Below are 288,358 nucleotides of genomic sequence, written 5' to 3' on the forward strand. Positions count from 1 at the left end.
TATGAAGAGATACCATGACCAAGGCAACTCTTTTAAAGGAAAACATTTAGTTTTCCTTACATCTCAAATAGCAAGTTCTAAATAAAAAAAAAAATCTCAGATAGGAGACCTGGATAGACAACTGAGAGCTGGTTTATAATTCAATGATTTAGCCCATTATTGTCATGGTGGGAAACAATGAGACATGCAGACAGACATGGTGCTGGAGAAGGAGCTGAGAGTTCTACATCTAGATCCACAGGCAGTAGAAGGAGACTGTGTTCTACACTGGGTGGAGCTTGAGCCTAGAAGACCACAGTGACTCACTTCCTCCAACAAGGCCACACATCCTAATAGTGCCACTCCTCATAAAACAGTGCAGAGTGTGGTACCCAGGTACCAGGTGTGTGATGCTGACTGCACACTGCTATCCCAGTCAGGCCATGACAGGGAGATGAATCTACATTCACATCTAATGTATCTTCGTAAGGGCACTAAGGACTGATGAGAGCACCATGTATGAAGGGAAAACGGAGTAGGAAGTAGACCCTGGAGTTAGATCATGGTCAGGGGAGAAGAATCCAGTCAGGAAAAGGAAGAGTCAAGGAACATGGCTCTATACAGCTGTTTTGTATGACATTGTTGGACTCCCTAAAGGGCACCTGACTGAATGGTGCAACAAACACATCCTCTGTCAGGTGGGTGAGATATCTCAGCAGGTAAAAGCACTTGCAATAAAACCCTAATTATCTGAGTTCAATTTCCATGTTTTAGAAGATAAAGTAAAAATCATAAGGTCCTGCCTCCACAGAACAAAAGAAAAAGTGAAGGCTTACGTATTCTGTAAGGTTGAGGAGGGAGTATTCACCCTAGAACAAAAACGGAGCAAATTCCTCATGGAACCCATTTCCAATGATTCCTTCCACCCTCCTCCTGCCAACCCCCAAACTCCCAAGACATAGTTCGTCCATAGGAACCAGATTAGAACGGTCAGGGACAATACATCTTGGCACTGGTTGGCTTCAGAGAAGTATCTTGAAGCTAAAAGCAGAGAAGAAGAGGAGGAGGAGGAAGAGAAGGAGGAAGAAGAAGAGGAGGAGGAGGAAGGAGAGAAAGGGGAGGAGGAATAAAAATCAGCAGAAGCAGCGCCATGTTCTAAGGGTGAGCAGAGCAGTGAACTGTTGTGAAGAAGCAGACAGGAGACTCCATAGTCACTACAGTTAGAATAGGTCACACACACACACACACACACACACACACACAATTACAAACTGCCTCAAACACTTTATTACCCGAGCCCTGGTGGTCTTTGACACAACCTTGTGGAAGCTTTTTGAGTTCCGTACTCAGATGAGGAAAACTGAGGTCTGTATCCATGAAGCAGTCTACTTAAGACAGATGAATGTAGCAAACTGCTTGAATGGTTTCAGAACAAGCTAGAGTCTCCCCCATAAGAACAGCAGCCCTATCCTGAACTCTGCCTATTAGATAGAACTGGAGATGACAGGCATCATATCATGTGTATTTTATATCTGACTTCCTCTGTGCTCATGGGGAAAAGGGAAAAACATTCATTTTCCTCACCATCCTCGAAATTAAGTCCCCAGGCAGAACTGAGCATCAGAGTTTCCCTCATATTACAGAACTGGGGCCACACTAGTCACAGAGAGATGTCGCCTCACCTAGAAGCATGTCATCTTCAATTTCCCTGATTTTCACTGTTAAGTTATTCAACCAGGGACCAGGCTGGTCTCCTGCTAGCTTAGAAAATGCACCACAACAGGCTGAGCAGAACTCCTAAAGAGGAGCAATTTGCAAAAACTGCAGTTGTCCCAGTACAGAAACAGCAGAGAAAGGAATATTAGCCCTCACTTCTCTCTGCATCAGATGCCAGCTAAGCAGCTGCTTACTGCTTTTCAAATTCTGTGCTCTGTGCGGGCCCTGCCTCTTGCCTGCTGGGTGGTAGTGCAGACAAGAAAGAGACACCTGTCACTCTTTCCTCACCTGATCTAAGGCAGATGAGAGACCTGGCTCCAGAATTAAGGATGTGGGAGAACTAGCCCGTGTCGCTCACTGGCTGCAGCACTTGGGAAAGCAGGCCCTGCACCTCATCTGGACAGCGGGGTAGATCTGGTCCTGGTTGTGGAGGCTGCGGATGATCAGCTCCAAGGGCATGAGCTGGTGGGCTGACCCTTTCTGTTACCTCTCAGGCCCAGATTCAGGGTTCCACTGGCCCACCCCAACATCTACTCCACTGATAAATTGCTGGAGTGTGTGGTCTACAGGGTCTCCATGGCACAGGGCAACAGGATATCTGAGAGGGATCCCAATAAGGTCCCAGTATTGATGGAGTAGTAGAAACCAGGCCTAAAACCAGACCAAAGGAGTCATTGCAAGGAACACTTACAAGCAAAGGAGTGTGGACAAAAGAAAATAATGTAGCTTCCACAATGAAATGTTGTTTTTTTGTTACTTTCTTTCTCTCTGTTAGGGGAGGTTGTGAGGGGTGTGGGGGAAGGGAAAAGTGGGATTTACAAAGAACCGATGAAAGGTTCCTAAAAATCTTTACAGAAGTTCTTTGCTCTATGTAGCGTCACCGGCTTCAGTGAGTGTGAAGTGTGAAATACCGAATGGTGTTCTCCGTTTGTGCAAATACAAAGAGGTGATAGACGTACAGTGGCACACACAGTGTGGAAGCAGAGGCTTCCGCTTGTAAATGTCAGAGAACAAGTACATGCCACCAAGCCTGAGGTCCCGAGTTCAATCCTTGGGACTCACAAGGTGAAAGAAGAGAACAGACTCCCAAAAGTTGCTCTCGACCTCTCGACCTCTCTATGTGCGCCACACGAATATGTATGTGCAGTGTGGCATGTGCACCACACGCATATCTATGCACACAAACAAGATCTCTGTGAGTTAGAGGCCAACCTGGTCTACAATAGCCAAGGGTACACAAAGAAACCCTGTCTCAACAAACCTCAAATAAAATAAAAATAAAAAGACAATTTTTAATTACAAGAGATGCACACATGCTTACCAATCACAGAAGGCAAATCTGTTAGCTCATGTAAAGTTAGCGGGCACATCTCTCTGGCATCAGGCATAGCTGGAGCCAAATGATTAAATTATAACTATTATCTATGTCTCAGCTCCGCTCTCTTCTGGTGTAGCTTTATTTTCTAACTGTTCTAGGCGCGTCTTTCCAATACAGCCATCTGCACAGAGACAACATGCCTCTGCTTCACAATTTGAGCGAAACTTATAGATCGTGGGGTAGAATAGAATCAATAGTCTAGGATGATTAGTCGAGGATCAATCATTATGCTGAAGGATGAGGTGTTCAGATTGACCAAGCCTGGGATATGATTTAGTTGCATCCAAACCAGATGAACTACGAATAGGAAAGGAGTGGCTGGTATGGGGGAAACAGGGTGTGGCTTCCAGAAGAAAAGGGAACAGTTGTTAGACAGGAAAAAAAAATCAGGTGGTTGCAGGATTTACAGAATCATTTTGCAAACTACAGCCAAAAAACTAGACAGAGAACAGGTATGGGTTTGATCCCCTTCCCATGTAAGACTGGAAGGACAGATGGAGGGAGGTGCTGACTAGAAGCAGCTACCTGAGCGCAGAGCAGGCAAGGGTTGGTACATATGGCTGAATAGATTATGTTCTGTCAGAAAGGCTGGAGGGGGCTGGATAGAAAGCTAGCCTCGGCTCTGAGCACAAAGCCTTATGTTCTGGCGTGTGGCTGCTGCTATTAGGGGAATGGATATTTGTATAATTCACACACAGGCGTTCTCTGATCAGTAAGCCATGAGCAGGGGGCAATATCCACCCAGAGGGGATGTCCCCAGTTTGCCCGAAGATGCTATCATGCAAAAGTATATCCCTTACCGCGCAGAAAAATAAAGTATGTTATTTTAGAAATTACTAAGTCCTGGTTCCTGGGACTGGAGAGAATGGCCTTATTTGGAAAGAAGTTGTTTGCAGATATGGTCACCAAGTTAGATGACTTAGGTGTTTACCAGAGTAAGTAAAAAGATTCTTCGTGGGCTGGAGAGATGGCTCAGCGGTTAAGAGCACTGACTTCCAGGTCCTGAGTTCAAATCCCACAACCACATGGTGGCTCACAACCATCTGTAATGGGATCCGATGTCCTCTTCTGGTGAGTCTGAAGACAGCGACAGTGTACTCACATACATGAAATAAACATTTTTTTTAAAGATTCTTCATATACAAGGACACAGAACAAGGAAGGTGGCGTATGATGGTGGAGGCAGACTGGAGTGGTGGGGATGCAAACCAGAGAGTGCAGAGCAGGGCTGCCAATGCCAGAAGCTCAGAGCTGAGGGTCAGACGGCACCCTCCCGACCCCACCCCGCCAAGGCCTTCAGTGGAGACAGTCTTGTGGATATCTTGATCCTCACTCCCAGTCTCCGGAACTGAAAGGGCCCTTTATGTGCAGAAAGTCTCGAGTGTTGGGCTTGGAGAATGTAGCCTAGTTGATAGAGAACTTGCCTAGCATATGAAGAGCCCTGGGTTCAGTCCCCAGCACCCCATAAGATGGGCATGGTGATTTGTGCTTTTAATCTTAACACTTTCAAAGTAGGGAAAGAGGATCAGAAATTCAAGAGCATCCTTGGCTATGTAGCCAGGGTATTCCATAGAATATACTTAAAACCTGGTAAAAGAACAGAGAGAGACAGAGACACAGAAAGACAGAGAGGGGAGAAATGATAATAATATTAGAGAGAGTAAGGACAATCTCTTGTTGATCAGGAAGAACAGGATAGATTTAAGGCTGGAACCTTTGTACTTCTTTGTCCCTCTAGCTCACAGCCAATGGACTTGCTGTTCTAGATGGCAATTGCCAGGTTACTGTGGAGTGGATTTTCTAATGATGCACAGCACATTTTCCTTCGAGGTACACATTTTCCCTCCCATGATAACCAAACAAGCAATAGACAAATGTGCCTAAGGGGTCTGGGGGCCACATGAAGAAAGGAAATGAGAATCTGATGGCTCTACCAAGATACTGAGTGCTATCAAAATGTGCGAGGTAAACCAAGAGAGCTCTGAGCACAGGCTGCTGGCCAGGAAGAGCAGCAGCACCGCAGAGTTGCTTCCTCAGAGAATCCTTTGTCTCTGTCACATCCCCTCATCTTATTCCACCTGCGGCGTTGCATTTATCATCAGGAAACATTCATTTGCTTCATAAAGGTTTCATAGCAGTGGCCTTGCCTTACGTGTTCGTGATGTTTATGTCCAGCCTTGGGCAAGCCGCTTACCCTGTTTCAGATGATACCTCTGTTACAAATTTCTCATTCGTAAGAATGTAACAGCCCCATAGGGCGCTTTTGAGGATAAAACAAGGTTACCTCAGTACTCAGATGAGCGACGGGCACAGACTCCACAGGCAGCTTCAGTTGACACATTTATTGTGCTCACTAGGTTCCAGGTTATTCTAAGTCTTTCACTTCTACATCATTTTAAAATCATAACAACCTGATGGGATCAATTCTATTATTATCCTTAAGAGATGGGCTCTATTATTGCTCTCATTTATAATGAAGGACAGAGAAGATCCCTGTGTAGGTCTGATCCTCCTGCCTCCACCTTTCCAAGTGCAGAAATTACAGGCAGGTGTCACCATGTGTTTGTGTGACCAATTACAAAGCAGCAAAGAAAGAGGTACTTCCTGGCTTAGTGTGGCACTGGGGTTGGGCTTTGCCTTTCCTCCCCATCCTGAAAAACCATGGAGCATCATCGAGACCATAAGCTGCCATTAGAGACCCAGCCCTCTTCGCAACAACCAGGACACACACCCAGGGCCAAGCCTCGCAATCCTTGAGAAAAACAGCAGAAAACTCGCCTCCTCTCGGGTGTCCGGGTTCCAGCTCCTTTTGCCTTTGGCAACCACACTGAGTATTTTGTTTGGTGCTGTTGGAACATCTTTCAGGAAATAAGCTGCCAGATGGCTGGGTGTGGTGATTTGAATGAGAAATGTCCCCCATTCCAGGAGCTTTGTGAGGGGGACTGTGGAACCTGTAGAATGCAGAGGCTTCCAGGAGGAAGTGCCACACAACTAAAACTGTTGATAAAGCATTGTTTCGACTGTTCCATGTTTTTTTTTTTTCCCATTTGTTGACAGAAAACTCAAGGGTTACTGTCACTGTGTGTGCTGGTTAGCTCCTGCCAACTCCTCACAAACTAGAGTCTCCTGGGAAGATGGAACCCCGATTGAAATATTACACCCGTCGGCTCCTACAGCTGTGCCCACCTCTTACTATCGGCTTTCGGCTAATCAACGGGCTTACGGGTGGATGAACTGTAGCCCAAATAAACCCATTCTTCTTAAGTTGCACTGGGTCACGGTGCTTTATCACAGAAACAGGAAAGTAACGGATACACCAATTAGCCATGCTTGTCTTTGACACTCAGAGCAAGGTCCTGGAGGTCAGGTCAGAGGAGTGTATACGGTCAGCCCCAGACTCTATATAGGACCTGACATATTGAAGGTGTTTAATAGCTGTTTTCCAAAAGAAGAGGACTGAACGTTCCTTCTGAGCGGTTGTGATGGGGAAAGGCTGTGTTCATGTCTGGGTCTTCTTAGCAGAATGTTGGTGTGTCTGTCACTAACAAAGATAGCACAGAAGGCATCACATCGGGGAAAGAATGAGGGATACTTTACAGAAATCCTTAACAGAGTTTTACATGGGCTAAAGTCAGAGACTCCAACTGACCCAAACTGACCCAGATATCAAATGGTATTAAAAATATCATGTTGATCAACTAATATCCAAGCGTTGTATTTAACATGTATGGTGGTTATTCAGTTTAGAAGACTGTTTTCAATCTCTGAACTTGTTGCTTTCAGCAAATGATTCATATACATTATCTGGGTCAGAGGCATGGAAGAGCGTGTGACTTAGATCACAACTATACATAAGCTTAGGTTGGGAAAGTCGATTGCACCTGAAATCCACTGCAGGTAAGGTTGATTGTTATACTGTCCTCCCCCCCCCCCTCTCTCTCTCTCACACACACACACACACACACACACACACACACACTTCTCCTTTCCCTTCCCAACCCCTCTTCACTATGTATCTCTGGCTGTCTTGGAACTCACTATGTAGACCAGGCTGGTTTCAAACTCAGAGCCCCCCCCAGCTTCCATTTCCCAAGTGTGGAGAAGAAGATGTATCCTCTTAAAGGCAGGTTAGTCAAAGTTTGAATACACATTAAGGTTTTAGTCTTAAGTGACCTCAAGGTGTTTATTAGGTCTGGCTGTGAGATCCAGAAGTTTCAGACTCTTAGAAAAATATGTCTGTGATATCACATTGCTATTTCATATATATATGGCTACGTGACTCTGGGCTGTATAGCCACAGATACTCAGCTCTATGATGACTGCCATAAAGTCATGAGATTGTTTGACAAAAGCCTCTCCTGATATGTTGGTGGCACAGAAAGACTCCGAGAACAACTATGGAATGTCTCCCTTCCCCCAATCACAAACTGCTCTAGCCTGAGCAAGCACCAGATATCCCCGCCAGATGATCTCTTCACCCCATTCCCCCTACGTGAGAGCATGGACTTTTCCCAGGGCCTTGGTGCCTACACAAGATAAGTTACAACTCCACTAATGACTGTGAATTCTGGGGCTCCACAACTGGTGGTGCCCAGATGTCCCGTGAAGGCAGTTAAGCCCTAAATCTCCTAGCTAACAACTGACAAGATACCTCAGTCTGTGTGCTCACCCCCGCATTCCATCCCCTTGTATAAAAGAAAGAACCTGTGTCAATTAAATGAGACCTTGACAACAGAACCTTGCTTGGTCTCCTTTCTCTCTCCACCCCCTTGACCCTCAGGTAGCGCCTCTTCGGGACCCTGAATAACTGGACCTGCTGGACAGATCATATATATATATATATATATATATATATATATATATGAAATTATTCATGGAGCCAGGTATATGTCTATAATTTCAGCACCAAGGAGACTGAGGCAGGAATATCAGTCTGTTTAAAGCCAGCATGTGCTACATGAAACCTTGAAGAAAGTAAGAGAGGAGAGGGGAGGAAAGAAGGAACAAGGTAAGGATGAAAGAAAGCAAGTAAATACTTGGTTGTTTCTTTATGACTTAATATCAAGACCCCCATCTCAAAAAAGTGGAGGGTGAGGACCAATTCTCAACTCCACATACATAATACTAAGGCACACACATATACACATACACACATACATACACACATATACACACAAACACACACATACACACATATATACACATATACACATACACACATACATACACACAAACACACACATACACACATATATACACATATAAACACACCACACACACATATACATACACACATACTCACACATACATACACATACACATATAAACAAACCACACACACATTACACATACACACACACACAGCATCACTTTTCAGATAACTGGTGTTTATGCTACCTTACAGAGTGTTATCCATTCCCCAGCATTAAACTTTCCACACTCTGGGATGGAAGAGTTGCTTCTGAAGTGAGAAGAAACAACCCAACACTCACACTGTTACTTCATAACTATCACTAACTCCCGTTCCAGGGGCTTCAATGCCCTCTTTTGGCCTCTTTGGGCACCGTGAGCATACAGAACACAAACATTCATGCAGGCAAAACACTCATATATACATAAAGTGAAAACAAAAGAGAAATGGCCACATGCTCAAATCGATTCTATAGCATAATAGACATTAATAAGCTAATCTTCCTACTGAAATTACTTGAAATATAATAGTTTAATTTGTCATTCCTTCCGGGAAGATGGTTTCAAAAAGAAGTCTTTAAAAGTGTGGATGAAGGTCAATAATATAGCACGTGTTCAGCACACACAAGGTCCTCAGTTCAATCCCCAGAACGCACCAGAGGAAGAGGGGAAAAGTCTAAAAGGACATATTCTGCTATGGCATTGGTAATGGAGACATTCTCACAAATTTTTTACTCTCACTTAATTATGTCCTCTTACTTTTAAATAATGCACTTTTATATTTTAAAATAAAAATACTTAATAAATATCAAACAGCCTCAAATTTATGCCTAGATTCAATTTGATTGCCATTAAATTTTCATGGGACTTAGCTTATTCCTGGAAGGGCAGAGACAAGGGCCTACAGAAGAAGTAGGAAGAGTGATATCAAAGTCTGTTCTAGAACTAAATAATTCAGACTTTCTAATTTTTTTGTCAAAAGTATTAAAAAATATAGAGAATCTATTTTTAAAAAGCCTGATGCAAAATAAGATCAAAATTTATATTGTAGAAAGTATTTGTAGGTCAATTGTGAAAGGATAATGCTATCCAATAATTGATTACCAGTATGGGAAAAATTAACTTTTATTCCAACTTTATACCGTTTTCAGATATCAATTATAGGTGTATTTAATAAAATTTGTCTCAGAATGTTTTTGCAGTTACAACAATTGTATACATAACATATACTTTTGTATCAAGGGGTCTACATTAGGAAGTCCATAGGAACATTAGATCTAAATATTAAAAAGCTAGAAGGGGCCCAGAAGTCCTTCAGCTATAGAATGGCTAAGCAGTTCATATAGGGGACTATTACACTGTGCTGAGAATGAACTACTTAGCTGTATGTTTGAACTTCTGTAGTGAACAAGCCCCAGAGGCAGTTCATAGAAGCATGTATTACATAATTCCATCTATATAGACTTCAGTGGGCCTAAGAAATCAAGATGTATTTTCTGGTTTCCCTGCACTAGTCTCTCCGGATTCACTCTTCATGTCTCTTTGTTTGCAAGGAGGCGGAGATGTCCATCAACAGCCTTCATTGATTTCTGACTCCGGTTAGGTTTGCCTCATGGGAAGGACCCAGGAAGGCTGAACTACTCACTAAAGGGTGGCAGGGTCACCTGCTATTCTCTGATGCTTTACTGTGCTTTGCTGCGGTGTGGCTCTTTCCCTTCCCTGTGAGTCTCAGCGCCCTCAGCTGTTCCTCCTACCACAACCCACTGTGTCTCTGATTTCCAGTAACCACATTCTCCCCTCCCCTCTGTTCCCTATTCTCTCCCCTTAAAACCAGAGATAAGGACACTGTTATCAGCTCCAGAAAAACAATTTATTTTATGACCTTATCATACCCTGCCCGAACGACTATAAATGGTTTCTTTAATGCTGCTAAAATTATCCTAATTTGAGTGTCTCCTCTGTCTCCTGCCAGGATCCTGACTAATACAATATTGTTTAGGGGTACATAGACTATATAAAGAAAAGCAGGAAAATTATTACTATAAAATTAGGGTATGAACTGACTCTGTAGGGAGGGAAATATAATACAGAAAAACGAGTCCCATGGGAGATGCCATTTGAATGATAACATCCTATTTTTCACCAACACTATTTATAGACACATAGTTATTTTATAATCACTCTTTATGAGTTTTTTTTTCCTGAGACAGGGTCTTAAATGTAGCTTAGGCTAGCCTAGAACTCCCTATGTGGCTGAGGCTTGACTTGAGTTTCCTTATTTTATATCTCTTATATTATCCCTTATATCTTTATATCCCTAGTTCTGGGTTTACAAGGATGTGGTACTAGTTTTTTTTTTTTTTTTTTTTTTTTTTTTTTTTTTTAATAAATTAAATAAGAGGCTTGGAATGTGGCTCTCAGTTGGTAGTGCGTACCTAGTGATAGGTTATTTCTTTGACGCCCGTGAATTGAGCCAATTCAAGCCAGATTAGATTATATTAAAGGCAGGTTTATTGGGAAGCTGCTCTTCATGAAGCAAGTTCACTGACCTCAAGGACAAGGCCAGGAAAGTTGACATGGGGAAAGGGGTAGGGTGTAGTGGAGGGAGAAAGAGAAAGGGGCACGTATGAAGAGAGAAAAGAGGAAAAAGAAGAGAAGGAGGAAGGAAGAATGGGGGGGAAGAGGGAGAGAGATGTAAAAGGGGAGAGAGAGAACACCAAAATGTCTGGATTATATAGGGAAGAGCCTCTGGGGTAAGGGTAGTCCAGCCTCTGCAGGAAAGGTCAGGGCTGGCCAGGGTATGCCAGTAGGGACTGAGGGATGCTGGGAGAGAACCGGGAGGCCAGGTCTACTTTGATATATAAAATATGCACCTGGGTTCTTTGTCCCTGGGTTTGGACCTCAGCACTCTATAAACTAGGAGTTGGAGGCTGAGAATCAAGGCTAGCCTCAGCTGGGGTACACAGAATAGCATTTCAAAAAATAAAGTAAAATAAAATGGCGTGCACAGGTGGTGGGTGGTATCTAATTTTCCATAAACACCTGCCCATGAAAAGCTTAACCTCATACCAGAAGGGACCGCTAGAGATATAACTCAGTAATCTACTGAACATGTGGATTTGCTGGGCTCTGTTCCTAGTGCTAGACTTGTTTATTCTTGCAAGGATACAGGTCATAAAGGCTTGGCACCTCATCCTTATGATCTTGTTTACCTTGATTGTGTCCCTTTGTCTTTACATATCCTTGAGGATAGTTGGGTTCTTCTCACAGAAACTAAGACACCAGGGCTTTCACCCACAAGTGTACTCTAACGATGGGTCTGAATCCTCAAAAGACCCAAGGTCACTTCCATTTTGGTTTTGACAGCCATACCACACCCACTGCCTTAGTAGGAATCATGGTGAAAAGTATCTAAAAGGAAAAACTGGTCCTCCAGGATTCGGGGCAGAATAAGCATCACCTTACCACATGAATATGCCACCACCTCATAAATACTTATATAATCTCTTCAAATCCAGAATGGAGAAGCCACCCTGTGGGGCAACTGACTTCAGTCCTCTTTGTAGCTTAGCGTCTAGTCTGCCTAGCATTATAGAGTAAACTTAATGCTTCTTTCTTAAACAGATATCTGCTGCTATGCTAAATAAATCTCTGTTCAAACTGTGTCTCTTGACTGAATAAAGCCCTTCAAGAAGAATCAGAAACACACTCACCTCCCACAATACCTCAAATAAAACTCCACACACTGCTACACTATATATTTATAGTGCCCAGACCACATAAAGTCTCAGTGTCATAAGCACCACAAGTTCACAATACGTAGCATCAGGAATCAGAATTGGGACATTAGTGACCTCAGCCCTCAGGGTTACTAAGATGACATCTTTTGAAGAACTCAGCTTGATAAAGAGCCTGTTTCTTTCAAGAGCATCCTTTTGTGAAGCAGTGCTGGGAGAGCTGTTTTCCTCACTGCTAGAGAAGAGGTGCCACTTCAAAGGCTAAGATAGTTTCTAAGGAGGTCCTTGTGAGAGGGCCGCCTTAGACTTGAGCTAAGTGTTGATGGATGGTAAAGAGTAACTAAGAAAAGCAAGCATTCAGGCTGAGACCAGCAGGGCAGGAATGAAAATGGAAATGTTAATCTGGGGTGTTGATCCCAGAAAGAACTTCTGAATGGCTTAGACAATGACGCAGATCTGTTGATAAGCATGGGAAACTGTGGGGTCATCACTTCTAGGAAAATAGGAAAAGGCCCCTCCTCAAAGTCAGAGACAGGGCTGCAATGTCAAGTAAATTTTGGCATTCCTCTGAACATGGCCTTCCAAAGCTCCGTTTATTATAAGCCATCTTCCCAAGAGTTTCCTATGCCTTCTAAAGCTGAAGACCTATTCCTTGGCTTGAGTTGGGTAAGTCTGAGCACTAGACAACCTCCCACACTTAGAAACAGCAAACATAGAGGAGTGTATGGTACCGTCCACATTCTCAGCGCTATGGAGAGAACACTTGCCAAGCACTCACTGTGAGCTATTCGGTGTTATCCTGTTTAGTTCTCACAGTGTGTTTATGAGGAAGATTGGGCTGCCCTTGATTTACACAAGAAGAAATTTAGACTCATGGAGAATGTTGTCTCATGGCACTAAAGCCAGGATTTGAATTCAGCTTTTCTGACTCCATTTACCTTCTCCACTGTGCACTGTGGGTGTGTTTATCCATTGGCTCAAAGATATTTGCTAAGCACATAGTACACATTAGGCTTTGTGAATAGCTAAGAAAGGTGATTAACTAAGCAGCAGCGTAATGTTTTTGTTTGTTTGTTTTGAGACATTGTTTCTGGAACTTGTTCTGTAGACCAGGTTGGCCTTGAACTCAGAGATCCACCTGCCTCTGCCTCTGGAGTGCTGGGATTAAAGGTGTGCACCAAGGACACTCACTCAGTAGAGTAATTTTTTAATTATAAGTTTTATCAGGATGGATTGACACAAAACTCCGGGCATAATTTCCTAGGAATATCTACCTATCTGTCTTGTCTGTCTGTCTGTCTATCCTATCTATTTATCTGTGGAACAAGATTTCCTATAGCTTGAGTTGGCCTTGAACCTCTGATCCTCCTGTTTCTACCTCCTGAGTTCTAGGGTTGCAAATTCATGCTACTACACCTAGTTTCATAGGAATACTGAATCAATTAGTCATTCAACAAATATTAAGCTTAGCGTGTGCTGTATCAGGTAGTAATTAAGGAAATGATTCTTGTCCTGGCAGGGAAAAGAGAAGAACCAATAAATCCAGCATCTGAGTTAAAGATATACCATAAAGATAACAGAATGTGGACACCCTATGGGGAGAAGGTCAGTTTGCTTTCAGGGTAGATCAATATTCAACATTATACTGGAATTATTTGAGCACTAGAACCAACAGTTCCTTATGACTATTTACCCCTCTATTCAGTTGATATTGTTACAGTATATTGTTACAGGATATAGACAATGGCAAATTGGCACCAACATTTCTAAACAAATACTCCCATGCCTCTCTGGGTGGATTTATAAATTAATATTTACAAAGCATATTTATTAACCATTTACTCTGTGCCAGGCACAGGCATCTATTAAGTGATCTCATTTAATTCTTATAACACCTTCATGGGAGAAGGCATTATCAGTCCCTCCATATAGATGAGGGAACTGAAATCCAGAGAGATAAAGTGACTTAAAGTCACCTGGTAAGGTCCACCCAATAAAAGGTCTATCTCATTCCCAAATCTGTGTTACAAAACCTGGTATGTTTTTGCCTTTTGGTCTTAGTTGATACTCAACATTATACTGGAATTACTAATAATTCCTTAAGATTCTATTTTCCCCTCTATTCAGTTGGTACTATTACAGTTACAGCATCAACCCTAACTTCACAAGAAAGGTGTAAAAGGTTAAGAAACACTGTCTGGAAGCCAGGTGTGGAGGTGCACACTTGTAATTGCAACAAATCAGGGGGCAGAGTGAGGAAGATGGCTACAAGTATCAGGCCAGCCTGGTCTACATAGTGAGTTCCAGGAGAGCCCTACTGAACTCAGTTAGTGTCTGAAAAGAGAGAGGCAGAGAGAAGGAGGGGAGGAGGAGTGGTCTGAGAGAGGGGGAGGAAAGAGAGAGAGAACAGTCTTTGGGAACAGTGTGTTGATTTGAATTCTTCTGGCTCAGCCTCTTACCAGAAGTATGACTTTTGGAAAATCACCTATTTCACAAGGTTGTTGTGCTAAATGAGATAGTATCTTTATATCATTTAGTAAATTAGGCCTAGTAAATGCTAGGTATGACGGCATTACTGCTTTCTCTTTCCTCTCTCCTCTCCACCCCCCTCTCTCTCTGTATATATATATATATATTCCCAACATAAGAGTCAAAAATAAAAAACTTTTTTTTTTTTTTGAGACAGGTTTTCTGTGTAGCCCTAGCTGTCCCGGAACTCAGTCTGTAGACTAGACTGGTCTTGAACTAACAGAGATGCCTCTGCTTCCCAAATGATGGGATTAAAGACATGCCCCACCACCATCCAGCCTGAGAGTTCAATTTTTAATGAGGTTACCAGATAGACCTTCAAAGTGAGCCTTTGAGGACTAGCAAACCTAATCTATATCCGTGGTATCCTAGGATGCCAAGTCAGACTTTTAGGAGACCTACTTGCTTTGGGAATCCCATGAGCTTCTTTAGGGCAACTATAAGTATGTGTTTGGATGGGTAATTAGACTTTAAAAGGCAAGAAATCAGTCCTGTGAGCAGAGTGTAGACAAAAACCACTGCTGACTTCTGGAATGAGGAGTTGGGAAAAGCAAGTGGATTAATGGTAGCTCTTAAAAATGTAGTCACAATCTATGTATCGGATGATTGATCATCTCCAAGTGGAAGTGAAATCCACGTCGTTAAAGACTATCCATTGAATGGTCTTTGGTCTAGCCTTTTTTTAAAAACAACTGTTTCCCATGATTATCCTCTGAGCCAAGCAACCGACATCTTTTGGAAGATCAGCTGCAGGAGATCGCCCCAGCAGGCGGCTGACTGTTTACATACCACCTGTTATAGCCTTGCTTTTCCTAATTGCTTGCTACCTCGGGGAGGGACTAGAGTACATGCACCAAGGAAGACTGGAACCGCCCTCTCTGCAGCTGTGGGAAATTCACCAATCCCTGTTGGGTAAAGACTCTCTCCAGCATGGGTCTTTGGTGGAAGAGCACCCCCCACTCTGGTAAGTACTCCCTCGCCTATGTTCTGTAAGCCTATTGATTCCCCAGGGGAGAATTTTGAGTCTTTGGTGGAACCATATCTCCATTTGCTCCATTTTAAGTTGGGACCTTGAGAAGAGGGGCAGACATTGTTTACATTTCCCTTGAGAATGGGATTTTAGCAATAAAAACAATAACACACACCATGACCACCACCAACTATAGGCTTCCATGGTGGAAGAATATGAATAGTGGTTAAAAAGAAGTTTGGGGCTGTCCTGACAAAATCCAGAGAGAAGGCTACATTTAAAAAAAAACAAAACTCCCTTCTAGCTAGTCTTGTTAAAGAAAGACATCAACTTTTGTGTATCTACTTCCACCTTGTGGTCACATCAGGGAATCACAGCTGCCAGCACCAACAGGCCCAATTAGGGCCTGGCATGAAACTTCAAGAACTGAGATAATAATTGATCTTGAAAACATCATTACCAGCCACGCTCTGTAACAAATGTTCAGTTTGTTTCTATTAGTGCCCCCAACAGTACTCATATGTATATCATTTTGATTAATACAATTTGATGGAGTCTCAATATCCCCTTTTAAGATGCCATGACTTAGAAAAATAACACCTTTCTCTGGGCTGTATGACTCTTAAGAACTATGTTTTCTCTAGGCTCCTACCTATTGAAACCTCTCAGGCTGGGTTGAAAACAGCCTTAAATGCCTGTCATGGTGATAGATCTGTGATGTCACCAAAGAATTTACCTGAAGACTCTTGCTAAAAATCCTTCCCTTAAGGATGTTGTCAGGCCTCATACCCAAGAGTATTGGCCAACAGAAAACAAATTATGTTTGTTTGTTTTGTGGGATTTTTTTGTTTCATTTTGTTTTGTTTTGACATGTCCTTTGTCTTTTAGGGGTTTGTTTGTTTGTTTGTTTGGGGTGGTGGGTTGAAAGAGAGAGAGAGAGAGAGAAGACAGTTGGATGGGTAGGGAAGTGGGCAGCGCCTGAAAGGGACTGGAGAAGGAAACATGATAAAAACATATTGTATGAAAAAAATTAAATACAATTTTAAAGACAATTGAAAAATCATAGAAATAATGTCATCCCAGAATATAATTTCCAAATAAGGTATGTGTGTATATTTATGTGCATGTATATACTAGAAGAGTCCAGGGTAGCTTAAGACCAAGAGGCAAAGAGATTGGTTAGCAGGCTTTACCAAGGGGTTTTTCCTCATACACCAGCATTAGCATGTGCGATTTTAGCCATTTAAACATTATTTCGAATCATGGACTCTCAGAGTTCACGGCCGCTTAATGGACAGAACAGCTTGGGCCCATTACATGCCAGATCCCTTCTGTCATAGTGTCGTTCTACTATGTGCATGCAAAGTAGTTTGCAGTAGGTGGACAAAGGGACAAAGTAAGGCCCAAGTGACAAGCATTAGATGTAAACCTTGGTAGTTAGTATCAGTGAGAATAGAAAGCACAGTATGAGGCTGTGATTTGAGTTCCTGCTCTTCCCCATCTCCCCCCCCCTTTCTTTTAAATTACTAGCTGGGTATCCCTGGCAAATAAAGCCATAGATCCCAGTGATCTTACTTGTTAGATTGGGTTTGAACTGACTCAGGGGATACTGGTTTTTACTAACCAAGTGTTACAATTCCAGTAAACATATTGGCTTATTGGGACTCTAACAAGTTTTCAGCACAGGAAAAGCTATTCTGAGCTCAAATTAAGATCTGAATGTGCTGAGAGGCTCTTTGGGACTTGGAAGAACACACCCAATAGGAAAAGAAAAAGAACCTCCCAAGGATGGAATCTTCGGTATTAGTATAAATGATGGGCGTGAGTTAAGAGTGCTCAAGCAATTGAGGTCACGGGGTAGCTGATCCCGAAATAGGAAGATTATCTTGGTTTATCTGGTTGAGTTCAGCACAGAGGTCCTTCAAAGTGGACTAGCGAGGGAAAGACATAACTGCAGAGAGATGCCCTTTCTTGCTTAGAAGATGAGGAAGTGAGACAAAAGCCAAAGAATTTGAGCTGGGACCAGCCCTCCTAGAACCTTAAGCAAGGAATGCACACAGTGGAGGGAGGTATCTCAGTGGCAGAGTATCTGCCTACCATGACACCTAGCACCTAGAAAGACAAGCACCGTATCAGTGCCGTCCCCTCTTCTTCAGACTGTATTTTGAAATAGCACCATCCTCTGTAACTCAGGCTGGTCTGGCACTCACTCTGTGGGCTGGCTTCACACTTGTAGGAGTTCTCCTGCCCCTGGCTCGACTGCTGCAGTAGTAGGCATGTGCTAGCCACTACAATGGCTCAACTTTTAATTTTAGCTCAATGTGACTTGTGTCCAACTTCTGTTCTGTAAAACTAGACAATGATACACCTGTGTTATCTAAGCCACTAAGTTTGTGTCAATTTGTTTCATATGCAAGGAAAAAAAAAACTAGTACAACATCTACAACTGTCACTGTGTGCAGACTTGTTATCTGTTTCTTTTGGTGGAGCGGAAAAAGCCCTGGGCTGGAAATTTCAAAAAACGACATCCACATTCCAATTCTGCCATTCAGTAGTTGTGTGACTACAAGTAATTAGTTCTTCTCTGGCTGAGTTCATCGTGGGTAGCTCCTACCTCAGAGAACTGCTACACAAGCAAATGAGATCAGGGGTGTGTAGGTGTTTCATAAAGCTGCAATGCATCCCAGGCTCGTAATAAATTATTGTTTACAGTGCCTTATATGTGATTTGCAAGAAATACTTAGTAATTATTCGTTGACAGTTCTTAGGATGTGGAAATGTGATTGCAAAATATATATTAGGTACATTGAGGAGAAAAAGGATATTGTATATGCTATTTACTGCTAAACTGGTTACAATATAATTAGGAAGATAACATTCATGAGATTTAAACATGATTCATGATTTAAACAGGAACTTAAAATGTATATAAAATGAAAACAGTACAGGAGACGTCCCAAGGTATATTTGATTATTCGCCAAGAAAGCAATGCAAACATGTATCTCCAGCCCAGGAATGGAACGGGAGGGAAGTATACATCTGAACACTCAATAGAGGCCTGTAGGAGGGAAATCTTCAGGGAGGTCTCAGAGGGTTTAACTAGATGAAGATTCCTGATAATTGCCCCAGGACAGCCTGTCTGCCCACAACTCCAAGACTCACACTGTACATTTATGATACCCCAATTAATTCTACTATTTCAAGCTGATACTCTTGTTACCATTCAGTAATGGTTTTTCTTTCTTTTCTCCTTTTTTTTTTTTTGGCAACAATTTTGAACTTATGGGAGAGTTGCAAGAGCAGTCCAAAGGCTCCGTCCTCCCCAGAGTCTTCTGAGAGTAAGCGCCCACACGATTCTATATCACCCACAAATGGACAAAACAGGTTTACCTCCTTCTTTCCCATTTTCTTTATTTTTTGATGATAGGGATAAAATTTAGGCCTTTGTATATGCTCAACATATACTCCCCCATGCTCAGACGGGCCCAGTCCCAAATCAGGAAAAGAAGGAGTCCCACCTTAAATCAGATGTCCACTTTCTTACTTAATAGCCGCTGTGCGTGGACTACATTACAGAAGGACCTTTCCATGTGAGTATGTGTGTATGGTGGTACCTTGAGCACATTCCTTCCTCACACCACCTTTAGCCTCTGTCTTTCACCCATCTCTCTCATGCCCCTCTCGTGTCCCCAGCCCCTCTCGTGTCCCCAGCCCCTCTCGTGTCCCCAGCCCCTCTCGTGTCCCCAGACAGTTCCACTTCTTTTCTCATGCCATATAGACATGAATGACATCATGTATCTGCATAAAATCTAAGCACCACAAATGATAGAAAACACGATGCCTGCTATTCCCAAGACAGGCTGAATCCGCATCCGCTTTCTATGATTATCTCCATTTGCATCCATTCATGCTCAGATGATGACATCACTTCTTCCTAGCTGAAAAGCTCCATTCTGTTATAGGCATATGTATATCTCACCGTTCTTCTTTCCGTTCCCATGATGCTGGATGGCTGGGTTGGCTCCTTAACCTGGTCCTTGTGCCTGGTGCTGTAACACCAATGGGTAAGTATCTCTGTGATACATCAACTTAGAATCTTTTGGCTAAATAGCTAGGAATGATACAGCCCTGTCATATGGTGGGGTTGGCTTTAGATTTTCGGAAATTTCCTGTACTGGTTTCCATAGTAATTAGATTACCTTGTATTCCCACTGTTTTTCACAGGCTCTTGCAGCCAAGACAATTTTCAAACTCATTATTGAATCACTAAGGATGAGCGTGAACTCTGGGCCTCCTGCATCCGCATGCTGAGGGGTCACACGTATATACATACACCTAGTTTAGGAGGTGTCAGAAGCTAAACCAGGATTTTGTCCATGCTAGGCAAGCACTCTACCAACTGACCTACATTCCAAACCCTTATTAGTTTTCTTAATGACAGCCTACGATTAAATGGAATCCCACGGTAGTCTTAGTTTCTGTTTCTCGTGCGTCCATGGCTGTGGAGACTTATATCTGAGTCTTCTATTCTAAGCCACCGATCTGTGTGTCTGTTTTGAGCTACTCTTGCGGTGTTTTTCACTATGGCTTTGTGGTATAATTTAAAACACAATAGCGATGCTAGCATTGTTCCTCTTGTTCAAGATTGCTTTGTCTACCCTGGGGCTTTGCTTCCACATGAGTCTGAAGGCTGATTTTCATGAGAACAGTGACATTGGAATATTGATGGAGATGGCAATGAATGTGTGGATGGCTTTTGGGAATACAACCATTTCCACGAAGTTCATGAAAGGTCTTCTTGTCGTTCAGGGTTATCTTCAGTTTCATGTTTTGGTATTTAAAAGTTTCCATTGTAGAGGTCTTGGGTCTGGCTAGTTTATCACAGGATACATCCTCTTGAGGTAACTGTAGATGCAACTGCTTTCCTAGTTCTCTATTTCAGAATGTTTATTATTGATAGATAAGGTGGGTTTTTTTTTTAATTGTTTTAGATTTTTGCTTTTTGAGACAGGGTTTCTCTGTGAAGCCCTGGCTGTCCTGAAACTCACTCCGTAAACCAGGCTGGCCTTGAACTCACAGAGATCCTTTTGCCTCTGCCTCTTAAGTGCTGATATTAAAGGCATGCATTTGGGTTTAGGTGCACAGAGCCTCACCCAGTCTTTTACTTGTGTGCTGGGAATTTGAACTTAGACCTTCATGCTTATACAGCAAGTATGTTTACCCCTCCCCCCACCAATTACCTTTCTAGCCTCTATATGAATTATTTTTATGTTGTCTGATTTAGTTATGTTGACCCATCCTCCCATCTCTGGAATAATGCCATCTTGACAATAAATTATGTTTTTAGAATAAAGCTTTGTTTATATATTTAGATTTATTATTTACTTTATGTATATGAGTGTTTTGCCTTCGTGTATGTATGTGTATCATGTTTGTACCTGGTACTCATGGAGTTTAGAGGAAGGTCTCTGAGTCCCTGGAACTGTTGTGTACCCAACCATGTGAGGCTGGGGTTCAAACCCAAGTCCTCTGCAAAATAAGTAAGTGGTACTCTTAACCACAGAGCCATCTCTCCAGCCCCTATTTATGGCGACTTTGGTTATTACTGTGTATGTGTGAGTAAGTGGGTCTTACTGAGAAAGTACGGAGATAAGAGGAGAAAACTAGAAGTTGGTTCTTTTCTACCGAGGGCTCCAGAAATCCAGCTTGGGCTACTGGACTTGAGTGGCAAGTGCTTTTACCTGGTGAGCCATTTTGCTAGCCTTGAATGATATTTTGTTACTGTTTATTTGTTTGCTTGTGAGATGGGGTCTTTATATAGCCTATGCTGGTCTTGAACCTGCTATGTAGCTGAGACTGGCTTTGAACACCTGATCTTCCTCCCAAGTGCATGTGCTAATATACGTGGCTTGAATTCTGCTTTTGTAAACCAATCTGCTAAGTTGAGTATTTTGGTTGCAAAATTAATATTCAGTTTTTATTGAAAGATGTATATTCATACATATCTCTTTGTTGGTTTTGTGGGTTTTTTTTTTCTTTCTGATTTTGTCTGTGCCTCCTAGGTCTAGATAAGCATTTCTTTCCCTAGAGTTGGTGAATTTTCACCTACAATTTTTATTAAAAATGTTGTCTATGCTTTTGGAATGAAATTTTTCTCCTTTATCCATGATCATTAATTATGTATTTGGTCTTTTCATAGAGTTCCACAAAGCTTATGTTTTGCTTGTCTTCTCTCCTCCTCCTCCTCTTCCTCCTCCTTCTTCTTTCTGAAAGTTCAGAGTTTCTTTCTGAAATCTCCTCTGTCTTATTCAACCTTGATGTCTGTTTTCCCTTTGGTCCACTCTGTTGGTGAGGTTTTCAACAGAGCTTTTTACTTGACTCTTTGAATTATTTCTTTTTCACATTTATTTATTCTCTCTTTCTCTCTCTCTCTCTCTCTCTCTCTCTCTCTCTCTCTCTCTCTCCCTCTGTGTGTGTTTGTGTGTGTGTGTGTCATGATATGTACATGCAGGTTGGAGGACAACTTTGTGGAGTTAGTTTTCTCCTGATCCTATGCAGACCCTGGAGATTGAACTCAGATCTTTAGACTTAGTGACAAGCATCTTGAACTCAGATCTTCAGCCATGGTGAAGAGCATCTTTACCAACTGAGACAACTCAACAGTGTGAATTACTCAATTTTTCACTTCCAGATTTTCAATTTGTTTTTTTTTTCTTTTCTTCAGTATTTCTCTTTATCAAATTTGTTGGTTCATATGTTTAATACCAGTGCTGGGGAGGCAGAAACAGGTGGGTCTCTGGGCTCATTGACCAGCCAGCCTAGCTTAATTACAATATCTGAGGTTGTCCTTTGGCCTCCATCCATCCATGCACATGTATGTAGCTCTGTGCCCACCACCATACACACACAGAAATACCAAGATCATTTGAAACACCCCTAGAACTCAAGAGAGTCAGTCGCAAATCAGGCCAGACTATGTTCTTTGAAAAGAAAAATCTATCAAAAGAAAAATGAAAAGCAAAGACGGAGTGGACACACACAGACATGAGAGAGAGAGAGAGAGAGAGAGAGAGAGAGAGAGAGAGAGAGAGAGAGAGAGAGAGAGAGAGAGAGAGAGAGAGAAGGAGAAATAAATAAGGTGAGTGTTGGGGACACACAGCCTGAGTTCAGTCTGCCTGCTCTCAGGTTTCAACCTCAACTCCCCCGGCATTCCTTCCTAGGTCCCTAGATGCCTGGCACACCTCTAGGAAGTCCAGGAGAGGTCGGATCACAGATACTACTCCTGTCAGTGGGTGGTCCTTTACAGGTTGCATCACATATGCTAGTCACATCTCTGAGCAGTTCTTCTGCAGTCAGGTTGCAAATGCTGGCCCTGATTCCTTGGCTGACCTCTTTACCTGGTGAGCCCTCTTGCTGGCCTTGAATGATATTTTTGTGTCCAGGTGCTTTGCCTGTACATCAGTACTGTATGTCTGTGTACCACGAGTGTGCCTGGTAACTGTGGAGGCCAGAAGAGTCATCCCTAGGACTGGAGTTATAGACAGCTGTGAGTCGACATCTGGATGCTGAAAATTAAACTGGGTCCTCTGCAAGAGCTGCCAGTGCTATTGACCAAAGAGCCCAGCTCCTTAGCCCCTCAGCTGCTCTTAATATTTGGGCATGCATCTTAGAATCTGTATCTTTGTTTCCCTTCAGGCTCTGGCTCAGACCTTGCTGAATACTTGTCTAGTTACGATTCAAGAATTTTACCCCTGTAGCAGGGAGGTAGTCTGTTGGCCAACTGTCAGCCAACTGTACAGTGTGACACTCTGAATCTCCCAAAGGTGTGGCTCACAAAGGTTGGGGGAGTCAGGACCAAGCAGCTGACTTAGCGAGGGGTTCCTTTAACAATGTCTTCTGCTGCTGCTCAGTGATCACATACATCACTGTCTCTCCTTCCTCCTTTGCTTCTCCTTTTCTCTCTTTAAAAATGGCTGGCATTGTCATCTCAGTACCAAGCTCTTGAGAGTCTCTGTCTTAAGTGTGGCTTCAGTCACTCCTTTCCACTGAGAGGGGAGAGGGCTCTCTCTCTCTCTCTCTCTCTCTCTCTCTCTCTCTCTCTCTCTCTCTCTCACACACACACACACACACACACACAGACACACTTCCGTGTTCTGCTGTAAGGCTTCCCATTGCTAAGTAGGAGGTTTAATCGGGAGGTTATCTCTATCACCTCTCTTGGTAGCTTTGCTCTACTAGCCTCCCCCAGTTTACTCCCTGGAGAATCTGCCAGACTGTATCTGCTTGTAGTCACCAGCTCCTGGCTCTAGCCTTCCATGTTCTAAGTATTCTAGAATCTCCCAACATCACTTATAGCTGGAGGAGGGGACAGACTAATGGCTGGAACCCCAGGAGAGGGTCCTATGGTCCTTCCTCCTGATAACTAGCTTCACCACTGTCACTATGGGCCACACCATTGCCATCAATTCTTCCGTTTATGTCATCACCAGGACCAGCGTTGTCTATTCCTGACGGTGGGAGGATGGTCACATGATACCCAAAGGAAAAGGCTATGCGGCTATCTAACCCTTAGAACTTACTCAAGCTTAGTTTGTTTTCCCAGTAGTGCCACAAAACGTCCATTAGATTGTCACATCTCAGCAGGCCTTGATCATGACCATGACACTTCTCCTGATTATACAGAAGTTATTTGATCAACTGCCCCTGATTTGTATTTGTATGATATTCTGTCTTAATCAAATTTAGGGTATGGATTTTTGGCAGGAACAGCTCAGAAGTGATGATAGTTTTTCCTCATTGTGAACTGTTAGCTGTGGTAATAATTTTATTTTTATCCCATTACTGCGTTCTGGGGTGACTTCGCTAGGTTTTTCCATTATAAAGTTTTTTATTACCTCATCTTAATTAATAGTTATTCTGGATGTTTTAAATGACACAAATATCCTATCTTTTCAGTGTTTGGGGCAAAGGTGAAGGAGACATATGACCCACTGTCATCTTCAGTAGTCTGAGGAGGTCCCTTAGAGGCTCATGGACTTGACTCAGGTCAAACCAGATTCATGGCTGGACATAAAATATTACAGTCACCCAGGAAATGAAAACTATCTGCTGGGATTAGCTTTGAAATGTGTGAAATTTAAACTGTAATTGAAGCAAATATCTTTAAAAAATTTTTATGCACATTGGTGTTCTGCTTGCTTGTGTCTGTGAGTGAGGGTGCCAGATATCCTGGAACAGGTGTTAGAGAAAGTTGTGAGCTGCCATATTGGTGCTGGGAATTGAATCTGGGTTCTTCAGAATGACAGAAGTGCACTAAAGCGCTGAGCCATCTCTCCAGCCCCTGAAGCAAACATCTCATATGTATTAAGTCCTGTAAAAAGGTGCTGGACAGATGGCTCAGTGGTTAAGAGCACTGACTGCTCTTCCAGAGGTCCTGAGTTCAAATCCCAACAACCACATGGTGGCTCACAACCATCTGTATTAAAAGCTGATGCCCTCTTCTGGTGTGTCTGAAGACAGTGACAGTGTACTTATATATAATAAATAAATTTTAAAAATAGAAAAAAATTTCTTAGAGACTACTCAATATGTTCTAGGCATGATTCTTGATATTATGATAAGAATCTATAGTGGTCTTATTTTATAGAGATAAACTGATATATAAATAGATAATGAACACTCTTCAGAACGGTAGGAGAAAACCTCTCTAAAAAATGGTATTTGAGGAGCCTGGAGAGATGGCTCAGTCAATAAAGTGTTTGCAGTGCAGGATCTGAATTTGATCCCCAGAACCTATGTAAAAAAGGTGGGTATGTTGGTACAAACTTGTGATTCCAGTACTGGAGAGGCACAGACAGACAGACAGATCCCGTAGGTTCAATGGCCAGTAGGCTCGATGGGCAGGCGGTTCAGCCACATCAAAGCCCAGACCAGTGAGGGACTACAAAACAGAAAGTGAATATAACTTAAGGAATGACACTGAAGAATGTCATGCACCCTCTCTCTGTCTCTGTCCGTCTGCATGCCTGTCTCTGTCTGTCTGTCTGTCTGTCTGTCTGTCTGTCTCTCTCTCTCTCTCTCTCTCTCTCTCTCTCTCTCACACACACACACACACACACACATGCACAAGAATAGTATTTGAGATGTCATATAATGCTGAAGAGCCAGTGGTATAAAATTTAAAGGAAGAAAACTACAGGCAGAGGACCACAAGCCTTGATGAGAGAAATACCTTTGTTTGTTGCTGGGCAACAAGAAAACAGGTGTGAGGGCTAGTGATGTAGTTCAGTTGGGAGTGTGCTTGCCTAGCAAGAGTGAGGTCCTGGGTTGGATCCTTAACACCACATAAACTAGGTGTGGTGGTGAATGCTTGCAAGGTGGAGGAGGTAGAGGCAAGATCAGAAGTTCAACGTCCTGTTGAGCTGCACAGGGAGCTGGGGCCAGCCTGAGCTAAAGACTCTAAAAAAATAATAGTAAAAATAAAACAGACAATTGGTGTGATGAGCAAAGGCTTAAATGGTAGCTGAGTTTATGGACCTAGAACAGAAGTCTAAGTGATGTCTACTGGTTATAGCAGGTGATGTTTATTGAACTGCTGGTCTTAAAGGGGGAGTTAGTTTAACTAATACCAACCTTGTGTCTGTATAGTTTCTTTCTAGGGAGTTTCTGAATGAATGTCTCTAGAACAAAGAGGAGGAACAGTTAGCTGGATTTATTACAGTATAATACTTAATGTGGCATGATGTGTGTTTTGAGTCCTTCCTAATTTTTTTAAGGTTGGAATGATAAACTACCAGGTCTAGCTTTATTTCTGTCACTGATAAAATACCCTGACAAAAAAACAGCTTCAGGGAGAAAGGACTTTATTTTTCCTCACAATTCCAGGGCACAGACCCTTGTAGGGAAGTCAAGGCAGGAACGTCTAATAATTAGTCAAAGGAAAAATATAAACATATTCATGCTTGCTTGTGCCTAGCTCCCTTTCTCCACTTTTACACAGTTCAGGACACCCTGCCTCAGGGGTGATGTGGTTCACAGGGGCCGGGTCTTTCCAGATCGATTAACCTCATCTCCCATGCCCACAGGCAAAGCCAATGTAGACTATCTTTCATGGAGCTCCTCTTCCCATGTGATTCTGGTTCATCTGAAGTCGTCAATTAAAGCTAACTACCACAATGGTAAACGATAAAGTACCTGTTATTATCTCACAAACTCCCTGGTCTAGTGCCATGTAAAGTTAGTCTCCTAAGAATCCTCCTACTCCTTAACCTAGATACAAGGTTGCCACACGTGAATAGTAGCCAGTGGTTGCACACTTATTAATTTCTTGCAGGATGAGCCTTGGACAGGACTGAAGATAATAGTTTCCTTATTTCCTCCTTTTCTCTCTCTCTACATTTCTTTCTACATTGGGCCATCTCCTTGCCTACCTCGAGTTTATGATATCCTTAGATTGCCCAAAGCATGCTCAGAGAGGGAGAGAGGGAAAAAGGGAGAGAGGGAGAGAGGGAGGGAAAGAGATGAAATAACACAAATCCACTTACAAAATGGTGTTTTCATTCCTAAGAGTTTTTCATTGGCATTTTGGAAGAGTTATGTTGAGGTTAGTGAATTATTAGTGAGGAAATTTTGTACAGTAAAGGGGATAATTTGGGGCTTGAAACTTAAAAGGGGCTCATACTTGGCAGAGAATCCACATGCCACACTTCTGACTTGACTCCCACACCCTTTGAAATCTAGACTTGGGGAGGGGGACATGAAAGCACAGGATGAATGTTAATCAGACTGGAGAGGGGTAAATATGATCAAAGTTCATCATACATGTGTGTGAAAATGTCATAATGAATTTTATTTTATACACAATTAACATGTGCTAATAAAAAAGACAAAATAATATAAAATACCCTCACTTAAAATTCTCATACTGAAATATATATATTTTATATTTAAATATATAAAGTAAAGATAAAATCATTACTGTAATGAACAAATTCAAAATACAATGTGAATTAAGTAAGTTACCTAAGAGCCTAAAGTCTCTTAACTGATTTTGCTTTTAACATTTCTTAACTTTGGCCTCTCTATTCTTCAAAACGAATTTTATTCTGTATCTCAAGTATAAGACTATGGGTAATTTTCTTTTAGTTTTTGTCATCTAAAGATTCTAAAATGCTCATCAAGTCCTAAGCATTTAAAAATGAAAAAGAATTAACCTTTGAACTTTAAGAGTAAGTAAGATTCAGATCTGTCACTCTGGTAAGTAGGTAAACAGCCATTACTTGTCTAAAATGACATTCTGAAAGAGCCATTAGTCACGGAAATGAGGTATTTTTAATTTTGATGATTTCTGAATTCTTTGCAAAACGGTAGGAAGGGTTACAAGATCCATTAGGAGGTGACCCTCAGATAAAAATTAGGAAAGACTTTGAGACAGCTTCAGATGGAGTGAAGATAGGAAAAAAAAAAAAACCTATTTAAATGCTCTAAGAAAGTGTGAGCAAACAAGGTTAAAAATTATATCTGGGAGCCAGGGAAATAGCTCAAACCTGCATGAGGTTCTGAATTTGATGCCTGACCCCACAAAAAATGTTGCTCATGGTGTGCACACTTACAGTGCCAGCAGGGAGAGGCAGAGACAAGCAGATGCCTTGGACTCGCCAGCCTAGTCCACTTAGCAAACCCCAGGCCAATGACAGACCCTTTTTCAAAAAACCAAGGTGGACAGGTTCTGAGGAACAACTTGGGGTTATCACTACCTTCCCACAAGCATCCTCCTGGACATACACACCTGTGTGTGTAAACACACACACACACACACACACACACACACACACACACACAATTTATAATTATCTTGGGCTCTGTAACTGGGTGATCTCAAAATCTTTTTAATTTTGGAAAACACCAATTTCTTATAAAATGGTAATGTAAGCAGCTTTAATGTACCCGTATCTTTAAGTAACTGTGGATATTGAAATGAGATATGGCAACTTCTGAAACTGTTTTATTTTACCTTGTGCGCGCATGAGTGTGCATGCCTGGTGCCCTCAGAGACCAAAAGAGAGTGTCAAACCCCTTGGAAATGGAATTAAAGATGATTGTAAGCAACCATGTGGATGCTGGGAGCCAAATCCAGGTCCCTAGCAAGAATAGCAAGTGCTCTTAACTGCTTGACTAGCTGTCTGTCCCAAACTGGCTAATTTTAGTGACTTTTATTTTTATGTATGTGTATGCGCCACATGTGTACCAATGTCCACCGAAGTGAAGGTATCAGATCTCTTGACATTGACATTTAGGCAGTAGGGAGCCACTCAACCTGAGTGCTGGCCTCTGAACCAGAGTCCTCTAGAAAGGCAGTGTCTTAGTTAGAGTTTCCATTTCTGTAAAGAGACGCCATGACCAAGGCAACTCTTATAAAGGACAACACTTAATTGGGGCGGGCTTACAGGTTCAGAGATAGAGTCCATTATCACCAAGGCGAGAAGCACGGCAGCATCCAGGCAGGCATGGTGCAGGGGTAGCTGAGAGTTCTACATCTTGTTCCAAAGGGAACCAGGAGAAGACTATCTTCAGGCAGCTAGAAGGAGGGTCTCAAAGCCCACCCCCAGGCATGCACACTCACGTACACCCAAGGTAAAATAAAACAGTTTCAGAAGTTGCCACAGTGACACAGTTCCTCCAATCAGGCCACACCTTCCAATAGTGCCACTCCCTGGGCTAAGCATTTTCAAATCACCACCAGCAGCAAGCACTCTGTTGATTCATCTCCTCAGCCCAATATAACTCTTGATTGAGAGAATAAAAAAGAGTCTTGATTGAGAGAATAAAAAAGGATAAAGAAGAATGTTGTCCAGGGTAATGCTTTGCTACTAAATTTCTGCACTGAGTAGACTGTAGTGCTGGCTAGAGAAAAGATATTCCAAGTAGAGATACTTGTGACCCTCCCTTCAGCTACTAGACTATTCTCACAGTGGTCCCTGGGGAATTGGAATTTCCCTAGTCATCGCAGTCTGGATGACCTGATACTAACCAGAAGAGGAACCTCTGTCCAAGGAAGAGCTTTCATACAATTCTGAAAGCTTGTCAGACCACCTTACAGAAGAAGCTAGGACACTAATGGGTTAGGGACAGATGGGACATTTGACCAGGACTGGTTAGATGCACTCTATGGAGACACAAACCTCAGGTCAGAACCCAGATGATGGAACTTGGTCGGTCATTGGTCTTCTTAGGAGTTTCATTTCTTAGTATCACCATATTGATTAAATCTCCAGTCTCTTATCTTGCACAGCCATTTGCCTTTGTAAGTGGCCCATCAAGGGCTCTTGGCTGAGCTGAGCTTGTTAGACTAGCTTAGACGCTCCCACTTCTGCTGATAACAGGAAATTCTGGAAGATAAACAATTTGGAGAGGAGAAAACATTAACCCAGTTTGGGACAAATTGCTATTCGTGTGCCACACAGATGAAGTCAGATTTAGAGTCAGAAAGGAAGCCTGGCTTGGGGAAAATTAAATGGATTAAACTAGTCATTTCCTGGGCAATAAATGAAACTGGCAGAGGGAGATCACGCCGAGGTTGTGAAGGAGAGCAGTGGAGCATAATCACTTCACTTTGTAATCCCAGCACTTAGGAGGCTGAAGGAGAAGGTCTGTGAGTTTAAGGCAAGACAAAGAAACAGTCTCCCAAACACATGCCTATCAACAATTCTCTACCCCCACTATTATTGCTACAAGTCTCTTTCTAATGCCTGCATTACTTTAATTGCTTTAAAATCAATTTTTTTTTTGGGAGAACTCAGTACATTTTTTTCCCCTCATCTAGTCCCTAATTCTTGAATTCAAGTGATCCTCCTGCCTCAGCCTCTTGAATATTCCCAGATCTATTCTGTTTTCTCATTTTCAATTTGCCCTTCTCTCCTCCTTGCTTTGATTCATTATTTTTTATTTTTGTTCTTTCTTTTGTTCATGTATGCATGTTTACATGTGTGGGGACATGTGTGTACACCTGTGGATGTCTGAAATTGATGACAGTCACTCATCCACCTTTGACTCATTAAAGCAGTGACTCTCACTGAATCCAGAGCTTGACAGTTCTGGCCAGTCTAGCTGGTTAACTGATCCTGGGGAATCTGTTTTCCAAGGGTTGGACTTTCAGGTGGCCACCACATCTACCTAACCTTTACATGGGTTCTGGGGAGCAGAACACTGATCCTCAAGTTTGCTATCACTTCAGCCTTTAATTGGTTTTTAAAAAATTTTGTAATTAATTTTATTGCTGCTATTGATATATTTTTTTAAAAATTTATTGGTTATTTTGTTTATTTACATTTCAAATGTTATTTTCCTTCCTGGTTTTACCCTCTGAAAATCCCCTATCCCCCCCTTGCTTCTATGAGGGTGTTCCTCCACCCACCCACTTCCGCCTCACCACCCTAGTATCCCCCTACAGGACCAAGGGTCTTCTCTCCCATTGATGCCAAATAAGGCCATCCTCTGCTACATATGCAGCTGGAGCCATGGGTCCCTTTGTGTATTTTTTGGTGGCTTAGTTCCTGGGAGTTCTGAGGGTCTGGTTGGTTTATATTGTTGTTCTTCCTATGGGGTTGCAAACCCCTTCAGCTCCTTCAGTCCTTCCCCTAACTCCTCCATTGGGGTCCCCGTGCTCAGTCTGATGGTTGGCTGCAAGCATCCACATCTGTATCAGTATGGTTCTGGCAGAGCCTCTCAGGAGATATCCATATTAGGCTCCTGTCAGCAAGCACTTCTTGGCATCAGCAATATTGTCTGGGTTTGGTGGCTGCGTATAGGATGGATCTCCAGGTAGGGTAGTCTTTAGATAGCCTTTCCTTCGAGCTCTGCTCCACTATTTTTCCCTGTATTTTCTTTAGACAGCAGCAATTCTGGGTTAAAATTTTGAGAAGGGTGGGTGGCCCCATCCCTCAACTGTGGCTCATGCCTAAACTCTTGATAAGGTCTCTACAAGTTCTCTCCTTTGTTGGGTATTTCAGCTAATGCCATCCCTGTTGGGTCCTGGGAGCCTCTTGCTTTCCTGAAATCTGGGACCTTCTGTTGGCTACCCCAAATTCTCCATCCCCCATTGCTAAATACCTCTGTTCAATTTCCCGACCCCTGTCCTTTTTCACACCCGATCCTGTCTCTCTCCCCCCTTTCCTTTTCCTCCCAGGTCCCTCCCTCTACCTCCTATGATTATTTTGTTCCCCTTTCTAAGTACAACTGAAGCATCCACTTTGGTCTTCCTTCTTCTTGAGCTTCATATGGTCTGTGAATTGTATCTTGGATATTCTGAACTTTCCCCCCCTAATATCCACTTATCAGTGAGCACATACCAGGTGTGTTCTTTCATGACTGTGCTACCTCACTCAGGACAATAGCTCATCAACCATAGTGATCTACTTGGAAAACAATGTGATCATTCCTTCTTTCCATCTGCTCACACACTGCTTAGTGAACACCTACAGCTCATTGGAAAACATTTTAAGAGTTGGGAATCCAGTGAGGCACTCAACAGGCTGGCCAGTGTCTTTCTTAGTCTCTACAGTGTTCTGCCACTGTGGAGAACTGCACATTGGGATGTCTGCCACTGACGCCCTTCCCTTTAGTTTCCAGATCACCAGTCAAACCTCATTCATATCTTTTCATTATATTCATCTACACACAGATCCTTCTGCAGTTTCCAAATGTTAGCTTAAATTTCCCTTCTTTGGGAAAACTCTCTGGAAAGGGAATATCTATATTTTCATCTAGAATTATTTGTACTTATAGAGTTAAAATTTGTATGCTTTCTTTTTTGGGGGCTCTATACACAAATTTCTGCACTGAAAAAAAAAGGTAAAAATGCTAAGTTATAGAGATACCATCCTTGCCCTTAATGTGTGCTCTTGGGGACAGGGGGCGGGGGAAGAGACAGGCAAGTGTTAAAGCATGTCATCATGGTTCCAGGATACTTCATAAAAATATGGCACTTTTCATGAATTTGTCTATCACCTATGAGCAGGGGCCATGCTCTTCTTCTCTGTATCAGCACAACCTTAATATATGTCCTGCTGAATCAAGCACTCTCTGTGCTTTTTGTCTGTTTCTCCCACTAGCTCTCTTGTAAACTCTAAAGAGAGGGGAAATATTTGTTCATTACTCCCAATTTCTGGTGCACAGTAGCACATCACTTGGTTAAAAGAATAATGGGAAGTTTCATTCTATGAAAAACCCAGCAAATTGCAGTTAAGGATATAAATCATTTTTCTCCTTAGGAAAACAAAATTGATAGTTGAAGCTGTAGGTTTCTTATCTTTGGTATTGTTGCTTTAGTTGAAGCTGAAGGTTTATCTTTTGGTATTATTGCTTTGTAGAGTCAAAAAAGCACACACACACCAAATCCTGTACAGAACATAGATTGACACTTCAGGTATCTAGTCAACCCTTACTGTTGGTGTTTTTATGTGCTGGGCAGCCATTCAGGTACTGGAGAGACATAGATGAAGCTACTTTGAATAAGAATTCCCGTGGAGTTGCTGAAAAACTGGCAAATCTTTAAAAGTGTATTGAAACCAGAACATCTTAATGCTTTCCAAGTACTTCAGTCCCAATTCACTTATTCCCCTCAATACTTTGTTTTCCTATCCTGTTTTGTAGTCTTAGCATTTGTTTTTATCATGTTTTTGAATTTATCACTTATGGTCTGTTTCTCCCCATACGGAACTTCAAGAAGGCAAGGATTTTAAACATTTAAATTGATAATTAATTCATTTTTGAGATAGGGTCTTAGTAGGTAAACCTGGATGACTTAGAACTGCTTTGTAAACCGGGTTGGCCTTGAACTTCTGTTTCACTGAGTGCTCAGATTCAAGGCGTAGACTACCACACCAGCCAAGATTTGTGTTTTGTCTATGGCTTTATCTTCAGCCCCTGAGGTTCAGAGGCATAACTACTAACGTATCTACCGGTGTCAAGTCCTTTTGCTTGTTGTTTATTCATACTCATTTATTTCTTCCATGTGGTAAGATCTCATGCAATGGTATCCATCAGCTTTTTATTGTATATTGTGTCTGTTCCAGTTGCAGTAAAAGCACTGCAAACAAAACCAAAAAGCTTGAGAAAGTATCTTGAGGGTAGTAGCCTAACATGTTTTTACTTTTCAGTAAAAGTTGGCTAAACTTAAAAAGGTAGGCTGAGGACTACTCCAGTCTGTGGGGAACCTTAAAAAAAAATCTCGCATACAAGAGTGAGCATATTGAAACCGATCTTTTGGGCACTCTTTTGGATTTGGAGCGTGAAAATCTCCAGTGGTTTGGCAGCCTACAGGATGGAAAGGTGCAATTGTTATTTCCGGTGCTTAGTGACCCACAAGAACAGCATCCATCTCGGGGTAGGGTAGGAAAAGACTTCCGGTGCTCTGCTTTTTTAAAAAAAGAGACTCGCTGAGTCACTCTAAGAACAGAGTGCAAAAAATACACCGCAAACGGGTGAAGAAGACCAGCATCCACTATCGCGACTCACTTCTGTGTCGTCCCACTGGGGAATATTTACTCAGACCAGGAGCGATACGCGATCTCCCTAAAACAGCTACGGACGCACGTCACAATCGCAGCAAAACTTCTCCCATCATCCTCCTCCGCCTCTTTTCCTTCGCCCCGCCTACGTCAGGTTTCGAAATGCTCTCTGGGTGCGCCAGGAACCCGGCCTACTCCTATTGGTCTCTAGCTCCCCCGCTCCCATTGGCTGTTTCTGCAAACGTGACGGCTGTTGTGAGTTGTGATTGGCTAGAGTCCATAGCGTCATCGGCTGTCAGGAGGGTGGGATGAAGAAAGTCGGTGTGAGCGAGGCCGGGTTGGAGGAGGGGTTCAGGCCTGTCCTCCCCAGCGGCTGGGGCAGCAACAACGCCGGCCGCCGCCGTCACCCCTGGGACGCGGAGGAGGAGGAGGAGGAGGAGGAGTGGCTGGAGGAGTAGGAGGAGGAGGTGGGCCTGGGGAGCGGGATGTCCAGCGCTACGACTTGCTGGTGAATGCTGAGGAGAGTCGCGGTTGCTGCAGTCTGTGCCACCGGGAGGAAGTTGCGGTGTGAGGCCGGGCGGGAGCTCACGGCTGTGGGGCGAATCGAAGCACGGGGTCTGTGCGAAGAACCAGCGAAACCCTTTCCTACGCTGACCATGCCTGGAAGAAACAAGGCGAAGTCCACCTGCAGTTGCCCGGACCTGCAGCCCAATGGACAGGACTTGGGCGAGAGCGGCCGGGTTGCCCGTCTAGGAGCGGATGAATCTGAGGAGGAAGGACGGTCTCTCAGTAATGTCGGGGACCCGGAGATCATCAAGTCTCCCAGCGATCCTAAGCAGTACCGGTGAGGGAAGAGGCTCGGACTGGGGAGAACGGGGTGCGGGCTTCGGTTGGTGCTGTAGTGACTTCTGGTCTCCGAGTCTCCTGGAGGAGCAACAGGGTGTTACTACTTCCCATCCCAAATGTGTGTTTGGGTGAGGTGGCAAGGGCAATTTGGAGTAGACCAGGCTGGCCTCTAACTCAGAGATCTGCTTGCCTCTTCTGCCCATCAAATGCTGGGGTTAGAATGCGCTACCACGCTACCACTGCCCGGCTAATTTTGACTTTTAAAAGCAAGAGCTAAGGTTTCCACGAGGAAGGGGGTTTGGTTGTTACAAGGAAAGCTTGACAGTTGGCGATCTGAATTTTGGTGGAGAGATGTGTGTGTTCAGTCTCAATCCAAAGATAAATGAGTCCCTTGAGTAAAAGAGAGGTAAAACGGAGCGAAGATTACGAAGAGGATGGTGTGGCTTTAATACAGGAACTTTACAGCATCCACTTTGTAATTTTTCATTCCGTTTTACCTCTCAGCTAGCCTAAGATGGAGTGGCTTGTAACCATGGGTAGCTAGCCACAACTAGAATGGCTAGATGGCTTCTTCTTCCAAAAGGTATCAGAGAGACATCTTGAGTCTCAGTTGGATGAATGGTATACAATGTTTCAATCATCTGTAATGATGACTCAATCCCCCTTCTGAATAAACTCAAAGAGTTACTTTGTTTCATAAAATATCTTGTATTTGAAACAGTTTCTATTATCTAACGGCTTTGTTTTCCTGGTTGAGGACATTGAAACCAGGGTTCTTCTCATTTTGCTAAATAGTATTGGAGCTTGTATGAAACTAGCCATCTGACTTGAAGTGCAGTGTGTGCTGGCATTTTATGAGGTTCTTACTCATGCGGGGTTAGAAGCCTGAGTAGGCTAGGTCCAAATTTTTAAACACTTTGGTGAGTGTTAAAAGTAGGAAAGAATTCCTAGAGATCATCTTTTCCACTTTTGCCCACTTCTATTTTATAAACATTTGACACTTGGGTCCAGAAAGCAGTGACATAGCCCCAACTTCAAGGCCAACCTAATTTTCCTTAATACTTTTTTGTCAAGTTGTCAGGGTCAAGATATCTTTATAAACTAGGGATCGATTTTACTGTCAAAGATGTAGTTGTAACCTGTAAGTGAGCAAGTTGGAGGTAACAACATGGCTTAGTTTTTTTTGCCTCCCAGGTTAAGTTTTCAGTACAGGCATTAGTGGTTTTGTTTTGTTTTGTTTTTTTTTTTTTTTTTTACTTGTCTATACAAAGTTACTATTAATAGCTAAGTGTCAGATGCTGTTATGATTGCTTCAGATATATATTCTTTAATCTTACTTTTTTACAAATTGTTTAACAAATACTAACTAAACCTAGGTATCAGGTCCCACACTAGCATTTCTGCACCTTGGTTAAATATATTGCAATAAATAACAATTTATCCATGGTGGCATACAAAGATGATTAAATTTACAGTGTAGGAGGATGCAGACATTTAAAAAATTAAAATGAGAATGGGGTATGGCAACCCCAGTGCTGGAGAGGTGGAGAAGGGACAATCAGAAGTCAGGAGACATCCTAAGACTGTGGCTCAAAAGCAGCCTGGGGAAGGGGAAGCAAGCTCGGGCACCAATGTTTATGGAATTTCTAATGGAAGTATGTTAGAGTAGATTAAAGAATAAAGTAGGAAGTGATAAATAGCATGCCTAGATAGCTTCTTCCAGAAATGTATGAGAGAGGACTTGGACCTCAACTGGTTGAACGGGTACTTGTAAGATCTCTTTTAATTTTCTAATCTTCCAGTGTTCCAATCATCTCTAATGAATGGTGACTCAAACCCTGCCTGGATAAAGTTCTGAGCTAGCTTGTGGTACAAGGAAGACCCCTCTCCCCCCCCCCAAAAAAAGAAAGAAAAAGTATGTGGCGATATACAGCTTTAATCCCAGTTCTCAGGAGGCAGAGGCAGGCAATTCTTGAGTAGAAGCCAGCCTGGTCTACAAAGTGACTTCCAGGAAAGCCAGGGCTATACAGAGAAACCCTATCTCAAAAATAAGTAAATAAAGGATTAAAAAACAACCAAACAAAAAACAATCCCCCCAAACCCCTAGAAATCAACTATGACAACAAAGATAATGTTTAAAAGTTACTTTGAGAAAATTGTTACATTTATGTTTATTGGCCTTTGTTAAATCACAGTCTTCCCTTTTTGTCTACCTTTAATCTTTTCTTATGTGTTCAAGTTTCAAATGGACTCCCCAGACTCTTACTAGCTTTTGCTGAATTGGAACTCACTGTGTAGACTAGGCTGAGTCAAACTTGGGAGAGTTCTCCCTCTGCTTTCTGAGTGCTGGGGTTATAGGCATGTGCCACCACACATTTTCCAGTTTGACTTTTGAAAAGAAAAGTTTTTTTTTAAATTTTTGTTACTTTAAAATAAAGGTGAAGTTGGACAGTTATTGTGATGGATATGTCCTCTAACTGATCATGGACAGAGCTCTACAGAACAATGGAAAGAATCCATTTTGGCTAGAAAGGTGTCATACAAGTCAACATCTTACTTACATCTTTATTGATTAGAAGAGATATTCTAGATGGATGGATGGCAGTCTTCTAGCAGTGAGTGCACAATGCTGGGGAGTTTAGGTCGACGAAAACAAGAATGAAAGGCTTTGTTGTTTAATCTCTCTGTACTTTTATGGGGGATGGAGAACAAACATGAAAAAGCAGTCCCTTCTAATCTAAACGTTGCATGTGCACGTGTGTGTGTGTGTGTGTGTGTGTGTGTGTGTGTGTGTGTGTGTACACACATGTGTACCAAAGGACAACTGCAGAGTTGGTTCTGTCCTTCCATCTTGTGGGTTCTGGGGGTTGATCTCATCTTAGGAGGTTGGTCAGACTTGCCGTGTGCCTTCCCCTTTGAGCCAGCCCACTGGCCTGGTTATTTTAATAAGTTCTCAGTATACGTATTATAGGAAGTAAAGCATTGATTATGTTGTTTACTGTTACATGCTATTGAACAGAAAGGGCACAATCCAACAATTGTATTGAGGATACTAACTTTCTAGTTTAGAAGTGAGGAGGCTTGCTCAGGAGCAGAAACTAGACAAATCCAAGTTATCAGGAAGCAGGCATATATCAAAAATTAAGAGAACAATTTCTTTTGTATTGAATGGTAAGAACATGGACTTTTTTGCTGAGATTAAATATAAATATATAATTTTTTAACATTGAATATGTAAGGGATTGATTTTCTTTAAAAAAGATTTATTTATTTTATGTATATGAGTACACTGTAGCTGTCCTCAGACACACCAGAAGAGAACATCAGATCCAATTACAGATGGTTGTAAACCACCATGTGGTTGCTGGGAATTGAACTCAGGACCTTTGGAAGAGCAGTCAGTGCTCCTAATCACTGAGCCATCTCTCCAGCCCAGGGATTGATTTTCTTTGTATGTGTACATAAAGATAAATGGTGTAATCATAGGTCCTTAGAGTTATAAAATAAATCATTGTGTAGTTACTTAAATTAAAGTTTAACAACTTTGAAACATTCAGTTTCTTTTTAAAAAGTTTTTATATGTATGACTGTTTTGCCTGAATGTATGTATGTATGTGGACGATAGCATGCCTGGCACCTTAGAGGTCAGAAGAAAGCATAATGTAGGGCTGTGTTGTCCAAAGTGGTAGAGTCAGGGAGCAGATACTGAAAGGGGATGAGTGAGTGTTATGTGTATGTATGGTGGCCTTAGTTACTATGTATTTAGTTTCTGAGCTATGGGACTTTGAGTAAGTTAATCTCTCTAAGACTCAGACCTTGAAGAGACATAGGAGAACAATCCTAAGCAATTGAAATAAAAACTGAAGTCAGGAAGAAGCAAAAGGAAAACTTCAATGAAGACCCACTGAAAGAACACTTGAGCACGGAGTGATGTCTGTACTCCTGATTACTTGACATTGTACAGTGACAGAAGATTGAAGCCTTTCAGAGACCTGAGAAATCATTCCTGGTGAAATAGCTTCAGAGGAATGCTAAGGAGGCAGAGGTCATGCTGCGCTGCTTTAATTATGAATGGGAAGCATGAAATTTAGGTCACCAGGGAGATATTTTTCAAGATTTTAAAAAAGTCTGCCTACCTACCTATCTGCCTAAGCTCAATGTGTAACTGATGACTTTGAACTTCTGATCTTCCTACTCTACCTCTCAAGTGCTAGGATTGTAGGCATATGCTCTGACACCCCTTTTATGCAGTGCTGGGGCTCAAACCTAAGGCCTTGTGAGGGCCAGACAAACACTACCAACTGAGCTATACCCCCACCTCCCAAGAAGATTAAACCAATTATTATTTTTATGTGTATGGGTCTTTTCCTGCATGCCTGCATGTATATTTGTTTGCCACATGTGTCCCTGATCCCCACAGAGGGTGGAAGAAGGCTGTGTCAGATCTAGAACTGCAGCTCAGACAGTTGTGAGCTACCATAGCGTGATGGAATTGAATTCAGATCTCTTAACTGCTGAACCATCTGTCCCAAGAAGATTGTTTAAAGTGGGATGAGAATTTTTAGGAGAAGGCATTGCCCAGAGTAGAGGGAGAGAGAACTGGTTCCCAGTGGGGGAGATGAAATGTTTCGTGCTTAAGGAGTCTGAAGGTGAAGAATATCTTCAGATGGTTGGGAAATAACAAGATCCATAATATCTATGGAAAGATTGGGTTTTGGAGGGATAGAAAAATCTCCCGGGACGTGGAGGAAAGCGTGGGTAAACTGGAGAGAGGGTAAGCAAAGCTGCAGTGTGCACACAGGTGATGGAAGCTGGCTCACTCCCCCACAGGCGAGGCGGTGGGTTTGAATGGTTAAGTGGCTACATAGGGGAAGCAGAGGCAGGTACTGCTTAATCTTTTGTCAGCCTAACAGATTACGGTCATCTGAATGAGAAAACTGCTATTAGAGACTGTTTGTAGGAAGGTCTGCAGGGCATTTCTCTAGGTTGATGATTGTTGCAGGAGGATCAAGTCCACTGTGGGCAGGTAGCCCTGGGGTGTAAACATGAGCAACCCTTGGAGGGCAAAGCAGTAAGCAGTGGTTCTCTGCTGTCTCTGCTTTAGTTTCTTCTCCCAGGCTCCTGCTTAAACTTCCCTCAAGATGGACAGTGTCTTAGGGTTTTACTGCTGTAAAGACACCATGACCAAGGCAAGTCTATTAAAGACAACAATTAGTTGGGGGCTGGTTTACAGGTTCAGAGGTTCAGTCCAGTATCATCAAGGCAGGAACCTGGAAGCATCCAGACAGGCATGGTGCAGGAGGAGCTGAGAGTTCTACATCTTCATTAGAAGGCTCCTAGTGGAAGACTGACTTCCGGGAGCTAGGGTGAGGGTCTTAAGCCCACATCCACAGTGACACACCTACTCTAACAAGGCCACACCTACTCCAACAGGGCCACACCTTCTAATAGTGCCACACCCTGGGCAGAGCATATACAAACCATCACAGACAGTAAGCGGTAATATGAAATAAATCCTTTTCACTTTAAGTTGTTTTTGGTCATGTTGTTTATTATTACAGTAATAGAAAGCAAACTAGGACAGAATAGTCCACCAGAGAGTAGACTATTGCTGTGGTAGACCAGGCCATGTTTGAGACGAACATGGAAGTGTTTGGAACTTGGGTTCGAAATGCCTTTGACTGTCCAGAGATTAATGGGCTGTTCTGGGAGATCTTGGAGGATAATGTGGAGAGAGATGCAGATGACAGGGCTTGTGAAGTTTTAGAGGGAAGTATGAGAGTCCCTCAGAGACTCTATTGGGGCTATTTGTGTGATATTTTGAATTAATAATCAGTGGCTTTGGTTAGCTGGGGCGTAAGAATCAGCTTTGGTCAGTGAAGTAAAGCCATTGCTGTAGAGGGACAGTTGATGCTAGGCAGCTGGTGCTGAAGTACCAGCTGTGATTAATCTGAGACCATCACTGAGGTGAGATCTGGGAAGTGTTTCCTTAAGGTCAGCACAGAGAGACTGTGGTCCAAAGGATGGCTGAAATTGCTTATCATAACCTTATAGCCGAACTGAGTAATGTGTAGAGACTCCCACTTGGTATTTTGTCGTCTTTATGGGCTTGAAGGGTCATGCATGGAGAGCTACTCAAGTCTGGCATCATGTGGCAGGTCAGAATCCCTGATGAGGTCTAGGAGGCCACTGGTTAGAGATTCAGCCTTTGCTGCAGTGGAGACATCGGGACTTTGGAGATGGGTGAAACATGGGACTCCTATTGTTCTTGGTGGTAGTTGTGGAGGGGAGCCGCCTGAGCCTATGAGGTAAACTTTGTGTGCTGTGAATGACAGTCAGCAAAGTGGGCTGCCCAAGCACATTGGAACCCAGGAAATCATGACTGAATACCATATAGGATTTCACTTAACAGTGCTGGATGTTGGTTTTGCTTTGCTTTAATTGTAGCTGCCCTGGTTCCAAGAGGGAACTCTTGGAATAAGAAATATGTAAGTTGGTGTTTGCCAACCTGTCATCTTCCGTGTTCTCTGCATCAGCTAGCAAATGTCTATCCATGCCCTGCTCCTCTTTCTCTCACTGTGATGAACACTGCAACTTACAGTTGAGACACTTTGGATTTTTAAAGGGAGATTGGATATTTTAAAGAGAAAAAAATTAAAGCCAATGGGACTTTGAAAGGTATGCTGTGTTTTGTATTGTGATGTTAACATGAGATCTTAGAGATAAACAAGAAAGGAAAGGTTACAGTGTAATGGTGTATTTGTTTGTCAAGTTGATAAGGGGATCAGCTTTGCTGGTTAGGTGTATTTTTCCCCCAACTTAATACAAGCTAGGGTCATCCGGGAAGAGGGAAAGAACTTCAGTGAGAAAGTACATCCATCAGGTTGGCCTGTAGAAAAGTTTCTGGGGCTTTTTCTTGGTTAGTAATTGATGTGTGAGGATCCAGCCCACTGTGGGTAGTACCACCCTGGGCAGGTGTCCTGGGTTGTATAAGAAAGCAGGCTGATGAAGCCATGGGGGGTAAGTCAGTAAGCAGTGGTCCAGATCCCTGCCTGGACGTCCCTTCATGATGATAAGCTTTGAGATGAAGTAAACCCTTTCCTTTCCTGACAGGTGGCAGTTACTGAATGCCAAGTCAGAATTTCTGGGTTCCTTGAGTGACTGTAGCATGAGGAGAGTGATGTTTTAAGATGAATCTGAGGGTTACTGGTTAAGACAGGTTTAAGAGGTAGAGATGTGTGTTGAGTAGTATGAATGCTGACACAGATGGCACTGGTCTTCTCTAAGTAGTGTGCTCCTCTCTTTCTCTCCCTCTTTCCTTCTCCCTCTCTCCCTGGCTCGCTCCCTTCCTTCCCTCTCTTCCCTCCTCCTTTTTTTTTTTTTTTTTTTTTTTTTTTTTTTTTTTTTTAAAGCCAGGGTTTCCCTGTGTAGCTCTTGCTGCTAGGATTCACTTTGTAGACCAGGCTGGCCTCAAACTCAGAGATCCTCCTGCCTCCTGGATTCTTCTTCTTCTTCTTTTTTAACTTTTAAGTTAAAAAAAATATTTACTGTGTTTGAGTGTTCTGTATGTGCTATGTCTGTGCACCATGAGCGTGCCTGGTGCTCACATAGGCCAGAAGAGTGTTGGGTTCAAGGCAGTTGTGAGCTGAGTGTGGGTGCTAGGAATCTAATTCCTCTCCTGGAGGCAGCAAGTGCTCCTATCCATGGAGCCATCTTTCCAGCCCTTCAGTTTTCTTGTAGCTCTTCTCCTACTAGCTCAACGTAACAAATGACTGTAGGTTAAATTTCATGCAAATGGAGAGCCTTTCTGCTTTCGTCACCCTGTGCCTAGCACACTGTAGACTCTCGTAACATCTGTAGAGAATGTGGCTGCAGGACTACTAGGCATTTTTATAGAACTCTCAGCAATATTTTTTCCCAGAATTTTCTTAGATTGCATTTTTATCTGGCGAATTTCTAAAAACTGCCTTTATTTCTTAGAAAACAAATATAAATAAGCAAGTTACAAAAATAAGAAGTACAGATTATAAGAAATAACAGCCCATGGCAATGTTGTATATCTAATTTATTGAAGCTTGTGTTTAGCTTATAACAAGTACTTACATGTTAACTACATTTAAACTTACTAAGTGATATTTGTATAAGGCTATGGTTTGGTTGGTTTTTTGAAATAGGGTGTCATTATTTAGTCTTTGCTGACCTGGAGCTCACTGTGCAACCCAGGCTGGTCTTCCTCTTATGGTTCTCCTTGCTGCTGGGCTTACCTCTGCTTCAATCCTGGCAGCATGGCTTCTGTAGTAGTGAAGAGTTGCCAATAGTTCTCATCACTGACTGTAAAGGATTATGTTATAGTGCAGTATTACAATGAAGATAATTCAAGCTATAAAAAGAAGTGCTTTGCTGCTGCTTCCTTCCTTCCTTTTTTTTTTTTTTTAAATTTTGAGACGGAGTCTGGAGTTGTTATGTAAAGCATAACATCTTTGAAGTAACAGCGATATGCCTGAGTGCTGGGGTTAGGGTGTGAGTCACTGTCTATGGAGGTTGTGCTTTTTGTATTGACACAGAAAAGTGTCTTACAACCTATTGTTGAGTTACAATTAATGGTCAAGGGAAACATTACAGAACTTTACTTTTAAAAGGAAAAACCTACTAAAACAGACCTTGATTCTTAACCTAAAATACATTTTTTTTTGTCTAAATGTATATAGAAAAGGAAGGTTGAACTTTTGTATTCTTTGATTTCTAGTAGTTAAAAGATGTTAAATAACAATAAATACAAATATGTGGTCATTGTAGGAAATTTAACAAACGTACAAAGAGAAGTTTAAAGTTTCCCACAATCATTATGCTTATTATTAACCAGTAAGTAACTTTTGTGTGTATTTTCTATGCATTTATCTATTGGACTGGGGATGCACTTACATCTAAGTGTGCATGGTTTTTACACTGACACAGAATCTCACCAAACCAAAAGCTGGACCATTTTGGCTAGGTTGGCTAGCAAGTGATGTTCCCAGCAATTGCTTGTCTCTGTTCTCCATTGTTGGGGACACAGGCATGTGTAAACATGCCTGGCTTTTTATGTGAGTACTGGGGATTTGAACTCATAGCCTCATGCTTGTATAGGAAGTACTCTTACCCACTGTTAATCTTTTCTGCCAGTATTCAGTATTTCACTTAATTTATAGTAATCTTAAATAGTCAACAATCCTTTCCATCCTTTTTTCTTTTTTGCATTCTGAGGTTTCAGTTACATTTGCCAGTGAAGTCCAAAAACATTTAATAGAATTAGCAGAAATAATTTGTCATAAAATTGTACACTATTCAGAGTATTGTGACGAAGTCCCACCCTTTCGTGCTGTATACTGTGTGGGATATGGGTCACCATTTGTTCAGCACTGTTCTCCCCTTGGTAGCTCAGTCTTAGTTATCAGATATGTAGAGCCTTGGATAAGGGCACCACAGTATAGTACAATCTTTCCATTTTCTTTAGAAAAAACAAAACATTTGTTTGTGTGTGCTGGGGGCTGGGTGGGGTTCAATATACTTTGGCATGTTTGTGGGGTTTGGTTCTTCCATCATGTGGCTCCTGAGGATTGAGCTGAGGTCATCAGACTTTGGCAGTCACTCCCTTTATTCTCTGAGCCACATCACTGGCCCTTTGATTGTTTTCTTTATAGCTTCTGGATTTAGTGTGTGGTTGAATGTAAAATTTCTTCACTCATATTATAATACATTTTTTTCTAAAATATTTTTAAAACATTCTTTTTAGCTTCCTATAATACACGCATATATAGTATATATAAATATGCACTATCTTATCACAAAGTGCTGGATTAAGATGCATGGATATCTGTATTTTTTTTTTTACTCTTATTGTTTAATCAGGTACAGATGACTGCTTCATTTGAGACTTAAAAGTTTTGGGTATACTATCTAGATGCATTTACTATGTACATTTTATATATACAACATTTACTATTGATTGATTTTTACAGAAGCAGCTATTAGTTTTTACTTGATAGTTTGTTTCATTTGGCACAGGTTAAGTATCTTCAATGTATCAGGCCCCTTTTTAAATTGAAAATTTATACAATATTCTGATCATGGTTTCCCCATCTCTCAGATCCTCCTCCATCTTCTTATCTATCTAACTCAATGCTTCCTTTATTTCTCTCTTTGGAAAATAGGCAATTAAAAAACAAACAAGCCAGAATTAACAACGAAAACAAAACCCACAACAAATACACATAGACACATAACGTATAAAAACAGGAAATTGAAAACCAAATAAAAGACTGTTAAGATTTTTTTAAAAAAGTCCAAATAAAGCAATATGAGGCAAAAAAAAAAAAATATCTGCAAGAATATTGTTCATTTTGTGTTGGCCATCTACTCTGGGAATAAGGCTTATCCTTAAGTGTGGTTTATATACCCTGTGAGATTCAGTTGGAGAAAACTGATTTTCTTCTTGGTTAGGGATGAGAAACAGTGTTCACTTCCTTCTCTCAGCACTGGGACCCTCGTCTGGCTGAACCTGTGTAGGTCTTGCACCACAGTCTCTTGTGAGTTCATATGACCTGTTTCCTTGGTGTCCTCCATCCTTACTGGCTTTTACAGTCTTTTTTTCTTCCTCTTCCACGAGACTCTCTGAGCCCTGAGGGGAGGGGTTTGATGAAGATGCCTAATTTAGAGCTGAGTGTTTCAGAGTTCCTTACTTTGTGGATTTCTGTATTAGTTCCCATCTACTGCAAGAGAAAGCTTCTCAATGACGGCTGAGTGAGACACTGATTTGTGGGTGTAGCAGAATGTATAGGAGTCATTTTATTGCTGTGTTCCTTTAACAGGAGCATAGTATTTGGTTTTCTCCCAGTCTCAGGTTCTTGGCCTCTTGAGCAGTGTTTGGTTTGGAATATAGAAGCAGTGTCAGCCTTAAATGCACTTAGTGATTGGTTACTCTCACATTTGTGCCACTAGTGCACCAGCTTATGGTGCAGGCAGGTCATTGTCATAAATTGCAGTGTTTGTAGCCAAGTTGGTGCTTATCTTTCTCCTCTGGTAGTGAGGAGAGTAACTTCCAGAACTATAAACAGCAATTAGTAGGGGTGAAGGTTCTAGTTAGGTACCAGTTGGACTTCTTTCCCTCCTTCCCTCCCTCTCTCTTACTCTCTCTTTTAGTACAGAATAAGAGTTTATTAAGGTCATGGAGGAGTTAAGAGGGTAGTAGAGGCAGGGGGCGGGGGGGGGGGGGATAGAGAAGTAGAGGAGTAGAGGCCGGCCTTGAGCATGTGGAGATGGGGGGAAGGGAAGGGGAAGAGTAGGGACAAGGAAGGGAGCAAGGGAGCTGGACTTCTCTTGAGTGGTTTAATTATCAGGCCCTTCTAAAGTGACATTCATGTTTTTTAAAGTAAAAATTGTAAATTGTACTTGTCCTGGAGATCAATCTTTAGGTTGTCAGGTTTGATGGCAGTACATTTACCCACAGAGACACTTCTGGCAGCCTCAACATTTTTAAAAATTTGTTTGAAACATTGTTTCTATGTATCCCAGACTAGCCTTGGGGCTAGGGTTACCAGTCATGAACCAATGTGCTCTCTGTTAACACTGTTTTGTGGATTCAGCAACTAGTTTTTAAGTATTTGGTATTTGCCAGATGATGGCATATATGGGAGAAAAAAAATCTTTGTAACATTCTAATGAGGCAGATAGAAAAGAAAATTTAAAAAGTTGTGACCAATATTGCAAACTAAGATTAGTGAGAATATAGTTCCACTGGTGTGCTATGGAGTGGTGAGGGGACGAATTTCTTAAGTGGTGCATTTCAGCACAGACTGCCTTGCAGATGACTGTCCTTGGCATAGAATCTTCTCATTTGGTTTTTTCCTTTGAGCTCAAGAACTAGGGATTGCTTCTATCTTTCTAGTGTGTTGCCTTTCTTTCCCAACATTATTTTAAAGCATTTGGTGTATTATTCTGTTGCTTTGCTTGGTAAACCTTTTTAAAAAAGAAGTTTCATCACATATGAAGTCTAACTGATGCTTAAATGCTTTCCTTGTCTTTTGGCTTTATTTGAATGGATTCATGTGGTATGTTGCCTTTTGTGGCTTACTATTTTCCTTATTATGTTCTGAAGATTACCTATCCAGTTTTGTAGCTTGTTGCTAAAGTGGTTTCTTGCTTTATAATGAACCACCATAGGGAGGACATCTATTGTGTGACTCAACCACAGTTAATCCTTCTGTTGTCAGTAGAGTTTTGAATTCTTTCCAGGTTGATTAATGTCTTTGTCAGTGTTCTGTTGCTGCGATGAGACACCATGACCACAGTAACTCTTATGATAAAGAAGACATTTCACTGGGGCTGGCTTACAGTTTCAGAGGTATAGTCCATTATAGTCATGTTTTCAAGCCCAACCCTAGTGACAGACACACTTGCTCCAACAAAACCACACCTTCTAATCCTTTCCAATAGTGCTACTCCCTACCTATTGACCAAGTCTTCAAACCTGTGAGCCTAAGGAGGCCATTCTCATTTAGTCACCACAATAAATAATTGATTGTATCCCAAGCCTTTCTGTACATTTTATGTATTGATCTGAAACTTAGGCCCCCCCTCCTTTTTTGGGGGTTGGAGGAAATTCATATACTATCATATATTTACATCTATTATTTTTCATAACTTAGTTTGTAAAATTTATGATGTTAATGGCCATTTCTGCTTCCCAAATTTTATGATTTTATTCTCAAATACAAAACATAAGCACTTTTGTTCTTTATTATTTAAAAATGATTTTGAAGTGGTAGGGAGACATGTGGCTGCAGATGCTGCGGAGAGCAGAGGAAATCCTTGGGACATCAGTCCTTGCTTCCGGTTGGTTTGATACAGAGCCTCTTGTTGCTACTGAGTATGCCAGGCTAGCTGCCCACAAGCTCCCAGAGAGTCTCCCATCTCTGCCTCCCATCTCACCACAGAAGCACGAGGATTACAGACTCTGGAGGTCTAACTCCATCCTCACACATGTGTACATAGTGTTTTACCCTCTGAGCCATCTCCCTAGTGGGCAGTACCTTTCGAACCTCAGGGCTTGGCTGACAGGTATTTTGTTTCAGAGGCTTTCTCTGATTGTTTCCTAGGGTCTTTCAAGAATATTCTGTCATTCTTAGTTTGATGATCTTGTTAACATTACCACACACTGGTCTTGCACTTTTTTTTTTTTGGTAATGTAGCATTATGTCTGACACATAGAGTGTTAAATGGGTGTTTATCGAGTGAATATATAGAAGAATGAAGAATAAAAGGGAGCAGACTATCATGGCACCTGGTCATCAAATGATAACACAGTTTTACTGAATAAGAGTAGTTTTTCCACAGGGCTACAAGTCCGTGGAATTTTTTTTCTTAAGAGATAAAGCCCATCTTTTCTTTTAGTCTCTAAACGCAGTTTTGGAAACCTGTACAATGTCAAATGTATTTTGTAGAAGACAAGCTTGTCTGCTTAGACAAGTTAGCATGGCTGCTTTGGGTATGAAGAGCTATGCTCCCAGGCTGTCTTCCATTTTGGTAGAATGTTTATTTCTAAACTAAAGGACTGGAAGAGGTGGTTGGTCATGTTCTTGTAAATTTTTTAAAAAATTAACTATTCATGGTTGAGACAGGTGCTTTCTATGCTGTGTGCTCCAGGCTGTACTGAAACTCAGGAACTGCGGATCCTCTGCCTCAGTCTTCCCAGTGCCGGGATAGCAGGCATGAATTGCTATGCCTGGCTTCTATTTTGAGTGCTAGGGGTTGGAGCTAGTGCCTTACACATAACAAGCAAATGCTCTAGAGCTACTCTGAACACCATCTTCAATCCTATAAACCTGTGCTTTGAATACGTAAGTGTATTTTATGATTAAAAACCTCAACGAACATAAGACAAAGTGTGTCTCTTCATTTCTTCCTAGATAAAACTAATTTTTCTTTTTAGTTTCCTTCCCCAGATTAACCAATTTGATTAATTACAATTGTGGTACACCTTCCTGGTTTGTGGCGCATTCTGTCTAAGACCCTCAGTGGATGCTTGAAACCATGAATAGTAACAAACCCACATATGTTATGATACATGTAAAGTTTAATGTTTATCTGCCAAAACTGACAGCTATTGCTGGATATGGTGGTACATACCTTTAATCTCAGCACTTGGGAGACAGAGTCAGGCAGATCTCACATGTGAGTTCAAGGCCAGCCTGGCCTACATAATGAGTTCCAGGACAGTCAGGGCTATGTAGATAAACCCAAATCTGTCTCAAAAACCCAAACCTGACAGCTATTAAGTGACTGAGATTTTGTGTGTGTGTGTGTGTGTGTGTGTGTGTGTGTGTGTGATATGTGAATGTATATTTATAGCTCCTTATTGTAATGCAATCTTTATTCATGCCCTGACTAGATGGAATGGTGGACAATTTAAAAGTATACTAATTTGTATGTTTATACCATGGTTGAGTGTGAATAACTGAAACTTGGGGTGAGTGGGGCTACTTACATAGTATCCAGTGTGTTTATTATACATAATGTGGGTTCTGCTATCTGAGTAGTTGAGTCAAAGTGCTTTGTGTTGTTTTTTGTTTTTATTCCAGATACATCAAGTTACAGAATGGCTTGCAGGCTCTTTTAATTTCAGATCTAAGTAATGTGGAGGGTAAAACAGGAAATGCAACAGATGAAGAGGAGGAGGAGGAAGAAGAGGAGGAGGAAGAAGAGGAAGATGATGACGACGACGACGACGATGATGACGATGATGATGATGAGGACTCTGGAGCTGAGATACAGGATGATGATGAAGAAGGCTTTGATGATGAAGAGGAATTTGATGATGATGAACATGATGATGATGATGATGATAATGAGGAGAACGAACTGGAAGAATTGGAAGAGAGGGTCGAAGCCAGAAAGAAAACTACTGAGAAACAGGTGTGAGTCATGTCTACATTGTTTTTCTCATTTGGATTTGGGAACTCCTTGGGGTAATAATTGAACCTGTATTTTATTTCTCAGTAGTAAAAAGGAAGTATGTAGCTATCTTTTGATTTTTTTAAGCCATTGATTATTATTCTATATAAAGATTTTATTTTGAAAACAGTTTGCTCTGGTTATAAAAGTGACTTACTATAGAAACTAAAGAAAACAAGAAAAAAATGGAAAAAAATCACTCATTAGAGGTAAAAATGGCAATAATTGAATTTATATGTAGTATGTACATTATATGCTTTCAAAAATATCAGGAGGTGAGAATCTGTACAATTCTTAGCTGAAGCTAGAGGAATAAGAGAGTTTATCATTCTGTGAAAGATGGGAGAAATGAGAGCAAGGCCAGTACAACATCTTCCCTTGGCCCCGAGTGCTAAGTTACTGTTTGGGAGGGAATTGAATTTGATCTCACCTGTGCAGACATAATCAGGGACGTTTAAGTGAGAGAGTTGAACTTAAGCATCAGTGAATTGCGATGTGAGTCTTGATAGGCAGCTTTTCCTCAATTTATCTTTTGAAGAATGCTTCTGTTTTGCAGGGGGGAATTTCTGTGTCAGAGGGGAGATAACATTTTGGAGATATTATAGACGTGACCAGCAAATATTTGTTAAAGTAGTTTGTTTCTTGACTTGTTTTATTTTAATTTTTTAGATAGAGTGTGATGTAGCCTAGGCTAGTCTTGAACTTCGTATAGAGGGGATAACTTTGAACTCCTGATTCTCTAGACCAGTGGTTCTCCACCTTCCTAATGCTGTGACCCCCAACCTTAAGATTATTTTTGTTGCTGCTACTTTATACTGTAATTTTGGTATTGTTATGAATCTTAACATAAATGTTTTTGGAGATAGAAGTTTGCCAAAGGGGTCATGACCCACAGGTTGAGAACCACTGCTCCAGGCTCTACTTCCCAGGTGCTGGGATTACAAGCATGAAAAGCATGCTCAGCTTAAAGTTGAATATCAATACATTAGCATGGTATAGTCTTAATATATAGGATTTATTGCTAGATTCTTAATTTAGATCTCAAAAGGATTCTTAAAAAGTGGTTAGCCCGTGGGACTGAAAAGATAGCTCAATGGGTAGGACACTTGCTATACAAGTTTGGTGACCTGAATTTGATCTCACAGCAGAGAGAAACCATTTCTGAACATTCTCTGACCTCCATATGCACACCTGTACTCAAGATATACCATACATATACATCATCATTGTCATTTTTAGAGATGGGAATCTCACTTGGTTGCTCAGCCTGTTCTGCAAGTCTTAGGTTCAAGTGGTACTGCCCAGTAGCTGGCACTACAGACATGCCCCACTAGTCTTGGCTTCAATAACTAAAATGAAGTCTTTGAGAGTCTCTCCCCCTTCCTCTTTCTCCTCCTCTTCCTCCTCCTCCTTCAGTTTAATGAGACAGAATCTTACTATGTAGTTCTGGCTGTTCTGGAACTTTCTGTGTAGACCAGGCTGGCCTTGAACTCACAGAGAGTTGTCCACCTCTGTCTTCAGAGTGCTGGGATTAAAGGTGTGCTCTACCACTCCCAGCCTCACTGTTTTCCTTTAAGAAAGATTGTACCTTTTTTTTTTTTTAAACCAAAATTTTCGGTAGATGGAGTTATGTTTTTAGGAAGCTTTTTAATGTGTGTATGTCAGATAGTAGGCCAAGTTGTGTTCACTTGGAGAACTTGAGAGGTGAAACTCAAGACACTAAACAAATTTATATATGCCACTAGGTAGACCATTCTAAAGTTTTGTTATAGGCAAATTGGGAACTAATAGGATTGTTTCTAATTTTTAATGCAGCAGTAGTATAATGGAGAAATCACAAGTTCTATCTCTAGGTCCGCCCCTGGCTTCTTGAGGGATCTTATGCTGACTGGCTCTTTCTTTCACACACACCCTTAAGTTCACACAATTTTGAGCTCTAGCTTAACTCAAAAATGACAGTATTATTAAATCTTAGATTCTTACCTCTAAGTTTCTATATCTGTCTTTCTCTGTATAAAAAACTATAAGTAGCTTTTCCTGTGTCGTGGACTTCTTTTGATAAAACAATTAGGTTTGCAGAGACCAAATCATTTTGGCTCGGAAGTAATGGTATCCTAGTGGAAGAAAAAGTTCCATGGTTTTAAGAGTGGGAAATGGCTTTTACTTCATGGGTATGTAAGGCACATAGGCTTCGGGAAGGGGAAGTGAAGAAGTTAGTGTAGGTGAGAGGTGGCTTCAGAATTGCATTGGTTCTGAAGAAACTTTAGAATTTAGTTTTTATTTGAGAAATGTGAGCCTTATTTAAGGTAAATAATTCTCATTAATAAATGAAATGGGAAGAAAAAATGTTAGCTTTTGGAGAACCTTATCTAATTAGAAGTTAATTATTTTCCCAAAACGTTTTAAAAACTATACCTTTTTTTGTTCTTTGAAAAGAAGTTTTTTCTTGATCTGAAAAGTTAATAAGTTAACAAGATTGAAGTTTAAGTATGATATATTTGAGTTATGATTTGTTCATAATTTTGAGTTTTATAACTCAATTCTCAAGTATAAATTTCTTGGGTAGGAAATTCTCAAGTATGAATTTCTTTTCTAGCAATCGCAGAACCTGTTTTTGCTGTGGTCAAAGCTGACTGATAAACTGTGGTTTAAGTCATCTTATTCAAAAATGTCTTCAGCCCTGCTGGTCGAGACAAGAGATCTTTATGGGGTAGTTGGAGCTGGAAGCAGGTTAGGCATCTATTAAAACATCACAGAACAGGTTAGACTGTGGTTTGAAGAAGTGGCTATTTTTCCATGTTTTAAATGAGCTTATATACTAAGTCTTCAAAAATGGAACTTGAAGTATTATCAAGTGAGGCTGTTTGGTTCTTCTAAAAATATAAGGTTGGCTTGTATGCCAGGTGTATGCTATTTTATAAGGATCATTTTTATCACACAAACTGCTTCACGAAATGTATTAGTTTTGAAAATTGATATAAAGTTGGAAAAGTTAATATTCACTTTCCTGTTTTCAAATTTACTATTTCTTTTACTTAGAAAAAAATCTTTTAACTAATGATGATATGTCTCAGTCACTATAAACAGAGCTTTGCATATATCTTGTCCATCTATTTTGTTAAAAATGAATTTTCCCAAGGAATTTGGAAAATGCACATTGATAATACATGATTTCTATGTGTGTTCAGTGCAAAAGGAAGAACTAAAGAGCCTCTTAATCCTGTTCCTGTAGTTTTTTAATAGCAGGTTTTCCTCTTTTAACCATTTACTTACTATTTTATTAGATATTTTCCTAAATGGTTATTTTACCCATCCCCATCCCATATTAGTAATAAGCTTTCTGAGTAGCACACTGAGACGTCTCGAGCGTTTTGTAGCTGAGTTCTCAGCGTAAACATTTTACATTGTTTGGCGCTCTTCATTCCACTCAGACCTGTTAGTTCCGCAGAGTTCCAAAGTCTAGTCACCCAGGAGCCCTCTGGGCGGCCGGCTGTCTGTCTGTTTCTGCTTTCTCCCTCAGGTCTGCACCTGTTGAGCATTTGGCAGGATGGCAAGTGGAGGAGCAGCAGGGTGAAACTGACACAGTTCTGGTGAGTTTCACTTTGCTGCTCCTCCTGATTCCCAGGGAGAATTCTGTCCCTTTCTGTTGGCGAACGTCTGCAGGTGCGTCCTCGAGGTCTAGTACTGCTTTAGGAATGACTCAGCTGTTTGTGTGTTCTACCTACCCCAGTCTGCAGCCGCTCTGTGTGTTGGAGTTGGGAGCTTTGCTGATCCAGATGACCTGCCTGGGCTGGCACACTTTTTGGAGCACAGTAAGATCTTGTAAAATATCATTCCCGGGTGTGGTTTCCTTTTTTCCTTTACATTTGTATTAATTGATTTCAAAGATTAGTAATTGGCTAACTGAAGTTTCTTTAAACAGGAAAAAGTAAAAATAAAAAATGCTGACTTAGGAATGAATGATCATAGGGAAAGACTTCATTTAAATATACTTATATTATGGATTTGAATGAAAAACATTATCTTCCTCAATCTGTACTTTATTCATTGAGGTGGGGTCTCAGTCAAACCCAAAGCCTGCCAGTGTGGCTAGTTTCCCTATCCAGCTTGCTCTGGGGAGCCTGCCTCTGCCTCCTAAACATATTACAGGTGGGCTGTCACACTCACCTGCTACTTCACATGAGTTCTAGGGATCTGAACCCTGTTCTCACATTTGTTCAGCAAGTGCTTTAACCACTGAGCCACTTTTCCAGCTCCAAACCTGTTTTACTGCAGACATCATGTTTGGCTTTAGTACAGCGAACAGAGCTGGACGCAGTTGCCATTCTCTAGGAACTGGCTAGCTCTGGTTGGACTAGTCTGTTAACAGTAACTAGTAACATCAGGGTGTTGAAAATACAGACAATCAAAGGTGTGATTAATATGTCACAGAAGAAACCATAGTTTATTTATGAGTATGCCTCAGCAAAGCTATGTGGACATTACGCTACAAATCTTCATTGCATGTGCTTGCTTTTCTGCATTAGTCATTTTTTTAAAAATATATTTTTAGTTTCTAGGTTATTTGAAAGTAAACCTCTTATTTGATACCTTTTAATGGTAGTTGTTAACCTGCACATAAGCTTATGTTTAAGTTTTGCCCTATTTATAAGCAAACGACCCACGTGTTTTTAAACATGAAATGTTTGGGTTTTGTTGGATTAGAATTAACATGAGATTGTAGAATGTTGCACAGAATCAGTGTAACAGAGTGTTAGACACAGCCATTGTGAATGTGGTACTTTATCTTTTATCCATAGGAAGTTCATCTTTGATACACATTTCTGTCTATTTCTTTCTGTTGTGTGACATTTTATTTTTTCCATTTAGTGGTATTCATGGGTAGTTTGAAATATCCAGATGAGAATGGATTTGATGCCTTCCTCAAGAAACATGGAGGTAGTGATAATGCCTCAACTGATTGTGAACGCACAGTCTTTCAGTTTGATGTCCAGAGAAAGTATTTCAAGGAAGCCCTGGATAGGTAACTATTACTTAATACAATTATACACATGGAAATATTGGACACGTTTTAATGTATCTTCAAAAAGTCGTCTATTTCTCTAAAACTTTCATAGTATTGGGGAAAAACGGAGCAAACTATTAAATGTTCTTTTTTCCTTCCTTCCTTCCTTCCTTCCTTCCTTCCTTCCTTCCTTCCTTCCTTCCTTCCTTCCTTCCTTCCTCCTTCCTTTTGTCTTTCTTCTTAAGACAAGTTCTCACTCCATATGCATGGCTGTCTTGGAACTCACTATATACATTAAGCCGGCCTTTAAACTCACAGAGATCACCAGCCTTTGCCCTGAGTGCTGGGATTAGAGGCATGTGCCACCACACCCGGCTCTATGTCCTCTTGAACTCTCAGGAACCCAGAGCTCACTAGTTGTCTAGATATCCTGGCCATCCTCCTGTCTCTGCTGCCCTAGTGCTGAAGTTAGTTGTCTAGCTCGATGTCAGGCTTTTCTGTAGTGCCGAGGATGGAATCCAGGCCTCCATTCTTACGTGACAATCATTACTGATTGAGTTGTTTCCCGAGCTCCTCCTCATGAAAATCCAGAAGTGAAATTGAGAAGATTACTTCTTTAATAATGGCATCTGAAAGAATAAAATACTTCAGAATAAACTTAAAGACTTGTAATAGTGGAAAGTCAAAAACTAAGAAGTAAGTAAAGAGTGGCTGAGAAACTGTGCCATGTGCCTAAGATGTAGTGTTAAGAATGGGAGCATAGCTGTCCTGGCCCCCTCGCCACTTCAAGTCATCGTGCAAAAAGTATTCACAGGCCCAGAGGATCGGGGCGGACAATGAGAAGTCCACCTGAGCTGCCCATCCGGCGGCCATCTTTACACCGACAGAGTCCGTGTTGTGACCAAAGGCGCAGGTTTATATTGATTTTCAGAGAACTGACTGGTAAGATGAAGTGGACCAAATTTTATGCAAAAGATTGGAGCAATGAATTATTACCTTTTGGCTTTATTTTTATTCATTCCAAGAAAAATATATTTTCCTGCTGCTCTCCATTTGTTGATGACAAAGCCCCCACGCTGGAATTCTGAAGAGGCAGCAAAGAACACGCTAAGCCTCTCATTTTCCCTTACTTCCACATTCTTTCCAGATTGCTTCTTTCCTCCCTTCAAGGTCAGAAGAGTTTGCTAATGTTTTGAATAAAATGTCTGGATATATTGGGGGGGGGGGGGTTGGAGCATAGACTTCTTGTTAAAACAATGACTTCATGAAATTCTTAGGCAAATGGATGGAACTGAAAGTATCATCCTGAGTGAAGTTACCCAATCACAAAAGAACACACATGGTATGCACTCACTGATAAGTGGATATTAGCCCAAAAGCTCGGAATACCCCAGAAACAATCCACAGACTACATGAAGCTCAAGGAGAAGGAAGACCAAAGTGCAAATGCTTTGATCCTTCTTAGAAGGGGGAACAAAATACTCACAGAAAGAAATATGGAGACAAAGCATGGAGCAGAAATTGAGCTACCTAGGGATCCAGCCCATATACAGTCACCAGACCCACACACTATTGTGGATGTTAAGAAGTGCATGCTGACAGGAGCCTAATATAGCTTCTCCTGAGAGGCTCTGCCAGAGCCTGAGAAATACAGAGACAGATGCTTGCAGCCAACCATTGAACTGAGAACAAAGACCCCCAACAGAGGAATTAGAGAAAGGACTGAAGGAGCTCAAGGGGTTTGCAACCCCATAGGAAGAACAACAATATTAATCAACAAGACCACCCAGAGCTCCCAGAGAATAAACTACTAACCAAAGAGTACACATGGAGGGACCCATGGCTCTAGCTGCATATGTAGCAGAGGGTAGCTTAATCAGGCATCAACGAGAAGAGGAGAGGCCCTTGGTCCCATGAAGGCTTGATGCCCCAGTGTAGGGAAATGCCAGGGCGGGGAGGCAGAAGGGAGTGGGTAGGTAGGTGGGTGAGCACTCTCATAGAGGCAGGTGGAGGGGAGATGGGATAGGGCATTCATCCAATTCACAATTTTAGGTCCCCCTTTATATCTATGAGCTGATACCATAATTCATACGGGAATCTTAAAAAGCAAAAGTAGCCCAAGTTATATTTAAGAACAAGTTGGACTCTCATTTCTCCAAGACTTAGAGCTGCAGAAATCCCAGGAATGTGGTTCTGATATAAGGACAGAACTGCTCAGTGGACTAGAACTGGGACTCTAGAAATAAACCGTCACGTTTGCTGTCCGTAGTCTGGTGCCAGAACAACTTAGCAGAGAAAAGATTGTTAGCACTCTGCCAGAATAATAGGAGAGCCAAGTGCAAAATAATGAACCACAGCTCTTCAGTTAACTGTAGAGAAAATTTAACTCTAATTGGGTTACAGACAAATGTGAGAATAAAATCATGAAACTTGGAAGAAAATGTCAGCCTTTGTAACCTTATTACATTTAGTGATATTTATAATGGGGTGTTGGCAAAGAGACAAATAGAATAATAAGTCACAGAGATAATAAGTCACAGAGATAATAAGTCACAGAGATAGGCACCATAAAGGTGGACACTTACACGAGAGGGCTTTTTATTGGAATGACGCCAAGACAGTTGAGTTTCCATGGATATAAGAATAAAGTTGACCCTGCCACTCAAAAATACACAGTGTTCTGGATAGATTGTAAATTAAAAAGTGAACAAAATAGCTAATGTTTTAAGCCACAATTTAGATAAACGTTGTCAAATAAGATTAAGGAACAAACAAACCAGAGAACATAAAGAAAATGGTGTTCCTGAAAGACACTGGACCCAGTGGTAACAAGGCTCTGGTTTGACCCCAGCACCAATCTCTACTTTAAAAAACCCACAAAGTAAACAAGATGTATAGGAGAGTATTTTTGCAATTGATAACTAACAAAAGACTTATATTTTGAATAGTTATTGGTTTTTAACTTATTAAACTTTTGTATATAAGTATCCAATATAGATTAAATTGATATAGTATGCAATATATATATATATAATTAGATGTATTGTTAGAATTAAAAATATAACCTATTTAAAGAGATTTGAATAAACATTTAAAAATTCTCATTATTATTTTTTTACAGTAAGTACATAAAATGGTATTCAGCCTTATTAGGAATCAGTGAAATGTAAATTAAAACTATTTCAAGATTTAACTATTTCAAATGTTACAGAAAACATACCAAAAAAAAAAAAAAAAAAAAAAAGCCAAGCAAAGAAAAAAACCTCTGACAATAAGAGAGGAAAGAAAGCTGTGAAGAGTGTGGGCAGGTGTGCGGCCACTCCAAGAAGAGTGGCTACTGTCTGGTAGCACACTGTGTGCTATTCCTTCATAATTCCTTTCTGGGGAAATACTTAGGGAAACACATGCATATGACTCAATACACAGTGCAGAAACTAACTTATGGTTAGCACTTTTATCATAGTCTAGTTCTAAAGCCCAGATTTCTGTCAAATATCAATGGAATAAATGTGCCAATTAATCTCTGTGACTCTTGTCACAGCAGCTAAAATAAAGTACAGTCACATCTGTCCATATGGATGAATAGAATGTCATAGCATTGAATTGAACAATACAGGAACAGTTACATACTATGTATTTACAGCTATATAAAGTTCTGAAACAAAATCATTTTGTTTAAAATGTACATTCTCAATGGAAGTGATGGTATTTGTCCCCTTTGGTAGCAAAAATAGAGTAGTTCTTGAGAAGTTAAAAAGATTAGTTTGTTCATTTATGCTCCTCCTACATTTAATTTAAATGTTAAAGGTTTTCACTTTATCTTTACTTTTCCTTCCTGCTTAGTTTTCTTCTGTGTCAAGTGATCACCAATCCAACAGTTGATTTATGGGAGGCACACATGTGCAGGGTTAGTGTTGTGAGGTCTGGGGACTGTGAAGTGCTTACCGGATCCCTATTGGCTGCTATTGGTTACTTTGTATGCTACTTATGTTTTGTCTGAAGTATTTTGCATGTAACTTTGTTTTTTTACAACTAAGTAAAAGTATTTCCTGTTTTACTCAAGTTATGCTAAATATTAGGAAGAATGTGAATATCTTAATGAATATGTAAATGCAAGATCAAAGTTATAGCAAAAGATTTCAGGAAGTTAGTTATTCAGTTGTTTTATGTTTACTGGAAAAAGAACAGTTTAGGGAAGGGTGCAGGCAATGCGCTTGTGTCCTCTCAGATGATTGAGGCAGAAGTATCACTTGAATTCAGGAGTTCCAGGCCAGATCTGGCAACATAGTGAGCTCCCCAACTTACAAAGTAAAACTACAAAAATAGAGCCAAGTGTGATGACTTAGACCTGTAACTCTTGCACTTGGTAAGCTGAAGCAGGATTGCGACAGTACAAAATAGAGTTTCAACAAGCAAACAGTCTTAAAGGTTTAAACAAAACCATTTTGATTAAATTATTATACATTTATAGAAATGGCATTTACATATAATTTGATATATAACATTTCATATAAGTAAATTAAGAAAACCAGGGCCATGGAGATGGCTCAGTGGGTAAAAGTATCCGCTACTCAAGCCTAATCACTAGAGTTCAGTCTTTTGAACCAATTAAAAAACCCAAGATGTATTTGTGAGCATCAGCAATCCCAGCACTCCTAAGGGGAGATGGGAGGCAGCCAGTCATGGCCTGGAAGCTTGAGGGTCAGCTAGCCTGATGTGTGAGCATCTCAGACACAGGGTAGATGTTAAAAGTTGTCTGCTGACTTCCACGTATGCATCTGCGTGTTCATTCATATTCTGTCTCTGTTGTTCTTCCTCCATTTCTGTCTGTCCTTGTCTGTCTGTCTGTCCGTCTCTCTCTCTCTCTCTCTCTCTCTCTCTCTCTCTCTCTCTCTCTCTCTCTCTCTCTTTCTCTCTCTCTCTCTCTCTCTCTCTCTCACACACACACACACACACACACAAATTCACATACTCATATACACATACACATGAGAAAAAATACCAGTAGAATTCTGTGGTAGAGTTAACTATCAATAGGTGTTACAATTTTGATTTTAAGGTCTGAAGAGTTGGCTCAATGGTTAAGAGCACTTGTTGCTTTTGCAGAGGACCTGCATTTGATTCCCGGCAGCCACACATTGGCTTACAACCATGTGTAACTCTAGTTCCAGCGGATCCAACTCTTTCTTCTGACCTCTTTGTGCACACACATGCTACATATCAATTTCATGTAGGCAAAACCTTGATATACTTAAAACAAAAATCTAAACATTTCAAATTTTATTTTGTAGCTTAAAAATATCACTCAAAACAGTATTAAATGAATAGAATGAATTTCATTTATTTTTTGTACAAAAGTATGGGTTGGTATAAAGATGATATATTAGAGAAAGCTAGGGGTATTGAATCTCTGTAATTTCAGCTACTAGGGAGGCAGAGGCAGGAGTCTCATGAGTTAGAGATCAGCCTTGGTAACTTAGCAGCATTTCATGTCTTAAGATGGAGATGTAGCTCAGTGGCAGAGTGCTTTCCTAGTGTGTGGGAGATTGTGAGTTTAATAGTTTAATCCTTAGCACTGCAAAGAAAGGGCAGGGTATGGAATAGGAAACTTCTGAAAAGGTTTAATCTGTTTGTTTATGTCTAAGTACTTTTCTGAATGAGTGCTTTAATTCACAAAGAAACAAGGTGGCTTGGGGACTTTAAAATATAAAAATACAGGTTATTATTATTTTGATTTAGTAGCTTTTGAAGCAATTCTCCATTTAAATAAAAATAATTACAGTGGAAGTTGTTTGATGGAGATGAACACAAGCTCTTGTTCTTTTCAGATGGGCTCAGTTCTTTATCCATCCACTGATGATCAGAGATGCAATTGACCGAGAGGTGGAAGCTGTGGACAGTGGTAAAGACACTTTATGTTTTCTAACAATTTTTTTTATTCAAACTGGTTGTTAGCATTTTTCATTCTTTTCAAAACTAAGTGACTTTATCTGTATATTTCAAAGAGCAGCATTGAAATAGATGCATTATCCCGAGCTTGGATAATAAAGCTCTCATTTAGGATCAAGCTGCCAAAATCTGTAAGGATACTGAGTTCCTAAAGCTAATGTTAGACCTTAGAGCTTCAAAATTTCAGTTTCTCTGTGTGTGTAGAGACCCTTTCTCTGAGGTTCCGTTTCAAGGGTACATTGTTACAGTTTGTCCTTTGTTACTACTGCCGCTGATGCTATGCATTCTTTGTGGCTTGAATTTTGCTATAAAAATAACTGATATGTTTGTGGATTAAGAAATTATATTCCTAGCACAAAGTATATTTCATTTTGCTTTCTGACATTTTCTCTCAACTTTGGGGATTTATTTGCATGCTAAAAATCAAATAGGATTTATTTGTTGCTAAAAGAAGATTATAAAAGAAATTATCCTTGAACATTAGCTATTTTAAGTTGGTTATGATGGTATATTCCTGTAATCCTTGTACTGGAAAAGCTGATGCAGAAGGATAGACTTGAATTCCAGGGCAGGTTTGGCTACAGAATGAAACCATGTTTCAAAAAAAAAAAAAAAATTAACCGTTTTAATGATAATTCTTACTCTCACTTAAAGCATACTTGCTTACATAATGTATCTTAGTGGTTGAGGTATTGGGATAAAAGGTATGTCCTAAACCCACTTATCTACCAAGTGGTAGAGTGTGTTCTCTGAGTGTTCAGATAGTTATACTGTATTTACCAACTAGCCACTTTTTATGGCTGTGTTTGCATGTCTAGGGTGTTAACTGTTTGTTGCCCTTGAACAAATTGCCAGAAGTTCAGTGGCTTAAAGTAAAACACAATTATTTTCTTGTTGAGGTCAAAGTCTAACTGACTTCTCAGGCCTGCATGCTGGTTTCTTTGGACTCAGAGAGAATCTGTTCTTTATTCCTTTCCATCCTAGCTACTAGCGTCAGCAGTGTTGACTCTTTCCTCTCTGATCCCTGCTTCTGACACTTTTTCTGATCCTCCCATTCCCCACTCTTAAGGCCCCTTCCTGTAATAATGAATCTATTCAAGTAATCCCGAGTAACCTCTCTTTTTCAGGGTTCATGACTTTATCATAGCTGCAAAGTCCCTGTTACTGTATAAACTAACACATTCACACATGTCAAGGATTAGGAATGGACTTCCCTCCAAAACTGTACTGCTGGAAACATGGCAATAGAACACCTCAGCCAAGATGTACACTTCTTTTAAAATAGTTTCTCTTATGTTATAGCCATGTCTTCATATTTTTACAGAGTCTTTTAAGAAAAATATTTGCGTTCAAAGAAGAAATTATTTTTAGTGGTCACCTTTATAATTTACAACTAAAGTATATTCCTGAATACTGACTTCTGCTAATGTTTCTAGTTTATCTGGTTTTTCACCAGGTTAGCTGTGCTAACAGGTTTTCCTGGCTTCTCTTTTGGTTCTCATCAATTAGATTGGCATAAAAAAATGAATTTCTTTAATGCAGATCTCATATCTCCCAATTCCTGACAAATTTCTGCAGTGCTTTACCCCATGATAATTAATAATTAGCATCTATTGAGTACTATTTCTTTGTGTTACTGTCCTTGATGAAATGAGGCTTAGAGGGTTTGAGAACACAGCGTTGCAGTCATGGTCTCCCTGGGGATCTGTAGTCATTCATGATTGTACTTGTGTGATCTTATGTCTTCCTTTTGATTTTTCAATTTTGTTCTATCTTGACCTGTCTTTGTGTCATGGGTGCCATGGTCTTTTCCTCTCTTTGTTTTGAACATTCCCATATTATGCTTCTCTTCCTTTACTCAGAAAATCTCATTGTCCTTCAAACACAGCTTGAGTGGCTTCTTAAAAAGCCTTTCTTTACAGTGTCCATCACTAACACAAACATATTTGTTTATTGCTTATCCTCTCCTATGGGAATACCAACTCAGTACAGGGCTTTTATTGACATTTCTGCTATCAGCTATTACATGTGTGTGTGTCTGTGTGTCTGATGAGCAGTAGGTGTTCAGTAAATAATTTTTTTTTGAAAGACATAGCTTATGTACTCTTAAGTAAGAGTCAAAAGCTCGTTTAAGTTCTGTTAGGTCCCTTTATGGAATCAGACAAGTTAAGTAATTTGCTCAGAGTTGTACCAGTTCAGTGATACAGCTAGGATTGTGGCTGTTCTAGTCTGTATGGATTTCTTTAATAGAACACTGCAGGCTTGGGGCTCACAAGGTCAGCACCTCTCTATTGTACAGGCTAAGGAGCCCAGTGTGAAGGCACCTGTAGATTTGGTGTCTGGCAATGGCCTGCTTCTATATTTGTAGACTGCTACCTTTACATAACAGAAGGGGCAGGGGAGCTCTCTGGGGTAGCTTTATTGTTTTGGCTTTGAGCCTTCAGTGCCTAAGCCATTTCTCCAGCACTGGGATCACTTTTATAAGCACACTCATTTCATTCATGAGAGCTTATGATCTAAACACTTAACAGTCCTCATCTTTGAAAGCTGTCACATTGGAGATCGGGTTTTATCATATGAATTTTAGGGAGATATAAACATTGCAACTGTAGCATTAGCAAAGATACTTGTGACTTCTAAGCAATTGTTAATTATCATACTTTATTATCAACATAGTTGTTTTGAATGATATTTGAACAGAATATATGACCAAGGTCTCAGGTCTGAAGACTGACAGCATTTTTTTATTAGTGCTTTCTTCAGAGAATTCTTAGACTTAGAAATCTAGAGCTGGGGCTGGAGAGATGGCTCAGTGGTTAAGAGCACTCGCTGCTCTTCCAGAGGTCCTGAGTTCAATTCCCAGCAACCACATGATGACTCACAACCATCTATAATGGGATCAGATGCTTTTTCTGGTATCTCTAAAAATAGCTACAGTGTGCTTATATATAATTAATAAATACATCTTTAAAAAAACTAAAAAAAAAAAAATCTAGAGCTGAAACATTCAGATCATTAATTATTTTGCCTCATCTGAAAATAAGAGAAAACTCTAGAAAGGTGATCAGTTTACTCAGAATGATTGATTAAGTTATAGGACCAAGTTTAGGTTGTTGAGTTACCAGCTTCAGTTTTATAGCATATTTTTAAATTCAGTTTTATTACTGCTTGCTTTAAGTTCTGTAAGCTTGAATTTCCAGACAATCAAGAAAATAATTAAATTTCATTTTACTGAAAACATTTCTTTAAAACTGACAGAGTATCAGCTTGCAAGACCTTCTGATGCAAACAGAAAAGAAATGTTGTTTGGAAGTCTCGCTAGACCTGGACATCCTATGGGGAAGTTTTTTTGGGGTAAGATACTATAATTTATCTTATTTCTAGGTAAGGAAGCTGAGAATAAGACAAACTGATTAGAGGGATAGAAATGTTGGTAGAGTGCTTGTCTAGAAAGCACAAGCTCTGGATTTGATCCCCAGAACTGCATAAAATTGGGTGTGGTGGGCGCATTCATGTTATTCCTCAGGGAGGTAGAGGTGAGAGAATCAGAAGTTCAATGTCATCTTCAACATACAGGCCAGCCTGGGATATATGAGACCCTGTCATAACCAAGCAAAGCAACAACAAAATAAAAAAAAAAAAACAAGAAAAAAACCCACCCAGACCACCCAAATGAAAAAACAGTTAATGGCACTGGGATAGCTGAGTGCTCTTTACCTTCTAAGAATGCAGCTAGACAGCTCTCCAAAAGTGAGGTGTGAGCATGCTTGTGCTTGGTCCTCCAGTACTGGGTGTTGCTAGAATGGAATTGGACATTCTGTGAGTGCTGTCTAAGGGCCAGACACTGTGCTGGCTATGTGTGCGTTACAGCATTTGTTCATTAAGAGAGCGGTGCCATTATAATCTCCATTTAAAGATAAGCATATTCTGGAGTTGTGTGATTTGCTTAATTTACACAGGTCATAAATATTTGATGGGGGTTTGAGTATCTGTTATCTGACTGTAAAGTCTGTACCCCAGCCTGATGTTTCCATTTATCCAGAGATACCCAGGAATGATTTTTCTAATACTTTTTGAGCTGTGGCCTAATTTTATTTAACAGGTAAGCTGTTGAACTAGCATCTGCTTTACATACGATATGGCTTTGTATGGTTGGTAGAAGTCATAGTGTGGAGACCAGAATGGATCGCTCTCCTTGACAGCTGTTTTATAATACTTCCCTGTGTCTTTGTGTGACTTACAGCATCCTAGCTTTTTATGTTTTAAGAATTAGGCAGAATTTTGGTAAAATAATTCAGAGAAGAAAACCAAATTAATACCAAACTATCAAGCAAGGAAATTTAGGCAGTTGCTGTCAGTCATTGAGGTTCCTATGTATCTATTCAGAATTGTCTCCTGGCTTATGCTGTTTCTACATGTCACTTGGGTAAATCATAGGCTTTGTAAGCATGTAGAAATTCATTGTTGGTGTAGAGGACCTTTGACAGTTACTTCTCTAATATTTAACTTTTTCATCTTTTTATAGGAAATGCTGAGACACTCAAGCATGAACCAAAGAAGAATAACATTGACACATATACCAGACTGAGAGAATTCTGGATGCGTTACTACTCTGCTCATTACATGACCTTAGTTGTTCAGTCCAAAGGTAGTGTTGTCTGTTACGTCCTCAGTGTCATTTGCCCCTGATTGACAGATCTTGAATAGCAGGAGTCCACTTACATGCAGTTTATTTTTGAAAGTTTGCAACATTTTGGAAAAACTTTCAGATGAAACACATAGCCTAGGGGGAAGAATTAAGAGAAATTTGATTTCATGAATACATAAATATATGTACATAATATTTTATTTACTATCATAAAATATATACAAATCTATAAAAGAATAGATTTACTCTAAACCTGGATAAACACATTGCATCATTTATAGCAGAGAGAAATGTAAACAGATGTTAAGATGCTGTATTAAAGAGTAACATGAAATTAATGCTAGTAAGTTACTACCAGTGTAGTTTCTTATTCCTCTCCACTGCTGTGACATCTGCATAAGGTTGCCAATCATGTTCATACGGATATGTAATCTGCTCTAGGAAACTACTGTAGCCTTTTTTGGTTTTTTTGTGGGTTTTTAAAAAAAGGTCTCAGTACTTGAATAGTCCTCACCATATATAACGTATAATATAGATTTCAAGTACATGTCAATAGGTAGGTTATGTTACTGATACGGCTTTTGTCAAGAGCTGGCTGTTAGTAGCCAGTTTTAGGGATAGTCTAAAAGTTTTCTAACAGGGTTTAGAAGTATGGTTCAGTAGGCAAATTGCTTGCCATTGTAAGCATGAGGATCTCGGTTCCCCTTCGAAAAGATCAGGCACCCGTGTGTTGCCTATAATGTGCTTGAGAGTCAGAGAAAGGCAGATCTCAGGAGCTTGCTGCCCAGACAGTCTAGTTGAACTTCTGAGTTCCAGGTTCAGCGAGGGATCGTGTCTCAAAAATGAGATAGAAAACAATTGAGAAAGACACTTGACATTGGCCTCTGGCTTCCATACATAATAAACACATGCCTGTACATATGCACAATCACAGATCAGGCACATATATTCCAATATGGGTAAGTGTGTGTGTGTGTGTGTGTGTGTGTGTTTACTATTCTAGGGGTCCACATTTCCACATGTTGTTCAAGGGTCAAGTGTTCTACTTTCATAGGATGTTTGAATCAGTATGAAGTATTAGTTACTTCACTATCTGATTAAAAACTGGAGCTAGAGAGATGGCTCAGCAAAGAATGCCTGCTGTGCTTGCAGTGGGCCAGACTTTGGTTCTTAGCATCCATGATGGGTGCCTAACAACTGCATATAACTATAGTTCTAGGGAATCTCACATCTTCTTCTGGTCTCCACCAGCACCCATATATTAGTACACATACCACACTTCACACTACACACACACACTACTGTACATAAAGTATTTTTTTAAAAATGGAAGAAAATAAATATGTTACAAAGTAATGGCAAAGTTCACAGAAACATAAGATCATCTTGTACAAATTATCTCTCATAGAAACAAGTCTATTTATGGAGTAACTTCCAAGTACTTATGAGTATACTGATGTACTCATAGGTCATACACGGTTAAGACAGGATCTCATGTAGCCTTGACCTCCTGGGATTTCAGGCATGTGCCACTACACCTAGCTCAGCTTTTTCTTTTCAGATGATTCATATTTGTGGTTTCATATTTGATTCATGTTGCTCATAAACTTACAGGGCAAGTTGTTTGTTCACCCTCATATAAGGTACTGTAAGATAATTCAGAGCAATCCTGTAGCAATGATAAAAGCATGCTAACTGTGCAAGACTAGAGAGTGCCTCTGCTGCTCCTGTGTCCTGATATCCTAGTGACTGGTGTGGGTGGCACATTGAGACATCAGTAGCTTCTGCTGTGTGACTGGTCCTCACGTCCTCTGCAGACCAGGAGGCACAAAGGCAAAGGCTGGCTCTCTGGCTTCCTTCTTCCTCACTTTGTGTTATTCAGTGTGGACCACTAGTTCATGGAATGTGCCGCCCACATTCAGGGTAGATCTTCCTACACTAGCCGTCTCAGAAAATAATCCCATACACATGTCCTTTGAGTCTTAATGAACCTAAGCTGACACTGAAGATTAATCATGACCTACATACCCGAACCTAAGAAGAATTGTGGGTAAAGCCTCAGCAGATGTAGTATAGTACCAAAGTATATATGCAGGTGGGGCCTGGAAGCAGTTATATATGCAAAGAGAGAAGGGTTAGTCTGGGGAAAGCAGAAATCTTCCTAAAAGATGTATTTTGGAATTCACATGGGTATAAGAGACCACCACCAGTATGGCTACAGTTCTCTACACTTACTAACGATATTGTGTGTCCTGTTCTGCGTTCGTTCCCCTCTTCATCCTTCAAGAAACCCTGGACACTTTGGAAAAGTGGGTGACGGAGATCTTCTCTCAGATACCAAACAAGTAAGATGGTTGCTTTCTGTAAGTTACAAGTTTCCACAGTTAAAGAACATACCTTTTTGTGTGAGTCCCAGAGGTATTTTTGTTTTTTGTCCCCCCCCACAAAGCTTGTAATACTAAGACTTAAGGAAGTTTACTAACTGAATCAAGATCATATTACTTTTGAGTAGAAAAGTTGCGATAGGAACCTATTTCTATCATTTCTGTAGTTCAAAAGTTACATGTTTATAAATTTATATTAAGCAGTACCTCTGATGATTGTGTTTATTTTTACATTTATGCACCGTCCTGGGCCTTTGGAACCATTATAAGAGAGAACTGTATTGGAGAGCATATTGCGTACACCCACCTCTCCGAATGAATTCTGTTTAGGTGTTTGTTCTTTCCTTTTTTCAGTTGTTTGGAATGTGGACTGTTTGTCCCTGTTAAAGAAGTAGTTTTTATATCGTATCACTCTGTATATAGTTGTTACATTTAACAAGTATTATTTCTAGTACAGCTTTCCTACCAAAAAGTCCATCTGGAGGAGAGCTATGAGTAAATGGCTCTGAGAGAGGCTGTGAATATTAGGACGGGGTCTCTGATGCTGAAGAGGAACATGCAGTCATTAGGATTCCTCCATTGCTCATACTGAGAAGGCTCTTAGCCAGCACTGCGTAGGACAGATTGATTCTGAATATTGTCAGTCAGGGAAGCATCCCTAATGCTATTGTTCATAAAGGCTCTTCCTAATTTAATTTTAATGTGTATGTTTTATTTTTCAGTGGGCTACCTAAACCAAACTTTAGCCATTTAACGGATCCTTTTGACACACCAGCATTTAACAAACTTTATAGAGGTTTGTGAATCTAAGTCTTAAATTTGCTTGAAATAACTTTAGTGCCTTTCCTAAAATATAAGACTGCCAATTTTCTTGAAAATGCAAACGCAGTGGAAATGGTAACTGTCGAGGTCTAATCAGGGACAGTGGCCACTGGCGAGCTGTGGTGTCTGTGGCTGCTGGTCTGCGTCCTGCTCCCTGTCTTTTTCATGTTCCTTTTCTTCTTGTCTCCTCCCCTCCACCTTTTCATTCTTCCATTAAGAAAGCAAAAGTAGAAAAGAGAAAATACCTTAAAATTATTTTTTAGAACTTAGTTACACGTAATGATAGTTGTTAAATTAAGAGGGCCTGAGGTCAGTGAACAGGAAAGGGAAGGGCCTCTTTTAGTCTTACTAGGAAGAGAAACACTTTTGGCAAATTTCTTATAGGTAAATTAATGTAAAATATGAAAGATTCTGAAAATGTATGCTTACTAAATATGTATACTATCTTTTTTAAAATTTGGCATCTGTAGTAACTGTACAGTGAGTTGTTAGATAATCACATTATAATTTACTTTCTAGTTTGCCAACAATGAATGTTATAGAGACGTTCCTGAGTCTCCTCCTTTTCTTTGTTCTTTTAATCATGGTAGTTGTTTTTTCTTCCTTCTTTCTTCCCTTCCTCCCTTTCTCCCTCTCTCTCTCCCTCCCTCCCTCCCTCTCTCCCTCCCTCCCTCCCTCCCTCTCTCTCTCCCTCCCTCCTTTCCTCTCTCTCTCCCCCTCCCAGTTGCCTCATTCTTCTCTGCATCTCTACTCCAGGGTCCGCCTCCCACTTCCTCCCATCAGTGGCTGCTTTTGGCACACTCTTTCTGCTTCAGGCTTCATCCTGTTAAGCAAAGAGTGTTTTCTGCTGCTCTAGCTCTAGATTATTCATAGACTCAGAATCTCCAGGAATACTTTAGTCACTGCACACATTTGATCATGAGAAACAGACAGACGCAGGAAGACTTAAATGCAAATGGGTTTTATGATGATCCTGCACTGGAACCAGGAAAGAGGAGTGGGTTTTGCTGTGGACCCCTAACCCTTAGACCCACACCTTTCATGAAAGAAGGGTTTTATCCTTTCTAGCATTTCTGTCTCCTTATTCTTTTTTATTCTTGCTTAAAGCAGAATTACTCAAATTAGAAAATTGGCAACTTGAAATAACAGCTGTATCTTAACCATCCAGTGATTTCTGGAGGATGAAATACATTGAACCAAAAAAATATGTTCTTAGAACAGAAAATGTTATGGAAAAATACTTACAACAGTTCTTCTGACTTGTTTTAAAGTTGTTCCAATCAGAAAAATTCATGCTCTGACCATCACGTGGGCTCTTCCTCCTCAGCAACAGCATTACAGGTGAGCCTTCAAGGGAGATTTGCATCATTAAATCTGGAAATCACAACCAGGGAAGGCTGGGTGATTTTAAATTTAGGGTTTCTACATTTAAAAACCAAGTGTCTTTTAACCTGGAATTTAATTACTAGATTACCAGGTTTTAGGTATTTCATGTTTTTCTTTCTGGGTAGAGAAACTAGAATTTTCAGCCAGGCGTGGTGGTGCACACCTTTAGTCTAGTCTTAGAACTCAGGAGGCAGAAGCTTGCAGATCTCTGGGTTTGAGGCTAGCCTAGTTTATAGCAAGAGTTCTAGACATCAAAGGTTACAGAGAAATCCTGTCTCAAAAAACCAAAACCAAAACTAGATTTTTCTTATGAGTTACTTTACTTGAATCTTTAAAATTAGACATTTGGTATTAATGTTTACTTTACCAATTACTTTTTAGTAGTTGTAGAGTAAAATATATTAATTTATAATTAATTTCCATGACATGTATCTTTTATTTATTTATCAAAAATGAAAGTTAAATAGCTTTAAGTTTCAAAGATTTATTTCTGTAAGTTAGGGGATTATATAAACTCGGGTAAAAATACCAGTTTATCAATGTTTTAGCAGCACAGCTTGGACTTAGTCCATAGCTGCCTTACTCTGTGCCAATCTAGTATGTGTATAACTAACTCAGTTCATATTTTAGTTTACATCGTGAAGGCTTTGAGAATTGTGTATCAGAGCTGGAATCATATTTTGATTTTTTTTCAAGAACTGAATACATTTTTGTGGGCATGACAGCCAGTACTAAGTCTCCATGTGTTTATTGTGTTACAAACATACTACCTCAATGAACTTTGAAACCTAATTAGATTTACTCGTGTGTGTGTGTGTGTGTGTGTGTGTGTGTGTGTGTGTGTATGTTGGATAAATCTTATTTTGGGGAACATACTTTAAAATTATAGTAGAAACTAATGACAGAAGAATTTGAACACTGTAGTTTTACATTCGTTATTATTGTGTGGTAATAACAGTTGCCTGAGATTCTGTAAATAGTAAGTGGTCAGTCAGATGAAGAGTAAAACAAAAACACATGAAATCATATCTTTGGTTCAAGATTTCACTGTACTTAAACTGAAACTAGACTCTAAATGTTCCAGCCTTTAGCATAACTTTTTTTTTAAATTTTAAATCATAGAGCTTGATACAGTAATGAAAGTTTTTGTAAAGATCTGACTCTGGACACTGATTCATATATTCATATATTCATATATTGGGTTCTAAAATGTTAGCCTGTATTACGGTAGAGGGAGCTTGGGAGATGGGGGTCAGAAGGGTCTGTGGGGCTCATTGGCCGGCCAGTCTAATCTGATTGGGAAACTCCAGGCCTGCGGGAGACCCTGTTTCAGAGCAGGTAGACCATAAAGCAAATACCTAAGATTTTTCACTGCCTCCACATGTGCACATGTTCGTATGCACACACACTCATGCACGTGCACAAATCTACACATAAGTGCTCGAGAGGCTCGAGAGGAAGGAAGGAGAGGGAGGGAGGGAGAACAGAGAGAGAGAGAGAGAGAGAGAGAGAGAGAGAGAGAGAGAGAGAGAGAGAGAGAGAGAGAGAAGGAAACCTCAGAAAGTAAAAATAATAAAAATATCAACTCTTGGGGGCTGGAGAGATGGCTCAGTGGTTAGAGCACTGACTGCTCTTCCAGAGATCCTGAGTTCAGTTCCCAGCAACCACATGGTGGCTCATAACCATCTGTAATGAGATCTGATGCCCTCTTCTGGTGTGTCTGAAGACAGCTACAGTATACTTATATACAATAAATAAATCTTTTTAAAAAATTACCTCTCTTGTAAAAAAAACTAGCAACCTCACATTTTGGAATTATTCTGCTCTTTTAGTGAGTTTACATGTAATGTCTTAAAATTTTCTGTTTTTATATTATGGCTGCTAGCTGATTATAATTTTAGATTTACTGACTTCACAAGAATAAGCTTAGATTCTCAAACCTTGTATATTTAAACCTTGTTTTGACTTCTGACCTTTCCTCTTTTTTTTAAGGGTGAAGCCACTTCATTATATTTCCTGGCTTGTTGGACATGAAGGCAAAGGCAGCATTCTTTCTTACCTTAGAAAAAAGCAAGTGTTCAATTACTAAGCATTTTTCTATAACAGTTTCTAAATAATAAACAGTAGGTTTCATCATGCATTGCTTTGCTTTAGTTGTTATAAGGTCTGGAATCAAAATGCTAATGATAGCCATAATGATAATCCAGGTCATTTTAATGACCTTATTTAGGTTTTTTATTTATTTTTATTTTATGTACACTGGTGTTTTGTCAGGTCTCCTGGAAGTGGAGTTACAGACGGTTGTGAGCCACCATGTGGGCGCTGGGAATTGAACCCACGACCTCTGCAAGAGCAGCCATTGCTCTTAACCACTGAGTCATCTCTTCAGCCACTAATGGTCATATTTTTGAGGTCTTTTAAGTGTATGTTGGAAATAATTACAAAGTTAAAACAAAATTATACATGAAAATTAAGTTGATTCCATAAGTATATAAAAAGTGTAGTTCTAATGTGAAAATCTGAGTAAGTTACTCAATTTAAATGCTGTGACTTTCTAGGGTTTCCAACCCAGAAAGTGGAGTGTAGAAAAATCCTACTGAAAATGTGGAGCTAAGGAAGGTCTATGCAGCTGTTAGTAGAGTGTGTCCTAGTGCATCTGAGTAACTGCTTCATTTCTAACCAAACAATGGAATAGAACTGTAGAATCTGGAGTGTACTGTAGTTTCTGGCCTTTTTCTTTGTACTGGTTTGAGAATAAAGATAAATGAAAATTTTATAGAAATAATATTTAAGATATATCATGTTGCAGAAATTGAGAGGGCAGTCATTACTGAGAATGGTAGTGGCAGTGCGCACATGTGATCCCATCAGGATGTGAGGTGTGAGCCCTGCGGCACGCATTTCTTTTCTTCCTGAGCTCTCTTGGACTTGCAAAGTCTTTATTTTGGTAGATGCCCTCTGAGTTGAGTTTTTGGGGTTATTTTAACCAGGAACACTCTATTCCCATTGCTGCCTTGCTGGTTAACCCATGTAGGATAGGTAATAGTCTCAAAGAACTCATTTGACATTGCAAGTTGGGTTATATTTTATGTGTTTTAAGACTTCTAGCAGGCAAGGTCAAGAATGAAAGTGAAATGTCTCTGACTGTAATACAGTTAATTGATGTGCTCTCACTTTATTTTTCATTAGTAATCACATGGGCATCAGGTTGACTCGTAAATGAACTGCGAGTTCTTGTGCTCATGAAATTTGAGCATTAAAACTTAACATTGTTGAGTGTGATGTCACAGTCCTGTAATCTCAGTTCTCAGGAGGCAGAGGCAGGAGGATTACCGAAGTTCAAACCTAGGAAGAACTATGTGTGGCTCTTGTCTCAAACAAACAGAACTTCATTAACCCTTAAAAGTATATGTTTATGGGCTGGAGAGATGGCTCAGTGGTTAAAAGCACTGAGTACTCTTCCAGAGGTCCTGAGTTCAATTCCCAGCAACCACATGGTGGCTCACAACCATCTGTAATGGGATCTGATGCCCTCTTCTGGTGTGTCTGAAGACAGCTACAGTGTACTTATATATAATAAGTAATAAAAATAATAAAGTCTATGTTTACATCAAAAGCTCATGTCCCAAAATTTTACATAGAAATGTTGCTGACTGTTAGTTTAAAGGCGTACTAATTAGATTAATTTTCTCAACTGTAGGTGCTGGGCTCTTGCATTGTTTGGTGGAAATGGTGAGACAGGTTTTGAGCAAAATTCTACTTACTCAGTGTTCAGCATTTCTATTACATTGACTGATGAGGGATATGAACATTTTTATGAGGTAAGTAAGTGGAGTTATTTTTCTTTTCTCTAGATACTACTTTATGCAAAAGACTAATGAAATGTTCTACTTACAGGTCGCTCACACTGTCTTTCAGTATTTAAAAATGCTGCAGAAGCTCGGTCCAGAGAAAAGGTAATAAATATTCTTAGGATGAAAATAAGACCTAGTACAACTCTGATTTCAGGCTGCCCACAGAAATGCTTAGTTCTCCAAGATGGTTTTCTGTCATTTCTTACTGTTTTCTCTGTCGGCTCTACTCTGATCCCTCCACATCTGAGTGTGTGCTATAATGTTAGACACATATTTACCCTGCCCTTTAGATTTTTATGGCTCTTTTCTTTTGGGCAATTGCAATGAGAAATTCTAATATATTTTCTAATTGTCATGTGTTCTCTTTTCACAGAGTTTTTGAAGAGATTCAGAAAATTGAGGATAATGAATTTCATTACCAAGAACAGGTATTAGGATTCAAATTCCCTTTTGCATGTTATCTATGAACAGGTTGGAACTGGTGTGACCATTGTTTCACCTTATGGAAGTGTCACTGGAATTTTAATTGTACCACTCTGTCATGTTCATCTGTAGGTGGCCTTGACTCTTTTGCTTTTAGCATTTATGTTAAGTTACAGGACAAGACTGGGCCCATGACATGGGTCATGATGTGTGATGATATTACTGTTTTGCTTATCCTCTTTGATAAACATTCAAGGGGGAGCTTGCCATGGAATTCAGTAGTTTGGGAATTCAAATATTATGAAGATATTTTATATGGTAATCAGTAGTAATTACCATGTGTAATAAATATTAAGAAGGCTTGAGCTTTGGGACTTAAGGGAGAGGAGTTATTCTTTGATTAAAGGTCTTTGTGGATATAACAAATTTGAATTGAGCTTGCCAAATACATATTTGTTTATAATCTAGGGAATTGGAAGTCCATAGGGAAAGAACTTTATGGGGTTGGCACACTGGCTCAGTAAGTAAAGTACTTGCCATATATGCACAAGGAACCGAGTTTGGGGCTCTGGCTCCCATATAAGTAGGGCTGGGCATGGTGGTTCCCACCTTTAATTCCAGCACACGGGAGGCAGAGGCAAGCCTGACCTGTGTAGGAAGTTCTGTCTCAACTTTTACCTTTGGCATACACTTGAGTGCACCCGTGTACACACATGCATATGTACAGAAGCTACAGGAGTATTGTGATAAAGTTAATGATACTATATATCTGTAGTATAGGGACATATAAATGGACATATAAGTATTGTTATAATATTGTCAGTAAAGAGTTTATAGGAGGTGTGTGTGTGTGTGTGTGTGTGTGTGTGTGTGTGTGTGTGTGTGTATGCTCGTGCATGTGTGCACATGCATAAGTGCCCTTTGGAAGTCTATTGGGTCTGTGGGTCACTGTCCAGAATAATACATCTGGTCAACTTCTTAGCTTTAGAAGAGTTGCTGTCACTGCACAGGAATTGCCGTCACTCTGTCACCTAGGAATCACTGGCAATATTTTTCATTTGCTTTTCTCTCTATGTATAGTTTTATTGGCCCATTCAGTTACATGGTCTGTAGTTCACACTCCATGTCTTATATCTGTTACACAGGTATTCTCTTACATCTCAGCCAAGTGTGCTGCCACAGTTAGGGAATGTTAATGTACAGTCCTTAGAACAGTGTTTTAGCTTGGTAAAAGTACAATTCACATAAGAATGCAACTAAAGTGCTCAGAATAGCAATAGAAATGTGTCTCTTTTCAGAGTTGTTCAGCAGTGATATACATGATATTTTAAATATCTGTAACAATTGAATTGTATTTCCTGTGGGTGGTAGCTATAGACATTGTTCATATCATGGTAGTATATTGCTGACATCGATAGTATTAATTTATTTTTACTTGGTATTGGGGACTCAACTTGTCATAGCAGGCAGTTTGCTTGTTTTCCCAGTACCTACTCCATGCTTTGTATCAGAGATCAGCTTTTAGGATCCTCTGGTCATAGCTAATACTTTGGATCTCTCAGGTTTCTACCATGTTAGTAAGAGTGGTTGTGTTATGAAGAAGCTGGTAAGAAAAACTTATGAAAAAAGTTAACACAGAGACAAGCCTGGTGTCATAAGCCTAAACTACCCTGGAGGCTGAGGCAGGAGGAGTGAGTGATTCTAAGTTTAAGGCCTGCGTGGGCTACTGGATGAGTTAAAGGCTATCCTGTGCAACTTAGTGCAACTCTCTCAAAGTTAAAAAGAGTTTGTGTGTATATTAGTTACTTTTATTTTGCCCTGATAAAACACAGAACCAAGACAACTTATAAAAGAAAACATTTAATTGGCTTATGGTTCTAGAGGGTTTCCATCCCCAATGGTGGATGACTGCAGGGCCATCTGAGAGCTCACATCTCAAACTGCAGGGAGGAGGCAGGCTGCACTGGGGAGGTGGGAAGCTTTTGAGAGATAAAGCCTGCCTTCAATAACAGATCTCTTTTTAACAGGCCACACCTCCTAATCCTTCTCAAATAGTTCCAATGGGGATGAAGTATTCAGACATATGAGCCTATAAAGGCCATTCCCATTCAAACCACCACCACAGTGTAATTTGGGTGCACAGTAAGGATTTGAATTGATTGACTTTTTTTTTTTTTCTGGAAAATTATTTCTACTTTAAAAACCAGAGAAACTTGTCATTCTTTCACTTTTAAATTGAGATAGCATACTGATTAATATAACTTCTTAGAAAATTTTATTTTTATATAACATAATAAATGTCCATTTTTGGTACATTGTGATATTTTAATACATGTATACAATATAAAATTTTCTGATCAGAGTAATTGGTATATCTGTCACTAAAACATTTAGGTTTGTTTGGGGAGTATTCCAATTCTTTTTTTGGAAGCTTTTGCCATTCTCATTATTCCCCTTCTGCTCTACAGAGCACAATTACTCCCGAATTCTGTGGCGCCTGCGCCTGCCCTCAGTCATCTCCATCCCTGCCTTGTGCTTTTGATACACTGTTGTCACCACTCCTATCTCATGCCACACTGCAGATTGCCTTATCTCAAAAGCAGTTGTTAGTGGTAGGTCCCATCTTTATTGAAATAGAAATCACATTGGGTGCTTGCGGGATTTCAGTGTGGGCTGCTCTCAGGACCGCTCCTGTGACGAGCACAGTGGTTGGTCTGGAGCTCAGGGTGGCACTTTGCAGGGGAAGCTCCTTGCACAGACGCATAGGCTTGCTCTCTCTTGGTATCCTGAGCACCTTCTTTAGTTGCACTGTATCCTGTGAGAACCGTGCAGGTGCTTCTGTCTCAGGCATGTGTGCTGTGACAGACTAAGGACAGCAACGGTGGCTGTGGTATGAAATGATCGTTCCTCTTTACAGACAGATCCAGTCGAGTACGTGGAGAACATGTGTGAGAATATGCAGCTGTACTCACGTCAGGACTTTCTCACTGGAGATCAGCTTCTGTTTGAGTACAAGCCAGAAGTAAGGAACACTCCAATTTAAAATTGCTTTAGGTAGTGCCTTTAATCCCAGGACTGGGGAGGCAGAAGCAGGTGGATCTCTGTGAGTTTGAGGCTCGCCTGGTCTACAGATTGGGATCCAGGTCAACCAGGGAATGTCGGGAAATTCTGTCTCAAAGAAAAGAAACAAACAAAAACAACAACAAAAACTCAAAACTCACTTTTGAGAAGAGGGAATGAAAAGTGTAGATCTATTTAGGAACTGTGAGAACAGAGAGAACTTGGTAAGTTAGTCAGAGATTTTGTTTAACGGGAAGACTAACAAGCAGTTTTTCATGAGTCTCTTACACAAAGCCATCTTTTATGCCCCTTTTTTTTGGACACACATATCATGTATGCTATGCTGGCCTTAAACTTGCTTGGTAATTGAAGGCGACCTTGAACTCAGGACCCTTGTGCTTCTTTCAGCTGTCTGATTACAGGCATGCATCTCCATGCCGAGTTTATGTGGTAGTAGCCGTCCTGGGCCTCTTGCATGCTAGGCAAGCACTTATACAAATGAGTTGCAGCTCCAACCCAAGTCAGAACTTCTTATACACTATTGTAATACTATTGTAATTATTTGAGTGCTGAGACACTTAAAATAACTAAGGCAGTTTCTAAGGCTTCTGTAGTTGGTTCTAGGCATCCTTTAAAGAGTTGCCTAGCTTTTAAGTGCAAACTCAAGACAATTACAAACTGTTAAATATAAGGGTCTCCCTGTGTTAGAAATCAATTCCTTATGAGCTGGACCTGATAGCACACGTCTATATTACAGCTGCCCGAGAGGTTGGCCCAGGAGGATCTTAAGGCCTATCTGAGCTTCTAGTAAAGATTCTGTTTTAAAATAAAAAGTCAGAAGAGGGTTCAAGAAGAAGCTCCATGGAGAATTTGCCTAGCACGAATGCACAGGTCCTAGGTTCAGTTCCCTTGGGCTACAAGGGAAAAATACTTTACTATAGTACTGTATGCAAATGAACAGTTGGTTAGCCATTCCTCCACTACTGGGGATCAAGTCAGCTTGTTTCTATAGAGTAGCTTTTGTCAACTTAGGGTAATTTGTTCTCAGTGAACATTTGTCAGTGTCTGGAGAAATTTTGTTTGACACAGGTGGGGGTGGAGTGCTCCTGGGACCTAGTGGGTAGAAGCCTGAGATGGTACAAATCATCTTAAAATGCACAAGGTAGGATTCAACAATAAAGAATTATCTGGCTCAAGATAGAGCTTATGACGAACACTGCTTTCGCCACCTAGTGAAGGTACAGTAAATGACACCTGCTTATTTATTGCACATCCCATGAAAGCGTGAGGTTCCATGTGAGTGGTGTCTAAAGCACCAGGAAGACACACATTTGATGTTTGTCAATTATTCCTCAACAGAAGTACAATTATAGTTCTTGAAATAGTAATAAACTTACAGAGTTTTATAAATTAGGAGAATCATGAACTAGAAACAGTTCACTGAGCATCATGACCCTGTAGTAACAAAGCAAATGGGTTTTTTGTTTTTGTTTAAAACAGAAATGCATTAAACTGTTACTTAAATGAACTTAAAATAAAATGTAGATTATTAGTTAATCTTAAATTGTATTTTATATTTTACCATCCCCTCTGTCTCTTCCGGTCCTTTGTTAGGTCATTGCCGAGGCCCTTAATCAGTTGGTCCCTCAAAAGGCAAATCTCGTTCTTCTGTCTGGTGCTAATGAGGGAAGATGTAACCTCAAGGAGAAGTGGTTTGGGACTCAGTATAGCATAGAAGGTGAGTTACTGTGATGATGATTCTCTTTACTTAAGTATATCTGACTCAGCTGGGGAGGTTTTAACAATATTATTTATGTATGTGCATGTATGAGTTTATGTGCAACCATGTGTGGATCCCTGCAGAGGCCAAAAGGTATCAGATCCCATGGAACTGAAGTTACAGGAAGTGTGGGCTGCTATGTGGGTGAACAAACTGCAGGCCATCTACTGCTGAGCCATCGTTCCTGCCATCAGATGGGGATTTTTATCTTTTAATAATTTGGTGGTTCTTACGGAGGCAAAAAGTGTGTGTTTGTACATGTGTGTTTGTTCATGTACATGTGCATAAAAACATTTTTAAATTATTTTTTTAAACAAGGTTTCACTGTTATAGATCTGGCCAACGTTAAATTCATTATGTAGACCAGGATTGCTATCTGTTTTATTTTTGTTTTTTTGTGACAGGGTCTCTCTGCATAGCCCTGACTATCCTGGAAGTCACTATATGTGTAGACCAGGATGTCCTCAAACTCACAGAGCTTCAATTGTGGGTGTGCACCACCACGCCAGGCTTGGGGTGGCTGTCATTAGGCTTCTCCTGCACTGTTCTCAGCATAACCTTCTAACTCCCCACAACAGCTCTGTAAGCTCTGAACAATAGTTGTTTTAGCCCAGAGTTGCAGTGTCCTTTCCTAGTCTGCCCTGTCACAGCCGTGCTCACTCCTGCCACCATAGTCGGGTTTCTACTGTGATAAGCACCGTGACCAAAAGCAGCTCAGGGAGGAAAGGGTTTATTTCTTCTTACAACTCTCTAGTCAGACTCTCACTAAGAGAAACCAGGGCAGGAATTTGAGGAACCTGGAAACTAAAACAGACCACACAGGAGGGCTGCTTGTTGCTTTGTTCTCCATGTTTTTTCCCAGCATGCCTTCTTGTAACACCTAGCACCTGCCAGGGGTGCACCACCCTCCCCTATTAACGGCCAATAAGGAAATACCTACAGAGCTTCCTTTAGGCAGTCTGGATGGAGGCATTTTCTCAATTAAGATGACCTCTTCCTAGATTTGTTCAGGTTTTGTCAAGTTGACAATGAACCAGAACACTGGCCTCAAACTCACAGAGGTTTGGGTGCTGGTGTTAAATGAGGGCACCTGCCACTGTGCTTGGCAAAAAGTATACACTTTAAATTTTTATTGTGAAATGAAACGTATTTATATTTTTTTACTTTTCACTATCTTTATATTTATGAATCGGTTAAAACATCCTCCTTAATTGATTATTTGGTAGGTAGATTATACTTTATATTCATCGCTGTTAGTCATTTGCTTTTCTCGAGGCAAGGTTTGCTATGTAGCCTGGCTGACCTGCCTGCACCTCTGCCCCTACTCTGTTCTATGCAGTGGACCCAGAATACCAGACTATTCTTCTAAAGAGAGAAAAGGAGGAGGAAAGAGAGGGAGGGAGGGAAGGAGAGAAGGAGGGGAGGAAGAACAAAAGGAAGAAAGAGGAAGGAAGGAAGGAAGGAAGGAAGAACAAAAGGAAGAAAGAAGGAAGGAAGGAAGGAAGGTAGGAAGAAAGAACAAAAGGAAGAGAGAAGAAGGAAGGAAGGAAGGAAGGAAGGGAGAACAAAAGGAAGAAAGAAGGAAGGAAGGAAGGTAGGAAGAAAGAACAAAAGGAAGAAAGAGGAAGGAAGGAAGGAAAGAAGGAAGGGAGGAAGGAAGAACAAAAGGAAGAAAGAAGGAAGGAAGGAAAGAGGGAAGGGGAAAGGCACTTGCCAGACTTCACTAAGCATATATGTCACCTGTCTCTGGCTGGATGTGGTGACACATGTGTAATCTCAGTGCCTGGAAAACAAGGCAGGGAGACTGGGGAACCCTGCTGTGGGCAGTGCAGGCTGCATAGTGAGTTTGTCTCCAGAAGTGAAGAGGGAGGAAGTACAGGGAGGAGTGGCTCTGGGTTAGAGCAGGTCTGGGTAGGACCGTGTTCTGCAGTGCGAGCCCTGTCTCTGATGATGGCCGCCTAGCGGAGGCCTGCTTTGACTAGGTTGCATAGCTATGCCTGAGGAGACATTGAGTAGTGAAGTTGGTTAGGAGAATTCTGAACATTCTATTTGTTGGTTCTGTCTGTTTTTCCCCCAACAGATATTGAAAACTCTTGGACTGAACTGTGGAAGAGTAATTTTGACTTAAATCCAGACCTTCATCTTCCAGCTGAAAACAAGTACATAGGTCAGTAACATAGGAATCACTGTGTGTCTGTACATGTGAAAGTAACATAGGAATCACTGTGTGTCTGTACATGTGAAAGTAACATAGGAATCACTGTGTGTCTGTACATGTGAAAGTAACATAGGAATCACTGTGTGTCTGTACATGTGAAAGTAACATAGGAATCACTGTGTGTCTGTACATGTGAAAGTAACATAGGAATCACTGTGTGTCTGTACATGTGAAAGATGCACATAATACATTTATTCAGAAGTACTAATGAGGCTCCGTGGTTAAGACTAACAGCTTGTTCTTTCAGCTCCTGCCCCACTTGGTGGCCCACAACCATCTCTCCAGCCCCATCTTTTTTTCTCCCCTTTCTTTAAATTAACTATCTCTTTTTTTAAAGGTCATTAATCTATAATTTTTAAAAATTTATATATATTTGCTGTTTGACCTACATGTATGTCTGTGTGACCGTGAGTTGGATCCATTGGAACTGGAGTCACAAACTGTTGTGAGCTGCCATGTGGGTGCTGGGAATTGAACCCAGGTCCTCTGGAAGAACAGCCAGTGCTTTTAAGTGCTGAGCCATCTCTTCAACTCCTAAATTAACTGTCTTTTACCTACATGTTAATTAAACAGTTTGCCAGTAATTTCAAATGACTGTATAGGCTGTATTTGAGCAGAACTATTTGGTAATCTTTCTAGGTTCTTAAGCTTGGCAAAAGATTGTTCTTGAAGAACCTATTCATTCATAAGTTGAGTTATACAGGTGTCCAGACCCAGGGCCAACCTTTCCTAGTTAACCATTACTTGGGGAAGGGAGTGAGGCTGAATGTATAGAGATAAGAATCTGCTGTTGAGAACTATATAGTTTTAGTTTTCATCTAAATTAAGGCCATGTGTACATTGTACTACAATATTTGAAAAAATGATCACTCTTTTGTTCTTATTGTTAGCCACGGACTTTACATTGAAGGCTTTTGATTGCCCTGAAACCGAATACCCTGCTAAAATTGTGAATACTCCACAAGGTTGCCTGTGGTATAAGAAAGACAACAAATTCAAAATCCCCAAAGGTAAGATGCCACCCTCTAAAGGAGTAAGTGGGGAAATCTTCCCTTCTGTAGCAGCCTCTGTGTTCCTGTTGCCTACTCCTCTCCCTTTGAAGCCCCACTTACACTTATAGGTTAATAGTGTGCTCCTTGCTTATGGGAGTGCATAAAGACACTGCCTTCCAGGAAGTAGAAAGTCAGCTCTGGGCTAGTGAGATGGCTTAGAAGCTCAATGCACTTGATACCATGCCTGGCCCTGGCTTTGTTTCCTAGGATCTGCATGGTAGGAGATGAGAACCAACACACACACACACACACACACACACACACACACACACTGTAGCATGCATAAGAGCATGAGCGTATTCTCTCTTTTTCCTACAAACACATACACACATAACTAAAAAATCCAGTTCCAAAAAAAAAAAAAAAAAACTGTTGTTAAGTATTTTTTCTTTTAGAAAAATGAAATTAGAACCAGATATTTGACCAACTTATGGGACTAATAGTATTATTTAGACATTATTATTATTTTTTGAAGATTTACTTATTTCATGTATGTGAGTACAGTATCACTGTCTTCAGACACACCAGAAGAGGGCATTGGATCCCATCACAAATGGTTGTGAGCCACCATGTGTTTGCTGGGTATTGAACTTAGGACCTCTGGAAGAGCAGTCAGTGCTCTTAACCACTGAGCCATCTCTCCAGTCCGACATTACTTTTAAAGCTGGAATAAAATAGGAGGAAAATCATTCCTCGATAGGATAGGAAGCATAATCTAGAACTGTGAAGGGAAATCTTCCCCATCTGCTTATCTCTGCCTTTTGCTTTTAGCATAGTATGTATAGTATGGGTAAGCCCACTCTCTGAATTCCTCATTCTTTCGGTGATGGCCAAACCGTGTTGTTCTTGGACACATAGTCTGAACTTTAACACAGCCTCCCTTTCACCTTCTCTTCCCATTCCCCTTTCTCTAAAACTTCACTTAATATGGGACCATGCTGGTCTACAAATGGGAAACCCTGTGCCTCAGTCTCCCAGGTGTTGGGATTTGAGGCTGTATCATTGCAGTTTTTCTTGACTAAATTATAAGATTTAAAAATAGTTATTGCCATTCATTTAGCAGCTTCCCAATTTCCACGAACACTGAGTTGCTTGATTGATTCATGTTCCTAACATGTAAACTTTATAAATATTTTTGCCTATCTGAAGTTATTGATAAATATAGTTATCTATAAACTTTTCTGTATGTGTCTGATATTCCTGGAGGTTAAAGTGTGCCTTCTGTGATACTTAATTGGGATGGTAAACAATACATTTAAAAAGCTTTTAAGGGGGACTGGAGAGATGGCTCAGTGGTTAAGAGCCCTGACTGCTCTTCCAGAGGTCCTGAGTTCAATCCCAGCAACCACATAGTGGCTCACAACCATCTGTAAAGGGAACTGATGGATGCCCTCTAATGGTGTGTCTGAAGACAGCTATGTGTACTCACATAAAATAAATAAATCTTTAAAAAAAGAAAACAAAAGCTTTAATAATAAAAATAATATAGGGATAAAAGAGAATAGACATGTAATGAGGCTTTAAGGATTAGTAGTTTATTTTGAACTTAAAATCCACATTAAAAGAAAATTGTAGGTGTTAAGATATTTGAGGCCCCTGGCCTTTTTATATTTTATCCTTGGTCTTTTTCTTTCAGCCTATATACGATTTCATCTGATCTCACCTTTGATACAGAAATCTGCGGCAAAGTGAGTGGTTCTTGTTTGTTTGGTTTTTACCTCCAAAAGAAAAAAAATTATTTACTGTGCTGGCTAGTATGTCAACCTGCTACAAGCTATAATTCTTTTGTAGAAGAAGGAGTCTCAATGTGAAAATGCCCTACCAGACTGGCCTGTGGGCAAACCTGTGGTACATTTTCTTGGTTGATGTTTGATGTCAGTGATGCCACCTGTGGGCTGTTGGTCCTTCCTTCTCTAAGGAAGCAGGCTCAGCAGTTCATAAGAAGCAGGCCAGTAAGCAGCATTTCTCCATAGCATCCAGGTTCCTTTGAGTTCACGTCCTGACTTCCTTTGATGGTGGCCTGTGATATGGAAGTACCCTTTCCCACCAAGCTGCTTTTGGTCACAGTTTATCACAGCAGTGATGACCCTAGCTAAGAAGCCGGTGCCAGGAGTGGAATATTGCTGTGACAGGCTGGACCCTGTTTTCAGGAGGGTTTTGGAAGGACTTGAATTTTGTGGCTGAGCTGCAGTGGGTACTGGGAGGGCAGCACTGAGATGGTGCAGGTGGTTGCCTGGCTCCTCAAGTTCCCAAGAGAAGCAAAGACTCCATCGGCCTTTCGTGTGCTATTTTAAATGTACAGTTATCAGGCTCGATGGAGCTGAGGAAGCAGCTGCGGTTAAGAAGAGGTCAGTGCTGTGGAGGCAGACTCTTCTGGGAAGTGTCCTCAGGGCCAGCGCACACTGACTTCATTATTAGAAAGCAGGTTTATTTCAGTCTGAATAGTTGGTTGTTTTCTGTTTCAGCACTTGAGCCATGCCAGCTGTTTCATTTTTTCTGTGCTCTAAACAAATTAGGAAAACTTGTAAGCAGATCACAGTTACTGGATTGGGAACAGCCTTAAAGTTCAGCCCTCACTGTGAACTAGGAACACAGCCATTGCAGGCTGGCTTTGTCTGCAGAAGACTGGCAGAATTTCTGTTATTTACTACTTAAAGACTTTCAGCCTTTCAAGATTTATTGTATTTTCAATTGTATGAGTGTATGCATCTGGGAGTGTGTGGTGTTGGGGGCAGGGATGGTGGTATATGTGGGCACAGGCTCTGGAACAGTCTATAAGCAGTTGTGAACTGCCTATTATGATACTGAGGATTGAACTTACTAAGCTGTTCTCTAAACCCAACTTCCAGACTTTTAATTATACCTTGTTCTTTACAAATTATTCATGTATGTATGTAGGTAAGTGCATTATGGAAGAGCAGAAGGCCCAAAAAGTGAGTTATAGGAAAGGCTCAGAAGATGTTAGTGCATTTCTTTTTCTTTTTAACTATAAAATCCAGCTTTCCAATGATAAGCATCTCTGCCATCCTCCTTCTAAGATGTATTATCCTTCTCCCTTTCCACATAGTTTAAGTTGGTGAGTCTGAAAGCCTAAGCCTGGTAGGTGGCTAGGGTTGCTGTCTGACTGGGGCAGGCTGCTTCTGGCGCTGGCTCACCCCTCACTGTGTATTTGTACTTTGTCATTTTCTATGTGTGTGTGACACGAAAAAGGTTGGGAAAATTATTGCTCATGGTCCTGTGCAATGCCTGTGAGGCTGAGTCCTGAGCAAGCTCCACTTACTTTCAGACCTGGTGCTTGGACATTCTGGAGTAGAACTTACTAAAGGTGGAGTTTCTTGGTCTAGTAGAAACAACGCTATTTTTCTTGTTTTCCCTACCAATTAATGATGCTGGTTACATTTGTACTTCCCAGCGTTGTCCTCTTTGACATCTTCGTCAACATTCTTACTCACAACCTTGCTGAGCCAGCCTATGAAGCTGATGTGGCACAGCTGGAGTATAAACTGGTAGCTGGAGAACACGGTTTAATTATTCGAGTGAAAGGATTCAACCACAAACTACCTGTAAGTACATGAGGCAGCTTTGACATCCTGTCTGTGTTTGTCGTCCCAGAGCGCTGTGCAGAAGCCTGCATGCGGTGTTTGACCGAAAGGCTCCCCGATGGCGTCACCATACGTTGTCTTTGCATGTGACAGGTGTTCGCACATTGAGCACACATAAGCTTCCTGCGCTGGCTTCCCTCAGTGGGATGTGTTTTTATCACAACAGAGAAACAGGCCTGTCTCTGTCTCTGGGTGCCATGGTGCCTGGATTATTTTGACATGGATGCTGGTGTGGAACTTAGGTCCTCATACTTTTGTGACAAACACTTTACTAACTGAGCTATCTCCCCATCCCCCAAAAGTGTTTGTGTGTGTGTGTGTGTGTGTGTGTGTGTGTGTGTGTGTGTTGTTAAGTGACATCTTGGAGAGGCTAAGGCTAACAGGTGACTTTCCTAGGCGTAGCCCACCATTTTTTGCATGGTCTAAGATGGGTGAGCTCTGGGAGGTAAGGTCCCAAGAGACTTCATCTTCTTGCAGCTGATATGCCTTTTCCTGTCACTATTACATAATCTAATAATTTCTGGGTATTAGCCCACCCTATTGGGCAGATTTCCTGCAGATCAACATAAAGATGTGAATGAATGCTGTTTAAATGAATTAACGATTTTATATAATTCCTGATTTGATTCAAATATTTTTAGGAAGAAAGTTTTAAGAGATGGTTTTAGTTGTTTTGCTAAAAAGATTAAATTAGAATTGAACAGAATGTGCCCACTCCTCATAGAATAGTAAGTTAAGGCTGCATAATAAGGAATGCAGTAAACACACAGTGAAAGTGGAAAGAACACTAGGCAGGGGGTAAACTTGTGATCAAGAAGAAACATTTATTCTAGGTCAGACCCCAGGATGAAGCTGCAGGTGTGCTATGGTAAAGCAAGGCCACGTGACACTGTGGCTTTGAACTTAACACCAACCCCTCCTGTGACTCCTTTTGTGTAACATGTTATCTATGAGGTAATTTTCTAAAGCACGTTTGTCTAGGAGGGAATAAGAAGGCCAGAGAAAAGGAGTAAAGTGTGGTATCTGGGGCTCGGCCCCTCTATCAAATGTATATATGTCTGTCTGTCATACATACGTGTGTAGGTTTATGTGTAAGTATATAAGTATGTATAAACACTTTGTGGTCAGGCTCTACCAGTGTGTGTGTGTGTGTGTGTGTGTGTGTGTGTGTGTGTAAGAGAGAGAGAGAGAGAGAGAGAATCTGTGCTTATTGGCTGTGTAAAAGATTTTTTTTCTTTGTATGTGGAAAGTCTTTCCCTGGCTCTCCAGGAGTTAACAAACTCCAAGCCTCTGTCTAGCTGAGAGAGCAGAGGGAAGGCCCAGAGGGAACCACTTGTGTACTGAATCCCCTGCTGTGAAACAGCATGAAGCCAGTGGTTTCTGGCCTCAGAATAGCAAAGGGTTAATAAAGATAAATATTACAAAATAAGCAACATTTTAGCCCTGGCAAAGTTTAATTTTGCTCCTGAAAACCACCAATGCTGTGCCCATTGCTGCCTTCCAGAGAGAGCTGTGCTCAGACAGGCTCCGGGCAGTGTGTGTGTGTGTGTGTGTGTGTGTGTGTGTGTGTGTGTGTGTGTGATTACTGGCAGTGCATGGAAAACAGCCTGTGTTTTAGGCAAATGTTACTTCCATTTGTTGTTTCTCTGAAGCTCACTGGCATTTAGGTTTGATTTGAGGTTATTGTTCACAAAAGAGGAATAACAAATTTAAGAAAGGATATTAATTTTTTTGGAACTGGATTCATATTTTAAAAAATTCCACAGGAAAGAACCTGGTAGAATCCAGCCCTGTGCTGGCTGAGTAACTCTGATGAGTGTAAGTTTTCTCTTTATACCTTTACCTCCGTCTGTGGAGGTATTGACTGGTCCACTTTCAAATGGAACGATAGGTGCTAATTGGGAAGTAAGTTTAGAAAGCTGTTTAAAAAGACAAACCTTAGAAAATTGATGTTCTTCATTTTGAGGCTTACCTCACCTTAATACTTAAAAATAATACAGAATATATTTATAGAAAGCTAAAAACTAATTTACAGAATATAGATGCAAGCTTTCTAAAAGAAATTTGAGAATTAATTGTAGAATAAATAATGTACCTTGGCTAAATTCCTAAATGGCAGGGTGGGTCAGTGGTAGGAGACTAGTGACTTAATTGGAGGTTAATCCAGCAGCCTTTTCCCTTTTGGAGCAGGTATTACCATCCAGAAATGGTTAGAAACAAGTATTTGGGTTACATGTTGGGAAGAAACAGTAAAATGTCTGGAAATAGGAAACACCTTAAGTTTTATGTAAAGAAAATGGAAAAGCTTCACATTTTGGGTTAAGACTTTTTTTTTTTGTTTCGTTTTGGTTTTTTGAGTTAGGGTCCAACTATGTAGCTCTCTGTGTCCTGGAACTCACTATGTGGACCACTGTGTAGTCAGACTGGCCTCCAACTCAGAGATCTGCCTTCCTCCTTCTCCTAAGTACTGGGATTAAAAGCACAATGTGTCACAATGCCTAACTCGGATAAGACAATTAAACATTTATTACTGCTTTCAAGATTTATGTGCAGATATAATACCCTTCCAGTCAAAGGCACATGCAAACATAGTTTAGAAGGAAAATGGTGAAAACTGAAGACACATTGCTTCAACTTTGAGCAACTTGGCCTCTAGGGATTGAGTCCTGAGCTCTTCCCTTGGGCCCTCCGCAGTCCTGTTCCCTCCCTTGCCCTGACCCTGAGGAACCACATTTCTTCCCTTGAATTTAGTGTAGTTCCATACTTTGTGCTTAAAGTCCCTTTCCTTTTAGCTGCTCTTTCAGCTCATTATTGACTACCTGACTGAGTTCAGCTCCACACCCGCTGTCTTCACCATGATAACTGAGCAACTGAAGAAGACCTACTTCAACATCCTCATCAAGCCTGAGACACTGGCCAAGTAGGTGTACATGATACGATTGTGTGGAGGGCACCTAGGAGATGTGTGCGTGCGAATGTCAGTGCCTCAGTCTTCACTAAGGCTCCAGAAGAAAAGGGAGCAGGAACATAAACGTCTGAGCCATGGACCCCGTTAATAGTGTACACGGGCATATTTATATGAATCAGGAAAAGGTGCCTTGGGGACTCTCTTCATCCGCTTGTAGAGAACTTCCTGGGAAGGGCAGAGAAAGCTCCTGTGAGTAGACACAGCCCTTTGTTTGTGTGGCTTTAAGCCCGTACGTGATTTCCTTGTTGGGTGTCTGTGAATGGTCATCAAACAGCCTGACCTTAGACACAGACCCTGTTTTTGTCAGACACTAGGAACTCCAGAGCTATTAGGAAGGTAGTTTGGAGATGGACATGAAGTTAGTATGATAATGAACCATTGCCCAGAATATAGAGTTAGCTTCTAGTAATACAAATCAGTTAAATTTCTAGCAAAAATAGCAATAATTTAAAATTTGTGGACAACTAAACTTGACTCTCTTAGCAACTTACATGGAGTACTTCCCTCTGAGACAGAGAGGTGTGTGAATACCCCATCTAAAACTCTGTAGGCAGTTTTAACCCCCGTGTTTTGGCTATTAAGGCAGTTTTCTCCAGTGTACCCTATGGTGGGAACCACCTGTCTTTGGAAACACTTCTACAACATCTTGACCTAAAACTTTTCATAAGATACATTTCTTGTAACATTTTTAAAAAATGTTCTTTGTACAGAGATGTGCGGCTTTTAATTCTGGAATATTCCCGCTGGTCTATGATTGACAAGTACCGAGCTTTGATGGATGGCCTTTCCCTTGAGTCTCTGCTAAACTTTGTGAAAGATTTTAAATCCCAACTCTTTGTTGAGGGCCTGGTCCAAGGGAATGTCACCAGCACGGTGAGTGGGCCTGTCAGTGTGCTTTTCCGTCTGGAATTATATTATTCTTCCCTAAATGTTTTGGTGGGTCAGCATTGCCAAATTCTGGTAGGAGTTTGCAGCCCAGTGCTGTGGAGCTTACTTCTGAAGAGGACTGTTTACGATGGAGTGACAGGGGCTTGTTCTGGTTAAATTTTGAAGACCACATGTGGAAGCTGTGAGGTAGGAGAGGATGCATGCACATAGATGCACACCCATGCACATAGATGCACACCCATGCACATAGATGCACACCCAGCATGTCACACGTGGCCAGGCGAAGAAATGAAGTATGGTTTCACTTATTTTTGAGTTATTTAAAGAAGTCAGCAGCAGAAATGGCAAAAGGGTAGTTTCCAGGGGCTGGGGGGCTGGAAGGGAGAAAGAGGAAAGTTGTTTAATGAGTAATAGTTCTGATTTTACAAGACAGATTTTAAAAAAAGTCTTACAAGTGTGACTTTTATACTTTAAAAATTTTTTGTACACTTTTAAAACTGGCAAAATGATAAGCTATGTTATATGAAAATGTTGAAGCCTGAAAATAATATGATAAAGGAACAGAAGTGCTTAGGAGACAACCAGGAAGATGACACCCAAACTCCCTGGGTGACTGGGTAAGATATGGAGGGACAAGGGGAGGGATCTGTGCTGGAGTGGCCTTTTGTTAGAGTATAAAAATGGTCATTTTAAAACCCTGTCTTCTGATCTCCCCTTTCTTTCTGGGGAGAACAGAACCACAAAACCAGCCTTGGTTTCTGTTCTACCAACAGAAAGACCTTCGGAGTCTCAATAGCACGAAAAGTAGGCACTAGCGCTGTGTGCATCAGATGCAGTGAGGACCAGACAGGACTCTGGGCTCAGGAGGAATATCTCCAGAGTTGAGCTCACCTCCACTCACTCAGCATGGTATCTGCAGAGCAGAAGGGATGCAGTAAGCCCCAGTACTGTTGTTACTCTGTCCAGGCTGTCAGCTGGCCCACATGTCCGTAAGCTAGCCTAGATAACTGATGGGAAACTCTAAATGTAAATGTAGCTAGAGTTGGTATGTGATAAACTGGTCTGATAAAAGCTCGCTTAGCATTTAGGTGGCAGGCCCTGCTTTCTTACTGCTGTCCAAAGTGCTGCAGGCAATTAAAAAATTGCAATTACCAAGTTCTGAGGTATGTATTTACTTCTCATTTATCTTTCAGGAATCTATGGATTTCCTAAAATATGTTGTTGAGTAAGTATTAGTTTGACTTTTCTCTTTGAGGTTTATGTGCCCTTCCCAGAAAGAAGCACTAAGCTGTAGCTTAGCTAATTGTTACTTAGCTCATTTCAGACCTTCCCAGGGAGCTGAAGCCTGAGTTGGGGTTGGGGGAGAGCACAAGGTCTGCCTCTGCCTCACGCTGACTGTTCTGCAGCAAGCTGAACTTCATGCCCCTGGATCAGGAGATGCCTGTGCAGTTCCAGGTGGTGGAGCTGCCGAGCGGCCACCACCTGTGCAAAGTCAGAGCTCTGAATAAAGGGGACGCCAACTCTGAAGTCACTGTGTACTACCAGGTGAGTGAAGGGAATCCCTATGTATTCCCTTAACAGCCTCAGAAGATATTTGTTAAAGGACAACGTGGAAAGAAATGAAAGTAAACCTATCTAAGCAGTCAGCGTAGAACAGCCAGAATGACTACCAAATGAGGAAAACTCGCCACCTGCTTTGTTTCTTTGGGACTCAGATCTCTGTGTGTGCTGTTTCACAGTAGAGGGAGGAGGCGGTCTCAGTGAGCTCAGGCCTGCTTTAGCCTTTGGTTGATCCCACTCACTTCTAATTTGTGAGCATCCTCTCTAAACCTGTCCTGCCCAGTCAGTGGTCTAGCCTTTGGGTAACATGGCCTTGTTTACTTGTTTTTGACTTTTAATTGTGTTGCTAATCCTGGGTCTGAGTACAACCTTTATTTTGTGTGTGTGTGTTTCTGTCTGTAAAAGTCAGAAGTCAACTTTTGGTATCATTACTCAGTGCTATCCATCCCCCTACCCATCCTTTTTTGTAAAAAAAAAAAAAAATTGAGACAAGGCAAGACTGGTGGCCAGTGAGCCCAAGAGTTACAAGTATAAGCCACCATACCAAAATTATTTTTACAAAACGTTTATTTTTATTAGAGTTTTGTCTACACGTATGTCCGTATGCCACATGTATGCCTGGTGCCTGCAGAGGCTAGAAAAGGGTTTGAACTGGAGTTATAGATGTTTGTGGGCTCCCATTTGGGTGCTGGGAATTAAATGCAGCCCTAACCCCAGCATTTCTTAAATGTGGCTTCTGGGATTAAACTCAGGCACTTTACCACATGAGTCATCTTCCCAGTCATTCCTCCTTACTCTGAACAAATTCACCATCAGATGATGTCACGGCCATTTCATACACACTCCTTCCTTTAGGAAACGTGGCTGGTTATGTTGAGGAGGTCTTGGTGCTTTAGTTGAGGTACAGGTTCTGGACCTGTTAGAGAAGCCCAGGACCTACTCTGACAAGCGTGGGCAGCACTCTTGTTTGGCCTCCACCCACATGTTTATTCTGAGTTAGTTTGTACTTACTCTTTAGACTAATTCGGTATTTTCAAAGTACTTGGTTTGTACCTATACGTTTAAGAAACAAATCCTCAACAATCATTAAGCATTTCTTGCTGTCCTTCTTAGGGCCTTGAACTACAGGTATTTTACAATGTATCCTGAGCCTTGCAGACAGGAGCTGTTAGGATTATTGGTGTCACCCGTGTCTGTCTAGAAATCTACTCTAGTGCCAATAATACAGGTGTTCCAGCAGAATTTTCCTGCTTTCAGGTTCTCCGGCTGGTGGGAAGGTAATAAACAGGAATCGAGGGCAAGAAGATACAGCTTGAAACCTAAGAAAGTAGTGGCCAGGATGGTTAAGTCCTGTAAGCCATTGCTTGTCTGATCACATTTTCCCTTCAGTCAGGTACAAGGAGTCTGAGAGAATACACTCTTATGGAGCTGCTTGTGGTAAGTACCAAGGTGGGGTTCAGGAGTTCCTAGTCTGCCATGAGGCAAGCTTTATGCCTAAGGGTTGTAGACCTGTGGTAGTCAGAAACTTGTAATTGGAAGGTCAGGTTTATGTGCAGTCAGGGCCCTGGACCATTTATTTAGGAGAAAGGTTTCTCTTGTGAGTGTTGGGCTGATGGAAAGTATGGTGGATTACAGATGCACATGGAAGAGCCCTGCTTTGACTTCCTTCGAACCAAGCAGACCCTTGGGTAAGTGCTGGCAAGAACAGAGGGCCTGGGGCTCCCCTTGCAGGCAGCTTGCCAGTCTGCTTTGTCCCTCCCACACCTTACAGTGTCAGCACTTCTGCAATTTGTGTGTTGGATGATTTCAGTTTGTTTGGACATCTGCATGGGCCAGTTCAGCAGCGTGTGGCTCCTGCTCTTCAGCTGCACACATGCTTATGTTCCGTGTGGGACTTCCAAAAAGCCAGACGCCCTTCACCCCCATGTTGGGTGCCTCTTTGGACAGGAACCAGGGCACCACATGAACTCCTGTAACTTCTCTGTCTTTAGGTACCATGTCTACCCGACCTGTAGGAACACATCTGGGATTCTAGGATTTTCTGTTACTGTTGGGACTCAGGCAACCAAATACAAGTGAGTAAATGGGGGTAGGGTGGGTACTACAGGTGCCTTCCTGAATCCTGCACAACTGTCGTCCACCTTTGTCTGGAAGGGTGGGATGGATAATGGACCAGAGGCTTTACTGGTCCCATTGGGTGTGACTCAGACTACTCTGCAGGGATTACCATGTTTGATGGGGAAACTAGAGAAAAAGGATGTTGGACTGATAATGTAGGTCCTCACTGAATGCAGAGTTGGATCCCCAGCATCACATAAAGCCAGCCATGAGAGCATTGTCTTGTTTTGTAATTGTTAGTGCTTTTCACATGGCAGCTCACAACTCTGTATACCACCAATTCTAAGAAATCCAATGCCTTTTTCTGAACTCTGGTCACCAGGCAGACATGTGAGCAAAACAAACCAACCAAATACAAACCCTCTGAGGTTTAAGCCCTTGAGAGTTTTAGGTGTGGCATGGCCCAGTGTGGGTACTAGGAAAAGAGGCTGAAGGTTGAGGGACAGTTCTTCCTCATTGTCTTTGCTCCCTGCCTGGCTTAGGGTAGAAAACTTTCAGCCTTTATGCCTGAGGAAGGCTGAATTCCTTTGGCTTCTTTCTACCCATATTGTTTCAGCTCTGAAACTGTTGACAAGAAGATAGAAGAATTTCTTTCCAGCTTTGAGGAGAAGATTGAGAACCTCACAGAAGATGCATTCAATACTCAGGTGACTCTTGCCCCATCTTTGGTTCAGAACTGCTTGCACAGTGGCCAGAATGTCCATATCCCAGTGTATTTAACCAAATGTCCCTCAGCACACACCCTGTCATGTTCATCCCAAGCTATTTGTTCTGAGCTGGTGTGAGATCATGGCTGAACATGTTTTTTGACAGGTCACAGCTCTGATCAAGTTGAAAGAGTGTGAGGACACCCACCTTGGAGAGGAGGTGGACAGGAACTGGAACGAGGTGGTGACACAACAGTACCTCTTCGACCGCCTTGCCCATGAGGTGATGACTCAGACCAAGACTGGACTGTTAACAAATCTTTAGTTCTTCCCTGGGTAGTAGGAACTACGTGGATCAGTTTCAGCCAGAGCAGCTCCATTGTGAGATTTTATGGAGATAATTTATGGAGTTCTGCTAAAGAATAGAAAGCTCATACTCTTATGGAGTCCCTCCAAACATTTTGGCAACTTCTAGCTGAAAGCTAAAATAAAACCGTCACAAAAGCACCAATGTGCAGTGCATATCACACTCTGTGAGGCGTCATCTCAGCTGGCCTGGCTGGAGTGTGCAGTGGCCCTGTGGTGCTCAGCTGTAATCACATCCTGTTACTAAGGCTCTTGGTCCTTTCTGTGGAAGGGTAGTGGCAGGCTGAGACAAGCTAAGATAACTTAGATGCTCACACCCATGCTCTCTCCCATTTTCTCTTCCTCGGCAAGATTGAAGCACTGAAGTCTTTCTCAAAGTCAGACCTAGTCAGTTGGTTCAAGGCTCACAGAGGACCTGGAAGTAAAATGCTCAGCGTTCACGTGAGTGTGGCCAACCCATTTGGAGTCTTGTTCACATCTAGCTGGTAAACTTCTCACCTGCATCTTTGGCCTCTTTCAGGTTGTTGGATATGGGAAGCATGAACTGGAAGAGGATGGTGCCCCTTTTGGTGAGGATTCGAATTCTCGGGAAGGGATGCAGCTAAGCTACCTGCCAACCTCTCCTCTCCTAGCAGAATCCACCATCCCCATTACTGACATCAGGGCCTTCACAGCAACGCTCAGCCTCTTCCCCTACCATAAGATAGTCAAATAAACTGCAGTCTCATTGGCCTGAATCAGCGTGTAAAGACGTGTGCATTTTATGGAGTTACACTACTGCCTTAGGGCTTCCATTGGATTTCTGCCATGGCAACCTAGGATCTGACTTACTTTACCTTTCCTCTACAAGGCTGACCCAGGGTTACTGCACTGACGGCAGTAAGACAGACAGTACCACACTTATGTCAGCAATGTCGGGTGCCCCAGGCTGTGTCCTCTGAGGAGAACCCAGTTCTTGTGTGCCTATGTGGAATTAATTTGTTATAGCACCAAACTGCCCTGGTTTCTTTTTTTTTTTTAATGTATTTTAAAATAAACACAGTTCTGTCTTTCCCTTCAGATCAAGCCATCTGCTGTGGCTTTTTGGGGGAGGGGTGGGAAGTGAGGCCTTTCAAGTGAGCTCCATGTGCAGAAGATGGAGGAGGGCTTGAGTGGGAGCCTGAGTCAAGGCTGCCAGATTAGGTATAAAACAACGAAAGAAACATAGTTTTAAAAAGGTTGGAAAATTATTTTATGAAGCCTTAAGAAGCATTGCATATAATTATACTTCAGGTTTAAATACAATCTAATCATAATTCAATTCTAAAATAAAGGTAATAGGTGAAAACATGAAATTTCCTAACACTTGATTTTCATACATTGCACTAATTTTCTAAAGAACTCTGAGGAAATAGTATTTACAGGTGGGTGTACTTGTGAAAAACTGTCAGCTGCTGTTTGTGTGTATCTAGAACTCAGGATTATATGAACTAGGAGATAAAGATTTTATGCCTGAACAGCAGAACTGGAGGAACAGGAAACGGACCTGGGACTGTCTATAAGTATTTCCAAAGCATGGGAAAAGGACGAGACGTCATGTTTCGAAACCTGAAGTTTTTTCTCAGGAGTGAAGTCAAAATTGTAACTGCCACAGAGGAGAAAAGGGAAGCACTTTCCACTTTAATTGTTCATCTGTGTCAAGTCCAGTATCCCTGAGAATAGGAACCACCGCAGTAAGAAGGAAGTGACACGTTCTTCTGAAGGAAGATCATTGTTGCTTAATTATGCCTACGGCCCCGGTCAGCAGGCGCGAACTCGGCTGCCAGCCTAATGCTTCACGGCTCCCAGACGCTTCAGTAAAGGCTCGTCATACACCCAACATTCTCCATCTTCGTGAAAGAGCTACAGAGGAGGAGAAGACTCGGTTAGGCAGTGCCACGCCCGATCCAGTTAGGCAGGACCCAGGAACAGAAGCTCGCCTTACCCTCGTCTCCCACTGAATTTCCTTCTCCTTCCTTTCTCGGGCTTCTGCTCTTTGTCTTTCTTCAAGTCTGTGCTTTGCTTCCGTTGCTGCATCAATGTCTCTGATTTTTAAGTTGAAAGTGACATCCTTCCAAAGGCTAGAATAAAGGGTGAGAGGAGCCGGTGAGCTGGAGGATGCAAGCCTGCAGCTTGTGCTGCACAGCTGCTAATAGTACCAGAGCAGCAGAGGACATGGAGCAGGCTCTGGTTCTCTATACAACTGTAGGGAGTCAATTTTATTTCTTGGGCTTATAAGTTGAAAGGGTTTGATGAGGAGATCTGAAAATTATTTCAGAAAAAGTCTCAGTTTGAGAATGTGATCTCAAAAGAGTCAGGAATGGTGCCTTCTCAACTGTAGGAACTCAGTAAATTTGCCTTTTGGTTACAAAGCTCTTAAACTTTGGTACTGACAAGGGACCCACTGGTTTTTAATCCTCTGTCTCCTAGACCCACCCGTACCCGGTCTAGGCAAGCAAGAAGCACACGGCCGCTCTAGCTAGGGCTCCCTACCTGCGGGACTCATACTCATTCTGATCTTCCAACTTCCGCACCTTTTTCTTGATTATAGGCAACTTCTTGGTGTCTACAAAGACAGTATTTTCCTAGACAACAAGAGGCAGAATGATGCTTTATTATTTACAATCGACTTTTCAGGAGACTTAACACATAAATCCCACACATTTCAGCATAATGAGTTTAAAATGCAACCCAAGTCTAAAATACTTCTTGTCCTGAGTTGAGAGACTCAGTTCAACAGACAGATTCAGCATGGCTGTGTGTGCACTACATGCTCAAGATGTAATCTCTTTGAACTAGACCACCTCTATCAAAGAATCATGTTACGTGGCTTCATTGTAAATCCTCTCTAAATTCCAATATACCTGGCTTAATAGAAACACTGAATATATAGAAAATCCAAGTTCCTTCATGGCAGGATGTCCTATTTCTCTATCCCTGAAACAAAGCCAGTCAAATTTTATTAATCATTAACCTGAGAGTATAAACACCAAATAGCATTTTGTGCTGGTTAATTTTATGTCAACTTGACACAAGCTACAGTTACCTGAGGAGGGTGCCCCAATTGAGAAAAATGTCTACATAAGATGTAAATGTAGAGCATTATCTTTATTAGTGATTACTTGGGGGAGGGGGAGCACATAAGCCCACTGCAGGTAGAGTAATTCCTGGGGTGGTGGTCCTGGGTTCTTTAAGAAAGCCAGTAAGCAGCACCCTTCCATGGCCTCTGATTCTGCTCCTGCCTCCAGGTTCAGCCCTGTTTGAGTTTCTGCTTTCTATGATGGAATTGTGAGTGAAATAAATCCTCTCTTCCCTAAGTTGCTTTTGGGTCCTGGTGTTTAGTTAAAGCAATAGTTAACCCTACCTAAGACAAAACATTTACCAGGTGATTGCTAAGCACAGCTTCAAGTAAATTCTCAACTGTTTTGAGAACAGAAAAAAGTAAAGGCCATTTTGTTATGTGTACTGTAGGAAAGTGGGAAAGCTCACCCTGAAGAGATGCTAGCTGCTCTTGATTAAAGTTCCAGACAAAGGGAACACCACCAAGGGTTGGCTACTTACAGAGCAGCTTAGGCAAATGGCAAACGCCAGTTCTTACCCCGGTTGCATATTTTGCATACATGATACCATTCCATTCCCCTTCAATTGAGCAGAAGGATTTCTTGTCATTTGGAGAACTAAACAGAAAAGAAACAATTTATATGAGTCTCAAGCTGGAAACTATTTTACTTAAGCAAGTGTTTAGTATAACATGGGAAAGCAACTGAGCAGATCCAAAGGGCCAAACGCATTTCACACTGGCTTTCCCATCATTCCTCACCCAGGACAGTGTTCTCCAGATGATCTGTAGTATTTAGCAATGTACTGAACACAAATACCATAGAAAAGAATCCATCTTGTCTTCTGTAAATTATGTCAAAGCTCAGGATATGCTCCAAACGTTTTGAGAAACCGGCCTAATCATGTCTTCCTTTTGACCACCCTGCTAGTACATCACCGTCTTTTCAAGAGCAGAAGAATAAAGTGTGCACTGGGCTCACTCTTTCTGAATGAATAGTAAACTTTTCTGTTCAGGGCCTGTACTGCTCACCGCCCCCCCCCACATACACATTTTTGTTTGTTTGGCAGCTAATTCTTTTATTCAGTTAACTGATTAAACAACTGGTCAAGCATTACCCCACTGGGATACTGTTTCAGGGCATAACAGGACAGACTGTTTGCAGGGAGTTTCTGAATCCACAAACTTCTGTTACTAAGACACACAGCTACCCCAGATTCTGTCCTGTAGATACCTATCTCTGAGATGTTTTTACTGCTTTTCCCTAGCCAAGGAACAGAAGAATGAGGGGCTTTGTGAAGGTCTGCAGATGCTATACTGGAGGGCACAAAACCTGTTTTCAGGATGAGTTCATGGCTCACACAAGAAGGTTGGAGTCCATGGTGCAGCAGAGCCGGCCTACCACCCTTGAGGGTTCTGGGCCCAGGGTATAGGTCTCCTTTTGACAGATTTTAGGAAGAAATTGACACCCAAGATTGAGACCTGGCTCACAGCGTTGGTGGATGGTTAGTTCCTAACAGAAGTTCAAGAGAGGCAAGTACTTCAGAAAAGTAGAACACTGAGGAGAAAAACAAAATACCTACAAAATCTCTGCAGTAATTCTGTGCTTTTTGCCCCCATAGAAAGGCTTAGTGTGGAAGACGATATTTGCACTGTAGCCCGTTTTGGAGCAGTTAATATTGCATTCTCCTCCTAATTCCACCCAGGGCACTGTCAGGATAGACCTGCAAGATCAAAGGTTCTCAGGTAAGACTGGCAGTTAGGAAAGAAAAGAAGGGCGTGGTTTAAGAACAACAAAGCTGGCGCTGGTGGGAAGAGTGGTCAACTTGCCTTCCATAGCCATTAGGGAAAGTAAGAATGTAGTGCTCATCATACTCCAGACATGAGACGCAGCCTGTGGGGGAAGGACAGCTGTTGATACATGTGGATCTCCATTCACTTTAGGGGATGCAGTATATACCCCACCCATTCCCTCCTTCAAATTCTCATGTTTACATGTAATCGTAAGACCCAGCCTGACTTTCGGGGAACATTGTCTTCTTGAGTGTCTTGTGAATGCTGGAATCCACACCGTCACACACTTACCCTGACCTATGTTGTGTACCCCAATTGACATTCCCAGGAATTTTGATTTAGTCCAGATATGAGCATTGAATTGTATCTTCTTGTTAAAACATTCAGCATAAAAGGCTGAAACTGAAAAGAAAGGGTTTTCTTAGTCACTGCTCCAAACTCAGTGGCTCCATAGAAAAGCGGTTCAAATCATGTTAAGTGTGTATACTTTTACCCTCTGCCCAAAGTAAGCACTGAAAAACTGCAGGAGGCTATGGCAACCCCAGCAAGTTTAAAATGTAAAGGGCCACCTGTCCTGTTCTGAAAGGATGCTCATGGGCCCCTCCAATATCTCTACTCTTTTCTTTCTTGAGACAGGGCCTATTATATATCTATGGTTGTCCTGGCACTCCCTATGTAGATCGTGCTGGTCTCAGACTCCCAGAAATCCTCCTGCCTCTGCCTCCTGAGTGCTGAGACCAAAGGCATGCACACCCACTGCCTGGCTCAGTATTTCCACTCGATATTACACTGAACAAAAATGTTGAGGATATATATTCTCTCCAATTCTGGTGGTCTCCAAGCTGCCATGGGTAAGGTTAAGTGTCAGTTCCCAACCCCTTCATCCTATGCAGTCAGTGATGCTGAGTCTCTACGATTAGTTTCCAAAGGACAGCACTCAAGTGACAAGTCACTTGACCTGGCTGCCGTGCGCTTGCTGACAGTGTAAGACTGAAGGTTGTAGAAAACCTGTAACTTACTGGGTGGATGATGGGAAACTTGCTCAGCCACAAATGTTACACAGTTCTTAGAAACCCAGGGAACTGGCCCTTCTGAAACGAGCTCCTGGAAGCAATTGTAACATCAATTTTAGAACTTTTTAGATTAAACAGGACGATGCAGCATCTCTTCTCTCTCCTGGACACACACATTTCCATTACAGCACTTAACTGCTGCCAGTTAGGGATTTGTAGTTTTCCTGACACTAACATTCTTGAAGGAGTCAGGTACCTACTGTGAGGGAAGCTATCAAGCCAGGCCTGGCACAGCTATCCTTGAATGCACCGAACACTTGCGCCTCTGTTTTCAGTAAGGACTACAAATTAATGTGCGTGTTGGAAAGAAGATACAAGGAGTCGCATTTTCTGCAAGATTATTATGGGCCAGGCACTATGGACTGGGGAGTTTTCCATTTTTATTCCTAGAAGCTACATGGTCAACATTCTTTGTTGTTGGTCTCTGGCTGCAAAACAACTCTAAATAGAGCCCCAGACCAGGGCGATGGTTCAACAAGTAAAGACCCTTGCCACTGGACACTGATCAATCCCTAACACTCATGTAAAAAATGGAGAGAATCCACCAAGTGGTCTTCTGACCCCGACATCTGCCATGCACCCTCCCCACACCAATAAATAAATAAACACATGAATATCAGAGCTCTAGGTTAGTTCTAGGTCAGTCTTCTCTAGCCCACAGTCCTCTTATACAGCCTCCTAAGCATCCAAACACACTAAACTATCAGAATTCTCTAGCAAGTGCCATCCTCAAGTGTCACTCTGAAAGCTCCATTCTCACACCCAACAGTCTTAGTTCATCTTGGCTTATCCCTTCCTTTGCCAGTAAAAGAGCTGCAGCTGCTGGGTACAAGGACATATCTCTGACTGTCTCCTCTTTATGGGCCCCACTACTCACCCACCTACTCTAGTTTTTATAAAAAATCATTACAATGATCTTTTCTCAAAGCGAAACTGAGACCCCACTAAGCCACAAACATAGCACTATGGTGTACAAGGCTGTCTCAGTCTGACTTAATGCCTACCCTAAGTCATGTTGCTTCTCTTTCGCCCTCCTACCACTTACAGGAAACAATATTCTCTGCACAGTGAACAGCTGAGATCACTGCCTTCATCTTTATTGGATCTTGATGAAGTGAATCTTAAATTATGTCACGGTGTAAAATAATTGAAAACGGTAACACTGGCCGCCCAGAAGGCTCAGCTGGTAAAGTCGTCTGCTGCCAAGACTGAGGACCCGAGACCACTTCCATGTCCAGCACAGAACTGCCTCCTGAACGCTGTACTCTGACCACACGTTTATGGCACATACTCATCCACAGTCACAGAGATAAAGACACACACACACATACACACACACACACACAGAGTGGGGTAAGAACTCACTGCGTTCTCTTCAGTATCATTTGGCAACGTCCAGTGACACTGAAAGATCTCTCCCAAAATAGGATTGTAAGGCTTTTTGGCCACCGATCCTCTCCTTCCTGCATGGAAGGCCGAGAGGTACCATTTCACAACCTGAACCATTCGATCCCTGGGATCCTTCTGATCACTAATGCTGAAAGAGACAAGACAAAGGTGATGTTCTACTTTTTGGCAGGATGCACACTGAATGATCTACTTTGAGCCACATAGACCATACTGTGGATACAATTGGATACCAACTCCAGTTTGACACCAAGGCACAACATACCTAACTAATGCATTTACCTCAGTGTTTGGTTAGAAGACTCCAGCAGAACTGACACCCAATCAGAACACAGTATCTCCTCATCCTGAGCACCCCCTGCATGCTGCATGCCCTCCTGAGGTAAATACTCCTGCTAGTTTCTAGGGTCACATCTTTGGCTTGTTCCAGGACTTCATGCAAGTCAAGTGTGCTGCTTCACTGACAGAGACTCTCTACACCCCAAACTGTCAACCAACAATCTAATTGCTTAGTTTTAGTCTGTCTCCATCTACTTCTTTTGAGTAAAAGATTACAGGTGGCTTCTGCCACCACACTCAGCTGGTCTAATTCTTATGGTCAAAAAACACTGTAATGCTTATTTTTAATTTGTTCAGATATTCTATAGGCTGGTTTTCTTTGTAAATTTATTTTTTATATTTTATGTATTGGTGGTTTGCTTACATGTATGTGTACCACATGCATGCCTGGTGCAGTGGATGCCAAAAGAGGGTGTTGGATCCCCTGAAACTGGAGCTGCAGATGACTGAACTACAGATGTCTGGGTTCTGAGAACCAAACCTGGGTCTTCTGGAAGAGTAGCCAGTATTCTCCACCTCAGAGATCTCTCCAGCCCTTACTGATTTCTTGGGACAGCTCTCCAGTCAACTCTGGAGGGACTGGCTGGTGTGGGGGTGGTGCTGGCAATCATGTGAGGGCTTCACACAGGTTAGAAGATCACCTTACTACTGGGCTACACTCCAGGTCTGTTGCATTTATCTTGGAGCTTTATGTATATGCACACACATATACACAAGTATATAAAATGAAAGATGAATTTATCAAGAAAAATATGCATATAACATGTGCATGTATAGATAGATAGATAGATAGACAGACAGACAGGTTCTTTTATCACTACAAATTGTCGGGGCTTATATTTCTTGTTTGTTTTGAGACAGGGTCTCATTCTTTAGCCCAAGCTGGCTTGGTGCTTACTTTGTATGCTAGTTGGTCTCTTAACTTACAGCAATGCTCCTGCCTCTACCTTCCAAATGCTGGGGCTACAGGACATTTACCTTCCTTGTTCCTTTGATACTAAAGCAGCTAAAGCAACGTTGCTCAGAGCTTTACATGGTGTGGAGGTGTGAATAAGAGCTCACATGCTTGAAAGCTTAGTCCCTGGCTGATAACTGTTCAGAAGAGTTAGTGTATCCATGTTGGAGGAGGTGTGTTATTGGGGTGGGCTTGGGACTTTCAAAAGCCCATACTGGGCTCAGTCTCTCTGTCCGTCCGTCTGTCTGTCTGTCTCTGCCTGCATTAGGATGTAACTTTCTTAGCTACTTTTCTGGCAAGATACCTGCCTGCCAGCACACTCCCCACTGTGGTAATAGTAGAACACCTCTAGGAAACTGTAAGCAAACGCCCGATTAAATGACTTATAAGAGATGCCTTGGTCATGGTCTCTTCACTGCAACAGAATAGAGACGAGGACACGTGGTAACTTCCCCCTTTGCTGAGGTGTTTAATGTGTGGGGGGGTGATAAATCTGTATGTGGTGATGTCAGGTGTCCTTCCCTGACAAATCCCTGCTCTGTCCCCACAGGGCTAGGGCTAAGGCATTGTGAGCATGCCCTGCTTTGTATGGGTGCTTGAACCCAGGACCCTATGCTTACTTAGCAAGCGCTCCTCCTCACTAAGCAATCTCCTCAGCCCTCGGAGTGTGGTCACTTTAATGTTTATTGTTTGCAATGCTAGAGATGAAAAAAGCAAAGGCCTCGTGCTTGTTGGGTGCTCATGCTACCACTGAGCAACATCTTCACTCCTAGCCATTTAGTTGTAAGCAAGCAGCGACCAAATGGCGCAACGACGCATTTTACTTTTTATTTTTAATGTAGTTCAGCGACTGTTGTCTTCTCTGACAGAAGATGTGTTCTACCTACATGTGGAAGTCACTGACACATACCAGTTAACTGAGATTTTCTTCTACCTGTCCGCTTTGTTCTTGACTCATTATTTACTCTTTCTTCCTTTTTGGAGTTAATCATGCATTTCTAGTATTCCATTTTCTCTGATTTATTCATGTTTTAGTTGTACTCTTAAATTCTAAAGTGGTTCCTCTGAGGAAAACAAACTTTAAATTTCCATAAATAAAAGCTACTGTTATGAAGCACATGATACCCCCTGACAGCAATACCAATGAACCTCCTCTGTCAGTGATGCATTAGATTTATCACTGTCATAGATCTTTAACATTTCTGCACTTTGAGAACTGGTTACATAGTTCTCTTACGTGTTCTCTGGCTCTCTCCTCTCCCAACCCCTGCTGCTGTTAGCTAGTATGTCCATCTACTAAGAAACTCTGGTGATGTGCATTTGGCTTCAGAAAGCTTTGATCCTCCGAAACAAAGAATGTAGTCAGAGAACATCGACTTTAATATTTATTTCCTGCTACTAGTAAGGAGCAACGAGCCCTTGTCAACTCTCAGTGTGATTTCTTTGCCTGTGCATGCAGCTCAGACCACAGGCTTTAGTTACAACTCATGATTCAGTCTGTAATTGGACTTCCAAACTTTTCCTTTCTTCAGGTTGTAACAAGTACAATCATAGGTGCTTTAGAAAGGTTTGATGAGCAAGAGTAAGTGAACTTCAAGTAAGTTCATAGCCTTGCCCTTTGAAACTCTAGTTATCTGCCTATTAATAAACTCTAAAGTTCTGTAGGTGACTGACTTGCTGGCCTACTAACTAACTCCTCAGCCACATGACCCAAGCAGCATGCTTTCAGAAGACTCAACTGCCTAAACACTTGAGAGGATGCAGAGGGCCCAGCTGTGCTACCTGCACAAAAACTGCAGAGCAGCACCATCTTTAAGGATTAAACCCATGATACTCGATCAGTTACCTCACAAACAGGTCTGGGTGTGCGAAAAAGTCTGCATACATTTCTAATAGAGATCTTCTCTCAAGAATAAATGTTGGAAGAACTACCTGTAAAACAGACAACAGACGTTTGACTTCTGAGGATCAAATTCCATGAGACCCAGATTCCATCCACACTGCTGAGAGCCCCCATCCATCCCGTCACACCCACCACAGGCCCCAGTTAGCTTTACAGAACCATTTCCCAAGATGTCCCAGACCAGATTTCCCACTGCCTGCCCAGCAGGTCAGAAATTAGAGGGGCTCTGAACGCTTCCATGTTTTGTGTGCAAGCCTCTGTTGTCCCTGTGACACCAGCATTTATATCTTATATGAAATATGACAAACATCACACAAGACGTAAGTATTCTGGGGTCCAGCTGAGGGAATTTGCTCTGTTTGGGGAACCAGGAAGAAGGCAGCTAAAAAACAATTTATTGAGCTGCTTCTTAGAGGACGACGGTATGGCTGTATGTAGTAGAGGTGACACAGAAATAAGACATGAAGGTGGTGCAGGGGACAGTTGTCCCCTCCCCCAGAAAGAAACACAAAACCAGAGTGTGACAGGCACTAGCCTAAATTAGTATGGATCCCATCAGAATCCAAAGTTTTAATTTTGAGTAGATCTATTCATTCTGGAGGGCATGAACCTAAATATGGTGAGGTTGGCAAGGATTTCTCACTGCGGTTCTCAATCCTTACAGCCCGCCCACTGTCATCTCTGAGAACTACCTTTCACTCGTCCACAGAAATGCTCAGTGCACTCACTACACACACACACACACACACACACACACACACACATACACATTCACACACACTCACACACACACACTCACACACACACACACTCACACACACACTCACACACACACTCACACACACACTCACACACACACACACTCACACTCACACACACACACACACACACACACACACACACACAAGACAAGCAGAACAGAGGATCACTCGGCTCCTCTATGAGCACTCTCCCACCCACTCAGCCACACAGGCAGGAGGGAATGCGGCGCCGTGTCTTACCTTAGTGAGGTCCATCCCAAGCCTGACCTGTGATAAGAGGTGCATGATAACGCTCTTGTGCTCCTCCACTGACCCCGCCTCCCCATCCTCGTCTCGGTCGTCATGAGAGTCAAAAAGATCTACAATACAACAGCTTGTCTCAGGCGCGTTGTAGATTGGAGGTGTCCTGCCACTACTGCAAACATTTCTAAGGAAACAAAGTTCCCAGAGGCTCCTTACCAGCATCACTAGTGCCATTGGACATGGAGGAATTCAGTGACTCTGTGGTGTCTGGGCGTTTTAAGCTATTTCCGGAGCTGCTGTGTGTCAAGACTGAGGCAGATCCCGAAGAACTGAATTAAAAAAACAACAACCAACAACAACTGTGAAACAGGAGAGCAACATGGAAGGCAGATGATGCAGTTACTTGAAATCAGTAGAGAGATGGCAGAAAAAGCCAGACTCCTACACACAGCTACCTGCACGCATTCTACACTGAACCTGTGCACAGGATGAGTTCAACCGGCCTAGCTGAGGCAGTGACAGAGGCAGGAGATCTCTGCCTTTGCAGCCAATCTGAATCCTGAGTTCACCTCTGTGGAGAGCCGTTTTGGCACCTCTGAACAGTTGATGGCAGAGTAATCTTATTATCCCACGACATTTTGGAGCAGGCCAAGGCAGGAATCCGGCCTCAGTGCTTCGCCCCGTAAGATACGTCTGCATCTGTAGCCCTAGGGCAGGTTCTAAGAATAAGGAAGTACGTCTACGTCTGAAGCAGGGCCTTTTAGAAAGCAGCATAGGGAAGTACATTTGATGCTCCAGGCAGTATCCTTAGAAATGCAGGGTGGATTTTGGAACGTTGGCACTGCAGTATCCATTCTTGTCTCAGACCTTTTCACCTGACCTCCAAGATTGTAACTCATTGGATCCCTGTCTCAGAGCAGTTGTTACCCATTTTTGCATGTAATTAAAAAGAGAGGACAAATAAAAAAAGCTTCGCTTCGGCCAGGCTTAGGCCTCAAGTCTGGCCAAAGTCATATTGCAGCTTTAACTAACTTGTCTTTTTCTTTCAATCCACGCTCCGGTTCAGGGTGGGCCTCTAGAGAGTTCGAGCTGGTCCCAGACGAACTTCCTCAATTCTTTGTGCACATGGAGATGAGCCAGTGACTGGCAACCTTCTAAAAAATGGCAATAGTCCAAGCTGGGGGCTGTGGAACACACCTATGACCTTCAGCATTTGGGATGCGGAGGCAAGAGAATTGTTTTGAGTTTGAGGCCAGCCTGAGTTACAAGAGTATGACTCTGCAAAACTCAAAACAGCAACGTAATCCATTGTAAATTTTGGGTTCCTGTCTTTATTTTCTGAGATCCTTGAGCAAAGTCCACAGAGGATTAATACTTTTTCTCAGTATTCAAAAAAAGTAAATTTGAAATAACATTTTAAAGTATATTATTTTTACAAACATATTTGCCAATTTATTGGCATAAAATTATCTTTATGAGCAGGTTATGGTAAAAATATTACTTTATGAACAGGCTTAAGAAGATCTAAAAAGAACCTCTAAAAATTATCAATATCTACCTAAGAATTTTTATATAAATTAAATAACCAACTGGGCAAGCTAGAACAGACCTTTAATCCCTACACTTGGGAGACAGAGTCAAGCCACCTGTGAATTTAAGGTCAGTTGAGTGTATATACATTGAGAATTCCAGGTCAGCTAGGGCTATATAATACCTTGTCTCAAAAAAAAAAAAAAAAAAAAAAAAAAAAAATCCAAGGGCAAACAATTATGTAAAGTATAAAAATATAAACCAAATTTCTCACAATACAGACAGAACCAAGTCTTGTTATAATCTTTGTGAACAATGTACATTGTCGACTCTAGTTAAATAGTTTATTCTGTTGTCATTTTCTGATCTTTAAAAATACTTCAGAGCAGAAATGATCAGCAAGCACAGGGTGCTCAGCACTCCTGGCCCGGCAGTACACTGCCTCCCACCAATGCCCAGCTCTAGGTCAGCAGATGGTTCCAACTGTTGCTTCTATAGATCACCCAGAGCACACAGTTCATGTTTCACCCCTATTGTTAAACACCTAAGAATGAGAGATCAGGACTTGTCACACAGCCTGTATACCCTGTTAGTTTAGCTAGTGGCCAAGGGCCTTGTCTGGCCCCCACTATTCCCACACTCCCAGATGTAGCTCTGGATAGCACAGCTTGTAAGCAGCCCAAGCAAGTCTAATCATTTGTCCATTCACATGAATTCTTACTAACACTGAGTTAGAACCATCCCTTCCTCTATTCAAAACCAACACTGAGTAGCTGAAAACTGACCAACCACTTCCCTACTCACTGTATGAAACTACCCAAGCATGGACAACCAAACTTGCACTCATTAGGGATAGCCTAGAATCTCACACCAAACACACAGCCCAGGAAAGAAGTCCACATGTTCAGGTCTCATTAAGAAACACAAACAATACAAAAGGTCAAGACGGTCTATATCCCCTGGATCTACCAGTCCTACAGAATTACCTAGATGAGCCCTAAGGCACAGAACTTACAAGAACAATCATGAACTTCATCAAAGAATCCAAGGAGCTTAATGAAGATACAAATAGCTCAATGAACTTCAAGAAAACACAAGCGTCAAGAGAAGGAAATAATAAAAGACATACTGAAGAGAATCTAAATAAAGACAAAAATCAAACCCCCAATAACCCAATGAGACCACTCAGAGGAGAACCTTAAAAGTCAAATGGAGCAAGGGGAAGATAAACTGTTAGGAATTGAAGACTGTTCAGGGCATGTGAACAAAGAATATGAAAAGCTAAGACATAAGCACATGTAGGGAATGTGAGATGACATAAAAACATCGAATATGGGTCCAGAGAGATGGCTCACAGATCAAGCTTGGTTGAAACCAAGAGCTGTGTGACTGGATTTAACATCCAATCCATAGTGAATTCATGTCTGATACTGTAAATATATCCAACTATCTGTGGCCAGTGAGGCCATAGAACGGAGAAGAACCTACTACTGCTGCTTTGCCAAACCACCGTACTCTCTAACTGCATATTGCATATTCTTATAAGTAGAGGTAAGTATATCTCACCTCTCATCAAAAAGTGTCATTTTGTAGTAGACAGACAGCATTACAGAAAGCAAGTGACCCGGGGTGCCCCCACTGGGGTTGGGGTAGAAAGATTTTAAAGTTAGAGAACCAGGATGTGCACTGCAAAATTGTAATATCTCAATAGCATGGCTACCTAACAAGCATTAACAGTGATAACACCAGTTGACATGCCACTGTGGATGGAGGAAATCTGAGCCTCCTCTAGATGAAGAGGCACAAGTAATTTACAATTACCAAGAGAAGGAGATTCGAGTCTTCTCCAGGGAGAGCCCCTGATGCTTATCCAATACCCTGACCAGCCTTAAGCACATACACAAACAAGCAACAGTAAATAAACTCAGCAGGCTGGATTTACATATTTACTCATATAGAGTATATATGAAACTATTAAAGAAAAAGTTCATGAGTTTGAGAAATGGAAAATGTAAAAACAGCATGGAAAAAAAATTACAGGAAGGGAGGAGGGATTAGAAGAGACAAAGAGCAGGAGAAAGAGAAGAGCCCACCATGTAAAGCCAACCCTATTCATCTGGCTCCTGCCCCTTCCTCCCGACTCACACTCCAGGTGTTCATTTATACCTCATATAAGTTACTTTCCCTCGACTTTAAAAGCTGAATTTTTCTCACTAACACGAACTTCACGAGCCAACAGTTTGTTTCCTGTGAGTCACTACAGCAGATGAACACCAGTTCCTATTTCATGTGCACACTTAAAAAGAACAAAATCAAAGTCCTACACGTTTCTCCCCTCACCCCCAACCTCTCTTTCTCTCTCTCTTTCCTCCTCCTCCTTTTGGTTCTCCAAGACAGGATTTCTCTGTGTAGCCTTGGCTGTCCTAGAACTTTGTAGACCAGGCTGGCCTTGAACTCAGAGATCTGTCTGCCTTTGCCTCTTGAGTGCAGGGATTAAAGACATGTGCCACCATGCCTGGCACTACATACAGTTCTTTCAACGCCTAAGGCTTGGCTGACATATAGCTTGCAGTTCACATATAACCTGTCCCAGGTTTATCTTGCTGCACAAAGTAAAACTCAAGCTCCATCAATTGCACCAACTTCCCTGAGCAGGAAAAATGCCCAGCAAAAACAAAGGTAAGCATCTCTCTGAGAAGCGCAAGTAAAGTGAATGCCTTCTATGAGCACAATTCTGACTTACACTGCTCTCATGTGAATCCTCACAGTGGCTCATCCACACTGAACTTACTGTTATCCTCATTTTATCAATGAGGAAACTGGGAACTGCATAGGAAAAGAAAGCTGACCAAGGCCATTCAACAGAGCAGATTCAGAACTCAATGTATCTGAGGTTCTAGAATTCAGACACCTGAACCATAGCAACCTGCCTGTACACAGAGGCCGATGAGCCTTTCACCATTAGCTAACATTTAAGTGGTGGCTGAAAGCCTTTTCTGTACATCGTAACACACCTAGCTTTCATTTAACGCAGTAAAACAGGCCAAACATTTCGACTGAGGAAAAACCCATCAGCAGGATCAGCCAAATCTTCACGCTCAGTATCTCACATCCTGTGCTTCCCTCCATCCCAGGGACCACCACAGGGAAGGTCACCTGAGCTGCTTAGTTGAACTGAATACCAGGTTTTATCTCCTCTTTCTACCTGTAGTCTAGCTTCTCCTTGACACTACACACTCTTGGGCACCTAAAATGCAGACCTGGCCAGAAGCTGCCAACATTCATGGGAAGATGGTCAGAATTCCTAAAAGCTTAACAAATAAAACAGCGTGTCTTGCATGTCAGTCATGTCAGTCATACTACATACACATCGATCAAGCACTCTGCCCTCCATGCGTTGGGGTGGGGGCAGGGGCACAAAAGATTTTATTTGTAAGGACTGAACTAACTAAATTTGACAGCCTATCAATAAATGAACAAAGTAGTCTACAGTAAGAGGACTACAAAAGAGAAATGCCCAGCAATACAAAGGAAACGAGCTAGTGACACATCAACACAAGGTTAGCACGAGGGAGCCTCAAGGTGAAGTGCTGTTAAAAGGAAGCAAAGTGTCTGCTCTGTGACCCAAGAATACAACATTCTTCATCTCCTTTTTGTTGGTACTGCTGCCTGCCCCACCTCAGTGCTGATTAATGCACGCCAGGCAAGCACTTAACCACTGAGCTACACCTCAGTCCTGTTACATTCTTTAAGAAGAAAGCCGTCTAGCAACAGGAAAGAGATGAGTGGCTGCTTGTGGATGAGAAGATTGCTGGGAGAAAGGACAAAGGGACACAACAGAACTCTGAAATGGCTGTGCTCCCGAGACAGTGATGTTCATGCAACGGCATCCATTATGCCTGGGGGAGGGGGACAAGACACAAGAAACGCAAGAGAAACATGATGAGCAGATAGCAATGCCTTGTATGAAGCAGGGTTTCTCATTACTGCCTCTTAGAATGAAAAGGAACATCTGGAGCCGACTTTCACTTTTAATTCTTACCTTCTCCATCCTGACCCTGACATTGGAAAACTCTGGTCTCTATTGGCGGTTTGTTTTTGTTTCTGCCTTTGCCTGTATTGTATTAGTCCTTATTCATAACAATTCATATGGGCAGTGGGCATAACTAAGCTGTTAAGTAAATGCTTACAAGGCCAAGGGCTCAATTTCCAGCACTAGACAGCAACCATGAACCCCAAACAAAACAAGGACTGAAGTGTGAACAGTACGAAAATGCTCACTTCTGCTTATAGAACTGTTTTAAATCAGCTTCGCCCACTAGGTACTTAGTAGTTTATGGGTTTTTTTGTTTAAGTATAAGCAAAAATGTGTTTTCCCCTCTTTCCTTGAAAGGTAGTTAGTAAACTAAATGCAACTCCTGCCTTACTTTTCACTTACGTATACTTTGGGGTATATAGGCCTACAATACTGTGGAGGTTTTACCATTGAATAACATGTTACTTTTGTTTGTTTGAGACAGGGACTCATCACATAGCCCTGACTAGCCTGAAACTTGCTATACAAAGCAACCTGGTCTGGAATTCAGAGAGACTGGCCTGCGTCTGCCTCCTTGGTGCTGAGATTAAAGGTTTTGCACACCACACTCCAGGCTACTTTGAAAAGGTTGCAGAGAACCCCACTGAGTAGGCATGATTATTGCTGCTCATAGACACATTACTGTCTTTCTTCAGTCGCTCCTATGGTTAGAAAGCCATACCACCAGCAGCTAGTTGAATACTTAAGCTATAGGATCAGTGTCCACAAGTGGAACTGTCGGGCTAAGGACAGCACTTGTGACCATGATAAAGATTACCCTCCCTCTTCATGCAATCTGCTCCAAGTTTTCTCCACCAGAATGAACCAGGTCACTCCTCACCAGCAGGGCTGGTGCACACCATCTGAATTCTTGTCTATCTATTAAACAGTACCTCAAAGTACACTCAATGAATCATTAAGAAACTGACAGCTAATTTTGCATTTAAATATGTATATTTATCTGTGTATCTTCTATTATCCTTTGCCTGTTTTTCTTATGTCTCTAGATGATCATTATGTGTTGGAGAAACACATACCTTTGTCCATATGAAGTGCCAGTTTGTCACCATGTTTTCAAATGTTTATGCTGTTCTTTCTGTAGTTAGAGCTTACTGCCTACTTTCAGTTGTAGGTTCTGGTCTTTGCTATAATGGATGAGCTCATGTTTCTTCCATATTTCTAGACTGCGTTCCACCAGGGCATTGATGTCACTCAGGTGGTTGTTCCAGATCCCTCATATTTTAAATATCCCCTCCAAACCAAAGAATCACCATCCAGTGAGATACAAGTCACCAGTAATTCCTGTTTTTCCAGTGCTTCAAAGCATTGCTAATGCAGTACCTGAAGATGTGGGTCAGTCTGTCCGTGTCATGATCTGACTTGCAGATCCTATCCATCAATGTTTCAAATTCCATCATACAAACTTACACACTCCAGGCAATGGTGAGCACAGGCTCCCATCCTCAGGGTTTTCCATAAGGCTAGCAGGTAAGGACGAAGTGCCGCTGGTCACTCAACCCACATACCTTTCCTACAGGGTTCAGCTTGTCCACACCTTCCTCGTCTCATCCCCATTCCGGTTCTCTAACTTAACCTCATCACACCTTAGAATCACGTTCTCACTCTTCTCTGGGAACCCTCCCCTCACTCAAGACGGAATGTGTCCCATGGTTTCCTGTACATAACCACAATGTATGCTATGGTATGAACATTTATGTAGTTATACATGTGTGTAAGCTTATGTGTATGCATAACCCTACTGAGCAGAAGAGGGCACTGAATTCCCTAGAACTTAAGTTACAGGTAATAACTTACAGATGTAAGCTGCTGTGTGGGTGCTGGGAATTAAACCTGGATACACTGGAAGAGTAGCCAATGCTCTTAACCCCCAAGTTCTCTTACCAACCCCGTTCCTAAATTCTAATGCTGAAACTTGAGTTACCAATGTGGCAGTATTAAGAGGTATAGCCTTTGAGTGGCTATCAAGTCAGGAGACAGTAACTCTGGTACACAGGATGAGAGGCTCCAGAGATCTGTTCTGCCTTCCACCACAAGAGAACATTACCAGATGGTGTTACCTGTGAAACAGAAAGCAAGCCTCCTACCACAAGCAACTCTGCCAGCACCCAGATTTTGGGTTGCACTATGAGAAATAAAATCCTAGTATTTATAAGCTTCCAGTCTATAATCACACAAAAAGACTAAGACAGCACACCATGCATCATGGATATATATATTTCCCCCAACAAACTGAGTTATATTCTATCATTCCTCCACCCAATTCCAGCTTATAGTTGTTAAATATCCTCATTCCTATACAAACATATATAACGTGATTTGTTCCTGATGGTAAAGCCACTACAGAAATATACAGAGCTAATCTAACATTACCGGCACATCATCATAGCTGATGCTATTGATTCAGTTTGTATTATTAAATCAGTACAAATCAAAACTGTCACAGAACTGACTTTGCTCAATAAGCCTTTATGAGGCAAGAGAGTCACTAACAGCAGTCTGAAGACATCTTTTCAAATTTGAATGCACACATTATCACATACTTACTCTATTAAGCGCTTTGGGGATGAGCCACTTTGATGGAATTCATCAGCATCATAGAACTCATCTTCACTGCTAGAGTAAGAGAACTCTGGGACTGTATTTGGAGACAAGTTGACATGGCTGGGAGGAGTGAGACTGCTGCTAGGTGGTGAGTTCCCACTGCCTACGAGTCAAAAGTTTTCAATTAGGGAGATGGGCCCACAATAGACCTTTCGAAAGTCATGACTGAGTTTGGTCAACTGATAAAATTCTCACCATACATATTTTTTTAACCAACAGTTAAATCAGACAATAAAAATATGAAAGCTAATTGTGATCCAGAATGGGGAATCAGCCTTTTTATCTCTATTCATTTTCATTTTACAGTACTGAACACTGGTTCCAGGAATTCACAAATACTAAAAAAAAAATGTTCTCCCACAGAGAAATCTCCACTGAACAGTAACACCCACAAGCCTGGATACAACCTTTTTTAAAAAAAAAAAAAAAAAAAGGAATAAATTCTGTATCTCCACTCTGCAATTTAAGATCAACTTGTGTTCTGTAGTAGAAAGGGAGTTCTTTTGATTGCACATGGCCAGCATCCCACAACAGACCAGTACTAGTAGGAGCCAGAGCTCTATACCACACACTTAGATACCAACTGCAATGGAAATGCAACACCACATGACTGCGAGATGCTGCTTGGACACCAAGCATAATCAGTCTTCAGGCCACTGATCATGAAAAACCTTTCCGCAAAGTCATGGGTACACAGCACCCAAGTCCTTCCTAAACCTAAGTCAGGTGCACATGGGTCAGAACGAGATAAAACAGAGCTACTAAGGGAAGCATGCAGGAAAGGAAGACCGAAAGAGCATCTTCTAACAACAGAATCTAACTAAAGAAGGCAGAATTAATGGAGAGACGGAGGAAAGGACTATTGCCTGGTCTCTGCATGTTTGCTACACTGTCCAGCAATGAGTGGGAACAAAGAAATGTCAGGGAGGGGAGATCCGCTTACTGACTGATGGCTGTCAGGTTATTTGTAACTAATTTATCACAGATGCCTTTAACACAGTGCCAAAGAACCCAAGCATGATGGTGTGTGCCTTTGCTCCTAGCAATTGGGAGGCAGAGTTAGAATATTTCTGTGAAGTCAAGAACAGTGTGTATAGCTAGTTATGGGCTACCCACAACTACAAAGAGATGCCCTGTCAAAAACAACTAGTAAGAAAAAGACAGCAGTAGCAGAAGCAAATGAAGATCGACCTCTAGACTCTTAGTCTGTTCTTGTTTTCATTGTGTATCTTGGTTAAGTTAATAAAATAAACCAGCCAGCTATCCTTTGTAACAGGTTCACAGAGATCCCTTTTAGACAAATGGCTTGTTCCCTAAAGTAAAGCTTATTGTAGAAACTCTGAAGGTAACCTGCTTTGCCAAATCATTCTCTCTGTTCTTCAATAGCAAAAACAGGGACCAAAGAAACTCTTGTTGGAACAGGAAAAACAGACCATGAATCATAATTAACAGGCAAACTGTGTTTGTGACTGTGTAATGGAAAACACAAGAAAATGGAAGTGAATGTAACCTGCAAGCCCCACTATTAGGATTTCAACATGATAGACTTTTTAAAGGAAATATTTTTTCTATGCTTGAGGAGGAAAAAAAAGATGGAGAATGTAGGGAAGTTAGAATGAAAACAAAACCAACCATAAACTAACTTAATTTTTTAATGTCCTTAAATCTATCTTTCAAATGTTAAGATACTTTATAGTACCTTCATCAGAAATGATTCTCAGAAGATACCCCTCGCCCTCTGAAAATATTTTATATTAAAACTGGTTGACATACAGAAATGTCCCTCACATTTTCACTTACTAACCAGTTTTATGTATTTCCAAGTGGAGAAATTTTGGCCACTTTACAATTACATGGTATACGTAATTACATCGTATGAAACAAATGAATAAACAAAGCTCTTAGGCTATTTTTTTCTATCTGTAGCACTGGCTGGTCTGTAATTCAGTATATGCATCAAGCTAGCCTCAAACTTGCACAATCCCCGCTCCACCTTCCCAATGCCGGCATGACAGCCGTGCACCTCAACACACACTGACAGGCTCTACTTTTAAGCTAAGGTATGACAGAAGTCATGAAACACAAGAGCCAAAAAACCCTTAACCTCATTACTAAGATTACTTAGTAGTATTTCACAAGTAAGAGAACTACTGTTGACTCCCATTTTTTTCTTCAAAATTTAGAAGGCATTCATGTGGTTAAATATGAAAAAGCCCAACTATAGCATTACTCACTGCCCCAAAATTTAGTATGGGCTAAGGTCACATGATTGTTTTTTACTGTAACACAGAAAAAGTTTCACCAAGGAAGTATCTGTGTACTGACAAGAAATGCCAGGGTCCTACCTGCTCAGCAGGACCTATAGCCTTTGAACTTCCTTATTTAACAGAGTCAAAAGTTATCAATTCTTATCCTTGAGTCTGGTTCTATAGTTAACAGGATACAAATTTAATTAAGTTGAAAACAAGAAATAAATCTAGTATCTAATATCGGTGTAGCCCTATATATCAGAGGTAAAGTTGACTATAAATAAAATGTGAATTAAAATGACAAATACACAAAATTGACAAAAATGAGACACCAAATGTTTCCAAGAAAGCACACGGATCAAGGTGAGTCGGTGACTCACTGCCCCTCCTAAGAAAATACTGGGACCGCCTATGCAGTGGGCAGACTGCTGATGACTGCCCAGGTAGCTATGACCTAACTGGGTAAGCAGGGGCGTTCTAGTTGTCTCTGCTGTGAGAGCCAGCCACAGAAGCAGGACTAAGTGACACTGCAGGTGGGCACACGTGCACGTCGACAGGGAGCATCACCTGCCTTCCTGCTTCCAGTCTTTGCCTCCTACACTGTCAGGCTCCTTGTCCATGAGACAGTGTGAGTCTCAAGTGAACTATTTACTTTTTAAAAAAGATTCAATCAGAAGCCAAAGTAGAAGGTACACAACAAAACCCTGTATGAAAAAGATTAAATTATAATTACTAATATCCTTGGCTCAATTACAAAACTACCCACTTTAAGGAGGAACTGCAATTAAAACTAAGTGGTTGCTAGTGTCAGCAGCAATTACAGTTCCTCACCTTTTCCCAAACAGTCTCACACATTAATGGAAAATTGTAAGAAGTAAAGGTTGCCCAGATCTGTACCTGTACTATTTGGTGTTGGAGTCTGATGATGTCCCAAGGTAGCTAACACAGGTCCAACAGGTAAGGAAGATGGACGCTGCTCTGACTTACACAACTGAGCAGGTTCTAGGTTTGAATATGTGAAATAAGTTAGAATAGCCCAACATATACTCAACAACTTCAACTGTTTGGAATATAAAACTCCTAGATATGAACTTTCCTACAGTGATTAAAATTCATGTTTCTCTTTATGACCTTCCAGCCTCTCAGAGTCCCTGACACTCTCTGCCTCAGCAAAGCCAGCCAGGGCAGCCAACACCCAGCACAACAATGCTTATGAAACTCAAACCACATAGCGTCAGAAACAGTCCACTCCTCTCACTAACGCTGAGTAATAGCAAGCTCGTTTTCCGAAGGAGTAGAAATTCATAAAAGACTTCACTGGTGTCTTTACGAAGGACTTCACTTTATACAACATAATCTTCGGCTTACAGTCATCCGAGAACACAGAGACATATGGTGCAACTAACGGATTTTTGATAAAAGACCTTACTCAGCTCAGGCTAGCCTCAACTCTTGGGGATCCTCCTACCTCAGCCTCCTACACGTTGAGATCATAGGTATGATCCAATATGCCTGGCTTTTGTTAATTTTATTTCCTTTAAATTGTATCAATTATTCTCTTCTCAACTGGTAAGCAGGCATCTTATGCCTCGTACACATTCCCTTTCTCATTAATGTCCACTGTGGTAAAATATTTATATTGTTCAGAATTATAGAGTACCCCACAATTACATACTAGGTCAGCAGTATCTACTTTTCTTGGCATCTATGAATTGAGTCACAGAATCCAGTCCTACCAGTGGACCTGCTATGCCCTCTACCACCTCTAAAAACCAAACTCCTCCCTTCTACTTCAAAAACATCACTCCCAGACACGTTCTTCTTCTTCCAGCTCATTTTCACCTATATTATTTTCAAAATATATAGATACTCTAGGATTACTGTGATTATCAAATTCAGTTTTTCATATCTATTACTCTGTGAAACATGGTTCCAAATACAGTACCTGGAGGTAAGACAGTCTGGGAAGGCATTGTGCTGATCACGGGTTCCAAGGGACTAGGCTGGTATATTGCATCTACAGGATTAATAGTACTCTGAGATGAGAAACACAGCAGAGTTATTTTTAATTAGATGTCCTTTCATGCTGACCCACCCAAACAAATAAAATGCCACATTTCTAACAGCAAAATCCATAGGATAGTAAGTTGGTCAAAATGCAAAGGGAAAATGTGTCTTTTTTTTTTTTATACAGATGTGTTTAAGAGTTTCTCCCAATAGAGCATAGAAAGTAAGAAAAAAATGATTGAATCACTGTCACAGAAGGAAGTTAAATGAAAAACCTGCGAGGTAAGAAAGCCAAACAACAACCTCAGTTTAACTCGGCACTCCCAACTCTTACCTCACCACAGCACGTTTACTAACATGGCACCAGTCACCAGACGATGGTCTGAACCGTTTCAACCTCATCTCCTGGCCCACCACTGTGCAGCACATAGCACCACACATCATGTCTAATTATGGCACCTGGCTATACACTCCACCACGTGCTGCCTTGGATTAGGTAGTGAAGAAGCCTTTCTTGAGGACATTTTGGGGCTGGGTGCTCAAACATGTAATGGCAACATTAGGGCAAGGACAAAAATGTAGATTTCTGATTCCAAATCAAGAAATTATCTGACAGCATGATGTACCTTAAACCAAAACTCCATAGCTGACTCACATCGTTCTTTAAAGAGGGAGGTAGTCTGGGTGAATTTATAATGATCAATTAATTGAAATGATTGATTTTGAGACAGGGTATTGATTTGTGGCCCAAGCTGGCCTGGGACTCACATTTCCTGCCTTAGCTCCCTTCATGTTGTAAGTATAGAGTTTCTAGTGTTCATGGTTTGTTTAAACAAGATCTTGGCTACTCAATGACCCTCAATTGTCTCCACAAAACCTTAAAAACAGCAACATAAACTGAGACCGTGATAAAGGGATTTCTTTCTTTTTAGTATTGTCATTTAATGTCTAAATTATTTTCAGGATATCAAAACACTTCCCTATTTTAAAAAGCTATTCAATTTGATTTTCTTAAATTAAATAATTTGAAAATAAGAATTCTGATTCTAGTTACCACAGATATTAACTGAAAACCGCAGGACAATTAAAATGGCACCATGAAAACAACCCTTAATAAGCAAGCATCTAGCAAAGTGAGTTAGGGAATGCACTGAAACAGAGACCTTTAATTTCTTTAATTAAATTTCTTGAACTCCTTAAGCCTCTCCTCCTCTCTGGGCCTCAGTGCCCCCCACCCGCTGTGGATAAAACATGGTAAGAGCTTGGATTATAGAGCAGTCATTTTCAACTTGTGGGTCATGACCTCTTGGAAGACGCCCATCTCCAAAAAGTAGTTACATTGTGATTCATGATAGTATCAATATTACAGTTATGAAGTTGCAACGAAAGTAATATTACGGTTGGGGGTCAGCACAGCATGAGGAACTGTACTAAAGGGTCCCCAGCACTAGGCAGGTTGAGAACTACTGTACTAACTGATTATTGACTGATGACTCCATGTTCAAATCTGGAGTTAGTCCTGGCAACTTAGGAAGCTCTGACAAGCCCTGCAGCTGTTCTGAGAATGAACTAGTTCCTGGTGTGGCACAAAGCAGGAGCAAAAGGACTGGGCTGCAGCTGTGGTGGAGTACTCTGCCAGCATGCATAAGACAGACCCCAGGACTGTAAGCAAAACTTAAACTAAGGAGAAGTTCCTTCACTAACACTCTGATCCACATGAATGAAATGTATTAAAGAGTCCAAGAAATAGCTTTTAGAGTCAGGGATTAGAATTGAACTTTTTAGGTGAACTCTTTTCTTCCAGGTAAAATATTCTAATATTAGGCTTGTCAAATAAACAAAATTTTACAAAAGCCTTTAAACTTCTTTGCATTAAAAAAAAAATCTTAAGAATTTTGTCTGATCTGCTGACACTGGTTTATAATCCCAGTGACTTGGAAAATGGAGGCAGGTGGATCCCAGGCTCAAGGCCTATGAAAGCTCACAGAATGAGTTCAAGTACAACTTAAGTGAGATCCTGTTCTAACATAAAAAAGTAGAAACGATGGCTGGGGAGCACAACTCGATGGTAACGAGCTTGTCTAGATATGTAAAGCCCTAGGTTCAATCCCCAGTACCACAAAAATAAAAATAAATAGGATTTCTAAAAAATAGTTTAAAAGTCAGTGTTTTGGACTGAGCTCCTTGGCTAGGCCTCAAATGCAGCAAGCCCAAATGGAGTCATCCAGGGTCGGTGCCACCCACTCAAACTAAAATGCCAAGGAAACAGGCAGATGCTGAACCAGGCCACTTACTCCTCTTCAGAGGAAATTCAGGTTTGTCTGAGTCTGCTTTGATCAAGATCATAAGAACACTAACTAGAGGTTGTAATCTGTGGTCCATGTCCGAGTCACCTTGTAAAACTCACTGTGTATGACACTGTCCAGCAGGGCTCATCTGCTTAAATAAAGTCCATGACTCACAGACAAACTAGTTAGATTAAAAAATACCACCTTTTCTTATTTTGATGAAATAAGAATTGCCTATGTTTATTTTAAGCTACTGGTAAATTTCAGCTAAAAAAAAAACCCAAAAAACAAAAAAAAAAAAAAAAAAACAGTCATTCTACAACTTCCTTTTAAAAGGATGTTTATACAACAAGTAATCCTCAGCTGTAATCTGTGGAGACATTAATGAATCCATGCCAAAGCAATGTGTAAATAAAATAGGCAAAGTGAGCACAGCTGCTGGTGTGTCTACTGTCCCTTAGGACATACAGAAGTAAACTGTTCGGGTTTGTTGTACATGACAATACTAGGAGGGGAGCAGCTGAGTGACTTGGGTCTCAGGCAGTGAGAGGCAGGACTCCTGCACAGCTCTCAGCCAGCTCTCAACTGTTATGCAAAGGACTACAGTTTCAGAACAAATTTTTCAAATTAGTTTTCTATAAGTTTAAATTTTTGAACCTTTCCGATGTTCTTAAATTGCAAAAGATCAAATGTACATGGTATGCTTTCTAAAAGCCTGCATCTTTTTATACACATGAATTAGTCTTTGAGGGAAAAGAGATTCAAAGGAATCAGCCTTGATTTGCATAATTGTGTTTTGGTAACCATAACTCACACTCGGCCCCCGAGGCTGCTTCAGAAAGAGGCCACCCTCTGCTACATTTATACCATGCACCAGTAGTGGGCCACACCTCCAGGGTTGACACTTTGGAGAGAGAAAGAAAAATCCCAACATATTTCATTCATATTTCAAAAATGATTCCTTTATCTTCTAAAAGATTTTTAGTGTATTTAAAAATTTTTATGTACACTGGTGTTTTGCTTGCATGCATGAGGGAGTCACATCCCCTGCAATAGGAGATACAGTCAGTTGTAAGCTGCCATGTGGGTGCTGTGAATTAAACCCGGATCCTCTGAAGAGCAGCTCAGCTAGTGCTTTTAACCATCTCTCCAGCCCCCTAAAATAAAGATTTTTAAAAACTCATAAAGAATATAATTGTTTCCTATTTCAAACTAGATGTAAAATCAACAAGCTCACCCCTCCCCAGTCACAATAAGGTTGTCAAGGTTCTAATGTGTTATCTCCAGATCTTAGAAAAACTGACGCTGAGCTTTCAGGATAAAGAGGCTGCTTACTGTTTTAAGAAGTTTGTGCTTCTCTCTTGAGATAAGATCTCTTGTAGCCTGGGCTAGCCTTAGACTCCCTAATGTAGATGATGAACCCCCAATCCTACTGCCTCTGCTTCCTGAGAGCAAGTATTACAGCTGTCACCATTACATCTTGTTAATGTTGTGTGTGTTGGGGGGGGGGGGGGAGCTTCATGCATGCTAAGCAAGAACTCTCAACTGAACTACCTCCACAGCTCTACTTTAGGAACAGTCAATAGAAGTCATTAAAACTATTAAACTACAGACCTTGACTTATTTTTGTGTGTATATACAGTGAACATCTGTGTGTACATGCGCGTGCACACATGCACATCTGCTCCTGTGCACCTGGCTGCATTCTTCTTATCACTTGGAGGGGCGTGCCACCATGCCTGAATTTTAGGTGGGTGTGACAAATCCAAACTCTGGTCCTCATGCCTTCATGGCAGGCCCAACTGAGTCATCTCCCCAGCCTTCCAACTATAAGTCATTAAAATCTTTCATTACCAGCTGAGAAATCTTGAAAGAATAATTATGTCCAAGAATCCTTGTTACCTGTTCTACCAAGAATACATTATGCAACATAGTACTAATAACAAGTATAGTCTAAACAGGAAACAGGAGGGGAACATATAAATATAAACATTTTTAACAGATGAAGGTCTATTTTGATATTGCACACTCCCCCTTTCATCTGAGACAATGTTTCATAAGAAATGCAGCTAAGTGAGAGATGCATCATGAAAGCTAATTAACCGGTCAAGTTGACACGTGCAAAGTGATTCATTCACAGAACCAATACTTAGAACAATTTGAAGACTGCCATTTCCCCTCCAAATGATTATTTAAAGATGGCCAACGTTAGGAGCTCAAGGAAGATTGCGAGATAAAAACAAGAAGCAGTGAGTATGTGGAGAGAGGAATTTGCGTTGAGAAGTGAACAGAGACTCAGGCTGCTCCTGACAGGATGGTTATAAGGCTCTGCAGGAGTAAAGGAACAAAGACGCCATTAGACTTACTATAATTCCATCTGCGTGCTGCTCCGAATTACTCTGGTCCTTAAGGAAAAATGTTAAAGACATTAACTTCATTCTCACATTTTAGTAATGTCATGTGTACTTTCCTAACAAGAGAGCTTCTCTTACTAGGTAAGTGATGGAGTGAGAACCTGCCTTCTCTGCTTCCAATGAGCCCCCCCCTTCCTGTGTGCTCATTCTTAACCAGACACAATTCTACCATGGTAACACAACCAATGGGACGGAAGAGCAGTACTGTGACAGTCCCTTCCAGAGGCTCAGTGAGGTACCCTACTGACTTACTTACAGATATGTTAATTAAGTAAGGATGAAGACCCTCAAATTTTCTAAGTTTCAGTTTTACGGTAAGTTATGCAGACTCTTCACAATTTCTAATTCTACTTCACTTTTCATGCATGACCATTATGTAAAACAGCACCACAAATCGAAGATGAGCAAGATTCACATATCTGCTTTTCAGAATCGTACCAAATACATTCTAATTTTTGTCTCAATAACCTGAACAGCTGTATGCATGGAATGATTATCTAACAGCTAATACTACCTGGCAAATATTTTATGTACACTCGTTCATTTATTCCACCAATAACTGTTACAGAGTTTTCTGGCCTGTTTATTTGGATTTTGAAACAGGGTCTCATGTGCCCCAGGCTGGACTAAAATGATGACCCTAAAGTCTTGATCTTCCTACCTCCAATTACGGGTTTACACCCCCATAGCAGGTTCACAGGGAATGGAGGACGGCCCCCAGGGTTCTGTGCATGCTAGGCAGACAATTTGCTAAGTGAACTCTACCTCAGTGCTCACAGGCAGCATCACTGACCCCGATGGACTGACACTGTGCTAGAGGTGAGCTCCCAATCCATGCTGCTCCACACAGTTCACTCTCTCAGATAACTACCCTGGGCTCATCTACTCCATCCTCCTTCTTCCCACTCGCCCTCTAGTAGACTCTGCCCAACACGTGTCAACAGGGTAGCAGTCTTACAGGATGGCCTCATCTGCAGGGATGGGAGAGCATCACCTGGCTGAGTACCATCTACAAAGCCATCAGAGATCTCTGGAAGAACATACTGAGAGAAATCTGAGGGAACAAAAAGCCTCTGAAAATGTTATATAATACCATTAAGATATTTTTAGAATACTGCAACCTCAGAAAACTGCTTTTCTTAGGTTTCTTCATGGTCGCTCATGTAAAATCATATCTATTTCAGGGGATTTTTTTTAGATTTATTTATTATGTATACAGCATTCATGCATGTATTCTGCCTGCATGCATGCCTGAAGGTCAGAAGAGGACACCAGATCTCACTATACATGATTGTGAGCCACCATGTGGTTGCTGGGACTTGAACTCGGGACCTCTAAGCGAGCAGCCAGTGTTCTTAACTGCTGAGCCATCTCTCCAGCCCCTTGTTTCAGAGTTTTTATGAAGATAAAATGAGAAAATACAGGAAAATATTTAAGAGAGAAAAGTAAGATACAAAACCAAGTTTTCGTTTTGTTTTGTTTGAGACAGGGTTTCTTTAACAAGCCCTGGCTGTCCTCAAACTCAGAGACCCGCCTACCTCTGCCTAAGTGCTAGGATCAAAGTGTGCAGCGCCACACTTGTCACTAAACCAAGTCTTTGAAATAAAAGAAACTAATGTGATCCTTGCCACATTTAAGTACATAATACAAGTGCAGTGTCCTGGAGGGCTTCTGTCAACATGACACAAACCTTGCCTGTAGTTAAGTCTGCAGAGCACATTGTTGATTAATGACTGATTGGGGGAGTAGCTCACTGTGGGTGGTACCACCTGGGCAAGTGGTCCTGGGATAAGAAAGCAGGCTGAGAAAGCAAATGAGAAACAAACCCTTTCCTCCCCAATATGCCTTTGGTCATGGAGTTTGTCACAGCAGCAGAAACTGTAACTAGGACATACAGTGCCAAAGGAAGACATCAGAGAGACTCAGAATGGCATACAGTAACAGCTATAACCTTTCCTTTTTCCACTAGACAGCTGGGAGACAGTCCAAAACAACAACACAAAGAGAAACCGGGTACATAGTAGCGTGACAGACATAAATAATTCCACAGTAGCAAGTATACCCACAATCATCCCCTAGGATAACTACTAGAGTTTGGATTATGCAGATAATACATGTAAAGTTAACATTTTAATCTGTCCTACATGAAAGTATCAAGATTAAATAGAAGCCAATCTTTGGTCTCTGTTTTAAACATAAAAATTATTTTCCAAATATTTACCTATTAATATGGGCTTTCAGAGATGTATACATCAAAGTGCCAATCAGGAAGAATTTGAATATCTGACATTTTCTGTAAGTGCATATACAAAAAAAATGGCTACTACAGCAGACCTGAGACAACTCTTGGAAAAACTAACACAAACTGTTAGCTCAGAAATCTGGTCTGTGGAGGGCCCAAAGCATCAAACAGGAAAGACAGGCTCACTGAGCTTCTTGTGTAAACAAAATGGTCTCACTTATGGTCTAGAATGGCAGAAGTACCTACTGACAGGCCTCTAGTAAAAACCAGAGTACAGAGTCTATAATGAGCCTCCCTGGAGATAGTGTTTCTCACACTTGGTAATGATTTGTCACTGGAGGATCTGAGCACATCCTATAGGGCTCCACTGGAGAACTCTTGAAGATGTTGTCTGGTCTCCTCCCAGCTGCTTCTGTACCTTTCCCTTTGCTGACTTTACTGCTGCAACTCATCAACCAAATGCTGTGCTCTCTCTATCCTAGCCAACCAGATGTGCTCTAGGAACTCTTGGCCCAGAATACATATTTGTTATTCATCTCCCAAAATAACTGCAATTAATATGTACTCAATTCAAACTGGTATCTTCCCCTACACAGTTGACACTCTAAAGTCTCATTAATGCTAATATAGAAAAATTAAAAATATAAATCATTTAGAATTATAAAGAAAGAAAAATCAAGTTTCCTGCTCAGATTATAAACTTTTGACATTTAGTTTTCCTATTCTCATCTTTAAACACTAAAATGATTTCTCCCTAAGACTTTAGGAATATTAAATATAGAAGGCTAAATATACCAAGAATGGGTCTATTATCCTTTCTTCTTCTGAACTTACATGAGTCTTTGTGAGTATCCTTACTAAATGAAAGTTATACATGACTTCCAGCCTGCAACCTGCCTTGCTTTCTTGCAGCCTAAAGACTATCAAGAGCCCCGGGTAGCCACAAAGACAACAATACAGAGGGGAGCTGAACTCTACTCCCCAACAACTTCACAGCTGTGTAAGTGAACCATCTTCAAGGTGGTACTCCAGGACTGGAGAGACGGCTCAGCTTAAGAGCACCTGCTACACTTCCAGAGGACCCAGGTTCAGTTCCAAGCACCCACTAGAACTCCAGTTTCAGGGAATCGGATGCTCCCTTCTGACCTAAGTAGGCCCTTGCATGCACAGGGATAAATGAATAAGGAACAAGCCATTAACTATTTTAAGACTCAGTTTTAAGGTTCTTTGTTACAGATTACTGTTATCATTGATACACTTTCATCTACAACAAGAAACCCAGATTTGGTCCCCAACACTGCACGAACTGTGTCTGCACACTCCTGTAGTCATAACACTGGCAAAGTAGAACACAGGTCACCAAATTCATCCTTAGCTCTGAGTTTGAGGACAGCCTGGGCTACATGACCCTACCTCAAAACAAATCTTCTGGTTTTTGGATGATCAAATAAACCCTAAACTACATTTGGCAATTTTCTTTCAAAATGTTTCTTTCATATATGCTTTCTTATGGGATATTCTAAATCAAAGCTCATTTTTCTTTTAAGGTATAGTGAAATATACACAAGCCTGCAGCCTTTTAAATGTTTTATCACCTGCAATAAGCTATAGCCTATTTCTGCTCTATTACCTTGGAGAGTTTATCAGTTTTCTAAAGCAAAATATCAAGGAACCCTGTACCAGAGACTACTAAACTGAACCACAGCATGTGTGCACATGCTGACACGTGTGAGGCTGTAATGTGTTTAACTGCAGAAGCAGGATCAAGATCCAGAAATACGACACTGAATGAAGCTTGAGCACTTCCTGATCTGAGAGAACTTTTGAATAGAATTATAAACTTCAGTGTTTTAAACCATTCATACTTTTTAAAAGGTTAAAGATCATTCTGCTCTGATGAGGAAATGTCTTAATGATATACCTATGTAAATTTTAACATACAACCCAAGTTTCATGACATTCAGAAAATGGGGTTTTAGTGATAGAAAAAAAAAATCACATAAAAAGTAACAGATTTGGATCCTTTACTCCTACTGTAACAAAAATCAATCAAAGTGTAACACTGACATAAAACAAGCAAACAAAAAACAAGACAAGAAGCCCACAAGCAAAGTCTTTACAATCATGGATGCTTTGAGAGGACAAGGGTAAAGCTAGAGGGTGAGGGCCCTCTGGCCGAGAAAGGATCCCTCACCGGAAACTGAAAAGGGAAGAAGCTTATTCTTGAATGCCAGAATTAATCCCGTCTCTATGATATACTGTTATGAGTGGACAGCTGAGTCCTCAAGGAGACAAAGGCTCACACAAACACAGCAGGTGTGAGTAAGCAACGCACATCATGCAGTCTTGGCCAGTGATACAAGGTTATGAAAAAAAAGAAACTACTGTGATGTCGAGCTTATTTTTAGATAGTGAGACATTTGTGTGGCAGAGCTCGGAATGAGTTGCAGTAAGACTACCCTGTGAGAGGAGCCACCCAACAGAAGCAAAGTCCCTGAAACCGAGGAAAGCTGGCCTCCTCTGTAGAGAAAAACAAAGGTAAGACAGACCCGTTATGGGACAGTGTGATCAAGCAGAGGCAGACGATAGAGATGGCTCAAATGTCAAGTAGTCGTCTCCACTTGTGGAAGAAAAGCCAAGGGTGTGAGTGGGCAACTGAAAAGATTTACACTGAAATTAAGCTTAAACATGCAGAGTCATATAGGGTGCCAATATGTCTGAAAGTTCTGCTTGTACAGAAACAAACAACAAAAGTGTTAACGACATAAAACTTTCTTCTGGGACTGATTAGGAGCCAAACTTCGAGTGACTTCAGAATGAGCCACTACTCATTCTGAAATGCCAACCTGGACTAAAATAGTAAACTGAGAGAAAACTAGTGGGAGAGAAGTGAGTAATTTGAATTGTAATACAGTTCAAAGACAGAGAATGCCAACAGTATTCTTGATGAGAGTCAGCAAGACGGTTCATCAGGTAAAGGTGCCAAGGCTGAAGATCAGAGGCCCACATAATAGAAGACTGAATGCCAGAGAATCAACTCCCACAGGTTGTCCTCTGACTGCTAATAAATAACTTCATGTAATAAACTTAAAGGATGGTTTTAAGTGAGTAGCTAAGACATGACTAAGCCAAGAGAAGGCTACACACAAAGTCTCAGCCATCTACAGTTCTAACTGACTTTAAGACTACCCAAACTGACCCACAAATCTAAACTGTATTTCCTCCATCACCACACAAATAGAGTTTCTGAAGGATGTGAAACCTCCCCACCCCCATGTGTGCAGGTGCTCTCCAATGCAGTCGCGTAAACTTAAATCCAAAAAACAAAACAAAACCTTAGCCTGAATTTCATGCCTCCAACTATGTCCTAGGCTGTGCCATTAGCAATGTGAGGTAAAAGAGGTTCTACAGCTGGGCAAACAAAACCCAGTTTTCTTTTTTTTCAAAACAGACCATCAGTGATTTTCAAGCCTGCCTGCTGCGCTGTCTCCCTGCCTACGTCTTCCCTCTAGTATGACAGACACACGGACATGAATATAAAGGTGGACAGAAGGGTTTTTTAAACCAAGTGCTTATTCTCAGATGTATTTCCTCTTTCTGAAAATTCCAGGCCTATCTATTTCAGATCTATCTATACCAAAAAGCTTTCAAAAAGTAGACATACACTATTATTTTTAGCCACAATAATTCACTACCCATTTTGTGGTGGATAACAATTAACGAGTGATTCGACAATGTAGTTCAGCATCCTCTCTTCCTCAAAAACAAACAGAAAACGTGTGTCAAACACACATTTCACAAATACCTCTATCATACTCTTTACTATGCATAAGAAAAATAACTGTGCTAAAGCTTAATTCCTGATTTCTAAGAAAAAGTATGTAAGACATTTAAGCTGCAGTTATTGTGAAAAGGAAAGGGTGAGTTCTTTAAACATACATGTTCCCTTCCTTCCCAGCCACTACTAGGAATTACGACCAGAACCCAGAAAAAAATGCGTGTGTGACAACATCCACATACACTAGTAGTACAATAAAATAGTGTTCCGCATTTTACTGTTGAAAGGTAATGTTTCATGACTGTCTCAGAAATAAGTTTTATGTTTACGAAAAAAATTCAAATAGTTTTTTAAATCATAAACTTTGTAAGGTGATAAAAAAGTAAAATTTACTTACTTTAGCAATCTGTAGCAACACAATGCAGTGTTTAATTGATTCTACCATGCTCTATAAAGACAAAACACTGATTTTAGAATCTTGCTGCAAGTAAAATAGTTATATTATTTTCCTTATTTTAAAATACTTTAAAAAACACTTTTAAAAGTATTTAAAAACACTTTTATCAAGATACAAATATCATTATTGGTCTACGAGGTAACACTAAAAGGCAGTGAATTCAGGAAGCTCGAATCATCCTGAGTTTTAAAGGTGAGAGTATGTACAGTGCTAATCCTCCAAGTCCCACGTCCCAGTTTCAGTCATTGAGTCAAAATGCAGGCATCAACTGCATGGTAAGGTATTTAAAATACATAAATGAATTTTGTATTTAGAACTGAGCTCCTTTCTTCCATGTATCTCATGAATGATCTGTCAGAGATACTTCTCATGTCCGACTGTGAACCTGTACCATCTTTTTTCCTTTGTTTTCTTTCTTTCCTTCCCTTCCCCTTTTCCTTCCTTGTTGTTGAGACAAAATGACCCAGCTTGAGACTCACCATGCAGCTGAAGGTGGCTTCACCTCCTAACCCTTCTGCATGCATCCCCAACTGCTTTATCACAGATGTGTGCCCCAGTGCCTACCACATCTTATCCATGTACGGAGGACACTTTTGTTCCTTAAACACCCTCAGAAAAATCCTTAGCAACCGAGACATTAGTTGTTCTTAATTAACAGCAGTAGCTTAAAAAAGAGACATCAGAGTTTAATACGTAACTTACATTTGTTGTGTCTTTGAGAGTTTCAACTTTCTGTGAAAAATAAAGTTTTAAATAAAAATAATGAGACTCACAAAGAAGTTTTTAGGAACTAGGCAATTAAAAGATTGTTTTACTTATACCATTCTGAGTCAGTATAATCAAGTTAGGAATACTTTGTTTTTATTTTTACTCTAAATCCATTATTTAAATTTAAAATTCCAGGTAATTTATGGATAAACACCTATAAAATTTATGCGATTCAAGATTTATAAGAAAGTATAGAACATTCTTACACCTTTCCTGAAAAGAGATTTTATATTTATCACAGACTTCATGATTTAAAAAAAAAAAAATCACCTTCCCTAAAGTAAAACAACAATAAGAATAAGAAATTCTGCACCAGGAGCTGGGCAAGAAAGGCTATGGCAGCTATAAATCCCACAGAACCGGAGGGAACCGGACAGGCAGGAGGCTGGGTGAGCGCTGGGCTGCTCTTGCTGCCTCCTGCACACTGAGCCACCCCTCCCACTAAGTCACTGCGCAGAAACTTAGCTTTCTAGTTTTTTTTTTTTGAGACAGAATCTCCCTGTGTAGCTGAGAGGCCTGAAACAAACTTTGGACCAGGCTGGCCCAGAACTCAGACATTTCCCTGCCTCTGCCTCCTGAGTGCTGACATTAATGGTGTGAGCCTGGAAATTTAACAACTTTCTACCTTTAATACACCAGATATAGAGAAGAACTTACTCCCAGATACCTAATACTTGTAAAAACAGATTTACATTAAAACCTGCATATTATCCTTTTATGTAGTTATCACACTGTAAATGAGAATTTTCCAAATAACATCACTTGAGAGCACATTTCAGTAGTACATTGTAGATCAGTAATATTGCTTTTGTTGTTTTGAGATGGGGTATCACTATGTAGTCCTCTGGGGCCTCAAACTCACAAAGCTTCATGTGCTGGAATTAAAGACACATGCCACCATGCCTCATCCATTTTGCTTCATTTTATGGAGACTCTAGCTAGGTAGTACAAGCTGGTCATTAATTTTGATCTTCCTGTCTCACCCTTCCTGGGGCTGGGATTCTAAGCACTCTTTAGTTCTCCTGGCTTTAACAATATTATTACAATAAAATACTGATGGATTTCCATTACCTTTCCAAAAAAACTTTTGAATTTTAAAAAATTAAATAGAATTATGGTTGTAGAAGTTACCTTTCTCTGTTCATCATCTTTACAGTTTTGAAGCTTGTCATCAAAAAGCTACAGAATATAAAAAAGACATTTTAGTAGAAAGATATTTTATTACACTGGGTACATTTTCTCAATAGAAAAGTAAATCCTAGTTTCTAAACATTTATGCTGTGGCTAAAAAAATGCATTTTTAACACATATTTTTTTTTTCAAGGCTCTGTATCAAATCACATTCTTCTGTGTGCTACTAAATGTTATGGTAGAGTTGTAGCCGCACACCCCCTGCCAAAAAAGTAATTTTTGTCTATGTTTGCAATGTATGTGCGTGTGTGCACATGTGGAGGCAGAAGGAGGAGAGCAGTGTCTTCCTCTACCACTCTCCACTTGGCTCTGTGAGGCAGGAACTCTCACTGAACCTGTTGGCTGGCTGGCAGGCCATCTCCCAGGATCTGCCCGTTTCTATCCTATAGTGGTGTGGCTACAGGCATGTATAGCAATGCTTGGCTTATTACATAGGTGCTAGGGAAATGAACTAGGGCCTCTGCTTTTTTGACCAAGTGATTTTTCTGACAGCCATCTATCTTCAAAACCATGACTTTTTGAACTTTTAGAATATGTATATAGTGTGTGTGTGTGTGTGTGTGAGTGTGTGTTAGGGAGAGTTACAGACTTGCACTGCTGTGCCCAGTTTTGACCTGAGTTCTGGGAAGCCAACTCAGACCTTCATGTTTGCATATCAAGCCTTCTCCCCAGCACCTCCAATAAGAATTTTAATTTTGAAAACAGGGTCTTATTCTGTAGCCTAGACTGGCAGGAATTATGTAGTGTACTACATAGTTAGCCTCAAAAAGGTGGTCCTCCAAGGACTGGGAATATAGACTAGTCACATGAGAGTGTCAGCAGCTTAAATTATCTGTTTAAACTCAAGAGTTTTTTCTGCTTTGTCTTCCAAGTTAATGAAGATTTTTTTTCTTCCCATGACTTATCATTTTAATTAAAAGAAACAAAGGAAGAGAGAACCCAAGACCTTACAATATCCTATTTAGCTTTTCCCTCAATAAGTATAGAACATAAATTTTATCAATACAATTAGAGAAAAAAATTTAAAGAATCAACTTCAAAAATTGCTGAAAGCCACAAAAGGATGCAAATTACCATCAAGTAACTTCTAAGTCTGGCTTAGTAACATTTACTACTTTACCTCAAAACATTGGGCCATACCTTCAACTGTTCTATCAAGATCTGCAGGTAAGCATCAGCCTCGGTAAGCTTCTTATCAAAGTCTTGGACACTAGGAACAAATCCTGAATCCAAACCCTAGAGAAAAAGAGTGAATAATCTGTCAGTGCATAAGCAACAGTATTACAGTAAACTCTTCATCCTTCAAATGAGTACTTTCAACGTTCAAAAACAGACAGGATAGTTACAAAAGTACGTTTGTGAAAGTTAACTAAACTTTCCAAGAGAAGTGCAGTATCAACCTCCCTTATCAGCCACAAACTCTCTCACCAATTACACATGCTACTGCTCAAAGGCAAGGGTTCCCTGGCCCTCATTACCACAAACCCCACAACTGGTTCCATTTTTCAGCAGAGCCACAGTTATTAATCTAAAACCTATAAAACTCCCAGACTATTTCCACCCAATCTTTCCTGTCCCCAGAATCTTAACTTCATGTTCTTTAAAAAAAAAATTATTTATTGCTGGGGTGGAGGAATTCAATTCATGTGGAGGTCAGGACAGTTACAGAAGTCAGTTGCCTCCTTCCACCAGGCAAGTCCTGGGGACTGAACTGAGGCTTGGCAGCAACTTCCTTAACCCACTGAGCTACCTCACGGCCAGTATTAGCCTTATATTCTTAACCCACTGCATCAGCTCAGGTTTCCCACCCTCTTTTTTCCTTATTAAAACAAACAAACAAACAAAAAATAAAACAAAACAAAAAAACTTTAAAAGAGCTGAGGACAGTGGCACACATCAACAATCCTAGCACCAGGGAGGCTACAACCAGAGAATTATGAACTCAACTAAACATCCTCACAGCCCTTTCTAAGTACAAGCTCATCAAGTTCCTTCTCACCTCATCAAGTTTCCTATTCACGTCAGCCTTGGCACGAACACTACACTCCGGACATGGTACAAATGTTTATTTATTTAGAGGTCCCATTTCTTTCTCAGTTTAAAAGTTGAGCAATGACATACCCTGTTTTTTGTATGTCTACAACAAGTTCCCAAAAGACCATAAGCCTCCTGTTTTCAGTTTCTCCAAAAGAAATTGAGTTTTTAATCATCTCTGACCAAACAACGAGTCTTAGTTGCAAAAGATTAAGCACTTGGAGAAAGCCTCATTCCCAGCCTGTGTTGTGGTGGCTACCTGCACAAACAGCTGTCGGACCAGCAGCAGACTTCTCTCACCCAACCCCAGAACTGTTCTTCAGGGGTGATGAAGGGTTTATCTCAACAAACTCAGCTGTGGCCTGCCTGCCCTGCCGGTGGCCAACACACACTGCTTATTTTTATATTCACCATCTAGTGAGCTGACACGGAAGCTTCTTTGGTATCACAGCAACTGCTCACCTTGGCACACATCACACTTCTTTATTGTCAAAGCATAACACAATCCAATTTCACAACCCCAACATATCATAGCAAGTAGGGGCTGGCAAATGTGGTCCCTAGTTTGGATTTAGCTCAGAGACTTTCTCCTTCCCTCCTCCCATCCCTGTTACTAATACAGCAGCAGCCACTTCATCTACTAGTACACTATTACTATTTGCTGCTGTTCTCCTTAAACTAAAATTGAAATTCGAACACACAATGTTAACTTTTTATAATTACAGCCTCTTTTGATGAAAAAAGCCAATTTATCTTTTAATTATTTTCTTTTTTAAATTTAAAGTTGATAAATCTTACCTTACTTGGTTTTTTACATGCACATACACTTCCCCAAGGAAAATTCCCTTCCTAGTTAGCAACTTATATGTCTACATCTCTATCTATCTATCTATCTATCTATCTATCTATCTATCTATAATTTGAGAAAAATTATAATCAATGTATTCACAATATAATCCAGATAATAATAAATTTATGGTTAAACATACTCTTTCGGTTTTGGTTGTTTTAAACCAAGATCCAGACTGTTTTAAACTGGCCGGGAAGTAGACCTATGTAGACCAGGTTGGCCTTGAACTCACAGCAGATGGGCCTACACCTGGCCTCCCAAATGTTGGGATTAAATAGGTTGGACCACCTCTACCCTGCTAAACCCTTACATTTTTAAAGCTATCCAGAGAACTAAAAATGTTTGATGAGCAGTAGAATCCACACACCACACTCCCAGGAGGAAGAGCTCCTGCTGACTTCATACACCAGAGAATGAGGAAGAGGCTTGGATTCGTTTTTTGTTTTATTTCATTTCCAGAGTACAAAGGCATAATTAGTGATATTGTTACAATCAAGACCCAGTGAACATGACTTAAATACCAGATTCTTCCTCAACAGTTGAAAAGATCAGTGGCACATTGAAGAATAAATAGGAGAACCCTGCACAGAGGAGGAAAAGTGATCCTAAAAAGTCTTCTCTTCTAAATTCATTTAGAGTTCTAAGTTAGAGTTCTGTCAACATTAACAGAACCTTTTAAACAAATCAGTAAAACCCTGCTACAGAAGAGAAACACAATATTTAAACTCCAAGTCTGAACCTTACCCCAGTTAGTTCAGATGTGGACTCTTTATGGAATGCTTATGGGAGGTTGGCAATGGAATCCATCAGTCTAAAACTGCAGAACTGGCCTGACCTCCCTTGTGTACCAATCCAACAGCTTATAGTGCTCGCATGCAAACACACACACACACACACACACACACACACACACACACACACACACAGCACTGAATATATGGATGTCAGAAAGCAGCCTCCAGTATTCAATTCTGTTCTCCTTCATGTGGATTCTGGGAACTTAAATCAGATCATCAGGGGCCTTTACCCAGTGAGCCATCCTGCTGGCCCTAGAGACTTCTTTTTAAACAAGACTAATAATATAAACTGTTCCATGCAGAGGGTGGTCTGTCTTCCTTTGGAAAGAACTGCGAACAGGGCAGACCCTGAAGAACTGTATGATTTCACATTTTAGAGATCAGTGTAGGAGTTGAACAGATGCACTGTAGTACTCTGCACTTGCCCTAACACTGCACATTACTGTCTGACTTCTCTGAAGCAAGACACAGACAGGAACTGTGCCATTCACTCATTAGCACCCTCCAGGTCTGTCTCAGCGCCAGCTGCACGCATGTGGCACTAGCTGCACCAACTGTCAACTGCTGCTCCCCATGTGCCTGGATTTCTCTGTCCCTCCATCCTCTGCCCCCTTTCCTTTCTTCCCTTGCTCATGTTCTTCAGCAGGAACTGAAGGGACCAGACTGCAGTGCTGGCAATCAGGGCTTACAATACTGATGTACCTCAGTTCATTACATATCAGCTGATATAGGAATTCACTTTACATTTTAACTAAGCATTCATAATCCCAGCATGTAGAAGGAAGACCAAGAATTCTGGGCAGTCAGACTCTCTCAAAACACTAAAACACATTTTTAAAAGTTTAAAAGCAGTTATAGAGAAACAAATACAAAATAGTCTATGATATAAAAAGAAAACTGGAATCAGTATTTTCTAATTTGTAATATACAGGACTAGTATAATATTCTTAGAAGACACCTAAAAGCTAACATGTCAGCAATTAATTCATGATTAATCAATTCCTATTAATGATTGTTGGTGAGACACTAAACACAAAACAAAATGTTTCACTTCCATTAAAAACGAGCACTGTAAGGGGTATCCTTAACCCCCAACCAAGTAAATCAGAGCTTGCTTTGGTGACTCTCCTAGTAAGACTTTTGAAACAGGCAGTAAGAGCTTTTAAAATAACTCCTGCTGACAGAGTGACAGACCAACAAACAAAGGTCAAAGTGACCAAAGATGACTTAAGGTCTTCTTGACCAGAATCAATAATTAAGAAACTTTAATCCCAGCACTAGGGAGGCAGATGCAGATCTCTGTGAGATCAAGACCAGCCTGGTCTACAGAGCTGGTTCCAGGACAGCCAGGGCTACACAGAGAAACCCTGTCTAGAAAAACAAACAAACAAACAAACAGGGAGGGAGGGACGAGGGGGGGGAGAGATATCTCTGGGTGACTGGAACTGAGGAAAGCATTGAAAAGGAGGACTGAGAGTAACACAAAACAAAGATATATTTTATATCAAAGTCATTTCTTAATGAAAATGTGAAGAACTGAGTTTGCTACATGCAGTATTTTTCTTAAACAGAACAAAAAAGTATGTAATAAAAAAATATGTTCTCCCCCAAAAAGAAAGGGAAGCCATGTGTGGCACACACTTAGAATCCCAATATCTGTTAGGTGGAGACAGGAGGATTACAAGTTTGAAGCTAGCCTGAGTTACATTAGTTCCTGCCTCAATAGAATACATCATTAGCAGTAAAACTACAAAGGGGAAAAAAATCAGCTTAAAATTTTAACAAAGAAAAACCCACCTAATGAAAAATAAGTAAAAATATGGACAAATATTGGCATTTTAATTAGCAAAACAAATACCCTAAAATTAATGAAATTTTATGCAAATGCAATTTTAATTAATGTAAAAGCACCTTCAAAGTCTATGTTAACAACTGGGGCATGACACATTTGAGGTGACCTCTCACCCAACCAAAGAAGCAGAGGAAATACTTACGATTCAATCACTTACAATTATTTTTGAAAATTCAAGAACTGGAGAGATACCAGAAGACTGGAAAAAAGCAAGTGTGGTACTGATCTTCCATAAAGGTAAGAAGAGAGAGAGTAGAAAGTTACCATGCTGCAGGTGTAATGTCAATAATCAAGCAAAGGACTAAGAGGAAAACCTGTAACTACACAGAGGAAAATAAGGACATGAGCAAATGACAAGTTAAACAGTTATGCCAAAATTCTTGGCTTTTCTGTTTCTTAGAAAATGAAATTAGCATATTAAGCTCTTAGAGAAATGACACCATTTTGCCTTCCTATCAGATGACTTAAAAGTTCATTTAAACAAAAAAAGTATACTAAAGAAACAACTTAGTAAAGTTCACCTGCCCGAGATTCCATGTGAAGAAATATCCTTGGCTAACTGAGCATCCTGAAACATTTATAGCCCTCATGGTTCCTCTATTATAGCTACAGCACAGGCCTCGGAGCCAGTGAGGAGAACTGAAGGTCAGGGTTTCTAACTACTTTAACTCTAAAGATATAATATTCAACTATCAATCCATTTGAAGTCAATACATTTTCAAATACTCATAAAACTGAGCATAGTGCTGAACCTTTTCTCCATGGTATTTCCTGAAAGGCATTTTTCCATAGCTATGTATGACTTCAAATTAGGTTCTTTTATCCGCATGGTACCTATATTAGTTTTTTTTTTTTTTTTTTTTTTTTTTTTTTTTTTTTTTTTTTAAATCAGAAAATTCTATGTATCCCAAGAATCCCCTAAAAGGTCTTTTCTCATAATTCTAAGTAAGCAACACTAACACTATGGATTCACCATTAATAAGACATATTGAAAAAAACTCACAGTACTATAAAGTCTTTTATACACTTATTCTTTCTCATTTTATCACTATGATACTGTAAAATAGTTATAGGCAAAGCTCAGGCCTAGAATTCCAGCACTTGGAAGGCTGAGGCAGGAGGATAGCTGCAAGTTCAAGGGTAGCCTAAGCTACAAAGTGAAACCTGTCTAAAAGAAAAAAAAAAGAAAAAATATGAGAAAAAGAGAGACAGACTGGCACTGAGCCCATTTTATAAGGGCTTACTGGACATCCAGATCTTCCACTAGTATTTTTTTTTTATTGAAAACAGATTTTTTTTAATACAATATAATCTGATTATAGCTTTCCCTCCCCAACTCCTCCCAACTAGGATTTTTAATTAGGATTCTAACCCCACCCTCTACTTACAAATACTATACTATTTTTGTAATTTTTTATTAGATACTCTGTATTTACATTTGAGATGTTATCCCTATTTTCCCCAAATACTATATTGTTCTAGTAAGTTTTTCAATGCTATTTGAAGAGTCTGTAGCCTGAGGACACTGAACTTGTAATCTAAAACTCCTCTAAGGGGCTGATGTCACGGAACTGAGCACAAACAGCATTAAGGACCAAACACGAATCCTGACTTCAGCTTCCTAACTGACTACCTGTGAGGTCAGGACAGCTCACTGGCCCTGCTTTCAGATGGGCCAGGTAATCTAATGCTAGCTGTTCAATTTCCTCTCTAGATCCCGAGCCTTGAGAGCAAGGATTCACTTGATCCCAAAACGCACACAGTAGTACTTCACAGGTGAGTCAGCTTGACAGATTTAAAGAGAGAAAAGAGAAGGCTGATGACTAATACTATAACCACATGCGGTTTTTCTTAAGGAATAGACGATCAAGAAAAAGACATAAGCATCAGGTGTAGCATTCCTTTTAGAAAAGAAAACAAACAGTAAGCTGAAACCCTGAAGAAGATAATGGACGACATAAAATGGTAAAAGCAATAAACAAAATGTGGCAACAGACAGCCTAGACACAGACCAGAGAAAAGAACCCAGTATGAGATGTGCAGAAAGCTGTTAGTTATTTTGCCTAAGGCACAAAATGTAAGTTATATCTAAAAGTTACCTTGGTAACAAAGAGTCAAGTAGTACAAAGAAAGCATCCCCTACACTGAAGGTTGTAATGGCTAAACACAACTCTGAACAGCAGCAAAAGCCAGTGAAACTGTTTCTAGTTTTAAATTTATGAAGAAAATAGTTTAATGCTTAAACTTTTACTTTAAAAGAAAACTAAGCTGCAAAATCAAAACTGTTCACACAGAAGTGAAAGAAATGGCCTGTTTCATACAAGTCAATCAAGAATTAAAAATCAGGTACAGATACCAGTATGACATGGCACATAGGATGAGTGCTCATGATGAAACTCTATGCACCCTTTCACTGTCAGAACAAAATACAAACAGACTCTATAAACTGATAAGGTTTTTTAAAATAAAGCAATTTAAGTTTGGGGTATACAGGATTTCTCCCTGTTAAAAATAATAACTTTTATTAAAAAAATTTCTCCCAACTTATTCAGTAAAACTACATAAAAAGCAGCCAGAGTAAATAAACAAAAGCCTGAGTTTACAAATAGAACAGCCACAGCCATTGCCTGCACAATTACCAGTGCCCTGGCATGGGCAGCACGGTTATTCACCTCGTCAAGCTCTTAGAAGACATGTACGTTATGAAAGATGAATAAAGCTGCCTCCGAAGAGTCAGATGGAGCAAATTACCTTTAAAAACATGTAAATCGTGGGAAGACTGAGTTTGCAGGTAAAATAGTCAACGCTGATGCTCAACTCACAGCCACAAATGGTACTGAAACTGCGTATTTTAAAAGCCATTTAAGTTTTACATTGTAAGCTGTATTTGTTTTGTTTGGAGACAGGGTATAGACTTTATAGTCCTGGATATCCTGGAACTCACTCTGTGGATCAGGCTGGCCTCGAACTCACAAAAACCTACTTGCCTCTGCTTCCAAAGTGCTGAAAATAAAGGTGTGCCCAACCACTATCTAGCTGCTGTAAGCTATGTCTTCAAAAAAATCTGTCTGTCCATCTGTTTGTCTCTTTCCTCTTCTCCCTCTCCTCCTCCCTCCTTCCCTGAAATCAAACACAAGGGGGAAAAAAACATGAAATGCTGTTAGAGGAAAGAGGGAAATCAAGAGAGATTCTTATTGTTTTAGTTTGACATATTTAATTTTTCTAAATAGTTATTTTATAAAAATTAAAAATATTCAGAAGACACAATTCATACATATTTTTCAAAGTTTTATATGCAAAGTCACCAAAATTCTTCAAGATTATCTATGAATTCCTAAAAGATGCCCAAAACAAAACTTGGCATTCCAAAATAAATAAATAAATAAATCATAGCCAAATTTGTAACAACATTTAAAGGGAAAGCACCAGGCAGGAAAGAAGCCCTGAAAACAGCCCCTGATGTCATATAGGAAAAAATGTGCCCTTAACAAAAAACAAGACACAGAGGGTTCCACACCTTCCTGCCAACATGCTCATGACTCAACATCTATCAAAGCAAACTTGCAAAAAATAAAATATACTACTTGATGCTTTTTTACTACGAGGTCTGCAAACAAAGCCTTTCTTCAGGAACAACTGAATTAGCTGGGGTTTGTTTGCTTGTTTTTTATTATTTATTTTTATTAAACTACAGAATTTTGGGGGTTTGATTTTTTTATTATTATTCTTGGGGTGAAAGTATGCCATAGAATGCACGAGGATGTCAGAGGACTATGTCGCTCAGATCATCAGGCCTGAATAGCAGGGGCCTTACCCTCTGAGATGTCTCAGGTTATCAATCAGGTTCAGTTAACTCAGCATTTAATTTAACTGTAAAGCAGAGAACAAACCTTCCCTTCTCCAGCCTTAGATTACCAACATTTTATTCAATCTATTTTTAAAGATCTATCAAAGACAATCATTTTCAATAAATTTCCTGGAAACATGCTCTATGTAGAAGCAGAATAAAGTGATATTAACCACGTAAGCCCATAAGCTGAGCACTTCAGCAAAAATTGAGAACTCTTCTAACAACTTATGATTAAACAATGTTTTCTAAACAAACACACTATGGTCTTCTAATGTGATCTGAACTCTGTACAGCAGACAAGATGACAAATTAACACACAAGGGGACCTACATGATAAACTATTTATACAAAAAGTTTGTACTTCAAACCAAACCAAAAAAATAAAAATAAAAAAGAGAGAGAGAAATAGATTATATCACTTTGTCTTGGCCTTATCCCTTAAAAACTGCATTTGCCAAAGCTGTCTTTGGGTAACTGATGTCCACTGGAAGGAAACACAGGCACAGTTCTGCTAAAGTTGCTCAAAGTACACACAAAATCATCCAATTTAAATAGCTGGAAGTCTACCAGGGTAACCTGAATTAATTTGTTCTCTATTGTGTCCCCCAAGCTAGTACTTGGTTTGTGGCAAATGTAGGAGGGGAAAAGGTGGTGATTATGGAGTCCTGCAGTGTGTTTACTCAACAGTACTTAACATAAAGTTGTTCCTGCGAGTTCTGTACCAGCCTCCCTTGAAGCGATACCTTGCTCATTTATTAAAGACTGCATGAATGCTGAGATCTGATGTTGATGAGATAATACAAAGAAGTAACAGGAGAAAAGGCTATCACAACAAATGGTGGTGTGACACAGAAGACCAGGCCGCGACAACTGTCTTACCCCGTCTACATTCCATTCTCTCATACCAAGTCTTGTCACAGGGGCAGTTTTACATGTGCTACTCTGAGCGTTACAATCCTGTTACAGTAATTATTTATTCATTGGGCATCTTCTGTGACTATGTGCTGGACACTCTGGTGATGCCAAGGTGAAGCAGACATTGATCCTGACCTAAGAGTGTCTATCAATTTGAGGAGTTCAACATTGATCTAGAGCAGTGGTTCTCAACTTGTGGGTCAAAACCTTTGCAGGCCAGAAGACCCTTTCACAGGGTTACATATCTCTGTAACCAGGCCATGGAGTGAGTTGTTATGTCTTTAGTTTATACAATTTACCCACTTGCTAAACACCTACAATGTTCTACTGAGCTCCGAAAGCCAAACTGCAAGCACCATACTTATGATTGCTACACGCTTGAACTGAAAGGCACTTAGAAATAGTATCTGAATTTCTCACATTCCCCTTTTCTCCCAAAGCAGCATTTGGAGGAAAAGACAAGGAAATCACAAATTCAAGACAAGCCTGAGCTACATGGGAGGGGTGTCTCAAAATTAAAAAAAAACTAAAACTAAAACAAACTAACAAAAACCTCTGAGACCCTTGTCTGACAGTAAGTCATAAATTTTTCATTTGGAAGGAGTCCTGGCCCATTACTCAGAAAGAAAGATACCCCGGCTGACCAATAAGACTCCAAACAGGCTTTTCTTTACGTCTCTTTGCATTACATCATAGCTCTTGATCCAGTCATATTCTATGCAGCTATCCATAGACAGTTTTTCCTGGGTCTTTGGGTGTTCATTGTGAAGACCCTCTGTCATACAAAACTTTAATTTGATCAATCTGTTAGGTGTTTCTCTTCAGAGTAAGGAAACGTAAGGAAGAGACCAGCCTACATGGACACATACTCCATTAGTGACAAAGGCTCCAGGGATACAAAGATGAGCAAAACCTTTTATCTCTAGCAAATTATAACCTAACAAGAATCAAACATGTGAACAAAAAATTAACATTTAGCAAAGGCTATAAGAGAAATGAACACATTCTTTAATGGCACACTGCCTTCTGTTACACAGCAAGGAAAAGCTAATAGGTGCTATGCACTAGGGTCCAACTGAAATGTGGACTGTAATCTAAGTAAAAGGAAAGAATGAAGAGAAAGAGCAGTGGCTAGACAAGCTCGAGTGAGAAACCGACCACAGGGAACTGGTTTCAGACATCTGTGAGATGAATTCACACCACTGTGGCGGGCCTTAGAGGGTGCCAGAACTGGACTGGGAAAGGCACCCAAAGCAGAAGCACGGCAGTGACTCAGTCGATGTGTTTTGAGTGAAGAGGATGGGTGTGGTTTGCCTCACTTTCGTCAGATTTCCCAAAAGTCCTCTGGGAGAGGGCAAAGGACTCAAGATGTATCATAGAAGAAAACCCATCAAATCCAAGAGATCTTAAAGCTGAAAGAGCTTTAAGTGTGGGGAGAAGGAAACAGAGAAAACTGCTTTATACGGCTGTGTGGTAGCTTTTGTTAAAATATTTAAAGAGGAAGATTAGCTTTAAGAATAAAAGTAACTGTCTGGATCTTTATTTAAAAAACTCCAAATATATAATTTCTGCTAAGTACAGTAACAATAAACACCTTTCCTTGTATAAAAATTACTACAAACATCAGTTACTTCTCCACAGTCCAGCATTTAGTGATAGAACTCAACACATCCCAGGGGCCATCCTTGAATATTTTAGTATAAACGCATGACTATTGTTATCATCCTTACCTTTCTAAATCAAAAGGTGAAGAATATGGGTGTGGCGGTATACCTGCAGAAAGGTAGCCCTGCAGGAGGTTTCCAAAAGGGCAAACCACACAACCAACTTTCCAATGAAAAGAGATCACAGCAGACTCCCTGAAGATCTCCAACATAACCAAGCTCGATATGTTCTTCAGCCTCTCATTTACTAAGACATCTTCAAGTACAGTGTCATTCCTGTTCAAACCAAACTCAAGGCACTCAACTTCAAAAAAAAAAAAAAAAATGTTTCTTGTTTAAATCCTCAAACTAAAATCCCCTTATTAGAGATGTATGCCTGACATGGATGTAGTACATTAAAACAATCCAGCTTCTATTTAAGTAGTCTCTTGTAGAGATACACAAAAATTAAATTTAAAAAATTGTCTAAATAAAAGTAAAAGACAAACGTTAGTACTAAAAACTTTGGGGCCTCAAAAGTTGTTCCAACACAGACTGTGTTTTAAAGAATGAGCTGTGAGTAATTTCATGAGCGCTCCCATTTTGTTTCCATTTGTTTATTTGTTTGTTTTGTTTTGTTTTTAAAGTCGCTGCGAATGTTCCACTTTAAGACCACTGCCAGCTTTTCCCACTGAAAAGCCTGGAAATAATTACTTGGCTTTCAATTTCTGTAATGCAGCTAAAAAGTAAAACAATTTAATCATGCAGTGCCAAGTCTTCACATTAAAAAATGTTCTTCAACCTAAATCTCAATCGTTCATGATTTAAAAATAAAAGAATTTAAGTACAGCAGGCCAACCAGCAGGGGCCTTCCCATCCTGCTATATTAATCACTGGCAACTTTCCACAACTGAGCTAAGACAGACAACCTTAAAACCTTCGCCAGGGTCGGTCCATGAACCCCATAACACTATACTGAAGTTTCCAAAATATTTGCAGCAGCAACTTAAAAACAAAACCACATCCTTCCCTAGCCACCCACCAACCAAACAGCAGCATCCATCACTGACACACAAATACAGCGCCAGCTCCAGCACAAAGTCTAAACATCCCAAATTCTACTTGGCCTGCAAGCGAAGATTCTACGTTTAAGAGGTCAGAGTTGAGCTTTCGAGTTTAGAGCGCAACTGAACTGATTGTGAGTCAGCCTTCTAAAGGAGAACCGAGTTCCACACAAGTATTTCCAAAGCAGGACAGCAGCACCACAGAGGGGAGCTTGGGGGCGTGGGCTGAGGGGAGGCGGCCCCTCGCCCCGACCGAGGGTCTACTCACTCCACAAGCGGCCAGCAGGAGAGCCATTCGCAGCGGCCGGCCGCCGTCTCAGGGGAGGGGCCCTTCCCCGCCCCGGATGCCCCTTCGCGCCCCGCACCCCAGCCCAGGAGCCGCCTGAGGACGCCCTCTCCCGCCCTCCCCCTGCGCCGCGGCCCAGGCGCCGCCCCGATTGGCTGGCCCTGGCAAAGAGGCCCCTGGCGATTGGCCACGGGTCACCTGCATGGGAGGTGAGCAGCTGGTGATTGGCAGTTGGCCCCGTTGGGCGTCAAGGCCGAAGGAGCCCAGAAGGAGCCCCGGCTGCACAGGACTCCTGCCTCCGGGAGCTGGAGAAAGGCCTGGAACTGCCTTTACCTGTGCCAGCGGCTTCGAGCTCGCCATCACCATATTTTGGCAGCTGCTGAGCTTAGAAGTTCCATCTTGATAATTGATTTTTGCCTCCAGAAAGTTGTTTCTGTCCCATGAGGAAGGCAGGAGGAGGAAACACCACAGCCTACCAGTAAACAAGAGCCTGGGTGTCTGTTTTACTTGTAGGTGACAGTCTGTGGGCTTGCTGTTTTGACAGCACCATAAGGAGTGTAGGTGGCTTGTGAAGAACTTCAAGAATCCAAATGGTGTAACTGCGAAGTTCAGACTTAGAGGACCTGGACAGGGGCCCAAAATGCAGGAAGTCACAGACACCAATGATAATAAATTGCTTTTCTGTTCTATTTTCCCTTGGTATCTTGACCCTTCCTAAGACTCTTCGAAGCATCTAATAGCTTGCTGTAATTTGTGGCACACATAATTCAAGAAATACTCAACTACACTGCTGTACTCACTGTTTATGGTATTTTTAGTTGATGTAAATGGTTTCAAAATGTTCAACACAAAGTTCATTCTGATTCCCCTTTTATAAGTATGGAATTCTCCCACGATCTTTATCTCAGTAAACGAAACCACTATCATTCACTCTAAAATGCAAACTAAAAATGTAGTAGTCCTTAGGGGCCTCCCCTAGTCCATACTCAATCAACCAAGTTTTGTAATTCCTAACCTCCTAAATGAGTTTTCAATTCCAGCTCTCCTCAGATCCGAAATAATGGCCCTTCTTGGAATAATCTCACTAGTCTTCCTGACCCTACCAATTCACTCACAAACGAAAAAGCTAGAGTGTATCTCAGTAGCATCTCACCACCAATTAAGAAACTTGCATGGCACAAAAGGATATAACTCAGTATTTAACACTGAGCTGTACAAATGTTTTATAGCTCTACCTGCACCCCTATTTTTCTGCCCTCCATATAATGGTCCTATTGAAGCTTCTTTAATTTGCCAAGAACCTTCCAACTTGACCTTGTGACAGCTGCTATTTCTTTGACACTATCTCCTTGACAACTTTTGACTATCAATTTCTCAACATCATCTCTACACAATCTAAATTCTTCCTATTTTGGGTCATCAGTAGCCCATAAAACTTTTTCATGGAATTTACCACAGCTACAATTTTACACTATTATTTGAGTTCTTTAGTAATTGTTTTGAGTCTTAACTCATATGTGATCAAATGTGACTATAGTGGTTGGATGAGAATGGCCCTCTTAGGGTCATATGTATGAATGCTTGGTCTCCAGTTTGAACTGTCTGAGAAGGATCTGGAGGTGTGGCCTCACTGGTAGTGAAGCTCAGTGGTGATGTGCTTGTCTATGAGGCCCTAGACTGAATCCTCAGTAATAAATCAAAGACAAAATGATCTATCAAGTCATGCTATCATATATCTCTGCATTGTGATCAAACACTGGCCAAAAGCATATTTGGAAAGGTGAATATTTTTATTTAATTCATTATTGAGGGAGACCAGAGAACACAAGGCAGGAACCAACAGAGAAGCTCTGCTTACTGCTTGTTTCCAGTACCTGCTTGGCTTGCTTTATTACATAACCTGCCCAAAAGCAGGACCACCTATAAAAGATTGCTACCCACCCCCATCAATTAGCAATCCAGAAAATGCCCCCACAGAGTTGCCAATAGGCAAGCCGAGGAAGGGCAGCCTCTCAAAATCCCTCCTTCCCAGGTGACCATAAAAAAAACCTAACCAACATACATGGAAAGTTCAAGAGGAAACAAGCACATTTTCCTAAGAAATAAGAAGCCTATCCCAAAAGAATGGACAATTCCAAATACTACGTATAAAATTTTGGGGCAAAGAAAAACCCTGGAGACTATAAAAGAGAGAGGGATAAACGAGAAGAATGTCAAATATGTTTTAAAAACTGTATGTGTATGGGATTTTGTCAAGCCTGGTGCCCACTGAGTGAGAGGAGGAGGACATCAGATCCCCTAGAACTGGAGCCATTGTCAGTTATAAGCTGTTTTGTGGGTGCTGGGAGTCCAAGCTGGGCCCCTGGAAGGTCACCCAGCTGTTATTCACGGCTTGTCATCGCTCTGGCACCCACTATGTATGACACTATAGGGCCATACCATACCAATTTGTCCATTTTCAGCTAGTGGTGGTGGAGTTAGAGGCAAGATCATCCTTCTTGAAATAGTGAGATGGAGACCAACCTGAGCTACATAAGACTCTGCATCAAAACAAAACAAAACAACCCCAAAAACAAAAAACAAAAAAACCCACCACCACCAACAACAACAAAACACCTCAACAAAGCAAAGCCTATGTGTTGTGCAATAATGTGTCACTAGAAATCAGTGAGAACAATGTACCATCCTGGCAGGAAATACACCATGCACGTGTGGGGCAGGGACATGACTAACAGGAAATCACGAACCCACCCTCCCCTCCCCACCCCCCTCTCTCTTCTCTCTCAAAGTTCCAGAAGCAGTCTATACAGCCTCAATATTTTGCCTGTCTTTAGAAATTTCAAAACTGATGTCGACTAGTCAATTCCTATGTATGACCTTAGGCCAGATGGAGCACAGATATCGTTTGGCATATGGGAGAAGCAATACTATCTTACAATCAAAGCTGACATGTCTCACCAAGGGAAACTGCAGTTAGCACACTGTCAAACAAATATTTTGTTCTAAATTAGAATTAGCCAGCCTTCCACAGGCCCTCGGTGTCTACCATAGCACTCAGTCTATCTCACCACTGCATCCTCTGTGGCTCCTCACAAGGGATGGGCTCAACAGTGGGTGCTTAAAGATGCCTGCTGGGGTGTGAGATGCCAGGTATTGGGGGGGACAGCCTCAGCACACGGGGTGGGGGGAGGTGAAAAGAACAGTCTAGGGGACTCGAGGAAAAGGAGGACAAGACTAGTTTTTCCCAAGTCTTTAGTACTGTTCAATTTTTAGATATATTTTTGATGGATACTACTGCTCTAATTTTCATAGATAAGATTCTGCATTGGTCACTTAACTTTGAGAGAACTTTTAGATTTTATTTTTAAAAACTTACATTACTAAATTTAGCAAGAAATATTCAGCTCTTTGCCACAGGTAAAAAAAATTGCTTTCTATTATGTAATTCTCAAATTTAAAATATTATATATCTCAATTCTAAAGTTCCATCTCTGTGCATCTCAGGATTAAGGTTAGAGATGAAAATGTGTTTATTTCTAGAGAAACAGTATAGAAGAAAACTATAGTATTTTATGTATTTCTACAGTTTGTTTGTTTATTTATTTGGCTTTTTGAAATAGGATTTCTCTGTGTAGCCCTGGCTGTCCCAAAACTCACTCTGTAGATCAGGCTAGCCTTAAAGTCACAGAGGTACACCTGCCACTGAAGTGCTGAGATTAAAGGCTTGTGCTACCATACCTGAGTTTAAGTTTTATATCATTATCACATTTAAAAATATTTGTGTGTGTGTGTGTGTGTGTGTGTGTGTGTGTGTGTGTGTGTGTGTGGGCATGCGTGAAGGTCAGAAGACAGAGTTCTCTCCCTCTATCTTTACAGTTTCTGGGGGTTGAACTTGGGTCAGCAGACTCGCATGACAAGTGCTGTGACTTGTGGAGGCCGGAGAATTTAGCAATCCAATTCCCACTACGGTTTCTCTCTCTTCTTTCTAGTAGACTGACTCCATAAAGACAAGGCCCATGAGTAGTTTTACTCACAGACATACTCTTGGCAACTATTGTAATGTGTAGAGTACAGTGAATGTTGAATAAATACTCAGCTAAATACGTAACTTCTCTCTACTCTCTTTATGCTCTGAGTTGAACATACACTACTTAAAATTTAACATTTTTATAAAGGAAAGGCAGAGAAGCATACACGCAGTGAAAGTGGAACTCTGGCGGTTAAAGGAATAACCTCTATCTGTAAAATGGACCATCTGTTCTCAGTTGCTTCCCAGAGTTCAGAACAGATGAGCTAACTAGATCAAGAAAACTCATCAGAAAAAATGATGAAAATCCTAGATTCTAGCTTAAGAGCCCAAAATTTCCCTCAGAAGGAGCAGGGGCTCTGTTAAGAGCCTCAAGGGAAAGCTGGAGGAAGCCCAGCTAAGTGGCTTTTTCGCCACATTATTTTACCTGTGGAAGAGACGGCACATCTGTACTGCAGGCATTTCCTTTGGGAATGGGATTGGGGAGCTTGAGGGAGAAAGTAAAATATACCCATTTTTCTACGTAATGCTAAAAATAAATCTAACAAAGTCAGTGGAAACGATATAGTTGTAGTAAACAACTGTGTACTCAAAATATTGGTGTATTAATGTAACTTAAGAAGAGTTCTCAAAATATTCCTATATTCGATGGCCAAGATGGCACACACCTGTAATCCTACACTTGGGCAAGAGAATCAGGAGTTTCAGGCCAGGCTCATCAAAGCATCAAGTTTGAAGTCAGCCTGGTAGGCAACTTGAGGCTGGTGAGATGGGTCAATGGGTAAAGCTACTTGATATTGTGGTGACTCAATCATAAAATAAACAATGCAGGTAATCCTAGGCTACCCCTGTAAAAAGGTCTTTTGACCCCCAAGGTATTATAACCCATAGGGTGAGAAACTGTTCCAAGCTCTTTGTCAGATTACCCAAAGTCACTGTCTCATTGCATCTTAAGAATTCTTTAGTCTCTGGTGTTTAGCGGTGGCCCTACTTTTTTAGGGGTTTTATTACCTATTTATCAAAATCAGATATTAATAAAGACATTATAATAAAATACCTGATTAAATGCCATATAGCCTTACAAATTTAAATGTTTTTTAAAAAATTGTTTAAATCTAGTTTTTAATTTTCTGTAAAATTACAATTTTTTCTTTAGGGAGTTTAAAATCTCTCAATTGTGTTTTGCAGTATTAAAACAGTATTAAATCTTTTTTTTTTTTTTTTTTTGAGTGAAGATACAGAGCATAACCATAATTTTTAGAAGGCAAAACCAAGTTTTAACAGTGTAAACAATTTAGGGTCTCTAAAATCAATACTATGCAGATTACTCTGCTATTATAAAATTTGGCTGCCAGCAAGAAAAGTTCTTGTATATGAATGCATGGAGGTGCAACTTTAATACCTCATTTATCAAGCATGGTTTAAATCTTATTTTTTATAAAGCTAGTTTTTAATAGACAGGACAGAAATTATATAAAATCATATTCCAATTTAAAAGGATCATGGAGGCCTGCTTCGCTGGTTGGCTTGCACCATTTGTTGCTGCCCAGAATGGCTCCAAGCTTGAGTTAAGACTTTAAGGCACATTTTTTTTTTTTTTTTTTTTTTTACATTTTGTTACAGATGTTACACATTTTTAACCATATCCAATAATTTATAAGCCAACAATCTATAATCTGTACAGAACACAGTAAACTCATACATTCAAGCCAGTCAGAAACAAGCATACAGTGGGCACATATATTTATAGATTTAAAATAAACATCATGTTCCTTCCTTTCTCCAGCTGTGATTCCAGGGGAGGAGCACCTTGCTACCTGCTGAACCCAACTATCATGGGCACAGAGGTTTTGTGGCAGAACTAGCCATCCTCTTCCTTACCGGAAAAGCTGAGAAGCTACACTTCCCCTTTAAGAGCAGCTTATACAAATTAGGCAGCCACAGGCTTGCTGAATGCTTGATCCAGGCAGGAGGCAGGGCTTCTCCTGCCTCCTAGCTGCTAGCTCAGGGTTTCTAAGAACAGCATCAGTTTATCAGCTTTTGTTGTCCCAATTCAGCCACTTTTCTCTGAAAATCTTTGAAATAAGTTAAAATTAAGTCAAAGTGCGAATGGCCAACAGATGAAGCTTGGCCCTTCCCTCCAAATATGAAACAAAGGACAACCAATAGAGCTGGGGAGGAAAGGGAAGAGAACCAGATGTCCAAATGAGGCGTTCCTCCAGCAGAACCGAAGAAGCAGCAGTGTGTCTCCTGACCTTCACTGAGCCTAGGATCAATACTGTGTCCAGTTTCTCCTTTCTTGGATTCTAACCAGACAGGTGCCAAACAGAAAACAAAAAGCAGGCTTACCTCTGGAGTTTTTATGCCTCAAAATGAAATCTCTCAATGTGGATGATTACAAACCTGTGTAGAGTGATTGGATTCTTGGCTAACATATCAAATGTTGTGGGGTCCACTTAAATCCAACATAACTCAAACATTAGGTAAATGTAGATGACAAAAATGGATTGTAATCAAGCAACTACTGATCGATCATGGCTGCAAAACAGACTTGGGAGCTTTACCTGTGACCTTGAAGGGACACTGCACGGCATATTTAGAGGATAAAACCATAAACTGAGGGGAGCTGGCTGGGCTCTGACTGTCATACTGTCATTTTGTCACACTTTGACATAAGGGGTTGACCAAGGGAGCTGCCATCAATCAGGGTGGAGTAGGCTCCTCCTGGTCCTGGGAACATGAACTTAGTCTGACTCTGCCAGAAAGACAGAGAAGTCCTTGAGATGGCTGGACTCAACTGTCTCCTTATAAACTGTCCCTGAGATGTCTGGGTTTGGATAGCTGCTTCCTGATATCGGAAGCTGTTCAGTTATTGGGAAGTCCCCAGCTCTCCTCGGGCATGGGACCTTGAACTTAGTTTCTCCCTAAGTTCTCCCTCCCATTTAATCAAATAGTCTAAAAACAAAATGGTAGTACTTAGAATAAGTTTCTTTTGCTTGTTCCCACTATACCAAGCCTGACTGATCCCCAAACCCACATACTAGGAGAGAATTGACTCCTATAAGTTGACTTATACAAACCACACACAAACATACACAGAGTACATGCCCCCCAATTAAATAAATAAATGTAATCAAACAAATTTTAAATGATAGGTTTCTATTATCTTACTTAAACGTAAAAGTCAAGGGGTAAAAATCAAAGCACCTGAAAACTACTAGATTAGTTTCTCAGCCAGTCTCCCAAATGCACCTAAAAACTGAGTCTGTGTTAATCTATACAAGCTTGGCAGCTGTGTAGGATTCATACTTTGGTATCTTTTTTAAAAAGACTTCACATGGACTCCATGCTTTCCAGCCTTGACAGAGACTGTCACCACACCTCATTCTGTATGCTGATGTTTTTACTCACAGGTTAAATGACACTTCTGGGCACACTCTTTTCTTACTCAGTCATGCACTTATAAAAGCTGTTTTCTCCTCTCTTTCTAGGAGGTTGAGATCAATACAAAGAAGGGGACTCTAATTTCATTTCTATTGCTGTGATAAAATACCCCAACAAAAAGCAACATACAGGGAAATGGGGTTTATCTTGGCTTACATTTCTAGGTTACAGTCTATTGTGGGGAAGTTAAAGCAGGAACTTCAAACAGCTAGTCATATCACATCACAGTCAAGAGCAGAAATAAACACAAGCCAGCTCCCTGGCTTCCTTGCTTGTGCTCAGCCTGATATTCTTCCATTTATATAGAACTCAAGATTTCCTGCACCTAAGGAATCTTGCCGTCCACGGTGAGCTAAGTTTTCTTACACCACTTAACTTAAATACAGTCCTTCTAAAACAAGCCCAGGCCACTAGAAGACCATCCCTCTTTAAGACTCCCTCTCCAGGTGATTCCAGGCTGTATCAAACTGACAAAATATCCTTTACATGGGGTGATTTATAAAACTGTAGAACAGGGAAGGAAATCCTATTTTGTTATTAACCTAACCTACAGTGCACGTAAGCTGTATTTTAAGAACAGTTAAAGCACCATTTCTTGGTCCTTATAATCACAGAAGCTATTTGTTATACACAATACTTTTGATTTATTTAGTATTATTGTGAGTGTGCATGCACACATGAACATGTGTGCACACATTATGGGATGCTGTGTTGTTGTGTATATGTGGAGGACAAAGGCCAACTTTGTGAACTTAGGGTCTCTCCTTTCACCTTTATATGGGCTCTGGGCATTGAACGTGGGTCACCAGGCTTACATGGTAAGTACCTTTACCCACTAACAACTCTCCAAATTATAAGTATCTTGTTACCAGCTCATCTGTAGCACAGACTTAAAAAAATTGTAAAGGTCTATGCTTAAATAGCTGCCTGAGAATTTTCAAACTGAGCTCTTAAAGCAGTCTCTAGTACAGTCCTCTGGAAATGAGCATAATCACTTATTTAAAAGGTGATGTGCATGTGTTTTGTGTATGTGACTGTGTGTGTATATGTATATGTGTATATGTGCATGTGTGTATGTATATGTTACATGTACCCACGTTTTCACATGCATGGTCACTTGGAGGCCAAGGTGTATGTTCTATTATTCTAAACCTTAGTCTCTGAAGACAGTCACTCACTGAAATGAGGGACCCCCAGGGACCTCTGTCTCAGCACCCCCACAACACTGAGGTTACAGGTGTACAGGACTATGCCCTGCATTTTCCTGCTGGAGATTCAAACTCAGGTCCTCATGCTTGCACAGCAAGTGCTCTGACCTGCTGAGCCATCTTCCCAGCCCCATGGCCTTCTAGAAAATCAGCTTAGTAGCAACATTAAAGCAAAGGCTTCCAAGTCGTGCTGTTGCCTACGTTTGTGTCTATAATAAAACCAACACCTGTACTTGACCATATCATGATATATTACTTAAAAGCCAAATGGCCTCATGGCATGTGTCATATAAAAGAAGCTTCTCCAGCAGTTAGAACAGAAAAATGACTGGGATGACTATTTGTTATACTCTACACTGAAAATGCACAGTGTAGTTAGATTTACAGAGAACGTACACCCTAACAGTCAATAGTTAGCTCATTGACTGTTGTAATATCCTCTTCAACCCAAATAAACCCATTCAATGAAAACACAACACAGTAATTAGGAACACAAACTGCGCGTCTATATTGGGCAGATTTACCACTACATTCTCTATTCCCCTCCTAGGAGATCCCTTATCACTTGCCGTTCCCGCTCCTCCTCTCCTTCTCCCTCTTTGACTCCTCCTCTTCCGTTTTACTCCCTGACTCCTCCTCTTCCGTTTCCTCTCCTTTTTTTCCCCCAACTCCTCTCCCCATGTCCAATCATGTATTGACAGTCCAAGTTTCCATGCAGCAGTGGTTATCCTGCCTTCTACATTGTAAACAGCCTTGTAAAGTGGCTTGGCAAGTTGTATTAATTGCTTGCTTTTTAATTTTTCTCTCTGAGACAGGGTTTCGCTCTGAAGTCTTGGCTGGCCTGGCACTCACCAGCCCAGGTTGGCCTTCAACTTGCCGCAATCCTTCTGGCCTCACCCTTCTGAATGCTACAAGTGCAGGCATTTGCCCCTGGGCTCACCTTAAATCAATCTTAGATTCTGTTGCTTTATGTTGTATTTGCAAGTCTTTTTGGATGTTTTTGTAAAAGTTTAGATCTGAGACATTAACATTTTGCTTTATACTTGCCTACACTAACTAGTACTACAGCATAATACTCATATTCTATCCTTTGGGGTCCGTAAATTTTTTTCTAAAATTTGAGCCCAAATTTACTCAAGTTTGTAAAACTGCTTTTTATACCTGTTCAACAACCAGGTAAACTGCTCACAGGCTGAGACAAAGGATTTAAGGATTTAAGTGACCCTCTGGCTTTTTCCAATGAGATTCCTAACTTAGTAGTCATTACTTACTTAAGATGGGGACAGTGAATCACAAAGCAGAAGATAAAGCCCTGAGTATGACAGAAGAGTCTGCAGGGAGAAGGAGCTGACAGTATCTGCGCATGGAAATGTCAGAGAACAATCGAAAAGATGTGCAAAAGAAAGGGAGAGGCCAGAAGAAAGGAAAGAAAGAATGAGGGAAAGGACTCTCAGGTTAACAGAACAGCTGTAGAAAATTCAGTGTCACAGGATTAAACAGTCAGCTTTTCAGTTGTGCCTTCCTATATGCAGACTAATTACAATTTGCTGACACTCACAAAGAAACAGGGTGACACAGGAAAAGAATGAAGAGAATAAAGATGAAGAAAGCTTTAGAAGAAATGACAGCTGGACTGGAAGACAGGAGGAAATAGTACTTGTTAAACACCATCCCTCTATGTATAAACACCGCAGGCTAGGGATGTGAAATTACCTCAGCATGGCTTCTTTGCTGACATTTTATAACTATTTAAAGATGAAGAAACTAAGACTAAAGCCTGATGGAGTGGCACACACCTTTAATCCCAGCAACAGGGGAGCAGAGGCAGATAGGTCTCAGTAAGTTTGAGGTCAGCCTGATCTACTACATAGGGAATTCCAGGACAACCAAACCTACACAGAGAAACCTTGTCTCAAATCCCGCCCCTCAAAACAAAACAAAGCAAAACAAAACTGGGGTTAAGAAGCAATTATATCACCATAGATTTCACGGCTAAGAGAAAGGCTGAGCCAGGCCCTGAGTCATGACCCATAAATTTCTGTTTACCCACTTCTCAAACCACACATAAAAGCATGGACAGTGCTGGGCTTCTGCCTATGCACCATAAACACATGGTCGGTAAAATGGGATTTCTCTCTCATCTCATGCGCTTCACGTATGAGTAAGAGAGGGGATGTACGTGAAGCCCACACCGCTCCTAGCAAGAACCAGTGTTCAAATGTTCACTGCTAGGATTACACAGCAGGATGTTCGAGGGTGACAGGAGATGAAAGCATGGCAGAGGCTCTGAGAGATTCCCTTTTACTATATGACAGCAAAGAACTGAAGGATGGGCCATGCTGTGCTGGACTGTGGCTGACTAAAAGCATCTAGGCAGACAGTAGGAGGGAGATGTTGGGGGTGGTAAAGAACTAGAGACTAGTACAAAGAAAAGCATGGAACTATAACGATTTACATGGAGAGTCAGATGCAAAAAGAACAGGAAATGGAAGGTAAACTGAACTCCAAATCACCTAATAAGAGAGCCTCAAATCTCCTATTAAGTTTGACTTTATTCTACAAGTAAATGCAGCCCTCTAGGCCAGTGATCTCATGCTTCCTAACACTGCAACCCTTCAACAAAGTTCATCATGTTGTGGTGACCCCAACCATAAAATTACTTTTGTTGCCAGTTCATATAATATACATATCAGTGTTTTATGATGGTCTTGGGTGACCCCTGTGAAAGGGTCGTGAGACACCCCAAAACCACTACTCTAGAGGGCTTTTTCTCACGTATTAATGCCTCAGGATCATCAGTGATGATAGTTCACTTAAAGGATGCAAATGAAAATAAATTGGTTGGGATAGTTCAAGAAACAGAGCTGCCGAGATACGGCAAACCCTAACCTGAGCATGGCTGCATGATGCCCAGTGGGGGAGTGCTGCAAGCAGCTCTGAGGCTCTAGCGGGTCTTCACTTTGCTTCCACATCCCATCACTCCGAGAACATCAGCATCATCAGGGACAAGAGAGGCTTAAAGATGAGGACTTGAGAAAGAAAGGGATGGAGGCTCAGTCTCAGCCATGCTGAGGGAATTCCAGGGAATTCCTGAGGCAGAGGGGACTGAAGTTTTATGAAGACAGGAGGGAAGAGTCATCTACAGAGTTTATCTGAATTTATGAAAATAGCAAGGCAGCTAGAGTAAAGGATGCCATAGTCTCAAAGGAATCAAGGTCACTGATCCTCAAAAACGGGAAAAAAAAAAAAAAAAAAAAAAAAAAAAAACTTTCCCTATGAAATAGGTACACCTGAAGCATGACTGAAGCAAGGGTATGAGCCATCGGCCAGACAGCTGGCTCTGCCTCTCACTGGATGCAGCACAATAGAGCTGGGTCTATGGCTGCAGCACTGGGTAAGCTAGCCAGGGCAGTACTGGAGAGCAAGCCCTGGTGGTGTGGAGGCAGGAGAGTTAGCAAGCTGACCAACTCGGCTACCACCCAGGCTAGATCCAGGGCTATGAATTAGCTCACCCCAGCATCTACCCCACCTAGGAACTGCTAGATCCATGCAGGATCTCCATGACACAGGGAAACAAACAGCGTATCTGAGAGGTGTCCCTGTGAGGATCCAGTACTGACAGTGTAGCTGAAGCCAGACACTCGACCTATGACTCACTGTAATGTACTTTCGTAAGTAAAGATGTGTGAACAAAAGGGTGTACTGTGGGACACACTACAGCTTCCACTGTGAGATTTTTTGTTGTTGTTTTCCTTTTGTGGGAAGGTTGCAAGGGCAGTGGGCAGATACAAAGGAGATGAGTGGGATTGGGCTGCATGATGTGAAATTCACAAAGGATCAATAAAAAGCACTCTACATGAAGAGGAGGACAGGGTCTGTTGGTTATCTCTATATAATTCTGGCTGGACTGGAGCTTACTATATAGACAGGGCAGCCTCAAACTCATCAAGATCCATTTGCCTCTGCTTCCCAAGAGCTGGGATTAAAGGTGTGTGCCACAGTGTCAGGCTGAGAACAGGTTTTTATTAGATTTTAAACCTAATGAAAAGATCTCATTGTGGGAGATTCGACTGGAAATCAGGTCTTTGGAACTGCTGGAGCGTGTCAGTCCGTGGAATGCTTATCTGACATGATGATTGAACTGTAATCTCAGCACTTAGAAGGTGGAGGCAGGAGGGTCAAGCTCTAAGTCATGCTCAGCTATACAGTGAGCAAGCCTTGGCTACATGACCCTCTTTTTCTTTAAGAAAGAAAGAGGGAGGACTTATAGTGATAGATATCCCATTAGAGATCAAGAACAATGAAAGTTGGGTAGATACAGCCACCTCACTTTTGTGGCTTCTTATATCAGACACTAAAAGCAAAGGAAACAGATATGGTGGTGTCAGGAATGGAGAACAGAATAACAAATGCACAATACAAACTGTCCGGAAACAAGGAATTCTGATGGTATTGGGAAAGGCAATGCTAAAGAGGCAGGCGATGAGGTCTACACTGGGAAATGAGGTAAGGAAAACTGGAAAGACAATAAAATGGCTGGGAAAAATGGATTATAAGGCTCAGACCAACACGAGGAAGAGAGGTTGGAGAGAATAAGATAGGAGAAAGGGGTGGGGCTGAGAAAGCACTCTGCCATGGAGGTGGTACGGGTCTTAGTAATAACCAGGACAGAACAATGCTGTTTATTAGTCAACATAGGAGCACAGTCAGCAGAAAGGGAGCAGGCGTAGATGTGATGAAGAAGTGGATCATAAGCTTATGTCCTTAGCTATAGAGACAAAAATAGGTAACTAATAGAATATGTACCTAACGCAAATTGACGACGGAGAAGAAGCCAGCAATTGATGTAGACTCCAAAGAACACGCTGCTGAACCTCCACCCCAGGCCCTTCCAAAAGAGCCTATTTCAGTGCCTGACAGTGCGGTACATATCTTCAAATACACTACAACTAACAGTGCAAAGGCGTGTCAGCCACTTATGAACCACCTCAGTCATTTCTTCACATAACTAACAGCTGTTGAGCACTAGTGGACTTCCAGGCACAGGAGAAGGAATAGCAACTGACAAATGCAGCTTTTCCAACAGCAAGATGCAATTCCAGTTTGCACTGGACTCATGGAACTATCACAATGATGAGATACTGTCATGGTCTTCATCAGAACTCAGTCAGAGAGGTCACTGTTAATGAATAAAAATGCTAAGCCATTGCACTGGGCTACAAACCTGACATTTCAGCCTCAGAGTGAGGCTCTTTACCACACCCCACTGCTGCTGAGAAGACAACCCTATCTACACAAAGGAACACTCACTTCATATTTCTAATTATTCTATCCTCTCTTTTTACTAAATTTAAAAAATACAAAGAACTTCCATATTACATCTGTTCTTAAAATGCCAAAGCTATCAAAATCTAAAACATCTCCAAACATGTAAGCTTTCTTTTTACCAAACTCTAATTCTGATCCTAACATTGAATCAAAGTTGGTACCTGAATGTAAGGAGTTACCTAGCAACAGAAGTTCCATATTTTAAGAGAGCAGAGGCAGAGCAATCAGGAAAGAGAGGCAGGAGGAACTTGAGTTCAAAGCCAACATGGGCTACCCAGCAAGCACCTGCCACCACCAGCCCGCCCAAAATACTTGGGAATTGTGCAATGACTATGGAATGCACAGGAAAGTTCTTGGACTTATGTTCTACCAAAGAGGTCAGTTCTGAGCTAAGCTGTGAATAAGGGCAGATGGCATTGGGTGTAGGGGAAGAACATCATTCAGAAGAATGGAGAGGCCAGAAAGCTTTCAAGTGTGTTAAGGAAAGTAAGCAAGAAAGGCACTCCATGGGTTTGCATAGGTTCCACAGCAGAGGATTTAAGGCTGAACACACACCAGACACTTGAATGTCAGTTTAGCCAGGCAAGCCAGAAATCTTGTCTGTCACATTCAACACAATTAAATGTAAAACAGCTAACTGAACCACAAGCCTGTCCAAAGTATGCTGTATACTTGATGGAACAACCTAAACTAAAGGGAAATTGATACCAACCATGAACTGCTTTCAAAAAGCACACAGCAGAATAATCTACAAACCCCTTCAACTCCTATCCGTTGTCTCCATCCCTTATAACCACACCACCAAATGCTGTTTTCTAAGCCTCTGCTTGAGCTCTCAGCATGCAGTAGAAGACCAGAGATGAACCTTACCAAGTCAAGGCAATTCTGTGTAAGACAGAGTAAGAAGAAGAGGGTCACAAAGCACCAGTTTTCTACAATTCAAGCCTAAAAATAAAACAAAATCCTCGAACTGCCACAAGCTCCTTAGGGGCTAGGCATAAGCAAGCATTTTCTCTATGCTACAGAGGCATGTGCCGCTTCTGTTACTCAGCCTGTTATGTCTCCTATTCCGAAGCCACTAGAGCAGGGGTGGGGTGGAGACATCTTCTATCCTATTAGCAATGTGTTTCTCCAGCACATCTCAGTCCCATGACTAGGAAATTCTGATGGGCTACCATCAGACTCATGACCGCACTTAGAGTGAAAAGAACTAGATTAAAAAAATTTTTTAAGACAGAATCTCAGACTGTAGCCCAGGCTGCCCTTAAACTCTCAATGATGCTCCTGGCTCAACCTCCTAAATGCTGTCACCATCAGCCACTGTATGTGTCACTGTTACTGACTATGGGCATAGACTTCAACACCACTGCCACCTGCGTCACCGCCACACAGGCAGACCCCACCTGGAAATAAGTTCTACTCAGAATAAACAGAGTCCATACACAGATGGAAGTCTGAGGCCCCATTAACATTAATACAAACTTCATACCTAGCTGGATTTTTTTCCTGGCCTATTTTGTGCTGAGTCCACTATTACTTTGTTCCTAATTGGTATTAACTATGTATATATGGTAATAGCCAAATCCTATTAACAAAAACCACGAGGTAAACTTTCAGCACTTATTAATTATTATGTCTAACTTTATAGTCTGGTTTTATTGACAGTCCAATATTGATAGAAAATATTTAAAAATTATTCGGGCACATTTTAACATAGCATTTCACATTCAGAACTGCCTTACATGGTCTTCATTTTTTTTTGAAAGAAAAATTAATATTTTTTTCTACAGAAAACAGAAAAAAAAACAAATGCCTGTATCTTTATTATGTAGCACTAAAAGGTAAGAATAATCAATGCAGAAATTAAGATCTCATTGTATTATATCAGCTATTTAAAAAACAGCCCCCTCCCCACAAAAAAAAAAAAAAAACAAAACAAAACCACAAACTCCACGTAAAGTCTCTTACTTGAAGCTGAAGAGTATGGCGAAGAATGGTCTCTTCTAAGGCGTGGATCCACTTCTCCCGCTCATCTGCATCTCGAGCTAGAACAAAACATCAGAGGTCAGTGTGTTGTTTCCTTCACAGGCTCATCTTAAGAAGTATCTGATTTCTTACACAGATCCAAGATCTAGGCAGAATTATAAAATATTCAACAATTGTAACAAAAGGAATAAATATGTTAAATAATTAGGTAGATTACTGATGCCCCAGACCAAAATTCTTATGGGGAGCACCCAAAAAAGCTGGACTGATTAATTTTTAATTACTTCATTAACAGATGAAGGGGTTTTAAAGTGTTAACACATATACACAGTGGAATACCAGTCAGTCATTAACAAAGATAAAAACCATTATTTGTGGCAACACAGACAGAATGCATGCAAAAGCCAGGCATAGACACGTAAGCACCATATGATTGATCTCTCTTGCATTCTCCCAACAGTGTAAGTCACAGCAGGGCTCGAAGAGTGGAGGGGGAGGAGGGAAGATAGAGAAAGGGGAGTTTGGCAGGTTCTAAGTCACATTAGCCAGAAGCAAGTAGCTCTGCTGAGCTGTTATACTGCTGGGTTACTGTCAATACCAATAGCTAAGAGAACTTTGAAAGCTTTTACCATAGACAAGTTTGCAGAAATAGGCATGCATAGCTGATCTAAAATAACACCATGCATATATGCATCAAGGTATATGCAGGACGTTAAGTTTTATGTATCAGTTAAAAAAATAAACTTAACTAAGATAAACTTAAAAAAAGAAAGGAAGGAAGGAAGCCATTCAGGAAGTGGTGGCACAGGCCTTTAATCCCAGCACTCAGGAGGCAGAGGTAGGCAGATCTCTAAGTTTGAGGCCAGCCTGGTCTACAGCAGAGAGAGTTCCAGGACAGCCAGAGCTATATGGAGAAACCCCTTCACAAAAAAACAAAACAAACAAAACAACAAAAAACAAAAGGATGGAAAGAAAAAAAGACAGACAGAAGCTAGTTACCATAAACCAAAGTGGTAAAGAATTACTGGTCAGTATCTTGTACAGGGCACCATCTAGAGAGGCCTGGTGTTGAAGATGTTCTTTGCCTGGCAGCATTATAAATTCCTAAGGAGCAGTTGTGTAGTAGATGACGCACTTAAGATCTTTCAGTGTATGTGCCAAGGGTATTTGGAAACTCTATTTTCAGGTCAAATTTCAGACTGAACTGAAAAGTCTTTTTAAGAGAAAAGTTGAAGACCAGGGCCCCCTAGCACTGTGGTTCTCAACCTGTGGGGTGTGACCCCTTTGGGGGTTGAATGACTCACAGAAGTCGCCTAAGACCATTGGAAAACAATTCATAACAAAAGCAAAATTACAGTTATAAAGCAGCAACCAAAACAATTTTATGGTTGGGGAATACCACATAAGAAACTGTATTAAAGGGTCACAGTATCAGGAAGGTTGAGAACCACTGCATTGGCAAAAGGGACGTTGGTAAATTAGGCTATGTCTTGATTGGGATTCCAAAATGGCTTCACTGTGGAACTAAGGATAAATCATAATTACTTGGTCATCAGTGTAGGCCAGGAAGATCTTAACACCTGAAGTAGACTAAAGAGCCCCATATTTATTAGTGACTCTGGCATCTGGCTAGCAAAGTGGATAAAAGATCTCTACAGGTTGATTTTCTCCCCCCCCCCCCTTTTTTCTTTCTGTCTTTCTCTCTTCCCTACCCTCCTTCCTTTCTTCTTCTTCTTGTCTTCTTTTTTTTTTTTTTTTTTTTTTTTTTTTTTTTTTTTTTTTTTTTTTGTGACAGAGTTTCTCTGTGTAGCCTTGGCTGTCCTGGAACTTACTCTGTAGACCAGGCTGGCACTGAACTCTGCTTGTCTCTGCCTCCTGAGTGATATGATGAAAGGCAGGTGCCAATCACCACCGCCTGGCACTAGTCTTTCTATAACAACCATTCGAATATAGTCCAGCATACATGTAAATACAACCTTACATACATATTAAGGTGCTTCTACTGATGAAGCCACGTAGAACTGAACACCAAGACTAACAGGGACTCCATATTAGTTTAGAAGTAACCAAACAGTATTTGAACATTTTACTTGTTTATTACTGTATTATTGTATGACTGACATGGAGGTCAGAGGAGAACTTTGTAGTCAGTTCTCTCTGCCTTTCTTTCCTGCGTTCTAAGAATTACATTCAGGAAATGCTGAACCATCTATTTGAGTCCTCATTTTATTTTTCAAATAACTGAATATGAATTCTCAAATTACAATAAAATTTAAATATGTACAAAAATCAAAATTATGAACTCAGTGGATGAGTTCTAAGAGCAATTAAGACAATTAGAGACCTGGAAGAGATTATAAGGAATAGCAATGGTGACAGCCAGTCAGGGAATATAAGGTACTAATAACGGGCTAGAAAGAGGAAGGAATCTGAACTTCAGGAGCTTGCTGCTCTTCCAAAGGACCCAAGTCCTGTTCCCAGAGCAACTCACATTCACCAGCAACTCCAACTTCAGAAGTGTCTGACACCTTCTTCTGGTCTCTGCCCACATGTATACAAGTGGGAGTGTGTGTGCATGCATGCAGGTGCACACACATACACTTCAAAGTACAGATGAAAAGGGTTAAGAAAAAAAGGCAAGAAAATGTAATGTGCCAAATGGCTGGAATACCAGGGAAGACAGAAAATGGATGTGAAAGCCCACTGAGGAAAGAGAAAAATAGGAATAAAAAATAGAGACATGGGAACGGAAAAATGCCCATCATTCCCCAGGGTCTTGAGTGCATTCCTAGGAGACTGAGTGTCAAAAATTTTGACAATACTTGCAAAGGACTGGATACTCCCATTTGCTAAGAAAAACTTCATGAACAAGATTACAAAACACGTTTACAGTTAACACGCACGTCATGACTCTTAGTAACCACACACTGTCTTGAGTTTTTCTGATGAAATCTTACCACAATTATGAATCATGCTGACACTCAAGATGTCGTATTGCCTATGACCCATATGTTGTAAGAATTCCTGACGTTTCTTGACTATACTTTTACATAATCTGCACACCTCATCTTTAAGCCCCTACAATGCACCTCATACATAAATCATGTTACATGCTTTTGTTTACCATAGATGAAAATATACCAAAATAGTTTAGTCTTTTAAACATACTTATAGTTCAAAACCCACAAAAGTCATACACACAGCTGTTGCTAAGAAACTTTAATTCATTTCTATCAAGAAGTCTGAGCTTCCTCTAAGAATGGTGCCCCCCCCACACACACCCACATACAAAAGCATGCTGCCCGTTTGTAATAAACCACAGCCTTGCTTCCTGGTGACTGAGTTCCTTTCTAAGACTTGAACCAAAATCTTGACTTCACTTGGCTGAGGTTCCTAAAGGACACCCTCCCACCCCAGGGGTCATGGCTGGCAATATCAAGTGGCACTGTTTATTGCTGGTGACACTACCGGGCTGGGAATTTTCAAAAACTGATGAAAGGGATTAAGATTTCAGAAGCCTTCGGAATCCCTGATAGGTTATTCACTATAGAATAAAATACTTGAGCAAATACTGAAGGTATTCTCAGTACTCCAGAGTAAAGTAGCTGAATCAACCATAGAGAACTATGTAGGTATGGGGTGTGTGTGTGTGTGTGTGTGTGTGTGTGTGTGTGTATTTTTTTAAAGACTAGGAATTATTAAGATTCAGGTCTTTGGTCCACTTTGAACTGATGCTGTGTAGGTTGGGAGACGTGGATCTACTTTCACTCTTCCACAGCAGATGTGTCACTTTATCAACACAATTTATTGAACAGGCTGTCAGTTTTCCAGTGTGTGTTTTTGACACTTCTGCCTAGAACTAGGTGTCCAATGAGTGGCTCACGAGTAAAAGCACTTGCCATGCCAGCCCGATGACCTGGTTTGATCCCTGGAGCCCATGATAGAGCACTAATTCCTGCAAGCTGTCTGAGTGCAACGGGCACGCTCTAGCCACAGTCCTGCCCACACTCACACACAGAGGCGGAGTGCATCAGTGGGGTGAGGGAGAAGAGGAAAGAGTCAACAAAACAGTATTTTTTCCATTCTTTTTAAATTAGATATTCTCTGTATTTACATTTGAAATGCCCCTGAGGAGGCATCTCTCTCTCTCTCTCTCTGGTTCCTGCCAGTAAGTACTTCTTGGCATCAGCAATAGAGTTTGGGTTTAGTGGCTGCATATGGGGTGGATCCCTAGGTGAGGCATCCTCTGAATAATCTTCTTCAATCCCTGTTCCTCTATTTGACCTTGTATTTCCTCCCATGAGTGGTTTGTTCTCCCTTCTAAGAAGGACTGAGGCATCCCATCTTGGCCTTCCTTCTTTTTGAGATTCAGAACTTTCTGGAGCTAGTATCCACTTATCAGTAAGTGCATACTATGTGTGTTCTTTTGTAACTGGATTACCTCACTCAGGATGATAGTCTCTAGTTCTATCCATTTGCCTAGGAATTTCATGAAGTTATTGTTTCTAATAGCTGAGTAGTAGTACTCCATTGTGTAATATACCACACTTTCTGTATCCATTCCTCTGTTGAAAGACATCTGGGTTCTTTCCAGTTTCTGGCTATTATAAATAAGGCTACTATAAACATGGTGGAGTATGTGTCCTTGTTATATGTTGGAGCATCTTAGGGATATATGTCCAGGAATGAAATAACTGGGTCTTCAGTTAGTACTATGTCCAATTTTCTGAGAAATTGCCAGACTGCTTTCCAGAGTGGTTGTACCAGTTTACAACCCCACCAACAGTGGAGAAGTGTTCCTCTTTCTCCACATCCTCACCAGCATTGGCTATCATCTGAGTTTTTTATCTTAACCTGGTGTGAGGTAGAATTAATTAATTCTGACTGGTGTGAGGTAGAATCTCAGGGTTGTTTTGGTTTGCATTTCCCTGATGACTAGGAATGTTGAGCGTTTCTTCAGGTGCTTCTCAGCCATTCGGTATTCCTCAGTTGAGAATTCTTTGTTTAGCTCTGTACCCCATTTTTTAATAGGAGTGTTTGATTCTCTGAAGTCTAATTTCTTGAGTTCTTTGTATATATTGGACATTAGCCCTCTATCAGATGTAGGATTGGTAAAGATCCTTTCCCAGTCTGTTGGCTGCTGTTTTGTTTTCTTGACACTGTCTTTTGCCTTAAAGAACCTTTGCAATCTCATGAGGTCCCATTTGTTGATTCTTGATCTTAGAGCATAAGCCATTGGTGTTCTGTTCAGGAATTTTTCCCATTCCTAAGCTCTTCCCCACTTTCTCTTCTAATAGTTTCAGTGTACCTGGTTTTATGTCGAAGACTTTGATCCACTTGCACTTGAGTTTTGTGCAAGGAGATAAGAAAGGATCGATTTGCATTCTTCTACATGATGACTGCTAGTTGAACCAACACCATTTGTTGAAGAGGTTGTCCTTTTTCCATTAGATGTTTTTAGCTCCTTTGTCAAAGATCAAGTGACCATAGGTGTGTGGGTTCATTTCAGGGTCTTCAATTCTGTTCCATTGATCTACCTGGCTGTCTCTGTACCAATACCATGTGGTTTTTATCATAACTGCTTTGTAATATAGCTTGAGGTAGGGATGGTGAGTCCCCCAGAAGTTCTTTTATTGTTGAGAATAGATTTCACTATCCTAGGTTTTTTTGTTATTCCAGGTGAGTTTGTAAATTGCTCTTTCCAACTCTATAAAGAATTGGGTTGGAATTTTGATGGGGATTGCATTAACTCTAGACAAGGCTGCCCACTCTCCCCCTACCTATTCAATACAGTACTGGAAGTCCTGGCCAGAGCAATTAGACAACAAAAAGAAGTCAAAGGGCTACAAATTTAGAAGGGAAGAAGTCAAAATATCACTATCTGCAGATGATATGATAGTATACTTAAGTGACCCCAAAAATTCCACCAGAGAACTGTTATAGCTGATAAACAACTTTATCAAAGTGACTGGATATAAAATTAACTCAAACAAATCAGTAGCCTTCCTCTACTCAAAGGTTAAACATGCTGAGAAAGAAATTAGGGAAAGACAGCCTTCATAATAGTCACAAATAATATAAAATACCTTGGTGTGACCCTAACTAAGCAAGTAAAAGATTTGCATGACATGAACTTCAAATCTCTGAAGAAGGAAATTGAAGAAGACCTCAGAAGATAAAAAGATCTCCCATGCACATGGATTGGAAGAGTCAACATTGTAAAAATGGCCATCTTGCCAAAAAGATATTCTGCTAGCAAATGCCAGAATAAAATATATAATTGAGGAGCATGTGTGTGTGCCTGCCTACTCACAGAAACACCAAGTGATGCTAACTTATATTCTGTTGGTATTGGGGACATCACTGGGTCAACTGGTGAAACGTGAGAGTCGGTGGATCAGGTGATATAATACATCAGTGCCAATTTCCTTACATTAGCATTTTTAATGCTAATGGCTACATTGAACACATGTGAGAAACTTACCACTTGCAGGACAAGTTGCAAAAGTTAGTTTTCTTCTTCTACTATGTGGGTCTCAGTGTCAAACTCAGGACATATCTTTGTTAGCAAGTATCTTTACCCACTGAAACATCTCACCAGCCCAAGATTGAGATCTTTAAATATAACATTTAAAATTTAAAACAAACATGATAATAAAGCAAACATAACCTAAATAAATGAAAACATAGCATTCATGAAGCACTCCCATTCTATAATATTCAATTTTAATTCAATTTCTAGATTAAATAAAATGCTAATTAAAATTCAAAAACCATTTTTTGAGGTTTGCAATGTTACACAGATCTTTCTGAAGAGAGAGAAGCTTTGGAGAGTCTACGTCAAATCTGAAGTCATATGAAGGGGTCCTGAGAGAACATGGGTAGTTCATTACCAGCCCTCAGTGCTGAGCCTGCCCACAACCTATGCCTGGCTGTAACTAAGCGTGCTCACTCGCTCTGAAGAGCTGCTCCTCCCATGCTGCTGCTCACAGACTGCACTGCTGAGCCCACCACTTGCACCCCCTCTAACTCTCTCCTCATCCCATTCAACTCCCTCCTGGAGGCTGCAGAGACCTGCTCACTTGCCAGCCCTATGGTACTTTGCCAAACTCCAATAAAACTGTCCTCAAGTTTCAAAACAAAAATATGGGGCTAAAGGTGCAGATCAGTTGATAGACAATGATTTCCCAAAAGGCTGAGTCCAACAATCCCAGCAGACGGGGTAGAATCAGGACGATACAAGTTCAAGGTTATTGTTGTCTACTAAAGCAAGAATAAATAAAAGACATTAGAGACCAGAAATAGGCCCCAATGTGTATGCAGACACTTGATGTGAGACAAATGTGTATTAATGTGCAGTAAGAAACAACTCTTTAGTAAATGGTACTAGGATAATTATGAGGAAAATGAAATCTGATCCTACCACATATTATACATAAATCAAACCCAAATGTTTTACTTAGTTTGTAATTTGAAAGAAAAGACAAAATTTGAAGTGAAAGAGACTATCTTCATATTTTGATACAGGAAAAAAAAATAGCTCCTGAAGTGAACACAAAACTCTAATTACAAATAAAACTGGCAAACCGTGTGTGTGTGTGTGTGTGTGTGTGTGTGTGTGTGTGTGTGTGTGTATACACTCAAAAAGGCTCTAGAGGTAAGAAGATTAGAGGTGAATTATACAGATGTTTTTAGATATTCAGTTCATCTTGAAATATTCTTCTCTAACATCCACCATGCCTCTTCATACCTTCTAAGCCAGGAAGTTGCAATTTTTGTGTATGGTTCACGGTGAGGGACATATTTGTAACATGTCCTGGTTAACATATACAAGTGTATAGATACATATGTACATATAAAACCAGAACATTGGGTCATAAAACAATGTGATTCTTACAATATATTATTGATACTCATTCTTCTGCTCCCTCTCCACCTCTCCTCCACCCATAACCCCTGTCTCTGGCTAGCCAGAAATCCACTTTATAGACCAGGCTGCCTTGGAACTGGTAGGAATCTCCTCCCTGCCTTCCCCAAGCCTAGGAGGATGAGTTAAGGGTCTTGAAGTTGTACCCTTATAAGGCCCAGTCTCCAACGGATATACCTTTGTGTAACCCTTAATGTCAAAACACAATGGGATGGCCTTGCAACTCACCTAGCCCCTTCTCTTTATAGTGCCACTCTCTAAATATTCTGTACAACTTGCCTTTGAGGACAGAGTAAGCTCTGTGCTACCGTCTCTGACTTGTCAGGTTTTGCTGTCTAATTCAAATAAAAATTTTGCTTTGCTGGATTCTTGTGGCTGCCTGGGATGTTTTGGTTTTTCGGACCCCAACAAGATCAGGTAAAATAAGACATACAACCACAGTGGAGACCCAATTAGGACAAGGGGATCTTACTACAAATATTCTAAGTTTTAAATTGTGTTGTCTGTACTAATGTCTCAAGGGCAGCTCTGATGAAAACCCTTGAGCATGAGTGAAGGCAACAGCTCTGGACTGGACCAGTAGCCCCCATAATCTCCCCTACCACATGCTGGCAAGAGGGAAAAGACAGACTTTGTTTCCCTTAGAATTCACTTACGGAATCAATATGTATTTGAAATCTCAAGCACTGGTCCACATTTATCAAACAGCTCTAGGAATAAATAAGAAGTGTGTACAAAACACTTCTGTGCATTTCAAAACCAGTGGTCATCTCAAGAAAAATAACCTGAGTTGTGAACTACCTGCCACTCACAGGACATCATTTTTATATTTTAAAACAACAACAAAAACTGATAGCTAGGCATGGTACAATGGTACATGTAGATAATCCCAGCACTTGAGAGGCTGAGAAGCAGGAAGATCAACACAAGTTCAAAGCCAGCCTGGACAACACAGTGAGTTCAAACCAGCTTGGGTTACACAGGGAGACCCTGTCTCAAACAAACAAACAAAACCCAAACAGAAAAATTATTCACACTTGGGGTAAGGCAGGTATTTCCCTCAGAATGAATAAAGACAGCCTGTATTCCAGGGAAATTTTACAGTCTGTTGCCAACTACAAAATTCAAAGTTTCAAATTAACAATGGAATTTTGGAAGATGTATATTCTCTTTCTACCATCCCTTTGACCAATTCCTAAAATTCCGAAGCTTTTCCTGTTGAGTTTGGATTTTAAAAATGTGAGTTTTCTATGTCATACAATGAAAAGTGTCGACCTCTACGTAGGAATTGCAAAATTAGGTGAAGCAGTTCCCCAAATGATCATCGGTACACGATCTTATAAGATGTTCTGTTGGGTATAGGAGCCATTCTATATGCCAAAGTCATGAATTTTAGAATAATAAATATCTGCATACATAAGTTTCATTAATATAGTTTCAGATTCCAAATGTAACTAATGTTTAAGAAACTATCAGTGGTTCACACCTTTAATCCCAGGACTTGGGAGGCAAAGGCATAGAAATCTCCATGAGTTTAAATTAAAGTCAGCTTGGACTATAGAGTAAGTTCCAGGACAGCCAAGGCTACACAGAGAAACCTTGTCTTGGAGGAGGAAGAAAAAGAAGTATCATTTGATTGTTGGTGAGATATCAAAGAATAACACTCAGAATTCTCAAGAGGCTATGAAAACTTCTCTTTTCTATATGACCATGTGAGAGCATATTTTCATGCATTTAAGTTAAAACAATGGGCTAAATGTAGACGCAGTCAGGAGAGATCACCTCTCTTCTGCTGAGGCTAACATTAAAGGTATTTACAAAAATAGAACATGATATTGATGTTCTCACTGTCTGGGAGGCTGTAGAATGGTTATTCTTTTTTCCATTTTTTTAAACAGAGTCTCACCATGCATTATGTAGCTCTGGCTGAACTGGAATTCACTATGTAGAAAAGGATGGCCTCTATCTCCCAAGTGCTGTGGTAGCACATCTGACATTGTTTTGAATAATGCCAGTGTCTATCCGTGTGTGCATGTGAGTGACCGTGGAGGCCAAGTGTCCAGAGGTATCAGATGCCTCTAGGCTGGACTTACAGCCAGTTATGAGTTGCTAACATGGGTGCTGGGAACGATATTCTGATTCTCTATAAAAACAGTTTTACACTCTTAACCTCTGAACCTCTCTGGGGTGGCTATCTTGTCACAACATGTCTGTTTATTAATGAAATGGGTTTATAAATATTCACAAGATTTTGTTGTTGATTGAGAGTTGTTTTTGACATAATTTCACTATGTATCCCAGGCTGCCCTGGAACTCAAATATATTGCCCAAGCTGGCCTTAAACTTACAGCCTCAGCCTGAGTGTCAGGTTTATAGAAGTGTGCAACCATGCCTGGTTCTTACTGTGTTGTAGATTTGGTATAATGCTACTTATGATTACACTGGAATCTGCACATCTGCACGGAAGTCGCTGAGGGACCCTGCCCCCAGTTGATTTTGACTGGTAAAACTGTGGCGGCCTATGGCTAGGCAGGGAGACAGAGGCAGGACCTTTAGGATTCCTGGGCAATAGCAGCCATGCTGGTAAAGTGGTAGCGCCCCCTCCACCATCCACCCCCTCGAAGGCAAGCCAACACCTAAGAGCCAGGAAAGAATGGCCCAAGGGTCCCCCCACCTCCCAACTGGATCTAAGGCAACAACTATGGAATATATATTTTAGTAAGTAATACCTCAGAAATATTAGAGGGAAGGTGTTAGCCACGTGGAAATTTAGGAGTGGCCCAGCCATTGAGCTGTTTAAGGCATATTAAAATATAAGGCTGCGTGTGTGTGTGCATGCATGCATGTATGTTCATACTTGTGTGTAAGTGTGTGTCTTTTCATTCAGGAACCCAGAACATTGGGGTGAGTAGCAAGGAACATGCATCCCACCTCAGGGTTGATTTGAGTAGAGTTGAGATCTATTTTAATTTCTAAACTTATAAATGTTAGTAATGATATACACACGTGAATAGTCTTCTGGAACCATATTACTTATCAGGCATCTTAGGAAGTGATGTTTCACTGGATTACTTCACTGAGTTCCAAGTACCCAGAAAGCAGGGTTTGGCCAGTCTTGTGGCTTTATTGCTAGTACCTAACGAGGCACCTTGCGAACGGAAGCTAAATGACTGCATTCTTCTTAGAAAAAAAGTGGCTCAAATGGCAACTGACATGTTGAACAGTCAGAATGTTTTCTTTTTGTTTTTTTCTTTTCTTTTTTTATAATGCTAAGGGTTAACTGAAGTCTTCACAACTGCATGCTGTGCCAAAGCTCGTTCACGGAGCCAGATCCCCAGGAGAAGCTATTTTTAGAAGCCAATAAGGTGGTATGAAAAAGAATGATCCCATGACCAAATCTAATAAGCCAGTGTTTTGATATTCAGAAGGTTTAAGAATTATGATTTTAATTAGGCTCCCTTCTAATTTATAGAAATTAAAGGAGAGAGTAGATGAAAAGAACTGTATCTTATACCTGAGTACCTTTTAATCAAAGCGATAGAACGCCCCAGGTTTATGATCACGCTCCAGCCCCACTTCTCTGGGTCAGCTATGCACTCCCTGAGTTCTGGACTGGAATCTGGTCCACATTTTCTTGATTCTTTAGCACTACCATTTTCTCAGCAGCTAATCCGGTGCTCATATTAAGAGAACAAGTGGTCATTTGTCTGCTAGAAATGATGCCTTTTCTCAGTGAAGTCTCCTGACCAGCCTTGTCTTTGCTTGCTTCTTTGTTTTTCCCTGATGCTTAAGGGAGAAAGATTTTATTTTAGCTCAGGGTGCCTGTCACAGCATTGAGTCAGGGCAGGGGCTCACATCTACCCACAAGCAGAAAGCAACAAGGCATACTGTGGCCCAGCTCCCTTCCTCTCTTTATCCAGACTAAAACCCCAAGCCCAGGGAATGGTGCTGTCCACAGTTAAGATGGGTCTCTCCATATCACTGAATGCAGCCAAGATTATCCCCCACAAGCATGCCTAGAGGCCTGCCTCCCAGGACTTACTTCTACAGTCTGTCAAATTGATAATAACAGTAACAATCAGAAGAAGCCTTTATAGAGAAGACTACTCCCTAACCCAGCACTATGCCTTTAACATACATAGAGTTCATGGTTATTATTTACTGCCCAGCTCTCCTACCACTGAAAACTAAGCTCCACAAACCAAGGTTCTTTACTTCTTGACACATCCCAACCAGCTGGCAGCTCATCAGGAAACAACTGTTCCACAAAATATTTGCTGAGTGAGAACTGATGAATCAGTAATATGATTACTGGGCTTTCTTTTCTTTTCATTTATTTACTTGTTTATCTATTTATTTACTGAGGCAAGGTCTCAATATGTGTCTCTGGCTGTCCTGGAAACCAGGCTGGCCCGGAACTAAGAGATCTGTCTGCCTGTGCCCCCCAAGCACTGAGATTAAAGGCATGCGCCACCATGCCCAGCAAGTTAGAGTTCCTAAAACAATTATTTTTGCTTGATATCTTTTAAAATCTTCCATAATTGGCTCCTTCAAAGTGTTATTAATAGTTATAGCTGAAGTCTCTAAACTGTCAACATGCGTGCAAATATTTACAAATGTGTTTCTCCTCCACAACATCTGTTTTGACTATCTAAAGCAATATTGTGAGTCTCCAGAACAGAGTTAGCATTATCTTAGGAACTCTTTGTTCATTCAGCCAAAGACAATGAAAACTATGAGATCTTTTCTATTCATTCATCAGTCACATGCTTATCAGTCAAAAGATTCCCACTCAATAAAAATCCTTGATATGCAAATATACACTGACACTTTTATCTGGGGGGGGGGATTTCTACACTGCTTTACCTTCGGGTTTTAGTAAAGGACTGAAAGGGTCAGTGAGTCAGTATTCCTGGACTGTAACAAAGCTACTAAGACATGGGGATGTAGGAACATTAGGTAGGTCGTGGCTGTAGAGAACTGATAGAGGCATTAATCAGAAAAGAGCTGAGAAAACATGGATGCCAGGAAGGGGCGAGCAGGAGTAATGGGGAGGCATGAGTGTGGGCATAAGAAGGGAGAAAAACCTGGACCAAGTTACAGACTTAGGAGACAGAGAAGGAGCAGTTACTGGACAAAGTGATGGGTGTTTCCCCTCACACAAATACAAGAGAGGCAGACACAGAACAAGAGAAGATTCAGCAGGGGCTGGAGAGATGGCTCAGTGGTTAAGGGCACTAAGAGGTCCTGAGTTCAATTCCCAGCAACCACATGGTGGCTCACAACCATATGTATTGGGATCTGAGGCCCTCTTCTGGTGTGTCTGAAAAACAGCTACAGTGTACTCACATACATAAAATAAATAAACCTTTTTTTCAAAAAAAAACTAAAGAGGGGGGGAGGATTCAGTTAGTTCGAAAAATGGAGATGCGGTTCTACAATACAGAGATAAAGGCTGGCAAGCCCCAACTGCTGGGACCCTCAGGAATCAGAAGAGAACTGTCAGTTCCAGGCCAGCTCAACCAAACCTTAAATAAGCAAAATACAACAAAAGAATGCACAAGATGAAAAACAAGATGACTCCACAATTTTTACTTCAAAAGCCTCTGACATAGTCAGTCCTACAATCTGATAAGCCTCAAAAGTCAGAAGCGGTTTGTTTTCTGTTTAAAGGGTGTGCATGCACGTGTGTGTATATACATATGTGTGTGCATATATGTATGGTAGGTGTGTATGTGTACAAGTTGTACATAGGGTGTGTGTATTTGTGGGGGGTATCTGCATTTATATATGTGCATGAACATGTATGCATATATGTGAATGTGCATATGTGTGAAGTCAGGCATTTTCCTCAATCATTTATTATTTTTAGGCAAGGTCTCTCACTGAGTCGACACCCAGTTTTTCCCATGGGTGGGTTCTGGGATCCAAACTCAGGTCCTCATGCTTGTGTGGTCAGTGTTTTATCCACTGAGCCATCTCTCTAGCCCTAGAAGTTCAAGCTTATGGTACATACCTGCAATCCCAGTACTCTGGAAGCTGAGGTGGGAGAATGTGAATTCAAGATCAGCTTGGGAAACATAATAAAAATTAAGTAAGCCAAAGCCATATTTCAGGACTTATCTCTAAGAAATAATAAAAGTTTTACTGAATTTATGAATAATAAGTATTGGGCTGGAGAGATGGCTCAGCCGTTAAAGGCTAGGCTCACAACCAAAAATGAATAAGAAGTATTTAAACACATGTTATTAGGGGAAAAAAAAATCCCCACTCATGGAAAAAAAGGAGGATTTATGTTTAATGCATTTGGGTTGAGAAGGCAGAGAGGGACAAAGGTGATTTTAAGGCTAAACCAAGTCTCACAAGGAGAAATACAGAAGGTCAGAAAGAAAGGAATTGTTATATAATCACTTTACTTGGATTAATAATTAAAAAGAAAGGGGGGAAATCATTGCCTATTAAAAAAAAAAAATCCAGGAAGGAGCTAGGTGTGGTAGCTCATGCATGAATGTCCAGCACTTGAAGAGCTAAGTCAGAAGAATATAAATATATTCCTGAATATAAAGTCAGTTTGCTCTAGCGAGTGTTCCAGGTCAGCCAGACTACAGGGTGAGGCATGCCAATAAAAATGAATTAAATAAAATTTATGGAAAAGACTAAAACAAAGCAAGTAACACGTGAAACATGAATCAGCAACTAATTCTTTTGTTTGCTTTTGAAATAAACAAGATCAATTAGATAAGACCTAAAAAAGTAACAGAATCCTACAAGAAATTATAATAATTGATGCATGCTACTTTAAATCACATGCTTAGAAAAATTGACATTCTTTAGATACCTTGGGTGGAGGAGCTTTTGTACTTATAAGAGAAGTGTGCATATGTTTCTCTGGGGTAGAGTAGCAGGAAGGCAGTTCTGAATTATCAAGTATAATACTTCATCTGAAGGTTTCATTCTGGCTCCAGTTTCTCCAAGGAATTCTGCTCAGGGCAAAGAGCAGCAAGCCACTTCCTCTCTCTTCTATATTTAGCTCTAAGCTGTTAACACAATATCTTTGCCTTTCCTTCAGAAAGGATACACTCCGAGATCAAGACTGTAGTTATAACCTTACAAGCTTCAGACAATCTAGACACAGCACAATGTCACTGATTCAGCACTCACGACAACACAGAGCTTGTGTTTACGCCAGATCACCACGCTTAAACCACTACGAACCTCTCAGGCTCCACTTTAGTTTTCTTAAGAAAACCAAGTTTCTGAATAGAACAAACAACTAAAATAACTTTTCCCCTCAAACACTTTGAACGGCTCCCTCTGCTGGCATAAGAAGAGAACTGTGCAGCATGACCAGAACCGAAAGAAGATGGAGCAGTATACGTCTGACCTGGTCCTTAACTTCATTCAGGGACCATTCCCATGCCTCCTGTGTCTAGGCTTCTAAGCCCCCCTAACAGTTGGGGACAGATCTGAGCCTCACTATCATGTCTTCTGAACAACGTCCCAACTAACTTAACTGTTCCTGAGCAGGCCCAGGCAGTGCTGGCCTCGGCTTTGATACAGAGGATATTATTCCTATATTAATAACCCTGGCAACACCGACTACCCTCAAACAGTGGTAATACTGAAGCAGGAGATGGCATCTGTTTAGAAAGAGGCGACAGCAGTGACACAGACCCAAAGAGGCTCTGGTATAATAAAAGGCACAGGAATAAGAACTGTTAATATAAATCTAGGCCCTGCCACTTCCTACACGTGTGACCATGAATACGATTTATACAAGCCTCAAGCTCTCCCCTGTATGGTGAGGATAAAACTACCTCATTACTGTGGGTGTGGTTCCTGTAAAAGAGCAGCAGCATATTAAACTGGCCCTTATGGCTGGTTTTCTTCAAACAAGTCCTTTTATATTCAACAGAGAGTCATTCTACTGTGTATTATAGTCTCATTCTCTAGAAGAAAAAAAGACATTAATCACATCCCTGCCCACTTGACTTATATCACCTGCATGCAAGAGCTCAGGTCAACAATACCTTCTACATGACAATACACTCAACTCCTCCAACGAGGCAGTTGTCTGAAGCTGTCCTTAAAGCAGCTAGCAGCCTAGTCAGACAGAGCTTTGTATAATTCATTTAAACTTGAGATCTTCCCAAATATCAGTCGATTGTCTTAAGGTCCTCTTAACTTACTATAAGAAGATGTGGACTGGGGATATGGCTCAGTTGGTAGAGCGCTTGCTTGCCTCACGTGCACAAAGCCTTGGGGCCGATCACCAGTGTTGCATAAACCAGGTACAGTAATGATCCTCCAACTTCACCATGAGGAAGTGTGAGGACCAGAGTTCTCAATCATCCTTAGCCAGCAAGCTTGAGGCCAGCATGGGATACATGAGAAACACACACACACACACACACACACACACACACAAAGCAAGGGCAGAGTATAAGTGTAATTCATATGATACACTGATGTTATATGTGGAGCGTAGTGTCATGGTCATAAAAATGTTCATACCCTGCATGAGTAAGAGCTTAAAAAGGGCTGAAAAAAAAAAAAAAAAAAAAAAACCTTAGCAATCTGATATTTAAAAGCAAGGATCAGTGCAATCTACGCATTGTCAGAATTGCCAAAGTCTTAACTCATTTAACCCATAATATGAAAAATACCAAAAGCTACTCAACTAAGAAATTGCCGCTGGAATGAGGATTTGACATTGAATTTCTTAATCACCCCTTTCACACTGCAAAGCAAGTTCCTTGTGTGACAAAATAAACTCAGAACTCGGTGACATCACAAAAACAAATTAATTTTTAAAAATTAGTGGATAAGCCAGGCAGTGGTAGCATACACCTTTGATCCCAGCACCCCAGAGGCAGAGGCAGGCGGATCCGAGTTCAAGTCCAGCTTGGTCTACAGACTGAGTTCCAGGACAGCCAATGCTACACAGACAAGCCCTCCACAAACCAAAAACCAAACCAGAATAACAATAAAACCTGGATGAAGTAAACTAAACACTAGGATTTTCTACAAGTGCTTTGCTACACCTACACCAAGCAATGTGCCCCAACCTGAAGATTGCTTGAGGATTCATAGGTCTCCTCCCAAGGTTACACAAGCAACAGTTGCTGGAGACAGAAGATCGATGACTGCCTGCAGGTAGCTCTAGGAACCGAGAGCTGCGTGTGGCTTTCTACAACACAACTGCCCTTGAGTTGCCTGTGCTCCCGAAGTAACCCAAATAAACCCTGGTTCCCACTTACTGCTCTGCCATACCCTCTACAGAATGAGGCACTAATTATGCCTTTGAAGGCATGAGCTAAATAAGAATTCTCCCCTTTAAATTGGAAATTGGGTATCTCATCATAGCTACTTAGAAGTTACTACTAGCTACAGGAAAAGTTGTTCTTAACCATACACAGGACGGGTCAAGGAAGTGACATCATTCTTCCCTTCAGACAGAGTGATAATTAGTGTCACTTTCCAATACTCTCCTTAGATTGACACACTGAAATTTTATAGTAACAATTAAGAAAAATGAATTGGTGTTCTCGGCCTTCACTGCACTACCGCTGCTTGTCTCTGATGCCAGCACCGCTGAAGGAGAAGAGGGGTAGGTAAGGAGGTGCCCATACCATGGCCTGTACGAAGCAAACTGCCCACAAATCAACCCGTGGTAGAGCACCCAGGAAACAGCTGGCTACAAAAGCCGCTCGCAAGGGTGCGCCCTCTACTGGAGGGGTGAAGAAACCTCATCGTTACAGGCCTGGCACAGTGAAATCAGACTATCAGAAGTCCACTGAACTTCTGATTCGCAAGCTCCACTTTCAGCGTCTGGTACAAGAAATTGCTCAGGACTTCAAAAAGGATCTGCACTTCCAGATTGCAGGAGGCAAGTGAGGCCTGTCTGGTTGGCCTTTTTGAAGATATCAACCTGTGTGCTGTCCGTGCCAAACGTGTGACAATTATGCCAAAAGATATCCAGCTAGCACGCCGTATACGTGGAGAACGTGCTTAAGAGTCCACTATGAGGAGAAACATTTCATTCTCTTTTTTTTTTTTTTTTTTCTTTTCTTCCTGATATCAGTAGTTCTGAATGTTAGATATTTTTCCATGGGGTCAAAGGTACCTAAGTATATGATTGTGAGTATAAACATAGGGAACAGAATCAGGTATTGGCACTTTCTCCATGTTCATTTGTGTGTGAATTTTTAATATAAATGCAAGATGCAAAGCATTAATGCAAGCAAAATGTTTCAGTGAACACATTTCAACAGTTCAATCTTATAACAATTATAAATAAACCTGTAAAATTTTTCTGGACAATGCCAGCATTTGGATATTTTTTAAAAATAAGTAAATTTCTTATTGACAGCAACTAAACGGTGTTTGCAGCGTTCTTATCATGCGGTAGAGTCCATTCATTCACCATACTTTTCTAGCTGAGTTGTCCTACATTACAAGTATATGTTTTAATGTTGTCTGTCTCCTGTGCTGTTCCTTAAGTCTGCTATTAAAATGCATTAAACTATAAAAAACAAAAATAAAGATGGGTTAGAGAGGTAGGTCTAACTAGCTACTCCTTATACTGGAGTCCATAATTAAACTTGGGAAGATTATAATTTCAAGTATCTAGGGAGGATTGAGAGTAGAAAACAAATTAAGAAGAACATAGGTGTACTAATGAGATCTAATCCTCCCACAGCAAAATAACAAACTCCCCAACACATGAATCTAGCTCCATCCACCCCACACAAATATCCTGAGTACCACTAAAATTATACCAGCTAATTGCAGAATTAATTATAGATGATTTACTTCCTTTACATGAAATGTGTGACTTTTTGTACTGGAAACATTACCACGTAAAAATCAGAAACTTAAAACAACTGAGGAAACGTCTTAAGTCAACACAAGACAGCGGCATCTGTTCTGGTGATCATGCTGAGGTAACATTGCTCTCAAAGCAGAAGACACTCAGCCCTATGGTCTAACGACTCGCCGTCCACTCGAAGCAGCTTAGCCGTGCAGATGTATGCTACGCTGGTTGTATTCATGCAGTGGAAGCATCGATGCACTGATATACTTGATCAATAGGGATTTTTCAATTAAATACGCTCCTTCAGTATTGAGCACTAGGCTACACTTTAGTAAATAATCAAGTTTTAATGGACTGAGCTGAAAACAGTAGTTTATCAGACCAACCACAGACAACTTCCTCCACTGAGACTTCCATAGCTCTAACTTAAGCTTCTTTTCAATGCTTAAAAGTAGTACATTTTATCTCAGGAAACTTGTGGCACTATAAAATATTCCAAATAAATTAACTAAATATTACACTGTTTAAAAGATGTCCTCAGTAAAGCCTCCTCCACCCTGTTTTTGAGATAGGGCCTCCTTATCTTAGTCTTGTGTTCAAACTTCTAATCCTGCCACCATGGCTAGATGCAAAGTTTTCATCTTAAAAAAATTATATATACATTAATTATAATAATATATACATTATTACAGATCAGGTTTGCTGAAGCCAAGCGATCCCTTCAATACAAATTAGACCATACACATCTACATTATGGACAATCTATGATCAAGGCCAAGTCATTTGCCACTACACCTCACTCGACTAATATACTGAGGACGGTGTTGCTGAGTGACCCTGCATGCAAGTACAGCTGCTTACCTAGACTCAGGTCTCAAGCTTTCAAGTGTATTATACTGACTGGAGAAGGCACATTCCAGAGCTGCTGACTCCTAAGGACAAGATACATTCCTAGAACACTCCCCATGGTGCTAAAGTTCTGTCTGCAAACATACTTTAAGAACCACAGACCTAGATGGAGCTGAGCACAAATCCTGGCTCTACCTCTTGGGCTTCCTAAAACTCACTTTCTCCACCTCTCAAACAAGAAGCTAAGCTACATGTGATTGTGGGTCCATCAATTACATAGTGATGTTCACAGTGGGTGGTGTAGTGTCCTGTTCCTATCTGTCATTCAGGAGCAATCTGATGGCTAGATACCGGTGTGACCATCACCACACTGCTACTGCTTCTGAGTAAGGGAACAGGAGGGACACTGAGGGCATGGCATTTTGTAATTGCATTAAACTGCATTGTTATTTAAAGGTTCTCCTATTTTACATTAATTCCTTCCTGATAGCTAGGTGACCAATGTCTATAGCAACAGCTCTCAAGAGCAAGTGCTAGGGCTGGGAATATAAGAGAGCTTGCCTAGTATGCATGAAGCTCTTGTTTTGATCCTCAGCATCTCAAAAACCAGACAAGGTAATGCACACCTGTAATTCCAGCACTCGATGCAGAGGCAGGAGGATTAGAAGTTCTGACCACATAGATCAAGTTCTGGGCCAGTCAAAAATTTATGAGAACCTTTCTCAAAAGATAAAGGTTCTGAGTATTGTGTTCAATTTTCAATTCTGCTTTACATTAGTAGTGTGTGGCCCCTTGTTTCTTTAACTATAAGAGGAAAATAGCACTAGCAATTACTTTGTAAAGCTTTGAGATGCATCATTTAACTAATGTAGGTAAAATTCCAAATAATGCCTTGTATAAAATAAGCATTCAACAAATGATTGCTATTAGCATCCTAATATTCAAAATGTTATAAATCATTTCATTACATCATCAAATTTCATAAATCGGCACAGTAGCTCACCCTGCGATCCCAGCACCTGGAAAGCTCAGGCAGAAAGGTAAGTCATTTAAGGTCACTCTCAGCCCCATTTTGAAGCCAGCGTTGTCTCAAAACAAAGACAAAAAAAAAAAAAAAAATACAACTTATTGCAACTTAAAACTGGACTTTTCCTAATCTAAGGTGAGCTATAGACCATCTTCTCTTCTATTAGTTTGAGCCATATGAAATCTGATGAGACTACTTTTGATCTATGAAAACAGTAACTTCAGGTGATTAGTTTCTGGGCTGGGAAGATGCATCAATAAGTTAAGCGCTTGCCGCACAAGTATAAAAGCGTGAAGACCTGAGTTCAGATCCAACCCCAGCACTACTGAAGCTGAGAAAGGCAGTTACCTGGGCTTGCTAACCTGGTCACCAGACTAGCCAGTGTTTGAGCACCAAGTTCAGTGAGGGACTCTGCCTCAGAAAAGTAAGGTAGAGAGGGATAGAGGAAGTCACCTGACATAGACCTGTGCCCTCCACACAGCGCAGACGCGCACACGCACTTACACGTACATGCTCGTAGACACAGACACAGAGTATCTCCATCTTAACTGCTGTGATTGCTCCTCCCAGCCTGTTGGCATTCCATCCTAGTATAACCTAAGGTTTGACCACAGTTCTTGCTTGCTGTGATCTAGATGAGCAATAGATACTGCTGCTATAGTTTTAACCAAAGGTTAAAATCCCAAAGGCTTTACTTAGCTCACAAAGGTACACTGGCCAACACCTTAAAAAATGTTTTAAAACTTGGGAATTTTACATACCCATTTCCTACTGAGTAAAAAGAACTAAATCTGACTTCTCTTGGAAAAAAGTGGAAACTGGTAATATTCAGCAAGCCTTCCCAAAAGCCTTAACCAACCAGGCAAGTACAGCACTTCCCCCTTCCCACACTGCTAGTCTTTATTATTATCCTTACATTTTACTTCATGTTGAATGTGCATGACATGTCTGAGTGCTTGTGCATATGTGAGCCACAGCATAGGTGCGGAGGTCACAAGGCAATTTTTGGGAGTCTGTTCTCTCCTTCCATCAACTCCGATCATCAGACATACAGACCCGAAACTGCTAGTCTTTGTCTAGCTTTAACCCTACCTGGTCATGCAGACTTTAGACTTCCAGTTCAACCAAAAACCGTGTGCTCTCTCTTCACTTGCACTTGAGCTCAGATTCAGCTCCCATCATCATCATCATCATCATCATCATCATCATCATCATCATCATCATCATCATCATTCAGACTCCTGTTCTGAACTGTTTGAGATGTGACACCGTTCAATCATAAACCAAGCCAAGAATACCCTTGCTACTAAATTCTCCTCCAACCACTCACCATTCCCACTACACGCCCAACCTGTTCTCTTTGCTTCCCCTATCACCATTACTTTGGTCTGTTGAGGGCCCATAGCCGGCCACAACTGTCTGTCCTCCTGCACAAAGCAATGCCTGCAGCCGTGCTGTAGGTCCCATTGTTTCAGGTGCCATTGGCTCTTGCCTTCTCCAGAACTGATCCAACTACCACCCTCCCCAACACACTCCACATTCCCACCGCCGCCCCTCTTCTAGCATTATTGGTTCTTCCTCTCCATGTTCTTCCTCTCCATCGGATCTATGTGGACTGCTGTCAACACAGAAACATACTACTACTGCTCCTCTTGTCCTTACACATAATTAAAATCTTCCCAAACTCCCGAGGTCTGCAATCCCCTCTTCTGCTCCTGCTATCTGTAGAGTAGACTTTGAAGCACTCTGTCCTGATTTATAACTGCTCTTCTCAAGGCTTTCAAGGCCTCCTCATGATTCACTTCATTATGTCATTTCTTAGTACTTACTTCCCTGTCTATCAGCAGCATCTGGCAAGCTCTGATTCTTCTCCCTCCTAGAAGCACTGTCCCCTTTGGTCACCAGTCTCTTTTGCTGATTCGGCCTCATCTTGAAGCCTCTAAAGTACATGTTCAAGGGCCTACAGCTCAGTGCTTAGACTTTTTTCTTTTTAGTCTTATTCCCACATTCTCGAGTACATAAACACTGTCTCTGTGCCAGTGAGTTCCCATATTTATTTTTCTAACTTGAAATTCTCCCTGAATGCCAGATACAAACTATGAATTAAACATCTCCAGTAAGTTCTCCTTTCCTCCAAACTCTTCTTCTTAGAACCATCCACTTCCGTTAATGGCAACTCCATTTTCTAACCCCAATCAAAATTCTTGCATCATCCTGAACTTGCCTTTGCTATGTGCTACAATTCAACGTTCAAAATAACTGTAACAGAGTATGACATACCAACAGAAAAGTAAGTTATGCAGTGATATGGATGGGCTTTAAAGCACTGTTCTGAGCTAAAATAAAGACAAGGACATACATGACATGGCCCATTTGTGTGAACCCTAATGGGCATTCTCACCTCTACTGACAGAAGGCAGATCAGTGATCGCCTGGCCCAGGGCTTAGGAGGGGGCTATCTGAAAAGGAAACAATGTTGTGGAGTGGCAGAAATGTTCCGTGTTGATTGAGGTGGCAACTACATCTAAGTAGGCTGACCAAAACTGAATTATATAAGATACATTTTTAAACATTTTAATCTGAAGGTCGTTTGAAAATTTTCCACCTATATTGCTACTACTACTATTGTTATCATTATTATTACCATCATGTGTCTCAGGGTATGTGAAACATGCATGCACATGTGACCGAGGAAGTCCATGATGCCACAGTGCGTGTGAGGAGACCAGAAGACCTTTACGGAGTTGGGCACCAGGGATCAAACTCATCACACTTCTGCAGCAGGAACTTCCACTCACTGAGCCCTCTCATCAGCCCCCCCCCATGCACTTTATTTCATGTTAATTATATCTACTAAAGCTGATTAATCTGACCACTGTTTGCTCCCTCCCTACCCCCACTGGTGCAGCATGGGTACTCTCATATTTTTCTCCCATTTCTTGTCTACACCAACCTCCTAAATGGTTTTCTAGGCCTGTGCCCCTCCACACCTTGTTCTCAAGACAGTGGCCAGAGCAGCCCCGTAAGACTGGAATCTCACGTTATTCTCTGATTAAAATTTCCTAATGGGCTTTCATAGCAATAAAACTCTTTATTTTTATTTCTTTTTTATTTTTCTTTTTGGGAATAGGATCTCACTCTGTAGCCCAGGCAGGCCAGAAAGTCACTATGGAGACCCTGGGTTCTATCTCCGCACAGGAAAAAGAAAACACTCAAACATATTATGGTAATATGTCTGAACCTAGGTTTGCTTTCAGTTCTTGTCAGCAATTGAAAAAAAATTTTTAAAAGAATATTATAAAATGTAAGGTCAACCAAACACTGAATGTGTTTGTATAAAATGTGTAGATCTTCTAAGCAAGTATCTCTTAAGTCTGAAGTAAATTTCCTAATCACCCACACTGCTAATACCCCAATGCTATAGTAGAAAACAAACAATCTAACATTCTGGAAACTTAAGAGTTCATTTTGAAAAATTCCTGTTTATTTTCATCAGTTAAATAATGTCTTGTTTTATCAGCAAGCCACATAACTACAAAAATGCTAAAGAGGTCAGTCTAACATAAATAATTTAAGGTAAGGTGCCTTTGCTCCAAGATCCAAGCCTGTCCTTCCACCAAGCAAACAAAGCTTCCCCGGGCCAGAGGGGCCCCCCTGCAACAGCCCAGCATCCAGCAGCTCCGACTACAACTGCAGTGAAGAATTCAGCTGCTTTCCAGTGAGTCCCAGTTACCTGCTTTGGCTCATGAGCAGCACTGCGTATTTAACCTGAAAATCAGAGCTGTTTTATAACATGATTAAAATGTTTTATGAAGTTAATCAAGTGGAAATTTCCAGGGGAGTAGCATTATTTAAGAAACTGTAAATAAATAATGTCTGCAAACACGACATTAGAAATGTCACTGCTGAGTACCCCTGTCTTCATTGTTCGCAGGCAGCATCTTTCATGCCTATTTGTCTCTTAACAAGACAATGAAGAGAAACAACGGCCATACACTGTCCTAGAGTAGGACAGCAGTGACCTAAGCACCTTCACACAGCACATATGGCCTCCAGCAGACCTCATAACCAAAACATTTTTAAGCTGTAACTGTACTTGGTAATCATTCACCTTGATCCATCTGGCAAGCATAACAGTGATCACACATACAGGTTCAGAGAAAGTACTAACATCTCCAAATAGTCTCATTTCTAAGTTTCCTGGGTTGCTTTAAACCTAAAACAGACATTATTTTATACAGGAAAAAAAGAGAAAACCAGTACCAAAACTAACAGGCACTCCTACCAGGTCCTAGGAGTCGAATACTAAAACCAGCTTTTATTTGCTGGTTTAGAGCTTTCAAGGCGAGCTGAAACGAGAGCTTGCATACATACAGTACCTTACCCCTTCTACCGGTGAGCCATAGCATGCAATGCCGAAACATAGCAGTGGCAGATGGCATTGGAGTTATTAACTACAGAAAGGATAAGAGCAGAGCAATGATGGCTGGCAGACAAGACACAGAAATGCAGATGGAATGAATGCAAACTTGGAGTTCTTGAAGCAGAGCAAAACCTCTCAGGCAAAGGTTGCCTCTAGCTTCAGATGAATTTACATTTTGAGCTTCACACGGACAAACACTGCAGCCTTCACAGTCAGTCCTTAGCCTCCTCATGCAGAAGCAGAACCACACTCCTCGATAAAGAACGTCGGCAACCTTCTGTAAGCACAAGCCAGCAGCAGCAGCAGCAGCCCATACTCTCGCTTTTCACTGATTTTTAATCTCCACCGCGGCCAGATCCACAGTCGCTTCAAATTAATGTGCATCCACTGCAGACACAAATCCCTGCCTAACCTGCAGCACCACTTCATCCAGAAGGTTCCCGTGCACTCATTCATGCAGGATCAGTTGCAAAAGCATTCAAGTCACTCAGCAAGCAACCCGCGAGAGAAGGGGAGCAGGTGGGATGCAGAGGACAGAGCCTCTCCTCTCAGCTCACCCTGGAAGTGGAAGGTTTTCTGATCAACAGTGATTGTGAAGGTGCTGTCGTCCTCGTCGTCTATACCAATCACAGCTCCCTGCGAGACAAAGAGCAAAATCCCAATAAGGCAAACAATGACATCAGCAACATGCACTACTGCTACAGCCCTGGAATGCCCGACGCGCTGAGGACACTGGAGGCAGGCTAGAGGGAGCGGAGAAATCCGAGAAGCTTGTTTTGCTTACAGGAGAAGGGCTGGCGGGGCACCCTAGCCGCACCCCGCACGCAGACTTTCCATGCCTTGCATAAGGGACTTGGATGCAGTGGGAGGAACAAACAGAACTGAATCTGTAATCTGTTTAACAGCCAGCCACAGAGCTCTTCTGAGCTTTTAAATTGCTCTCGAAAACAGGAGTCAGAACCCTACACCGCCCCAGGTTGTTGTGCAGTGCGAAGCCGGCAGGTGCTCTGCAGCGGGCTGCCTCAGCACTGCCCTTGTTAGTGCAGAAACACCAGCTGACCAGATGCTCCCTAGCCTCAGGCTGCTGCAGGTGCCACAGTTCTCTCTGTTTCTGTTGGCGCCCATGGCTGCCTCCTCCCACTAAAACTGTGAGGTTTTGGAACTCGGGACTGTTTTCTCACTCGAGTTTATGTGGTGCATGGTTTCTAACAGTAAATATAGCTCTCAGACTGCAGCAAAAGAGCAGGGAGGCCTGGTTGGCTGTTTCAGAAACTTGCAACTTTTTTTTTTTTATTCAGACACAGGAATTAATAGGGCGGAGGGAAAGCTACACAAAATCAAAGTCTACTAGGCAGTGTTCTCAAGGAATCCCTATCTGACATATCCCAGAGGCTCGAGAGAACACACCACACCTCAGGAGCACATTACTCTCACACAGTCTGCTATTAAAAGACCTTGGAAGGAAAAGTCAAAACACTGGAGAAAAAAACAAAACAAAACAAAAACCTATCACATGAAACAAGTGGTGTGTAGGGTAACTACTCTCATCCTAAAAATACTAATAGAACCAGAGATGTATTTATTTATTCCCAGAGACCACACAGAGAAACCTCACCTTGATCGAAGTCCTATATACCTGACTTATTCTTTAGTTTCAGAATGAATAAAAAATTTCATCCCCGTTCTTGATAAGGAAATGTCTACAGACTTAGTCTAGTCCCAACAGGAAGTTCACAGCTGGACCAGGACTGGCTGTCACTTGCATGGCACCTCCTAGTCCAGCACAGTGGGCATGGATGACTCCCAACCTCACCACCACTACCAAAGCAGTCATTATGGCTAACTTCACTTTGTGGTGAGCTGGGCTAACTCATGAAATTCTGATAAATCAAACTTTCCCTGGGTCCAAATACTCAATGACCAAGGACAAAAGTGCTGCTACATGTAGCTCTGGGACAGTGGTCCCTGCCCTTAAGGCCTTCTGCTCCAGAAGAGCAGACAGAGAAGAGCACAGCGTACTACCAAGAGGACTCTCTACCTGCAGGAACCTTGGAAACAGTATCAAAGAAGCTTGTCGCTAAGGAAATAACCACATGGACAAACACGGATGGAAAGAAGGTTAGCAGTCCCTTGAGGGCAGGGTGAATAGGGACTGGATGCTAACAAGTAGGGACAGCGAGGCTGTTTTGGAGACAAGGTGTTACTGTCTTGCCCAGAAGGCCTCAAACTCCTGGGTTCAAATAATTCTTGTGTCTCAGTCTTCCAATGGAATCACAGGTACATACCGCTATACCTGGCTGCCGTTTATTTCTTCTGAGTGATTAAAAAATCTAAAATTGACCACACTATTGTGCTGGCTGCATTGCAAATATACCAAAAACATTAACTACATATCTTAAATCAATATACTGTACAGTATGTGAACTTTTTTTTTTCTTTTAATACAGGTTCTCGTATAGCTCAAGTTGACCTAATTCTATGTAGTCAAGGATGACATTGAACTTCTGAACTTCATGTCTCCACCTCTTGAGTGTGGGATTTTTAAGATTATTTATCGTATAAGTACACTGTAGCTGTCTTCAGACACACCAGAAGAAGGCATCAGATCCCGTTACAGATGGCTGTGAGCCACCATGTGGTTGCTGGGAATTAAACTCAGGACCTCTGGAAGAGCAGCCAGTGAGTGCTCTTAACCACTGAGCCATCTCTCAGCCCACGTGCTGGGATTAATAATATGCATCATCATTCCCGGTTTTATATAATGCTGAAGATCCAGTCCAGGCCTTCACAGCTACTAGACAGGCACCCTACTGAACTACATCCCCAGGCCCAGTATGTGAATTACAACTCAACCAAGCTGTAATATATCAACCCACTTCTAAGTGCATGTTCCTTCTTCCCTCCTTCCTTCCTTCCTTCTTCTTTCAAGATGCACTGGGTGTTTTGCCTGTGTGAGCTTGTCAGATCCCTCATAACTGGAGTTACAGACAGTTGTGAGCTGCTTTATGGGTGCTGGAATCTTCCTCTGGAAGAGCAGCCAGTAATCTTAACCACTGAGCCATTTCTTCAGCCCCTCTTTTGTGTTTCTTAATCCAATTTTGTCCATCATCTAATCACCCAAGACAGGCATCCCAAGGACTACACAGATGCCCCTTGTCCCTCACTGTACTCTACATATATATGCTCATTAGGAACTATGACCTTTGCTTTTTTCTCCTGTGGTGCTGGGGATTGAAGCTAGGGCCTCACACCTGCTAGGCAAACTTCCACCAAGCTGTCTCCTGCCCAGAGCTGGTATCCTAAGTTCACCATCCCCACAGCTACCAGCATAATGGAATCCTACACCAATTTCTTGCTCACTAATGCAATCTGTCTTCAGTCTGGTCACCTTATAAACCAGTCTTTGTTATTGCCAGAGAAGTATTTTCTAAAGCACAATCTCTAGGAGACAGATCTTTTAAAAACCTTCCTTGGCTTCCTATAAATTAATAAAGTCAACATTACTTCTTAATGCCATTCAAGACTGCTCAAATTGGTTCAGCGAACCTCCTACTGTCACAATCCCGCCACACACACCCTCCCTGACAGAGAGACCCTGTATGTACTCACCCCCTCCCCTATAAGAGAGACCCTATATGTACCCTGTCTCAACACTTCTACACACCAAAAAAACAAATACGAAAAATTAGCCAGAGTCTCCCTTTTTCAAATTATTTTTCCAGCCCGGGTTTCCATCATTTTCTAAACAAAGCCCACCCCATTCATCTCCCACTAGCTCCTTCCTGTCCTGAGAGCAGCTCTGTAAGAACTGCCCTTTCCATCCCAGCACCTCCGTCTCACTGCACCCCATGGCCACTCTTCAGTAGCCTTCGGACAGAATCCAGCAGCATGTACAGCCGTCACCTGGGCCTCCTCAGCGGCCTTTGTGCCTCAGCTGCACTTCAGCGAGGTCTCACCCCAAGAACCTTTGCTAATCTAATATGGAAGAAAGCATCCCTCTGGGGTCTACTGCTCTTCCTTGAAGGTATTGGAACCCAGCCAGCTGTCTCCTGCTCCAAGCAGGACTTGCCACAGCTGGAGTGTCCTTCAGTATACATAAGGACATGCATCTGACATTCCAACCTCTCCATTTGATTTGTTTAAAAAAAAAAAAAAAAAAACTTAATTTCCCATGCTCTACATTGTTCAATGCAGCTGTTCAGTTCTATGTGACCATTTAAATTTAATTATAATTAAACTTAAGCAAAATGTAGAAATTACTGGAGCCAATAGCTCTTTGGCAAAGCAATGCTCAGCACCGATAAGGCTCTGGGTCCGGTCTCCAGCGTCAGAGGAAAACACAGTTGTTATTCAGAGGCTCAATAGGTCAGGCACAAATACAGACAACGCTGTCTGGCCACTGAGAAGAAGGCCAGCTGCTGCTGTCCACTTAAAATCTACAATGAGTGGGGCATTGTGCTCAGCACTTTACACATACTCACTTGGAAAAGTATTTTGAAATGTAATGTGCACGAATCCTATGTACAAGGTCAGTGAAGAGCAACTCCTCGGTGTGACTCTTCCTAATCATTTCTCTACCTCTATCCTAAAGAACCTTATCTAGAAGCTATAGAAAGGGAGGGCAGTCATTCATGATCCCTGACCAAAGGACAGTCCTCCTCTACCAGACAAGATCATCCAGGGCTCAGCTTGGGAAGGGAACCGGTGAAGGAGCAGACTGACCAATCAACCCGAGCTTCCCTGGAGTGGCAGACATAGTAATATGGATGACAGGTGCTGTAAACAGATCGCCATTCTACATGGTGAGATAAACACCGTTCTTCAACATTAAGTCCTTCTGTCTTGAGTTTTATACAAATGGACTCATGACTCTCTTTAATCTGCATTTACACAAAATCTCTGTGGAACTCACCTATGTTACAGGTAGCAGTTTGTTGAGGGCTTTGGTTTGTTTTTATAGTTATGCTTCTTTCTGGCTATTCAAACTGTTTCAAGTTCACTGTGGACAGATATTTATACTGCTACAGTTTGACCCTAGACCGTGCTGTTTTGAGCATGGTTGCTCTTTCCTTATGCTTAGTAGACTCAAACCTTAGGTGGACTTACTACATCAGAGGTTCCCACAGGTTGCTCTGCAGACTGTCAAGGGTTCCAAGAGCGGCTGTGCTGGTTACACACCCACTTCACCAACACATTTTAAGTCACTCAGTGACCACTGAAATCTGACAGCGGTTTTCACTTCCATTTCCCTGGCAACTGATGAGGTATCTTTTCATGTTTGTCACTATCTGAATATCCACTGTGCAACACTTCAGTGTTGCCAATAAGCAAGAAACAAACCATCCTTTTCTATTTGCAGTTTTCTTTCGATTGTTTATAGTATCTGTCCCCTGCAGTTTGCATCTTCTAAGGAACAGTAATTCCTTCCCTACAATGTATTGAATTTATAGTTTAGAGTTGTGCTTTCTGTGTCCTTCAAGAAGTGTTTCTCAGTCCTAAGGCCAAGGGAATATTTTCCTACACTGTCTTCTAGAAGCCTCTAGAAGCCTTTACATTTCAGTATTAGGGAAAACAGGTCCTCCCTCGTTTCTTGGCCTTATGTTCTAAATCACACCACCACCATACTCACAGCTGGCCATGCACAAGAGGGTAAGTGAAAACATGGAGCCTATCTTCAGAGGTCTATGTAACTGGCTGAGAAAACCCTTTAAAAGTGTCAAGTGGACTAGCAAGTTCCATGCATGAGTGAGTGCACTCAGCAGCACATGACTGAGAAGTCCACTGATTGACAGCTTCACTACAACAATACTTACGGTTTTCTGGGCAGAGGCTTTCAACCATCCTGTTAACTATTCTCCCTGCACTTACCCATTCCCCATCACCTTCCCGCTTCTCTTCCCCTTAGCCTATTCCTCTAATTCTCTTCCAGCGAGATTATCCGGTCATCTAAACCCCTTGCCTGTAATTCATCTCATCCTTCCGTTCCTTGAATGCAGCCAGCCATATCGCCAGCTCTTCTCCACCTGAGGTGACTTTATGCCCTGGTTTGCCCAGAACAGTCCTAGATTAGCTGTCCAGGCACAATGATGAAGAACTTCCACTTTCACTGTCATGACTGACCAGGTTTCCAAGATGGCCACGCTCACCACAGCTTAGCCACAAGGCGCTAACTTCCCTCTCAGTAACTTCTGTACCTGAACTGCTTGAGTTCTACCCATTGTTGCAAGTTCCTTCCCACAAACTCGTATCTCCAGTTGCTCCCTCTGTCTGCTATCTTCTCCCCTACCTGGGTTTGTCCTGCTTTTGGAGGTGCAGTGGCAACTCACATATGGAATGGTGTTCTATTATCAAGAAAACTGTTGTGCTAACCCACCAAAATATCAACCTTTTTATTGTGATACTTTTAAGGCTCACGACACCAACATATACATTTATCTTCCATGCCCTCTCATGACTTTTCTCTGAGGTTTTCTTCTTTGTTGTGTCTTAGGTTTGTTTTCTTTTGTTTTTCAAGACAGTATCTCTCTGTAGCCCTGTCTGTCCTAGAACTCACTCTATAGACCAGGCTGGCCTCAAACTCAGACCCGCTTGCCTCTGCCTCCTGAGCACTACCACTGCTGGCCTTCTCTGAGGTTTTTGAATGGTCAGTTTCTCCTGTTCAGTCAGTACATAGCTCTTCAGGCTGCAGACAGTAGCTACAGCTTCAGAGTCTCCTCCAAGTAGATGGATTTCTTGGTTTTCTTTTCTTTCTATACACACAGAAATGCTTTAAACATGAATAAAAATGCAAAAACCTAAGACAGAATCAGTTTTGCTTTCATGATTTGAGGAAAAAAATAAAGCAAAACAAAACAAGATTTTAGCCATTTTGCAGTGTGTTGTTTTGTGTTTTGTTGTATTTTGTTTTGTTTGCAAAAAAAGAGAAAAGAAGGTTGGTAAACTAATTCCAAAGGCAATAAAGGAATGATGGCCACTCCAGAGCATTAATTGCTTATGCCTCTCCTAAAAGGAACACGGCTGGTGTTAAGCACACACAGCACAGGTATTCCCACTTTATACTAAGCAAACACTGTCCCTGGCTACAGAAACAGTGGAACTTTATTGTGTACACATGTTCTTTAAATATGCCCACCTATTATTGAAAATATAGTTCTTTAACTCTTTTCCTGATTGATGATAGGAATTATTAAGGAATGTTACTAGTTTTTGCACATTGTTCTCATATTCAATTTGCTGTTGTTTTTGAGACAAGGTCTTACTGTGTGTGTGTGTGTGTGTGTGTGTGTGTGTGTGTATGATCTAGAACTCCCTTAGTAGATCAGGCTAGCCTCAAATTCAGAGATGCACTTGGCTCTGCCTCCCTAGATTTATTTATTTACATGTATTTATATTTACCTGTATGTGTACATCTGTGCATGTATGCTATATATGTCAAGGTGCCCACAGATGCCAGAAGATATTAGATACCCTGGAGCTGGAGTTATGGGCAGTTGTGGGTCACTTGAAATGAGTGCTAGGAATTGAACTCCAGTCCTCAGAAAGAGCAGTATGTATGTACCCTTAACCACTGATCTCTCTCCAGTAACCTCAACATCCAAAATTTTTGCTCAAGGCTAGTTATACAAATAAAGTTTTTGTAATTTTTCACATTCTTTTACTTATTGGCAGGGGAGGGCTGTACATATGTCATGGCACACATGCGGAGGTTAGAGGACAACCTGTGGAGTTGGTCCTCTTCTTCCACTGTGTAGATCCTGGCAAGTGAATTCAGGTCACCTGAGTTGGCAGCAAGCATCATTACCCATTGAGCCATCCCTCCAATGCATCTGTAGGTCCTTGTGGATTGTATGCACATAGTTGTGTTATGAAAGTTAACTTTCATTCTCCCACTCTCTCCCATCTCATCTTTTTTCTTTGTTCCTCGTCCTCATATAACCACGGGCCAGGACCACTTGTGTAGTTTACAGAAACACACCCAAACACAAATTTTCTTACTAAGCCTTTTGTCTTTTGCTGTTTCTTCATCTGATATTCTGGGACCTGCAGGGCATAGCACTGAAGCAGCAGTAAGTGCAGGCACCTCTCTTGGATCCCTGAATCCACATGAATGTTCCTCCACCTATAAAGCCAGCAGCTGAAGGCAGAGACGAAAGAGCCCTGGAGCAAACTGTCTAACATGGCAAGCTCAGAGCTCACCTGAGTGAGGCACACACGAGAACACATGTGCAAATCACATATACATACAAAAAAGAAAGAACTTGTATGCTGCTTCACTATTAAGTACAAATTACTTATAATTCATCTCTCTCTGGTGATCCCTAAGCCTCTTCAGAACCATAGACTCATCTGCAACAATAACGTTTATCATAGGCAGACCTGGCAGTCCAGGCCTATGATCTCAGCTGAGGCAGAGAGCCAGAGGTTCAAGGCATCAGTAAACCCTGGTCTCAAAACACTAAAAGGAGCTGGGACTACTGCTCAGTGGTGTGGGAATACCCGTCAGAGGTGGACCCGTCTAGAATTTCTAAAGCAGTAGGTTCAATCTCTACTACCTTTCAAACATATTAACAAACTTGATGCTGACAATTCTGTGAGTGAATAGTTTGATATCTTGTCTTGTTTAGGTTTTTTTTTTCTTTCTTTCTTTCTTTCTTTTTTTTTTTTTTCAAGAGCTCAGAAAGGCTGGAGAGATGGCTCAGCGGTTAAGAGCACTTACTGCTTTTCGAGAGGTTCTGAGTTCAATTCCCACCAACCACATGGTGGCTCTCAACCATCTGTGATGGGATCCGATGCCCTCTTCTGGTGAGTCTGAAGATAGTTACAGTGTACCCATATAAATAAAAATTTAAAAACAGAAAAGCTCAGAAATGAATGGAAAGAGTTGGCTCATTTCATAGGGCTAGTTAACCTTCATTCCACAGACGCTATGCTCTGGTCTCACCCTCTTTAATGCTGTTACTTACCCACTTTGCAGATATTTCCTAAAAATGTTAATACTGTGCTTTCAGATAAAACATGGAGCTGGGTGGTGGTGGTGCACACCTTTAATCCCAGTATTTAGGAGGCAGAGGCAGGCAGATCTCTGTGGGTCCGAAGCTATCCTGGTGCACAGAGAGTTTCAGGACAGTCAGGGCTACACAGAGTAACCCTGTCTCAAAAAGCCAAAACCTAAAAACCACGGGGGCTGGGGGGGGGGGGTTGAAGTGGAAGATCCAAGTAACAACCATCACCACTTCTTCAGGGCAAGTGCGCCATCTAGTGACACGATTTTGCTGACAGATTCACTAATGAATCTGTGTGACCTTGATAAGTTACTAAAAGTTAACTTAGTCTCTGAGTGCATGGAGAAGTGGCTTGGTAATGGTGCTTTCAGAGCATCGCCAAACACTGAGCCCATCCCTAACTCCAGGGAAAAAATTGCTAAGCCTGACACCTTACAAGGTGTCCACAGATCTGCCAAGTGTCCCAGGCAGTGACATGTGGGCTCCCTGAGATCCTGTATAGAACCTTGGAGTCTTACCAAAGTGATCCTAATGTGTCTGCATAATATAATCAACCAGAGGATCTGTTCAAAACTAGAGATCCTAGAATCTTACTGAAATAGAAGGTGTGTAGAAAGGGCTCCTGGAAATCAATATTTTTAAACAAACTGCCCAGATGTTTCTCACGTAAGGAAGCCCAAAGGACAATCATTTTTTCTTTTTTCCTTTCTTTTAGGGACATTATCTTGTACTGGCTAGATTTATGTCGACTTGACACAAATAACACTTATCTGAGAAAAGGAAACCTTGGAGAAAATGCCTCCATGACATCTGGCTGTAGGACATTTTCTTAACTAGTGACTGATGGGAGAGGAGGTAGCCCACTGTGGTGGGGCCAGCCCTGGGCTGGTGGCCCTGTTCTCTAAGAAAGCAGGCTGAGCAAGCCATGGGGAGAAAGCCAGCAAGCAGCAGCCTCCATGCCCTCTGCATCAGTTCCTGTCCTGCTTGAGCTCCTGCCTGGCTTCCTTCAGTGATGAACAGCAATGTGAGAGCGGAAGTCAAATAAACTCTTTCCTCCTCAGCGTGCTTTCTGGTCATGGTGTTTCATCCCAGCGACAGGACCCCTAGAACAGGCCTTAAAGTCACAGGAGATGACCGTGAACATGGCACGCACCAGCCTCTAATCTGGCAGGCTTTAGGTAGCTCTGAGGATCGAACCCATGTACATGCTAAGAAGTGCTACCAACTGAACTGCACCCCAGCTTTATCATAAATACATTTTCATTACCCCTTCATGATATGCCAAGTACCTAATGCTCGCAGAATTCTGCTAAAAGAACATTATAATCCTCACTTAAAACTCAAACTCAAGCTTACAGCTTCCCTCTCTCAGTCAATCAAAGGGTAAAATGAGATTCAAATGCAAGGTTTCTGTGGGCCTTTCTCTGATAGGCAACCGGCAGGATTCTAAGAATGACACTTGTTCTTAGATAATCTCTTCTCCTGGGGCTATGGATGCAGACAGGATGTAATGAGACACCTCAGTGCCTTGATTAATAAAAGCAAAAAGATCACCTAACTTGACCTAATTGCATGAGCCTTTTTCAAACGGTATTTTCTGCAGCTGTTAGAATGGGAGATCAGAGGGATTCACAATAGTGGAGGTCAATGTTTATTGTTGGCTCCTACAAGGAGGAGACCTGGCGAGTAAGGGCCACAGTGACAGTCACAAGGAGACCCCCTCAGATTTTTAACTACAGGCAACTAAACCTGAAAAGGGTTCTTTCTTGGAGCCTCTAGATAAAGCCCACCCCAGTCTTGACTTCAGTCATGTAACTATTAGCAGAAAATCCAGCTAATCCTGTAGAATTGTGGAAAATCCAATGTGTGTTTTTGTATATGGTGACAAAACATATCAACCTGGTATCTACGGTTTTCACCATTTTCGGGGTTCAGGTCTGCAGCACTGAGGGCATTCACCCTGCTGTGCTACTGTGACCACCATCTGTCTCCAGAAATTACCTTTCTAAACCCAAACAACTCCATACCCACCAAATAACAACTTATATCCCCATGCTCAGTCTGGAAACCATTTTACTTCCAGTTTGCATGAATTAGTGACTCTTCTATCTAATAGGACTCACAAGGATATTTGTGTTTGGTAACTATCTTATTTTACTTAGCATAACACCCTCAAAATCCATACATGTTAGCATATGTGAAATTTTCCTTTCTTTTCTTAAGGCTTGGTAGTATTTGTCTTAGTTTCTTTTCCAGTTGCTTTAATAAAACACTCTGAAACAAAAGCACCTTAAGGGATAAAGGGTCTATTTCGGCTCCCTTTCTTAACTTATATTTACAGTTCAGGATCCCACCCTAGGGAATGGTGCCACCCACAGTGGGTAAGTCCTCCTATCTCAATTAACCTAATCAGAATAATCCCTGAGAGGCAATCCCCAGAGATCCATCTTCCTGGTGGTTCTAGAACTCATCAAGTGATGACTGAAATAATCCATCACTGTTATAAATATGGTGCACAAAATTATTTTGGATATATAAATGATTATGGACTGAAGTCATTATCTTAAAAATTTGGGCAAGTGGGGCTGGAGAGATGGCTCACTGATTAAGAGCACTGTCTGCTCTTTCAGAGGTCCTGCGTTCAATTCCCAGCAATGACATGGTGGCTCACAACCATCTGTAATGGGATCTGATGCCCTCTTCTGGTGTGTCTGAAGACAGTGACAGTGCACTCATATAAATAAAATAAATTAAAAATGGGCAAATGAAAGGAAATAACTAAGCAGTTATCCTGCCTATTTGAACTACACTGTTAGGTAAACAGATAATAGAGGAAAAGTAAACTGTCGTTAAAATTAAGCATCACAAAATTAACATAACTATAGACTATCTAGCTCCATTGTGCCAACCCAGTGAGAATAAGTTCTCACTAAGCATTAGCATCCACTACTATCAATAAGGAACAGGAGCTGGACATGTGTCTCCTGCTCCAAGGACACAACACCTACAGTCTTGTCAACAGGATCAAATGTGAGTCAGATTCAGTCTCTGGATGCAGCTACCAATCAGAGCAGAAAGAGGAGGGAGGAAGGTACTATACCGGACCAGAATGCTATCAGTAAAATGCACTCTCTGCAAATTCCATAGTTCTTAAGGTAGAATGTTTCAAGGGGCAAACTGGGGGGGGGGGGGGGGGGCATCGAGTTTTAAAATAAGCAAACAAAACTATAAACTATATGTTGGCATTTTGTAATCCCAGCACTCCAGGGGCAGACTGAAGGATCATTTGAGCTCAAGAATTGAAGACCAGCCTAGTAGACACAGCAAAGCATCTGAAGAGTTCTCAATTTAAAAACTATAAAATTTAAGGTCACACTATAAATGATAAAGAAATGCAAAGGGTGATTACTCAGGAGACAGAAGGCACCTGACTGGGGCACACACCAAGGTTTCAAAGCGAAGCTCTATCTATGCACAGGGTTAACAATTCAACTATTTTTAAAAGACAAAACCAAGAACTAAGCAGTGCATTGACTGTAATGACAAGATAGTGGCTTAACTCCAAATACAATCTGCTAACCTGCTGTCTCAACATGGCCATGCCAGAGACTCACCCTGGGCCTATCTCAAGCCAAAAAGGAACAGTTAAAACCAGACTGAGTGGGAACTGAGATCAATAACAAGTACCCAGAAAAGCAACATGACCAAGACAAGAGGAATCTCAGGATTCAAGACCAGTCTGTGGTAGTGAGATTCTGTCTCAAAACAACAAGAAAGAAAACCAAATAAACAGCCTAAGTTGTTCTCTGTTTGCTTTCTGAGACTGAGTTTCTCTGTGTAGCCCTGGCTGTCCTGACACTCACTCTGTAGACCAGACCAGCCTTGAAGTCGGTCACCCACATGCCCCTGCCTCCCAGGTATTGAGATTAAAGGTGTGCAGCACCACTGCCTGGCCCCTGAGTCAGTCACTTTTTAGAAATCTTTAATGCCGTCACAGATACAAGTTCGCCTTGTTTCCATTCCACAAACAGCCATCCTTACACTCCCTCAATCCAAGCCTTCCTGCTGTGCCTACCTAAGCTTAGAATTGTTTTCCAATTCTTGTTAGAAGGGATGATACAGTAACAATGTTTACCAAACATACTCACATCTTGAAAAAGTAAGGGTATAGTACCCTACCACCTGTTTAAAGCACCACAACCAAACATGAGGGTACTGAGAGGCAAGCACGCAAACGGGGTTTGAAAAGGAGGAAGCTGCCAGACTCGAAAGGAATTAATGCAGTGAGGTGAGTCTGGGAGCTGTTCTTGTATAGTTCGAACTATATGTACAGTCCTCCTGCCCCACACTGCTATGCACAGTTACACCGTGCTGAGAACAGCGACACTTCATTCCAGCCTTTGTACTAAGGCTGTAACTAACACCAACAGTGTGACACTTCATTCCAGCCTTTGTACTATGGCTGTAACTAACACCAACAGTGCGACACTTCATTCCAGCCTTTGTACTACAGCTGTAACTAACACCAACAGTGCGACACTTCATTCCAGCCTTTGTACTATGGCTGTAACTAAGAACAACAGTGCGACACTTCATTCCAGCCTGGCCTCTTGTTTGTAAACTGAGGTTTTAACAGAAAGCAGGAGGTGCTTTACGTCATGGATTAAATCTTGACCAAAATAACTGAGTTCTAGTCCTGGTCCTGATACTTCCTAGAAGTTCCTTGGAGAAACCCAATTCCCCTCCCTGAGACTTGGTTATCTGACCCAATAGCTAAGTAAGGAAACTAAGGTAAATCTAGATAGACTCTGTGGCTCCATCAAAATATTTTTCTGTTGAAATTGGTTTTCATAAAATGAAAAAAATACTTACTCTGAGTCTAACACATCCTCTTCGAGAGCCTCTCATCATTTTGTCCTTGGACTAAAAGAAAAACAAAACGCTCAGTAAGTAAAAGGTTAAGACAAGGGTTTTCATAGTCATCCGGGAACTAAAAATTGAGGAACACTTATAGAACTGACCGTTCTTTCTGCCCATTACCTACCGCAGAAGAGACCACTTCTTGCAGGGAAGTTACCAGAAAGTCGTTTGTCATCTATTCAAATAAACCTGACCCAGAATGTTACATACACCCTCAGTGTACAAAGCCACTGCCACGGTTATCTCTCTCCGAGTCCCCTCACTACAGCCCAGCATTTCTCATCTGTGGACGGAAGAATCTCTCCCCGATGCTGATATCAGGTACAGGAACACACTTTAGAAAAGGCGCTCAAGCTTTATCCGTGCAGCTCCCAGATGCCATTTCTCATCTAGGGCTCCTTTTGTTTGGCAGCCCCTCTTCAAAGTGCTTTAACCATCTGCTCTGGAGCCTCATCTCTGAGTGCCCGGCCTCCTGTGTGTTCCCTGGCTGTGGCATGTACCTCTTGTGGGGGCGTTCCTAGGAAGGTGAGAAGTCTATCTTGGCTTATTTGATGCTTTAGTGCAATATCTGCTATACATCAGGTGCTCAAGAAGCATTTCCTGGTGAGACACTGCTGTTTCTTTTGTCCCCTCACTAGTCTGGGTGGAACACAAACTGTCACAGAAAGCACAGAGTTGAGATTCAGAAAATAAATGCTCCTGAAAGCCAACTGGCCACTCAAAATAAAGTAAAATGTAGGAGAGGGATTGTAATACGTATGGAATACTTGTGGAATAACCGATATTTTCCATTTCCCACCTCTACGAGAAAAAAAAAATCAAAACAAGCTGATTCCACATGACTGTACAATTTTCCCACCTGAAACCCCAGACATTCTATAACCTCCAAATTCCTAAGCCAGGAACTCATGTTCAGAAGTGTGAATATACTGAAGACAGCCTGCTTTTATTTTTATAAACACAGACATATACTTTAGGGGGAAAATACCGGGCACAATCAAAGAGTTCTTTACTAATAAGGCAATTAATGAAAGCGTTGCTAAGAGAGGCATCCTTAAGTACTTAATAACTCTTTTATGGACCTATATTTGTCTTCTCTCCAAAACAATGAAAGCAGGATACAAAAACATTCATTAAATTAAAATACAACCAGTGAGATTAGAATGTAAAGCTAATATTCTCACATCCCCCACCGCCCATCCTTGGGCTGCCTGCATTGTAAAGCAGTTTATACACAGGGCCAGACAGGCCAATGATGTTGCCTCCATTTGGATTATGAATTACAAAACACTGAGACAACTGGAAGCAATTACACAAATAGCTGAGGAACTGCTCAGGCGAATCCAAATGTGAGCGTTCTACAAAATAACTGACAGGCTCATACAAAACATTCTTAAAAGTCTTACACATAAGTGATCCACAGAGCACAGAAAGCACAAAGGAGCAAGCACATAGAGCAACTCTGAAGGAACCAGAGACCTAAAGAAAGAGCGTGTGGCATGGGGCTGATCTAGCTCCACCCCTCTGCGGCTCGGGTTTCAGTAAACTGTCTCCTTTGCCTGTTACAACCTTCCCAAGCTTGTTCTTTCTTCCTGAACACAATCATCTGGAACCACTCCAGGTGGTGCCCCCCCCCCCCAACCCCTCTATCTACCAGCATGGCGGCTCTCACGTCTGAGCCAGGATGATCTACATGAGTTCCAGGCCAGCTTAGGCTCTATACGGAGACTGTTTAAAAACAAAATGTGTAAAGCAAACCAGAACCAAACGATCTTCAGTCTAAAAGCTCCTACTGTTCCTGGGCTGAGCCTGACTTTCCAGCTCCCCACCAACCAATCGCCTTCATGCCTTCGTATTCTGACAGACTGTTCTCTTGCCTGCAGTGCTTGCACAAGTTCCAGGTTCCTTAACAAGCTAATCCTGTTTACCCTCAGGGAATTCTAGCTGAAACCCTGGACTACATTATAACTATTCCTGCCAAAAGCCATTTTTTAAAGACAATCTGTCCCTTCACAATACTGTGGGGAAATAAAACTTCCCTGGATCTCTGCGTTCCAATCAAAAGCTGCAGAGCATGTCATAATAATTAAATTTTTCATTTTTCTCCAATCTCAAAGAATAATAAATATTTTCTTTCCCAGCAAAGTGTGAAAAATTATATCCTGGAGTAGGAAAGTCATTTTAAAAAGCATGCTAAGAACCATTCAGCTCAATGTATTAAATCTGTTACCCAACAGGGGCTCTGAATTGCTGTACTGAGTTACGCTTTTACTTTAGATGAACTTCAGTATTCTACTTCAGAAGCCATCCATGGGGGCTGAAGAGATGTTAAGAGCACTGGTGACTCTTACAGAGAATCTGGGCTCGGTCCCCAGCACCCACATGGTGTCTCACAAGCACCTGTAACTCCACTTCCAGTGACTGGACACCCTCTGTGGGCACTGTTCTCACATCAAGCACTTACATGCATGCAAGCGTATATATAAAATAAAAATTAATCTTCAAGGGCCAGCAGGATGGTTCAGTAGGTTAAACTGCTTGCTACAAAAGCCCTACAGCTTGACTTAGACCCCTCGGTGGGAAAAGAAAACCTGACTCTCAAAAGTAATCTTGGAGCCTCCATACCTGTGCCTATCTATGCCTTGGACACATCTGCTATACAAAACACAGACACACACACACACAATCACATACACATACACACATATACACCACTTACAATAAATAAATTTTTTTGTTAAATTTGTTAAATTGGAATCAGTGGGTCACTGGACCTTTCCATTTGTCCCTTGTCCCAGGTTAGCCACACTGAACAAATACCCTTTCTCCTTCTCACTGTTATTTGTTACTTTACTTGGCCCACTGGGGGCAGATGAACCTTGTCAGCGCTCCAGAACATAGACTTTGACCCTAATGCTTTGGTAACAAGAACAAACATTCCAAATATGACACCTTAACGCCTGAAACCTAGAGCAGCCCAAAGCTCTCTGTCATGTCTTCTTGTCTTCCTAAGGACTGTATCCACCAAAGTAGGGGTGATACGAAATCAGGTGTATCACACAGGAAGAAGCTGAAAAATTAAACCACCTAGAGCCCATGGAACCTTGTCTCAGGCCACTCTGTTCTTCAAGTTCCCCAACCCCAAAGTCATTTACCCCCTTTAAAGTGTCACTAGCCCCTCACCTTACTCTCCCCAGTGACCCCCTGACATCTGATTCGTCTTGGAGTCTCCTTCTATGTGTGGGTCCCTGGTAACCTAATAAACTTCCACCCACTCTCTCTTCTTATTGTGTGGTTGAGTTGATTCATCAAACTTTCTGACTCAGAGATGACAGGAAGGGAAAATTTCCTATACTTCTATATGCTTCCTTTCAAACATGCCTCATTAACTTTGCCCAATCTACACTAAGCATGCATGCCTGTGTGTGCCTGTACACACACACACACACACACACACACACACACACACACACCTTAAATACACAGACAGTTTGTAATTTCCCTCTTTCCTATTCACAGCTCTTCTGTGGATCCTTCCCCATCCTCCCTCCACAGCTGGCAGATGTTTCTAACATACGGTTACTATCCTGTTTAACATGTCTGTGTGCCCTTGTCACATAGGAAGCCTAGTTACAATTTTAGTAATATCCCGTTCAGGCTCTCTCCCAGAGACTAGCTAGTATCTGGGACAGGCGGGGGTTAGTACACTATGAACATCATCCCAGTCTCTTCTCTCAGGCACCCCACTCACTCAACACACAATTTACTGGAAATACATCAACACTCCCAGGCAAAACAAAAACTTTTTCTTCTGACAACTTTCTGAGTTATTTTGTTAAGACAGCGTAGCCCAAGCTGGTGTCAAACCAGCTACTTAGCTGAGGATAACCTTGAATTCTTCCTCCTGCCTTCACCTCCCAAGAACTGGGGATTACAAGCATGCATCCCAGGTGGCCTTTCCTTTTTATTACATTTACTTATGAGGGAAATGGGTGCACCATGACATGCAGGCGGAGGGCAGAGAACGACTTTCAGGAGTCAGTTTTCTCCTTCCACAGGGGTCCCAGGGATTAAATGCATTTCTATTATCTTGCCTGATAACATACAAGTGGCTTGTCACTTGTCCTAAAACGTAAATGTATCTGATCTATTCTTGCATCTTTCCCACTAGGCTGGCACCCGACCAACCTTCTGTAAAGAATAAACAAATATTTAGTAAATGATAGTGGACATCGAGTGAAAAAAGAATGTGAAGAAAAATCAAAATGCTCCAGCACCAAGACTCCAGTTGGCTCACCCCCCATGCGGGTGTGTGCTAGCCAGTGCTGCAACCCAGACCATCGGTCCTATGCAAGACAGCCATGTGCCAGTGCACTAAGACAGAAACCATGAATACAGAAACACTTGCTCTTGGAAGAGGGGTAGATTTTTAAGAGGGGACAGGAAGGAATTTCGCAGAATGACAATAATTCTCTATGCTTTGATTGGAATATAGTAACTAGGCCATAAACAAATGTGGAAACTCATTTAACTATACTTACAATATTTTCTTTTTACCTGATACAATTAGAATGATAAAAAGCAGATCAAAATGAAAACCAGAAAGCCAAGGAAGAAGTTTTCTGTGGATTGGGTTCTGGTCACGGGTGGGTCTCTAATATGAAGATACTGCCTCTTCCCGTCAATGCTAATGCCATTAAACATCTGTAACATGAGACTTGCCTTGGCCCGACGCCTCCCGTATCTCCTGAATGTGCTGGTGCAGCACTCAGACAGCCGACGTTACTGATCCTCAACACGCTGCCTTCATAATGGGAACAATGTACATTTCACAGGTATTGCCAATGACACAAATCAACACTGGCGCTTCATTAGCATTACCCGTGTGTGCAGGGCACTGGTGTGTGCCGGGCACACAGTGCTAGTGCTTTTCTTACAATAAGCTTGAGACAGGCTTTGTACTTGCTTACCTTTAGTTTTTTGAGGCACAGTTTTGCTCTGGTCTATAACCCAAGCTAACCTGGAATTCACAGCAATTCTCTTGCCTTGCTCAAAAGACAACTTTTGGGTGTTTTTGGTTTGTTTGGTTTTTTTGTTTGTTCATTTGTTCTGTTTTGTTAACAAAAGACAACTCTTTTGGTGAACCATTTTTTATTGAATCTTAGTGAATTTCACATTAGCACCACAGAACCACTCGTCTCCCTGTCCTTCTGTATCTACTCTCCAACATTGTAACCCCCACCTAAAAGTAATTTTTAAAAAAGAAAATTAGAAAAGAAAAAGAAACAGCAGCAAAAGCCACCTCACTGACTGACCTCTACCTACTGCAGCTTTCTGTGCATGCCCATCCATTTGGCACCTCCATCTTTCCCGCACCTCCATCACATGATCGTTCGTTGTCTTGGCATTTGAATTTGCAGTGTATGGTGCAGTACACCCTTCTGTCCATACAGCTTACTTCAAGTGTTCATTGCAATGGATCGTTAAACTAGTTCAAGCCCTCTGACCTCTGCTACAGCACCAATACTGGACCCTCATAGAGACCATCAGATACCCTGCTCTTGTCCTGCATCCTGGGGATCCTGCGACTATGTATCTACAGGACCGGACCACTCCCTTCACGTGTTCCAGCAGCTCACAGATGGGGAAGATGTGGGTGGTAGTTGAGCTGGTCAGCCTGTCAGCTTTCCCAGGCCCATACCAACCAGAGCGGGCTTTCCCTCTGGCTAGGTAAGAGGAGGGGCCAGCTCTCCTGAGCTCCCGTCTCTAAGGAGTAGAGCTAGCTCTGCGTGGCCCTCAATCAATGTGGTTTCGGGCTGTAGTACAGGCCACAGGTATCCTCATAGCCTTCAGGGGTAGGCCACATCAACATTGACTCCAAATGCAGCAGGACCTCAGACCCAGACATGACCTTCGTCAGCAGCATGGGCCCATATATCACCAGAGCCTCTGGAAGCTGTGCAGGCCTCTCACCATAGGCTGTTTCTCACTGCGTCATGTCTCAAGTTCTGCCTCTCCTCAGAGCCCACAGCCACTCGGCCTCTCCGGCTCTCCCATGACTCCACCACATACTTGCCTGCTTAGGGCAGTGCCTGCCCAGCCCACAAGAGACTACTTTTAAGAGTCATTGCTCTCCTTCCACCATGGGTTCAGAGGATTGAGTTCAGGCTGTCAGACTAGCACAGCAAGAATTTCTACCTGTTGTGCCACTACGCCAGCCCTGACTGTGACTATGCTATAACTGAGAAATGAAAGGGAAATACTTGAGGAACTTGACCACAGACACTCACAGACAGGAAGTGAGAGAAACAGAATGAAGACCCCAGGAACATCTATACCAGTCATGGGAAGCTTGCTTAATCTACGTCTTCCTTAAAGTGTCTTGTGTCAGAGACTGAACGAGTGACCGGCCTCTCCTCAGCTGAGTGGATGTCATCCCCGTGGACGTGGAGCTGTCACTCGTGGATACTCAGAGGACTGTGCCCTGCTTTCCTTCCCAGGTGTCTGGCATGCAAACTCCTGGACCACTCAGCCACAAGACTTTTTTTTTTTTTTTTTTTTTGATCTTTTCAAATTCACAAACGCACAAAGGTAATATGCATATATTATATAAATTACAGTAAAAGCCAGAGCTGCAATGCAGTCTGGGGTAACCAGGCACACAGATCTCACAAGCACATTACTATTTCTGCTGTACAGCATATACATATTTATACGTGTGGCAACGATTATAAATAGCTACGCATTAATTCAAGACGGGCTTTGCTTTCAAACAAAAAAAATGTCATAAATTTAGAGAAAAGGCTTTTAGAATTCAAAGCTTTGGGGATTTCAGAATTAGGAATAAAGGCTGGCGCTCTGGAATTTTATCTAGGAATCTGCTGCACTGTAAGTGGCAGGCTTTCGCTGCCTTTGGTTTGGAGCTCGTTGTACTGTTTTGGCGTTGGCTATCAGTGCCGAGTCAAATCTAGGGCAACAAGAACACGAGGCAAGCACCCGACCCCTGAGCTCCAGCCTCAGCTTCTCACTGAATTGTTTGGTTCTGAAACAGGACTGTTCTATAGCCCAGGCTGGCCTGGAATTATGTAGCCCAGACTATCCTTCAACTCTGGGCCATCCCTCTGCCTCAGCCTCCAGAGTGCTAGGATGACAAGGGTGTGTGACTCCACAATGGGCCCTTTCACTCTTATTTTTAAAAGGACAATCTTATCTTTAAGGGAGAATTTCAGGCTAACAGCTCAGGGAAGGGAACCACAGGTTCAATTAGGGACAGCCAAGATGACTTAGGATTTTGCATTCTTTATGAAGTTAAATATTAAATACTAAAGAGGAGCACACACTTTGCAAATTATTTATAGCACATCAGTAATGTGTACTAGACCTCAATGCAGACTTGTTTTGTTTCCCAAATACTGCCCCAAAACACTAAATATTGATTCATGTTTTTTTAAAGAGAGTTGACTAAGGAAAATAATGGGGAAGTGTTAAATTCCAAGTGCTTTGTGCTTCAATATTAGTATTTCCCCCACTAAACTGTGAAATTATAATCTATTATTTATCATTCAATTTCATATCTTTATCAAAAAACCGCCTGAGGAACTTTTTCCTGATTTGGAAAAAGACCAATGTGGGCACAGAATAAAAGGAGAACTAGAAGAAAACCCCTCTAACATTTTAAAGAGTGAGTGTAGCCTACTTGGGAAAGTGCTGTGGCTCAATGGAAGAGAATGTGGCTTAGTGGTTAGAGAGAGCCATGGCCTGGTGAGAGATGCACTCTGCAAAGGTGAGCTGAGTTTGAGTCTCAGGGCCCACAAGGCAGAAGATAAGAACTGACTACCACAAGTTGTTCTCTGACCCCAACATGTGTATGTGGTAAATGTTTGCATACAGGTACACACATAGATAGACACTTGTAAGTGAAAAGATAGTCCCCCAAAACTTTAAAATATGTGTGTATGAAAATATGCATAACACACAAATACAAATCTAGTTAACAAGGACAACAGCTGGAACGGTGAAGCTTCGTTGCTTTGTCTAATCCCAGGACTCATTCTGCAGAGCCCAATTTAGAAAGGGGTTGTGCTCCAAAACTCCTTGTTCATTACTGGGGTTTAGGATTCAGAGGGAAAACATATGCAAAGAAGCTGTTAAATTTGATTCCCAAGTTAGGTAAGAAATGCATTTGAAATCTAGTATGTAAATATGAGAACAAAGGTAAATCTTAAGAACTCAAACACTTCCTCAGAAAAAGTTTCCTTAAAGAATTTCTATCACAAATATTGGTGCTTAAGGGGAATATGAGTTACAGGAGAGTAAGGAGGTGTCTGAGAATCCAGAGCCATGCAGAAATCAGTTCTCACATTTCCTTCCATCATGTGGATCCCAGGAAACCAAACTCAGGTCTTGGCAACAAGCACCTTACTCACTGAGCCATCGCCCTGGCCCTGAACTCCTTTGACTTAACAAAGAAGGAAAGGAAAAAAAAAAGAAAAGAAACACTGACTTTAAAATTGGCATGGCTATGAATCAGTATTTTCCCAAAGACATTCAATTGGTCAACAACATGAAAGATAGAACAGCCATCAGGAAAACACAAGCAAAAAAAGACAGTACTTCATATCCATTAGATAGCTATGATGAAAATGTAGATAGTAGATGTTCTTGAAATTGGATCCCTTATACAGCTAGTGGGAGCAATTTAAAAAGCAGTCTCAAAGGTTAAACAAAGAATAATCACATGACTGGACAATTTCAATCCTACATCATCTATATCCAAGAAATGAAAATGAGTACTTATTCATTTGAGATGTTAATGAATGGAATGATTAATACAAAAAGGAAAAGAAAATAAATACTTACATCAAAACTTGTAAACAAAAGCCCATAGTGGCATTAGTCATAATAGTCAAAAAGTAGAAACAACTTCATCACTATCAACTAACTCTGATGAGCGAAATCAAATGTGAATATGCACACAGTTAAGTCTCAGGGATATCTTCCAGACACAGGGTGTGAACACATATAAATTCACAGATACTATGACAGCATGCATAAGACCTGCACAAGTTCAACCAGACAAAATCCCAGCATGGAGAAGGTGACTTGAACACAAAGTCCCTCAACATAGCTGCTGAGAAAAGGAAAAATGGTTTTCTCCACTGGAGGGACACTGGGTCTATCAACCTCACTCCAGATATAAAACCTACTCCGTGTTCTTTTATGTGGTTTTTTAGGGGGTTGGATTTTTGTTAGTTTGTTTTATTTTGTGACATTAGTTTCAAATGTTTGTTGATTGCTTGTTTTTGATTTTCATGTTTTGTTAGGATTTGTGGGGGGGGGTGCATTAGAGAGAGAAAGGGGTGGGAGGAAGATGGGTAGGTAGGGAGGACCTAGAAGGGTTTGCAGGAGGGAAAAGAATAAGATCAAAAACTATATTGTGCGAAAAAGCTTTTAAATAATAAGAAAAAGAAAGAGGGAAAAAGATCCAAGCTATAACACCTTCCAGTAAATAAGTAAATATTCAGTGATACAAAGTACTGATATATACTAAACTTGAATGGAGCATGAAAATAATAGAGGTGCTTGCAGATGAATGCTGGCAAGAAATGAGTGACTGGTAAAAGAAATAGTTTAAAGAGTGGAGAAAAGCTTCTAAACTGTGGTGACGGTCACACGGTTTGTTGATGTTACTAAAAGCCAGTGAGTTGCATTAATTTAAATGCAATTTCAAATCTGTCCAAGGCTGCATATAAGTCATATAAAACTATTGAGGTATTGGGAGCAGAAAGCCTGAGGCCCTGTGTTTCATCCCCAGCAAAAAGATAAACAATCTATGGGGAGACAAAAACAACAACAACAACAACAACAGGCAACCTAAAATCTGCATAAAACTGTTAGAAGCTGGAGAGGTGGCTCAGTAGTGAAGAACAGTGGCTGCCCCTCCAGAGGACCCAGGTTCGATTCCCAGCTCCCAAATGAAGGTTCACAACCTCTGTAACTCCAGCTCTAGGAGAGCTGATGCCTCTGTCCCACCAGCACCTGCACTCCTCTGCATACACTCACATGCAGACATATATGCAAATGCAGAGCTAACATAATAACAATAAAAGAATCTTTAAAAGAATAAATAAGGTTTTTCTGAAAGCTGTTACAACTAAGATGCTTGTTATACTTAATAAGATCTTTAACAGACAATGGAAGCTCAGAGAGCTAGGACACAACGGTAATGGGAAATAGAAGAAATAAAGCAGAGGATAAAGCCCACAGAATGAAAGCCTTGAAAACCCCATGCACAGAGGACACCTCCTCCACACCAGGGAGGGAAAAGAAAAGAGTGTGTATCTAAACAGCTGAGAAAGTGTTGGCGTGTGGAGCACAGCCAGCAAGACACGCTTACTGTCCTTGGATGGTGAGAGCCCTCCTGTGAGGATTGAGGAGGAGGTTTGTAAAATCCTACAGAGCCTCAGAGGGACAGAGCACATTTCCCCCAGATGTTCATGTACCCCGTTGTGCTATAATTGCTCTCAGTCGGCCTCGGCTTACCAGGAGGTGAAGGCAAGAGGACAGTTTGAAATCAGCTATATAGTAAGACCCTGTCTCAAAAAACAAAATATTACTAAAATAACATATAAAAAACAAGGGAACACAGAGGCTTTAGGTGGACAAAATCCAGGAAATAAAAAAAAAAAATCTGCCCATACTTTTTTAAATTTTTTGGGGCTCTTCCAGTCCAGGCTGGGCTCAAGCCTACTACGCCGCCTTGGACAGCCTTGAAAACCCAAGTACTGGAATTAGAGAGCACCACACCCCACAGCTTCCAATGAACTTAACCTTGCCGGGTGAGTATAAAGAATTATGAGTAACTCAAAATACTTTCTTTGAAGATGATTGCATTTATATGAATCCATGTATGTTATAAACTTAATTTCTAAAAACAATTAATTTAAATATTTTTCTTTAAATCTATGCACTCGGGAAGCTAAAGCAGTAAATTAGGAGCCCTAAGTTAGACTGTGTTATCTAGCCAAGACTGTCTCAAAATAAAGGGAAAGGAGGGAGGTGGGGAGAGGAAGGCTGGTCCCAGACTGAGGAGACAGTCCTTTAGAATAAACTCACTAAGAAAGGAAATAAATTATTCAGCTGGCCATTTGTTTGTTTTTCTCTTTCTGTACTAAAATAATGTAATTCTTAATCTAAACCACTTCTGCCTTGTTATAGTTTTGGTTGCAATTGTCTATTACAAATCTGAAAATCTAATGAGGTAATTACCAGATATAGACCCAGGATATTTAAGATAAGCATTCTACTTTCTTTTGGTTTTCTTCTTTCCTTTTAATGTGTACAGATGTTTTACCTGCATGTATGCCTATGCACCATGAGTTCCAGGCCAAGACTCAGTCTCCACAAACTAAAGCAAATCCAACTCACAGCCTGTCTGAATTAACACAAGAAGTAAATCGCTCAATTCTTCAGCCTCCAAAGGATTAATTAAAAGCCACTGTTGTTACTATAAATTCAAGTGAGTTTACATAAGCCATAGATAGGCATGGCATATTTGCTATTAATGTATTCTGCAATACTTAACAAGGCTCTGTACACTAGAATTTCTGTCTTCTATGTCTCACTTCTAAGCCTGGTTTGAAGACTAGGGACATTCCATCCCATGGAATGTGCTACACTGTGGCCCTGAAGATTATAATGTCCAATACAAATTGCTATCCAAGAGGTTACAAGCTTGCTGTACAGGTAAAGAATGTACTAGGAATGTGGTTAGTTGACTACAGCAGATATAAATGATTAAATATCCCAAAGAATTAGATCAAAAGGCCCAGGAGAGAGAAGAAACAAGGCTGCTATAGCCATGCCCAGCATTTGGCCCATATGGAGTATGACCCTTGGAATAGCTGTTAACGTAACCCTAACTTGCTTACAATATGAGGTTTCACTGCAGCTGGAGGTGCAGCCGATGACTCAGGTCTCAGCGCTGCACTTTGTAGATGACAACATGGATTTACAATGTCAGACGTGGACAGGCAGAGGACAGTGCAGCTTCCCCACCTCCCCTTCCCACTGACACATGTACTTTAGGAGTGTTCCTTGCTTTCCTTGAGGCATCTAAATTCACACTTTTGCTTTCATTCCTTTTACAAATCTAAAGCTACTTTACATATAGATTAAGCATACCTAACCTGAAATTTAAAATGTTCCAGAATCCCAGAATCTGAAATCTGTGTGTATACATGTTCATATGTGCATATGTATGTGCTATGTCTGTGGAGGTCAGAAGTCCACTCTCTCCTTATTTTTTGAGGCAGGATCTTCTCCCTAAACCTGGACTTGGCCCATAACCCTATCTCATGATAGGTACAAACTCCAAAATAATTTTAAAAATTCTAAAACGCAAACTACTTCTGGTCTTAAGCATACTGGATAAGAGATACCCAGCCTGCACTGAAGCAAGCCATATGAACATAATAAAGAGTTCATTTGATATTTGCAGAGAGGGTACACCTTTCATGGAAACAAGTGGAGGGGGAGGGGGGATAACATTTGAAATGTAAATACAGAGAATATCCAATTAAAAAAAAAAAAAAAAAAAAAAAACACTGGCTGCTCCTGTGTTAGACCTATGTTCCCAGCACCCAAACAGCAGCTTACAACTGCTGTAACTCCAATTCCAGGGATTCTGGTGCCCTTTTCCTGGCCTCTGTGAACTTCAGGCATGCACACAGTGCACAGATACACATGCAGGCAAAACATGCATACATATAAAAATAACAAAATACATCTTCAAAAAAAAACCTAAAAACTTATGTAAGTTATGCAGACTTGGTTATCAATTGTCAAATAGCAGTGAGCTGCTCTGATCCATTCCAGCCACAGTGCAATAGCAAAGGCACAATCTTCCTAATGACTGCTACAAGGAATACTGAGCAGCAAAGGTAACCTACTATGTCTCTGGTTCTGACCAGAACCACAACCCAGCTGCTTCCTTAACACAACACTTTCTCTTTTTCCTACTTCCCAAGGCCATCATCCTCAGTCTTTACTCCTCAAGTTCACTTTGTTCTCTGTGTTACCTTGGACCTTGCTAATTCAGAACTGTCTGTCAATCACCTATTTCTGCATCAGTTTCTGCAGGGAACCATCTTGAATTACTACACACAGTTACCTACTTAGTCTTCAAGACCCTCGATATCCACCTGTCCTCTACGTTCACCGCTCCACAGAAGCCGCCCTCACTGTGACATCAGTGATCTACAAGTCCATAAAGCCAGTGGGCTGTACAGGATCTCATCTGCACAAACGTCTCAGCAGTATTCAAACCACTCTGTGCTTCACTCTGACTTCTAAGACTGCCATATTCTCCTGCTTTCCTCTTCTACCTCTGGCTGCTGCTGTTCACTCTCCTGCTGAAGTGCCCCTCTCCCATCCATCACTCACTGTAACCTGGGTGTCTCACGGATTACCATCTCAGCACAAGTTCTTTGAAAAGACAAAGCCTAGCGTTCCTATGTGTGAAATGTCCATCTACAGGAGTGCCGGGTGAACTGAGGAAGAGAATGCAGCAGAAGTGACGAGGGAGGAGTCATAAAGAATGACAGCTTCCTTCCTGATCTCACTTGAGTCGCTCTCGTAGTGAAGCTAGCTTCCCTGTGAGTTAGCACTCAAGTATCCCAAAGGAAACACTACCTGATGAGAAACTGGGGCCGCCTTCCAACAGCCAGCAGGGAGCCAAGGCTTTCTGCCCATGGTGATTTAGAAGCCAGCCCAACTGAGTGCTTCACATGAAGCAACCCTGACTGCAGTGTCATGAGACCCTGTGCTTGAAACACAAAGTTCTGCCTGTAGAAACTCTGAAAGATAGTGTTCCCTGTAACTGGTTACAAGGTAATAAATAACTAATCCAATGGAATTTTCCTGAAACAGTCTCCAAAGATTGCAGTGTTCAGTCACTCAATTCTTCATATGTGGAAAATTAATATCTTCAACCCAGATTTCTGTCCCAAACTCCAGATCCTTAACATATCATTTCAATTCATCAGGTCCCCAAACTGCTACCCCTCCCCCATTCATCTTGTCTTGCAGGCCAGTAAAGTCCAGGGATCTGTTTCTACATCCCCAGCTCTGGGAGATGTGTGCTGGGAATCCAAAGTCAGGTCCTCCAATTCACACAGCAAATTTACAGACTAATCCATTTTTCAGCCCCAGATATTCAAGAAGTTTATGTGTGGATCTTGTTTGGAAGCCTGAGTCAAACCAACTGCTGAGAGAGTAATGGTTAAGACTGCTAGGAAATCAACAGACTTCATATTTGACATTACTAAATTATTACAATAATAAAGGTATTTTAGTAACACTTTTTAAAATGAGAAATCTTTGGGCCATTGAGTTGGCCCAAGTAGAGGCACAAGTCATCAACCCTGATGACCTGAGTCCTAACTCCAGAACCCATATGCTGGACAAGGAGAGCTACCTCTGGCAGGTTGTCCTCTGACTGTGAGGACATGCACAAGCGAGTTGTCCTCTGAGCATGCACATACACAAGCACAAGAAGACATACACAATACAATTTTAATTTTTAAAACACTTTTGAAAACTCTTAATATTTAAGAATATACACAGAAATATTCACAAATAAACCTTACTATAATATTGGGAGTATGTTTTAAAATAATCCAGTTGAACTGGCACAGCAATACTCACCCGTGATCCTATGAATTTAAGAATGGCTCTGGCCACACAGTGAGACCCTGTCTTTAATACACACACACAGAGTATGGTGCCATACATCTGTAGTCCCTATGTTTGGGAGGCAGAGGCAGGAGGTCAGAAGCTCAAGATCATCTTTAGCTATAAGAGTTTGAGGACAGATATGGCTACACAAGACCCTGTCTTTAAAAAGAAAGGAAGGAAGGAAAGAAAGAGGGAGGGAGGGAGGAAGAGAGGGACAGAGAAAAGGAGCTGGTGGAAGTATTAATAAACAGGATTAGCCATAAGCTATATAGAGAGAATATCTTATGTATTTTATGGATGCACCATTCATCTGCGAATTAAAAAGCCAATGCCTATGGCTTAAGGAGGGAATAGAGGTGGGACATCCAAGAGAAAGAAAGGATTCTGGGAGGCTGAACAAATGGCTCAGTGGTTAAGAGCATTAAAACTCCCAGCATAAAACTCCCAGCAACCACATGTTGGCTCACAACCATCTGTAATGAGATCTGATGCCCTCTTCTGGTGTGTCTGAAAACAGCCACAGTGTACTCAAACATAAAATAAATAAATGAATCTTAAAGAAAGAAAGAGAGGGGTGGGGAGGAAGGAAGGAAGGAAGGAAGGAAGGAAGGAAGGAAGGAAGGAAGGAAGAATAAATGGATTCTGGGGTAGAGAGAGGGAGATTTGCCAAGAAGAGGTAATGAGACAGACATGTGGTACCTGAGCACAGGTAACCAGCCATGTGGCAGAATGAAGCCTAGAATAAATGAGATATTTTTAGTTAGATCTAGTCAAAGAAGAGCCTAGATATATTGCCAAGGTATTTGTAAATATGTTTTGAGTTTGAGTCTTATTCCTGAGAGCATGGCGTTAGAAGGTAGAACCAGGCATAACTTCAACGATATGTTGATAATTGTATACATAGCTGGACGTCAATAATTCATTGTTCTGTCCTCGTTTATAGAAGTTCAATTTTCTTTACAGTAAAAGTCTTCTCAATAATGAAAGTACTCAGATGACTCTTCAGAGCCCTAGGGATAAAGTTCAAATTGCTTAGCATGTGAAGGTGAAATGCCAAGAGAGTACCACACACCCCACTTTTGCTTGCTTAGTACTCAGGGTCACCTCTCTATAGCTGGCTTCCAACAAGTTCCTTAGCTGTATTTTCCAGAAGCATCCATTCCGTGTTTCTGGTACTTCTCCCTCTCTGTTCACGTGCCTAACCTCTTTACTCAGGTCACAATAATCCTGTTTCCTCTATAAAACCTGTCTAATCCTGCTAAGACTGCCAGCTGTACACCTTCAGGGCCCATACTCCAAACAGCATGTGTGTCTCCACAGCTTTTACCTGCCATGTCCTCCAGCACACTCCAAGTGTTATGACAATATAGGTGGCTTCCACCTCATTTGCTACCTCTCCTCTTCAGTAAAAAAAAAAAAAAGCCTGGCACAGTTTCTAAATATTTGCCAAGTCAGCAAATTATACAACTCTACCAACTCCCTCATCTTGCAACTTCTCACAAGACGATCTCCTCCAGTCCTCCCTCCTTTCTTATCTCTTTTATGGTTCACATTAAAAATTGACAGTTCACACAGTGTTCTCAAAATTATAGCCTTAGCTCTCCCTGGTCACCTTATTTAATAATAAAAATAGAACTCACTCAAGAGGTAGAGGCAGGAAGATCCCAGTTTGAGACCAGCCTGGACACAAAACTCTCCTCTCATGAAGGAAGATATGGAGGGAAGCTGAGGATGAGGCTCAGTCAGTAGAGTGCCTGCCACACAGGCATGCTGACCTATGTCTGGGTCCCTAGGACTGACATCAATGCCAGGCATACCAACCAAAGCTACAACAACGCCAGTGCTGGGGGTGGGGGGCAGGGACAGTAATAGGTGGGTCCCTGGAGCTCACTGACCAGTCAGTCAGCTTAGCCAAATGGATGAGCTCCAGGTTCAATTCTGTCTCAAAAAATAAGGCAGAGGAGCTGGAGAGATGGCTCATGGCTCAGCAGTTAAGTGTGGTGGCTGCTCTTCCAGAGGTCCTGAATTTAGTTCCCAGCAGCCAAATGGAGGTTCAAACTTCAGTTCCAGGGAATCCAACTCCTTCTGGTCTTCAGGGCACCACGCATACACATGATGCACAGACACACACATACACATAAATAAATAAGGAGAAACTCAACAAGGAAGACACCGTCAGCCCTCTGGCCTCCACATGTGCACGCACTGGCACAGACCCACATGGGCCCATACATGTACCATACAAACACAATAAAAAAAAAAAAAAAAAAAAAACAATGAAACAATTTTGTGCTATCACCCAGTAGTCCTTTTCTATCTCCAGGCCTGATCTATGACTCTAAATACCTGCTAGAATTCAATCTCCTCCATCTCTCAAATGCATCTTTACATTAGCACTGCTTAGAAATGTGTAAAACCTTCCTAATACATCTATGCTCTGAAGCTTTCCAGTCTATTCTTGTTTTCCTGTTGCCCAAAATAGCCTTTTTTTCTTTTCTCAACCTTCATCTCTTAAGCCTCTATTCAAATGCCCTTCTGGCCCTTTCTGGGCGGCACTTCTGCAGATTGCTTTTTCTACTGTTGACCTTGTCATACTGATTTGGGGTATATGTGTGCACAAGTGTGTACTGTGTGTGCACTCTGTCTACATGTGTTCACATAATGTTTGGGGGTATATGTGTGTGTGTGTATGTTAATACTAGGTGTCTTCCTAGATCGTTCTCTTGTTGAACCCAGAGCTCACTAATTCTGCCTACTCTATCAAGCTAGCTTGCCCAGTGAATTCCCCGTCTCTGCCTCCATGGTGAGAGAATGAGAGCAACCATCATACCTGCTCAGTTTTTACATACTAGTTGTGACTGTTCAGCAAGCACTTTATGGCTCTAGGCTGCCTTTGGCCACTTGTCATGTGCTTTAAGCCTCTATGTGGTTATCTGCTCTGCTAGATCCCAAGTTCTTACATGAAGGAATCGACACCTGCACTGTAAGCAAATACACTAACTGCACCCATTACAAAGTCAGCCCTACAAGAATGCCTGCTGAATGGACTAGCACTAAAATACATTAAAACTAATGATTATGATTAAGAGGATGATTTAAGGCCATGCAGTGGTGGTGCATACCTTTAATCCTAGCATTCTGGAGGCAGAGGCAAGTGGATCTCTGTGACTTCCAGGCCAGCCAGGGCTCAAAAATCTGCCCCCAACACACACACACACACACACACAAATGGTTAGTCAGACCTGAAAAAGAGTCCCTGTAACAATATGGTAAGTGTTCCTTCAAAAGTGAAACACCGGGCTGGGTGGGGATGTATCGGTGGCAGCATGTTTGCCTAGCATGTACAGCCTGGCAGAGAGATTATGAAACAAATGAAAAGAATAAAGTAAGAAGATCATTTCAGGCTAGAGAGATGGCTCAGCTGGTAAAGGCATTTGCCAGCTAAGCTGACAGCCTGAGTTCTATCCCTGGGCCCACATTTGGTGGAAGGAGAGAACTAAGCTACCTCAAGTTGTCCTGACTTACACACAGGTGCTGCAGCATAAAACCTGCCTGCAAAGAAACACAGGCACACGCACCAACCTAAAATGTAATTGTTCATTTAAAAAAATTATTGTTAACACCAAAGTTTGGTAAATTTTCGTGAAGCTCGGGGCTGAAAAAAGGCTTAGCTGAATCTATTTCATTCAATCCCAGTGACTCAAGCTCAGTCCTGAGATTTCCTACTGATTCTCAGTGGAGGCTGACTCTAAAGCAAGGGCAATGTAGCTTAATTTAGAATTTTCTGGAACAACCTGGAAGGAATCAACAACCACAGAGCCAGACTAGATCTCAAGTAATTTTGGAAACAAGGAACAAAGTGACTATTTGCTACGGTGACTAAATGTGGCACAACTGGCAAGTACATTCTGGGCTGGTGTGGCCATGTCAGCTCACGTTCTTTTCCGCTGTATCTGGTGCCTGCCCTTGGCCTTCCCCCACTACCCCAGCTTCCAACACTGGCCTTGAAACAGCCGCTTGGCACAACTCTGTGCCCCGTGGAAAACTAAACCAAGCTCAGGACTCTGCAGCCAGCTCAGTTCTTACAAGTGTAGCTACCTGGAAGGGCCACACACTAGTACCGCCAGTAGGCACCCCCTTTTTGACTTAGAGGAAATCAAGAAGCAAGTGCTGTATGTCTTGAAACTCTATGTTGATACTGACCCACAAAAGCTCTTGGTACGTTCACGTTTTATGAAGAAACCAAGTGGCGACGTCATGGGAGGTGAATTGGGATTTGAAATTCCTGATACAGAGGCAGAGAAGTTTCTGTATCCACAAGAAAACGCAGATTACATTGCAGATAAGAAGATAAATATGGATAAAGACTCAGACTGGGAACACGCATCAGCATCCTCACTGACAACCACTCTGCTGGGTTTGTATTTAAATTGTCTGAGTGTTTTACCCTTTGAAAAATAAATGCATTAGGGGAAAAAAAAAGTGGTACAACCAGTTCAGGTATTCTTACTAGAAGGTGTGGCTATAAGGATTTAGCCACATGCAAATCATTAATATAGACAGACCCATCAGAACACTAATGCACTCAAACTGTGACAAAACTCATGGCCTGCATTTGATCTGACTCCTGCTCTCTCCTAGTGAGTACCATTCTAGCTTCACAAAATAGTACAATTCCCTGTAAGCAAAACAACAAGAGAAATGTCTTAAAACATCCAGAAATACGATCCCCTCTATTGTGTGAAATTAGGAGAATGTTTTATAAAATCTAAGCTCAGAAGATAGGTATTAAGGAAGAAAAAAGAAGACAATGAGAAACTTCTATTTAGTCTGAAGGACAAGGACTCCAAGCAATCCAAATCTACAAGGACAAGGAGACAGACAGAAAAGATTAAAAAAAAAAAAAAAAAAAAAAAAAAGCAGGGAAGAAAGAAAACAGGAAAAGAAACATTTTATCTGGGCTAAGAGCTCCCTAGAATCTTAACTTGGGACCTCTCTAGGATGGCCCTAAATCCAGTCCACACAAACCTGGAATCTGAAGAGTAACACTTAATTCTATAACGCTACTAACTGAAATTACTCCATCATGAATATTTGGGCTAGGTTCCATGAAATTTGCTGATTATCACATTTAAATGTACTGAAACCTGATATTTATCTTAGTCATAGGATTTCATAATTCTTCAGTTTTTCAGGATAAAATGTATAGTTGGTCCTTTTGCATCCAACATAATCTTAATATGGGGTGTGTGTGTGTGTGTGTGTGTGTGTGTGTGTGTGTGTGTGTGTGTGTGTGTGTGTTTTAGTATATTTGGGTTTGGAGGGTGGGTTTTTTTGTTTGGTTTGTTTGAGACAATGTCTCATTAGATACTCTAACCTGGCTTGACCTTAAAATTGAACCACTCTGTATTTAGCTTTGAATAATGTTTGTGTCTCATTAAAATTTGATCTTTTTAAAATTATGTAAAAGAAAGACTAGGAATGTGGGTCGATATTGACCTAGCATGTGTGAGGCCATGGGCTCCATCAAAAAATAAAAATAATAAAGACGCAGAGAGCATAAGTTCATATCCAAGGAGTGATAAAGGTGATCAACTCTTTTACTCTTGCAGACCCGACAAACAGCATGAACTTTTCTTCTTCCTTCAGCAAAAGAGAAATTTAATGGGAATCCTGACTCCACCGCTTACAGCTGCCTATGCGAGCTTGAGCTAATTACTTAAAAGCCTGGAGCCTCTGATTCCAAAACTGTAAAATGGGAACATTAAATGGGGATAATGAATACCTACCTTGCAAATTTATTAAAAGTAAATGAATTAAGGTGCCCACTAGATTACACAAAAAGCTCTCGAGAAGAGAGGCGGCAGCCACACGACTGTCGATCCTTGCAGAGAACCGCAGAACGGGGACTCAAAGCTATCTTTTAAATGAATGAATAACTATGTATCCCTACTTCTCTCATCAACACTAACTCTTCTCCCTTAACCTTATTTCTTCCTTTTTCTTCTATCATTTTTCTAAAGCCTTCAAGACATTCTATATTTTGTCCTTCTAAGTGCTTTTCTTTCTTCTCACGGGGCTATTATTAACGATACAGCTCAAAGACAGTAGCCCCGTTATTAATTTCTCCAACACCGCCCACCTTCCATCTCTAATGCGAAGGAGGTGGAAGAGGCGGTCAGAACATAGGCTCCACAGCACTTCAAATCTACCTAGCCTGGGCCACTAACTCGCATCAACAGTGAAGTCGAACAGTCGGCCCTCCCCAGAACACAACTTTCAGGGCAATCGCACCATCTCTTTCTACATCTCCGCAACCAGAAGACTCGCGCAGAGGGAATCCTCTGCTCTCAAAAGTTACGGAGTCCGTTACACTCGCGCCCCGCTGGAGAGAAGGGTGCATCCCCAGAGTAGGACAGCCTAGCTGGACAGACAGGCGGGATTTCAGAGCCCAGAGTATTGACGAGGGTCACCTTTGGACCTGGCGAGGCTCCTCTGACCACTGCTCCGAGAAGGCAGCGCTCTTCGAACCCCAGAGGGAAGCTAAGGGGTGCGGCCAATGCTCGGGCTGGGGACAGCAGGAATGCACAGTGTGGACCGCTGGGTGGACCTGCCACACCGGGACTACGCCCACCCGTACCTCACCTCAGCGCAGACCCTACCTAGTCCCAGAACCACTCCCTGAGGCACCCGGCTCGCCCCCGGCCCATAAATCAGCTAGCCGGCGCTGCTCACTGGCTGAGTCCGCATCTCCCTCCTGGTCATTGGCTACCCGCACGCAAAGCCCTCCTCCACAAGGGAACCTCGCGTACGGCGGTCTCCACAGCTGAGCACCCCATCCCTGGCTCCCCGTAGCTCGCCGTTCCGGCAACGCGGCCTCAGCCACTCACCGTGTAGTAGGAAAGCAGCCCTGCATTGTAGTCCAGCACGAACCAACGATACTGCCATCCCTTCATCACGTTAGTCCATTTGCTCAGCGGCCCTTCCACGATGGACGCCATCTTGGGAGCCGCCAAAGACAACAAACGGCCTGACGTCAGCCGCCTATAAAGCATTCGGCATGCAGGGGGCGTGGCCTGCGAGAGCCTAGGAGGGACCGGGGCGTGAGTGGGCGGGGCCAGGTGCGGCTCCTCCGTGCTGCCTGTGGACCCACGCCCCTGGCCCTGCTACTGGAGCGTGCTTTGTTTTCTTCCTTGCTTTGCCTATTGTGTGTAGAGCGGGCTGTTATGGAGGTAAAAAAACTGAGAAAGCGATTGTGAGTATTAAGATTATTTATCCAAGCCATGCGCGATGGTGGATACCTGTAATCCCAGCACTTGGGAGACCAGGCAATCAGTAGTTCAAAGCCAGACTCAGCTAAATGAGAGAGTATCAAAGGGGAAAGGAAGGAGGAGTGGAGGAAGGAGGAGTAGGGGAAGGAGGAGTAGGGGAAGGAGGAGTAGGAGAAGGAGGGAGAGAGAAACAAAGAGAGAGGAAGAGAGCTAGAATAAAAAAGAGAAAAAACATCTTCAAAAGAATCTGAGTTCTGTTCCCAGCACCCACATGAAGGGTAGGGGAGCTCACAACTGCCTGTAACTCCAGGTCATCTGAACTGAGGGTACCTGCATTTATAAGCAAATATGTCCACCCCACCCAAACATACTCACTAAATTACATATATTTAAAACTAAACCTTTTTTTTAAAGTTCAAGATTATCCTTGGCTACATAATGAGTTCAAGGGTAGTGCAGGTTGCTTATAACTTTAAAAAAAAAAAAAAACTGTTTTGCTGGTTTTTTGTTTGCTTTCTTTTTTGGAGACAGAATCTTTTTGTAGCCTTGGCTGTTCTGGTATTTGCTATGTGTAGACCAGGCTGGCCTTGAACTCACAGAGATCTGTCTTCCTCTGGGTTTGGATTAAAGATGAGAGCCACCACACCTGGCAAAAGAATTCTTTTTTAAAGAACCTAGTGATTGGGAAGGCTGGAGCATCAGTCAAGCACTGACTGCTCTTCCAAAGGTCCTGAGTTCAATTCCCAGCAACCACAGGGTGGTTCACAACCATCTGTAATGAGATCTATTTCCCTCTTCTGGTGTGTCTGAAGAGCAACAGTGTACTCACATACATAAAATAAGTAAATAAATCTAAAAGAAGAAGAACAAAGAATATAGAGATTGGGAGGCTGAGAGATGGCTCAGGAGTTAAGGTTACTGGCTGCTCTCCCAGGGGACCTAGGACTGATTCCCAGCATTCAAATGGAGGCTAACAACCATCTGTAATTCCAGTATCCAGAAGATGCAACATCCTCTTTTGGCTTCCAGGGCCCCAGATATGCATTTAGTACACAAATACAATTTTGTTTTTGTTTTAGTTTTGTTGTTTTACTGTAGAAAAAAACCTAGGGTGTCATGCATGCCAGAACATTCTACTTCTGCTATTTTAGTCAGGATCTTTAGAGTAACAGAACTTATAGAATGAATATGTGTGTGTGTCTATCCATCTATATACATACACAGATAGATAGATAGATAGATAGATAGATAATTAGATAGAAAGATAGATAGATAGATAGATAGATTTACTATCTGTGATTCACCAAAGACAACAATGGCTGCCTATACATAGAAAATCCAAGAATCTAGTAATTGGATGTCTCAGCTAGTCTTCAGTATATGTCAAAATCTGGAAAAGGTAGGCTCTAATGCCAGTGAAGTAATGGACTTGCTATCAAGGTGAAAACAGGCAGAAAAAGAGAGATCTTCCTTCTTCAATGTCCTACTTATAGCCTTCCAGCAGAAAGTGTGGCCCAGACTACAGGTGGGTCTTCCCACTTCATATAATCCAGTTAAGCAAAAATCTCTCACAGGTATGCCTAGCCAATTGTGGATTTTAGTTAATTCCAGATGTTGTCAAGTTGACAACCAAGAAAAGCTGGTAGACCTGCCTTCACTTAGGAAAACGTGAAGGTCATTCTTTACACCTCAAAGGACACCACCCCCAAAGTTCATCTATGTATTTGTCACACTCGCCATTCACTTAATAACCTTGGCCTAGGGATATGCCCAGAGGCAGAGTGCTTGCCCAGCACATGTTAGTCCCTAAATTCAACTCCTGGAATCGGGACTGCACTTAAACACATGCTGCTTTGCCCTGCACACTCTTTTAAGGCTTTGAGAAGATTTGCAGAAAGAAGAGAGAAAGTCAAGGATAAAGAACAAAATCCATGATGTGTGAATTACAAATTGTTTAAGTGCTACGGTAAATAAATAAATAAATGGAAGAAGGGTTGGGCCTGAATGAGAAGGTAGCTTTCTCAAAGCATTATACATGTATAGGTTGTGTACTGAGCGTATTGCCCTTCTATGTTAGTCAGGATTCTCTGGAGTCTCTACATAGTCAAGGAATTTGTTGGTGACTTACAGTCTGTAGTCCATCTCAGCAATGGTCGGCAGCAGCTGTGAATGGAAATCCAAGGATCTAGGAGTTGCTCAGTCCCCACAAGGCAAACGGGAGAAGAATCTTCCTTCTTCCAATGTCTTTATGTAGGTTTCTAGTAGAAGGTGTGGCCCAGATTAAAGTTGTGTACCACCACGCCTGGATCTGGAAATTGCTTTGTCACGTGTGACTTTGAACTCAGAGATCTCCTTGCTTAGCCTCCTGGGCTTCATAGCCACTATGCCTCAAGATCTCCATGCCAAGATCCAGGTCAGACTGGGACTCCAAGCCCAAGTGAAAGGATTAACAGCATCTAGGTGCAGACATACTCATTCATGCCAACAAAGGGGAGATGGGAGCGTATGACCTGGGTCCCGGAGGCTTGGAAATGACATGAGTGCTTCTATCTGCCTCTGGGTGAGGGGCACTCAGAGCTCAGGGTTTAAGGGTGTGGACTGTGAAGCCATGGCCTAGCACCACACAGCCGCATTTTGGTCCACAACAGAAAGAGCATGTAGAATGGTGGTCCCATGAGATTACAACAGAGCTAAATTAGGACACTCCTATTAGCTAGTGGTGTTAGGACTATTGTAACGGCATAGTGCAGACACACTGCTTGGTTTGTCGCAATGCTGGTACAAGTAACCTCACTCTGCCAGGGCTATGCAAGTGTAGCTTATACAATCCTGTAGGCTTTGTAAAGCTTGACAGTGTAAAACAACCATGGCCCGGGTTCATGTACTCAGTACATTTCCCAATCGTTATTTTTGAGGGTACTGCTACTTAGCAAAAACTAAAAGTTGGGTGTGATGGTTTATGACTATAATACCAGCACTGATGGGACACAGGGAAGAGGCAGGAGGACTGCTGTAAATTCGAGGCCAGCTCAAGCTGAAAAGTATGTGTGTTCCAACCTAGTTTGAGCTACACAATAAGACCTTGACTTTGAAAAGAGGTGAGAGGTAACTAAGTCAGCCTCAGGCAGGTCCTCCAAGGACTGCAGGAGAAAACACTGCCTTAGAAGATGACAGCTCCGTGTGTGTGACATCTCTGAAGCCTTTACAGTGGGAGACAGTGATGGTGATAGTCTTACCCTGGCTGAAACACTCTGTTACAGCTCGGGAATGAATACCGTCCATGGGGTTGTCTTTGAATGCTTGGTCCCAGCCAGCTGTGTCATTTTGGAAATCTGTGGGACATTCAGGAGACGAGGCCTAACTCAGGAAGTGGATCGCTGAGTCACAGATCTTATGCATCATAGCCAGAGCCTCAGCTCCAGCTGAACACTCTGTGCCCCACGGACATGTTGAAGAGTCCTAGCCACATACCCCCTTCCTGCCTTCCCACTGCCCTAGGCTGTATAGCCTTTCAAGCCGTGAACTACAAACAAGGCTTCCTCCCTTAAGCTGCTTCTTACCAAGAGTTTGTTCACAGTGACTAGAAAAGTAGCTGATATGTAGGCTGTACTGTATAATTCAGTGTGTCCAGTGCCCTGTAGGTTTGTATGTCTGTGCAGTGATGAGATAGCCTAATGACCTACTTCTCACAACGCATCCCTATTGTGCGATGTAAGTTACAACTACATTGAGATTCCGTCTCACCTCAGTCAAAAATGGCTATCATTAAGAAAACAAACAACAAGAGATGCTGGTGATCATGTTGGGAAGAAGAACCCTTCTTCCTCGGTGTGGCTGAGAGGACAAACTGGTGAAGCCACCAGAGGACTCAGCGTGGAGATCTATGACAAAACTAGAACCACCAAACCAGACGTGGCACGTGGTAGCATGTGTGGCATGTGGTGGCATAGGCCTTAATCTTACTACTCCGGAAGCAGAGGAAGACATCTCTCACTGAGCTGGAGACTGACTTGGTCTATTCAACCAGTTCTAGGCCAACAGTTAGATAGTGAGACCCTCTCTATAAAGAAATGGTAGACTCACCATATGACCAGGTATACCACTCATGCACATACACCTAGAGGACCCTAAGTCCCTCCACAGAGACACTTGCACATCCACCTTACTGCTGCACTAGTTACAATAGGAAGAAAATAAGTAAGCCTATATGTCCATCAGTAGACACACATGAATACCAAAAATGTAACATACACACACACACACACACACACACACACACACAATGTAATTTTATTTTGCTATACAAAAAAGGGGGGGGTGGGAAGAAGGCTCAGCAGGTAAAACTGCTGTTGCCAAACCTGAAAACCTGAGCTCAAAGCGTAGTGTTCATATAACAGACAAAGAGAAGTGACTCCCACAGTTGTTCTGTGACCTCCACATACATGCTTTGGCATGGGGACAGACACACGTGCGTGCACACACACACTCTCAGAGCACCACAATATTAAATGTGAGGGAAAAAATGAAAGTTTTACCAAAGTGCATGGATAAAAGCGATAACCCAGACTCAGAAAGACAAATACAACATGTTTACTCTCACACATAGGGGCCTGCATTTTAATTTTTATACAGGTATATATGTTACTATGGGTGTGGTTGTGGATTGTGTAACTGGAAAGGGGACCATGGCAGGAAGGGGAGGGGTAACAGAGGGTAGTAGAATGCATGTGACATGAAAATTGTAATGGAACTACTTCCAGAAGGAAGGACTCAAGGTAGAGAGTAGAGAGGAGAGGATCAATAAGAAAACAAAGCATGTGTGAGTGCTTGCCTCCCATACACAAAGCCCAGCACAGCATCAATGCGCACAAGGGTGTGCACCTCTAATTCTAGCACTTAGGAGGTGGAGGCAGGAGGATCACAAATTTAAGTTAAATAAGATTACAGATCTAGTTCAAGGTCAGTGTGGGCTAGATACTGTGCCTCAAAAAAGCAAACAAAAACAACTAGAATTACAGTGTGGTGGCTTTAATGCTTGTGATGCCTGTGATCAATGTGCCTGGGAGGCAGAGACAGCAGGACTGTCCCAAGTTGAAGGCCAGCCTGGGCTTCATGGTAACTTCCCCTCTCTAAAAAGACAACAAGAAGTAAGATCTATGTATTTCCAAATTATTTTACCCCAGCTGCAAGCTATGTTTTCACTGTGTGTGTGTGTGTGTGTGTGTGTGTGTGTGTGTGTGTGTGTAAATATTCTTTGTAGGGCTGGGGAGCTATCTCAGTGACTAAGATCATGGACTACTCCAAGAGCTCACACTAACTGCCTTTAATTCCAGATTCAGGGTATCTGATACCATTTTTCTGGCCCTCCTTAGACACTGCACTCACACAAACAAACTCCTATGAGTTTGTGCTCAGACACACACACATATACACATAATTAAAAATAATTTTTAAATGCCTTAGATATAACATGGACAGTGTCATCAACCTCTCAGTCTGTCTTAGCGTTCCTCGGGGTCACCACGCATCAGAAGGCTCTCCTTAGCTTCTACCATGAAAAGACAAGTCAATTGCAAAAGGCAGGAGGAAAAGTTTGACACCTAGACAAAGTCTGGCTCATAGCACTTTGTCCACATTCTACACTCATTAGCTAAAACTAAACATGGTGGAGTCATGCTGGTTGTTCTTACATTCTTCTGTTTCAGGCCTTTCCTGGAAAGAAAAGGCAACTGAAGTGTAGAGGAAAAAGAAAATTAGACTCAGCCAAAAGAAGAGATAAAGCTAATTATTATACCCTATAAACTTGCTAAGGACAGGAATTGGAGCTAAGACATCCTACCACTTAGAGTAACTGTGTTTGATGCTGGGATTGTGCAGCAGTAAATATTAATCAAAGGCAAATGGTTCCATGTTACTACTATAGGATTGTACTCACGAGCTGTGTATGCTAAGCACACACTCTACCACTGGTGTACACTACTAGCCAAGAATGTAATTTTATTTATTTTGTTGTTGTTTTGTTTTGTTAAGATGAAGTTCTTGGTACATAGTTCAGGCTGGCCTTGAATTTATGATCCTCCTGCCTTAGTTTCCCAAGTAGTGGGGATTGCAGGCCTGTACAAACACATCTGATTTCAGGATAAAATATTTTAAAAGTGTGTGTGTGTGTGTGTGTGTGTGTGTGTGTGTGTGTAGAAGGCAAGATGTCCTTGAGCTCACAGACAAGCACTGGAGAACCCCGGCTTGCCTCTTTGGGCTTGTTTATCTATTTTCTACCCAGAACACTGGGAATAGATGTAGTTTATAGCCTGGTGATGTTTTGCTCTCTGTATGGCTAGGGTTCACCCAAACATCCCAGAATATTATGGATTTTTTTTAATCCCAGACTTTTCCCCACCCCTAAATCTTGAGCATTGCTTCTCAATCCATAAAGCCCACCCTCACGAGAGATGTCACGTGTACTTTACAGCAGCCTAAGTGACTTCTGTGTTATCTTAGAGCCAGGCCAATCCTGACTCCCACAGGCATTGTGTTTACCCCAGTTATTCTCCCAGACCCCTATCCTGAGCTTTACCTCTGAGTCAACAGAACCCACTTGTATAGAAGAGGCCGAAATGTTTCGATGTTTCTATGTAAACATGTCTTAAGCTTTGTTGTATACATGGGACTGAGCTAATTGTTTCAGGATACTTTTTTCCAGTGTCATGCTCTGCTCAAATAGGTCTAAATTAAATCACCCGATGACAGACTCCAGAAGTTTGACCCAAAGCCAGCTAAGTCAGGGTGAACCGACATTCATTCTCACCTCACCTGGATCATTACCCTGCCAGCCATGATGCTTGTAGACACTACCACACATGTGTCTGTGTAAATACACATGTATGGGGGGTGTCTCTATGTGCACAGAGGTCAGAAGAGACCTTGATTCCTCCTCTATCACTCTATCTGTCCCTGAAACTGAGGCTCATGTTGTCTTTGAAAGGAAAAGTCACGGGGCACCAATGTTGTAAAAAGATGACGTCATGGGTTTCCGCACCAATGTTAGGGGAAGGATGAAGAGAGTGGGGGTGTATGGCCCATGGAGGTGCAACGAGGCCTGGGAGCAAGGGAGATGCCCCTGGGGGGCCAATGTTGGGAATCCCTTCCCCCTGAGGGACCAGCCACACAACGATATAATACAGAATAGAGTTTATTTAGGTCATGGGAGAGTTAAGAAGATGGTAGAGACAGAGGGAGGGGGAGAGAGAGGAGTAGAAGCTGGCCATGAGCACCTGGAGGGAGGAGGGGGGAAGGGGAAGGGAAGAGGAGGAGGAAGGGTGGGAGAGCAAGGCTACAAGAGGCCTAGAGAAACAAGAGAGAGGAAGGGGTCAAGCAGCCCCTTTTATAGTGTCAGCTCACTGGGGCAGAGCATGCCTGGTTACTGCCAGGTAATTGAGGGGTGGGGTTTACAGCATCCCAACAGTCTTGACTAAGTCATAAACCAGCAAACCCTAGTCATCCTCCTGTGTTCATCCCCTCAGAGCTGGAGTTACAGGTATACACCAGACACAGGCTCATCACATGGGTGCTAAAACTCCAGTCCTCATGATTGTGGAGCAAATACTGTTAACCACTGAGCTATTTCTCTAGCTCCTGCAGATGAGAGTTTTTAAGATAACACTAGCAGCAAAGCTAAAGCTAAAACAAGGAGTGGACTGGAGATGCAGCCAAGCATAGAAGTGGCAGCATGAGCTTGTTTTCATCTCCGTGCCCACTAGAAGGGCAAGAGGAATGCCAGGAAGCAAGTTCTAAGTCAACAAGGGCTACAAGGTAGACCTTGTGTCAAAAAAAGCCAAGTGAATCACAAAAGAGTCTGTAATTGGACAACCACAATAGGGCTAGAGAATGGTAAAGATATGTATTATAGATTTATTCTGCATGATTAATTAATTTTGAGATGGTGTCTCTCATAGTCCAGGTTGGTATGAAGTGGAGGATGACCTTACACTCCTGATCCAGAGGTTGCCACTTTCCAAGAACTAAGAATAGAGGTTTGGGTTGTTTTTTTGTTTTTTTTTTATACCAAGTTTTTATTCTGATAAGCAATGAAATTCAATGTTGCTTTTTCTCATTTGTGTGTCTGAATAATCAGTTAAGTAGCTGATGGTTTGGTGTTGGTGGCATCTGTGTATATGTATTGCTTGCCTATGGATTGCCTGATGCAGTTCAGGCTGGCCTCTAACCAGAGGCAGTCTTTCTGTTTCAGCAGCCCCACTCCACCGCCCTGAGTGCCGAGATTATAGTTATATAGTACCATGCCTAGCTAAAATAAGCCTTCGTCCTGTTGTTCTATGCAGTGCTCTTTTGAGCAACAGCCCCAACCCCTACAGTGTGTGGGGTTTTTTTTTTTTTTTTAAAGGAAGACCAAAAATGGCTTATGTTTCTCAATAGGAAGTTTCCTTCCTGTACACAGCTGTTTAGAAATGTGTGAGTGAATGTGTGTGTGTGTGTGTGTGTGTGTGTGTGTGTGTGTGTGTGTGTGTGTGCTTTTCCCCCAGACCTGAGTGTAGGTGCAAATTATTCCACAATGCAGTCTGTTGTTGGTTTGTGTCCTTCTCTTCCTGAACTTGTCACCAACTGTCTTTTGTTATTGCTGTTATTGGTGGTGTGTTTCTTAATTGGTATTTGTTGGCCATCAAATAAATAAAATGTTTCCAGAATGCTGCCTTCTTAAGGAAAAAAAAAAAAAACCAAACAAACAGAAACGTACAAAAAAAAATGCAACTGCCCTTAACTGGGCATAAAGGAAATGGAGCAGGATTAAGTTTGAGGAAGGCAACATAAGACTGCTGATTTTGTCTGCAAACTGCAAGGGTTGCTTCTTTCCAGCCGTTCCTCTCACTGGACAGAAGACAAATGAAGTGTCTGGCTTAGGAAGATATGACTAAGACGTGGGGCAAAAGGTTGCTAAGAAAGGATGAGAAAGAGGAATGAGCTAATCTTTTGGTGTCTTCCAGTATATCTCAGCTAACCTGAGCTTTTCATAAGCTTTTCATAAGCCTCCTCTCTTCTTATGTGGGATTGACCTGCCCCTTGCTCCCCAGCCGTACGTTTTTATTGGTCAGCTTTTTTTTTTTTTTTGCAATAGCATCTCATGTATCCCAATCTGGATTCAAACACTATGCAAGAGAGGCTGGCTTTGAACTTCTGCTCCTACTCTCCCTCCTAAGAGCTCAGATGGCAGCCCTGCACCATTCATTATACCAGGCCTGAGGTCCCTGGCCTATTCCTATATTCCCATAGGGACATGGCCACCAGAGCCAAGTAACTATGAAAACTGTTCTGAATGGAGCATCTTTGCATGATTCTACCTCCTAACTCAGGGATAGTCCACGTCCCACTTTGAGGCAGGCAAGAACAGGAGACTTAGTGACCTGCTCCACGGCTGGGTTTGGTTGTACATAGCTCCTCTCTTCTAGTGCTGCACCCAGCGCAGCTCCAGTGCCTTGCATATACCATGCACACACCCCTCTGGAAAGACAGGCGAATGTCCTCACCTTAATAATAAGTGAATTTAGGCAGTTACAGTCTACCTGAATCCCAACATATCCAGCCTGAACCATTTTGAGGTCTATGCACAGCAAGGCAAAACTGTGTTGTCAAACGTTAATGAGGACATCCTATTTACCATATTAAGCTTCTGCATAACTGGGTATGCATCTGATTAAATTCAAACGCATCACGGAAGGAACATACACAAAACATGATTATAGGACCTAATCTGTCAGTCAAAACAGAAAACCACTCTCACAATGCCCTTTATTATCCAAACTCCTTCACCTCTTGAAACCCATAAAAGTCCTAAACAACAATTAGGGCCCTTGAATATTCTCATTCATTTGGCCCATTGTCAATCTTGGCAATACATCTCTCTTTGATCTACTAGATTTTCTACTAGAATTTCTCTTGAAATAAAGTTTTGCTTCTTTTGTAAATTCGTGTGAGTTCTTATTTTCAATTCTTTGCATAACAGGCCATGAACACAAAACACCTGACCTAGACTCCAACTACTGGTAACAACTTCAAATATCAGTTCTTTGAGATTTCTGTGGAATACCCACACCTGTGCCAATGTTGGTCATCTCAAAATGTCTAAGGACTCATCAAGATGAGTTTATTCTTAGTGCGTGTGTTAGTCATACATGGTCAGATATGAGTGATTATTATTATTACTATTAATTAATTTTATTATCTGATGCTGGGGATTGAACCCACAAATGCTCACATGCTAGGCATGTGTTCTACTACTGAGCTACTCCTCCAGTCCCCAGAAATGCTTTAGATGAGCACCTCATCTGTAGTGACCAGGATGGATTACATGCTGGTATCAGGACCAGAACCTGTGAGACATGATAAATCCTGAATAACAACAGAAGGAGGAAGGAGAGGAGGAAGGGAAGGAGTGGAGGAAGAGGAGGAGGAGGAGAAAGGGGAGATGTGTTGCTGAGTTACGGAAAGGCAAGAATCACCTGGATTCCAGATCTCTGGGCCAAGAACAAGAAAAATAGAGTTTTCTTCGTATGTGTAAAGCTGAATGTGTTGAGTTTGAAGTGTGTGACACACTCAGATGGTACTATCAGATGATATGGTAGGTGTTGAGCCAACAGGTGGATATTCTAATTTGGAATGTAAGGAGGAAACTAGAGCTACAGATCCAGACTTGGGAGTTTCCATTCACAGGGGGGTAGCTTAGGGCAAACACAGAGGTCATATGGGATCTGGATGAGATATTTGGGACAGAGTAGAGCCCAAATTACAGTGACAATGACAGAAGGTGACTGACTGGCCATGGAGAAATGCCAAGACCATGCAGTTAGGATAGAGAGGAATGAAAATTTGGATGAAGCCAAGACCTAGGGGGAAAATTTTCCAAGGTCAAATGCAAGAAATAAAACAGGTTCCTCCTCTGTTAACTGTATTTCATAGTGAATTAGAGAATTATTCACAGGATATGTGTGTGTGGGGGTAGATCTGCATAGTGAGCTTTAGAATGGTGAATTGTAAAAATAGGGGCCAGAGAGATGGCTCAGCCAATAAGGGCACTTGCCACCAAGCCTGAAGACCTGAGTTGTATCCTTGAGAACCACATCATGAAAGGACAGAACTAATTCCTAAAAGTTGTCCTATGACCTACACACACACACACACACATACACACACACACACACACACACACACACACACTAAACAAATGTTGAAATGGCACTATTCACAAGGTACTGGTGAAGCCCAGTGGATGTAAAAACTATCAGTAGTACTGATTTGTGAAGAGATGAAAAAAAAATTTTAATACAGCATCGCACACAGTCCAGGCTGGCTTTGAATTCACTATGTAGCCGAGTATGACCTTAACTTCTGATCCTCTTACAGATGTGTGAACAATCGTTTGAACTCTATGCACTGCTAAGGATTGAACCAAAGGCCTCATGAACACAAGGCAGACTAAGCTACATCTTTTGGGGATTTTAATCCCAACAATTTTCAGCAACTTGAGTGCAGCAGCTATAGTTACCAAGGGCTAGAAGCCTAGAGAAGGACTGGAAAGACGGCACTGACTTCCAGAGGTCCTGAGTTCAAATCCCAGCAACCACATGGTGGATCACAACCATCTGTAATGAGATCTGATGCCCTCTTCTGGTGTGTCTGAAGACAGTGACAGTGCATTCCCATACATAAGCTAAAGAAAAAGAAGAACAAGAACAAGAACAAGAAGAAGGCAACGACTAGAGAAAGGTCTTTATGGAGATGATAGACCATTAATTAAATCTGCTTTTCTAGTCCAGAAAAGGAGCCTAGATAAAAGATCTGAGAGATGGTGCTGGATCTCACATGGAGTTAAAGAGAGGTTTCATGGATATAAGATAGATGATTCCAACTTTATTTTTTTAACTTACATATTTATCCTATGGAAGACAGTAAGGATACACACAAAATATCTGCAGTCAGATCTTGGCTAATTGCTTCTTTTTTCTTTATATTCTTTCAGTGACTTCTGAATTTTCAGAAAGAGTCATTATATTTATAATGAGAAAAAATTTACATTACAATATATATATATATATATATATATATATATATATATATATATATATATGCCACATGCATGCTTTGTGCTTGAAAAGCTAAAAGAATGGGTCACTGAATTCTCTGGAACTGGAGTTATAGATTGTCATGAGTTGGCATGTGGGTCCTGGGAACCAAAGCCAAATCCTCTATAAGAACAGCAAGTGCTCATAACTGCTGAGCCATCTCCCCAGCCAGTAGATTCTTGGCCTAGACCTGAGGACACAGAAAAATCTATGCAACTTTCCCCCAGGTAGCATGATACCTGCAAAGGGCTCAGCATTGTGCTTCTACTTAATTAGTGTTCAATCCAAGTGTGTTTCTTTTCCTCTTTCTAGGGAAGGTGGGAAAGGATTCCAAAGAAAGTAGTGTTTGCACTAAGTTTTCAGGCATGAAATCTTGGCTGGCTTAGAGAAGAGAAACTAACATTTGTTGCAGAACTGCTAAGAATAGGCAGTCTCTCTGGGCTTCCCAGAATGAACAAAGGGGAAACATTCCAGGCAGACAGAACAGCTCAGGAAGAGATGCAAAGGCTGAGGCTCCCTCTGGTGCACCCTGGAAGCAGCCTCTTCTTCCTGATGTGGCAAAGTGAGAGGACACAGTACATCCACAGAGGGAGGCTAAAGATGGAGGCTTGGGTAGAATTGCAGGCGCATTACCTCAAAAAAAAAATCTCACTGTTTCGCTTGAGTGGAAGAGTATCAATTACAAGGATCTAACCTATCTAATTCCCAGGACTACACACTGATTTCTAAAACATGGGCCCTGGTGCATAATTTATGCCCTCAGTTTGTAGCTTTGTAATTAAATCTGCAGAGGATCTGGAGATTTTGTAGCTCCCAGGCTATATAACTACACAGTACTAGAGAGTAAAACTGATGGTCTCTGGTGCTTGCCTCTTCTGCCCATGAATTTACAGATTATGGCTGGAATTAAGTGGCTCAGACAATTGGGCAAAGGAAAAATTAAAGAACATGTGAACTCACTGACCACAGTCTTCCTTAATTCCTGTGGTATTCAGGGTCCGTACATTCCAATTTTCCAATATCTGTTATGTATTGTTCTTGGGTAGAGATCCAAAGAACACTCACCATGACCAGAGTCTAAAATGAGAAACTGTATTAAGCTGTTGACTACCTGTGAGAGAAACATTTCTCACAGAGCAGCCCCAAATGCATTTTATAGGAAGTTTTTAAAGACAAAGAACACAGAAAAACTACACCCCTGTTGGCAGTTGCAGTGGAAGTAAAGCAAGCAAGCAGTTTAACAGAAGCCAAAACCATGCAGTTAGCTTGACCCGAATTTCTAGAACAGGGTTGGGTACTTTCCCATGCGACTTTTCATGGCAAGGGTAGAAAAGTGGGGAAGGGGCACTGTTTGCTGTCTGTCTGCTTCCTCCTTGTGTGGGGGGGATCAGATGCTTCTGCACCAAATCAGACTGAGGGGGAAGTAGAGCTGGGGATAAATAGATTCTATGAGGCTCTGGTCTGTCCAGGAATGATGGGAATGTTACAGTTCTTAGAAAGAAGCAAGGAGGCTTGGGTGGCCTATGTAGGACAGGCAACCAGGACCCCAAGTCTCTCATCTGCTACCAAAGCAGCAACAGCGGCAGAAGTGGGGGCAACGGAGGTAATGGCAGCAGCTGCATGAGTTTTGGTAAGCCATGCAAGTCCAAGATCCAGTGGTAATCTTCAGGAGAGAGAACTCTTCTTTCAAGTGTTACAGCTGAGTAAAGATAGCCACTCTCAGACAATCCTCAGTGAAATAACTTGTGTGCTTTAGTCCATATGGACAGAAACTACATAACCATTGAGAAGAAGGGTAGGATTTAGGGGTAGGTGCTTCCTGTTGTCTCAGTTTGAGATGTTGTATTTGCATGGGGAAGGAGTCCAAGTATTGCAATATGTGACTGACTGCCCATGGTCCTCTTTGTGGGGTGTTGTGGTTCTGTTCCAGAGCAGGTACAGAAATGGGTAGGGAGTTTCTCAACTCCTGCCAATCACAATTCTCTAAGATTCCTGGGCTCTGAACTCACTCAACCTAACCAGTTCTTCTGTCTGGTGGCAAGGGTGGGGGTCAAATAAAAAATGGCTCCAGCTGAGACAAGGTGGAGGATCCTTTGCTCTGTGACAGTATTCCTGAACTATTCCCTAGGGTATCCTATTCCATAGGATATTTATCAAGTGTATGTATACTGTTCATTGAGGGCATTTTCTGTACTAAGTATTCTAAGTTCAGAGGGAGGAATAAATCAGACTTGGTCACTGTCCTCATACAGTTTCTGAGTATCTTAAGAACTCCTTGAAGCAGCTGTTCAAAACTGAAACTGTCAGCTGGGCATGGTGGCGCAAACCTTTGATCCCAGCATTTAGGAAGCAGAGACAGGTGGATCTCTGAGTTTGATGACAGCCTGGCCTATAGAGTGAGTTCCAAAACAGCCAGGGCTATGCAGAGAGACCCTGTCTTAAGAGACCAAAATGAGAGAGAGAGAGAGAGAGAGAGAGAGAGAGAGAGAGGACCCCTGAAATTGTAAAGAGTGGAAAATGAGAACTGGGTGAGATCAGTAATTAGTCTAAAGATGACTTGTCTAGTAGGCATGTTGCCAATGGCACTTAGTAGTTACAGGGAGGGAAGATAATGTTCTGATTTCAATTCCTTTTAAAGTGTAAGAAAAATGAAAATGCTAATAATGAATACCTGAGAATTAATCCAACCTGTATTATATTTATGCCAATGCAGTCATATATGTGTATGTGCATGTTTGTGAGGAGTGCACATATAAGTGTAGGTGTGCATGCGCATAGGTACAGGGGTCAGAGGTCAATCTCTGATGGTGTTCCTCAGAAACTGTCCACCTTGATTTTTAGAGGACCTGGGGCTTCCTGACTAGCCTAAGATCAGGAACTGCCCATTTCTGCCTTCCCAAGGCTGAGTAGGAACTGCCATGCCTTATTTTTTTACATAGGTGGTGGAGATTCAGCACGTGCCCTCGTGTCTGCATGTCAAGCATTGTACTGACCAGGCTATTTTCTCAGTCCAATTCAGTCACCTTCAAACATATTTTTAATGGAGGAAGAGGGCATGAAGCCAAAAGAGTGTAAGGCACACAAAGACCATAACATAGAAAGTTATGATAGCATGTGTCTGTAGTCCAGACCTGCAGAGGCTGAGGCTTAAAGATCACGAGTTGGGAGCCAGCCTGAGCTACATAGCAAGAGTCTCCAAAAACATTAATTACTTCCAGAGGTCTGGGAGAGGGGACTTAGGGTGGATATGATAAAATACATCAGATACATGTGTATGGGATTGCCAAAAATAAATAAAAGACTAAAAAAATAAGCACAATATGACCCTGATTAGTCCCACATCACATTGTCGACAAAAGACAGACCAAGAGCTGGAGATGGTTCAGTTGACACGTGTAAAGCCAGGGCTTTGGAGGTGGGGCAGAGGCAGGAGGATCATGGATTCCAGGTCCTCTGGGTCACATAGTGAGACCCTGTCTTTAGAAACAAAACCAGAAGAGAGACAAGCAAAGGTAAAGCAGACCCCAAGAAACTTACATCCTTTTAGAGTTAGGTGCTCCTAGAGCACTGGTTCTCAACCTGTGGATCAAGACTCCTTTGTCAAACCTCTATCTCCAAAAATAATGACATTATGATTTATAGCAGCAACAACAGTACAGTTATGGAGTAGTAATGAGGATAGTTTTATGGTTGGGGGGGTCACCACAACTTAAGCAACTGTATTAAAGTGTCGCAGTATTGAAGGCTGAGAACCACTGCCCTGGGGGATGGAAATGGTGTCTTTCACTGCCTCCTGACTCATAGTGAGTAATTTAGGGAGTACGGAAGTGAATTGTGCTGAGTCAGTCCAGAGTATCTTACACAAGGTTGCTAAGGTTGAACAAACACATCCCTCCAAAATCTGTATGTCAGACATTAAAAGGTGGAGCCCATCCCAGCAGGGCTCTGCCCTCATAGATGGGACTAAGACACTCAGAAGAGGTACTTCCTGGAGTAGCCAGTGTTTCTCATCATTTCATTATTTCTTCCTTGTGAGGTCATAACATTCAACTCTTTTACCTTTTCCTGCCTTCCACACAAGGAAGGCAGCCCTCATCAAATGGTGTGTCTGGTGGTGTCTTGCTCTCTCATTTCCTATCTTTCTGCCCCCCCCATCTCTCTCTGTCTGTCTCTCTCCCTCCTCATTTCTTCCCTCTCTCTCCGTCCCTCCTTTAAAAAAAATGATGTCTTATTACATTGCTGTCTTTAATCCTTGTGTATCTGGGATTACAGGCATGTGCCATGCTGTTCAGCTGAGGAATAAATTTCTAATCCTTAAAAACTACTCTTTCGTTAGAGTTTCAGAAACTAGAGCATGTTTACAAATCTGTATTATTGAAGATTGACAAAACCTCTGCAATTAGAACATGGATTTTCTTTTCCCATATGGAAAATACTACTGAAGCCAGGTGTGATAGTCCAGACTCAAAAGATGGAGACAAAGGATCGGGAGTTCAAGGCCAGCCTCATTTCCATGATGAGTTTGAAGTCTACCTGGGCTCTAAAGAAGAAAGGAAGGACTGGAGGGAGGGAGGGAGAAAGGAAGGAAAGAAGGAAGGAAAGAAATAGATCTGAAGATGAAGTCTACACATTTTATCAGTCTGTAGAACATCCCATCAAAAAAGTAAAATAGATACTTGGTTAACAAAGATGCTTGTCATTTATTCTATATCAGATACCCAACATATTTCTGATCTCAGAATATCTTAAAAAGAAACATAATTGGACATATTATACAATTTAAAAATTCACCCATTTTGTTTATAACCATTGTGCCAGGAGCCAAACATATAAAAACAAACAAACAAACAAACAAAAAAAAAGGCATAGCAGGCGTTGTCCTTGAGAAGTCAGTCCATGGTCAACTTGAGCATCTCGCTGAGAAGGAGCAGACCTCTGGAAAGTTACCAGTCATGCAGTGAGTCTGGCTTGTCAGAAGTAAGACCTGACAATTTCCTACTGAGACTAATACATGATAAACACTGCAGTGATCATTGTAAAGGAAGAGCGTCATTAGTGTTGAGAGAGAGTATCAGTTACATACATCATGTCACAACCCTTTCAACTCCTGAACCTCATTAGTGCCTAGAACAGCAGTTCTCTGTGGGAGTCCCATTTTCCTCATGCACACACACACACACACACACACACACACACACTCACACACACACACACTCACACATACACACTCACACACACACTCACACACACACACTCACACACACACACACTCACACACACTCACACACACATGCACACACACACACACATACACACACACTCACGCACACACCAAGGACATCTGGCAAAGTGTTGAGACATTTTTAGTAGTTACAACTGTTGGGGAAAGTATTGTCACCTGCTAAGAAAAGCAGCTAAACATCCCACAGTGTAGAGGGCAGACCTCACTGAGAAGGAAACCGTATTGCAGAAATGCCAATAATGCAGACTGAAAACCTCTGGACTTGAGGAACCAAACTGAGAATCATTCAGCTGGCATTCCAGCTTAGATCAATGTGGTTCTGCACATTTCTCTCTCCCTCACTCTCTGAATCCTTCATCTTCCTGGGAACTGTATGTCTCAGCTCTGTTGGACTGTGGCAAATTTATTTTAATACTTAGGGTGATTAAATACTTAGGCTCTGAGGTCCTCAGGTTTGGACTTATGCAGAGCTGGGAACTTGATAGAGTTCTTGACCAATCTCTTCTCTCTCTCTCTCTCTCTCTCTCTCTCTCTCTCTCTCTCTCTCTCTCTCTCTCTCTCTCTCTTCTAGCTTTTGGGCCTACAGTACCACTTATATCCCTCAAATGTATAATTTGCACCCAAGACCCTTTCTGGGTTCCAGTTTATAAAGTTTACTTTTTTTTTTTTCGAGACAGGGTCTCATGGAGCCCATGTTATTCTAGAATTCACACAGAGTCAAGGATGACCTTGAACTTCTTATCCTCCAGCCTTCACTTCCCAAGTTCTGGGTTACAGGCTATACATCCACATTCTGTTTATATGTTACCATGCATCAAACCCAGGGCAGTGCATGCTATACTACCCACTGAGCTACATCTCCAGTCTCTGTTACCATAGTGTTACTTTTAATATAGGATCAACATTTGCTATGTGTTCTGGGCTGGTCTTGAACATGCAGCAATTTCTGTTCTGCCTTATGAGTGCTGGAATTATAGGCCTGTGCCACCACATCTAACAAATTTTAATCGTTGATTTGATATTCCCAACTTAGCACTCAGTAATCAATGTTCTCTTTGAAGGTAGGGTTCACTATGTAGCCCAGGGTAGCCTCAAACTCCCTACTCTTCTTGTAAGTGATGGATGAACTTGCAACTGTGTTCCTTCATGCTTGACTTGCAGTTTGTTTTTATTTGCTTTTATTTCCATGTGTACGAGTGTACATTTTGTCTGTGACCAAGTGCATATTGCATGGAGGTCAGTCAGTGCACAGCCCAGCTTTTCCACAGGTTCTGGGAATCTGAACTCAGGTGGTCAGACTTGTGCTGCAAGCCATTTCTCCAGCCCCGGAGAATTTCTTTTGGATTGGGTCTCTCTATGTAGCCCTGGCTGGCCTAGAACTCACAGAGATCCACCTGCCTCTGCCCCGGAAGTTGTAGGCATATACCACCATGCCATGATCCCAGAGATATTTTTAAATATAACTCTTAAACTGGATATGCTGACTCATGTTTATAAATCCCAGTGATCAGGAGGCAAGAGGACACAGAGTTCAAAGTCATTCCTAACTACATAGTTCAAAAAACAACCGGGGTGGGGGTGGGGGCATGGAGAGATGGCTCAGCAGTTAAAACCCCTTGTTGCTTTTCCAGAGGTCTTAATTTCCGATTGCCTGCCGTCAGTCTGTGACTCCAGTTCCAGGTGACCAAGCACCTTCTTTGCCCTTGTGGAGCACCAGACACACACGTGGCCCACAGACTTACATGCAGGCAAAATACTCATACACACACCAAATGGAAGAATAGAATTAAAAGCAGCAGCAGTCTGGGCGGAGACTGCCTCGGGCAAGCATCTGATGACGTCACTCTCCCTCCGGCTTCACGGTGGACCAGTGATAACTCCTTGGCTTGTGAGCTCTTGTGGGACCTTTGCTCACTGCCTTCCCATCAGCCCCACCTCTACACTCACAATGCTCGAGCCACATTGGTGGCATTCCTGATGCTGAAGTGAGAAAACTTGTCCCTGTTCTAAAAGCCTTTGGACTTGGCCTTGCTCTTGTCTGGAACACCTGCCCCCAGCTCAATGCCCAGGTTCCTCTCCTCTAGATCTCAGTCAAAGTGTCCTGGTAAGCAGGATTTCCCTCAGCAGCCTGGCAGCCCTGCCAACCTCTCTCTAAATCATCACTTTTTCTTTCTTTCTTTCCATGCTGATGACCGTCATCTGCAATGTCTTTATGATCATCTGTCTGCTACCGTACAAAGAGAACTCCACAAGCACAGATTGATCCTCATGTTCTCCTGCTGTGCCTTTGATGTCCGGCTCTGCACTTGAGTGAATACAAGTAAATAGGCAAATGAAGTGAAGTGGGTAATGAGTACTGGACCCCGAGCTCTGGCTCTTATTCTACCTCCCCGTGATGTCAGCAAGCCACTTGTCTGCCAGATCCTTGGTTTGCTCATCTGTAGAGTGAGCATAATACCACTGCCGCTATGCATCTGCGGGAGGGGTGGGAGGGTTGAATGGTACGGTGCATGTTAAGGACCTGGTTTTGGTGCTCAGCACACATAATTGATGCTCAATAAACGATGGTGCCTTTCCCTGCTGTCAGCCTCATTTTTCTCCCAAAGAGGGGGATAGCGGGGGCTGTGTAACAGTGGTTGCATAGAAGCAAGATTAATTTACAAGTTTTTCCCTCCCTTTGCCCCTATTCGTGCCCTGCCCTGACCCAGCCCTTTCTTCTCCTGCTCAGCCAGTTACCTTCTGTAGGACACTGTCCTTGAGATCCTATGCTTCCTGGGGGTACCTTGGGCCTTGCATGGTTTTGTTCAAATAAACAGGCACCACACTGCTATCATAGTTTCTTCACTGGCCCAGTGGATGGTGGGTGGGTGAGTGGATGGGTGGATGGGTGGATGGATGGATGGATGGATGGATGGATGGAGGGAGGGAAGGAGGGGAGGAGGAAAGGAGTTGGATCAGGGAAGGAATCATATTGAGAACACTTTGAGTTAAACTACTCCACAGTTGAGCAGGCTCACAGGACTCTCTAGAGGCTAGCCTCAGCTGGTCCTGCCACTCCCCCACACTCTGGAGAACCCTGCCCTGTAGCTCCCTTGACACAAAGTCAGAGCTCCTCCAACAGTCTCAGCTCGTGGTCCCCATCCATTGGCTGCAGCCTTCATTGCCCTGACTCCGGCCACGAATGGGAGGCGGCCAGGTGCTGGAACAGGTGATCTCAGCCAGAACCCCAGGGTCAAGGTAAGAGACAGCACAAAGCGCCTGGCTGGGTAGCACCTCTCCGAGGCGTCTCTACGGGACTATGAAGATGAAAAGCCTGGCACTGCTGCCTCTGCTGCTGCTGACCTGCACCTTTAGGACGCAGGGGAAGAGGAGGCAAGTCTACTTCCGGGAGGAGTTCGAAGATGGCGGTAAGCTGTCCCGGACCAGGGTACCCCTGTTCCTTCTCAGTCGCCAGCTGCAAAGGAGGTCAGACTAACTTTCCCCCTTTGTAACCCAATCAGAAACAGAAGGTTCATAGTTCAAATCCAGCTGTGGCCTTGGGTCTGTGTTTGGATTTCTTCTCTGGTAAAAGAACATGGAGGTTGAAAGATTATTATGAGAGCTAAAAAGGACAAGGTGTGCATGGTACTGCACTTAGTAGGTGTGCTCAGTGTTGTTCAGTCATCCCTTCACTCTGAAAACAGAAGCAAGTGAACCCAGAGTCAAAGTGCCACCACCTCTGGTGAGGTTAGCACGACTCTGTGCTCCATAAAACTCAAGCACTTGGAGGACCTTGGAGTTCACCTCATTCGAATTTCTCCCCGGAATGTCTCAGGAACACCTGGGAATTGTGGCAGGGCGACTAACTTCTGACACTGGGCAGGAAAGAGGACTAGCTCAGGAGGCTGTGGCTGTGGGACCTGGTTTTTTGCTGGAAGCAGTTGGGAGGTAGTGAAAGTGGTAAGCAGAGAGAGACTAGGGCTGAGCTGTCTTGGAAAAACAGTGGAACACACGCGTAAGGATGGATTGAGAGCTGGGAGTATTTGCTCGTGTGCTAATTCCAGCACTGAGTTACACAGCAAGTACCAGGCCAGACCCTTACAAGTGCAATGATTCATAGACCTATCATTCCAACACAGCACTCAGGAGGCTGGGTTGGAGGCCAGCCTGAGCTACATGGAGTTTTAGACCAGCCTGGGCTATACTGTCTCAAAATTCCAAACATGGAAAAGAAAATTAGATTGTGAGACTGCTCAGATTCGAGGCTAGAGATAGGAAGCCTATCTAAGAGGCTGCTGGGATTTTGGTGAAGAGTGGGTGGGGGGTGGTGGTACCAGGGGAGCAAAGATAGGAATACAAGAGAGATGACCAGAAAAGTGTTTAGTGGCTGGCAAGGACCCTCAACCCCTTGATTTGCTGTGGAGGAACCTGTCCACCAAGGACAGGTTGGTGACCCCTTTCCTGACTAACCTTCCAGTGAGCCCCGTGTGACTGCAGCTTCTGACCACTGGTTCCTTGGCCACCTCCCTGCTTGGCCTGGCTGGGACCCAAACCCTCATCCCTCCAGCCAGAGGCAAGAAGAACATGCATGGGCCTGCAGGAGCTTCCCCCGGGGACAGAGCTCCACTTGTCCAATGTGGAAGGAGTAAAATACCCAAGGGTTTTACTGATAAATGTTTCTGAAATGTACCTTGGAGTCAGGAAAGAACTGGCTTTTATCCTCTAGCTCCAAGAGGATTAGAAGAGGTCACCCTTGTGACTGGAGTAAAGAAGCAAGTCCAGGCAGGGGAGCAGCTGCAAGGTAGCCACTTCTCCCAGGAAGCCTGGGTCAGTCAGCTAACACTCTGTGAACTCTGTGACCGTGGCCCTCTCTGATGCTCTTGTACTTTAAAGGCGATGGCTGCCTGGGAGGAGCCCAGGGTAGGACTACAGAGTGGAAGGACTGGGTTTTTGTCACATACCAAATAACAGTAATAATACCCTAAGAAGAAATTGTTGGTGTGGTCTTTCCCCAAAAGGGCCAAAGCCCAATTGTTGAGGTCAAAAGCTTATCTTATGTAATTACTCCATGGGGAGGCGGGGAGAGGAGAGAGAGAGAGAGAAAGAAGAGAAGAGGTCAGAGAGCTATGCTGAGGAACTGGTTCTGTGGTTGGAGAAGTTGGCTAGTGGGTCTCCCTCTTCTGAAGCCTGTTCCCAGCTTACAGGGACCAAATACTGTTAAAGTGGTCAGAATTGGGAGGGTTAGGCACGCACTAGTTCTAGCCCGATTCAGTGACTGACATATAAACTAGACCCCAGCTCACCCATACTTTTGGTGGAAACACAGCTGAGGTATATCCTCCAGGCCTCTGGACTTCTCTGTCTGGAGCAGACCATCCACTCGCAAAGTCTGCGAATTATCTTCAATTCCTTAATTTTTTTTCTTCTCTCTCTAATCTATCAGCAGGTCTAACTGGTTCTATCTTCAAAATATATTCAGAATAGTGTGGTGACTTTTGCCTATAATTCCAGCAGTACTTGGGATGAGGAGGAGGAAAAATATGTAGCTCAAGACCAGTCTCATCTATAAAGCAAGTGTGAGGCCTGCTGGATTACTTGAGATCTGGTGTCAGAAAGTGTCACCCCTGCTGAGGATGTGAATATATGCAGATGCAGACGGTGCTTTGATCAACCTCCCACAGCGCTGCCCCTCCCCCACCACCTACTCTCTCGCACGTGCACACCACAGTGACTTGGATGGTTTCTCTACTACTTTTTCTTCCCTGCAATCTCTTTTCGCTGTTTGTTTGGTTAGTTGGTTGATTTGGTTTGGTTTGGTTTGGTTTTCGGAGACACGGTTTCTCTGTGTGCTCTGGCTGTCCTAGAACTCTCTCTGTAGATCAGGCTGGCCTCCAACTCATGGAGATCCACCTGCTTCTGCCTCCTATGTGCTGGGATTAAAGGTGTGTGCCACTGCCCCAGGCTTTGTTTTGTTTTGTTTGAGACAGAGTCTCTCTTTGTAGCCTTGGCTAGTCTTAACCTCGAACTCACTAGTCTCTGTAGAACTAAGGCATTTGCCACCAGACCAGGTCTTGTTTTGAGACAAGGTTTCTTGCAACACTCGCTGACCTTGAACCTGTTATCACTTGCCTCTACCTCCCATTGTCTGGCACCACACCCAGTTTCAACCAATCTCTTCTGATACACATTTTACAATGCTCCCGTTGAAGTTGTTGGGATAATTCCTTCCCTAGGGAACATTTGTCTTCTCCTTATAGACAAAGGAAAGTGCTAACCCACTGGGAATGAGTAGTTTACTGGGCTTGCTTCTAGAGTGTGGATGAAGGGCTACTTACAGGAAAGTGGGGGACCCTAAAGCCACCCCACAAGAAAGTCTTCAATCAGATCCGTAGATGGAGTTTCCTTTCCATTAACCTCCTCCAACCTTTATACTCTAACACTTTTCAATGTATCTCCCATTTTCCTATCCTCCAACCCTGAAAGGTATCCTCAGATTCAGTTATGTAGCTGAGGACGACCTTGGATTTCTCAGTCTTCTGCCTACACCTTCAAAGGACAGGGATTATAGATGTATGCTACTGTGCCTAAATTTTTAATAACCTGATCTTTTAGTTAACTTTTTGGACATATAATCATATATAGTGCAGGGATTTTTGTTGTTGTTTGTTTGTTTGTTTGTTTAGATGGTTGGGTTTTTTGTTGTTTTGTTTTTTGCTATTTCATTTGAGGAAAAAGGTTAAGGGAAGAGAGGCCGAATGATTTTCCCCAAGTTAAGCAGTGAGTGTCAACAGCAGTTGAGATTTGCAAGCTAATTAAAAAACCTAATAAAATATAAGTAAAAGGAAAGGGGCAGGGGAAGCAGATGTGAGGACTTGGGGTATAACTCAGGGATGGGACATTTGTCTAGCATGAGTGATACTCTGGTTTGAGCTCCACCACAGCAGTATAGAAAACAGTTGGAAGACGAAGGCATGATCTGGCTAGTGTCTTCCACAGTCAGAAAGGCCAATAGTTGGTTCAGCAGAGGGATGGGGCTGGAAGCCTGACCACAGGAGGCCCAAGAGTAGATGAAAGAGTAGGATGGCAATAGAAAGGTATTGGTGACATTTTGGAAATTCCCCAGGAAGGAGTGTAGCTCAGGTTTAGAATGCAAAGTACAGGTTCAGTGGACACTCTGTGAGAGCTTTACAGAAGGGCACTGTGTGTGTGTGTGTGTGTGTGTGTGTGTGTGTGTGTGTGTATGTGTGTATACAAAGATATCAGAGCCACACCGATTTCAGCTATGAGAGCTGTACCTGACCAAGCCCTTGGCACACTAGAAGTGCTCAATTAAATCCATAGAGAAAGCTGAGTGTGTTGGTGCCTGCCTGTAATTCCAGCACTTAGGAAGAGGGCAGAGAAGGGTAAGAGTTCTAGTTATCCTTGGAAACAGCAAGTTTGAGATGGGTCTGGGCTATATGAGACCCTGCCTCAAAGACCTAATTAAGTGAATAAGTAAATAATAAGAAGTTTTATATGTTACAGGAATTTGTTTAGCCTAAATATGTAAATATACCTAATGTTATATAAAAACAAAAAAATTTATATGTAAGGTATATTTTGTCATTGTGTCATATATGTCTATGTGTAGGAAGAATAATAGAAGAAAATATACTAAAATGCAAATGGTAATAATTTGCATTTTGGTTATAAGGTAATAAAGGACAGACAGATGGTTTTACCTTTATTTTTTTAAATAACAAACATGATTTTAATTATAAAAAACAAAATATCTGTAATCCCTTCATTGAGTAAAGGAATGCAAATCTAGTCTTAGCTACTTAGCAAGTTCAAGGTCAAACTGGGTTACAAAAGAACCTAAAGAAAGAAAGAAAGAAGAAAAAAAACCACAACCTCTTGGAAGGAAAGGAAAAAAACAAACAAACCTCCAATTTCCTGCATTCTTCCCTGCCCCCTTCTCGCTCAGCTGTACCTGGTACCTTAAGTAACGGTAACTAAGCACTGGTTTCTTCGGCATGATCCTGCCGGAGCCTCAGTTCACCTCTGAAAAGTAGTTCTCCCTTTTCCCAAAGCCCAAAGAGGCAGAAGAGGCCATGTGACTACTAAGGTGGCAAATGTAGAATCTGAAGCCAGGACCATATTATTTCAAAAGTCTTTTTTTTTTTTTGCACCACTTTGGCTGTCCTCCACAGCCTCCCTTCCCATGAGCCAAGTAAGTGAGAGGCCTTCTAGCTTGGTAACCTTCAGGAAAGTACATCTTACATGCATTTAATATCAAAAGCAAAAGGGTCTGGAGAGGTCATCTAATCCAAATGCCTCTGTGAAGCAGATACAGAAACAGGTCCTTGCTTTTTCCTTTCCCTTAGAATATTCCAGGCCACAGAGCATCACAGTACTACTGAGAGGGCATGGAGCCCTTAGAAGGCACCCTTCTTTGTAGAGATGGGGAAACTGAGTCCCAGAGAAATAAGGTCATTTCCCCCTGAGTTCTACAATGCATGGTGGCAGAGAATCTTGTCAAGTCTAGGTCTTGTTTCTTCATAAAGCATTCGGTGGTCGCTGTTGAATGCTGCCAAGTGTCGTGTGGCTGCAGACAATGATGCCAGTGACTGCTGGAACAACATGAACATGTAGAAACCCGGAGCTTTCCCAGGGACTGGCACATTACCATAGTCAGGAGTATTGACAGAGAAAATGGGAGAATCATCATACTGACAACACCGACAGATATGAAGGGAAAACTAATGACCACAGCAGCCACCATTGTGGAGATATAAAATCTGGAGGAAAGAAACTGGAATTCCAATGAGGGTCTGAATGATGCAGGAGTCACAAGGTATGTACGCGTGTGAATGTTAATTCTGTTAGCTCTCAGACTCGTCTATGAAAACTTGGCTGGAGAGACATTCTTACACAAAGGGCCTTTGTACCCAGCTGGCATAGACACACTGGGGACAGCCCAGCAGGACCGAGGAACACCCTGCTGCTCAGGCCTCCGACTGATAAGCAATTGAGACCATCTGTGAATCAGGGACACTTGGACATGCTGAGCCTGGGGAAGAATCGCCCTGGACAGATGCCCGAACCGAAGGGACCCGGTCCAGCTGGCCTTTCCAGAGCTCAAGTACAAACCGATGGTGAGGATCTCTCTGGAGGCTGCAGGGGTGAGGAGGCAAGAGCGAGGCTTCGGATGTGTGAGAATTCATGCTCGGATTCTGCCATTCGCTCAGTGGGTGACTGTGTGTAATTTACTAACTTCACTGATTTTCTTCTTTTACTTTGAAATTTACTTTTGTGGTAAATCAAGCCCGGTGTCTTGCACGTGCCCGGTAAGGTCTCTGAAGCTAAGTCATGTCCCTGGCTTACTTGTCAGTGTGCATAAGACAGGGGTGATCATCCCAGCTCCATGTGGCTGCAGTGGGATCTATGTGCTCTGGTGCACAGTTCTCGCTCATAGTCTCTGTGGTTTTCTGCTGCTGTAGCCCATTGGGGTGTGCCTCACTCTCCTCATCCCGTCACTTGATCAAATGTAGTCTCAGCACAGAGGCTGGCTATTCTGTCTCAACACTACCTTAGCACCTCTTCACTTTCTTCATAACATTATAATTTCCCTGCTATTATTTTACATGTTGTATCTCTGCGTTGTTTTGTTTAAACATTATCATCTTACTCTCCAGTCAGCATATAAACTCCACGAAGGAAGAGATTTCATTATTTTTATTACCCAGTACATATTCAGTCTCATAAATAAATGAGTCAGTAGAGGGAGGAAGGGAGGAACTCTGTTTAAAAAAGAAAAAAAAAGTCAGCTGGGCAGTGGTGATGTACGCCTTTAATCCTGGCACTCGGAGGCAGAGGCGGCTTGGTGAGGAAACAGTTTATTCCATCTTACACTTAAATATCACAGTCCATCACTGAAAGAAATCAAGGCAGGAGATGGAGCAGGGGCCCTGGAGGCGTGCTGCTTGCTGGCTTGCTCCTCCTGGCTGGTTCAGTTTGCTCTTACATATCCCAAGGCCACCAGCCCAGGGGTGGCCCCTCCCACAATGGGCCGAACCCTCCTACACCAATCCCTTCCATAGGCTTCCCTTTTAGGCCAGTCTTATGGAGGTATTTTCTCAGTTGGGGTTCCTCTTCCCAGATAGCCTAGCTTGTGTCAGGTTGACAAAAAACAAAAACCAAACCTAGGATGAGGTAGGGGGTCTGGACAGTCTGCTTAGTTAGTAAGACCCTTGTTGTGCAAGTATACATGAGGACCAGAGTTTGGAAGTCCCCAGCAACAATGTAACTAGGGGTGGTGGAGGTTTGGAGACAGGCACATCTCTGAGGCTCATTGACCAGTCAGCCTAGCTGAATTCAAGAGTTTTATGTTCAGTGAAAGACCCTGTTTCAAAAAGCAGTGTGCACATAAATATATGCACACCCACATACAAACACCTACACACATCATACAGACATAAACACGCTCCCATCTCCCCACTAGTTCAGTGTGGTCTTTCGGATCTGATTATTTTATTGAAGGATAAAAACAGAGTAAAGGATGTGAGAGTAGGGTGCACTGAAGTTTTGGGATTGCTAGGTCATTAATTAATTACTATGGCATTTACTAATTGTAATTCCAGTCATCTGAATCCAATAAGTGTTTATACGTGTCTATATACTGTCAATCTCCACCAGGGGGAATTCATTACGTGGGGTTGAGGATACAGTTCAGTATCACAGCACTTGTCTGGAATGTATAATGACCTGGAACCAACAATCAATCCCCAGCATATCACACACACACACACACACACACACACACACATACACACATTATTAAGCATTATTAATACTATACATTTCTAGCTCATTGATTTTAATAAAACAGATTTTTTTAAAGATTTGCTTATTTTATTTATATAAGTACACTGTAGCTGTCTTCAGACATCAGAAAAGGGCATCAGATCCCATTACAGATGGTTGTGAGCCACCATGTGGTTGCTGGGAATTGAACTCAGGACCTCTGGAAGAGCAGTCAGTGCTCTTAACCACTGAGCCATTGCTCCAGCCCTCAATGAATCAATGTTATACTCTAGCTAAAACATGTTAGGGCTGGGAAAATGACTCAGTGGGCAAAGCGCTTGCTAGGGAAACTGAGGACCTGAGTTGTAAGGGAAAGATATATTTCCTACTGTACATAGGAAAAACCTCACATTTCTTTTTTAAAGGCTGAGAGCTGGAGTTATACATTGGTGATCAAGTGCTTGCCTTGGCCCTGGGATCTGACCCCCAGCACTGGGAATATATCAGTAAAACCATCAACAACAAACCACAACAACTAAAGAACGAGAGACCCTGACTTCCAGAGGAGCAATGGGCGCTACACAGGCGGGAATGCCGGGAGGGAAGAGAAAGGGAATGTATGGAACTACATTTTAAATATTAACAATGGCCACCCCTGAGAGGAGATCATCAACTTGGCTGTGCTTTTGTTTCTTTCAGACTTTCTGTAGGTTCCAAGATTCATAATTTGACCTTGAAAAAAACCAGGCGATAGGAAATAAGAAAAGCAAGTACTTTATCCCCACCCTGCCCCGTTAAACAGTGTGCTCCTCCAGGGCTTGAAAGCTGGAGTAAGGTTCTGGAATCACGTCTTGCTCATACTTATTTTCCTGGTATCTGGAGATATGTGTCTGAACAGCACAGGCCAGGCATTCTCTATTTAGTGAGTATCCAGCATCTTGTCTAGTGTGATCAGACGGTATTATTTCATGTATGTTTTGATGTTGTTTTGGGGACTTTTGTTTGCTTGGTTTTTGAGATCGGGTCTCACTATATATCCCTGGCTGGCATAGAATTTACTATATAGACTAGGCTGGCCTTGAACTCACAGTGATCTATCTGCCCGCCTTTGCCCCCTAAATGTGGGAATTGAAGGCAGACGCCACCATGTGGCCTTCACACTTTCTTAGTAAACTTAGCTATCTGTCCCCTAGGAAATGCTGCATCAGAAATGACAAACTCTGTGACTGGGAAGGCTTAGTTGGTAAAGTGGCTGCTTGGGAGCAACACCTCTAAATGGAGGGACTATAGACGCTCTCACTCAATGAGAGTAACAATTACTTCTTTTTATCGTATGTATGTACTTAATGTGGGGGTTATACATATGCCATGGCAAGAGTCTAGTGGTCAGAGGACAATTTGCAGAAGTTCATTCTCTTGTTCCCAGAACTGAGCTCAGATCATCAGCCTTGGTGACCATGTCTTTATCCCCAGAGCCATCTCACTAGCCTAAAAATTATTTTTACTGTTTTAATTAATTGTGTCGATCCATTATTCGATAGACATTATTGTATTCTTATTTTCTTTGCCAGGTTTTCTTTCGTTTTTGTGTTTTGGTTTCTTGGCGTGTAGTCCAGGTTGGCTTTGAACTCATGATTCCTGCCCCAGACACTCTACCAACACCTGGTTTACCTCAGACAGGTTCAGGGGAGTCTTTTTCATAGAGATGAAGACACTGACTCAGATAGTGGACTGCCCCATTCAGATCCCATTCAAAAGTTGGGTGCATCACTAGAGACAAAGTTGTAGACAAAACTGTAGAGAGCCAAGCACTTAGAGCAGATCTGTGGAGAAGCTTCAGAATTAGACTCACAATCCCCTCTGCTCATTACAGCCTAATACCAGTTTGAGTCTGTATCAAAGTTTAAATTTTAGGCCATTGCTGTTCATCTCAAATGAGCTTGCTAGTAAACCTGATGACCTGAGTTTAATCCTCTGAACCCCCATGATGGAAGGAGAGAATCAACTTCTACACATGTGATATTCAAATGCTACCCCAGGCTCTCCCCATTTTAAAGTAAATGTAAAAATAAAAGTGTTAAAACTGAAGTTTAAATTTTAAGCCAGGTATGGTGGTATACTCCTATGATCCTTGCACTCCAAAGGTTGAAGCAGGAGGATTTCCTACAGATGTGGTGCTGGTGTAGACGGGATAGTAAGCTCCAGGCTATCTTAAACTAAAGTAAACCCCCTGTTAAAAATTTTTAATTTTTACTAGAATTTTTTATAAGATGTCAGGGTCGGGACTGGAGGGATGGCTCAGAGGTTAAGAGCACTGACTGCTCTTCCAGAGGTCCTGAGTTCAAATCCCAGCAACCACCTGGTGGCTCACAACCATCTGTAATGGAATCCGATGCCCTCTTCTGGTGTGTCTGAAGACAGTTACAGTGTACTCATATGCATAAAATAAATGAATAAATCTTTTTTAAAAAGTCAGGATCTTCTACGGTGTCTAGAAATTTCCATGGAAAATTAATGGTAGGCGTAAGATAGGCACGGTGGAGCACACCAGTAATTTTAGAACTCTGGGAGCAGAGGTAGCAGGGTCACGATTTTGAGGTCAGCTTGGGTCACTAAGGAAGACTGGGGGAGGGGAAGAGAGAGAGTGAGAGGAAAAAGGAGCAGAGAGAAAGACATGTATATACTCCTAGAGAGAAAGGGAGGTTATCTTAAAATTTCTCTGTTGAATACAATCTAGCAGTATTGAATAAATATAACAAATGTGCATTTTTATTTAATTATGCAAGCTTATAATAGATTTTTTTGTCTCTACTGGGAAAAGAGCAACTTTTACCTTCAAATAAAATATGTTCATATTTCTTTGCCTCTAATGTTATGTATCTCTGATGTTATATTATCGCGAATGTTATATATCATTCTTACACATATATTTGCATGCAAACACAACCTCCAGTTATTTATTGAGGCCATCCCTGTGTTGCATTGCTATTTTTAAAAATTCTTCCAGAAACTCTGTGAATTAGGTAATACTTTCTGTTGGTGAAAAATGGAGTCCCATAGATGTTAAACTTATTTCCGAAGCTAGTGGAGGAGATGAGTCCCCAAGCCCAATCTTTTGCAGGTGCGGATATGAGGGGAATTACAATTGTGTGACCTCCTTGCCTCTCTCTATCTGCACAGGTTTGGGGAAGATTGCGTCCATTTATTAGTTAGGACAGCTCTGGAACACTTTTTGTTCGAGCGCTCTCCGGAGATAAATATTTGGCCAATTTAGAGGGAAGATGTAGCAGGTAGAAGACTTGGCAGCCTCCAACCTCAGCTAACCCACTGCTTTTCTCTCCCTGCTGCATCCTCTTCCTCTCTGGTCTTTTGATGTGCAGCCTTTCTGTTCAGAACACCCAGGCCTCACCTTCCTGCCATTTCAGTTCTTCAGTGTGGCTTTCTCCCAGGCCCTCCCTGATGCTTAGTCGCCTGTGATTTGTGGAATCTCATTAGCCCTGCCGTCCTCTGCTCTGGATGCTTCATTTATCTGGTTACTGCTCAGTAGCTTTTACTGAAAGGTCGCTTCCACCAGACTTCCTGACTCCCCTGAGGATCATAGGTCTCGGAAGGGGACCTGTCAGATTCCTGTCTGTGTACCAGGTGTCTGATACCAAGAAAATTCCCCATAAACGTTTGCAAAACATTTGCAACTTTGAACTACGTGTCCACCAACAGGTCACTTCCTGCTGTGGCCCTCAGTTTCCCTATCTGCAATATGTAGAAGCAAAAGTAAATGACCAGTTGGTCATTCTAGCCTAAGCCTTCTCTGATATTAAGATGCCTTAAGATTAAGAAGAAAAGCATGGTGTGTTTTAAGTAGGACTTTATTAATTGTATTACATTGTTTTCCTAAAGAGAAGCTATTATTTTTTAAATACTTATTTTAGTTCTTATGTGTGTGTCTCAGTGTATGTATATGTACTATGTGTCTGAAAGAGCCACCATGTGGGTGCCAGAGAACAAACACAGGTCCTCTGGAAGGGCAGCACATGCTTTTAACTGTCGACCATCTTTCTAGCTCCAAGAGAAGCTCCTTGTTTTGATACGACTTAAATTATGTCAGGTATGACTTAGATCAGTACTCTTCACCCTAAAAAAAATAACTAAGATTGTGGACTTTGAAATTCTGTTTTAATCTCTTCTACCACGGAGCTCAAGGCAAAAGCTATGCAGCTCTTTCTGCATGTTTGTTGGGCTCAGTCAACATTTGTCAAGTGAGTGAATGGGAGCCGTTCCTTCAGCGGTTGAGAATGTTATGGCTCAGACGAAAGGCGTACCATGCACCTCTCCACTCGTTCAGCAATGATCTTGGGCAGTTACTCTGTGTTAGACACTGGGATGCAATGGTCAACACAATAATCCTAGAATGGGAAAGATAGATGTTGTTCAAATTATACACAAATTATAGAGCATTACATGATTGACCTATTATTAAATACCCACTTTTTAGGTTATAATGGGCTTCTCACATATATGGCCTCAAGGGAAGGTATATAATCCAGGGGCTTAAAAGTACAGACTTCAGTGTGCATAGATCTGGATGCAAACCTGGTTTACTCTCTTAGTCACAAACTGGGCTCTTGAGCAAGATTCTGAATTTCAGTTTCTTCATTTTTAATGGGGAAAAAATAGGGCATTCATCACGGAGTTATTATGAGAATGCAGACAGAGAGAGCACGCACAGCCTTCAGCACAATGCCTGACATATGGCTGCTAAGTAGTAGCTATTTTTTCTTTTTAAAATACCATTCATTTTTTAAAATCTTTTTTAGTAGCTGTTATTATAGCGCACTTCCCCCCCCCCTACATAACACTTTTCTTTATCTCTTCCAGAGGAAAGACAGCTTTGAAATCAGACAGAGTTAGGCTCAGATCTCAAGTATGACTCTTACTAGGCGTCCTGGTTAGAGTTACTGTGGCTGTGAGGAAACACCATCACCAAAACAACTTGGGGAGGAAAGGTTTTATTTGGCTTACACTTCCAAATCACTGTTCATCATCGAAGGAAGTCAGGAAGGGAACCTGGAGGCAGGGGCTGCTGCAGAGGCCATGGATGGGTGCAGCATACTGGCTTGCTCCATGTAGCTTGCTCATCCTGCTTTCTAATAGAACCCAGGAGTACCAGCCCAGGGTTAACCCCATCCCCAGTGGACTGGGCCCTCCCCCATAATTAAGAAAATGCCCTATAGGCTTGTCTGCTTATAGCCCAATCTTATGGACGTATTTTCTTAATTGAGAATCCCTCCTCTCAGATGACCCCAATTGTGTCAAGTTGATATAAAAGTAGCCGGCAAATAAACTACAAAATGGAAATAAATATACAGTATCATCTATACATATGGAGTGACGTTTACAGAAAACCACACGAGGACCTGACATATACCGACTTTCAACCTGTTGTTTGGTTTTTGAATCAATCCTTACCCTTCAGTGGCTAAACTACAATCAGAGAAATAGGACCCACTTCATCTGAGCCACTATGACTTCTCCTGGAACCATGCTATTAAGAGACGGTAACTCATTCACCAAGACCTGCTGAACACTGAGACACTGAGGGAACCAGGAAGACTTTGGGAAGTGTTGGGGGTAGGGAGAGGAATTTTAATCTCTCCCCTTTCTGGATGTTTTAAAACTTATTTGTTGTTTGTTTGGCAAACCAGGGTCATGTACCATAACCAAGTCCTCTAGCACCGAGTAACATCCCTTTTAATTTTAGGTATGCTTATGATTTTTGTTTTTTTTTTTTTTTAACCCAAGAATTTGATTAACATGCCTAAGACAGATTAACAAGAGGAAAGCATATATTTATTTATTAAACACTTTTTATCCTTATCACAGCATCCTTTCCGTTACTATAAAACAACACAACCAGAACAAGTTCAGGAGGAAAGGGTTTATTTGGCTTATAGGTTACCGTCAGTCATGGAGGAAGCCAAGAAACCATGAAAGAATAGTGCTTACTGATTCACACTTTACAGATGGCTCAGCCTGCATTCTTCTACAACACAAGACCACCTTGCCTGGGTGGCACCACCTACAGTGGGTTCTCTTTCATCTATCATTACCCAAGAAAATGCCCCACAGACATGCCCACAGGACTGTCTGATAGAGGCAAGGCTTCTGTTGAGGTTCCCTCTTCCCAGGTGACTTTAGCTTGTGTCAAGTTGACAGAAACAAACCAGCACATGTATTAAGTATGTAAGTATCTTTAAAAGGTTAATACAGATGAGTTTTTAAATGTATATTAACACAGGAGTTCTTCTGAAGAAATAGAGAACCAAAGGAACGCTAGGTCAGATGGTGCATACCTGAGATTCTAGCACTTGGGAGTCTGAGGCAGGAGCATTGAAAGTTCAAGGTAATTCTCAGTCTGGGCTACATGAAAATCAAACCATTAAAAACAACTCCTACTGTTCCCAACAAGCAATGAAGAAGCTATACAATCAATCACACACACTGAATTGGACAAGTGATAGTAAGTTATAAACTGAGGCAAGGTGAAGGAGCTCAGAGTAGAAAAGCAAACTGGGTACGGAGGTGATTCAGAAGATGAAGATCGGGGCTGCAGAGATGGCTCATCAGTTAAGAGCACTGGCTGATCTTCCAGAGATCCTGAGTTCAATTCTCAGCAACCACATGGTGGCTCACAACCATCTGTAATGGGATCTGATGCTCTCTTCTGGTGTGTCTGAAGAGAGCAACAGTGTGCTCATATATAAATAAAAATAAAGAAATCTTAAAAAGAAAAAAAGAAAAGAAATGTCATTCCTGCTTTGGAGAATGAGATGGGAATGATCTTGCACCTACTCTTGATTTTCTTTCTTTTTAGAGTTTTCTTATTTTTATATAATGTATATGGGTGTTTTGTATGTTTGTCTCTGTGCTACATGCATACAGTGTCTATGGAGGACAGGGGAAGACATTGGATCCCTAGGATTGGAGTCACAGACAGTTGTGAGCTTCCATGTGGGTGTTGGAAATTGAACCCAGGTCCTGCAAAAGCAGCAAGTGCACTTAACTGCTGACTACCTGCTCTTTTTTTTTTTTTTTTTTTTTTTAAGTGCTACTAATTCAAAATGGGCATTATACCACAGCAATGTAATTTGAAACTCTCTCATTTTTGAAATAAGATCCTACTATATAGTCCCCGTAGTATGTGCCTAAAATCCTGTGTCCCAGTGTAAAGTCTTATAGTGTGTGTCTGTAATCTCAGAACTCAAGAATCTGAGACAGGAGGATCATTATGAGTTTAAGGCCGGCTAAGGCTGCAGAGTGAAGCCCTGCCACCGAAAGGGTGGGGGACAGTAGAATGCTCAGTCAGTGAAGTATTTGCCATGCTTCACGATGACCTGAGTTTAATTCCCAGTGCCCACGTAAAACATCAAGTATGGTGCCATGTACTTGCTATTATAGCAGTGTGAGACAGAGGCAAGAGGGTCTCTGGGGCCTGCCGGCTCCCCAGTTTAGGCTAATCAGCAAGACCCAGGTTATGACGAGAAAGTCTGTCTCAAAAAGCAAAGACAACATCTGAGTAAGGACACTTGAGGGTGATGTCTGACCTCCACATGTAAGTAAACACAGGACACTGCACACATCTAACTGCACTCACCCCACCACCTGCATACACATACACAACATACACACACACACATACATGCACACACACGCACATGCACATATACATTCACATAAACACACACACAGAGGGAGGGAGCATTGATTGGGTGTGGTGGTATTTATCGTCTTCTTTCAGTACTTGGGAAGCAAAGACATAGTAAGGCTCAGAAGTTCAAAGCCAGCCTGGGCTGATATAAAAATAAAAACTTAGGAAGGCAAGCCCAACCCCACAGGTTTTCTGAGAAGCAGCTGAGTAATCAGAGTTGGGCCCTGAGGAAGAGGAACTGAGCATGGGCTGCTCCCTGCATTCTTGTTGGATGTGTGCTGATGCGAGGTTTTCCCCAAAGACAAGAAGCATTGCCCTTATCTATCAGGCATCGAGGGCTGAGAAACTCCATTCAGAGGCAGGGAGGAGAGGAAATAAAGGCCGCCCTCAAAGCCTCTTCTATATCCGACTGCCAAATGGCTCTGGGACTCTGGGACTATGATTGGTCCCAGGAAGAGGGAGTCAGCGACTCTGGGGCAAGGAATTAGGCGCTGGGAGTTTGGGTGGAATGCCAGCTCCTCAAAAGAATGCTTCTTTGTCCACCGGTCATCCGTGCCAAAGCAAAACACATTTATCAGCATCTGTGCAAGAGAGAGTCCCCAGAGTGTAAGCAACAGAAAGGGGCCAGGAGAAATTGATTGTTCATGATCATCATTACTAATTTAAGAAGTATGAGATGTTTTGCTAGTCTCTTCCCTAAGTGAGCAGGTTTTATTATTTTACATAAAACATAAATGTGCATAAGGGCTTAGTCTCCATAAGTTCAATTCCCGTCTACTTTTGTGAGAATAAGAGTTTCTTGCCCTCCGACTCCACCCTCCTATGGTGATTTTCAGGACTTAATCACCATGAACAAGGTGTTGGTGGCAAAGTGGCTCAGTTGCTTGGCATTTTCGCAGCTCCTCCTGACAGAATGTGAATAGTGGGTTCCAGGTACTGTGTGGTGAGCATGATTTCAGGAACGTTACATCGTCACTCTGCCCGTAGAATTTAGTTAGCACCAACCACTTGATTCATTTGGACGTGATTTCTTTTTCTCTTTTCTCTGCAGATGGATGGACAAAGCGGTGGGTACAGTCTAAACATCAGTCAGACTACGGTAACTTCCAGCTTGCTTCAGGAAAATTTTATCAAGACAAAGAGAGAGATAAAGGTAAATCCTAGAATTCAGGGACGTAATGATTGTATGACTTTTACTCAATTGTTTTTGTCCGTGATTACCAATTCATTTCTCTTACCAAATAAATAAATAAATAAATAGTGGGTGGAGCTGAATATGGCGGCACATGCTTGTAACCCCTGAACTCAGGAGATTGAGGTGTCCAGGTTGCAGTCAGTTAGGGCTAAACGACAGGTTCCAAAGACCCTGTCACAATCAAATGCACAAAAAACATTGGTAAGTAAAAGAGGGTAGTCTCTCCACAAAACTTATTCTGTCCCGTAGCTGAGTCATGGTCCTTTGCTATGTCGTTCATCTTTCTAACAGTTTCACCAAGTGCTTACTATTACCTTCCCACTTTTGCTGAGAAGCCTCAAAAAGGTTTTGTTATTTGCCGGAGGCTACAGCTACTCCACAGCTGAAGGGAACAGCTGAGCCTTGACTTTGGATCTGACTCTCGGGACCGTGTTCATCACCATTAATGTGTGCCGCTTCCCCCAAAGTCCTAGGATCTTACAAGTAGCGCTCTGCACCGGAAACCCGGGAGAGCACCGCCAAGCACCCACATGTCGCTCTTTCTAGAGCAGCTTTGTGCGATGGAGAGGAGAGGCCCGAACTGATGAGCTGTATAACTGGGGCAGGTCTTTTTACTTCTCCAGGAGTTACTGTGACTCCCATGCTCACTAGGCAGAGCTTCTGTAAAAGCCAGAGAACAGTGGAGGAAGGGTGAGCTCTGAGAACAAGGACTAAGGGCACGGGTTCCTGGTCTGAGAAAGCTTTTGTTCTATAAATAGAGTTCATTGATCATCCCCTGGAGTGACTTCCCATCTTCCTCCATCTGGCTACTGTTATGAATCTCATTTTCATATTTACTAAAGGGGAGACTTACGAGATGGCTTGAGCATTTTAAAATCTTGTTTGAATCTTCCCTGGAAAATCGTTTTCAGAGGACAGAGAACTGGAGACTGAGCAGTTCCGGGGACACTGGTGTCTTGGTACCGCAGTTCAGGCAGTCTGGGCTGCCTCGTTTCCTTACAGTCTGGCTTCTTGGTCCATTCCCCTGCATCCCTTACTCTGAAACCCCGGGGTTGTCAGGAAGGACACAGCGGTGACAGTGAGACTGACAGAGACTCAGAACTTAGCCTTCTGCAATCTGTTCTTTCCTTCCTGGCTCTTATAGCCCCTTAGAGGCCAGATACATTTTAAAATGCAGACGGCTCCCAGCATGCTGTCAGAAGTGAAAGTGTTTACCACAGAGCTTGATGTTCAAGAAATGCTCGAAACCTTGTCTGAATAAGGTCCTGTGCTCCTTTTCCTAATTTAGCATGTTTTAAAGACAGGGTCTTGATTAACTTAAATTGGCCCTGAACTACCTATCCCCTGCCTCCACCTCCCAAGGTTACAGGTATATGTCACCACATCCAGCCTCATTTAACACGTAAAGATTAGTTCCACATCTGTCACTTGTGATTACACAATCACAATTCCTTAGCAAGGATCTCTCTATTTGATCACTGCATGTGGTTGGCCTAGAAAAGCTCTGGGGGCCCTGACAGCTCCGATATTCACTGGAGGTTGGAGGCTCTGCACTGACAAATGGTTTAGTGATCTCTGTCATGTGAAACCATCTCAACAACAACGTGATGAGTCTGGTATAGCTTTGCATTGTCACTGTGAGGGTTGAGTACACACACCTGTGTGAATAGAAAACTATCTAGTAGAGGTAAATGCTAAGGGCTTGGGGACTGACACTGGGTAAGAGTGCTTGCCGAACAAGAGTGACGACCCGAGTTCAAATCCCTAGAACCAAGGCTGGAGATGTAACTCAGCAGTTAAGAGCACTGGCTGATCTGCCAGAGGACCCAGGTTTCCAGCACCCACATGGCAACTCACAACCACCTGTGACCTCCAGTCCTAGGTGGTCCATTGCCCTTTTCTGACATCTGCAGGCACTATATTCATGTGGTACATAGGCAAAAATATAGACAGAATACCTATACACTGATAAAACTAATAAATAACCCCCAGCACCCAGATAAAAAGCTGAATGGCTGTGTACTCCTGTAACTCTGGTGTCAGGGTAGGTGTTGGGGCAGAGATGGGAGGATCGTTGGGCTTAGTGGCTGCTAGTGCTAAGTTCAGTGAGAGACCCTTTCTCAAAGCAATAAGGAAGAGAAAGCAAGGCAAATGGTATCTCCCTCTGGCTTGTGTATCCGGAAGCATGCACACACAACGAACACTCGATTTTTACAAAAGAGATAAATTATTTAGAGATTGGAATATTCAGGGAACTATAGCAACAATTATTATTTTTAATCATTGTTTAGTGATAGTCTGTGACCCTCAGACACTGCAGAACCTTATTCTGCCCAGCCAGCCTCAGCCAGGCAGGGCCTTGGCTTATAAGGCTGCAGAATTGATGCTGAAGTGTCTCTAGAAAATAAGTGACATTGTGATCCGAAAGAACGTACCAATGCGGCTATAAATTCCAGTCGGGTTCCTTCTTTGCCTTGCAGCTTACGCAGATCACTTTCCCTCCCCCATGACTCAGCCTCCTAACTTATTAAATGGGCATAGTGCCCATTTCTCAGGGCTGCTCAGAGGCTCGGATGAGAAAATATCATAAAGCTCCATGCACAGCTCCTGGGGCCCCATGTGTGTGAGGAAACATGAGAACTTGGTTAAGTCAAATACTGGGGCCTCTCTGGGGACTTTGGGGGGAACTTCGGGCTGAACCCTCTGCACTTTCTCTCAGGTCTCCAGACCACAGAAGATGCCAAGTTCTACGCCCTTTCTGCCAGGTTTAAGCCATTCAGCAATGAGAATGAGACCTTGGTGGTTCAGTTTTCAGTAAAACATGAGCAGGGCATCGATTGCGGCGGTGGGTATGTGAAACTCTTTCCTGCCACACTGGACCAGGAGGATATGCACTCAGAATCCCAGTATTACATCATGTTCGGTAAGCTCCCTGGGAGCGGTTGTTCTCAGCCCCTTGGGATTTGTATAGGAATCACTGTGGTGGCTAAAAAGACCTGGAATGGACAGTTTGTAACTCAATGGTTCCATATCCCTTGTGCCGTAGGACTCTCTAGAGACTTGACAAGATGACATCTCTAAACCAGAATGATAGTATAAATAGACCGATGGGGGGGGGGGGCATATGGTCCCGGAAAGTCTGTAGTACATGGAGACAGCCCAATTCTCAGGAGATGCGCAGGCCTGCAGTAAGGCACTGCACTAGGCCTCCGAGAAAAAGACACCCAAGGTCAGGGAAATGACCTTCTGCAAGCATCTGAATGCCCAGAGTGTGACATCTGTAAGTAGGTCTTCTTGAGGAGATCCAGCTTTTAGCCACAACCAAATTGAATTCAGTTTCAACATGATATTGAAAACTCAGCAGACATCAAGCATTCCAACTTCTAGAAGATGGGTTAGACTAAAGTTTTGTACAAATCCAGCGAGAGGGTTGGACAGCAGGTACTAACGTGCCCTTAATTCTTTTTAGACACTTCCTTTCCCTGGCAGCCTTAGCTAGCTCCGCTCCCCTCTTCCACCCCTTCTCCTCTCCTCCCCTCCCATCCTCTTTTGTCCCCCTTTCTCCTCTTCAGTCCTTCCCTCTCATCCTCTCCCCTCCCCTTCTCCCTCTTCCCTTCCCCTCTCTTCTTCTTCCCTTCCCCCACCTGCTCTTAGTTCTTTTTCAAATCCTCCTCTTCAGCTCATTGCCCCCTTTTAAAATCTGCACCCTCTATTTTTTTAAAATTTACATTGTTTTGGCCTCCCAAGTGTTGGGATTATGGGTGCAGGCCTCCATACCTGCTTCCAATCCTACTCTCTTTAAAATTTATTTATTTGTTTTACGTATGAGTACACTGTGGCTGTCTTCAGACACACCAGAAGAGGGCATCAGATCCCATTACAGAGGATTGCGAGCCACCATGTGGGTGCTGGGAATCGAAGTCAGGACCTCTGCAAGAGCAGCCAGTGCTCTTAACTGCTGAGCCACCTCTCCAGCCTCGGTCCTTTCCTTTCTTATGCAGAGTAACATTGGGGTGTGTAAAGTGTGTCTGTTCCAGCATCTTCGTATTTTCTTCAGACTCTGTACCACGTATTACTATCTCTGTTGTGAAGGAAATTGAGGCAAGAAATTTGCTCAGGGTAAGTAGAAAGTCAGAATTTGAGTCAGTGTGTCTATAAAGCCTATGTCTTCTTCCTTAAAGAAGTTGGATACATTTTTAAAGAGCAGAACAAAATCTATATTCTTAAAAAGTATTGAGCCAGACTGGAGAGATGGCTCAGCAGTGAGGAGCACTGGCTGCTTGTCCTGAGGGCCCAGGTTTGATCCCCAAAACTCACATGACCGCTCACAGCCTTCTCCAGTTCCAGGGGAGACAACTCCCTCTTTTCTGGCCTCCATTGGTACCAGGCACATAAGCGGTGCATAGGAATATATGCAGACAAAACACCCATACACATAATAAAATAAACATAAAAATAAAAATTTAATTTGAAAAGGGTATTGAACCAAGTGTTATGTGCTACGTACCAATATCCAGGGGCAGAAGCAGGAGGATTGCTAGGAATTTGAGGCCAGCCTGTCTACATATCACCTGAACACACAGCCTTTCCACAGTTCATGACCTGTGTATTCACCGTTCCCATCTCATGGCCTAGGCCAGCCCCCCATCCCCCCTTTACTCCTTGATCCCACCTTCTCCCCAAGTTACATGGAATCTCTCTCCCTAGGCTGTGAGCTACTGGAGGTCTGAAGATATACCTCAAAGCCTAGCACCAAGCATGAGCCCCTAAATGCCTGTGGTAACTATGGAGTGCTTGAGTAAGTCCCAGGGACTTGGTCTTTCATTCGGCTGGTGACACAGCCAAGGCACTGAGTATCTTTATAAAGATTTGGATAAAAGTATTGATGAGGAGCTGCTGTGAGATCATAAGAGACAGCCTAATTGAATACAACTGGGGGCTTTTTGAAGGAGGTATTAATTACTCCTTAAGGAGTGAATTTGATTTTACTAGGAGGAGGAGAGCTTGTAATGAGGGCAAAATCAACAGTGTGTGAACGCTCGGGCATAAATTCAAACATATGGTAGATTAAGGAGAAGATTAATGTGGGTGGAGTACAGGGTGAGTGTATGTGTTGTGTTGTGAGTTTATGTACAGTGTGGTATGTGTGTGCACATGTATGTGTGAATGTGTTCCATACTTACTATTAGCTGAAAGGCTGGGAAGCTCTGTGTGAGTTCTGAGTATGTGAGTACATTCGAGTAATAACAAAAGTCTCAGACCCCTCTGGACTCCCCAGTTCCCACCCACAGTTCTCACTAGAACTGTCACAAAGCAGAAGGGGTCACAGGCTCTGTTACTTGGTGGGCATGGCTTTGAATACTTGCAAGGCATCTTACCAGATCTTTGGCAAGCTGCTTGGCTTTTTTGAGCCACCCCATCTAAGGTGAGATGGTAATGCTTATTTGTTAGAATTCGTGCCCTGCTGTACTGGCTAGTTTGGTGTGCCAACTTGACACAAGCTAGAGTCATCAGAGAGGAAGGAGCCTCAGTTGAGGAAATGCCTCCATAAGATTCAGCTGTGAGGCATTTTCTCAATTGGTGATCAATGGGCCCAGCTCGTTGTGGGTGGGGCCATCCCTGTATTGGTAGTCCTGAGTTCTATAAGAAATCAGGCCAAGCAAGCCATGTGGAGCAAGATATTAAGCAGCACCCCTTCATGGCTTCTGCATCCACTCCTTCCTCTAGGTTCCAGCCTTGGTTAAGTTCCTGTCCTGACTTTCTTTAGTGATGAACAGCAATATGGAGTGTAAACCAAATAAACCCTTCCTTCCCAGTTTGCTTTTTGGTCATGGTGTTTCATCACAGCAATAGAAGCCCTAGCTAAGATACCTGGCTTCAGAGGGCTTCCAGTTGGTTTGGTCACGGAGCCCTGGCAGGCGATTAGAGGAAGAAAAGTGAGTTACATCTCTCAACTCAAAGCCTGCTTCTTTCCTGTTGTGCCCTGCTCCCAGACTCTCTCTCACCAGTCCTGTCCCCTTTGCTGCTGGTGCCCATGAGAATCACTGTATCTTTCCTTCTCTCAAAGTCTTGTTTTCCCCTTTGTTTAAAAAAAAAAAAAAAACAAAAACAAAAACAAAAAAAAAAACAAACAAAAAAAAAAAACACTTCTCAAACAATCCTGACTTTGAGTGTGGCATCTGTCTCTTTCTGGAACCAAGGGTATGCAGGCTGCATCTGTCTTGGGTCTTGACCTCAGACTGGGCACACTGCCTGAAATAGATGTGAAATCATGCTCTGGGGTTTAATTTCCAGGCCCAGACATCTGTGGCTTTGGCAACAACAGACTACAGGTCATCCTTTATCACAAAGGGAAATACCATGAGAACAACAAGACCCTCAAGTGCAGGGTGAGTATGTGGATTAGTCCTCAGCCTAGAGCAAAAGATTATGTTCTTTTAAATTCTATTTATTTTATATGTATGATTATTTTGCTATATGTATGTTTGTATACCACATATGTGCCCGGTGCCATAAGAATAAGATGTCAGAGCCCCTATACCAGAGTTACAGATTATTGTGAGCTGTCATATGGGTGATGGGAGTTTAACCCAGGATCTCTGGAAGAGAAGTCAGTGCTCTAAACTACTGAACCATCTCTCCAGCCCCAGGAAAAAAATATTTAATATATGGTATCTCACTTTTTCCTTATATAACTTCACCAATTAAATATTATTTTCTACAGATTAAGTAGACCTAGAGATGTGCTATATATTGTAAGGAGTTTAATACTGGGATTTAATATAGTACAATATCTGATGTGGCATAGTTACTCATTGTTAGATATTGGGGTGAGGATCAGGAATGCTATGCTTGATGAGATGGACTGGCTCAGTTTCCCTCAGTAATGAAAAGTTAGAAGCATCTAGATTAGCTAGAAGATAGTAGGTGTGTGTTCAGTCAACAGTCCTAACAGGTCTTATTAACCAAATGTTAATTCTGTCTTGGGCCTTGAATATGGGATTGATTCTGCCAGACAGGGCTTTTCAAGAAACCAGACTCACAGTAAAGCCTAACACAGTGATCTGTGCCTCTAATCTCAGCTATTTTGAAGGCTGAGGTGAAGAGGTTGGAAGTTCAATGCTAACCTGGGAAATTTAGCCAGATCTTCCCAAATCAGGACAAAAATTTCACAATAGAGTAAAGATAAGAGTCAAGCAAAGGCGGGTGACTGCCTACGTGACACTGGAGCAGAGAAGGGGACTCCTCCCTAACCTAGAGACTTCGGTAGGAATTGCTTCCCAGAGAAGTCTTCCTTAGTGCTGAAAGAGGAGTATGTTCTAGAAAAGGAGTGTGACAGTTTTACAGAGAAATGAATTCCTGGACGAGCAGTCTGCATGAGGAAAGTCAAGGAGCAGAAAGAAACCAAGGCACAGCATGAGGTCTGATACAGCTGAGCACAAGAGAAAGGCAGGAACAGAGTCTAGTAAAGCCGGTAAAGCCAGGGCCATTGGACCTTGTGTTGAAGTCTAGGCCTTCCTGATCAGCCCTCTACACAGGACTGGATGTGCTGAATCTTCCTCTGGCATGAGCCTCAGCCTATAAGCTTAGGCACAATAAGAGAAATCATATATGACCCTTACTGTTGAGAAGCTCACAGTTTAGTAGGACAGACAGAAAACAAGATAGAACAGAGATTAACCAGAGCTTCAGAAGGGTAAGGATTAGAGGATGGGGGAGGGACCAAAGAGTGAGAGGAAGGATGAGCCTAGAATCCCTGCCAGTGTGTTGACTAGAAGAAGGGGAGAAGGGATGTGGTAAAGTGGGAGGGGTCATTCAGGCAACCGTCTGAGGTCTACAATAGTCCTATACTGAAATAGTGCCCATTCCCTTTATAGATTAATAAAGACACTCACCTGTACACACTGATCCTTCGACCAAATGCTACTTATGAGGTTAAAATTGACAACCAGAAGGTGACAAGTGGAGGACTGGAAGATGACTGGGACTTCTTGCCTCCCAGGAAAATAAAAGACCCCTACGCCAGGAAACCAAGGAAGTGGGATGAACGGCAACAGATAGAGGATCCTGAAGATAAGAAACCCGAGGTCAGAGGGAGTTTATCGGGGAAACTAACCTCAGGGAGAAGAAGGTACAGTCAGGACATTAAAGCAGATGATTAAGTCAAGTGTCTGGGTTGATGGCGCCACGAGAAAAATGAGGGTCTGAGTTCAAGCCAGGTCCAGGGGGCATGCTCTGGGTAGCAAGACTACAGGTAAAGACTGTGTGGGCGCAAATCACATACAAACCATAGCAGCTCGCATAACTGAGGGCAGGGCGAGGTCAGAGACAAGGATAATACCCATGTGAAATGAGTTTAAAGTACTCAAGAATGATGGCAAACCCGGGGTAGGGTCTGTCCTGCACTGGGCCATCACACACTGGAGCAGGAGGGCAGGGAGGTTAGGGAGCTAACTCCCCCTGTTTGTACTTGAGTCCCCAGTTTCCTCCTACATTATGTCTATCTTCATGAAGGAACACTTTGTTTTAGGACTGGGAGGACTCTGAATTCATCCCAGACCCAGATGCCAAGAAACCGGAAGACTGGAGCGAGGCAATGGACGGAGTGTGGGAAGGGCCACTGATACCAAACGTCAAGTACAAGGTGAGGAGCCTGTCTTTTCCAAGAGAGATCAGGTGCGAATTCTAACCTATAAAACCCATACAAACCAGGTGCATGTATGTATATCCTAACTTACAAATTCTGACTTGTAAAACACAATTCCTAACCTTCGGGTTTGTAACCCTAGTCCCCCAGGAGGTTGAGGCAGGGAGATCGCAAGTTCAAGGACAGGCTGGGCTGTGCAGCAAGACCAAGTCTCAAAATAAAATAAAACAAAATAAAAACAAAGTAGAAATTCTGAGATCCCCTGTTCTTCCCCCTCTACCCTCTGAATAGGACACTGGCTACATCGGAGCCCTGTTCTTAGTCTCTTCCTACTTATCAGGTGGGGAGGGCTGGTAAAGCCAGCGCTAAGAGGGAATGGTTCAGGCAGGCTTGGGCAAGGAGCTTGTCCGGAGCTGGGAAAAGCTGCCAGTTAAAGGAACATGATGCAAACAGGAAATGGTCTAGGACTCAGCAATTGAATGTCTCACAAGCAGGCTAGAAGGTCAAAGAGTGGGATCTGCGTGAATCCGAGGTATTTAAGGAGAGAACTTCATTTCAAGGGTCTCATGTCAGAAGCAAGAACTAAAGGAATCATCCAGCAAGTGGTCCAGCAATGACTGGAGCAGGATTTTATCTGGCCACAGTTTCCTGCACTGTACAGGAGAAAGAGAACAGCCCAAGTGCCACAATACTTAGACAGTGTTCTCCAAGAAGCCATGTTTTCATAACTTCATGGATATGCCTGTTCAGAGAGAGGGCCAGACCAGAGTGGGCCCCTACCATGTTGTTTCAATCCCAGTGGGTGGAAAAAGGAACTGGGAAGAGTCTTATGCCTTTACTCCAAGAAAGTGAGAATTCAAAGAGGCTGGTGCACAACTCTTTGTAAATTGATTGATGCTTTTTGATTGTGTGATATTAGAAGAATGGAAAATTATTACTCACATGTCCACTCTTGGTCGGTTTTCTGTTTAGGGAGAATGGAAACCTCGGATCATTGACAATCCCAATTACCAGGGGGAGTGGATTCACCCAGAGATAGACAACCCCAAATACAGGCCCGACCCCACCATTTGTCGCTATCACAATATCAGCGTCCTTGGCCTGGATCTTTGGCAGGTAAAGCACCTGGGCTCATAGCCCTGACCAGTGGTCCTTGGAGCTCCTACGAAGTAGAAGAGGCAAGCCCCAGCCTGGAAGTTACAGACTTGAATAAATCTTGATCTTTCCAAACCTTAAGCAACTCTATTCTAAAGTGGGAGTATTATTTATTCTCGAGTTTTACTTAGTCCTTCTACAGCCACTGTATTAAGGACTTTGCACATACACTGACTTTTCACCATATACCTAATTATCAACCTCAAAAGAAGGCTCAAAAAAGTTGAATAATTTTCCTGAAGATATGCATCTGGTAATGGAAGCAGAAAATTTGGGCCTGAGTGCTATTCTTTCTTCACCAGACCTATTCCAGTGTAGATTAATACTTCTGATACCTTTGCTGAGCTTGTGTGGTTCCTTTGGGTGTCTCGTTTTGTGATAAGGTCTCATGTAGTCTAGACTGGCCTCTAACTTGCTGTGCAGCTGAGATAACCTTGAGCTTCTGGCCCTACCACCTCCACCTCTAACTGTTCACTCACCAAAGCTCCTGCCACAGGCACCCCATGTTTTACTTTCCTAGTTTCTTTATTCGTTTCCTGTTTTATTTTTTTCTCACTTTCTCAGTTTTCTGACTTCGGGAGGTCAGTATAGGAATGGAATGAAGATGCCGGGGAGGTTTTCAGAAGGGCAGGAAGAAGGAAGGGGCAGCATGTTCCCTTCCTTCCTGGCTTATCTGGAAAACCAGGATACAAGCCATGCACATTTGTATTGCTACCTCTTTCTTTGTTAGGTTGTTCCCTTTGAATAAATTAGAACACTCTACATCATATAAATAGATATATCCATATTAATGTGCATACTCTTTACTTAAAAAATAATGTGTGTGTGTGTGTGTGTAATTCTGCACAATGCTGACATCATCCTCACAGGCTTTTTTTTTTTTTTTTTTACTTATAATTTCTAGTTAGGTCTGACTCCTCGATCATACTTCTCTTCACTCAGCTAACCAGAACATCCAGTTAAAAACAGAATCCTTGTATCTAATAGAAAGAGCCAACTGACTGTGCACGGATAGCAACATTCTTGACCTGCCCCTCTAGCCTCGAGTTTACAGCAGAGATGCTCTGCCATCCCCGAGATGCTCTGCTATCCCAATTGCCTTTTTTATCCTGCCTCTGTTCTGGATGACCAGCCCAGTCCTTGACACTTCCTGTTTCCTATTCTGATGCCTCCAAACCCAGTCTGTTGCATCCCGCCCCCCACCCCCACTGCCTCCACTTGGAAGTGATTGCATTCTGAGGTCAGTTCAAGACCAAAGCTGGGAGGAGATCTTTTGTATCTGGGATTCTTTGAAGGGACAATAACATAAACTGCAATGAGTTTAATGCAAAGTACATAGATATTCTCACATCAGGTGATCTGGACCACAGCCCTTCAAGGCAAGGAGGGTAGGACTTGCAGGGAGCAAACCCAGGGCCTTACTTGTTAGGCAAGTGCTGTACCACTGAGCTAAGCCCATGTCCTTACTTCGATCTTACTAATGAGATGTAGTTAGGGATCAGGGATGTAGGTTAACTCATAGCTAAATACATGTATTCCTTTTTTATTTTAATTTAAAGTTTTATTTTTGTAAGTGCAGTGTATGTGTGTATACAGTATATGTGTGTATGGTACTCTAGCCCATACATAGGCCAGAGATTGACATCTGGATATGTTGTTCTTCAACCTTTTGTTTATCTTACTTTTTGAGACTGGTTTTCTCACTGAACCTGGATCTTTCTGTTTTCTTTAGACTGGCTGTCCAGTGAGTCCACCTGTCTGTGTGTCTGTCTTTCTGGGTTGGCATTACAGACCTGGGCCATGATGCCCAACTCTGCATAGATGCTGGAGGATCCAAACTCAGGTCCATATAAACACTTTATCCTCAGCCATCTCTCTAGCCCCCTACCCTTGCCACTTTATGACCCAGAACTTCCAATTAGTTAACTTACGAAAATATCTTCAGACTTTGTGTTTTACAATAAGATCCAATTCTTTCTCACACGATCTTTTCTCTTAATTATGAGACTACTGCAGGGGAAGTGTGTTTCCTCCCATTTGCATTTTTCCATAACAATTTGTAAGCACAGATGGGTGATAAATAGATCAAAGTCAGCGTAAGACCAAGCATTAGGAGGCAGGGCTGGCACGCTCATAATCCAGGAATTTGATAAGGTAGAGAGGGAACAGAGGTCACTGAAGAGGACAAGGAGAAGATGAGCAAGCCAACAAACGGGCAGCTTTCTAAGCGAAACTGCAGATAACTCAAAAGAAAAAAAAAATCCAAAATGTCTCATTGTTGAAAAGTGAATTTTATAAGCCAACTTAAAAATGCATGACTTTGAGCAAACTAAACATTCTGCTCTCCCATGCCCATTTGTCGTTTGTTTTTCTGCTGTTTTAAACAATGATTTATTTTATTTTTGTTTTCTTGAGACAGGGTCTCATTATTTAGCTCTGGCTGTCCTGGATTTCGCAATATAGACAAGACTGGCCTCGAACTCACAGAGATTAACCTGCCCCTACCTCCCAAATTCTGGGACTAAAAATGTGCACCATTGTGCTTAGCTTAACAACAATTTAGTCAACATATTGGTGACATTTTATTTAAAAAAATCACAGATTGGCTACTTTTTGGTTCTTTGAAACACATCCAGATATGGAAAACTTAAAATCATCGTCTATTAAATGACAGCCACTAGACACTGTGCTTTGGATACAGTAGTTTTAATTTTCACGACACTGCTATAGAGAGTTATTATTTTCCATGGTTCACATTATTCCTTAATATTATTATTATTTATTACTATTTTGGGATAGCTTTACTGTCTCACCCTGGCTGTCCTGGAAATCACTAGGTAGACCAAGCTTGCCTTGAGCTCACAGAGTCCACTTGCCTCCTGCCTCCTGCCTCCTGCCTCCTGCCTCCCAAGTGTTGGTATCAAAGAAGTATGTACCATACCCCTCATCATCACATTGTAGACAGGGTCTCAGGTAGCCCAGTTGATATCAAACTCTCTGTGTAGTTGGGGAGGACCCTGATCTCCTTGTCCTGCTTTAATCATTGCCCCCCAGTCCTGGGATTACAAGCATGAACCATCACATCTGGCTTCCTTGATTTACTTCTGAGAGTAACTCAGAGGGTTGAGTAACTTGGCTACTGTCATAAAACTAGAACGTAGCTGAGCTGGTCTGTTCACGTTTGTGTCTTGTGCTCCTTTCTATTGTATTCCTTTGTCATGAAAAACACAAACTCTTATAAAGCACAAACCTAACCTTTTAGACACAAGTAATACATGTTTGTTTTGTTTTTGAGACAGTTCGATGTACTATTACAGAAAGAGTTTGAAGTGAGCTTCTGGAACTTGATATCCCCCACATGCTGGGGTTATAAGTATAAACCACTATACATGGCTTCTTAACACACTTAACAAAAATAGAGGAAGGGGATGGAGAAGTGACTCCGCAGTTGTCAACACTTATCAACCTGCTCTTGAGAGGACCCTGGTCCTGTTAAAAGCACCCATCTAGTGGTTCACAATATTTTGTAACTCAATACCCTCTGGACCCCTTCACACATGTGGTGAACATAAACTGACACAGGCACCCAAATATCCAAATAAATGAGGCAAATCGTTTTGGTGAGTGTGTGTGTGTGTGTGTGTGTGTGTGTGTGTGTGTGTATCTGTGTCTGTGAGTGTGTGTGTGTGTATCCAGAAGAAAACATCAAGGCCCTATTCTATCACTTTCTACTTTATTCTCTTGAGACAGGGCTTCTCACTGAACCTGGGGCCAGGCTGGCAGCCATCAAGCTCCTGAGATCCTCCTGTCTCTGCCCCAAACATCATTGTGGCTTATAAGGCTCTCTCATAGCCACATACATTTCCCATTAGTGCCAGGAATCCCAAGTTAGGTCTTCATGCTTACACAGCAGTTTCTCTTGCCCAGCAAGCCATCCCTCTAGACCCCTAGAAACCTACCTGTAATACTCTCCCACTTTCCATTTCAACAGGTGAAATCAGGCAGCATCTTTGACAATTTCCTTCTAACCAATGATGAAGACTTTGCTGAAGAGGTTGGAAATATGACCTGGGGATTAAGAAAGGTGAGATGTTTCTTCACCCTGAATTCCAGATGCCTGATTCTGCCATTTGCAAAATCAAGACTCACAGTGATTATTCCAATTCTGGTCACTTGGGCTCGAGAGACAGAGAATTCACAGTCACTGGTCTTCAGCTCTATATTTGTTACCTGAGCACTTTGCAAAACGTATCTCACGTGGTCCTTAATGTGACCTTGCAATAGAGATACTATTCCATTTCTTAATGGAAACTAAGATTTAGAAGCTAAACTGCCCAAGGTCACACACACATATGTGTCTTTAGAGGGAGCCACTCAGCCCACCTCAGCGAATTTGGACTCCAGAGGAAGCAGCAGTACTGTTTACCAGCTCCTTCCTTCCCACAACCATTTTATGTGTGGAGTGATATTTGGGACAATGGCTTCATGAGGAAGATACCCTGCTTCCAGATATCCTGTCTCTGCAGGAAGGTCAATTCAAGTAGGTTTATAGCCAGCGTTTAATAGTTCAGCGGGAAGCTTAGGTACTAGCAAAGCATAGACGGAGTAAAACCAAAAACCACAACCTTGCCCCTGCCTGCTCTGAGCTGCAGAAATGGCTCCACAGATAAACCATTTGTTATGCAGGCTTGAGAATCAGAGTTGGAATCCCAGAACCCACACAGAAGCCATATGTGTTTGTGGGGGACAAGTTTGCTAGGCAAGTGTTCTACCATCGAGCTATACCCTAGAAATCTTTTTACTTTATATTTTAAGACAGGGTTCTACAAAGTTACCCAGACTGGCCTTAACTCACTCTGTAGCCAAGGCTGGCCTTGAACATGTATTCTTTGTCTTTGACCTACTAAGTAGCTGAGATTCAGGCCTATGGCACCAGACCTTCTCTGCAGATCTAACTGAAGCTATTCAGCTTGTAGCGTTTGCCTTTATCCTCTAGGCTATTTTGTTGACCCTGTGTCCAGCTTTAAAGATACTTTTTAGTCTAGTTTTGTCTTGCTTTACTTTAGTGTTACCATCATTTTCTTGTGATACAAGAGAACTAACATAGAGCTTTGTTCTTATTAGACACTCACTCCATTACTGAGCCTCTCCCCAACCCTCTGATACTGTTATGTCATTATTATTTATTAATTAGAAACGTGAATGTTTTTAGGTGGATGGTTTAAGTTCAAGTCCAGGCTCCATCCTTGACTAGCTATATGAACTTGGTCTATTCATTTAATCTTTCGATTGGGACTAATGGTAGCATCATCTTTTGAGTTTCTAACACCTCGAATGTGTTCAATACATGGTAGCTATTAAATTATATATTTACTTGGTAAGAACCTGTTTGCCACAGCAGTTGTTGGAGACATGGCAACAAATTAAAATTGAAACGCTTGTATCTTGATAGGGCTTGTGTTCAGTTTGTGGAAAGCACAGTGTAGACCATCCATTTGAGCGGGTTGTGGTGATACAACTACTGTAGTCCCCACAGGGAGGGGGAGGCAGAGACAGGGGGATCTCTTTGAGTTAGAGCCCAGCCTGACTACAGAGTGAGTTCCAGGACAGCTGGGGCTCCATAGAGAGACCTTGTCTCAAGAACAAAATACACAAGTGAATAAACGAGAAAAAGTCCCAAACATTAGCTACCTCATATAGAAGGTGGGAATGTGTGACTTTATGCGTCACTCTGAGGAATGCGACAACACGTGGGAGGTTCAGCCTATGGCGGGCAATGACATAGCTGTCTAGTAATAGATGGTGAGTTGATTTATTTTACTGTATTACTTAATTTTAAAAATGAAATGACTCTTAATTTTTTTATTACATTTACTTATGACATTTATTATAATGTTACATGTTATTAGGTATGAGTGCATGCACGCACATGCCACAGCACTGAGGGTCAGAGGGCAATTTGTGCCATTCTTTCTCTCTTCTGCCATATGAGTCTCGGGGATCAAAATCAGGTCACCGGGCTTGGTGTCAAGCACTTTCACCTTTACCCGTCTTGCCAGTCCACTTTATAGTTTTTAAATTGTTTGACTTTAGTTTTTATTTCATTTTGAGACAAGGTCTCAGGAAGCCCTTAAATTCTTTGTCTATCGGAGGATAACTTTGAACTCTTGATCCTACCCCCACCTCCCAGGTGCTAGGATTAGAACATTGCCTAGCTTTGAATCTATTTTATTTACGAATGAAATTCATCAACATCCAGACACAGATTGCTCTCCACCCCAGAGATACTGAAATTTATATGTAAATAAACACCACTGTAGAACTCTTGAAGTCAATGGTAAGGCAACAGATGTTTCTAAAATGAGCGATCTGTTTATATCATCTGTGAAACTTTGAAATTCCACATTTTAAACAGGATGTGGAGCAGCAGTGGAGAGAGCTATATGAGGAAATGGAGAAACAGAAGGAAGCAGAAGAGGCCAAGAAGAAGAGGGAAAAGCAGCAAGCCAGGCAAGAGGACATCTGGGGACTGGATGAGGAGGATGAGGAGGACAATGAAGAGGACGAGGAGGAGGAAGCAGAGGGAAGGCCCAAGCAGGAAGGCAGCACCCAAAAGGAAGCCCATTTTGATCAGAAAGATGAATTGTAACTGCAGAGACCATGGGTCTGGAGGAAGCAAGAGTCGGTGCTTAGAAAGGGAAATGGTTATAAGCTTAGCAAATTATGGGAAGTAAAATGACTCAGTCTTTATGGAGAAACTTTAGATTTATATTTCTACTCCCCTTCCCTGTTCTATGTACTTGTTGGTAGAAAAGGGATGATAATTTTATCTCACAAGGTGGCTGTAGGGACTGAATGAGGTAATATATGTAAAGTGCCCAAAGCAAATACATTATAAAAAAAAATGTCCTAGTTAAAACTACTATCATTATCATGGTGTTTATAAAATTAATTGTTGGTAAATAAGCTTCTACATAAACTTGGTTCTTTCAGTCGAACCCTATGCTCCTGGGGTTTTTCTTTTGTTTAAATATATGCATTTCTTAGTATTTACTGAGCAGTGTGAACAGTTGTACCCAATGTTTCCTCTTCTGAATGTATTGAGCACCTAAAGCCAAAATTAGAACATCCTTTGAACTTTGGAAAAACACTTCATGAAAGTCACTTTGTTTGTCTGCTGCTCTTGGCCTAATGTTTAAACAACTGTTACTTGTTTGTAAGTTTGCTTGTCTTATTTTTATCTTTTTTGTTCCACCGGCTCACTATCTTATTTGTTCCACCGGCTCACAGCATCATTATCTCTTGAGTTCTTTAGTTCTTTATAGATTAGAAAGCATTTTCCCACCAATTTGCAGTGTGCCTACAATGCAGCTATTCAAACTTACAGAGGTCACTGCAGAGATCATCGCTATCTTCATGTTACAGACACAGAAACTTGTTCAGGGTCAGTCAGTAAGGGGCTGGCCAGGGTCTGGTTCATCTGGTTGAAAAGCTTAGCCTTCTACTGCACCAGGCTATTTGAACAAGTATTTATTAGTATGGAATACAGACAGTAGGTAACCTGTTACATGGAAGAAATGTCCGTATGTCCTTTTGGTTTTTTTTTTTTTTAATGTGTGTGTGTGTGTGTGTGTGTGTGTGTGTGTGTGTGTGTGTGTGGTGTGTTTAAACCCAACATTTAAGGAACCAGTAAACTATAAACTATAAGTACAAATCAGGTACTCACTAAATATTCACTGGAAAGAATGAACTCCTATCCTCAACTACATAGAGACCTCAAGGCCAACCTGGACTAAGACCCTGTCTCAAAAAACAACTAAATGACAAAACAAAACAACCAACCCCCTCTGCCTATGCCTGCAGGTTTCAGAGACAACTCCATAAAGAGAGTAACTTTTGAGCCAGGTATTGAAGAACGCAGGAGAATGTAGACCAGATTTGCAGTTAAAGAACAAGCAGCCTGGATAACAGGAAGTGGAGTCAGAAGATCAGTGAGAGTGGCAGGAAGTTCTCCTTTCCTCCCTAGAGGCTTGGCTAGTCAGCTTGTTTTTGGTTTTCTTAGAAAAACTGAATGTTTAATTTTTAAAAGAATATCTTTTAATATATACATGGTACCTTAATCCCCATTTGAGACAGGTCCTGCTGCACTGACTGGCAGAAAATTTCTATGAAACATAGGCTGGCTTTGAACTTCCTCATACCTCAGCCTTTGAGCGCTGGAATCGCATGCATGCAAAAAGTGTTCCGCTCCTAAGAGTGGGTCTTGGATTTTTAGAATGTTCTACATTAGGAGACAGTCAGATGGGTAAAGGAGCTAACCTCCAAAATGTGAGTTTCATGTGGTAGAAAGAAAGATCTAACTCTTGTAAATTGTTTCTGACTTCCACACACATGCAGCGTGTATACATATGAATTGATACATCTTTAAAGAAATAATTTTAAGTGGCAGTTGGGTGTGGAAAGATTAGCACACTGCCAGTTCACAGACTGTAGAGAAGCCCATAGCCGGGTGGGGTGGCCAAGGCACACTAACCCACAACAGGCAGTTTCAAAATAATATCAAGTTTTAAAGTATTATACACGAGCTGTTCTAGATCTCTCTGGCAATGCCTGATACCTAGCACATTGAGACGTCACTTTCGAGACAGCAGCCCAGACCCACAAGGGTGATGAGAGGAGCCTTTTGCAGCTAATTCTGTGGTACAAACTGCTTTTCTCCCAGTGAAGGAGTCAGGAGAGCACACAGAAGTCCCTCAGCATTACAGAGCACATGACACTTTCTTTGAGCAGTGAGAAAGGGGAGAGTCAAGAAACAAACAGCTCTCAGGGCTGTGGATGATTGACAAAGTGTGTACGTGAGGTGCACAGGACCCTAGTACTGGAAAAACTAAGGGGTGGGTCTCAGAGGTCTCATTACTTTATTTGGCTGCTTCTCATGAATAAAGTAAAAAATTAGGTTGTCCAAAGATGCCTAAAGCTAGGAACCTTAACAATGCAGTATTTGTTTTGTTCAGGGCTAACTCTTCCTAGAATTCCCTTTCCTGTTTGATCTGGCCTTGTACCGAGTAGTGAGGTTTCCCAAGATGGAGTCTCTGCCTGGCCTCTCTTTGGTTGTCAGTAAAGCAGTCCCATACCTGTCTTCCTCCTCTATGGAAATTACAAAATATGTGTGTCACAGAATGCTTCTTAAATGTAAATGTTTTATTTTATGCATATAGGTGTTTTACCTGTTCGGATATTTGTCCACCACTGTGTGCCTGGTGCAGGTAAAGCCCAGTAGAGGATATCAGATCCCTTGGAACTGGAGGTACAGATTATTGCGAGTTGCCATGTGTGTGCTGGGAATTGGACTGGGGTCCTCAGTGCTCATAGCTGCTGAACCATCTCTCCAGCCCATTCTGTGCTTTAAAAAGAGATTTTTGTATTGTGTTTGCATTCCCTAACTGTTCCCCCAAAGTTCTCAGCCTCTAGCCCAGCCTCTAGCTCAGCTGGCATCTCTGGGAAGAAGCAGAGGCAAGTGGGTGAGAAGGCCACAGAGGAAGTGGCAAGGCAGAAGGCAGCCTTCCCAAGAGCCCCTTGTTTCTAGGTCAGCTTCTGGCTGGTGTCAGGAAGAGTCAGACTCAGGGAGGCGTGGCAGGCAGACAACAGGAGCTCTGCATCCTCTTCATTCCTAGTGGAGCCTGGCCCATCATCCTTTGTGCACACAAGCATCTCTCCTCTGTGCAGTTCAGCTTACCTTCCAAGTCACCGCCTGTCTTTTCAGTTTATTTAACAACCTCTCAGCAAACTCAGCAGGAATCTGCTTCTTTCAGCAAGAATCTTGATCTCTTCTTCATCTTTACCTGCAAAGCCCCTTCCGGTTCTGGCCAGTCAGTGTGATCTGTTCATCCATTTCTATGCAGAGGACCCACCTGTTCAGCTGGTTCTTCTGTGATTTCCGAGTCTCCTTCAATCGTTGCCTTAGGACCCTCCTCTTCTCACTCCCTATCTGTCATTTATTTAACTTATAGACAGCATTTCTCTTGACAGCCCTGGCTAGCCTGAAATTTAAAATGTAGACCAACCTGGTCTGGAACCTACACAGATCCACCTTCCTCTGCTGGGACTAACAGTGTGTGTCATCACACCCCCATCCCTGCTTCTGTTGTCTAGCTTCTTTGAGTCACATTTGTCTCTTCGTTCTCAGTAACCTTTAGACTTCCTTCACTGCCATCAGCACATTTTCTGCTTCCTCAGACTCAGCCTCCTTCAAGGCAGGCTACCCGTCTCTGTCTACTTCCCTCTTAGAAACACTCAGCCCTCCCTCCTTCCATCTGGCTGCTGAGCTTGGATCTTGCACTCTGAGGTGGTGATCTGAGTGCAGCACCCTCCCCAACCCCACCATGTCCAGCGGCTTCTTCACCCAGGTTCTTGCCTGAGCTTGGTGTCACAGCTGCTTCCGCTAGAGCTTTTCTTCTGGACCCTAACATACTGGGCATGCGTGTGTGTGCAAACACAGACACGCGTGCGCGCGCGCACACACACACACACACACACATGAAAAAGAATTATTTTAAGGAAGAAAGCCCGATGTTCTCATCTCCCCCGACCTCGACACAGATGTGCAGTATTTCTTGTAGTTTTGTGCTCATTTGTTGATTGATTGGTTTGACTTTGTACCTGACACTTTATCATCTTTGGTCTCTGACAATGACACTGAAATTTAGTCTTTGACTTTTTCCTCCTTTCCTACATAGAGAACTAAATTTTGTTTAATATGGTGTCAGGTTTGTATATATTCTTTAAAAATGTGATTTTTGTTTTATATCAACATGTTTTATTTATGTGACATTTATTATGTGAAATTTATTTGTAAATTTCATTTTCTTATTTTAGATGTTTTCAATGAGCACTGTTTTATGAGAGTTTTTTAATTTTCAATTTTTTAAATTATTTTATATGTATGTGCATGATGTATTTGGGGGGTATATCACAGCAATGTATGTGGTTCCCAGCACCCCCATAGCTCCTCACAACTGTCACTCTAGTTTTAAGGGATCCAATGTCTTCTTCCAACTTCTTAGGGCACTGTATGCACATGGTGCACAGACAGCCAAGCAGGCAAGACATTCATACAAATACATCTTTAAAAAGTTGCCCATGACTTTAATCCTAGCACACTGGAAGCAGAGGCAGGTGGATCTCTGTGAGTTAGAGGTCAGCTTGGTCTACACAGTGAGTTTCAGGCAGCCAGGGCTATGAAGAGAGACCCTGTATCAAAAAGACAAAACCAAAACAAAACACCCAAATAAATAAATAGCAAACAAATATATCTTATAAAGAGCATTTAGCTCTACTGTTGTAAGATTGGAAGACAACCCTGTAACAAAAGACAGGTTCAAAAGAGAAAAAAAAAAGATATTTTTAATGGAAGATTTTTATTATTTAAAAGATTGAGGCAGGAGGGTTAGGAATTCAAAGCCAGTCTGGATTCTATTGCAAAATACTAGAAAATAAGTAAACAGGCAGGTAGGCAGACAGACAGACAGGCAGATCATTCTGAAATGAAGGCTCTGAAACTGAGAGAAAACTTCTTTTGCACTTCAGCTCAGCGAACACTGGGAAATCAAGTAGAACCATTGGCTGAACCTCTTGGTCAAGAGGGACGGCTCAACCCTGCCAGTCTGTTCCGAGTGTTCTTGGCTTCTTAGGTATGAATGGGATGAAGTGTTTAACGATTCATTATCAGACAAATTACCCTTTACAGAAAGGAAGGGGAAAGTTGAGCTAATATTTCTAATTTCCAACCTTGGGAAATTGGAATTCCTGTTTCAGTGACTAACTTCAGGGAAAAAGAGATGGGAGAGAGGAGAGTAGGAGAAGGTCAAAGAGAAATTTGCTTCTGAGGTTCTTACAATGTCCTTCAGTTCAAATTACCCGGCACAACAAAACACTCTACTTGGTGGTACCGCCTTACAAGCCCCAATACACCCATTTGCTGTATAGCTCTTCCTCCTCCTTTTTATTATTTGTTTGTTTGTTTGTTTGTTTGTTTGTTTTGAGGCAGAGCTTTTCTCTGAAGGCTGGTTTCTATCCAGATTTTTTAAAGTCAGAGTACAGGTAAGTTGTTAGTAACTTTTCCAAGTTGCTTGGAGCTGCAAGTTTGGTACAGCGGTCTGTGTACAACTGAGCTTTAATTCCTTCACTACCTTCAGCTAGATATCTAGGAAGTTAAGTTTTCTGGGTTATAGTGAGTTTGCCTGAAAAATGGAGGTCATAAGAACTCCATTTTAGCATTTCCTTTTTAAATTAAAAATTTATATAAAATTTTATAAATAATAAGATTATTATAAAATATTCCTGTGTGTTTTAGCACTCTGCCTGCATATATGCTTTTGTAACATGTGCATACCTAGTACCTTTAGAGACCAGAAGAGGGGCCATGTTTCTCCTGGAACTGGAGTTACAGACAGCTGTGAGCCACCCTGTTAGTGCTGGGAATCAAACTCAGGTTCCCCAGGAGATCTTTCCATGCTATAAACCTCGGAGCCATCTCTCCAACCCCAGTTCAGATTGCTTTACTGAACACATGCTAATTAGGTGTGGTGGCGCAAACCTGTAACACTAGTACCTGGTAGGCAGAAACACGAGGATCAGAAGTTCATGGCCAGCCTTGAGTATATGAAACCCTATGTGAAATACCAACGCTGAACAATAAAACAGGAAAACCCACATCTTTCCTTTTTGCTCTCTCATAACTAAGATGAATGTTCTTTGTCAACTTTAGAATACATGAATCTTCTGTTTCCTTGGAGGATAACAATTGTCAGCCTTAATGCCCTGTATCTTCAGAGTTTGGACCGGGAACATTTGCCAGCAGGGTCTCCTAAGAGGGGCTGTATTTCTTACTGGCAACTAGAGTTGGTATTTGTGCTGCTTCTCACATAGGTCAGTTTAAATTCAGAGTAAACTGAAGACAGTGTGTCCCTGCTGGGCTTCCTGGACAGGAATAAGACGTAAGCCTCTAAGGACTCTGTGGATCTGTAAAGATGGCCTTATTTTACAGCCAGGGGAATGGAAAGTGAGGGAGGAACTGACTTGATGTAGGTAACAAAGCTCCCCAAGAGAATGCAGACGGGTCAGGTAGCAAAGTTCTGGTAAAGCCCTCAGCAACGAGGAGAGAGAAGGGCAGCTGTGTAATGCAAGAATGTAGAGAATGAGCTTTGGGGTCAGATGGACATAAATTAGGATCCCAGCATGGCTGTTTAGTAGACCTTGAACTTTGTCCTCGTGACTTCATTTTAGAATGTCAATGCCCATTATGTGTTGAGTGGGTGGTTATAATGTGATCTGCTGCACACAGATGCTGTGAGGCTGTGTTGAGAGAGCATGTGAAGTTGAGTAGATGGCACATGATCTGCATCCAACTGCTTATTCTTATAACCCCTCTGGGACAACTCAAAATGACAGTTCCAGGAAGAGAAGGAAGCAAGACACTGTGTGGGAGCAGACTGGGAGACCTGACTTGTGGGGGCTCGTGTGTGTGTGTGTGTGTGTGTGTGTGTGTGTGTGTGTGTGTGTGTGTTTCTCTCTCACTGTGTGTGTGTGTGTGTGTGTGTGTGTGTGTGTTTCTCTCTCACTCTGTGTGTGTGTGTTCCCCCCCCCCTCTCTCTCTCAATAGAGACCTTGAGCCCTGTCTCAGTACTGGGATTACAGGGATGTGCTATTATTCTTTTATTTTGGTTAATGTTCTCATTTTAATTAGCCGTTTAATGGAAATGATGTTCTTTACTTTCCATGGTTGTTGGAGGGATAGATGCAGATGTTAATGCCTGTCCTGTGCTCTAGACGTACTGCATAAATGTGGGGGCTACACTTTGTGTTCACTATTCTTCCAGAGAGTGAAATAGACTCAGAGATGGACTGTGTTCTGCTTTAGAGTTCAGCTTTTGGGGAACATGGGCCTTAGGTGAGGTCTGATTATTGTTTCTGCTGCTGCATCTGATGCTTAAATATCAGTCCCTATGCCTACAAGCTCCTCATTCTTGTGAAAAGCAGTGTTCCACAGATGATCCCCAGAACATAGTTGTTTGGACTGAGAGTCAGACCTGCAGGCAAAGCCCATGGGTTTGCCAGTGACTTACAAATGCGTCCTGGCTTCTTGAAAATGAGTTGGACAAATCAATATTCCTCTCTCAGTAATCTGAATCGGAAACATGAAATTACCGAGGCCATTAGCAGCAATAAAAACCATGGCTAAAAGTATGTAAAGAGAGGGACTGTGAGGTTGAGTAAGGATGTGCATGGGAGGAGACAGAATCTAGGCCATGACAGACTAAAGTGGCCTGAGTTCAGAAACTGTGAGTAGAAAAAGACAGTGTGCGTTTATCCAACAAATGCCAGAGTTCCTTCTGGGACAGCAAATGGTGTTGGCCTCTGAGTACATAAGTGACTCAGACGCAGCATTTGTCACCTAGCACTTAATTTTGGTGGGGGAAGAGGAAACAAAATAAGTATACAAGCAAATAATTGTACATTGCTAAGGGCTAAGAAGAAAATAAACACACGACTGAGACAACCTACTTGGAAAGGACCTAATTAAGAAATAGCAAGGGAAGGCTGGTGAGATGGCTAAGCCAGTAGTTACTTGCCACCCAACTAGATGACCTGAGTTCCGTCCCCAGAACCTACAAGGTGGAAGGAGAGAAGCAACTCCTGAAAGTTGTCCCCTACCTCCAGACTCCTAACTGTGGCACTTGAGTACCTTCTGCCCAACAAACAAACAAACAAATAAATAAATGTTAAAAAAACATTGTTTTAAAAGAATTAGCAAAGGAGGGAAGGTCTCTGTGAATATAAACTAAAGAGAGCTCTGCAGAACAAGATGAACCCAGCAGCATGAGGAACAGTGAGAGGGATATTTGAGAGAGAAAGGGCTGGGACGGTCCAACAGACAGACAAACACATACACACACACACACACACACACACACACACACACACTATAGCAGGGTCCACCCTGCATCAAGTACACATATATACAATAATAATACATTTTTCAAGTATTCAAAGGCCAAGAACTGAGTCTGGGTAAAAACCCAAGTTCTAAGTTTCACTGTTTACCAAATGTAAGACCTTGAATAAATTTCTTAATCTTTCTGTGCTCTACAATTGAGGTACTTTTTTTTTTTTTTTTTCATTTTTACTTCATGGAGTTGTGGGAAGTTTTTAAAAACTCTCTCTCTCTCTCTCTCTCTCTCTCTCTCTCTCTCTCTCTCTGTGTGTGTGTGTGTGTGTGTGTGTGTGTGTATGTGTGTGTAGTGGTTGAAACAGTTTTGGACGCAAATTAGATACCTAATGACTATACGTTGCTTTATTTGTTTGTTTGTTTGTCTGTCTCCCAAGACAGAGTCTCTCTGTGTAACTCCAGCTGTTCTGGAACTCGCTCTGTAGACCAGGCTGGCCTCAAGCTCAGAGATTCATCTGCCTGTTGCTGCTGTATTATTATTGTTGTTACAGAGTCTTGTTTTGTGGCTAAGGCTGGTCTCACACTCAGTCCTACCCCAACCTCCTGAGTGCTGGGAATACAGTCCTATGCCTCTAAGCTGGTTAAGTCCATGCTGTTTTTAATTCATTGAAGCTATTATGAAGAGAATGAGTGTGTGGGAAAGGGAAAGGAGGAGTGCCCGAGGGGAGGCCAGGTATACAGAGAAGATTATTCTGAAATTATGTCAAGTGAAGTGGGAGCAGTCAGGAATGTGTGATCCAACATGATTTGGTGACATTTTCAGGTAAGCTAGGTATTATAGTTGAGGAAAATGGAGAAGTAAAGAACAACTCACAGGGTTCTGGCTAAGCAAGAAGGCGAATGACTGACATTTACATCAAGGAGACGAGCAGGTCTGACAGAAAAATAGACACGTGAACTTGAGTGTCCATGAAATACATGTGTGTGTCAGTACTCATCGGTTCTAAGTTTTGAAACCAGGAAAGCCTGGGATAAAGGTACGGATTTTGAAGTCACTAGGAAATTAGCATTTGCAAACAGAAGTAGGGTAGATCATCTAGGAAGAGAGAACCCAGAGGGAAGTGAAGGAAGCCCTCAGGAGGCCAGAGGAATTACAAATTTTAGGGTAGGTGAATAGAAAAGGGACTAAGAAGAAGCTGTGAAAGAAGGGAAACTGAGAGGCAGCTGTTATCAGAGACAAGGATGGAGAGTGTTTCAGCAAAATCTGAACATCCAGCTGATGCACAAAGGAACCAAGGAGGTAAGAATAGGGTCATTGAGGAGTAGGTTCATTCATGGGGAGGGCCTAAGTAAGAACCTTGTATTAACAGGCACTGTCTCTGTGCAGCCTACACTATGGTGTGAGCTGTTTGCTACACCACACTATCCAGTCCACAATGAACAGAGACCCTGAAACCTTGGGCCAAAATAAATTCTACCACCCTTACAAACAAACAAACAAACAAACAAACAAGGCATCAGTGACCCGTCTCAGTGTGCAAAGTTGCTTGGTATCAAACTTGAGGGGACTCACATAGTAGAAGGAGAGAGCCAGACCAAAAGGATTGAGTACTAGGGTGAATTAGAGGTGTATAGAATGATGTCATCATACAACAAAGCGGGGAGAACAGATCATTGGATGAGAAGAAAAGGTAGGCGGGGAAAAGTCTAGGAAAGTGGAAGAGGAGGAGAGCGGATATTCGGGAGGAAGCAACATGGAAGCAGACGTGGATGTTTCTCTTAGAGTATCTCTATATGGATAAGGTTGTTATGATTATTTCTAAGGGTTTCTATGGGTCCATTTATCTTATCTAGGTGGGCAGTTTATATCTTTGTCAACTGGTTGTAAACCTATTGTGTAGAGGGATTATGGATTGAGAATTTAACATATAAACCTGTTTGATAAGTTATTAATTATTGAGTTGTGACTTTACCAGGCTGTGGAGGACAGTGTGTGAAAGCAATGGCTGAGATGTATCTGGAACTAGTTCTGTAGCTCTGTTGCCTGCGTGAGGTAAGGGTGTGCAGGGCCTGTGGAACGAGATGTGTGGGTATCAGGCTTGGTAACTTACCACACTGGGGGATTGCATTCGGCTTCTCACTAGAACAGCTCCCACAGAATGAGACTGTGGGCTGACGGAACAGAACCTTTTTTAATACTGAAACAATGCATAGGGAATGAGTATAACTCCTACATATAGATAACACATAGGTTTGAGGAGCATTCTATATGCTTTTTGCAAAGATTTGAGTTTGGGGACAATACTAACTTTTACACATTCAAAGTGAAAACTAAATCAACAAGAATGGGTATCTTAAGTTGGGTATGGTGACACATATCTTTACTTCCAGCCTTCAGAAGACGGAAGAAGCAGGAAGCTCTCTGTGAGTTCAAGACCAGCCTGATCTACATAGCACATTCAGGTCAGCTAGGGCTACATAGTGAGACCTTATCAAAAAAGAATATATGTCTTGAAACTGAATACCAACAGAAACGGATGAACTCAACTACCTTTAAATATGTGTGATACAACAGCTTTGAAGGGAAGGAAGACCAACCCATATATATTGTTTTAATGAAGTACTTTTAGTATATCTATATTCTAAAAACAAAGCAAAACTACAAACAAATCCTGAACCCTATTTAGTGGGTTATTTTTGCAATGGAATCAATGCAAGAATTCTGAAACATTTTTGTGCATTACAACACTGAGTAGATGAAGAAAGACAGTGATACTGGGAGTGATCCCAGAGTTGCCACTGTGGGAAAGGAGAGGTGCAAATAAAGAAGGAACCCTAAGGGCCATACAAGTAGAAGTTCCAGTAATGAATCCATGATTAAACACAGCTAACTAAATTAAATTGCTATTTCAACCCCCTTAGATTTGTTTATTAACAGGGCCTAGAAGCAATTATACCCCAGTAGCAATGAGCATATCTGGTGCCCAGATCGTGGTTTCTAAATATCCACTCCCTACCATACAGGAAGTTCTTGGGAGAAATGGCCGAGGCCAACTTCCAGAAATAGGCAGCAAAAGTACAAGATGAACCTGGGAGAACTTATATAAGAAAGCAAGGAGAGAGAGAGAGAGAGAGAGAGAGAGAGAGAGAGAGAGAGAGAGAGAGAGAGAGAGAGAGAGAGAGAGAGGATACAGAAGGCAGCTTGAAGACTTTCTCACTGGGACAAGTTAAGTAATGCAGTGAGAGTGATAGATTATAAGCTAGTAAATAAAAGAAGGCTCCACATATTTGTGTGATGACAACATGTAAACATATATTGAGAGAGACACATGTGATAGGGGCAATAGAGAGACATGGCACCACACATCTGAAACTCCAACACTCTGAAGATGGAGGCAGATGGCCACGAGTTCAAAGTCATCCCTGGCTATGTAGTACATTTGAAGCCAGAATGGGCCACAAGAAACTTCAGGGTGGAGGAGAGTATCTTACTTATAGTGAAAGGCCACCTAACAATGGTAAATGAAATGACAAAGTTCCATTTTGTCAAGTGACAAGCAGAAATAAGGTTTCTGTTGCCTAGATGTGGTCATGCAACTGTATCACTTCAGAAACAATCACACTCAGGTAGTCCCACTGACTGTTCCCCTCTCAAAACAAAATGTCAATCTAATCACACACAATTGTGAGACAAGAGACAACAGGGCAAGTGCTGGGGTATGGTGGTGCTGGGGTATGGTGGTGCTGGGGTATGGTGGTGCTGCCTGTGATTACCACACTTGGGAGAGAGAGGCAGGAGAATGGAAGTTCAAGGTAACTGTCACAAAGACACAGAGTCAGTACAATGTAAAAATGTGAATGGCATGAATAATAGTGAAAAACTGAAGTTTATTCTAACTTAGAGAAGACTGAGGGTCACATGTGGGTTGAGCATTAAATCAGACTCTAGGTGAGGAGTGGGCCAGTGAGTAAACCTGGATTGAGTGTTCCAGTTTGTTTCTCTGTTGCTGTAACAAAATGCCACCCACAAGCAACTTGGGGAAGGAAAAGGTTTACTTTAGCTCATGCGAGGGTCACGGTCCATTACTGTGGGAGACCAGACCGGGAGGCAAAGCACAAACCTGAAGCACACGGACCATGAGGGAAATGTGCTTTTTGGCTTGCTTTTCTCTTCCTTAGCTAACTTTCAATAAAGTAAAAAGTTAAACATTTTCTTATTCCAAGAGGGAAAACCCAGGCACAAACAGAACAAAACAAACCCAAAATCCAAAAGTTAGTGTCTAACATCCGGGACTCAATTCAAGATTTTCTGGGCTTCAGAGGTCTTGGGCAGCACTTCTTCCCCTAACACCAGCAGCACACACAGCTGGTCGTCAGAGTTGATACACTCCGTGCCCGTTGCTGTCCTTGGGGGTCATCCACCCACTTCGGCAACTGCCTTCCCTGGTCTCTTCAGGGACCCTGACACTTCAACATGGTGTCAAGCTCCATCTTCTCTCCATGACCCCTCCATTCCAGCAGTTTCTACTGCAACTGAGGATGCGCCTTTACCAGTGGCCCCTCCTGGCCTCTTTCATT

General features: G+C 41.9%; 3 protein-coding genes across 12 annotated transcripts; 2 read left to right on the plus strand and 1 right to left on the minus strand.

Moving 5' to 3' along the window:
* The first annotated feature begins 34,391 nt into the window (after positions 1-34,391).
* On the plus strand, positions 34,392-95,582 carry NRDC (nardilysin convertase). 2 transcript variants are annotated; one of them, XM_080921595.1, is made up of 33 exons: positions 34,392-34,850; positions 49,468-49,801; positions 52,437-52,570; positions 53,361-53,430; positions 53,571-53,652; positions 54,710-54,863; positions 60,674-60,747; positions 64,053-64,148; positions 65,320-65,442; positions 67,730-67,787; positions 68,549-68,622; positions 69,920-69,989; positions 72,027-72,104; positions 73,735-73,855; positions 73,932-73,990; positions 74,262-74,316; positions 77,229-77,333; positions 78,986-79,109; positions 81,232-81,318; positions 82,260-82,379; positions 84,058-84,109; positions 85,834-85,984; positions 88,816-88,943; positions 89,702-89,864; positions 91,073-91,104; positions 91,286-91,424; positions 92,829-92,876; positions 93,075-93,127; positions 93,431-93,514; positions 94,114-94,204; positions 94,371-94,487; positions 94,922-95,011; positions 95,091-95,582. In XM_080921595.1, exons 1-33 carry the CDS (start codon positions 34,519-34,521, stop codon positions 95,283-95,285), a joined length of 3,693 nt encoding a protein of 1,230 aa, XP_080777721.1. In that variant the 5' UTR covers positions 34,392-34,518; the 3' UTR covers positions 95,286-95,582. The 2 variants fall into 2 exon arrangements, with proteins under 2 accessions (XP_080777721.1, XP_080777720.1); XM_080921594.1 differs by lacking the exons at positions 52,437-52,570; positions 53,361-53,430 and having other exon boundaries at positions 34,395-34,850; positions 95,091-95,576.
* Positions 95,583-95,699: 117 nt separating this feature from the next.
* Positions 95,700-221,781, minus strand: OSBPL9 (oxysterol binding protein like 9; the record flags this gene model as incomplete). 9 transcript variants are annotated; one of them, XM_080921596.1, is made up of 25 exons in its annotated part: positions 95,700-96,451; positions 96,534-96,669; positions 97,082-97,173; positions 98,187-98,265; positions 99,230-99,370; positions 99,477-99,540; positions 99,732-99,842; positions 100,460-100,544; positions 101,879-102,050; positions 105,061-105,146; positions 106,119-106,237; positions 106,338-106,450; positions 114,292-114,451; positions 117,495-117,599; positions 118,543-118,633; positions 123,259-123,297; positions 129,724-129,774; positions 130,486-130,515; positions 131,683-131,730; positions 132,883-132,978; positions 137,433-137,501; positions 161,009-161,085; positions 186,626-186,704; positions 199,943-199,993; positions 221,617-221,732. In XM_080921596.1, 25 exons carry the CDS (start codon positions 221,725-221,727, stop codon positions 96,377-96,379), a joined length of 2,280 nt encoding a protein of 759 aa, XP_080777722.1. In that variant the 3' UTR covers positions 95,700-96,376. The 9 variants fall into 9 exon arrangements, with proteins under 9 accessions (XP_080777722.1, XP_080777723.1, XP_080777726.1 ...); XM_080921597.1 differs by lacking the exon at positions 137,433-137,501 and having other exon boundaries at positions 221,617-221,781; XM_080921600.1 differs by lacking the exon at positions 117,495-117,599.
* Positions 221,782-242,671: 20,890 nt separating this feature from the next.
* LOC308424134 (calreticulin-like) lies at positions 242,672-275,525 on the plus strand (the record flags this gene model as incomplete). Its single annotated transcript, XM_080921028.1, has 9 exons — positions 242,672-242,774; positions 258,888-258,989; positions 261,751-261,954; positions 265,326-265,420; positions 266,909-267,118; positions 267,562-267,675; positions 268,651-268,794; positions 272,825-272,917; positions 275,249-275,525. 9 exons carry the CDS (start codon positions 242,672-242,674, stop codon positions 275,480-275,482), a joined length of 1,299 nt encoding a protein of 432 aa, XP_080777154.1. The 3' UTR covers positions 275,483-275,525.
* Positions 275,526-288,358: the final 12,833 nt, after the last annotated feature.

The sequence above is a fragment of the Micromys minutus genome (assembly GCF_963924665.1).
Source record: "Micromys minutus genome assembly, chromosome: 9".
Classification (NCBI taxonomy): Eukaryota; Metazoa; Chordata; class Mammalia; order Rodentia; family Muridae; genus Micromys; species Micromys minutus.

Excerpts from the sequence above, each read along its gene's own strand:
- NRDC (XM_080921595.1), top strand. The coding sequence starts at position 34,519 with ATGCTGAGGAGAGTCGCGGTTGCTGCAGTCTGTGCCACCGGGAGGAAG. Across the intron at positions 52,571-53,360 it reads GTAGTTGGAGCTGGAAGCAG|GTCTGCACCTGTTGAGCATT; the intron begins GTTAGGCATCTA and ends TTTCTCCCTCAG. Across the intron at positions 94,488-94,921 it reads TCGACCGCCTTGCCCATGAG|ATTGAAGCACTGAAGTCTTT; the intron begins GTGATGACTCAG and ends TTCCTCGGCAAG.